The following is a 288,358-nucleotide window of genomic DNA, read 5'->3' as shown; positions in this document are numbered from 1 at the left end:
AATTTTGCGTGCAAATGGATGGAAATAGAAAACACTATCCTGAGTGAGGTATCCCAGTCCCAAAAAGAGGAACATGGGATGTACTCACTCATAATCGGTTTCTAGCCATAAATAAAGGACATTGAGCTTATAATTTGTGATCCTAGAGAAGCTAAATAAGACAGTGAACCCAAAGAAAATCATATAGTCATCTGCTTGGAGAGGGGAAGTAGACAAGATTGCAGGGCAATAACTGGGAACTTGCGGGTGAGGTGGCAAGGGTCAAAGGGGAAATAGGATGAGAAACATGAGAAGGGGAGGATGGGAGGAGCTCGGGGGATTGGGATGGTTGGGATATAGGAAGGGAGGATACGGGAGCAGCGAAGTATATATCCTAACTAAGGGACCCATCTTAGGGTTGGAAAGAAACTTGACTCTAGAGGGGTTCGCAGGTGTCCAGGGAGATGTCCCCAGCTGGTACCTTGGGCAACTGAGGAGAGGGAACCTGAAATGACCCTATCCTATACTGATAAATATCTTACATATCACCTTAGAACCTTCATCTGACGATGGATCGAGGTAAAGACAGAGACTCAATTTGGAGCAACGGTCTGAGCTCTTAAGGTCCAAATGAGGAGCAGAAGGAAAGTAAGATATATAAAAGTAAGAAAAGGAAAAACCCTAGAGGCAAAAGGTAATTGTGATAATACAAATTAAGAAAAGCTGGCAAGAAACAAATCAAGCTAAGGCCGGGCATTTATAACTAAGAATAAACCTCCATGTGTGATTTATTTGGGAGCTGGATGGTGGCCCTCCCCAAAAATGCTGAAAGAGCAAAAAGCAACCCACAACAGCAAATGATGTAAGTTAGTTAGCGAGAAGAAAATATGAAGTTAAAGGGGTTAAGTGATGGATTCAAAATTATGCATCCAGGGACTGAGGATCCAGAATTCAAGTCTGTCACATGCCAACATCTGTACATTTTATACAACACTTCATTCCTTGAGATGTTAGTCAGTCTCCGTAGTTTGGCCTTTGAACTCTGTGTTCTGGCTCTAAACTTTTTTCAACTATGTCTGGCCTTCATCCAGATCCCACTCTTGCCAAAGGAACTATTCTTTACTATATACCGTCTTTGCTTGTTTTTCTTCCATCGGTGCCTTATATTATAATCTCTGTCTACATGAGCCTACTCACACAACTCTGTAGGTCCAGATACCCACCAGTTTTCTAAGGTCCAACTCAGCTCTCTCAGCTTTACTTGGTCTCTTCTGACCCCAGCCCCCACTTACAGGTTCCCTCATTTTCAAACATAGGTATGCTTGGTTGCTTTCTTTACTCCTTCCTGTTTGAGAGCAGCATATCTGTTACCCCATTCTAATGTCTATATATGTAGCTTTTTGCAAATACTCTTTCATATATGGTGTGTGTTTGTTTGTGTGTGCGTGTGTGTGTGTGTTTGTGTGTGTGTGTGTGTGTGCTAGAGAAATGACTCAGCAGTTAGGAACACTGAACACTGGTTGCTCTTCCAGAGGATCCGAGTTCAATTTCCAGTACCCATATGGTAGCTAACAACCATCTGTAACTTGAGTCTTTGGACATCTGATGGCATCTTCAGGCACACATGTATGTAGTATATGACATTCATGCAGGTAAAACACTCACATACATAAAATAATTCCTTAAAAAAGAACTTAGAGAGCAGAAGCCCAATAAATTTGGTTGCTTCCAATATTCACAGCAATTCTCCAAGATATTGATATCCTTTACTAACAAATAAGGAAGCTGAGGTTCGTAGAAGTTAAATGACCTGCCCCATTGTACGGGTGCTCTAGGATGACTCAAGCTTGACACTACCTGTGACTTCAGGGTTTGGCCCCTCCTACACCGTATGTCCTAGCACACACCTTCCTCTTAGTAGTTATGAGCATGTTGAGCCGATGAGTAAATGTGTGTTAAGAACATATTATTGCAGATAGAGAATCATGAAAGAGTCGTGGTCATAAAAAGAAGAGTGACTCACTTCCGTGTGTAGCATTCATCATTCATTTAAGCAAAAGGAAAACAATCCCTCCCATTCTGATAAAATATCTTAGGCAGCAATGTGTTGAAGTCTTCATTATACACTTGAGAATATACCTTTAACAAATGCTTTGCTGTTATTTAAAATCAGTAGGTAGTTAGAAAATTGGGGGCTAATTTTTCATTTCCTATCAGTTTCATGTAGTAAAATTTATTATTTTCTTCCTTGCTGTTTCTCCTTTAAAAGCCATGTTTAGAAAAGTCACTGCAATCCAAAAATTGTTCCAACAGTCAGTATATTTTCTTCTGTTTACTACATTGTCCTTCACATTTAGGGGTTCTAGCTTGTGTGCAGCACATGTGTGTAACATGTGAAAAATATTTATAATTAATTTTTTGTTGTTTTTTTAGGCAGGGTTTGGCTTCAAATTTACAGAGATCCACCTACCTCTACCTCCCAAGTGCTGGGATTAAAGGTGTGCACTACCACCGTCCAGCATAATTTAATGGTTTTACACATTAAGTTATCTAACTACTAATTTAGCCTTCTGATAGTTGGATAATTTAATGTTATTCAGCTATTTATTTGCCCTTTTAATTTTTAAGTTATGCCATTATCATATACTTACATATGCTAAATTAGTGTGTGTGTGTGTCTAGTTTTTTTTTTTACTTGTTCTACTGATGGTTTAATTCTGAAATAAAACAATTGTGGGGATGGTAAAAGTTTTAATATCTCATGTGATAATCTAATATGTTACTCTCCTGTTTAAAAAACGTCCTGGCTACTAACTAATAGTTAGCCTTAAAAACAAATGTAAAAAATATTTTATTGTTAGCATGATGGCAAATGCCCCTGAATTCCCCACATTCCACTCTGCTCAGCCTTCCAGAGGCTGAAGAAGGAGGATCATTAGTTCACACACACACACACACACACACACACACACACACGCTCACACACTTTATCAGAGTAATTATTACAGCTTTGGTTTTCTTTTCTCAAAATCAATTAGGGTAAGCCCTTTGTATTCCATATAAATATTAAAATCAGCATGTGAAATTTACACTAAAAGACCCACATCAATAGAGTTGCAGAACTTATGGTAAGTGAAATGAGCCAGGTTCAGAAAGACAAATATTACATGTTTTACTCACATATGAAGTTTAAAAAATTGATCTCACAAAAGTAAACAGTAGAATAGTAACTACCAGAGGTTTGGGTGACGATGGGAAGGAAAGCTGTCAGATAACGAAGTGAGTTAGAAGGAATAAATTATAATAGATAGCACAGTAGCATGGCTGTAGTTAATTTATTGTAGATCTTAAAATAGCTAGAAGAAAGCATTTTGAATATTCACAACTCGCAAAAAAATGGTAAGTGGTTGAGATAGTCTAGTTGCCCCAACTTAGCCATTATGCTCAGAATACTAGTATTGAAATGACTTGGTGTAGCCCATAAACGATCACAATAATTGTACCATTTTGAAGCCAGTAGAACCTTAACTGGGGTTGTATTGAATCTGTAGATCAACTGAGTAATATTTTCACAGTTTTGAATCTTTTACTCTATAAATACTCTAATAATACTTTCAGTCCTACAATTGATCTTTCTGGTGTTAGCCGTTAGTCTTCTGATACCCACTATTTGCTTCCACGTTCATTTACTTTCATCCCATCTGTGTTCTTAAAGTGTCTCTCGTATGTGGAGATACAGTAGGGCCTTGCTGTGTGCGAGTGCGAAGATGCACTGCCCTTATGCCTGTGCACACATGCCAGAGAAAGGCGGTCTTTGTCTCCCTTCATCGTTCTTGGCCTTACTGCCTTGAGACAGAGTCTCATCATTTCAGGTCATCTGGTTGGCCAGCCGGCTCCTGGGATGCACCTGTCTCTGCCCCTCAGTGGTAGGGTTACAGGCGTGCATAGCCTTTTGTTAGTGCCGGGTATTCAAACTCAGTTCCTCACACTTGCAAAGCAAACACTCTTATGTTGACCTGCCCCATGACCAGCAAGGCTAAACTCCAAAGATCAAAGACTATTGCAAAGACCTGCATGCAGGACAACCAGGGACTCTAGGCATGGGAGCTCAAGAGTAGTGCAAACAAAGGACTTTTCATTTTTATCATTAAAGCAAGCAAAACATAAGGTGATGTTTACCATTAGCTTAAACAAATATAAGTACAGCAGTGAATGCACTAGTGTTATATCTTCTAATCTTTGGTCATGTGAGAAGAGCCGAAAATATTCCTCCCAGGCCTTTGCCTTTCCCACAGATCATTCTCTTTATGCCTTTGCCTTCAAGTGCACTCAGTCATCATAGTTTATGCAATTCTTTGTAGAAGGCCACCTTGTGGGAACAATATTCTGCACATTGCCCTATCCATAGTTTACAGTAAGGTCACAGCTTTCTTACAACATAGGCTTCGACACTCTTACACCAAACCATCTCCCCAGCTTCCCATTCTGCTTTTTTAAATGAATTTAATTAATTTATTTAAATATTTAATTAAATATAGATTTAAATATCCATTTTGTCAATCTTGTCTTTTAATTAGAGTGATTGATATGATTGTGGGGAGAAAAAAGGCACAGGGTTTCAGTTTTCTTAAATTTGCTAAGACTTGTTCTGTGACTTATCTATTCTGAGGCATGTTCCTTGATATTTGAGATGATTATTATAATTATTGGTCTATTACTTTATTGTATTTTTTAATTTATGCTTTTTTTGTTCCTTTCTTATTATGTCCTGCCTTCTCTGGGACTATTTTTAATGCTTCTGTTGCTGTTGTTTTGTTTTTTGTGGTTTGTTTTTTGTTTTGTTTTGTTTTTTAGATAGGGTTTCACTGGGCAGCCTTGGCTGTCTTGGAACTCACTCTGTAGACCAGGCTGACCCCAAATTCAGAGATCTGCCTGCCTCTGCCTCCTGAGTGCGAGGATTAAAAGTGTGAGCCACCACTGCACAGCTATTTTTTTTAACATTTTAATTAGCTATTTTAATTGGGCTATTTCTTTTCATAATATTTTTTAGTTTTCAGTGAGTGTGATATGTATATAAATAACTAACTTTTCACAGCCTATTTAGAATTTTATGAATCCAAGCAAAATGCAGAATATGACAACTTTATAAACTTTACCATCTCAATAATTATATATGGTAATTATATATTTTACTTTCCTTGGGAATATTACCAAGCAGTGTTATAATTTTACTTGAAACACTATATAGAAATTTTAAGAAATAAGGGGGAAAATGATGTATAGAGTCACTCGTCTCCACCATTTTCTTTGTGATTGTTTTGGGTTTTATTTATTTATTTATTTACTTACTTAGTTACTTATTTATTTGAAACAGGGTCTCATGTAGTTCATGCTGGTCTCAAACTCACGAGGTAGCCCAAGCTAGCTATGAACTGCTGATTCTCCTGCTCTGCCCTGCAGAGTCTCTACCATGTCTCTTACTCTTCCCTCACCCCTGAAGGTATAGTTCTCACCTTGTTGGTTATTTCTCTTCATCCGCTAGAGGTCTCGTTAATATTTTTTATAGAGAGTAAATCTGCTCATAGCAGATTTTTGATATTACTCTTTCCATCTTTTTGTGTTGTGGATCCATTAAGAAATTCTGTTTTATTGTTTGCTATAGTTAGTTTTAGTATTTTTGTCTTTAAACTTTATTCTAAAATTAAACGTGATTTATATGCCACCATTATAACAGCAGAATCAGCCTGGCATTCTTTTTAATCCTTTTATGGCCTCCCCCACCAAGAGCATCCTTAAGCTTGAAGTTCCCATACTGTTTCAAAATGAGTTTCTCTGATGAGAGCTTAGTGTTTCATTCTTTGTTCTCTTCTTGGGCAAAATGTCTGAGCGGCTCGCTGGACTAGACAGTCTGGAGAGTCCCTCTTCTTTATGACCAGGACATTGGGAGGAGGCAGTTCTGACCTTCTTGTCTTCCATCTTCCCAAATGGAACTTCTGCCCTAAGAAGAAAGTAGGGCAAGAATGACAAGAGTCCCCGTGTTCTTGGCTTGTCACATGTGGCTAGTCTTTAGGAAGAAGGGAGAGGTCAACATAGTGGCACCATCTGTAATTCAAAGCTGGGGTGTGGACTGCCAACAGCTGGCTGCTGTATTCTCATGCCGAGACTCTGATGATGAGATATGAGGAGAAGCAGCCCCGTTTGTGTGGGGAGCTGTTGTAGAGTTTGGGGAAGGAGAGCTAGGAGGAGACAGGCCATGGTTATTGTACCACAGACTCTTGCTCCCCTTTCCTAGTTCTTGTTTTTTTTAAAGAATATTTCATAGATTTTTGCACATTTTTTTTTACTTTCTATAACTCTTATCACAGTTTTCATATATTTAAAAACAGTTTATTTAAAGATGATATTCCGCAGTTATGGGTATCATTGGAGAGAGGTGCACGACCCTACTCACACTGCCCGTCTGGAAGTGGGACACTACTCTTAAAAAGTAGCTTGCATCGAAGATTGACAAACTTTGCTACATGTCAGATAGTAAACATATTTTCTTTATAAGAAAAATCTTATGTACCTATTCAAATATGCCTTTGTACCACAAAAGTAGCCATAGACAATACATAAATAAAAGGCAGTGGCTGTGTCCCAGTAAAATTCCCCTTATAAAACTGATTTAGTAATCAATAAAATTAAAAAACAGATACAGCAGGAAAAAAAAACAGATTTGAACCATAGGTCATAAGTTACCATCCCCTGCTATAGATCAGAGCATAACAGGATATTAGCAATGATCAATTTTTCTCATAGAAAACAAGATGAGGGGCTGGAGAGATGGCTCAGAGGTTAAGAGCATTGTCTGCTCTTCCAAAGGTCCTGAGTTCAATTCCCAGCAACCACATGGTGGCTCACAACCATCTGTAATGGGGTCTGGTGCCCTCTTCTGGCCTGCAGGCATACACACAGATGGAATACTGTATACATAATAAATAAATATTTAAAAAAAAAAAAAGAAAACAAGATGAGTAAATATTACATAATTTCCTCCTATATGAGTCTTTATGTTAGTGTTCATAAAAATGTCACATGTCCATCATCAGAATAGACATGTACACTAATTAAATTCAGCCATCTTGTTATTGTTTGTCAACTAGATAAAATCCACAATTTCACTTGCTTTTCTTTGTCCTGATAAAGATATATTTATAAAGATAGAAAGCCGGAACACATTATATATAATAGTCTGTTAGCTTAACTTGATTTCTGAGCCTCCATTGGTGTCTTAAGCCATGCAATATTAGGAACAGGACTGCAGTTAATAACAATAACAGATCACGTGCCGCCTTTTATCACCTTACACCACGATGGATGAAGTGAGCCTGAAACCATGCAGGCTACAAGAAAAATGAGCAGCTTTCAAGAAAGGCAGCAACAACTGTAAGAATGGAGAAGCAAATGTAAAAGCTTTATATGCCTGAAGTTTTAATGTTATTGGCCTAAAATAGACTGTTAAAATGTTATACATAAGCCTATGATAACCACAAATTAAAAGTGTCAAGAAACTGCACAAAAAGCCGGGCGTGGTGGCGCACGCCTTTAATCCCAGCACTCGGGAGGCAGAGGCAGGCGGATCTCTGTGAGTTCGAGACCAGCCTGGTCTACAGAGCTAGTTCCAGGACAGGCTCCAAAGCCACAGAGAAACCCTGGCTCGAAAAACCAAAAAAAAAAAAAAAAAAGCACATAAGATAAAAATAAATAAATTTAAAAAAAAAAGAAACTGCACAAAAGAGATGGAAATTAAAGCATACAATTGCAAAATTTAGCAGATCATCAAGGATGAGAGTGGCAAGTGACAACCAAACAAGAATTGTTGTTTATTCTATCAGAAAAAAAAATAAACCCACCACTCAAAATCTGACAGGTTGAAAGAGTCAATATGGAGTGCTAAAGGGAAAAGATCATCCAGAAAATATAACAATAATAAATATATATGCACCCAGCACTGAGGTACCTAAAATACTTAAATACTCACAGAACTTAAGGGAGAAATAGACAACTGTATTATGATGCAGTCATAGTAGGGGGCTCAGTGCCTTACTTTTAACAATGAGTTCAGACAGAAAAATCAACAAAGAAACAGCAGTCTTTAATGACAACATTCTAATGTGCAAAGCAAATGTATACTAAACATTGTGTCAGCAGCAGGATGTCTTAACTGAGGTTTCTTTTGTGATAAAGCACAGTGACCAAAACCAAGTGTTTATTTCAGCTTTCAGTTCACATGACAATCTATATAGTCAAAGGAAGTTAGGGCAGGAACCTGGTGGCAGAAACTGAAACACAGGCCAGGGAGGAAGAGTTTACTGGCTTGCTTACCATGGCTTGCTCAGGCTGCTTTCTTATACTATTCAGGACCATGTACCCAGGGTGGCACCATCCACAGTGAGCTGGGATCACTAACATCAATCCTGAATCAGGAAAAGGCTCAGCAGCTTTGCTTACAGGCCAATTTTATGGAGTCATTTTTCTCAATTGAAGTCCCCTCTTTTATGTGACTTTAGATTGTACCAAATTGACAAAACACTAGCCAGCACAATACAGAATCATCTCAAATATCAGGGAACATGCCTCGGAATAGATAAGTCACAGAACAAGTCTTATCAAATTTAAGAAAATTGAAATCCTGTGCCTTTTTTTTTCTCCCCACAATCATATCAAACTAGAAATTATTAACAAGAGGAAATTAGGAAAATTCAGAAATCTGTGCAAATCAAGCAATCTGATCCTAAACAGCCAAGTGGATCAAAGAGACCCAAAGGGGAAACAATAGCATGAGACAGGCAATAGTGGGAATATAATATACCAAACCTAAAAACTAATAGTTCCGTGGTAAGTTGAGTTACCAGCAGATGAGTCATTCAGGAATACAGAATTAATTAATGTTGTCTTCTTATCTTGGCGATAGTATATTTAGGTATCCTCACAGCATATGTGAACCAAGAACCCAACAATCTCTAGTCCTAGTTCCATTGTATGCAATTCTTGTTTTTGGAGATGGTTGAGAGCATAATCTAGCTAGTGTGTATTCTGTAGACACATGCCAAGGCAAAAACCTCCTACAAAGGGTTTAAGTGATATTTTTTTTTTAAAGTGGTGTTGTTATGATTTGAATGTCAAATGTTTCCCACAGGCTTGTGTATTTGAATATTTAGTCCCCAGATGTTTGTGCTGTTTGGGGAAGCTGTGGAACCTTCGGGACTGTGGGTTAGCTAGCAGAAGTGGGTCACTGGAGAAATCCATTAAAGGCCATATCTCCTTCTGATTATGACCTGAGCACTCTTTTTCCTGATCTGCCAAGATGTGAATGAGCCACACTGCAAACTCTTTCTACTCCAGTCCCTACCATGATGGACTGTCCCCTCTGAGACTGAGTCACACTAAATCCTCCTGTGAGTGCTTCAGTCAGGTATCACGTCACAGCAATGTGGAAAGCTGTCATAAAAGCAATGGACTAACGCCAATAAGCCTGGGGTGCTTCAAAGGTCACCAAATCTAAAAAATAAAAAAGTAGGCAAAGATTGATTTTCCAAAAGCTGCATAATGCAAACAGCTTAAAAACCTGCCCACAGATGCTTTGTTGTTCCTCACACGGGGTAGTGTCTGCTCCTCATCTCATCCCTGTTTGCTGTTGCTCTTACTACTGGTTTGGGGACAGGTTTCCAATGTCTCTCACCCAGGCAGACTTTGAACTCACCATCCTTTTGCCTCTGTCTCCTGAGTCCTGCGATTATAGGTGCACACCACCACTCTGGCAAGCTGTCTATTCCTTTTTTTTTGTTTGTTTGTTTTTTGTTTTTGTTTGTTTGTTTGTTTGAGACAAGGTTTTTCTGTAGCTTTGGAGCCTGTCTTAGAACTAGTTCTTGTAGACCAGGCTGGCCTCAAACTCACAGACATCTGCCTGCCTCTGCCTCCCAAATGCGCCAACACCGCCCGGCTCAGCTGTCTATTCCTTATGGGTGTAGGCAAATGTACTATTGCTCTAACCAACAAAAGTATCCTAGAAAATAATGCTGTGGAGTGTCTGGGACATGCTGGCAGCTCTGAACCACTATCTCAGAGCCACCAGGCCATGAGAAGGCAAGTTACATTACATGTCTTGGGATTCAGGAGCTCTGCTGGTCACTCTCTTCAGGCCACCATGGATCAAGTATCTGACATTAGTGAAAAAGTCTTAGGATATTTTCCAAATAAGTTAGTTTTGTTGAGTGTAAGGGGTCTCTTAGTAACTAACATAAATGTCCCAGATTGGATCTTTTCTTTTAACAGCAATCTAATCAAGATGCCAGTCAGCTGTGATTTATAGACTACATCTATCTGCCACCCTTAAAATTTTTCATCTTGTTTGTTTGCTTTTCTGATGTGGCCCACAGGTTAAGAATGGATTTTATAAGCTGGCGGTAGTGGCATAGGCCTTTAATCCCAGCACTCAGGAGGCAGAGGCAGGCAGATCTCTGTGAGTTCAAAGCTGGTCTGGTTTACAGAACGAGTTCCAGGACAGCCAGGACTGTTTCACAGCGAAACCCCATCTCAAAAAATAAAATAAAATAAAACAATCCATTTAAAAGGTTATCTTTCTGGTATTGCTCATTGGAAATTGAATGGGGTTTCACGAAGAGAGGCTTGAAAACCAACAAGGCTATTCTGGTTCTCTCTATGTGGCAATCACATGACTTCTCACATCTGCCCCCAACAAATAAAAGAACAAGTTTGCCTTATGTAATAATTAGTGTATCTGTTCTGAATGCCCGAGATGCAGGCACCATGCATGTCACAAGACATAGTCATGTCTTCCCAAGGTTAAAGAAAGAGGCATTCATAACTGATGACCCAGTGCCCTTCATAGATCTCAAAAAATGTCAACACAGAAAGGTCAAGGAGAGGGCAAGTGGTGGGAGATAGATGTGATTTTAAATGTTTGAAAAGTGGTTTTGACAGTGAGAAACACCTGTTTCTCAGCTTCTGTGGAAGTGGTATAAACCAAGGCATCCTTTTTTGTTTGTTTTTTGTTTTGTTTTGTTTTGTTTTCCGAGACAAGGTTTCTCTGTGGCTTTGGAACCTGTCTTGGAACTAGTTCTTGTAAATCAGGTTGGCCTCGAACTTACAGAGATCCGCCTGCCTCTGCCTCCCAAGTGTTGGGTTTAAAGGCATGTGCCGCCACCACCCGGCTCCAAGTCATCCTTAAATAGTATTGCCAGATTTGTTTAGGCCATACAGGAGTCACTGTTGGAGAAAAGTACACGGGAGTAGTAATGATTTAAAGGACAACCAACATTGTGAACATCGCTGTGGATTTATTGATGCTGCTATGCCAGCTCTTAAAGGTCTGCTTCCATCACTTTATGACTTTGTAGTAACAAGGAAGAAGCAACTTAATTTCTTAAAGTACTTCAATTGTAAAATACTTATAAAGCTTTTGTAGAAACAAATTGGACCAGGTGTACACAGATACTAGTAGGCTATGGGCACACAATTGTCCTTTTCCTCTGGGTTGGACATTACCAGGTACTTGATAGAGATGGTCTTAGGGTCACTGTGCAGTCATTCTGACATTAAATGGTATGAGACATTCCCATGGATGCCACTTTAAGAAGATTGTGAGGACCTAGCGGTGATGTCACATGCCTTTAATCCCAGCATTTAGGAGGCAGAGGCAGGTGGATCTCTGTGAGTTAGAGGTCAGTCTGACCTACAGAGCAAGTTTCAGGGCAGCCAAAGCTACACAGAAATACTCTGTCTTGAAAAAAGGAAGAGGAGGAGAAGAAGAGGATGAAGATGATTATTGTGAGAACCAGGTGGTAGTGCACCCCTTTAATCCCAGTACTAGGGAGGCAGAAACTGGTGGATCTCTGAGTTTGAGGCCATTCTGCTCTAAATAGCGAAGTTCAGGATAGTCAAGGCTCTATAGTAAAGAGCCCATCTCAAGAAAGAGGAGAAGGGAGAGAGGAAGAGGAGAAGAAGATGATAATGGTTGTGTATCTCTGGGCCATTGAGATGGCTCTTAATAGGGGCACTTGCCACTGATGGCTTGGGTTTCATTCCCCGCACCTATATGGTGTAAGGAGAAAACTGATTTCAGCACATCGTTCTTGACCCTCTCAAGCATGCTGTGTCACATTTCACATGAATGCACACACAACAAAATAAACCTACAAGCGTGGGGGCAAATGCCTTTAATCCCAACGCTTGGGAGGCAGAAGCAGTTGGATTTCTGAGTCTGAGGTCAGACTGGTCTTCAAGCAATTTCTAGGGCCACTGGGACTACACAGAGAAACTGTCTTGGGGGGGAAAAAACAAAAGAGGAAAAGAGAGAGAAGGGGAGGAGGAAGAGAGAGAAGTACTATGAAAAAACCAACATGAGCTAATTTGCCTTTCATTTATGGGCCCTGGAAATTGAGATTTCATTTTTTCTAAGAAGGGCATTCGTGGAGGGGGATCTAAACACTTGTGCTGCACTATCAGAAGTCTTTGCTTCTTATGGAATAGAACTGATTAAAGCGCTTCTAGTGCCAAAAACTTCAGATATGCAAATATGTAGATCAACCCATCACAAATGGAGTACACGTGGATTATGATGGAAAGTCCTGGAAAGCAAATTAGTGAACAACCAGGAAACTGATTTGAAAGTAAATGTGGCCCTTGGGAGCCTGATTTTGCTAGAGAAGGAAAAAGCACCCAGTGAAAGCCAGAGCTAACAACTAGAACCAATAGTAAGTCACAATACATTGGTCAATAAACTTTTGACAATCTTTAGTAATTTTAAGATTCTTTTCTGTGATTGTAAGGTTCAGAAGCGGGTTTTGGTTACTATTTTTCCTTGATATTATATGATTAACAAAAGCAAATTGTATTTTTAAATTACATACATTCTCATGCACACACATACACACACACACACACACACACACACACACACCCCTATTGAGAAATTCCTTATTAAGCAGTGATCTACTATGAAAATAAAATGAAAATAATTGTTGGCAAAGGCTGCTCATTCAGTTCCCAGCCTCCCTGACCCAAAATAATCACAGAGAAACTCTATTAATTACAATACTGTTTGGCCAATAGGTTAAGCATATTGCTAGCTAGGTCTTATAACTTAAATTAACCCATTTCTATTAATCTATGTATCGCCATGTGGTTGTGGCCTACTGGTAAGGTTCTGTCTGGTCTGTCTTCTGTGTCTGTTTCCTGCAGTGACTCCATGACTTCTCATTGACTCCACTTTCTTTCTCCCAGCATTCAGTTTTGTTTTCCTGCCTACCTCTATTCTGCCCTGTCATAGACCCAAGAAGCTTCTTTATTCATTAACCAATAAAAATAACACATATACAAAAAGACTTCCCACACCAATTCACAATGAATGCAACATTGAAAGAGCTTTTTAAATTGGAGGCAGGCAGGCAGCTGTGGCCTTATTTACAAACAAGGAAGATGAAAGAAGAAACCTGTCTTTATTACCTATTATCCCATTCTAAAGTTATCACAGCAATCCTACCCCAAGTGAAGCAGACTAGTTCTGTCTGGTGCAGAAGACAACGCAAATATTCTGAACCTGAGTTCCATTATGGCCTCAATCATTTGACCATGGCTCAAGAAAATGCGGAATCTAGGAACGGTTCTTTAAGTCTAGGCTGGGAACAAATAAACAGTGCATGTCCAAAAGCAACAATAAAGGTGCCAATATTGATGAAAAATAACATACACAGAATGTCCTAGATACAACAAGGTGATTCGCCAATAAGGAGTAAAGGGTACAGTCAGACCTATTAAAAAATTCATAGACTCAGAGAACTATTCCAAACTATTATCAAGTTTTTAAAAAAGAACACATGCATATAAGAATCTGTATGAGGGAACCAGATGATGGTAGCACATGCCTTTAATTTCAGCACTCAGAAGGCAGAGGCAGGCAGATCTCAGTGAGTTCAAGACCAACCTGGTCTACGTAGTGAGTTCCAGGGCAGCCAGTGTTACACAGAGAAACCCTGTCTCAAAAACAACAACAACAAACACAAAAGTCAGAAAAAGAAACCATATGAACCAGACATGGTGTTGTGCACCTTTAATCCCACAGGGGATTCATTTTTCTCTATGTGTTCTTTGGTACTTGGAAATTTGAGACACAGATTTGTTTTTGTTTTCTGTTTTTGTTTTTTTTTAATTCACAAAGTCCATGGAGAACTACCTGCTTTAGACCCTGAGTCAGAAATTGATGGGCCACTAGTGTTTAAGGTTCTAAGGTTCTTTAAGGATTTTTTTCAATTGAAGAAAAAAATAGCTTTCATATAGTATATTCTGATCACACACCCCCTCTCCCAACTCTCCCCAGGTCCTCCCCTCCTCCCCATCCAATCAACTCCATGCCCTTTCTCTCTATATATAGAAAACAAACAAAACAGAATTGGGGGGACCACTAGAAACAAACACAAAAAACCAATACCCATAAAAATACAAAATCAAAAACCATAACATATAAGCAAAAGCCCAGTAAGACAAAAAAAAATGCCCAAACAAAGCAATGTGAGACAAAAAGTCTACAAAAACATCATTGAGTTAATTTTGTGTTGGTCATCTCCTATGGAGCTTGGGACTTGCCCTTAAGTGTGGTCACTATACCCAGTTGTTGTGGAATAATCTTTTTGTACACTGTGAAGACGTGTTCCTCTGGTTGGCTTAATAAAAAGCTGAACAGCCAATGCATAGACAGATTTTCAGGCACACAGGGTGCTGGGAAAGAGGAGAGGGGGAGTTGCCACGCAGACCAGAGTAAAGGTAATAAAGTAGTAGATTGGTGAGAATGGCTTAATTTAAGTTGTAAGAGGTAGTTAATAACAAGCCTAAGCTATCGGCTGAGCTTTTATAATTAATAAGTCTTTGTGTGGCTATTTGGGAGCTGGCAGGAGGGACAGAAAAACCACTTACATCCAGTGAGACTATTGGAGAAAATGAATTTTTCATTTGCAAGAGGATGTCATTTCAGAAACGGATTTTTTTTTGTTTGGTTGTTTTTTGGTTTTTTGAGACAGGGTTTCTCTGTGTAGCTCTGGCTGTCCTAGAATTCACTCTGTAGACTTGACTGGCCTCAAACCACCTACCTGTGTCTAGTGCTGAGATTAAAGGCACGTGCCACCACCACCCTGCTGCAGATAAGGATTTTAAAGACGGGTAAGATTTTCAGAGCCTAACTTAAAGTTCTCATTGAAAAATATGCAGGGAAAGAATTCAATACATATTTGCAGATGGCGGTGGTGTTGACAATGGTGAAGGTGATGATGACGTGAGCAACAGCCCGTCCTGCCATCCCACCAATAGCAGCACTGAAGCTTTGTGGAGCCCACACCCTGATTTCCACAGAATGGCAGGTGAACGATGCCAACTTCCACGAAGGCTAGGTGCCATCCTTCATGTGACTTTTATGTGCCAGCCTCTTTCAGTCTCCCCAAGGGGGTTAGGCAGAGACCCTATTTCCAGAGTTAGTGGTCCAATCCAGTTCTCCCACTTGGTCTCAGGTGTTGTGGTTGAATGACCCATGTATTTGGGAGGAGCCTGCATCTCTGGAAGCTATAAATGCTCAACAGCCAAGCAAAGCATCATGTGCTGAAAACCTATTATTAAATTATGTGGTCTTATCTCTCAGATGCCAAACACGTCCGCTGAAGCATTTCCTGGTGACTGCGGACCTGCAGTGGAGGACTGACACATGAGAATCAATGGCACTGAGACACCGTTTAGCTAATTAATTCTGTGTCACCCTACTTCATGACATAGACATGACCTTTGTCACAAAGGACTCTCTATCCCTGCTCCACCTTCCCGTCCTTCTCTTTCTTCTTCCAATTATCTTCTCTCTGTCAGATACCCTTTAGAGGCTCTGTGGCCAGACACTGCCCCAACATAAGGTCATGAATCCTGTGCCGGTTTTAGACTCAGGAAGGTTCCAGCACCAGGCAATCAGGTGAGTTTTTGTCAGACTCTGCCACAGGAGCAAGTGGAACAAATACTAATTAAAACTGAGTAATGCCTATCAGAATTGCATCTGCTTGAGTAACTACATCTCCTGCACCTGATTTGTTTGGTTGATGGGTTTCTGTGGGGAATTACAGCATGGCAGATGGCTTACCTGTTCTCTTTGACAGAAAATTACTAAGAGTTACCACTTAGTACAGTTGTACAAAGTGGGCCACATGAAGGGATGAGCTGCGGTGAAAACCTAGAACATACACTGCCATGAGGCTTGGGCCAGGGGACAGGAACCATTTTCTCATTTCTCCAAAGGTGCTTTCTATTCCAGGAAGCATAACCTTGTTTTCTGATAATGGTACTGGCAGAGCAGATCAGGGAGTTTACAAAGCACAGTAGAAACACACTGCGAAGAATTGGAGAAAGGCAGAGGGTAGGCATGGCCACCAATGTTAGTCTTCTTGGGAACAAATTATATCAGGATGGCAGGGTTTGGCTGGTGTTTTCTATCACATTTGAAGATCCTGCAACACTTTTTGCTTGTATTTCTCTGGGTTTCTCTGGGTAACCCTGGCTGTACTGGAACTCACTGTATAGACCAGGCTGGCCTTGAACTCACAGAGGTACGCCTGCCTCTGACTCCGGAGTGCTGGGATTAAAGGTGTATGCCACCACACCTGGCCCTACAACATTTCTAATGAGGATTCAGACTTCATAATGAGACATTTATGTTTTTTTCTCAAAGTCACTTCTCACATTTGATTTTTATCCTCCAAATATCTCACACATGTAAATATATGTTCTTCATCCTCATCCGCCATGTGCAAAATGTTTAGAGAATCTCAAGAAAGGTATGGCTGGAGCCAGCCACGAAGCACTTGAGGAGGCAAGGCACAGAGATGCTGGCTTCCAGCACTTGTCATCTGAAAACCCTGGGGAACAAAAGGCCCAGGTGCTAGGCTTGGTTTTGGTATCCACATGCCCTGCTCTGAGTTAGTCCTCATCTCTCTGGGCTGCATTCCCTTGAGCTGCACAGAGGACTGAGGCTGTCTATAATCCTGTCTGGGTAGGATTATACCCACTTGGTTTCAGAGGTGGGAAGCATGCAGTCTGCATCTAGGAGGAAGCTGCAGTTGGAAAGATGGTGGCTGAGCTAACCAGGGTGGAACGCTAAGAGCCACTCTGTTTAGTTATTGCTAAGTTTATCAACAATACTGTTGGCCTTGGCATAGCAGACATTATTGTATTTTGTGGTAGCCTCTCCTTTTGTGCTTTGGTCCTTTATGGAAGCTGTCATCCCTCCCACTTATACATGAGTATGCAGGACACAGCAGTAAAAAAACAAAACAGGAGTGCTGAAGTCCTGGTTCCACCGCCTTCATAGTGTGATTAGGCTGCTCTCGGTTTCCCAATCTGTAAAGAGGCGCTCATAGCACTTAGGGTAGCGCTTATGTCATAGAGCTGGGGATTAATTGAGATTCTGTTTGAAAGACACATAGTGGCAGAGCTGGCTCATCGTGTTGATTCCCTTTCTTTCCTCCTGCCCCCTCCCTTGCCTGCTCATGTTGCACACTGGGATGGATGAACTGGCTGATGACAAACTCAGGCATGACAGAAGTATGAATGTAGCTGGCTGGCTTGAAACATCTGAAGTTTTTCATTATGAGTTTCATCTAAAACGATGTCTCATTAGAATGAAAAAAAATGTCTTTCTCCCTCCAGTGGTAGGAGCCTCCAGCTATCCTGGATATGATAATCCTACATGAGTATGCAGGTAAGAGATCTATATCCAGGGGGCCCACCTAAAGGGCATTAGCAGGTCCCCTTCAGTTTCAGCCCCAGTGCTCTCTGACAAGCCGACCATCTCCCCAAGTCCCAACTACATTGTTCCATCTGTGACAAGCTCTCGTTCACTGTAATATAAACTCCATATCTGAATAAAGCAACCGTGTGGGCATAATACACCATAAGAATGAGACCTACACACTCAGGCTGGCTCCGCTGCTCACTATCCTTGTGATAGTAAGGAAATGAATGTCTCCGTCTTCTTATTTTGAAAAGAATGGCACCAACTTGGTGAGCTTGTTGTGAAGATTAAATAACTATATATAGTTAACTACAGTAGAACAGGATAGATAGAGAAGAGCCAGTACCTAGAGCAAGAATTGCTCGTCTCTACAGTATATCTAGCTATTGATCCCCAAATCCTTGTCATCCATTATAAGTGGAAGGAAACTATAGACAGCATGTGGAAGATAAAACTAGTTGGGGTCGAGGGGTAGCATTCTGCTTACTAATCTGCCTCATCATATCACAAGGCCCAGGCCTCTCTTCCTGAGTACATTGATCGTGTGCTAAAGATGAGTGGCGGTGACTTAATACTTTTATTTTTTTTCCTTTCCTGTTCGGTTTTTTGAGACAGGGTTTCTCTGTGTAACAGCTCTGGCTGTCCTAAAACTCTTTTGTAGACCAGGCCAGTCTGGAACTCACAGAGAAAAGATCTGCCTGCCTTTGCCTCCTGAGTACTGGGATTCAAGGCATGTGCCACCATGCCCAGCTGACTTATTACCTTTAAAATGATCTATTTTCTTTCTGTGATATTAAAAGAAAGCATTCTGACAGAAAACAAGTAGGTGAGAGCACAAAAGAGAAGTTTGAAATAACTGCTCTAGGAAACACTAGATGGAAATGGAGATGTTCCTCTGTAATGCTTACATGGGTTTGAGAAGCCCCAAGAACACACTCTTGGCACCTAATGCCTGAGTCCTCAGAGAGGACAGCAGAGACTCTGTTGGCAAGTGTTTCTCTGGATTTTTGGTTACCCCGTCATGCTCAAAGAAAAAGAAACGGGGGAGGCAAGAACCAGGGTGAGTTAGGATTCCTGAAGCTTTGTGGCCTCAAAGCATATAGTCACTGCCCAGTCCTGTTCTTCTCTGACTTGCTGGACCAGCCGAAGTTGTCACAAAGTCTGAAGCTAGGGTATTACGTAACATTTTCAGAACTTAGGAGGATGTCTGGAGGGCCCAACACTACAACGACTCGGACAGTGTGAATATCAAGGGATGCCATTCAGTTTTTGCACTTGAAGTTATTAATTTTTATAATTATAAAAAGAGAAAGAATAAAGTGTTAAAGAAAGGCCCAATAGAGTAGGAAAAATTCCCTAACCTAAGTGGTCCACACCCTCCTACACCTAAGGGCAACTTCCTACTTTCCCTTGACCTTTCTCCTGAGCTGCCCAGGCCGTGATACCTTTTCTTCCTGCACAGCTGGCACAAGTCTTTCCTGAGCCCTTTCCTTAGTAACCCTTCCGTAGTCCATCTCCTACAGATGTATTAAAAAGGCATTCATTCTTCCAATATCCCAATTCCTTCTGCAAACCACTGATCCTAGGACTGCTAGTGCTTTCCCTGCTGAATTGCAGGCCGCTAGCTCGTACTCCAGGCTGCTGCTACCTTTCATGACTGACTACCCTCTTGCTGGCCACTCCTCAGCGTCCTTCCAATCCCTGATTCACCTCTAACCCCATTGTCTTGCCAGGAGCTATGACAATGTCCAGGCAATAGCTCCTAGACCTTCTCAATCCTATGGCCTCCACCTCCAGAAATTGGTCTCCTGTTCTCTACCTTCAGCCTTCCACGTCTCTCACTCATTTCTCCTTCTAGACCTGATTATTATCTTAATGTTTTTCAACCTTTGGGTTTTGTTTTGTGGTTTTTTTTTCTCATTTTCTTCCACTTTACTTGTTTCCCCCTGATCTGACCTGAGCTCCTAGCTCTTTACACCAATTACAGTATTGGCAAAACACTGTTCATCCCTTTATCTCCTTAGCTTTTTATCTTACCCACTTGGAAACATTTCTGGGATTTCGTAAAGCATCTCACTGGTGAGTGTCTCTCCTGATGCTTTGATGGCTTTGATGGTAGCTATCAAAAACGTTTCTATCCTCTTCCAACTTCACCCTTTAGTGCCTTATCATAATTCCTATTACAAATGGCTTCAATTGCTAAGTTATAGGGAAAGGAAAAACATATTAAAGATCTTAAGTCTCTACCTTGCATCTAGAGTGATATATAAAATTATACTAATACATTCAACTCCTTTCCGCTGGTCAAAGACTTGTCTAAAGCCTCCATTGTCTGAGTTTTGTCCTTGCCTACATCCTTCCTCGTGGGCGCAATGGCGTTAACTAGTTTATTTTCTCATTGATTTCTCTCTATTATATCTCAGGAGCTTCTGTGCAGGGTGACTTCCTGCTCACCAGGCCTTTCCCATACCTGGGAAGTATGATCTTGGAGAATTTTTTCAGGAGCACCACTGACAAAAAAAAGCGGGGTGGGGGTGATTCTTAGAGATAATAATTAACAAGCAGTACTTGACCTTTTTTTAATGCATGGTTTCCAGGGCTACGTGTGTGGAAATGCCAAGAAGGGGGTCCTAGGAATATACTGTTGTAGGAGCATATCAGTCTTGAGTATCCAGACCATATTAGTCTTGAGTATCCAGTTGCCTTCTGATATATCAAAGGCATTTACTTTATAGCCAATTCTGTAACACTAACACCAAATGTATTATGACTCTGAACTGAGAATTCGGAAAAAACCTCTGGTCTTATGCTTGACAGTGTCAATTGGTTTCTTATCCGGAGCGTTCATGTTTTTGGGACATTGAGTTGACATTCTAAAGTGTAGCCATAGTTGTATTTTAAAAGGCTCTTTAAATTCTTGTTAGGGAATGACTTTACCATTTCTCCACAGTCGAAGTCACTTGTTCAACAAATGCTTCCTTACCTGCTCTGAGAGGCACCTTCTCACAGAATGTATGCCACTTTTACCAGGAAGCGGAGGCAGGAGGATCTCTGTAAGTTTGAAGCCAGTCTGATATACAAAGGAGTTCTAGGACAGTGAAACTCTGTCTTTAAAAACGAGAGAGAGAGAGAGAGAGAGAGAGAGAGAGAGAGAGAGAGAGAGAATACAAACATTTATCAGAACTTTGGACGGTTTTTTGAACTAATAAGTACACTTGTACTCCCCTGCACTTAAACATCTCCCGTGCCATTTTGCTAGTTATTTATCTTCTCCTTGAATCATAGGCCATAAAGAGCTTATGTAGATGGAAACCTATAAATAAAAAGATAGACTAGCTCTTCCCCTATTCCCATCGCCTTCCCTTTCTTCTCTCTTCCCTTTTCCTCCCGTCCACACAAACCCTTTCTAAGTACCCACAGTGTACCAGTCCCTGTAAAGAGTAAGTAACAAGAACTAACTTCATCCTTGGGCTCTGCCTACTACAGAAACGTTTAGGCATTCCAGAACTAGGAACCAGGTACACCCCTCTTGTTCTTTCGTTAGCTCTAACTGGGTGCTCGGGCAATATAGCTCTACAGGGGGATCCTTGACTCATTCTTTCAACCCTGAGTAATTAGCGAAGCAGGGGAGGGCAAATGAGCATCAGAGCAGTAAGAACAGTCCACAGGACACTGCGCAGTGGAGAGCGCCTGCTAAAGCTGTTAGCGAACTCCACAGTGGGAAGACACAATAGAACAGGCACAGAGATCAGCGTCACTCAATCTGAAAACATTTGAGTAAAATGAAATTATCCCTTGATTCTAAAGATCCTCTTAGAATCCTTCAAAAACTGAGAAGACAAAAATCTGAATCTACACCATTTAGTCAAAAACACATTAGTACCAAATTCAAGGAAGAGAAAAAACTGCCAAGGGAATTGTTTATCCGTGTTCCTTTCAATACCTTTATGATTAGATGAGGGCAATTGTTATTGGCAGAACAATCAAGAGAATCACTTCTCAACTATTCTCAGCTGATTTTCTTGGGAGTGTTTCATCCAAATATGAAGTTATTTCCGTATTTCCCCTCCCCATAAGGTAGGAAGCATGGTCAGTTGTGTCAAGTAGACTCCAAGCCTCAGAGTTCTGCTTTAGCTCAGCCCAACCTCGGTGAAACTTGGTTTTTATCTGATGTGACCCTTCAGCCCATTTATTTTTGTCACAAGGAGGACTCTTTAAGGCCTGACTGTTAGCCTCATTTTGCATTCAAGGACAGGGAGTGATAAATCTTAAAACAAGGTCACATGACTTTCAGAACATTTGCCAAAATCAGTCCTTTTTCATCTCTTTTGATCTCTGAACTTCCTTTTCATCTTCCTTCCTCTGCCCATCTTTGTGTGTGTGTGTGTGTGTGTGTGTGTGTGTGTGTGTGCCTGCCCCTATTCTTAACTTATTATGTCTCATGACTCCCAGTGACTCCTGGAGCATTTGAATGCTTCTGTTAGTCATATTTGGGTTTATAACATATGCCCGAAAACCAACTTCACACAATTTTCCAGGTTTTCTGTTCACACGAAACGAGACGTCTTTCTTTTCTGACTTCTCACATATTCCTGGACTTGCCAGAGCCATACCTGGAATGAAGGGACCGCTGTGCCATCTGGCTGGAGGTCTCTTGTCACTGGCCCTGCCCTGGTTGACATTTTCTAATGGGAGTGTGTATGAAGACACAGGTAGCAGAATTACCAAATCTCCAGGTGACTCAAAGCCAGTAAAGATACCTAACATGACGGAAGCAGCTTTCTAGATGGTTTCAGCTGGGTGGAATGCTGTGAAACCAGCACTCCTGTCCAGAGACGTGTGTCTGACTTAACGAGAAACTGAGGAAACTCAATTTCTATATGGACCAGAGTGGTGGCTTTTTAATAATTAACTTAACATTAAGCTTCAAAGCAAGAAGCAGCTGCTGAAGATGCTTGCAGTGTACATCTGGATTCTACATGGGTTCTGAGGTTTCAAACTCAGGACCTCACACATTTAGAGCAAGCACCTTTCCTCACTGAGCCGTCTCCCCAGCCCTGCAGATCATTTTTAGCCTCTCTAAATAGTAAATTACAGTATATACACAAGGGGTAGAAGATTGATCAGTGGGGAAAGTGCTGGCAATGGTACGAGCAGGAGTACCTGAGTTAGTCCCCAGTGTCCACAGCCACCGTGATACGTGCTGTAATCCCAGTGCTGGAGAGGCAGAGACAGGCAGAAGCCCTGGGACTCACTGGCCAGCCAACTTAGCCTGTTTGGTGAGCGACAGGCCAGGGAGAAACCTTTTGTCTGAGAAAATAAGATGGATAACTCTTGAAAAATTAGATCCGAGGTTGCCTTCTGTCCTCTACTTGCAACACACACACACACTCCAAAATGGATGTACACAGTATCTGAGATGGATTTTGGTTTGGACATAGGTTCTGTAGCATGAGATTCATGCAAGGAATGGGCCATGGTCATTTATTTCCCATCTCTGGCCTCTTTCAATTTCTCTCTACTCACTTAGTTTCTTCACTGTGACTCCACTTACTTTATATCTATTTTCTGTACGATTGAAAAGGACATTACACAAGATGGACACTGCCGCCTTTCTCACCTAATACTGTCACCCTGAAAACTTGCTACATTTAGGCAAATAGTATATATATACAGTTTAGATAAACAGAGAAGTGCCCCACCCCAGCCTGGTGGGCCCCAGAGGAAACAGGCGATGGAGAGATGGGAGTGATGGTGGAGTGGAGTGGTGTGTCTGCCGTGGAAAGGAAGACCTGGCGACAGGCGTGAGAGAGGGCTGATGTCGATGGTGGATCATGGCATTGCCCAGTGCGGTCAACAGGCTGGTGTGCAGCCGCCTGGTGCTTAAACAGATACAGACTCAGGCCCCAAACAAGCTGCCTGGTGGCAGGATCTTCCTAGCTTTGGGCAATGATAGAGACCAGAGATGAGAAATGGTCCACTTTCTAGACTGGACCTCCTCGAAGGACCATTGTGTCCTGTGAGGCCACTTAGCACCATGTGTGGGTCAGTGGTCCTGATGTGCCTGGGGTCTGGTTTAATGGCATCTGGTTTGAGGACTGTGTTATTGCCTAATGACATGAGGCTGTTCATGGCCTGAATCCATGTTGATGTCCATGATCTGAATCCATGTTGATGTTCATGGGCCGTACTACTGCCTGGGACCTTATGTGAGTGGCCTGCTCTGCCACCTGAGACCATGGTGGTGTGGCGGTCCAGGCTGCTGCCAAAGGCTATGTCTGGGTCCAAGGTCCTGCTACAGTCAGGGTCTGAGTTGATGTCTGTGGCCCATGTAACCACTGATGGCCAAGAGAGGTCCATGGCCTGCACTGCTGTCTGAAGCCATGTTGATGTCCGTGGTCTGTGCTGCCCAACTGAGTACTGATCTCAGTGACCTGCACTGCCACCTAAGGCCGTGGTGATGTCCTAGTCTGTGCTAGGCTCATGGTCTTATTGTGGCTGGGTCTGTGTTGGTATCTGTGGCCGGTGTTGCCACCAAAGGCTAGGTAGATGTCCGTGGTCTATGCTGTGGCCTGAAGCCATGTTGATGTTGCTGATCCCAGCTGTATTGGAGGGCCTTGACTGGATCCTGGGACCCTGCTGCAACCAGGTGTCCTGTTTATGGTCTGTGCTGACACCAGAAACCATGTGGAAGCTCCCTCGGACCATAAAGAGCAAATAAGCAGCTTTGGCAGTGATATTAATGACTGCAGATGCACTGTTGAAAAAGAGGGACATGGAAGACTTCTGTGATAACTCCTACCTCCACCCCCCAAAATAGTAACCACTTTTAAACAGGAAGTCATCGAAGAGAACTCTTAAAAACTGTGACAGGGTGCTGAAGCATCCGTGTCCACAATAGATGGCTTTCGGTAGTGGTGCAGGAAGGGAAGGACTCAGCCCTATTTTGGGGGCAGGCCATTGAGAGTTGGATCACACTCCAGCGAGTATATAGATAGCACAGATTGAACCTTTTTTGCTGGGGAGGAGGTCACAAGGGTGGGAGGGACAGCAGAGGATTGGGGAGCAATGTGATAGGGTATATGATGTGAAATCCCCCAAAGAATCAATAAAAATATTATGGGAAAATTGTGAATGAACAATTTAGATTATGTTTTAAGCATGTGTTACAAATATTTGTTTTGCATATTTATATAAAAATTATTTGCCTGGTTAGAATTCAGGATGAATTTTGAATGAATGTGTTTTATCTTGTTTACCCAGCATTACAGAGACCCCAAAGACTCAGGAGATGCCTACCTTATAACCGCACTAGCATCTTTTCAGTTTTCTCTGAGACCAAACCCTCGTGGCCTCACCCAATATCAAATCCTGTATTCTGGCTGTTAGTTAGTATCACCTCTCTAGTTTCCCTTCTGACAAGATAGTAGAACGATGGGCAGATCCTGAGTTTATTGATCTTCTCCAATTCATATTCCCATTTACTCAATTTCTTTTTCATAATTTTGTTGTTGATTTTTTGTTTTTTGAGACAGGTTTTCTCTGTGTAACAGTCCTGGCTGTCCTGGAACTAGCTCTGTAGATCAGGCTGGGCCTCAAACTCACAGAGATCTGCCTGTCTCTTCCTCCCGAGTGCTGGGATTAAAGGTGTGCGTCTGGCTTCTTTTTCATAATTCTAATCCTAGGTTCAAGTCATTTTGCTTTGATAACCATGGCATGGTGGCTACTAGATTTTGCAATAGCGATGGTGTCTTTCCCTCCCCCATTATATCCAAAGTGACTCCTGCAGTGGATGGCATTCAGTAAATAGTTCAATAAATAGTTGAATTGTTGAATGAGGTAATCAAAGAACAAATACCGTATAGACTGTCGGGATTGATGGATCAGAGAGTTCTACTTGGTTCCACAGGAAAGGGGTAAAAGGCCTTGGCCCATTAGCATCAATACTCTAGGAAAACCATTTTTATGCACACGAGTGTGAATGTTCATGTGTAGGGGATGGGGCACATGTGTATGAAATGGATGGAGGCTAGAGGATAAGTTCAGGTGTCACCTTCAGAATGCCAGCCAACTCTTCTGAAACAGGGGCTCTCATTGGCTAGCCAGTTAGGATAGCCGGGCTGGCGAGTGAGTCCCCGGAATCCTCCTGTCTCTGCCTTCCCAGTACTGTAACTATGGCACATGCTGATATGTCTGGCATTTCATGTGGCTCCTGACAATCAAAACCAGTGCCTTACTAAGTCATTCCTCTAGCCTCTGTGTGGCCTTTGTTTGGAAAACCATTTTGACCGAATAGACTGGGAACAGTGAGACGACCCTGTGAGAGTGATCCTAAACCTAGGAATCAAGGAAATGTGTGATTGTGACTTCCTTCTGCTTCAGCATCGCATGTCACTGAGACCCAGTCTTCCAAAGCCTGCAGTATTTAACTGATATGTGTATATATTGACGATGTGCCAACTCTCCTCATTTCAGACCCGATAGAGCTGAAAATCAAGGGAATGGTTCTTGTTTGTGTAAAGTAAAATGTCTCAATTTTCCAGTTTATCTTCGGTTAATATGTTTCTCTGTCTGTGTGTGGCCAAGCTTTCCTTGACCTTTTCAGAAGGAACATGGTGTAACAATTTAAGATGTGTGGCGACTGTGGGGGGAAATGTTATATGTTACGAAAAAAAAATGTCATTACAGTGGACAGCTCAGGCTGGTTCTTTAACACAGAAAGACAGACTTGTGGGTGTGCCGAGCATCCCTCCCCGAGTAACTCTGGGATTCTCATACACACGCTATTCTTTTAGTGTTGTTTTACACGACAGGAAGAGATGTGTAGAGTTTTTATGTACATTAGAGCACTGTATGTGGTGGGCAGAAACCAAAGGATCAGGGGGTGGGGGCAATAGGCAAGATGCCTTACAGGCAGCAAGTATGGTATTCATAGGACTGGGATGGGAACGTATGGTGGCCCAATATGTCATATGTAAGTTATGGAGGCTGAGACTGTGTGTGTGTGTGTGTGTGTGTGTGTGTGTGTGTGTGTGTGTGTTGTACGTGGGTAAAAACATGTGCATGTATGGATGTACACAACTGGGTAGAAAGTCAACATTGGTTGTGAACACAATGATGTATATGGTCTGAGTTTATAAGTGGGGACACAAATATGGTGTCTAATATAGAAGTAAGTTGGTGTAAATGGCTTAAATATGAGTATGCTTGTGGATTTTTTTGTGTGATGATAAACTGTTGGCAGTAGCTAAGTGTGAGATATGAATAAAGTATGGGGACAAATCTATAAATGAACATGGCAGGGATCTGATAATTGGTTGTAGTATGTATATGGATATATATATAATATGTATATATGTGGAGAGAGAGAAAGAGAGAGAGAGAGGGACAGACAGAAAGAGAGAGAGAGAGAAGTAAACCATTGGCGGACAGCATTGAGACATACTTGCCTATTTATAGAAAGGCTCTGTGAACCATCACCTATGCCTAGTTATGTGATCATATCTGGGAAAGATGAGATACAAAGTGTGGGAGGCAGAGTACGGTGTTAGCATGGAGTATACATGTGCTAGATACAGTCCTGGTGTTTTGGTGACAGTAGACCAACATGCACATGTTTATGACAAGTGTGTGTTGTGTGGGCCCCACAGTAAGGGTGACAATAAGACCCTACAAGAAGGACAGGGAAGTCACCGTCTACAGATTACCCTTCTGACCTTCGTATCCTGTGTGCACTGTTTTTAAGGTCCTTAAAGGTACGTGCCCTGGTGATCGTCAATAAAATGACCCTTAGCTCCCGTTATACTACTGCTCAGTCATGCCTGAAAGACAAATGGCCAGTCAGACTCTAACACAGTGGCCCTCAGTTTTGTCCTGGATGTGGATTTGTGCTGAGAGCCAGGTGAAAGGGTAAGTCATGACGTTACCACTATAAGGCTTTGTCATCATCTTGGCATCTATTTCTGAGCCATGTGACAAACATCCTCAATGACAATATGTAGCATTATTTCATTCTCTTGTAGAGGCTGGGACTGGGAGACCCTGAGAGATTCTAGTCAGTGACTCACTGAGAATACAGTAGAAGGAACAGTTACAATAATATTCTGATCTTGACTAGGAGAAGGCATGGGAGGGTGGCCAAGCTTACAAGGACATTTTTGGTATTTTGCTGTTGTTTTGTTTGGAAGTTTTATTTAGCATGTATTGTTTTGGATTTTTGAGACAGGGTCTTACTATGTAGTCCTAGCTGGTCTGGAGGCTTCTGTGGAGACCAGGTTGGCTTAGAATTCACAGAGATTCATCTTCTTCCACCTCTGCCTCCTGAGTGCTGAGATTCAAGGCATGTGTTTCCATACCACTCCTCTGAGAAACACTGCTCTAATCCAAACCCTGCTTAACTGGCAATGCAAAGCTAAGACCCACAATGGGTGAGTATCCTAGTTAGGATAAAATGACATTATGATCAGTAAGGGTTTTTTTTTTTGTTGTTGTTGTTTGTTTGTTTGTTTGCCAATTTAAGGTTTTCTGAGCTACTCAATATGGTTTTTCTTTTTTTCAGTTTAGTTTGTCCAACTGTGAATATAGCATCAGAGTTGAGTAAGCATTCTCTGTATGGTTAATTAGATAAAGATAGTGCTCTAGCCCAGCATGATGTAGAGGAGAGGCAAATCATTCATACAATAAATGAGGGAAAGGACAGTGGCAGTGTAGAAGCTTTAATAGGGAGTAGGGGTGGAAACTGTTTCAATAAAAACCAAGGGATGCTCAGTCCTGATTTGGGCACACCCGTTCATAATGGACAAGAGTATCAAGTGACTCAGAAAAAAATCTTTCATGCAGCACACGCATCCTAGGAAGAGGCTCTGGTCGTCCCACATCATGAAGCCAAGGCCCAAGAAGAAATGGGAAAATAGAAAATGGGATTTCTCGTGTTTTCTCAGTTGTGATTCCCTTCTTGCAGATAACTCTAGTCTGTGTGTCAGGTTGACATAAGACTAGCCAGCCCAACTGAACCCTTGCCAACCTGACGCACAGATGCGTCACTAGTAAGCTGCGCCTTTCTTATTCATTCCCAAGACCTCATTTAAAACATAAATAACTGTAAAAGTTCCACAGTCTTTACTAATTCAAACACATTAAATTTTTCAGTCTCTTTAAAATATCCAATCTCTCGCTGGGTAGTAGTGAATTTGAGGCCAGCCTGGACTACAGAGTGACTTCCAGGACAGCCAGGGCTACACAGAGAAACCAAACCAAGTCTCCAAAAACAAAAACAAAAAAATTCAGTCTCTCTAAAAACCTAAAATCTCTTTTCAACTGTGGGCTCTTTAAAAATAAAAATTAAATACCTTCTTCAAGAGGAAAGAACCAGGGCATAGTCACAATCTGAACCAAGCAAAACCAAACTCCAACGTATAAATGAAATAACTCAATGTCTAGTTATCTGGGAGTCACAGCTCCAGCTCTGCCCTCTGCAGCACACACGGCTGTCTTCTAGGCTCCAGCTGCCTCCACTCCACTCTGCTGCTGTTCTTGGGGGTCATCCCATCATGGTGGTACTGGCATCTCCAAATGCTGGGGTCTTCTGCTGCAGTTGGGGTGCACTTTCCCATAGGCTACCTTCATGGTGCCAAGCCTCAGCTGCTCTCCACACCCCTTCATGCTTTTAAAACCACTGTTGCCTGGGTGACTCTTACACTACCAAGTTTGGCTGCCAGCACAAGGTGCAACCTTTGCCTCTTCTGGAACAGTTTGTGTGTTCTGACTCTGAGGAAGATAACGCCTCAGTGATCCTGGTCTCTCCTCAATCACCACTCATCTCTTAGCTCTAGCTAACCAGCAGCAATTGTCCCAGTGACATCAAGGTTTCCCTTCAGTGATGCCAGCCTCCTGTTGTCACAGCTGACTCTTCAGCCCCACCTGACAAGAACAACAGAATCTCAATTAAAAATAGCAAATGGCTCTGAGAGAGTCTTTAAACTTCCTTCTGAAACGTCCCAAGCCAGGCTCTCACCCTCTGTCCTGCCCTCCACATCCTTATCTTCCAAGCTCCCACAGAGCAGCCCACTGAGCTGTCAACTCTCAATGGCTTTTCTCCCCCAAAGTTCCAAAATCCATCATCCTCAAAACATGGTCAGGTCTGTCATAGCAATATACCACCATGCCGGTACCGACTTGTCTTGGGGTTTCTATTGCCGTGGTGAAATACCATAATCAAAAAGCAAGTTGGGGAGCAAAGGGTTTATTCAACTTAGAATTCCATAGCACTGTTGTTCATCACTGAAGCAATCAGGACAGGAACTCAAACAGGGTAGGAACTTGGAGGCAGGAGCTGATGCGGAGGCCATGAAGGGGAGGGAAGCTGCTTACTGGCTTACTTCCCCGACCTGCTCAGTCTGCTTTCTTATAGAACCACCTCCCACAATAGGCTCCCCCACCAATCACTAACTAAGAAAATGCCTACAGTCAGATCTTTTTTTTTTTTTTTTTTTTTTTTGGTTTTTCGAGACAGGGTTTCTCTGTGGTTTTGGAGCCTGTCCTGGAACTAACTCTTGTAGACCAGGCTGGTCTCGAACTCACAGAGATTCGCCTGCCTCTGCCTCCCGAGTGCTGGGATTAAAGGTGTGCGCCACCACCGCCCGGCTTCTACAGTCAGATCTTATGGAGACATTTTCTCTATTCCCTCTTAGATAACTTTAGTTTGTGTGTCAAGTTGACATAAGACTAGCTAGCACATCATCTTTGCCTCTCCAATTTGCCCTCTCTTTAAAAAAAATTGGGGAGGGCATCTCATGAACCTCATGTAACTCAAACTGTCCTCGCTAAGCAGTCAAAGATGACCTTGAACGGGCCCTCCTGCTCCCGAGAGCTGCCCTCCATCCTTGCACGACCTTCACTTAGAATTTAGAAATAATTTTCCAAGCCTTTTAAATTTATCTGCCATTTCCTTTCTGCTTGTTCTCTCTTTGATCCCAAGGTTATTTCTACCGCCCAAAACATCAAACAATGGAAATGAACACACCATTTAAGAAACAAGCAAATTGCTTAAATTCTGACTCTCTCTTTGTGCATTTCTAAAATGTGTAACTTCGACCGTATGAAAAGTAAATGGTATATATATACAAAATGTGTTGTTCGGACAAAGCACAGAGTAGATGTGAGGTCTCCTTTCATCTGCAGATAGGTTTCATCTTCCACCTGCTGTGCTGACTACGGTCTGTCCAGTTCAGCCACTGAAGGCAGGAAGCACCCTCACCTGCCCTGGGAGCCCAGCAAGGCCTAGTCTTGGCTAAAATGAGTGGGGTGTTTTCTCAGGCATAGCGGTTTTAAAAACATAGCCACAATTCTAGTAATTAAGATGAACAATGTTTAATGCAGCTTTTCAAATGAAAATAAATGTCCTGGAGGAATAAACATGCTCTAACCTTTTTTTGTTTGTTTGTTTGTTTGTTTTGAGACAAAGTTTCACTACAGAGCTCTGACTGGCCTAGAACTTCCTTTGTAAACCAGGCTGGCCTTGGACTCAAAGAAATCTGCCTACCTCTGTCTCCTGAGTGCTGGGATTAAAAGTCTGACCTTCAACAAATTGACCTTGTGGCAATGATTGTACAACTTTATGAATAAATTGAAAGCCACAGAATTGTGGACTTTAAAAAAAGATGAGTTTGAGCCAGATGGTGGTTGCATATGCCTTTGATCCCAGCACTCCTGGGAGGCAGAGGCAGGTGGCAGGTGGATCTCTGTGAGTTCAAGGCCAGCCTGATCTACAGACTGAATTCCAGGTTAGCCAGGACTACAGAAAGAAACCCTGTCTTGAAAGACATACATGTGACATATGTATGACAAATATCAAATTTATAATAAAAAGAAGGATCAGAATTTTCCCAAAGGCACCAAGTTCTACATCTCAAGAGCACATATTGCTGGGGCTACAAGATATGAGAGGGAAGGAAGGGGCCTTGCATAGCCAGGAGGACCATCACACTTGCACTTCCTGTCTCTGTGCTGTGTTTTATTTAATTTCCCAAGCCTGCACAGCAGCTTCCTCCCAGGACCTCTCAACAGCTTCCTCCAGGCTCTTCCTTCCCCATTCACAGTAGATGGTGAGGACGAGAGCTGGTCCGTGAGCTAGCTCTGAGCATGGAAGTCAAGGCTTCTTCGTTTGTTTCGGGTGGAGGGCTTTGTAAGGAGGAGATGAAAAACGCTGTTAATTAGCACTTAAATTCTTTTTTTTAGTTTTTTGTTTTGTTTTGTGTTTTTCAAGACAAGGTTTCTCAGTGTGGCCCTGGTTGTCCCGAACTTACTCTGTAAACCAGGCTAGCCTCAAACTCAGAGATCCACCTGCCTCGGCCTCTGGAGTGCTGGGATTAAAGGCATGGGCCACCACCACCTGGCAACAATTAAATTTTTATGTGAGGAAACTTGGGAAGGAAAAACCTCCAAACTGTTTGAGAGTAAGAACTGGTGCTTCGTGGGCCTGGCCCAGTGGTCTATGCAGTAATTCCAGCCCGTGGAAGGTAACGATTAGAAGTCCAGTCCCTCGGGTACACAGAGTTTGAGGCCAGCCTGGGTTCTATGAGACTGTCTCAGAAAACTAGAAGCTGAGAGGCTGACCACTAAGAGTGTGTATAGACTGGTGACCAGCTTGTGGGGACTAACTTGACAACCTTGGTCAAAGAGGAATTTACCTGAAGAAGTTGCCTTTAATCCCAGCACTCTGGAGTTTGAGGCGGGTAGATCTCTGAGTTCAAGGCTAGCCTGGTCTACAGAGTGAGGTGCAGGCTGGTCAGAGCTACAGAGACAGTATGACCATGTCTCCACAAACAACCAAACACAAAAGAAAGGGACACATGCAAAGGAGACTCTGTTGGAGCTGGAGATGCAGCTCAGTGGCCAAGAACTTGCCTAGATCCTCACACTGAACTGAAGATAAGAAAGGAGTGGACAGAGGGCTGGAGAGACAGCTCAGCGGCTAAGAGCACTGGCTGTTCTTCTAGGGAACCCTGGTTTGATTCCCAGCACCCACATGGCAGCTCACACCTGTCTGTATCCAGGACTTCTGACACCCTCACACAAACATATGTGCAGGTAAACACCAATGAACATAAAATAAAAAGATAATAGCAATAAACAGATTATTTTTAAAAGAGGAATGAAGAGATTATGAATCTACTATAGGTATGTATATTAATTTTTAAAACAGGTGAATCTAATTGTTGTTAACAGAAGTCAGGAAAGTAGTTACCTTGTGGATTGGTATGACTCCAATGGGCATGAGGGAGATTTCTGAAATGCTGGAACTGTTCTGGGTACATGTTTGAAAACATACCAAGTCATTTGGGTACCTTTCTGTATGCAAGTTCTGCCTCAACTGACATGAAAGGGGCAATACTGCAATAGACACACTGTCTGCCAATGCCCAAGGACCAAGCAGGTCCTCTCTAGGCGATAAGGAAAGTGGGCAGTCATCTCAGGTGATGATGGGGCCTGGATCAGGTGATAGAGATAGGCAGATGATCATAGAAAAGGTTGGAAAGAGGAGGCGGGAACTTCCTGTACGCAGTAGATGATGGGAAGAGGTGTTTGGGGTGAGACAGAGAGCCCTGGTTTGGACAATAGGCCGCTGGATGTGGTGGCGTTCATTGAGACAGAGCACACAGGGAGTGGAACAGCTTGAAGTCATCTGGCCAAGCAAGAAAAACTCTGGGGAGAAGAAAAACTGGGTGTAGCCAAGACAGGCCAGCCACTCTCTCCGCCTATCCGATGAGAGGTTTGTAATCTTAATTTGAGTCATCTGTGTTTTACTGGCAGTGGAAAAGCAGGCTTAGGCCAGTCAGAGCAGTTGAGAGAAGACTTAAGGGCTCGCTGTCACCTCGTGGAAGGGATGGGGATCCTGTAACTTGACAAGAACTGTAGGGGAAGTTGACTTAAGTCAAGCTATTTCCCAAGTGCCAGGAAACAAACAGGTGAGGGCAAGCCACGATGACAGGAGTAAGACCTGCACAGCCATGTGGTGAGACACAGCTCGGGAGGCCTTTGAGAATGGACTCAGGTGTTTGCGTGGGTTAGGGCTACACAGGGAGGAGGACTCCAGAGCAAACAGAGGTTTAATCTCGTCTCTACTACTTACTGGGATGCTTCCTAAGAGAAAGCCAGTCAAATAATAGCAGCATCATTTTTCTCTTTGGTTTTGTTTTCTTTTGTAAAAATTTCTCAATACTGTATCCAAAGGTGATATTTAAAGAATTCACATATGTGGGAAAAGCTTAGCAATTGTAGTTGCCTAATTTACATAGTTTCTCTATTTTCTTGTTATGGACGAGATACATGATCCATCTTCGCGTCCTGAGGGGTAAAACTGGTCTCTCTAGACTCACTTCTTAAATACAATGGTATTTTGGATATAGTGGGTTTCAATCCCCCTTCCACTTTTTCTTTCAGTAGTGAGGGCTGAACCCAGGGCCTTGTACATGCTGGGCAGTGCTAATCCCACGGGTTGAGAATAAGGCCATTACCACAATTTAAAGACCAATCTGAAGCAAGTTTTGATTAAATATTGGCCAGGCAGGATGAACTCCAGCCAGGTCCATCTCTGGCTTCTCAGAAAATGAGCACGAGTCACGTTTGTCAGGGCCTGAAAAACGTAAACCCCACAAGTCACATTCCCCAAAACCCAGTGCCATGTCGTCAGGAGCAAGCATACATCCTGACTTATTTCCTGCCTACACACCTCCTGCCTGCATCCAAGAGGGCAAGCATACATTTCCTGCCCATGTCTCCCACTGCATGTGATCAAATGCATCTGGTGCAGATGGCTCAAACATAGGACAAACAGGAACTCACTCTTAGCTGGAAACAGAACCCCTAACCTACAAGGCATATTTTTCCTGTTTTGGTTTCATAGCAAGTGTCTTACCATTGAGCTACATCCTCTGCCCTCAGAATGCTTTTGTTTCAGTATGCCCCTCGTATACGCGGTCTGAAAAGAGTAACCCCTACTTGTTGTGGAAGCTCTCTTTATTCCTGTCCATTCCATTTTCAATCACCCATCTTTCACTAAAATACTATTAAAGATTGTTTTCTAAGTCTCAGAGCTTTATGGCTGTAGTTTCAAGGCATAAATTTGAAATGTATGGGTTGGATGACTTGGACAGCATTTAACCAGAAGATTTAAAAGAACAGTGATTCTGATTACAGAAATGGATTTCTCGCTCTCATCTGAAGTCCAGAGGGAGAAATTCCCGGAACGGCCTGGCAGCCCTCTAGGAACAAAGGGCTTCCATCTACTGTGTGTCTTCCATCTCAGTGCCCGTGTACTCACCTGCAGTGTTCTTGTGGTTCAAGATGACAGCTTCAGATCCAGGCCAGAAAGCAGAGAAAAGGAGAGGCTGCTTCCAGACAAGGCCTTTGTGAAAGTTCTATAAACCTTTTAGTTCATGTTTCAGTGACCAAACAACGCAGGTGGTGAGATGCCCAGATACAATTTAGGTTCTGGAACCAGGGAGATAGAAAAGGCTCCATATTGAGAGAACAGGTAGTATTCTTTCTCAACTATTTTCCTTGGTCAGTGTTTATTATATGATCTTTGTTAGACACTACTCCTAATATCAAAGGAAAATAAAAGGAACAATTCCTATCTTCATAGAATTTGCAGAAGCAATACAAAATGTACTATATATTAATATATAAATATATAAAGTGATTACTATGTGCTAGATGTGGTCCTTTTTTGAGATGGGGGTCTCAACCTCTGGGTTGCAATCCCTTTGGAGGCGAATGAGCCTCTCACAAGGGTCAGCTAAGACCATCAGATAAATACCAGATATTTACAGTATGATTCATAGCAGTAACGAAATTACAGTTATGAAGTAGCAACAAAAATACTTTTATGAGCCGGGCGGTGGTGGCGCACGCCTTTAATCCCAGCACTCGGGAGGCAGAGGCAGGTGGATCTCTGTGAGTTCGAGACCAGCCTGGTCTACAAGAGCTAGTTCCAGGACAGGCTCCAAAACCACAGAGAAACCCTGTCCCGAAAAACCAAAAAAAAAAAACAAAAAACAAAAAATACTTTTATGATTGGGATCACCACAATATGAGGAACTGTATTAAAAGGTCACAGCATTAGGAAGGTTGAGAACCACTGCTCTATGTTGTCCTAGCTGGAACTCACTATGTAGACCAGACTGACCTCAAACTCACAGGGATCCTCCAACCTTTGCCTCTACAGTACTGGAATTAAGATAGATGGACTTGTGGTTTGTTTCTATGGAATCAGGCTAGCTGGCCCACTAGCTTCAGGGGTTTCCTTGTCTGCACCTCGCACCTCTCCATAGGAGTCCCCGGAGTACAGATGTTCGCTACTGCTACTGGCTCTTTGTGGGTTCTGGGGTTTTCAACACAGGCCCTCATACTTGTGCAGCGAGCCTTTTTACCCACCAACCCATCTCACCAGTAAAAGAAATATTATGTTCTGTTTTCAGTATGAAGTACGTTTAAAGTTCATCAGAGTTAGAGAGGATACCCCAGGCATAGCTGGTAGTTGGTGCCTGCTCGTCTTAAAACTCTGAGACTATCACCAGCCACCAGCTATGTGACAGAGGCCATCATCAGAAGAGGGGGCAGTCTCAAGTACCAAATCATTGATTACACATAGCCTATTTTGGTTCTAATACGATGGGGCATTTGGAAAGAGGGCTTTGCTAGATTGGGAATCACTAAAGACCCAGCTAATGGAGGACAGGGTTTTCTTCTGGGATTTTAAAACCCCTGTCTTAGGCTGTCAGCACACCAGCTCTTTTTGCCTTTTCTCTGCGTTGGTAACCCTCTCTGCAGAATGGCATATTAAAAATTGCTTTGTGCTCACCAGTCTCTTGATTTTTTTTATTATAATGAGGATCTTACTTCTCAAACCAGCATAAGAAGCATAATTTGAATATAGGCCAACTTGCTCCAACATGCTTGCCTTTTAACCTCTGTACTGTAATGATCTTTCTTGATTTCTTCATATGTTTAGTTCATTTTTCTTTTGTGGTTAACAGTTGCATGCGTATATTGGAGGCTTAGACATGGGCTTAGTGCTTACTCTTGTCTCTGGTGGTGCTGAGAGGTGGTTGAACTGGGGAGGGGCTGGCTATGTCCATCCTCTCAGGCGTGAGCAGGAGAAGCTGTCACAGACAGGTCTAGAAATGATTAAGCTTGGATGTCCACACAAGTAGGAAGTGTCCCTCTTTCTCCTTTAGGAACTGGAACTTCAATTGGGGACAATGATGACATCACTAGTTGCTCAATACAGAAACCCAGATGTCATCTCTGACTCTTCTGTCACTCCCACATATGATCAATTTGTGCTTTTGACTAAGCATCCTAAATATTTTTAGATTTTGTTGGCTCATTTGTACCTCTGCAATCGCATTCTCAAACCCATGGCATTCCCCTCTCTTGCTGCTCCTCAGAAGCTGGGCTGGCTGTCTTGTCATAAAGCCGTTTTTTGTCTTAGCATTTCCTCTGTAGCCAGGTCAACATCTACTACCCCTCCTAATCTTATCGTGTCCCACTGATAGCAGCTCCACACCATCCTTTACTGGAAGCCTAGACTCTTTGTATGGCCCTCTAAGTCTTTCATTCTTTTTTTTTTTTTTTTTTTGGTTTTTCGAGACAGGGTTTCTCTGTGGCGTTGGAACCTGTCCTGGAACTAGCTCTGTAGACCAGGCTGGTTTCGAACTCACAGAGATCCACCTGCCTCTGCCTCCCGAGTGCTGGGATTAAAGGCGTGCGCCACCATCGCCCGGCTTTTTTTTTTTTTTTTGGTTTTTCGTAAGTCTTTCATTCTTAAAGCAGGCTGAAGACTGCTCCAGACCAGCTTCTGCAAGGAAGCTGGCAGGCTGAAGAGTAATGAGCAACTTTGGAGGGAGGTTTCTTGTATCTGTGAAGGTGAAGGGAAGGAAAAGACTGGAGAGATGTTCAATTGTCGTGTAGTCTTTAAAAAAAGAAGAAGAAAAGAAAAAGAAAACAACAACAACAAGAAAATCAAACAAACCTCAGCTGCTGTTGTGCCATCTGAAACTGGGACTCAGAAGAATCGCCTAAGTTGGGGCACGAGAGCTGACCTATGTATCTCATGTTGACTGGCACTGGGCAGTTGCCTGGGGAAAAGGGCATGGCCTTGGATGAGGTCACCACACTTTTTTAAGCCTCTCTCTGCTAACTCAAAACCTTTTTGGAAACAGTGAAGTCAACCTAGCACTTGTGCGTGCCACACCCTTGAGCCCTTGGGACTTGTCAATTGATTTCCTCAGCATACACTGGAGAGAATGGGACGAAAGTTAGGCTGACCATGTGCCAGTTCCTCCCCCTAGTCCCCCTTCTTTAGATGCTTGGGCAAGACTCAGCCTATGGCCTCCAAGTGCCCTACACTGGGCTGCATCCTCTAGCCTCAACTGCTGTCTAGGGTCCACTCTGCACTCTTGACTTACCTATATCCCTCTGCAACTCCTGGGTTCTTTTAACCTGGGTAGGAGTTTTATTTCCCTGGGTTTCCTCTGACCCAGCTACAAGCAGGCATTATTTTAGGGAACCTCCAAAGAACTTAGGCAACATCTAAGGTCAATGCACACCACCTCCCTTCACTGCTAATCAATCGTGTGTGTGTGTGTTCTCTTGGACAATGGCAGAGTGGTCTAAGCAAAAGAAGGAAAAATAACCCAAATAGTTTAAAAACAAATTTTACTCTGCTATGGATATAAGCCTTCTCTATCTCCCTCTAGCCAGAGATTTCTCCCTCTTGCTCCCTATATATAATATATATTTACATTGTATAATACATATTTACATTATATATGTATGTATACATATATACACAGAGAGAGAGAGCTTAAGTCTATTATATAGAGGCATTCTGTGAAAGAAAGTTATTTTTCATTAATTCTTGAGCATTCTCCAGGGTACTGATACAGAGTATCACTGATGTTATACAAGATTTACCCATAATCTTGCTTAGGAAATACTAAGTTGCACAAAGTAGGAACTAGGTGAAGGAGCCCTGTCTTTGAGAAAAGCCAGAAAGGGAAAAAGATTACCTTTCTTAAAATTGTTGAAAGATTGCCCGTAGCCCAGGAGTCATCTTGCCTGGCCCCTTTTCTCTTCTTTAAAAGGTTATATTTTGGGAATTGATATTCAGGTTATGTCTGACAGTCCAGTAGTTTCAACATTAGTGTCATCTCTGAGTCTATATAAAACTTAGAATAGCTCCTTTCAGCCTTTCTTTTTTGAATATTTAAAACCCTGTGGTTCAGACTCACGTTGTTACAAATATAAAGGAAACAGAACAAAAGTTGGGTGTTTAAAAGAGAAATCTGATTTACACTAATTCCTACACAATGACAGAAATTCATAAGCTCATATGAAGAGTCGGAGGAAAGACAATCACCCGTGTCTGAACGGAAGCAAAGCAATTCCCTGTGCTCTCCCCCACATCTCTTGTCTCCTACTTGTACTCTTTATGGACTTGACTCTTACAGGCTTCCCTGATGAAAGTGAACTGTTGTGGTTAGTGAAAGAAAAAATGAGGGCATGATGCTCCAAGGCAAGGCTGGGGAGAAGGTTTATGGTAGATAAGAGGAAGAAAACAGCCAGAGGCATCTGGAAGGGTCCAGACTGAACAAGGCCAGCAGGACGAGTTGGGCCCTGAGTAGGAGAGAGTTGTGGGAGAGTAAGAGAGAGGGACAGAAGAGGGGCAGAGAACGCACCTGGGAGCCAAGAGAATCAAGAGGAGAAGAATCAAGAGGACTCGTAGCCAAATCCTGGATTCTAGACGACTTAGAGGACCTGTGGAAGGTAAGTGAGACTCAGCGGCTCGAGGTGTTTAGGGTAGGGAGCAGAGTATGCCAACCAGGATGAATCTGAGAGATGCTGGGGAGACCTTGGCAGTCGGCGTTCACTTTTATATCTTAAATAGATACCGCAGTTATCCATTTGTCCTGACTTTCCTTGAGACCCAACAGAGATAAGAAAAATGGCTGGAGAGATGGCTTGGCAGTTAAGAGTATTGGCTGCTTTTCCAGACAACCAAGGTTCAGTTCTGTCCTGGAAAGTTTTCTGTCAACTTGATACAAGCTAAAGACATCTGAGAGGAGAGAGCCTCAATTGAGAAAATGCCTCCAGGATATAGGGCTGTAGGCAAACCTGTAAGGCGTTTTCTTAATTAACTATTGACAAGGGAAGGCCCAGCCTATGGTGGGTGGTGCCATCTCTGGGCAGGCGGTCTTGGGTTCTATAAGAAAGCAGGATGAGCAATCCATGGGTAGCAAGCCAGTAAGCAACGCCCCTCCATGACCTCTGCATCAGCGCCTGCCTCCAGGTTCCTGCTGTGTTTGGATTCCTGTCCTGGCTTCCTTCAGTGATGAGCAGTGATATGGAAGTATAAACAAAACAAAGCCTTCCTCCCCAGCTACTTTGGTTGTGGTGTTTCGTGTGGCAATAGAAACCGAGACAGGTGCCCAGCACCCACACGGTGGCTTCTGCAGGCACTGAAAACAAAACATTCATACACAGAAAAAAATTAAAAAATAAGAAAAATATCTTTTGTATTTAACATAATTTTGTTTCTGATATTCATTCTTTGTGTCAATCTAAATTTCAATCCCATGTCCACCTGGTGAAATTCTTTCCTCATGGGTAGCACTTCTAATAATAAATTTTTTGGCTTCTGGTTGTTTGAGAAAGGTTTGCCTTTATTTTTTTTAAAAAGGTTTATTTGTTTGTTTATTTTTGGTTTATTTGTTTTTAATGTATGTTTTGCATGCACGGATGTCTGTGTCTAGTGCCCACAGAGTCCAGAAGAAGATGTCAGATCCCATGGAACTGGAATGATGGGCAGTTGTCAGCCACCATGTGATTGTGGGAATTTAACCCAGATCCTCTGTGAGAGCAGCCATCTCTCCAGCCTGGCGCTTAACTTTTAATAGTTCTTGTATGCCTGTGCCACAGAAAAGATCTCCCTGTGTGCTCTTCCCTAAACAATGGGCTGGTGCTTGATGCTTGGTGCTAGGTCCCAGGACCAGGGAGGTTTCTGTTCTCCAAACCCAGACTTAGGTTTGGCCAGGCCTTGTACTCCTGTGCTTCGGATTCTGTTTGCTCAGTTACTCCGCTCCCCACCTTCCTTCCTCCTTCTGCCTTGAGCCTCCTGTGCCAGTTCTGCCTGGTGTCTGTGGTTGGCCCCAGGCATGGGAGAGTTTCTTGCACTGCTTCACAGAAGCAAACCCCTGTTTCATTTCATTGCAGGGTTCCAGGTGACAGGGTCGTCCTGTTCCTTCCTCAGGAGTTAGTCTTCTCTCCTATCTCTCCCCAGCACAAACGGACCTTTGCTTTTGTCTTAGAAGAACATCTTTGTGCTACTTGGAAACAAACAGATTCTGCCTCTACTCTTCTTCCCGTGGTGTGGTATTCTTGGTCTTGGGGGCTATCAGAGCTGGGGGGAAACTCTGACTACAGCATTTCAGTTAGGGGGATAATCTTAGTGGCCTGTTGCACTAGAACCATGACTCTGATAATTATATTCTTTTTAAAGTTTGCTAAAAGAGGAAAATTTTTTCATGGGTATATGGGGTTGTGTATGTGTTAGTTAGCTTGTATAATCTTTATATATATCAGACATCATATTGTACCTCATATTTATCAAGTAAAAGGCTTACTACTCCTCCCCAGTGGCTTAAGGCTTTTGTTTCCTTCGAGGGAAGGAGCTCTGGAAACAACAGTGTTATGTGTGTCTCCCAATAGCGGCTAATCATTTTCTTCCTGTCTAGGATACCCCAGAAGTCTCCAGTGAGCTAACCTGCTCTGCCCTCATGATTCTTCTGAGCAATAGGAAGAGACCATAAACTGGAGCTATATAGTAAGAGCAAGTTCCCTTTAGGGCAGTGGCTGTTACCCATTCCAAAATGACATACTAGGTCATGCTGTCCTCTGAGAACAGTTGGGTCCAGCCAATTGCTTACATGTTTGCACCAGTTACTCTCCTCACTCCTGTGACACGTTACCTGTAGAGATACCTTGGAGAAGAAGGACTCACTTTGGCTTATGGGAAGGGGATACATACAGTCCATCATAGCTGAGATGGATAGTGCAACTTACAGCTCAGTTCAAGTACAGTTGGCTTAGTAACCTCATCTCTGTCTCTACTGCCCTCCACAAGCTGGGCATCAAGTGTTCATACACACGAGCCTACGGGGAGCCTTTCGCCTTGAAATCCGAACACTGTTTTTATTGCAGTAACCCCTTTTCCCACAGTCTGCCAAAGGTGGAAGAGTTTGTGTGCCGCACATCTGTTGGGAGCAGCTTAATCTTCTCTGAGAGTTGCAATTACTTTGCTGCTCGGTTTTCATCCCTGTGACAAAATTCCAGAGCGCAACTGGAAGAAGCTTGTGCTGGAAGAGGTTTCCATCCATGGTCAGGTGGCTCAATCACTTCCGGTCTGAGAGACGTAGAATATCTTGGAGAAGAGAAAAGAGAACAGAGCTGCTCATTTCATGGCAGTCAGGAAGCAGAGAAACAAAGAAAAGGAGAGACAGAGAAATACCCTTCAAAATCACATCCCAAGTGATGCACCTCCTCCAGTCAGGCCCCAGCTCCCACAGATTCCAAAATCTCCTAGTAGCCCATTCAATCATGAGTTCTTCAGTAAATTAAGCCTTCGGTTAGTTTGGAGCCCTCATCTCCAATCTCCTCTCCAAATACCTGTGAAAATTGTATTGGGAACCAAACCTTTAACACATGAGCATTTTGTGCCAAACCATTGCCTCATGGGAATATAAAAGGCTCAAGATAGCCAGGCGGTGGTGGTGCACGCCTTTAATCCCAGCACTCAGGAGGCAGAGGCAGGTGGATCTCTGTGAGTTCGAGGCCAGCCTGGTCTACAAGAGCTAGTTCCAGGACAGGAACCAAAAACTACGGAGAAACCCTGTCTCGAAAATCAAAAAAAAAAAAAAAAAAAAAAAAAAGGCTCAAGAAAACATATATTGTAGGTTGCCTGGGTTGGTTCATTTTGTTGTGTTTTAGTGGGAATAATGTTCTTTTGAAGGTTTTTATTTTCCATCGTAGCATAGCTTCTTCATGGGATAGATACTAAATTAGATTAGATAATTAGGGGGACATTATTTCTCTTTGTTTGAAAAAGAACTCGTGTTGTCGAGGTTGGCCTCAAACTTCCTATGTAGATAAGACTTGCCTCAAACACCAGCTTCTTCTTCACAAGTGTTTAGATAACAGGTAAATTCCACCAACACCAGCTTTCTAAAACTATTTATGTGTTTCTGGAGGGGGGGTGCAAGAATGTGTGGATGTGTGCATGGGAGGGTATAAATGTGTGGATGTGTGCATGGGAGGGTATAAATGTGTGGATGTGGGGGTATGAGTGAGTGTGTGTGTGTGTGTGTGTGTGTGTGTGTGTACACATATAGGCGCTGGGAAATGTTTGAACATAGTGAGAGAATATAGAATGAGAAACAGTTATCCCTTCAAAGTCATGTTCTGGTCATTCTTCTTGCAGGCAAACCGCAGCTAGCAGTTTCCTGGATGTCCAACCAGAAAGTTTCCCTACTCTCACAAATCTATGTACAGATGAACAAGCTCCTTTACTCAAAATAGATGCTTTCCTGAGCAAAGCCCCACTTAGCTGACAGAAGATTAACCAGCCAGCTCTACTTTCTTTTGGAAGGGCAGTGAATGTCTTCAACTTCCTCAGTTCAGCTTTCCCCGGGTGAGTTTCCAAGTCAGCCTTGTTTATGCTAAGCCTGCGTCTGCCAGCTCTGGTTATTATCATATTCAAGTCATTCAATTAATTGTTACATTAACTGATGTAAGTGAATTCCAAAAATGGTCACCGCATATTTATACAGAGGTTTTGGACATATTTGGTAAAGAAGGGGATTTTTGTTTGTTTGGTTTTTGTTTTTTTGGGTTTTTTTTTTTTTTTTTTTTTTTTTGGATTTTTCGAGACAGAGATTCTCCATAGCTTTTGGTTCCTGTCCTGGAACTAGCACTTGTAGACCAGGCTGGCCTTGAACTCACAGAGATCCGCCTGCCTCTGCCTCCTGAGTGCTGGGATTAAAGGCGTGCGCCACCACCGCCCGGCTTGGTTTTTGTTTTTCAAGGCAAGATTTCCCTGTGTGATCTTGGCTGTCCTGGAACTCTCTCTGTAGACCAGATTGGCCTTGAACTCACAGAGATCCATCTGCCTCTACCTCCAAGTGCTGGAGTTAAAGGTATGCACCACCACCCAGTTAATTTACTTTTAATTTATTTTTAAAGACATGTTTAGTATGTGTCTGTGTATGAATCTGTGTATATACTCAAGTGCCAAAGGCATCTGGAGCTGGAGGTGTAGCCTGTTGTGAGCTACACAACATGGATGCTGGGAATTGAACCTAGGTCCCCTGGAGGAGCAGCCAGTGCTGTTGACCCCAGAGCCATATCCCCAGCTCCTCCAAGATCTCTTAAAAATGTAAGCCAATTCATGGAATCGCATGTATCCCACACTCCAGTGCTTCATATCTCTTAAGTAAAATCCAGAATCACAACTATGACCTTCAGAGCCGCCAAGGGCTCTTCTGTGGGTACTTTAGACATGTAGCTTCTCAGTACACAGCATGTTCCTTCTTTACATAATGTCATGGCTGAATTGCTCATTCATTCAGCATCTTGCTCAAATGTTGTCTTTAGGGAACCCCACCAGTCAGATCAGGACACACATTGATTGATTCTCTATCTCCTCTCAGACACACCCCAACGGTTCATTTTGTTGGTTCATTTTGGTGGTGTTGCATGCTTTTCCCATTAAGTTTTGTGACAGCTGGAACTTAGCTTACTGCTGTGTTCCCATCATTTGAAGCCATACTTATGACATAATAAGTGTTGGATAAGTATTTGTGGAATGAATGAGTGTGCTTAGCTTCTGGAGTACATCCACATAGAATTCCAGAAGATGTTCAATAACGGCTCCCAAGTAGCTTTGTTCAGTGTAGAATAGCGCTTTTGCCAGCATTAATCATGAAGTGATTCAATCACACATCCAGAAAAAAGCATGCAATTTCTCAATCTGCCTTTCCCTCATTTCCTCTTAGTGCTTTAATAATATCACCACTCAGAAGAACTATGAGTTGCCAAACATAATGTAAAGGCTTTCTTTCTGTTCCTTCTTTAGAATATTAGTTTATTTCCTATCTCTTTCTTGAATATATGACTTAGAAATATTTTTATTTGTTCTTTGAGAATTCGTCTGTGCATACAATGCATTATCATATCCTCTTTCATTTCTTTTCTCCATTTCTATCTGGAGCACCCAGCGTGCCTCCTTCCCAACTTAATGTCTTTTTTTCACTGCAACCAATTAGTGCTATGCTTGTGTGCACCGGTGTGGGTCTATCCGCTAGAGCATGGGCAACCTACAGTGACTGCGACCCCAAAGAAAAATAACTACCTCTCTCTCAGCTGCCATCAGCAGTCAATATCTTCCCAACTTGGACTGGGGTCTTGGGAACTTGTCTCTCACTGATGCTGGAATTTTGATTGGCTTGATCTTGTACACCAAGCTCTCCTTCCTTACACATTTGCACGGCCGATTCTTCTGCATCGTTCATCTCAGCTCAAATATCATTGATTGATGGAGGCAATAACAGATGTTCGTGAGTTCTTGAGTGCAAAGCCATAGTCAGGAAGGTCCTAAAGATCTACAAAAGCAACCACTGGCTACTGCCATTGCTCTTTGTCGTCTGAAGAACTAGGTGGAGAGACTATATTGCTGAAGAAACCATGCACTTTGGTTGAAGGATACGCAACCTCCCTGTTGACTCTCTTTCATAATGCTGGAAGGTGCAATGCAATCTTCCAGGGGAGAAAAGATATCAATGATTTTATCCAGCATTGGAGCCTGTGTGCTACAATATCAATCTGTCATGCAGGATGTGCTCGATGGCATAATAATGTTGTACTGGCTGGTTTTATGTCAACTTGACAGAAGCCTGAGTCATCAGAGAAGAGGGAGCCTCAGATGAGGAAATGCCTCTTAAGATCTGGATCTAGACAAGTTTGTAGGGTATTTTATTAACTAGTGATTTGTGAGGGAAGACCCAGCCCATTGAGGATGGTGGCATCCTGGACTGGCGGTCCTAAGTTCTATAAGAAAGCAGGCTGAACAATCCATGAGGAGCAAGCCAGTAAGCAGCACCCCTCCATGGCCTCTGCATCAACTCCTGCCTGCAGGTTCTTGCCCTATGTAAGTTCCTGTCCTGACTTCCTTTGATAATGAACTGCCATGTTGAAGTGTAAGCTGAATAAATCCTTTTCTCTTCATGTTGCTTTGGTCACAGTATTTCATCACAGCAATAGTAACCCTAACTAAGTCAAGTGGCTTGTGGATTAATAAAATGCTGTGGGACAAAAATGCTGCAGGTCCCAAGTTGGGGCAGGCAGCGGGTCCCAAGAACAGCCAGTCCCAGGCAGGTGTGGCACAGTTCCCCAAGCCATGCAGCAGGCGAGACATGGATAGGCATGCCATGCAGAGTGAGGTTAGATATTTATTTAGTGAGTTATGAATGGGGAAAGAGAGAAGGGGAGAATAGCAGAGAGGGAGAGAGAGAGAGAGAGAGAGAGAGAGAGAGAGAGAGAGAGAGAGAGGAGAGACAAAAGCTGCCTCTTTGAGAGGGAGACAGAAAAGGAAGAGATTCAGGCTGGAAGCTAAAGATCAGCTTGCCTCAGGCCACAGGGGAGAGAGTGGGCGTGGCTTGTCTCTTAAAGGGACAGGACAGATTAATAAATAATAAGAATTAGAAGCTATGTGTCAGATGATATCTTAAAATATTAACTTAATTTTATAGCAGTCATGGGATATATAATTGGAGGCCAAAAAGATTAAGTGAAGTAACTGCCTTATAGATCTGATAAGTGAGGGAGATGGAGTTTGGACCTAAAGCCAGTGTTGATTACATGACTAAGCAAGGGCAGTACTGAGTTAAACACCACATAATAGATGTTCAGTCCTCAAAGTGCCCATCTGCAAAGTCAATTTTTGTCTGTTATCATTTAATGTAGTAAGCAATATCATGTACATATTAGTCTTAACCTCTGAAATGTAGCAAAATACACTGTGAGAGATGCCAAAATACATTGGCAATTTAAGCATCTTGGTCTTTCCTTCTAGCATATCAGTTACTTCCATTAATAGGAAGTCCAAAACACTCACTTTGGAGAGCAAGGGGCAGGCAGAAGAGTCAAGAGGGTGCTGTCTTTCGGGAGTGCTTTCTTCCAGCCGGGCGCGGCAGCGTCTGAGTAGTAAACCTAGAAGGTTAAGGCCAGGAGCTCGGGAGATGATGGTTCAGTGGATGAAGCGCTTTGAGGACCTGAGTTCAGGTCCTCAAAATTTATGTGACAATCTGGCAGCAGCAGTGGGTGTCTATAAACCCAGTGCTGGGTGGAAGTCGGCAAGGGTTTGAACACGGGAGGATCCTAGGAGCTCAGTGACCAGTCAGTCTATCTGAAACTGTAACCTTCAGGTTCAATGAGAGGCTGTGTCTCAATAAATGAATGAATGAATGAATAAATAAGTAAATAAATGATAAGATGGAGAAGTGACTGAGGAAAATACCTGATGCTGACATCTGGCTCCCCACAAGCACTGACACAAGCAAGTACACTCTTGTGTATACACACGCACACATGCACACACTCACACACCTTTTTAGAAAGTGTTTTCTGCTCAATTTAGGAAAATACCAACAACATCTGTTTCTTCTTGTTGGAAATAGGAGAAATATGGCTAAATAATAAATACATATTGATGTTTTGACTAAGCAAACTGTGGTTTAGCAAAATACATTGTAAATCAAATACAAAAAATTTAAAATAAAGTAAGTGTATAATAAAGCAGATTTTAGCTGGGCTTTCAGACAAGAGCAAAGCAGCCTAAGAGAATTTGAACTCTAGTGACCTGTGGGCACTCCCCTGGACCACACCCACATAAAGGAATGTACCACACCTACAGTTTATCAACAAGACCCAAGGCCTGAGCAATCAATTTGCTTGCAACCTTTGTAGCACTTGAAGGTTGTTCAGGGTAATACAGGTACCCCAGGATCTGAAGGCCTCTACAAAGTAAACATTTTATGGGAAACAAAGATATTCTCATCACCTCAGCTGTACCTAAACACCATGTTTTCCTAATTCCAAATAGAACAAAGGAGAAATATTATTTCTCTTGTCAATTAGCATCAGGAATTAAGTGTGCCTTTGAAACTTCAAATTTACTCAGTTCCTGGGGAATAACTTTTCTGCACTTAAATTTGAAAAGCTTTTACAGGGACGAAAACTTACAATATACGTCCTAACACAGTAACATTTGGGACTGCATTGCTGTGATCAGTATCACTGTGGGCTGGTTTGTGGAGACCTGGTCTCTCTGGGTCACTTGGTCACCCCCTCTAACTCGCCATCTTTCTGCCTCTGCCTCTCACATGCAAGGGTGACCAGTGTGTACCACCATCCCAGCTCTGAACTCCGATTTTTAAGATGTTTATATGAAACATTTAAAAAAAATAATGCGGACAAAGATAGAAAACTTGGTCGACATTGAAACAAAAATAGTGCTATTAACTCAGAGAATGGATTTTCTATGAGGCCTTCCAGCTGTGAACAGGCAAAACCACACAGGAATCCTCCGTGTTGGTGCTGGGATTAAACTCAGACTCTGAGCCTGCCAAGCAGGTGACCTGCGCAGAGCTGGACTTCTAGAACTAAATATCTTTACTCAGTTTCGTGAATTAACTTTGAAAGGGGAAGGAAGAACTATGGTGGCTAATATATTTTTTTCTTTAAAACACAACTTTTTTAAAATTGAAGAAAGAAGAAATCTGAGCAAATTTACCAGTGACTTCTGTCAATGTTGGTTAGTTTATTCATGCACTCCACAAATATTTTAATACTTGCTTACAAGGTGTAAAGTTATTAGCACTCATTGATCTTACTAGTTCAGACTTACAGCATTTCCTGTTACATACATTTACATAATTAATAAAACATATTTGAGCCAGGCGGTAGTGGCACACGCCTTTAATCCCAGCACTCAGGAGGCAGAGGCAGATCTCTGTGAGTTTGAGGCCAGCCTGGGCTATAGAGTTCTAGGATGGCAAAAGCTATATAGAGAAACCTGTTTTGAAAAACCAAAAGCAAACAAACTAACAAAAAACAAAAACAAAACAAATCAAATAGATGCATTTAATAAACAAAACAAAAAACATATTTAGCTATTTGAATACATTCAATACATAGGTTTATATAATATATTATATAAGATATGTACGGTCACTATTTTTAGATGACTTTGGAGTAGCTTTAAGCTCACAGCCAAAGTGAGCAGAAAATCTGGCATTCCCACACACCCTACTGCCCCCCTCTCTCCAGGACTTCTCTAGTGTCCAAATCTCACACTAGAGTGATACATTTATTACAACTGATGAAACAACACATCCTTATCACCCAAAGTCCACACTTAATGCTAGCATTCACTCTTGCCGTACTTTCCGGCCTGTTGTTAGTATATGTCATATTTCATCACAGGATCACACAGAATAAGTGGCAAACATTGGTAGGTATTTTTTGTTTTTACTTTGCCTTTCTCAGAGTATCAGTGTTGAAATCATGCAGTATGTTGACAGCACTGGTTGCTCTTCCAAAGGACCTGAGTGGCACCCACTTGGCTGTTCACAAACATCTGTAACTTCAGTTCTGGGGGTCAGATGGGGGACCAGACGCCCTCTTCTGTCCTCCATGGGCACAGCATGCATCTCCTACCCCAGTCCTTCGGAAGAGTAGCAAGTGCTCTCAACAGCTGAGCTGTCTTTCCAGCCCCTAAGGGCTGTTGTTCCACAGCCAGATTTGAGCAGACTAAATTTAACCAAGGTGAAGTGCAACATAGTTGATCTTTATTGGACTTTACTACACAATTACAAGAATTTTCTTGAGCTTTTCTGTGTTGCCCATTGTACCCTATGGAATCCTTTGCTGTAAGGGTTCAGGAAAGATTTGGAAAAATGAAAAAAAAAATGCAGCAAAATGCACGAATTGAGCAACTCATGTCATTGGCCACGTCCAATAACACCCAGTATTGTTTTGTATATGAATAACATGCACATTTTACTTTTTTAATCATTTTTTTATTTTATGTGCATTGATGTTTTGCTTGCATATACGTCTGTGTGAAGGTGTCAGATCCCCTGGAACAGGAGCTACCGACAGTTGTGAGCTGCCATGTGGGTGCTGGGTTGAACCCAGGTCCTCCAGAAGAGCAGCCAGTGCTCTTAACCACTGAACTATGTCTCCAGCCCCCATAACAAGCACATTTTAAGGAAAACAAATCTGGCCTATTATTTTATTTGTAAGATGCCATTGGATGTGAGATGCGTTTCCATTTTGGAATTTTGAAATTATTAAATTCTTTAAAGTAGGTCTTAGGAATGATGGATTAAATGCCAACTGTGGCATTTAAAACCCACGCTACTGTTTGCATGAACGGATTCCATCCTACTGTAATTACCAACAAGTAGCTCTCGACAATGCGAAATTAGTTTTTAAGCGTGATTCTTTCTCACTGATTTTACACCAGTAGAGCAAACGACATTGCAAACCTTAAATTCTTGTAATTGTAGTTTATCATGTAAATCATAGATTGAGGCTACCCAATTATTATTAACCACAGTCAATAGAAAAAACAAACATCTTCAAACTGAATCAATTACAAAATACCTCGAAGAAGGTCGTGGATTATTTTTTTTAAAAAAATAACTGGAATAATAAACAGTTTAAACACAGAACAATAGTAAGCAATATAAATGTATCCTGTATCCATGCTGAAGAAACAAATGGAAACATTTACGACCAGCCTCTCCCAGGACTGATTTAAAATTAGAAAATTAGAATACCGTTTTGTTTTTCCACCGCAGGGGTTCTCAGAATTTGCCCAGTCTAGCCTGAAATTTGTGTGCTCAAGTGCAGGTAATCCTCCTGCCTCAGTCCCAGAAGTAATTGAGCTATGTACATGCTTCCCACACAGTGCCCAGCCTTTATTTTCCCCCATTTCAGTAACGTGCCCGCGTGTAATCAAACCTTAAGCCCTAGCAACATTTTTAACAGCCTTACCAAAAAAAAAGTAACATAATTTAACCCAGCATGTCCAAAATCTATCATTCCAGCAAATAACACAAGTTTTATGAATGAGATGGTTTGTGGGCATCTGCAGTGTACTGGCAACACTAACGGCCCAACCCTGCTTGAACTAGCTACATTTCCATAACTCTCTTAGCTACATCTTAGCCAAGTTACACTCAGCTGCCCTAGTGGACGTACAATCTTGGGCGATTCCAGCATCCAGCATACAGGGATTCCAATTCTGAATCTGGGGATTTGGCCAAGAGAAAGTGTAGAGGCGGCGCGCGCTGCTTAGAGACGGTGCAGGGGGCGCACGGAGATTGAACCCGCGGGCGCGGGCGGCGGCAGCGGTTGGCGGCTGCAGGGCGGCGAGCACGCGGGGGCAGCTCCGCCCGTGGGCGCGCGGGCGGGCGGGCACCTAGACGCGAGGGCACCGCCCCGGGGGGGCGGGCAGCGGACTCCGGAGGGCGGGGCGGGGCGGACCGCACCGTGCCGGGACTCGGGCGCCGGCGGCGGGTACGGAGCAGAACGCAGAGTCGCAGCGAGCGAACGGGTCGGGGTCGGCGGCGGCGGCGGCAGTCGGAAGGGTCAGGACCACGGGAGCCCGAGCGCGCGGCAACGGCCGCCTGGAGCGCGCAGAGCGATTAGCGCTGCGCCCGCAGCCCCCCTACCGCGCGCACGCTGAGGAGCGCGCGGTGCCGAGCGCGCGCCGAGCGGCCGGGGGCGCGCAGGCCCTGCCCGCCCCTTCCGTCCGCACGCCCGCCGCCCCGCCGGCCCTTCCTCTCCCACCTTCCACGCGCGGCCCGCGCCCCCCACCCGGCGGCCCCCGCGTCCTCCTCCCGCGGCAGCGCTGTCCGCGGCGGCCGGAGCGGGCCGGGCCGGGCCAGCGGGCCGGGGGATGGCGCTGCTGGACCTGGCCCAGGAGGGAATGGCCTTGTTCGGCTTCGTGCTCTTCGTGGTGCTGTGGCTGATGCATTTCATGTCCATCATCTACACGTGAGTCGGAGGGTCGGGGCCTCGGGGACCAGCTGTGCTGGCAGGCGTGTGCGTCGTGGAGGCTCGCGGGCTCCGGGGGTAGAGAAAGCTGATCCTCAAACGGTTCCCCCTCTTGATCTCCTTGGGGCGGTGCGGCGCGGGGTCCTGGAGAGGGAATAGCGCTGGTGTCGCGACCGGGCTCCTGGGTTGCAGGAGACTGCAGAGCCAGCCCTGGGGAAGGCGCCTGCTTCTGTGTCTGGTGGATGGTTGCCTGCTCGGTCTGATTGTGTGGGGAATTCGTGTGATTTTTTTTTCCATCTGGGCCAGGATGTATGGTGTATTGTGGGCTTACCCCTCCCTCCGTGCGGGCCACGTCTCTGTTATGGTGATGGTCCTTAACACTCTTCCGGGAGCTGTTTGGCACCACCGGGAGACTTCCCTGTGGGTTTTCTCCTTCCTGGAAGAGCTGTATGCTTACATAGGTGTGGAGCACCTGCCTGCTTTGTAAAACGTCAGTCTCCGAGCCTGTGTACAGTTTTCAGTCCTGTCAGGGTGGCGTTTCAGTATCATTTTTCTTCCTTCCTTTCCTTTTTCTTTTTCATTTTTTCCAATTCTTCATTTATTGGCTTGTTTGGAGTTGTATCCTTTCTCCCTCCACACAGACAATATTTGGCAGGTACTTCCCGAGGCCTACTAGATTCCACCTAGCACTGGGCTGGGGACGCAGATGAGAGCAGGACAAAACTCCTGCCCTCGGGGAGCTTACATTCTAGAAGAATGAAACTTGATAAAAATCCAAATAAGGTTATTCCCTGTAAAGCTTAGGAATAAAACAGAACAGGGTGAAGGGCTGGAGAGAGACATGATATAGGTGGCTAGTTTTGATTCTTCAGTAAAATGCCTTTAAAATGAAGCCTGTGTAAGGAAACGAAATACATGTGTAGAGATGAACTCATTTGGCATTTTAGTCCGTTGTGTGTGTGTGGGGGGGGGGTGTGGATTTTTACCACCAAATAGAATAGGGTAGAATAGGGTGTTAGGGAATTACTTTTAGTTGCTTTTTCCCACTGTAGAAAAGATGTGCTTCTCTCCATTCGGCATGCTGTTTCTTGATACTGAGAAGATGACACTTGTACAAGATAAACTAGCAGGCTTTTTTTTTTCTTTGAAAGTGAAAGAAAACATACTCCAGTCAGTATGGCACTGCTGACTTTAGAATTTTTAAGTTGTATTCATTATAACTACATGGGCTCTTTTTAAAAAATAGTTACTATTTAAGGAATTTAGTACAAGAAGAATTAAAGAACATAGTTATACATATACCAAAATATTATGCTGTTAAACTTCTATGCCTACCTCCCCAATTATATTTAATAGGCAGAGGAGGAAAGAGGAGACCACGTCACGACTCTCGTTCTATAGCCTGCTTTAAAATCTCACCTACTTGATAAATGATTTTTGACAAGCAGTACAGGCCACTGTTGTAGGTGCTAGAAGCAAGCACAAAGAGGCAGACACACCAGACTACTGCCCATGGGGGGCGGCCTGAAAAGTGACTTCCTATTGTTTTTCTCTGTATCAACAACTGTGTGAGCTCTTTCCATCCTTTCAGGCATTTTGGATTCTGAGCTATTAATATTTATTTGTTGTTATTGGTAGGCAATTCGGTTGATTCCGGTTTACTAAGCAGCATTTTAATGATTTTATTTGTATTTCTTAACTTTTTCTTGCATGTTGGGCAAGTAGGTGCTTTATCCCTGAGATATGTTACCAGTCCCTGGGATGAATTCTTATCCATACGTCTCTTTAGTTCACATTTCAGAGGGAGGAAGTGTTGAACTAAAAGTGGTCCATCTTTCCATCTTTGGTACGATGTCGCCTCATAAAGGATGTGACAGCGGCTCACAGTCCCGGCCCTGTTGAACGGGGGCTATCGTCCAGCTCTGCGTCCCTTATTCCTCGCCGTTTCTTTTGTTTTGATTTTCATCCATTTAGTTACTGGTTCCACTGAGTAGCTTTTCAGATATTTATACTCTAGTTTCATAAGTTATGTGGCCATACTCTTTTGTCTGTCCTGCAGTCTGTTGCCAAGTTCATCTGTTTAATTGACAGTAACTCCTGTGTTCATCCGTCTGTCACATGCTGTAATTTTCCCCCAGTCTATTTTATTGTCTCTCAACTTGAGACTGGGGTGTTAAGTGGACAGGTCTTCTGTCTTATTTTTCCTTTCATCGTCTGCATTCCCAATGATATATGTTAGTCATATATCTTAGTCTGCTTTCTTCTAATGTTGTGAATTTTCTTTTGATTTTTTTCACCTTTTACACTTTGATTCTCTCATTTTTTGTTATACAGTGAGACCTGGGGCCCTAATGTGAGTTTCACTTAAATATATACCCAACTTGTTCCCAGGTCGTTTACCAAGTGGTCTGATTATTCCTTTGTTTAGAAAAATAACAGCCTTTTTCATAGACTAAATTCTTTGCACTTTGGTTCTAGTGCTGGATCATGGTCCCATTGTTTTTTTGTACAAGATCTATTCTGCTTTAATTAATGCAGTTTTATTAGCTGGCAAGACAGCCAGCCCTTTCATTCTTTTGCAGACTTTCTTGACTTTTATAAATCCATTTCTTATTTAGTGATGAATTTTAAGATCTTGTTTCAGAGTCTTTAATTTATTAGTTTAAATATTAAATTTATAGCTCAACTTAAAGCAAACCCTTTTACTGAACCTTCTGGAATCCTGCCCCCTCCAGTCTATGCATACAGTAAGAGCATCGCACTTCCTGAACGTTAGCATGATCGATGTATCCGCTACTTCAAATAGCCAGCCAGAGTGTGTTTGCTCCTTGCCTTCAAAATTTTTGTGTTCCATTATTTATTTGTTTATTTTTGTGACTAATGTGTTATAAACAGATTTTTCTCAAAATAATCTGACTTTTTTGTTTGTTTTTGGGATAGGGTCTCACTGGGTGTCTCAGTACTCATTGTAGACCAGGCTGACCTTGAACTCACAGAGATCCACCTGCCTCTGCCAGAGTGCCGGGATCAAAGACCTGTGCCAACCACGCCCAGCTATAATTTTACAGTTTTGAGCATGGTATAAATAAACATTTAGCTTCCTTGAAGTAAAAAGGCTTTGTAATTTTTTTTAAAAAAATACTCCAGGACATTACCTTTAGATTTTTAAAAAGTGTGTGTGTGTGTGTGTGTGTGTGTGTGTGTGTGTGTGTGTGTGTGTGACATGGGCTTGGAGATGCGATGACAGCCTGCAAGAGTTAGTTTGCTTCTTTCTGCCATGTGGGGGCTGGGATCAGGTTATCAGGCCTGGTGACAAGCACCTTTACCTGCTGAGCCATATCTCCTACCAGCTCCTTATTACTCTTTTTTTTTTTTTAACCGATAAGAACATGTTCTGGGCTTGGGTGTGGTGGCACACATGGAAGTAGATGTCTAAATTCAAAGCCACCCTGGTGTTGATGGTGGGTTCCAGGAGAGACAACCAGAGTTACATGATGGAGAGACCCTGTCGCAAAACAAAAATAAAACAAACCGAATTCCTAAACAGAGATGCGCAGATCAAACAAAGGAAACATAATTAACTTATAACAGGTTTCATTTGCTAACTACAGGCCTTGTAAATGCTCTTTTGAAATGGATACGTGAATATAAAACAAATAGGCAGAGTAGTGACCTCGGCACACACCTGTCCTCTCAGCAGGCGGACTGTGCAGTGAAGCCTAGCCTGGGGTAGACTGTGAGACCCTGTCACACAAAAACTAAAGCAAATAACCAGCAGAAGAATTTGTACATAAATTCACGCATTCTCTTTCTGTTGTTGTTGTTTGCTTGGCTGGTTTTTACCAAGTATCTTTTTGTGATCTGGTCCGACCATCATTGTCCACTTTTTTATATGTATGTTTTCAAAATAAATAAATAAATAAATAAGAAAGATATTTCCCAGCTTGACAGGAATTGTTTTTCAGAAGAGGACAAATTCTTTTTTGTTTTTCTTTGCCCTTTCCTTACTGTGTAAGTAAAATCACAGTTGAGTCTCAGCATTTAACAAAGTTAAAAACTATGTAAATAATATTTTGGTTAAAACAGTGTGCAGAATGGGGACCTAGTTATTTATTTGTTGATTTAGGTTTTCCTATGTTGCTCTGGCTATCCTGGAACTCCCTCTTATAGACCAGGCTGGCCTTCTTCTGACTCCCCCAAGTGCTGGGACTAGAGGTGTGAGTCACCACCACCTGGCTTTTTTGGTGGGGAGGGGGAGAACCATCTTTATTTTAATGAAAGGATGTGTTTTCTGAATGAATGTTCAGCTTTATCCTTCCTGTCCTTTTAAGTATGACAAAAATGAATTAGCATATGCTGGTGCGCCTCTCCCCATCCTAAAAACTTGTACTTGCAGCTGGTTGTCTTGCAACCCCCAGGTTTCTAAACACTGACACAGCCCTTGTATCAGGTGTCAGGTCAGCATGAGGGTGGGCTCCCAGCTGTTAAAGGTGCATGTGGAACACTGATATTGCACTGAAAGTGTAAGGAAAACTATTAGCTACAGTGTATCAATGGCACACTGACTCTGTTCTATTGTATCTTACAATTAGATAAAAGTCCTGGCCTGCATTTTAAACAGTGTTGCTGACGTCTGATTCACACATTGACTAGCCCTTTGGTGACGTTATTTGTTCTGATTTCACAAGTCTCACAATTCTCATACCCTCACTCCCCCCCCCCCGCCCCTGCCAAATAAAGACTAGTTGTCTATCAAATAGAAACAGGTGTTTCCCATGTTAAGAATCTGTCTCTACTCACGGATATCTCTGCCACCCACTTTGTTCCTCTTCAACTTTAATACCAAACTGAGGCACAGTCATTTCGTAGTAGTATTTTAGGTGGCAGATACTTTTATGGGAAGGGTCTTATTCCCAAGATTTTGATCTTCTAAAAATAGCAGGTGATCATAGTCTCAAGCAGTCAGTGCAGGCTAAGTGCTCTTTATGGGTTATTTTGTTTCTCCTCTTTGTCAGAGTGAGTTTGGTTTCCTAGTTGGGAACTGAGATGAAAGCATACAAAAGTCTGAACGCAGTTGTTTTCTTTGGAAGCGGAGCCATCCTTTTTGATGGTTGATGTATCTCTCATCCATTCTTGCTCTCTCTTCCCCATTGTCCCTTCTCCTGTAATGAATACCTTTCCCCTCTGTGTATAGCGCTCTACTGATTGACATTAGACCTTACTGTTTTTGTTAATTGTAAGTGCCAGCCTAGCTTGGAAACGCTGCTCTTTAAAAAAGACTTACCTACTTAATTTTATGGGTATGAGTGTCTATCACTGGTACCCACAGAGGCCAGAAAGAAGGACCTGGAGTTACAGTCTGGTAACATGAGCCTCTGTGTAGATGCTGGGAGCTGAACCCGGGTCGTCTACAAGAACAGTAAGATGGCTGCTGAGCCATCTCTCCAAACTCAGAAGTACTTTTTGCTCTTTTCGAGATAAGGTTTCTCTGTGTAGCCCTGACTCTCCTAGAACTTGCTCTGTAGACCAGGCTGGCCTCCAACTCAAATAGATCTGTCTGCTTCTGCCTCCCGAGTACTGGCTCATGTGATGGTTCTAAATAGCGAAATAAAAATTGTAATTCAGTTTTACTACTCACTGATGGTTCTCTTGATTGGTTGTCCGTTTCCCCACACATTGACTCAGTCCATCCCCACGGCTCCCCTACATTGTTGGAAATGTTAATGCTCATCAGTGTCTCTAGAGTTTTGCTCCCTTTCTGCTTCAGCGTTTTGTATTGTCACCTTGTTGTCATTCTGCAATCTAGGGTTCTGAGCTTTAGCTCTTGCCAGGGCTCCCCACTGCCTTCAGGTAGGCTTCTTACACATCCCACAATTCATTGGGGACATAGCCCCACCCTTTTTCTTCAACAGCCTCTGATTATTGGCATTCCTGTGAGTGCACCGTACTGTCTTCAAGATTATCACCCTTCCTCTTTTCTCCTCCCTTTAAAAACATCTTGTTTTTCTTTAATTTTTGCATAACTACTTCTTTCTTTAGACTTTGGTTTTGTAAGGGGCTTGGAGTGGGACTTCTTATGTCTTTCTGTGGTTTGGGGGAATTACCCATTTAAGTAGAAATAGAAAGTGATTTTCCCATTTCATGTATGCATTGTAAGTTATTGAGGGTACAGAAGTTTTGAGATGTTGACTTATTTACCACTGTATCCACAGGATCCTCTAAACATTAAATTACAACTTGTTGAATAAATGATCTTTGAGTTTTTCTAATAGCAGTATTGTATATGTGTGTGTTAATATATTCATTATTTCAGTCTCTGTTGGTAATTGTGCTTTGAGGCAAATGGTCAGAATTTTTGATGCTTTTAGTGGACATAGATTTTAATGAAAGAGGACCAAGTAAAATCATGCTCTCACTATGTCTAAGCCAGTAGCAGCAGGTGAAATAGAACAGATTCCTGTCAATCTGTTTACATCAGTCTGTGTTCAATTTTCCCTCAGAAGGTTTTCCTGAAGGACCAGTTGTCTTGCTAAAAATAATCTTTACATTCACTTCTGTCCTTTGGGGAATGTAGAGCCCAGAACTAGCCAGGGTTGGCTCACAAATGTCCCCATTCTCTCTCCATCCACAGTTTTCTTCCAAACACAGAGTAGTTTAAAGGTTAGGGGCTGCTTTGAATGGGAATTGTGTAGGAATAGGGACCGCTCATTGCATGCTCAAGAGAGCTGTGTATTTTTGAGCATTATCTGGTGGCTTCTTCTTCTGTGAGCCATCTTTCTTGGTTGCTCTCAGCAAAACACGTACTGTTTTCCGTGGGCCAGAGTTAATTGTAGCCTCACCAGAGAGTTAGTGAGGTGGGTTGTTTTTGTTTGTTTGTGAGTCTGTTGTTGAGATCTGCTGGCCTTCCTGTGGTGCTATGACTCCTTTATATTCCGCCATATGCGAGTCCATTGTCCAGTGGGGACAGTTTATGCTGTCCTGTATGGTTAGATAACGCCTGGTTATTTCTTTCTCATGGGAGCCTATGTCAGCAAAGGCTTGCATAAAGAAGGTAGACCTGGCTGCTGAAGCCCATTTAGATGCCCGTCTTTAAATGATACGCTCTCTGCAGCAATAACATGGGTCACAACCCAACCATACTGATCATAAACAGCCTTCCAGAGCCCAAGTGTACGTGGTGATGATAGAGGCCACTCGTCACTGGGGATGGCTGTGATGGGCATGCTGATCGCATACGCAGCCTGATTTGATGTACAATATTAGCAGTCATGGTGTGGAGCACAGGGGAGAAATTCCTGGCGTGGAGCAGTTGCTTTACTGGAATCACACAGCAGAACTTGTAAAATGAAACAAACAAAATAAGAGCACAGCCTGGGGCTATGAAGCAAGATGACCTTTGCCCTTGCAGACTGTATTCTCTTGGAAGCCCTAGGCAAAGTCCTGGAGCCTCACCCCTATTTAAGATTGCTGCCAGCTGCCTGGAGTGGGGGATCAGCCCTGCCTCTGCAGCTAAGCCCAAACAAAACTGCAAGTTGGGGGACAGTCAAGCCTGAGCTGTTGATGGATTAGCCTGAAAGATGGGAAGGCTGAAACAAGGGGTTAAACCATGGAAACCATAGCAGCTTTGTAGAGCTTGATATTAGGAGGAAGCAGACACGAAGCCTCAGACAGTCGGGGCTCATCAAGTCAAAGCGTGGTGGCATCCAGCAGAATCCCTGAGTGTTTCTTCCTGTGGCTCCTGAGTAGACATGTTTAGCTCAGTGGAAAAGGTGGGACTCCAAACCCTTTTTCTCTTTTTTCCCGTGGCTTGCTGCTCATAATGGTTCGTGTTAAGTGGGTCTCAGCATCCTAATGGTGCCTCCAGCTTCACTGTCCCTGTAGCTAACAGAGCCAGCCTTGCACACAGAGCATCTCTCTGGGACCTGACTTAACAGTGGCCTTTGAAGAGTAAAACCAAAATTTGCACAGCCTAACTATATAATAGGGTCATTCACTTTGTACTCATTAACTCATTGTATTCCTGAAGTTGTGATAAAAGCTGATTTCTGAATGTGCAATGGATGTATTTGTTCACAGGGGAGATACTTCACTAGAATAAGAAAATATTGTTAAGAAGCTGAGGTGGGCCGGGCAGTGGTGGCGCACGCCTTTAATCCCAGCACTCGGGAGGCAGAGACAAGCGGATCTCTGTGAGTTCAAGGCCAGCCTGGTGTACAAGAGCTAGTTCCAGGACAGGAACCAAAAAGCTACGGAGAAACCCTGTCTCAAAAAAAAAAAAAAAAAAAAAAAAAGAAGAAGAAGCTGAGGTGGCACACGCCTTCAATCCCACCACTCGTGGAGGTAGAGGAGATGGGTCTCTGTGAGTTCAAGGCCAGCCTGGTCTACAGAGCTAGTTCCAGGACAGCCAGGGCTACACAGAGAAACCCTGTCTCAATAAAACAAAATAAAAACAATTAAGAATATTGTTAAAAATACCAATTATAGCTCATGCTGCCACTAAGTGAGATCTAGTGTTGCAGATATTAAACTAGGTCGCAGAGAGGACTCTCACCTCGAGCGGCATGGAAGTCTGTGGGGCAGCCTCTGCTCTGGAGACTGCTTGGAATTGCATGCTAATCAACAGTTACCTTGAATGGTGTATCCTGCCTGGGTCTCAGCTTGGCTCCTTCCTCACCTACCAGTGTCAAGTGAAGGGGCTTCTGTGGTTGGGGACCAACATGCTGAGGCAGGTTTGAAGGATGGCAACACAGTCGGGGCTCTGCAGAGCCTCTGCCTGCTGGAGAACCCATCTGTCTTTGAAAGGAGAACTCGGCTTACACCATGCAAACCAAAGGGCACCAGCAGTCCTTCTTAACTCGTAGTAACTTGCTATATGTAATGTTTCTTAGTCTCATCTTTGTTTTAGACTTTTGGATGTCCATAAAGCATTTGTTCATTGCAGTGCTGAGAATTGAACCCAGGACCTCACATGTGCTGGCCAAATGCTCTACCTACCCCTGAGCTTTGCCCCCCTAAAGCTTTAGATATTTCCTAAATATTTGATATAATTTTTTCACTTTAAACATTACATCAGCCTATATATTGGCTTTCTTTCTGTTTGTTTAGGCTCTTGATGTCCTTTAACTTGGGATCCCACTACCATAGCCTCCAGAGTGTTGGAATTTCAGGCACATGCCTCTTTGCTTGACTCTTGGGTAGGATTAAACTAAGTCTTAGGTATGTTCTAGACCGTATTTTCCCTTACTCTGTTTTCATCACGTGAAATCACGGTCTCTCTCTCTCTCTCTCTCCACACATGCGCATACATACACGCCATCTAGTTCACTTCTGTTCCTCTCTTCCACTGTTTAACATCCCTAAATCTCTTATCTGAACTTTGGTAATTTGGAGAAGTCACACACAGCAGAAAACACCCTTGAATTACAGCACTGGTCCTTTTTTAAGCTTCTTTTTTCCTGTTTGTTTTGGGCTGTGTTTAGTATTAGCTGTCATTGGATGTTTACTTTTCGGCCTGTATTTCTGGACCTACCCAGCAAGGTAGCCGCTAATATGCACACAATAAAGAAACAACTTGCCCAAGGGCACACAGCTCCTGCTCTGAGGTAGAAACCCAGGCTGCCTGCCACCAGCTCTGGCTTCTAAATCACTCTGCTGTACACCGCCAGAAGCAACCTAAAAATAACCCGGAAGTGAACGAGAGGGAGCCCCATAATGGCTAGGGGATGTTCCTGACAATTTGTGCCGCTCTCCTCCCAGTCTCATAGAACTGCCTTTGTCCATCTTGCTCCTCTTTCTAAAAGCTCCCCCCTCCTTTCAGGAACCCTGTCACTTAGGTCTGTGGTTCTCTGCTTTGTACTAGGAGGGGGAAGGGGACTTAACAAGCCTCAGCTGCGAGGGTCTCACCCCTGGAGTTTTAGATTAAATTGGTCTCAGCGTTAGAAGTTTTTAGCTCCCGGGCGATTGTGATGCGCAGCCCCTGGTGGCTGTTCATCCACAGGTGTGTCCTGCACTGTCCCCTCTCAGCTTCCTTCACTTCTCCACATAGCCCAGAAGCCGCAGTTTGCCCTCGCCCTTTGCCTTGCCTCACCCTGCTCGGCGTCATGTATCAGTTTGCCCAGTTGTCCTGGATCCATCCAGTGGCTTTAGCTTCTCAGCTTTCAGGGTCCTGCAGAGGGCCGTGGCTGACCATGTGGATTAGTACTTGCTACACATTCATGGTCTCAGATCACCGTCCAGAAGCACTTGGCGTCTGTATTTAGTGCTGTCTGTTGCACCATGTCTTCACCATCCTACTACGTTCTTGGCAGATGGCTCTAATCCTTGACTGTGTTGTGGATCCTTTAGCCTTATCTGTATCTGCAGATATTCTTACAGATTCCCTCCAGGGAAGTCCCCCTGTTCCATCCGGTCACTCTTGGGCCCTTTCTCTCAATTCTGCTGTTTTAGGGGAACACAACATTTTCACTATTATCATGCCTTACCTCCTATTTATTTACTTTCCCGTTTTAATTTTTTAAATTATGTATGTACTTATTGCCATGTGTATTTATTGGGAATGCCACCGTGAGCATGTGGTGGTCAGAGGAGAGCTTTCAGGGGTCTGAAACCTTTCTGGTCCTGAACTCGGGATGTCAATCTTGGCAATAATTTCCTCTTACCTGCTGAGCCATTTTATTAGCTCTAAGGACTCACATTTTAAATCTGCTTTTAAAAAAGATCTGTCTGCTTCTGGGCTCCATCAAATGCTTCGTTGCTGCTAAAAGTGCTCAGAAGTCACCAGGCACAGCCCTAGTACTGTGCACATTTTATTGGCCCGCCCTCCTGACAGCATCTATTGCTGTTCTTTCTTTACAGAGACCTTTGTGTTTCTTTTTATTCATGTGTTTGTACGTGCCTGCCTGTCCGTTTGTGCACCGTGCTCAGGCTTTATGACTGTCACGACTAGTTCCTTGAGCTCAGCCCTGGAGCCATCCAGGTGCTCGCTCCATCATCAGACAAGCCCCATGGATTCTTCACCTGCGGTTCCTTTTGGCCCTTCCTTCCCTGCTCTCCCTTTTTCTAGCATTCTAAACTGTACAGCTTGCATTTTCTTTTTTGTTCTGGACGATTGTAATATCTTCCCCTGCCTTCCATCTCCCTGACCTGCACTTGGTTCTTTTCACTTAGTGCTGTTTCATTTTGGTCTTTCATGGTTACCCCTTGCTGTCCCTTCAACATTGCCTGTGAAGTGCAAGCATTTTACAGTGGGAAGAGACAGCACTGGCCAAACTTGGATGTGCTAAAACCCAGGTTCTGTTTTAGCGGAGGAGTGGGGCAGTGGAGTGGGCCACACTCAGACAACTCTAGCAAGAGCCTCTCCCTCTCCCTTCTCCACAGAGGTGGGAGCTTGCTTTGCTGGTACTCTGTTACAGCTCTAATCTGAACAAGGTGAGAAACACCTCATTGTGTTCTGGGCACTTAGAACTGCTGTGATAAGGACCCGTGTGCAGCCTGAAGGCGAGAAAGGAAAGTAAGTCTTGTGTCTTAGGCAGAAGGAAAGCTCTAGTCCCAGTAGCATTTCCAGGTTGGTTTTGGCTTCTTCTTGATTCTTGATTTTGCTGCCCCGTGTGTTTTACCAGGTCTTTGCATGCCTGGCTGTTCTTACAAGGTGCAGACATTTTGAATTTCACTCTCTTGGGTTCTGGCTATTTTTCTGGTCTCAACTCTGTCTCCTGCATGTAGAGGAGTCCACAAAAATGTCCTTAGGGGCTCCCTGACCTGCACGTGGCCAGGAGGTGATCTCAAAGGCGTAGTTTGACCCTGCCTCCTCTGTTCCTGTGTTTGTGAGTCTTCCTTAACCTAGTGCTCAGTGTCTATAACTGTCCTTTCCTAGAGGTTGTTTTCGGGTGGAAGGACAAATCCACTTTGTGTTGCTTTATTTTGTCTTAAAGTTGAAGTCCAGGGGGGAGACTTGGGTTTTTGATTCTTTGTTAAGAGGGGTGAGACTTCATGCTGTTTGTAACAGCTCCATAGCATAAACAACCAGGTGTCCACAGCTGGTAAGTAGATAACTGTGAGGCAAGTTAGTAGGAAGAATTCTGTAACCAGGATGAATAAGCTAAAGCCAAACTATCAATGTGGGCGAATTTCATGCTAACATAATGGTGAGCAAAGGATGCCAGATATAAAAGGTAACTTGACAGTTGGACATAGGGGGTCGGGTCTGCTAATGCTGTTGTTTTATGACCTGGGTACAGGTTGTAGGAAGTTTCGCCTTAGCAGATTCCTTGCATTGCATATTATACATGGCCTTACATTATGTACCAGTTTTTAAAAGTACCCATTGTGACAGAACGGTCAAAGACATAAGCCATATGCCATGGTGGTTCAGCAAAACTGAATTCCCAGTATGAAACCCGGAAGGAGAAAGTACAATCTAGAATCTCAGCAGAAAGTAAGCCTCCTGTTCTAGGTTTAGGGTAGACACCTATGAGAAGACCTGTGCATTGTGCAGACACCGTAGGTCTAAATCCACGCTGCTTGCCTACCAAGCAAGTGGTCTGTTTATATCATTTCGAAAAATGTTACTGCGGGTTTAGTTTATAACACACTCGTCACAGTCTAAGGAATTATTCCTGCATGTGACAGGCACAGTTCCTGTCCTAGCTCCAGAACACAGTTTTGTTGGCCTATCTGAGTTTTGTGTAGCATGTGCACAATCCCCCTTTTAAACCATAAGTTATTGACAGTAGGCAGTGTGTCAAGCATTGTACCTCAGATACATAGGGCACCATCTAGCATACACTGGGACTGAGTCTGAGGGTCAATAGAGAAATGCTATATAGGTGTGGAGTAACACTGTGCTACGCAGAGTGCTAAATATGCATGGTTTTGATTAAATGGGTATTCTTTTATGGTTTTGATAAATATTTCAAGTAAACTGAACCATAGAGCTTTGTCAGCTGTATTACATAGAGTCAACACAGTGTTCTCCAAAGTGAGAGTGCGTGTTCTAGGGAGAGTGAGCTCCACATGGATCTCTTGGCATGTGGAAGGAAATACTAAGGGCCGGTTAGGTAAAGAGGAGCAGCACAGTGTCGTATGGTTTTAATTTGCGAGAAATCTCAAAAGTGGTCCTTATCCATTCTCCCCATTCATCAACCTAGAAGCCGTAATGAGTCTATACAGCAGCTCTGCATTCTCAGTGTGGAAAGCTCAAGAGGAAGGAGGCCTGTCAATAGTCTTACAGTGGGTGTCTTAATAAAAAGGGGAAGGAGGTAGGACTTACTACTCTCTCAAACTTCCAAGACCACTTCGGTTTAGAAGACCCCTCCCTGTTGCTGTTGCTCACTTAGCTACCGCCTGCCAGATCCAGTGGGCTTACTAGAGGGCTACATGCGTCTGTGGATTGATTGGTCGGCACATTGACATCAGAGTTTTGAGACGCCTTCTTAGCACTCAGTGGATCAGTAGGTATGAATCACTAGATTTTATCGGTATGGGGCTTCCTCAAGCTAAAGATAACTACCGTTTGATTCATTAAACTTCTGGGTGGATAGCAGAAGGCTTTCAGCATGTAGTAGATACACCCACAGACTCATATTTATTGAGGCATATTTGCAATAGCCAAGCTACAGGGTCTGACTAGTTACCCGTCAACAGATAACGAAAAGCTGATAGACATTTTAGTCAGCCATAGAGAACAACAAAATGATGTCATTTGCAAGGAAGTGGGTGGAACTGCAGATCATTGTGTTAAGAGAAATTAGCCAGACTCAAGCAAATACCATGTTTTTGCTCATACACAGCCTCAAGATTAGTAATAATAATGGGTGTTTATGAAGGGGCATGGTAAAGAAACTGCCCATGTGACCACACCATTTATTAGGGGGAAAGTTTTTAACTGTAAGACAGAACATAAAGAACATCCAGAGACATCTGAAAGAGTCCAGAGCAGAGAGAAAGAAAGCAGATTGGACATGGCTAGAGCTATCTTCAAGAAAAGCCAGAGAGAATAGTGAAGATAGCTGATAGGCAGGGGAAAACTTTGTCATTGTATGGACAACAAATGGGGATGGGAGGGGCAGGTAAAGACTGGGGGAACCTGGAGGCCAGCATGGGCTTTGATATGTAACCACTGGCGCATTCCTCTTCTGCCAGAGGCAAGGGGAATGACCCCTTTGGGGCACAGGATATAGTGATATTTCATTTGTATTTTAACTTTGCCTGAAGTTCAGAGAGCAAAACCGCTGCACTGATCAGTCTTGTAGATCAGGCAGTGGTGACACACACCTTTAATCTCAGTAGCCTCACTGGTTTGCCATAGAAACCAGGCAGCAGTGGTGCATGCCTGAAGTCCCAGCCCTAGAGAGAGGAATATGAAACAGGCAGAGACAGCTCTAGGTCACTCTCACTTTGAGGATTCCTGGAGGCAGGATCACCATTTCTGGCTAAGGTAGAGGTAAGAATCAGTGGCTGGCTCTTTAGCTTTTCTGACCTTCAGGTTGAACCCCCAGTATCAGTTTCTGGGTTTTTATTAACTGTGCTATACCAGGAACCCATTTCATAGCATGTGAGGGATGCAGGCTTTTAGCTAACCACCAGAAATCCTTCTGTAGTTCAGTGCGAGCTCATTTCTAAATATACGATTCCCTGAGACCTAATACTAATAAGAAGGCATGAAAACAGAGTTGGTGACTCTAGGGACAGATATGAACAGAAGAAGGGCTACAAAAGAAAGTAATTGGAAGTAGTGAGAAAAATGTTATAATAAAATGTCCTTTTAGCCTGGTGGTGTGGTGGTGCATGCCCTTAATCCCAGCACTCAGGGAGGCAGAGGCAGATGGATAGACAGAGCAAGTTCCAGGACAGCCAGGGATACACAGAGAAACCCTGTCTCAAAAGACAATAAATAAATAAATAAATAAATAAATAAATAAATAAATAAATAAATAATAAATTTCTTTTGATAAGTGAAAATGGACCAATAATAAATTGCTAGTCTTAGGCCTTTTGTCCTGTTATCTCCATCAGTTATGTTTTTCATCATTTCTGGGTATTTTTTGTTTTGCCTTTATTCTCTATAATGTGTTCTGGGTAGTTTCGTCCAATTTAGTGTCCAGTTCTGTCTTCTACTGCTGTGTGCAATTTTCTTTCTTATCTGACCTTTGAGCTGCTCATGGCATAGGACACTGGTCCTCAACCTCTCTAACGCTGTGACCCTTTAGTTCCTCGTGTTGTGATGACACCAACCATAAAATTATTTTCACTGCGAGATCATAACTGTAGTTTTGCTACTGTTATGAATTATAATGTAGTCTTAGGTGACCCCTGTGGAAGATTGGTCGCACCCCTCAGACTGAGACGCACTGGCATAGGTGCATGCTTTGCACTTGGTTCTTCACGGTGTCTCGTCCCTCGGCGACTGGCTCTAAGAGAGACAGTGTCTCCAGCTTTCTCTTACAGCCTTTTCTTTCTGGGATTCCAGACATTGACGCAAGGTGTCCAAACAGATTTTTTTTTAATCTTCCTCGAAGCACACTTGTCACATTTCCAGATTGCAAGGTAGAGTAGTTAGCCCCAAGGCGTTCTTGGGCTCCAGTCTGCAGTAACTGAGGGGTTTCCATTCTGTGCACGGGCTCTGTCAGTTCCATCGTCACAATCTCTTGAAGGACCAGACAGGTGACTTAGGCTGAAACAGGAGGATCAGGAGTTCAAGGCCAGGCTGTGCTCCACAGCTTGTCTCTGTCAGTGACTGGCAAACTGTGGACATGTGTGACCGGATGGGATGGGTGGGAGTGCCAGGAAAACTTTTATGAGACCCTCAGTATTTTTCAGGATGCAGGTTTGTGATACCACGTTGCAGGATCAGGTGGCTAAAGTGTGCGAGGTGAACTCTGTTTTCACTCCCGCCATCCAGCCGCCCCTTCACCAGGAGGGTTTTTGCAGACACCTATCTGGGCTGCCATTTTGTTAGAAACGGGAAGATGTGTTTGTGTGCGTGTGGCCATTGGTGTTAGATCCTGGGTTTGCTTCCTTTAACGCTGCGGGTGGCCCTGTAGACCGGTATTTTCCAGTGTGCCCTAGCTTGACATCTTGCCAACTACTAAGAAAAAGAAATAGCCAGTTACTGCACAGGTGTATGGTAGTGTCAGATAGCTACATTTTAAGTTTTCTGAAAGCCTTCTCTCAGTTCCTTCTCCTGGCAAAGCAGTATAGCAGCTGCTGCGAACAGTCCACACTTGGATGGTGTTCCAACGGTTCCTAGTGTTTGGTGTCGTGGCTCAGAGGCTGACACTACTCCTACTCCTGAAATGTGTTGATTTACATTTTCCTATTGTCAGCAACCTAGTTTCTTCTTCAAAGATGTTTTCGTGGTCGTTTGTGAGACTGTAGGCGTTTGCTGCAGTGCCCTCTGCCTTCCTCTGTGAGCCCAAGCTGCCTGGTGTGCACCGGGCACGGCTCTGGTGCACACTCACGTCATCCGTGCATTTGTAGTATCGGTAGCACGGTTCTTTGAGTTGAAGATGTGATGGTTCTAATGGGGCTGTTGTCTGCTAGGTCTCAGTTGGTCTTCATGCTCCTGGCAGGACTGCTGTCTGGCTGGAGCAATTCTAAGATGCCATTCATTGCAGAGATATTAAAGCGTGGAGACACCTGGGTCCCAGGACACCTTGTAGCTGGACCCATGAGTGCTCCCACATCTAATTACTGCCAACTGCCTGGTGACTGGCTAAGAAGTGCAGAGGGAGACCTGGGCATGTCCTCTTCTCCACTTGGCTGGGGCCCCTCATTAGGAGTTGTATTGTCTTTGGCATGGACCAGTGATGTGAATCAGAGCCGGCTTCTCTGTGAACTGGTGGTGCTGGTGTATCTTCTGGTGTCTCTCAGAAAAGATTTTTGATCTGAGTTGTTTTTTGTTTTCTTCTTTTTCCTTCCTTCGACCTTCTTTTCTACCCTGCCAGCCTGAGCTTCTTGCCATTAGGCATTCACTCCGTTCGCCTTGCTCACTTGCTTCTGTGCGGCCTGCTTGCTGCTGCTCTATTATAGTACATGCTCAGAGTATGCTTACCACACTTCCGTAGCCTTCTGACACATCCTCAGCTTTCCCTACTTTGGTAGCTCTCTGGTTATTTCTGGCAGTCTGAGAGGTAGGGCAGTCATGTTGTCTAGAGGGAATCTGAACTCAGGGCCTCGTGCTTGCACAGCAGACATCTCACCCACTAAGCTATCTTCCAAGTCAGTATGCATCCACCGAATGCCTCTCTGGGACCCCACAGTTGCTAAGCACTGGGGCATAGACCTGAGTAGCAAACACGCAGTGTGCATCTGTGTACCAGTCTTCATTGGAACATCCATTCTGCTTCCTGCTAATTTTCCTACCCTGGGAGCTTGTTTTGTTCATCTTCTCTTCATTTTCAGGTCTCCTCAGAAAGATGTCAGTTTGAAAATTCCCCTCTTAGTCCTGGGCTGTGGTATAGTTGTAGAGGGTTTGGCCAGCTTGTGAGAAGCCCTGGGTTTGAGCCCATAAACTGGGAGGTTCAAGAGTATCCTTGGAAGCCGGGCGATGGTGGCGCGCGCCTTTAATCCCAGCACTCGGGAGGCAGAGGCAGGCGGATCTCTGTGAGTTCGAGACCAGCCTGGTCTACAGAGCTAGTTCCAGGACAGGCTCCAAAGCCACAGAGAAACCCTGTCTCGAAAAACCAAAAAAAAAAAAAAAAAAAAAAAAAAAAAGAGAGAGAGTATCCTTGGCTATATGAGACCCTGTCTTTAAAACACATGCACATAGACAAAAACTTAGAAGCAAAATCACCTCCCCTTGAGGTGCCCAGACTAATCAATCCTTTTGGAGGTGTCTTCCTTTGTTCTGCCTGCCTTGCTTTCTCTTGGCCTTTGTGCTTTTATTAAAGCCTTTATTAAAATATTTAACCCCAACGCTGCTTCAAAAGAAAAAGAAAGGGGAGGAAAATCTCGTTTAATGATCCATCAGCATTGTGGGCGCTTTCTTTTGATCTCACACCAACACATTCTCTAGGAATAACTCGTGTTGTTTTTGTTCTTTTTAGCCGGTTACACCTCAACAAGAAGGCAACAGACAAACAGCCATATAGCAAGCTCCCTGGTGTCTCTCTTCTGAAACCGTTGAAGGGGGTGGATCCTAACCTAATCAACAACTTGGAGACATTTTTCGAACTGGATTATCCCAAAGTAAGTGTGGTGCTTGCTGTGCCCATGAGAGATGGTCTAGACTGTGGGTTTGGTTTTTGGTTTTTTTAGTTTCCTCATTGGAAACATTGGGAATTTTAACACTGCATATAAGGCAGAAGTACTGATGTTGTGTATACGTAAAATTAAAGTAAGGTTTGCTTGCAATAAGGAAGTTGGAAGGTTTTCAAGCCCATATTCTTTAAGTGAATGCAAAGGGAAGTTTATTCTTGTGAATGGAAAAAAAATGTATTTTGTGAATTATAAGCAAACCTTAGCATCTGTCTTAGAATCCACGTGCTTTGGATGTGGAATGTAACCTCACATTGTGGTTTTTCTGCCGCCGTCCCATCTCAGAGCTCAGAGAACTAGGTCCATGTGGCCCTTTTCATGTTCTGTAGTATCCTTGTCATTTAACTTGGTGGAAGGGAAAGCTGTGTTGATCTTCAGTATGGAATGAGGAACAGCACACACCAGAGGCAGTTTCTAGTCTCATGTAGTTTACTTTCTGAAGTAGAAAGCCAGAGGAATCGGTAAGATGCCTGCATCTAAGGGAGGCGTGTTCTGTCAGTATTTCCCTTTGGAAACTCTAACAGTGTGGTCAAGTGTAGCGCAAGCCATCTAGTTCTTGAGCTCAGACAGCATATTTGATATTGCCTTTCAAAGTGTTGAATTTAGAGGTGGTTTCTTTAAAAACCTCTCTTGTCTGTGCTGTTTCCCTCAGTTTCCCAAATGAGTTCACAAGTGCACTTGTCTCCTGTTCTGTGCCAGCAGCTGCTCTAGGGACTCGGAGTCTTAAGTTCATTTGTAGGAGGGATATAGTCTATATTTGTAACCCAAATATAAAATTTTCTGTAAACCCTCGAGTATAACGTTCTTAAAAATAATTGCTCAAGATATGTGTGTGTGTGTGTGTGTATGTATGTATACACACACACACATATATATGTATGTATGCACTTGAGGGGTAGGCTGTACCTCAGTAGAGCATTTGCCTGGCTCTGGGCTCCATCGTCTGAATCTCTAAGCTCCATCAGCAGTGCTGCATAAACTAGGTGTGGATACAGGCATAAAACCATAGTCCCTGGTACATAGGGAATTTGAGGCTAGTGTAGGCTATATGAAGCAGGTGGAGGGAAAATGTATTATTTTGCTTGATATACAACATAATCAATTCACGTATTAAGCACATCTGGTAGAGCCACTGCTTGAAACGCTCTCTCCGCCCAGCTTATTCATACCTATGGAGCAGCAAAGGGTTCTTCCGGGTGAGCCTGTCTGAGCAGCTCGTTAGGAAGAAAGCTAGCTGTTGGGTTTTGCCCTTTAAAAAGTCACGTAGCCTTTTAATCTTCATTATTAAGGACACAGTCTTTCTCCACCGAGTGTGTTCAGAGCGCAGGAAGCTTGTAGACTCGGCCCTCTGGGAAGTTTCAGGGGTGTGGTAGGAATGGCCGCCTTTGCTCTCAGACTTTCACCCGGCCTTTTGAGGCCAGATGACTAATGGTTGGGTTAACCCTTCTTGAGGAGCACTTTTGATCAATCATCAGTGAGGCGCATATTATTGGATAGAATTTGTAGAAAGAGGTAGAAATCATGAGGGATGCATTCCTTGTTTTCCCCATCTTCTCCCACTTTCCTGCCAGTTTTTGGTGAGGTGCGGTGCATGCTGAAGGCATTATGAGTATTTTGTTTCCGCTTCCTGCATTTATATACTTATAAAGAAGTAAACAGGACGGGCTTTCCCGTGACTCGAGCGAGTCTCTGTGACAGCTGTGGTAGGGCCGTTCAAGCCTTCACAATGGCCGCTCCAACTAAATAGCGTTGAGCAAAGTGAAATTCTGGGTGTTTTCATGCTTATGAGGGCCGTGAAGGATGCCTTTCAGGGGAGTAAATGTTCAGTCAAATTCTGTTTGATCTAAAAAAAAAATGTAAACAGCCAAATAAATTAAAAAAAAAAATCTAATGACATTTTGTCCTTAATGGGGCTTTGTTTGTAATTTATAGCACCTTCAGGAAGTGAAACTGCATTCTAGGACACAGATTCTGGAGAACGGGGAGGGCCCTGGGCTTTGCTTCCTCTCAGTGTAGGTTTTTACACTCCCGCCCATCTTACAAGCACCGCGTGTAGGTTCAGGATATGCAGGTTGTTGTTGGGGTGGGGCCTGTCAGGGAATGACAGCCATCAACCTCGGGCACTGCCAGGCTCTTCCTGTTGCTGACAGACAGCTCCTTGGCCTGGAGACACTCGCCCTGAGCATCTGCACCCTTAGGATTCCTCCCTAAACTTGTAAACTCTATGTACACAGTTGCTTCTTTTTTCACAGTTTTTGATCAATCTAGAAACGTTCATAGTGAGGGCTTTATGTACGAGGTTAATCAATGTTAGTTCCTTCTTTTGACTAGTATGAAGTACTCCTTTGTGTACAAGATCATGACGATCCAGCCATCGATGTATGTAAGAAACTCCTTGGAAAATACCCAAATGTCGATGCTAGATTATTTATAGGTAAGTACCAGGGTTCATGCTAGACGTTTTGCTTTGGGTAGTTTTAAATGTCAGGAATCTTCTCTGCGGTAGACTCTAGATGAGGCACTCAGTAAAGGTAGATAGCATGCTTGCTTTAAGTGTGTTTCCTTCGGGGGCAGGGGGGGAGATAATTCTATTAATTCAAGGGGAGTTATGGGAAAAAAAGTTTTGGTTACCAAATGACATACAAATAATATCGTGCTCAATAATCAGGTATGAGTATTTGTTGTTTTGTTTTTTGCTGAAATCTTTTTTCCTTTTTTCTGTTTTGACTTGTCCCTCAGTCCAGTATCTATCTAGTCTCGAGCTCCTGGCCATTCCAGCAGTGTTGGGCAGGTTTCCATCTCATGGGGTGGACCTTAGTTATAATCAGATCCATATGTAATCAGTTACGCTCACACTTGTGTGCCTCTGTTGTACCAGTGTGTCCTACAGGCAGGTGTGCAGAGCGCCCTCCAGTACCGTGAGCACCAGCCAGTAGGGGTAAAGGCTCTGGTGGTCACCAGCTCGATTTCTCCATGTTTAGTGAGTTATGTAGGTGTTGTCTTCAGCAGTGGGGCCTTACCATCAGTTTGTGGGAAGCAACCAATAGCCTTGGTGATAGCCTGGGCTTCTTGGAGGATTTTAAGGGACCCCTTTGGCCAACAACTTGATTAATTGTAGCCTATTCCCAGCACTGGAGGTTTCATTTGCTAGAGAAAAATGTCCAGTTGGAGCTCTTTCTCCCCCATTATCTGCCGATCCCATTTCGATTTCTTTCATACAACTTTTATGGTATGAGGTTTCCAGAGACCTTCTCGGGATCCTGAGCTCGCTCGGGATCCATCCCTCCTGTATTGCTCATATTCTTTTTGTTTCTAAGGTGTTTTCAATGATAGCCTGGTCTTTATATAATGGTTAGGGGTATGCTAATGATGGTCAATTTCTCTACGTCGTCATAACTACTATAACTTCAAATGAGTCCTGTGGGTTTTTTTTTTGTTTTGTTTTCAGTTATTTCCTACCACTAAATAAAATGCATGTATTTATAATAATGTATAGCATGAAGTTTTGAAATATGTATATATTGTGGAATGGCTCGATCAAACTAGTGAGCAAGTATTCTTAACACTGATTTGTGATGAGGAGTCTCAGCAGTTTTCGGGTTCTCAGCCCATGGCTGTTACAACATCATTATGTTGTACGCAGTGTTAAGCTTCAGCTCATAGTGGCAGTGGAAGAATTTGCAAATAGAAAACAGACTGGATTGTCAAAGAGAAAGTTAATTCTCCTTTTGTGAATGAGTAATTTATTATGAGTAATTGTGAATACTTAAAAATTTTAAATGTTTAAATTATGAAATATGGTAGTACTTTTTCTTTCTCCATCATGTATCTTTTCAGCATTATATAAATCTGTTGCTATTGTACCTTTGCATTTTTAGGTGGCAAAAAGGTTGGCATTAATCCTAAAATTAATAATTTGATGCCAGGATATGAAGTTGCAAAATATGATCTCATATGGATTTGTGATAGTGGAATAAGAGGTAAGATTTTCTTATTTTATAAAACTGTTCACTTGATCGTAAAATACCAAAAACATTTTGAAAATATATTATTTATCAATCTTTGGTTTGTGTGATAATTTACGTCATTATTTATGGTATTATGTCAATTTTAGTCACTAAGATTTTAACTTTTATTAACCTAACCTAGATGCTACATGTATTAAAACATTTGCATTTTGAAAATTTCACCCATTGAGAAAGTCATGATGATCCATTATCCCCATCTACAGCCTTCCTCTGGTGTAACATTTATTCTTTGTTGGACACTCTAATACTCTGTTTTATTCTGTAATACACTATTTTACTCAAAGAGTCAGATCAGTGAGCTCATATTCCCCAAAATACATAAATTTATTTAAAGGCATTTGTGTCTTTTTTAAAATTTATTTAAATTTTAGCAAGAAGGTTTTTTGTTTGGTTGGTTTGGTTTGGTTTTTTTTAATGGTTATTTTTGAGACCTGTTGAGACAGAGTCTCATTATGCAGCCTTGGGATTCACTACACAGACCGGGCTGATCTTGAACCTGTGGCTATTTTGCCTATCCCTTCAGACTGCTGGGGTTACAGGTATGAGCCAACATACCTGTTGCCTTTTACATACCGAGCAGGATTTATAGGTGTAAGCATTTGTATTAAGCTCCATGGTATTTTTGTTAGGTTGAGTTCCTTGTCCTCATAGTGATCTAGTGGCCTAAAGAGTTTGTCATCCTGGCTGTCCTGGAGGAAATGTTGCCAACATGCCTGACCTTCACCCGCTGGCTGCCACTAGTTCCCTTCCCCCTACTCAACTCTCCAAATGTCACTTGTAAGGAACGTCCTGGGTGGCGCACGCCTTTAATCCCAGCACTCGGGAGGCAGAGGCAGGTGGATCTCTGTGAGTTCGAGGCCAGCCTGGTCTACAAAGGGAGTTCCAGGACAGGTTCCAAAGCTACAGAGAAACCCTGTCTCGAAAAAACCAAAAAAAAAAAAAAAAAAAAAAAAAAAAAAAACATTACCTAAAATAGGGAGGGATTTTTGTTTCTTGAGGTGCAGTGGATTGAACACAAGATGTCATTCGTGACCAGCAAGTGCTCTGTACCACCAAACTGTAGCCACAGCCCAGCCTACCCCTAAGTCGGGGTCTTTGTCTGGCTGCAGCCTTCTGAGCAGCCAGGACTACAAGCCTGCGTCACAAAACTCTATTGCCATATGGGTATCTTAAGACACAGACACAACTTGTTTGTTTTATACCGTAGGTTTAGTTCTTATCAAAGAGAAGGAAATAAAAACAGTTATGTAGGATTTGAGATGTTTGCCATTTGAAGGTTAGACATCGGTTCAAATTTTTCATTGCCTTAAGATACAAATTTAAAAATTAACATTCAGTAACCTTACAAATTAATGAGGAATGTTAGAAATCGAGAAATCGAGGATTCATGGCCCAAATTCATGTTCAATATTCATGTTTGTTAATTTAGGTTATATTAATTTTAATTCACACTTGTCATGCCTTCCCAACTCAATCAGGTGCATATTACTCCCACTGAGAAGGTAGGCTCACTCCTGTGGTTGAGGTGTCTATGGAAGACCAGAGGTCCTTTGGCCTGCTCTTGCCTATAGGACAATGTCTTTATTCGAGTGTGGAGGTTCTGACATAGAGGCTGGTACCTCATTAGGGAGGAAGTTCTCAGGCCTCTGAGGTCACTGCCAGCTGAACTACATTCTGTCTCTGAACCATTCTCATTTTGAGTTTTGGATGGTGGTTCTAGACTATTGATTTCCATAAACTCCATTGATTAAGCTTAGTAATGTTATTTCAAAGAAAACAAAGACTGCCGCTGGCACATACTGGCTCAACCGCTCAGGCTAAAAATGTGTAGCTTTTTAAAGTTTTATCTTCTCAGAATAAATGACTGCTATCTATTAAATCCAAATGGTCAAATGAACATATTTTTATTGTAGTTTACTAGCAATTCAAAATATATTGCATTAATGGACATTTTACTAAAGAGCTGTGTTTTGTTTTGTTCCTGTCCCCTCCCCACCCTTCCCCCCTAAATTTCAGTCATTCCAGACACATTAACTGACATGGTCAATCAGATGACAGAGAAGGTGGGCTTGGTTCATGGGCTGCCGTATGTAGCGGACAGACAGGGCTTTGCAGCCACGTTAGAGCAGGTAAGTACAGTGTGTAAGTTGTGATGCCAGCTCATTGGTCTCTGTCAGGTGGGGCAAGTTCTCAGGTCCCTGGGAACCTACTGCTGAGCTGCCCTCACCCTGACAGAATGGGCTGTCCTGTTTTCCCCCAAAGAAAACATAGTTCTTGCAAGTCTGTGTTTTTTTTTATTAAAAAAAACAAAAAAACAAAAAAAAAACCCTTTGATTTCCTTTTAAAATAAATGTCTTGAAAAGCATGTTTTCCTCCTCCTCCTTCTCCTTCTTTCTTCTTTATCATGTAGGGAATGATAAATTGTGGAGACACAGAAGCACACCCCCTGCACACACCCACTAATTACAGCAATTAAGGTTCAGTTTCATTTGGTCATTTTGGGCACTGGTGGTGGTTTTTAGTTTTGTTTTTCTCGTGTGCCCTTTAAAAACCGTGGTTGAGAGTGTACTCTTGAAGCAGTTTATGTATTATTTTCCACATCACGAGCTTTTCCCATATTAAAGCTTCACAAAGGACATTTTTATTGGCTGACTGCTAATCTGCCGTACCTACTTCTTCCTACACTATTAAACAGAACGCAAGACTTGTCTTTGTGTCATGGGGAGAAGACTCCCGGTTTCGGTTTTGATGTTTATCCACTTCCTCTTCAGCACAGCTTACATTCGCTTGATTTTTCTAATCCCCACAAGTCTGAAAAGGGAAAGGCACATTATGAGAGCTTTGATTTGACCTTTGGCAATTTGATCTCTCTCTAACTCTTTCTGACTCTCATGTGCATTTGCATGCATGTTCAGGAGTATATGTGTGTAGGAGGATGGGTGTGTGTGGGGGGGGTGTTCAAGGTCAATATCAGGTTTCATCCTCAGATACTTCCCACCTGATTTTTTGAGACATAGTGTCTCACTGAACCTGGAGCTTCCCAGTTTGACTGAACAGAGTGGCCGACAAGCCCCAGGGACCCCCCCCCCCCCCAGCAGCAGTTCCCACAAGTCTGGGATTATAGGTGCATACCACATCTAGCTGTTTTTATGTGTATGCTGGGTCTGTAACTGAGGTCATCATGTTGACGTGGCCCTTACTTTGCCAACTGAGCCATTTCCCAAGTCCATGGTCTCTCTCTTAACACTGACTTGGGAAATATTTCTCCTACTGCCAGAAATTGTAGTCTTAAAATCTTGAGTTTTTGACTGATAAAATGAATTTCAGGTAGCTGTCTTAAAATAAAATACTATTGGTCCTTTTACTTTAGAAATGTCCACATAGATGTTTATGTCAGTGAAACGCACCGAGTCTGCTATGCTTAGAATGAATGGAGATCCAACCAGAAGAGTCTTCCTAGGTGATAAAGAAATCTTAAACCCAACTTCTAAATCTCCCCTCGTGATTTGACCTCAGTTAACTGCCTAAGAATGTGTTAAGATGGACACTTTTGGTCTTAGAAGTCACAGAAGTACCATTGCTTCAAGGGCGTGGGCGTCTGAATTGGGCCTAGGTAGCAGGAATCATAGTCTTAGCTGCCTTGTAAAATCCTGTTGTTCTGCACTCAATAACCGCCATTAAGCAGGCCCACTGTGGTGGTGGTGGTGGTGGTGGGTGCACATCCCAGCGCTCGGGAGGCAGAGGCAGGCAGAGCTGAGTGTGAGGCCAACTTGAGAGCAAGTTCCAGGACAGGACAGCCAGGGCTATACAGAGAAGCCCTGTCTTGAAAAAATATAAAGAAAGCCTATTGCTCCGCACTTGAAACCAATGAGAAAAGGCAGCATATCTGATATATAAATAATAAATAGGGATTTATGTCCCACAAGTAGGGTGGTGGCAGTCAGTTCCACTGTTGGTATGTTAACTTGCATATCTCAGGACTCCAAAGTGTTATAGAAAAAGAGCAGTCGGAGATTAGGGGCTGGAGAGATGGCTCAGCAGTTCAGAGTAAGTACTGTTGTAGCAGATGACCAGAATTGGGATCTTAGCACCCAAGGTAGGCAGCTCACAGTGTCCTAGAACTCCCATCCCCAGAGGGTTGTGATCCTCCAACTTCCACAGAACCTGCATTCAGGTGCACATAACCCCCTGCAGACTTACATGAATATACAGAATTAAAAATAGCTTTAAGAAGAAATAGAATTGTCATGAACATTGATACACCTATACATCATCTGTGTATATGTATAATACGCTCGCTCTCTCACACACACACGCCATTAAATATTATAAAATCGGGAGATATTATATGTTGATATTTTATACATAGATTGATATTTACTCTTATTTTTATATCCAAATTCCAATTTATTTGGATTTTTAATCTATCAATTTTAGAAAAGGTAATATTTACCCAAGTGTACTCTAGAGGTAAATGTTTCTTGGTAGTGATGATAGCGTGAGCGGTCAGCTGAACAAATTGCTAACTGCTTGGGCTACAGTTGTGCAGTCGTGTGTTTTTATCCAGGGGTCTGGTGTAAGCACTTTAGGCTATGCAGTCATATTTAGCAGAAAGCATTAGGAAAAGTTTATAACCACCCATACTTTTAGCATGAAAACCTAATCGATTATGTCTGTGTTTTCCTGGGTAGGTATATTTTGGAACTTCACACCCAAGATCCTATATCTCTGCCAATGTAACTGGCTTCAAATGTGTGACGGGAATGTCTTGTCTAATGAGGAAGGACGTGCTGGATCAGGCAGGAGGGCTGATCGCCTTTGCTCAGTACATCGCTGAAGATTACTTCATGGCCAAAGCAATAGCTGACCGGTGAGAAAACTTGAGTTCCTTTTAGCAGTTAGCTTATTGTATTGGCTTATTCTTTCTGTTCTTTCTGTTCCAACCCTGGATTCCGGCTATTTTATTGTTTTTCAATGCATACAGAAGCCAGTCATTCTGGTAGAACGTTCGTATTCTGTATTCTTAGGTAAGAATAATGAGCAAGGGCTTTTCCCCACTTCCCCCAGCTGCTTCCTGTGAAAGGGCTAACATAGGCTTTGGAGAGAATGCAGGTAGGAATTCCTATGTGTTTTAGAGAAAGTAAAGTTCTTGGTATCACTTGAAAACGAACTTTCTGCTCGACAGTGGTGGCCCATGCCTTTAATCCCAGCACGCAGGAGGCAGAGGCAGGTGGATCGATGTGAGTTCAAGGCCAGCCTGGACTACAAGAGCTAGTTCCAGGACAGCTAGGACTGTTACGTAGAGAAACTCAGAGAGAGAGAGAGAGAAACTTTCTACAAAGTTTTTTTTTTAATTTTATTTTATAAATATGAGAGTTTTGCCTGTGCCTGTATGTATGTATGTATATATATATACCCCACGTGTGTGCCTGGTGCCCCCGGAGGTCAGAAGAGGGAATCTGATCCCCTGGAACTGGAGTTGCCAGTGATTGTGCACCACAATGTGGATGCTGGGAATCGAACCTAGGTCCTCTGGAAGAGTAACAATTGCTCTTAAACTACTGAACTATTCTCTGGTCCCAAACTTTGAAATTTCTTAGCGCACTGTTTCACGCTTTATCAATAAGCCTCCTCACAACTTAGCATTTCTCTGTCTCAGACAATGTGTTTGAGTTTAAAGGAGATCACTGCTTTGTATGATCTCTTATTTTTAAAAAAAGTTTGTTTGTTTGCTTGTTTTGATGAATATATTCCTTGAAGCTCTTCCTCATGGAGTTCATGGTCACCTAGTGTCTTCAGTTGAAACACAATGCCACTTGGTCACTTTTCTTGTTGAGTGAGCACACACACAGCAGGGCAGTCGAAGACAAAACCGTGAGTGCAAACTCTTCTCACCAAGTACTTTGAAAATGGTCGTGTTTAAGTTTCTTGAATTATAAACCTAGGAAATGTAGTTCCTTCTGGCCAAAGTGCGACACCATTGTGGGGATTGCAGTTGTGCAGAAGCAGCCATAGCATCAGGTTGTTCATCTTTGGGGACCGAGCTTGTCCTGAATACCAGCAGCTGCTTTCTCTGACAGTGACTAATGAATGCAGAACCAGTCAGGCTTGAATGTGTCCATCAGCATAGATCATATTATTATTGTCTTCATTTTCAGAGGTTGGAGGTTTGCAATGTCTACTCAAGTTGCCATGCAAAACTCTGGTTCGTACTCCATTTCTCAATTTCAGTCCAGAATGATCAGGTAAACCAGTAAACTAATATTTTACATGTTGTTAAAAGGAATGTGTGTGTGTGATATGCTGCATGGTGTATATGACATGCTTTAAAATCCCATCCAGGGCTAGGCATTGTGGTGCACACCTTTAATCCCAGCACTTGGGAGTCAGAGGCAGGTGAATCTCTATGAGCTTGTATTAAGAGAAACTGAATGCCTAAATATATTTTCTCAATAATATTGAGATGTTCTTTTAAAACCCAAAAGATGTTGAAACTAAGCTCTGCATTTGTCAGAGAATAGATCATGTAAATGAATAAATGGCCATTTTTATTTACTAAATAAAAATAGAAAAGAGACTCATAAAAGCAAATCTGAGGGCTAGAGAGACAGCTCAGCCGTTAAAGGCTAAGCTCACAACCAAAAATGTGAGTTTGTTTCCCAGCACCCATGACTGTGTCTCCAGCAGAGAGAGAAAATCTGGAAAGGGAAGACAGGGGGTGTAGCTAAGTTTACAGACTGCTTTCCTATCATGCAGAAAGCCCTGAGTTTCATCCCCAGCATGGCAGACACTGGGAGTGGTGGTGTGCCTGTAATCCCAACACTTGAGTGACAGGCGCAGAGGATCAGGAGCTGAAGGTCATCCCTAACTACCTAGGGAATTTGAGGCCAATCGTAAAAATGAATAGTGTGTGTCTCTGTGTGTGTGTCTTTCTGTGACAAGGTTAGAAGTTGATCATCTGTGTGGGAGTGGTTTGGGGATCTGTGGGGAGGGGTCTGGGCAGTGGGGTTGCAGTGTTAGGGGTAAACTTTTGTAACTAGGCTGATATCTTAAAGAAAATCCTGTTTTTGTTTGTTTGTGTCTTTCAGGTGGACCAAATTGAGAATTAACATGCTTCCTGCTACAATAATTTGTGAGCCAATTTCAGAATGCTTTGTTGCCAGTTTAATTATCGGGTGGGCAGCCCACCATGTGTTCAGATGGGATATCATGGTCTTCTTCATGTGTCATTGCCTGGCATGGTTTATATTTGACTACATTCAGCTCAGGGGTGTCCAGGTATGTAGATATACCAAGAAAGGGCTTGCAGTAATTTGCTGAGGGACCAAAACTCTTTTAATTTAGAAAAGGTTGGAGAAAGTTTAAGTTGTTTTTTAGCTTAGCACTGAAGAGTAAAATGTAGACATAAAATTAAGCAAAATTTGGGCCAGGTGGTAGTGGCGCACGCCTTTACTTCCAGCACTTGGGAGGCAGAGGCAGTTGGATCTCTGAGTTCAAGGCCAGCCTGGTCTACAAGAGCTGGTTCTAGGACAGGCTTCAAAGCTACAGAGAAACCCTGTCTCAAAAAAACCAAAAAAAAATTAAATTAAGCAAAATTTGAAACTTACAGTTAGTTCAGAAAAATGATGTTAAGCAAATATTCAAGCCAAGACTGCAGTTATTTTAATGCTGCTTTTACTAATAATGAACATTTTTTGGACTATATTGCAAGGCATTTATGTCACCCAAGGAGACTCCTTCAATTTCAGTGATGCCAAGAGAGGGGTCCTAGGATCTCATTCTTCTTTCTCAGTGCACCTGTGTGTGTGTGTGTGCGCGCGCGTGTGCGTGTGTGTGTGTGTGTTTCTTGCTCCCATGTGTGGCTTGTCCTCCCTTCTACCAGGTAGGTTCTGGGGATGAAATTCAGGCCATCGGGCTTTGGCAGCAAGTGTTTTCCTTGCTGAGCCGCCTCACCGGCCTCGGATTTTATTCTTTGACTGTGTTTAGTTTGACAGTAAATAAATTGACTTTTATCTTTAATTCTTAGGGTGGCACACTGTGTTTTTCAAAACTTGATTATGCTGTGGCTTGGTTCATCCGTGAGTCCATGACAATATACATTTTCTTGTCGGCATTATGGGACCCTACTATAAGCTGGAGAACTGGTCGCTACAGGTTGCGTTGTGGAGGAACAGCAGAGGAAATCCTCGATGTGTAGCGAGAGCTTCGTGACTGCACAGAGGATGGAACAGAAGTATTATAAATTATGTTTATAGAAATGCTTTTAAGGATCTACCTTCAGTAGTTGTATCACATGTATGTTGTGGTCTCTGCTCTTTAATTTATTTGCATGGCACTCGCATCTGTGAAAAGGAAAAAAACGACAAAACCGGTCTGTAGTCTTGGCTAACAGGATATTTTGTGAAAGTAGAGAATCAAGACAATTGGTTCTAGGAAACTGGGTTTGTTTTTTGTTTGTTGTTTTTTTCTTGTCGTTGTGTTTATTTTTTTAAACATGAATATATATATCTCTATATATATCTGTATAAACACACACACAAGACTGCTCTGCAGCAGACACGATGACAGTATCCTCCAACAGGGAAAGTTTCTTGTTGAGTGCACTCACTCCATGATCTGTACGGGCAGGACAGTAGCAGCTCAGAGAAGGGGACAGGTCACGGCCTCCCCTTGTGAGGTGAAAGACGTCTCACAGGGAGGCGCTGACTGAGAAACTTTTTCATGCTTTATGCCTACCTCTTGTAGTTGTTGCAGAGCAAATAGACGTTAGAAGTTGTAACACGGTAGCTAGGCCTTGCAAAAACGAATGGAAAAGTTTAAAAAGTAATAATAATAATAATAATAAAAGAGCTGGAGTCTAGTATTTATATGAATCTGTGAGAATTTTTTTTTTTTTTGTCTCACTGCAATGAACCAAAAGTGGCTGAGATTGGTTTTTAATCATAACCATGAATTGAAGGCATCTTTCGGACCAACTGTTGTTGGCTCTGTCTTGAACCATGTTAATCACTGTGCTGTAATTAGGAGAGCTGAATCTTTCCTTCCCTGCTCCTCGCCCAGCCTGCCCCGTCTTTCCTTAGCTTTTGTCAGGGTAGGGGGGTGGGGGGGGTGCTCTTGTTTTAGTGTGAGTGAATATTTTGATAGTTGTAAGGAAATGCATTTCAGACACGGTTCACAGGAGCTATTTTCTTACCCAGTATGTCTGTATTGTTAATAAGAATGTAATTTCATGATACAGGTATTTAATATCTTTTTTAAGTCAGTAGATATTCTAGCTATCAGTAAATAAATTACAGTAGAGAATTAAGAGGACTTGATGAGGTTTTCTCTTAAAATCAGTAGTATCTAACCGAGTCGTGTGTGTGTGTGTGTGTGTGTTGTTTATTTGTTTGTTGGGGGGGGGTTGGTTTTTTTTTCCTTTTTTTTTACTATAATAGTCTAGTCTTATTTAAATTGAATTTTTGTATTCAGTTTGTATGACCATAGACTAGGTCAGCCTAGTTGTAAGTGCATGCCGGACTTGACTCTCCTCTCTCCGTCACTCAGCTAAACTTGCTTGTCAGCCTGTGCTTAACTTGTGGTGAACTGGACTTTTGTTTAAAATAAGCAAAAATGTAAGGGACAGTGCATCGGCCTTTTCCCCTGTCTTTTTAGGTGGTGTTTTGCTTCTCCCTCAGAGTTTGGTGGCAAGTTGTCCATCTGATGCCTGCTGCTGCTGACAGCAGCATTGTGGCAACTTCACGTCCTATGTTACAGTGGCTTCCATGTCCGCGCATAGCGTGTAGCCTGTTAGCAATAACTTCCTTTTTATAGAGACACTTCATCCTACTGAGCCAGTCCGTTTACCTAATGACTATACACACGGTCTAAATTGCAATATATCTGTAAATGTGTATGTACTATAAATTCATACCGCACCTCCATCTTCCTGGGCCAAACTATTATCCTCCCTTCCCTCTTCCTTCTGGCCTCACTCCTTCTCTCTTTCTTGCCTTATGATGAATTTGTTTGAAGGGCATTTTCTTTATGAACAAAGGCTTGGATGCATATTCCTTTCTTTTTTTCCTTCTGTGAAATGGGTAATATTGCCCCCTGAGGAAAGTTGCGCAGTGAAAACAAGTCTGGTTATGACCCACTATGTGTTTATTATTTTTTTTATCGCTCTTTCATGAGTTGAGTTCCGCTGAGCATGTTTGCCGTTTGTCCGTCAGAATAGTGGAGTTTGGTAGACGCCACCCTTTGCACTGCTGAAGTGAAATCTTGCTGACTACTTAGCTTTTTTGTTGATCTCAGTATGGGCAAAGAAACAAAATCCAAATGGCTGGACAAACTTCTTGTGTTCTGTAAATATTTCAAAAAATGTTCTGTATGTATGTTCTCTGTGGTCATGGAGTATTTCCTTAAGTGGGGCGTCAGTACGCAGAGAGAAACTCTTTGTTTAGCAAGTTTGGAGTCCAAATTTATAATAAACTGTCTTTTTAAAAAAACAAGTGTCTAGAATATATTATGTTTTATTATTTAAAATCATTGTCTTAAGTTTTTTTTGTTCAGAAAATAAAAATTTGAGTACAATCAACATAAGCAGCAGTGTGGTTTGATTTACTCCCTTTCCGTTTACGTTCTGCTCTTGATCAGCGATCTCATGCGGTCTATCTCAGACATGTTCTCATTCATTCTCAAATCTTCCTTTCGTTTGGGCTACACTGAGCCAGAGAACACAGAGTACACGTGCCCCGTCCACACACCTGTATTAATCGTCCTGGGTGGGGCTGACTTCTGCTGGGGCTGCACTTGGAGAATTCCCACTGGGAGCTCTTCCCCTGGCTGAGTGAGCCTGAACTCTGCGGGTTCAGTCCCGGCACCTCCACAGCTAAGAGAGGGAAATCAGTCCCAGGGAAGGACTGGGCTGGTCTTGCCGCCTGAGGTACTGAGTGAGCTGCATCTCTGCCTGTCCCCACTAACACACGAGGAACAACAATATCTGGGTGGGGGGATCTTCTAAGATTGATGTTGAGCACTGGGTGTATTGTGTTCCCCACAGCAAGCTGGCTAGCTAGATAAGCCTAATTGACCTCCAGGTTCAGGGATAGACCTGACCCCTCAGTACATATCGTGGGGGAGAGGCGTCAAGAAGGCACCTCCTCAACTTTGGTCTTTATGCATACGAACCCACACATAAACAGATGTACACATATACAGGCACACCATCTGTGTGCTGATGCCAAACAACAAGAACCCTTATGTTCTTGTTCTGCAGGCTTGATTTGTGTCCTCTAGATGGGTTTTTAGTAATTAAATGTAGAGCAGCAACCTAAGAATCAGTAAGTGCTAAGGCTTCACGGGGCCTTTTCCCAGTTCTGGGAGAGGCTGGCAGAGTCTAGGTGTCTGCGGGATGTTTTCATGTGGTTATGCTATTTAGGTATTCGTCATCAAGACCTCCATGCTAATAGCATGAAACTATAATTACATGGCTTAAACAATTTGGGGATATTGTAGGACTGAGGGTCTGTGTATCAGAAGTCTCCCCTGAAGACTGCATGCCTCCCATTGTGATGTGACTTGTTTTCCATCTCCACAATCCTGTGACTTCCGTTAGTCCTTCTCATGCGTGACATCAGACAGCCAGAGCAACAGACAGCATGTCAGAGAGTCTAATTGATTCAAACTGATGCAGACACTGGAGTGGAGCATGGGAAGGAATGGAGTTAGACTTGGTGATGAACTGGACTGGGCATGGCCCATGCCCATTTGGCTGAAACAGAAAGATCCCAGCCTGGGTTACTTAAGATCCTACTTAAAAACCAAGTGGAAGCAGGTTAGGGTCATTTCGGTAGCGCCGATGTGATGAGCGTAACAGTGTCAACAGGTGTCAGCAAAGGACGGAATAGGATAAAAATAGGAAGGGGCTGGAGAGAGCGTAGCCGCTAGGAGTCCTTGCTTCTCTCCCAGAGGACCTGGGTTTGATTCCCAGCATCCATGTGGCTGGTTCACAACCATTTGTAACTCAAGTTCCTCTTCTGGCCTCTGAGCACAGATATGCACAGATACGCATGCAGGCAAAACACAATACATATAAAATATTTTTACACAAAATCTGAGAAGACAGGCTTCCAACTGAGGTTATGTGGACTTCTTGGTGACCCTGGGACTCTGCCCAGCTTTCTTAATCTTTCTGAAACCCAGTTTATTACCATATACGATGGTGAACTCTGAAGTCATCTCTTTGGCTCGTCAGATGAGGTTTAATATATGCGATGGTTAGTTCCTTTCTGCTGCCAAATAAGAAGTTCCCATGGGGGCTATCTTGGAAAGAGTTTAGAATTTAGAAAGAAAGGGTCAGGGGTGGGGGTGCCGTGGACCATCGAAATGGGGCAACGCCGGTGAGTTCGTGAGCCAGCACCATTCCCAGAGTGACTGCATCTCCAACCCTGGTGAGTCGCATCACACAATGAGGGTAGAGTTTCTGTATTATCCTTGAGGTGGGATTTTTCTTAATGTGGTAGATTTTACTCCACAGGAGAGAAAGGAATGGAGTTTTCAGAGCTGAAAACTGGTTCTGCCCCTTGGTGATGCCCATCCCCTCTTTGATTGGAGAAACTTCTGAAGAAAGGCATCTCTAGGGGGTTAGTTCAGCAGGGTGGAGCAGGAGAAATGAAATGAAAGTCATGACACATACCCCAGCAATACTTGGGGAAGCTGAAGATTCTGACTTGACTTCTCAAGAAGGGAAATTCCTTGCCACCCACCCCCACCCGAGCTCTGGCCACAGTGTGTCTTCATTTTGTTATTACTTCACAGTCTGTGTTATTTCCTTCTTGGACTGCGTTGACCTAACTTCAGCTTAACCTCTGGCTTTGACTTCTTTCCGACCTCATTGTTTAAACATTGAGGATTTTAAGCAATAGATAAGGTGCTTTGTTGATTTTTTTGTTGTTTTTTTGTTTCTTTGTTTCTTTGTTTGTTTGTTTGAGACAGAGTTCCTCTATGTAGCCCTGATCATCCTGGAACTTGTTCTGTAGACCCTTGAACTCAAAGATCCACCTGCCTCTACCTCTCAACTACTGGGATTAAAGGCCTGTGCCGCAGCGCCTCGCAATTTCTTAACTCTATCTAGATAAACATCTAAATGGTTTCCTTGGGAGTGGGGGAATTATTGAGACAGGGTTTCCCTACAGTCCCTAGCTGACCTGGAACTCGCTTTGTAGATCAGACTGGCTTTGAACTCACAGAGATCCACCTGTCTCTGCCTCCCGAGTTATTTTACATGTCTTTTCATTTTAACCATAAAAACAACTTATGTGACCAAACAGAAGTCATTATTCTTCCAAACTCTTTATATTTAGGGCAATGTTTTCCTAAGGGCAGACAGAGTAGGGTTGAAAATAATTAGCATTTGTACAAGTGAGGGGGCCCCTGGAAGTTGTCTAAATCAAAGATCTTTTCCTCAAAATGTGATTTCTTTTCCTCTTTTTCTAGTTACAGCTTTTTAATTAGTGCTTTCTTTTTTTAGTAGCAAATTTTATTACTTTATTTCTAAATAGTTCTCTTTTAAAATTGTTTTTATTGAACTATAATTTTTTTCTCCACTCCCCTCCTTTCCTCTCCCCTCCCCTCCCCTTCAATCCTCTCCCATGGTCCCCATGCTCAGGAGATCTTGTCTTTTTCTACTTCCCATGTAGATTATATCCATGTATGTCTCCCTTAGGGTCCTCATTGTTGTCTAGGTTCTCTGGGATTGTGAATTGTGGGCTGGTTTTCTTTGCTCTACGTCTAAAAGCCACTTATGAGAGAGTACATACAATATTTGTCTTTCTGGGTCTGGGTTACCTCACTCATTATGATGTTTTCTAGATCCATCCATTTGCCTGCAAATTTCAAGATGTCATTATTTTTTTCTTCTGTGTCGTGCTCCATTACGTAAATGTACCACATTTTCCTTATCCATTCTTCAGTTGAGGGGCAGTTAGGTTGTTTCCAGGTTTTGTCTATGATAAATAATGTTGATATGAACATAGTTGAACACATGTCATTGTGGTATGATTGAGCATCCTTTGGGTATATACGAAAAAGTGGTATTGCTGGGTCTTGAGGAAGGTTGTTTCTTCGTTTTCTGAGAAATCACCATATCCAAAGGAGCTGAACAGCCTGCACTCCCACCAGCAATGCAGGAGTGTTCCCTCTTCCCCACAACCTCTCCAGCAGAAGTTGTCATCAGTGTTTTTTATCTTGGCCATTCTTAAAGATGTAAGATGGAATCTCAGAGTTGTTTTGATTTGCATTTCTCTGATGGCTAAGTATGTTGAGCCTTTCCTTAGTGTCTTTCAGTCGTTTTGGTTCATCTATTGAGAGTTCTCTGCTCAGGTCTGTACCCTGTGTTTCATTGGGTTGTTTGTTCTTTCGATGACCAATTTCTTGAGTTCTTTGTATATCAAATTAGTGTTTTCATGCTCCATTTTCAGTTCTGAAACAAATGATACTCAGCCTTGGCGTTCTTCTCAGTAGGGATCTTAGTTTACTATGGGCATTTTCTGATCAGGCTCCAGAGGTAGGGTATGCTAACTGCAGTCTTGGTTGTAGAAAAAAGTCAGCAACTGGGCATGCTGGCACACGCTTTGAATCCCGGTGCTTGGAAGGTAGAAGCAGGCAACCTCTGTGAGTTCAAGGCCAGCCTGGTCTACAAAGTGAATTCTAAGACAGCTAGGGCTATGCAAAGCCATGGTTCTCAGTCCTGTGGGTCAGGACCGCATCGGGGGCTTGAATGACCCTTTCATGGGGCTTTCCTAAGACCGTCAGAAAACACAGACGTGTACACTGGGATTTGTAGCAGTAGCAAAATTACAGTTATGAAGTAGCAGTGAAAATAATGTTAAGGTTGGGGTTTGCTATAACGTGAGAAACTATATTAAAGGGCCAAAGCATTAGGAAGGTTGAGAACCATTGTTCTATGTAGTCCCAGCTGGAACCCAGTATGTAGAAAGACCCTGTGTCAAAAAAGAAAGGAAGGAAGGAGAAATAATTTCAAAGCTGCTAGCTGAGATTCCTCCATCACCTCACCTCCCAAGTGTTGGGATTATGGGTCCTTCTTTTAAGAACTATCATACTCTATGGAACCTTCAGGATGAAGCCTGGGGTTTTTCTCGTGACCGGGAGGCCATTTAAATTAACTCTTGCCAAATAGCTCCATCCCTACTTCCTGCCAGTTTCCACTCAGAAATTCTCTCAGTAAACTTTCTGCAAGACCCTGATTTCTCCTGCTCTTGATCTTGGTGCATGTTGCTTCCTTAACTGGGCCCCCTGGTTCCTCTTATAAACCCCCACTCTACCCATGGGTTTCAGCTCAGATGTCCCCTGTCTGAGGGGCTTCCCGACATCCTTACTGCTGTCACAGGGTCTGCTCCAACACAGCCTCATCCTTCACTTCTGCCCTAACTCTTGCCACACTCATTGTTTTCATTTCCCCTTGCATTGCTGAGTTCATCTTAGATGGAGGTTGTCAAGGGCAGGGAGGATTAGTGGCTTACCTGACCTTGTACCCCAAGCACCTAGCCTAGGACTTGACACTAAGTTCTTTCTACGGAATGAATTAATGAATAAAATAAGCACTCATAGAACTCAGTCATCACAATTATCCCCGAAATCAATCATATAGCAGCAAAGAGTACAGTCTGTGCACTCACCCATGGCTTCATGTACCAACATAACCATTGGCTTCCTGTGCCAACTGGACACCTTAGGGGACGGCCATGTTATCAGTTCAAGGTTTGGATTAGAATTTGGTGTGACAAAGCCTTTAATCCCAGCACTCAGGAGGCAGAGGCAGGCAGATCTCTGTGAGTTCAAGGCCAGCCTGGTCTACAAGAGCTAGTTCCAGGACAGGCTTCAAAGCTACAGAGAAACAACCTTGTCTTGAAAAAAACCAAAAAAGAATTCGATGTGACTGGATAATGGCAGCGCATACCTTTAATCTCAGCATTCAGGAGGCAGAGGCAAGCGGGTTTCTGTGAGTTTGAGGCCATCATGGTCTACAGAGGAAGTTCCAGGAAAGTTAAACAGAGAAACCCTGTCTCGAAAGACAAAGAAGAAGAAGAAGAAGAAGAAGAAGAAGAAGAAGAAGAAGAAGAAGAAGAAGAAGAAGAAGAAGAAGAAGAAGAAGAAGAAGAAGAAGAAGAAGAAGAAGAAGAAGAAGAGCAGCAGCAGGAGGAGGAGGAGGAGGAGGAGGAGGAGGAGGAGGAGGAGGAGGAGGACAGAAAAAAGAAAAGAAAAGAAAAAACAAAAAAGAAAGGAAAAGAACTAAAGAATTCAATGTGACTTTGTATGGGAAAAGCCACATTCTCTGTAAAGTCTTTACTGTTGCTGTGAAACAAATCTCAAGAACTAGGTTCTTGTGACTCATTGAAAACAAGACCGTGGTGGATAAGAGTGACTGCTACAAAAGCACGAGAATCTGAGTTCAAACCCCTGGAACCCATGTAAAAAGCCAGGCTGGCCACGTGCAAGCCTGTGACCACAGTGTTGGTCAGGGCAGAGACAGGAAGATCCCTGGGACTTGCTGGCCACCAGTCCAGCTCCAGCTCCATCGAGAGATCTTGTTCAAAAGAATACAACAGGGAGTGACTGAGCAGGACGCCCAGTGCCCTCCCCTGGCTCAACCGCTTTGTAAAGTCAGTCAGTAGATCTTTCCTTTAGGGGTTTGAGAAAACGCTGTTCACAACTGATAGAGAGGGTTGCTTGATCTCTTCTAGAGGAACTGACCGACATCCAAGGAGAAAAATCAATATGATTTGTTTGACCTGTTTTAAATGGCATCATTGTACCTGTTGAATCCTGTCCAGAGTGGATTGGCCTGGCCAGCAGCTGCAAGGCCTCATCGTACAGACCTGTGTTTGTACTAGAATAGCCCATTATTCTTGGAGGCCAATGTATCCAGTGCAGAACTCTGCACACACGCTAGAATGAGAAGCATGGGCAACACTCAAGGGGTCTTGTGTAGCTCGAGTGTTTCTAGCTATTATTTTAATGATCAGCTGGTTCTGTATCATTCAAGGACTATTTCCAGATACCTTGGCATGGATTGTAATAAACACAAGGTATCCAGGTCTTTCTGGGATGGGTCACCTGACCTGAAAGGGACTTTGTAGGTCCCATAGTTTTCTAACTATGCATGAGTAATTCTTTTGGATACCAACAGTACTGCTTAACTCCTGGGTGGTGAAAGAAAAGTCTCTATTTTCACAGGCTTTTCTGAGAAACGGATCTGCCACTTTCAACTGCTCTCTGAGGGACATCGCAATAGTGGCATGATGGGACGCTGAGGCAGGAGGATTGTGAGTTCAAGGCTGGCATGGCTGTATGACTAGATGCTTTTGGGGTGGAGAAAATGGGAGAGAGGAGCGGGAGGGAGAGGAAGCCGGCGCTGCAAGTGTTTGAAGCCGGAGAGCTGTGGTTCCGACCCTAGGACGCCATTGTATTCTCCAGGTGAAACAGTCCAACAGAAAGGAGTTTCCCTGGGGGTTTCTGCAATCAGCAGCGGCCTGTGGGACCCCAGCAGATGTGGGCTGGCCAGCCATCACTACCAGCAGTGTCAAAGGAAACCTCACTGAAAAGTTAACAGAAATTTTTTTTTTCCTAGAAAACTGTGGTTTTGAACTTTGGTATAAGGGAGAGTGGAATTTACCATATTTTTTCTTCTGTTTTCATAGATCATCTAAAAAGGATGAAAATACAGAGACAAAGGTACCCTGGTTCTGTCTTTGAGACTGACCCAAAGCTACAGAATGAAGATAGGAGACATCCTGTCCTCCGCCATGCTGGTGATTGAAGCCAGCAGGCCTGCCTAGCCCTGATAAATTCTGGGAACATGATAACCTGTACAGTCACTGGGCTTCTACAGGTACTCATAGTTACAGGCCAACAAACCTCTGTCAACTCAGCCTTCAAATGCAGAGATTAAATGCTAAGCGCAGTTTGCTTAGCATATAGGGACAACGGTTCATGACTTACCACCTCATCCCCTTACTGTGACCATCTCTGGGAGAATCTGACCAGGTCCGTCAATGCCAGTGGCACACACAGAAAGGTTTAGCATTCTTGTATGAAAGCAGAAGCACACTCCCTCTCTGTTTTTTTCCAACAGATTAAGTCCTGGCTCCCTGCCTCAGTGACTACTGGTTCCACTTATAGTGGCAGCTGGGCCACCACTGACTGCTTGAGGAATTAAAACAGTTGGCTGGACAGATCATCAGGCGAAGAGATGCCAAACAAAGGGTATGTGGAATGTACAAGAAATAGACTAAATTTTACAGCCAGAGGACGTGGCTAACTTAGAGGTAGAATTAATGAGAGAGAAAAGTGAGCTTCAGACATGATGGAGCATGCATGGTAGGGGAACATGAAGAGGAACTTGAAAGAAATGTGATTAGACCATAAGAAATGAAATTATGAAGTTGGGAGATAGCTCCTTTTGGCAAAGTGTCTGCTGCGTGAGCCTGATGCCTGGGATTTGGATGCCTAGCTTACACATGCACACACATGCACACATGTACTCTTCTGGAATTGTGGCACACAGCTATAACCTCAGCAATAAAGAGAGGTATATCTATGGGGCTTGATGGCCAGAGAGGCTTGCCGATTGGTGAGAACAAAACCTTATCTCAAAGTGGGAAGTGCCGGGTGGTGGTGGTGCAGGCCTTTGATCCCTGTACTCAGGATACAGAGGCAGACAGATTATGAGTTCAGGGCCCAGCCTGATCTACAGAATGAATTCCAGACCAGACAAGGTTACATACTGAGATGCTGTCCCAAAATAATAATAACAATATAAACTGGAGAGTGGCAGAGGAGGAGGCCAGATGTCTACCAACCTCCGGTCTCTAGAAACAGGCTAAGGCATGAAGAGAAACATGTAGAGGACATAGAAGATCAGATGGACACTTAATCTCATTATATTTCCAGAATACAAACTCACATGAAAACTAAAGAAAGGAAAAAAAATTGGTTTAGATCCTGGTGGGTTTAGTGTAAAGACAGAATACCAAGAAGTGTCCTGCCTGGCAGTAGTGGCACACGTCTTTAATCCCAGCATTCACTCGGAGGGCAGAGGCAGGAGGATCTTTGTGAGTTCGAGGCCAGCCTGGTTGCCTGGTCTACAAAGCTAGTTCCAGGATACCCAGGGCTGCACAAAGAAACTCTGTCTCGAAAAACAAAGACACTTTCTCTCTCTCTCTCTCTCTCTCTCTCTCTCTCTCTCTCTCTCTCTCTCGTGTGTGCGTGAGTGTGTGTGTGTTACTAGTGATTGAATTTAGGGCCTTCTGCACTTTAGGTTCTGTATTATAAGTCTGCAATTTAGTTCTGTATCACTGAGCTATATCCATAAACCTTTAAAAAAATTTTATTTCAATTCTAGGCTATCCTTGCAATCTTCCTGCCTCAGCTTCCTGTGTAGCTTGGACCCCAGGTTTGTATCACAAATCTTGACAACACTTCTTTTTTTTTTGGATTTTTCGAGTCAGGGTTTCTCCGTAGCTTTTTGGTTCCTGTCCTGGAACTAGCTCTTGTAGACCAGGCTGGCCTCGAACTCACAGAGATATGCCTGCCTCTGCCTCCCGAGTGCTGGGATTAAAGGCGTGTGCTACCGCTGCCCGGCTTGGCAACACTTCTTGATTCTAATGGTAAGTATATCATTCACTGGCTAGAAAAAGAGAGTTGTTGACAAAGGAAGTGAGCATCCATCAATAGACTCTTAGGGGCTGGTCATGAGCCTTTAATCTCAGTACTCGGGAGACAGAGGAAGAAGGACCTTTGAGTTCAAGGCTAGCTTGGTCTACTTAGAAGGTTCTAGGTCATCCAGGGGTATGTAGAGAGATCCTTTCTCAAAAAAGACAAAACAAAGCAAAAAACAATAAACAAGCAAAAGACTATTAGCAGAGCTGGAGGCTCTTGGGAGATAAGAATAATATTTATAGGTTGTTGGAGAGGGGTGGATTGTGATCTGAAAATCTTCTTCTGGCCCAGATCCTGTTGTTCACAGATAATAGCAACATATTTGGGGGCAGGAAATGTACTACCCATGTAGTCTATTTGAGGAAATTAGTCAAGAAATAATAAAATAATCTCAAAAATCTCAGCCACGTGAGCGAGACAAAGAATGAGTTTGTAATTAAATTATAACCTCAAAAAGAAAGTAATGGTAGTTACAGATAGACCCTGTAATAGTCAATGTGGATATGAGGGGACATGGAATCATTCGGACTTTGGATCACTAAGATGAATTTGAGAGGGAGTGGCGGTCATGGGTGGAGTGAGAGTGAGGACCAGAAATGATGCAAAAACAGCACTCATCTATGCAACTCTCAAAAAAATACATCGTAAAAAGTTTAGTCAGATGAATCTTATTAGAGAGGAATTTTTTCGATAGCCTTGGCTAAGACTCTAAGCTGTCACAAACCCTAGTATGAAGGGAAGGAGGAAAATGGCGAGTTGATGTGGTCTCAGCCGGGCTGAGGCTTTTGGATTGGGTGGAAGGGCCCAGCACCTCTCCATGGTACACAGTAGCATCTCACAGGAGGCTGTGACGAAACTGGCTGTGATATGTGTTCTCTGTCTCTCTCCTCTCCTCCCTTCTCGGTACCCACAACTGATCCTGTCTTTACATTAGGCAAATTAACCATAGACCGGCTCAGACAAGCTATTCCTGTCTTAGTGATGTAAAAGAGGCACACAAAGTTTTGACTGACTCCTTCCTGTTCCTCTGTGAGAGCACCATGTGTGTGTGTGTGTGTGTACATACATGTTTGTATATATGCAAGTACACATGAATGTGTGTGCATGTACATGTGTAGATCATGACCTCAATGCCACTCTCCATTGTTCCCCATCTTGTTTGGAGACGGGGGGTCTCTCACTGGACTTAGAGTTTGTCATCTGGTCTAGACGGACTGGCCAAAGTCCCCAGGATTTGGTTGTCTCCAGTCCTTGCTAGTGCCGGGATTACAGGTACGTGCCACCCTGCCTGGTTTTTCCTGTTGATTCTAGGTTCTGAACTCAGGTCCCCATGTTTGTGAGGCAAGCCCTAACCTACTGGGTCATCGCCCCGGTTCCTGTCCTTCCTAAAAAGCCCATCCTCCATGAAACGCTGTTCACATCTCTACCCCAGTTCTCACCCACTGTCCTAGGCCCTGTGGAAAGCTCAGTATCATAGGAAAGGTCCCAGCTTGAAAATGGGGTGTCGGAGAGTGGAGATGGAGACAAAGAGACAAGGATGGGGAGATGAGAGAGGTGAGCGTGGTCAGGACACAGTCTAGAAAGTCCAGTGCAGGCATGCGGGCTTTAACTTAAAGGCAGCTGGGAGTCATTGAAGGTTTTATGCGTTAGATGCCTGTGGCTGCTTTGTGGAGGCTGATTTAGAAAGAACAAGCCACAGGTGAAACAAGTAGAAAGTGTGGTATCCAGTTCTAGGGAAGAATTCCGTTCAGCCCCAACCCTGTGTTCTAAGGGTCAGGAGTTGGTGTCGAGGAAAGCTCCCGTTCTGCTGTGGGAATTCTTCCCTGTCCCATACCAACCCTTCAGCTTCCTCAGGAGGATCTGACCTCCTGAAGTCCCAGCAAGTGACAGCAGACAAAATTTGTCCACTTCATCCCACTGCCTGATTTCTCTTGACCTCGAGATATTGCCCATCAGACGTGATTGGCTGTCAGCCTCACAGGCTTGATTTTCCTCTCCCAGTCTCCTGCTCCCTCTGAACTTGGTGACCAGTCTGCCTTACTGACTGCTCCCGTCTGAAGCAGATACAATAAAAACTCTATAGTCGAATCTGTGGTCTTAGTAGAGTTATGACTCAGAGAAGAAAGAAACTGGTCATAATGAATCAGTTTGCAGGACTTCTGTGACTTGGAGCATCCCAAATCCCAAGGAGCTGTCTTGCTCACAAATGTAGGCCCCGCCACCCCAGCTGCTCTACCAGGTAGCTAGCATTCAGTAGTCTTGCTAGAAGGAACTGGCTACCCTCTAAGAGAAAGCCAGTGCTTTTCATCCTCCACGTTCTTACCATCTCTGATATCTCTAGACTGAAACCTAGAATTAGATCCTAGGAGAGATGTTTTGTTTTCTATCAACGGTCTGCCAAGGGCCACCGTCCCACCTTGAGGACCCCTCCTCACTTCTCAGCCCTCTTTCCTTTACGTCCTTTGCACCGATTCTTTTCAAACAGCCAATCTCGAAAGACCGCAGCCAGTGTGGCAAAGGCACAGTCACTGCCTACATTGGACTGTACACCAAGTGAACATCCTTCCGCCTCTGCTTGGGTCAGAGCATACTCTTTTTTTGCAAAATAAAATCGCCTTGTCTTGTCACTTTAGGTTTGTTCATGTGCATCTTTGTGTGACCCTAAGAATATTTGTTTTCAACCTATCTCAACATGTCTTCCAAGATCAAGAACCAAGAAGAAGGCCAAGCCATGAAAGGAATTTTAAATCTTTGCTCTTTCTTATCAGCAAACCCTCTGAGAATACATCTGGAAGGATGAGGAAAGAAGGACATGCATAAGCTATGCTAAGTGTTTCAATACTGCGCTCTTCCCAGATACTTAGACTGCAAATGCTCTCTCAGGCAGCTGGGAGTGGCTCCAGCTTTTATTTTTTTTTGTCTTTGTTTCCCAGTTTGCTCACTAGAAGCCATCACTCTAAGATGTACTGCGCTGAGTGACACGGACAGGCCAGAAATTTCTGGATATCATGTAGAGGAAGAAATACAAAGGCTTAAGAAAGGACTTTAGAGTGGGTACATAATGCACCATTCATTAGCCTGAAATCCACGACTGTGGCTCAGTAAAGACCAACAATGTACTCACATTGTGAAAAATATTGAGAAATGCACTCCTTCGAGGAGTGGCAGGAGCCCTGTGAGCACTGGAGGACTGAAGGTGCACATGGGAGAAACTGAGCTGGAATCACCTCCCCAGTTCGCATAAGTGTGGCGGGAAGAAGGGAAGCTCACAGGCAGCCTGGCACTGAGCTGTTCCAGGCCTGCCACATGGCCCAGCAAGGAGGCATTCCCTCTAAATCCCAGCGTTTAGGAGGCTGAGGCAAGAGATCACAGAGTCAAGGTCAGATGCCATGACATCCTGCCCTCAAACATAAATAAGTGAATAAATAAATAAATATCATGATCCTTGGCAAAAGTACCAAATTTGTCTCTGTTGGTGTCTGATTAACTGGTCAGTCCAAACAGCCAGAATTAGCTGGGGAAGGCCGTATGCTGCCTGTTGTCTTGGCACTTGGGAGGATGAGGCAAGAGGATTGAGTGGTCAAGGCTAAGTCAAGACCTTGTCTTAAAAAATAAAAACGCTAAGGCCAGGGACGGTGGTGGCACACGCCTTTAATCACAGCACTTGGGAGGCAGAGGCAGGCGGATCTCTGTGAGTTCGAGACCAGCCTGGTCTACAAGAGCTAGTTCCAGGACAGACTCTAAAATCACAGAGAAACCCTGTCTCGAAAAACAAAAAATAAATAAATAAAAAATAAAAACGCTAAGCTGCCCTTAAGGTTTTGTTTGATTTATGAAACTACCACATTTTAAGTGAGGTGAAAAGAGGCTTTAGCTGAGCCCCTAAAAACAAATCCTGCCTTAATCCCCACTCAGTTCCAAAGACTTACTCCTTTAGAGGCTCTGAACCTCCTTCCAAATCAAGGAAGGGAGCATACACTTAAGATGTTCATGGGGCTGGAGACATGGTTCAGCAGTTAAGAGCACTGACTGCTCTTCCAGAGGACCCAGGTTCAGTTCCCAACACCCACATGGTGGCTCACAACTGTCTGTAGCTACAGTTCCAGGTACCCAATACCCTTACACAGGCAAAACACTAATGCAAATAAAAGCAAATAAATATTATAGAAAAGAAACAGATGCCTTAGTTACATTGAAAATGTATGGCTTGCCTCTTTCTCATCTTCTCCAAATAGAAGGTCATGAATGCAGTTAGATGCATCATTAAGGGAAGAAATTCTCCAAAATCTTTGACTGTAAAATGGGAGACAAGAACACCACGGTGAGCTACGAGACTGATGTTGGGCAGATCCTAAAGGCTTTGTTCTAGCTGTCTTCCCACCTCACCCTGGGCATGTCCAGCTTCTCCTGTTGTTGTGTGTACTGAAAGAATACACTCATCAATCTGCATAATTTCCACAGCGACTTCCTACTTCCTACCCTCTGCTCTGACAGCCATCATAACAAAAACGTAAATTAAACACTGAGGGCGACACTGTCCAGTCCGAGGACAGCATGGGCTACACATTTAAGTGTTCTCTTGCCACATTTTTAAACAAAAAAAAAGTAAATAGAAGAAGCTAATTATTAACAGCTCACTTTATTTAATACAATATAATCAAAATAGCACCATTTTGATATGTAATCAATATGTATAAAATGTATCATTGTTCTTATTCTCTATTTGCCATCAAAGTGTGGTGTTTTATACTCAAAGAACATCTCAAAATGGACTAAACGTATTTCACAAGTTTGGTAGTCTCTTGTGACCGGTAGCTCTACTACGCCCCCCACCCCCACCCCTATCCTCTGCCATGAGTGGTTGCCAAAAACAATGCTGTCATCTTCCTGGAAGAGTCTTAGAGAGGCATGTGCAGTTAATAATGGCTGGAAGTCACGGGACTCAGCTCCTCCCACGTCACTTCTAACACTCTTGCTTGGCGTATACTGCTGGGGGGAAACAAACAAAACGTCTAGCTGTTCCGCTGCTCCAGATACGGCCTTTCAGCAGAGGAGGTCGGCGTGGTTTCTCCCTTCAGGATGCAGCCCTGATTGTGGAAGTGGTTTTTGTCTAGTCAGCGAGACAGTGTTGGTTGTAATTTGTTCCCATTTGTCAGGTACACTTGTAATCTTCCTGATCTTGCCTGAGTATTTTAGCTCCTCTGTTCTCTTCCATATTTTAGGCTACGCCTCTCTTTTTCCCTATTTCACAGGACACAAAGCTGGTCCATCATGGCAGCAAACTTGGCAGGATGGGCGGCCAGGAGACAGCTTGTGCTTTCGAAGCCTACCATGACAGAGGAGATATATAATTTGATAAGACTTTTCAGATTTTGGAGGCAATGTAGACATTTAAAGGCGTCTACTACATCTGAAGGTGTAGTAAGCAGGACAAGCGGACACAAACGACAGGCGAACACTGATAGAGCCAGTGCTCAAGCCACGAGTGAGAAGACAGCGTGAGATGGGGCGGAGAGGGAAGAACATTGGACAGGGAGAGATGTGGGAAGTTCCAGAAAAGATGGAGGAGCCGGAACAAAATGATGGAGAAGCTGGATAGCCTCATCTGTAGAGACCCCCATCCATGATCCACCTTAAATCCACCACTGTCTTCTGATCTCCAGGATTGTGTTCCAGCCAGGGTGAGGCTATTGAGCTGTATTCCTCTGTATGTAGTGGCCTGGCTATATGGGCCTTCCTCACACAGATAACTTCTGCTGCCAACCCTTGGGGTAATGTGGAAAGGCCTCTTTTTCGCCCCAAAGAGGCAAATATATCAGCTTTTCCATTGGCTGCTACACTCTGCATAGCACATAAAAATTACTATGAAAATTTTTGATTCAGTAGTTTTTATATTTTATTTATCTTGTGTGTGTGTGTGTGTGTGTGTGTGTGTGTGTGTGTGTGTGTTGGGGGTGCCTTTGGCATGTGTGTAGAGATCAGAGGACAGCTTGTGGGTTCTTCTCTCTTTCCACCATGTGGGGCCAGGGATCAAACTCAGGTCATCAGTTTTGCTGAGGGCACCTTCAGTCACCTCTGTCTCGTCCGCCCTGACCCTGTAGTCTTTAATCCCTCACTAATAGCGTAGTGGAGGTATTAGGATTGGGTCCACATTTGGGTAATCATTCCTCACGTCTCACACCAGCTGGGGCACAGGTTTGGAGACCTCACCTTCACTCCGAATGTCTTTTCTTGGCAAAGTTGCTAGCAGAGACGTCGCGGACATCAGACGCCTCTGTAACCTTACTGTCTGCGGCACGATTCCTCACTTAGAGGAAGTGGTGGGCCTGGTGGAAATGTGTACATTGTCTGGGGCAAGGTCAGTGACAGAAGGCAGAAGTGTGGGAAACCGGGGACTGTGATTTCCTGCTGTGTTCTGGTTTGTCCAACTCTCTGTTTTTCCTCTTCCTCCTCGTTCCCTTTCCACTTGCTTCCTGTCTCCTATCTCGCCCCTTTCCCTCTTCGCCTTCCACCCCATTCTTTGCCACCTATTTCCTGTTCTGTCGTTAGGGCCCACAGTAGCAGGAGTAAACCCCAAGGGAACATTTACAGAAGCCGGCTTTCCTTTTCCGGAGTCTCCAGCAGCAACGGATGGATGTCGCTTTCACCGTTCATAGCCAACTCTACTATCGTCACCTAGACAACGAGCCAAGTTTGAAAGCTTATGTAGTTTGCAAAGGTGTGGGAAAGCCATTGTCCGTCCATGGCTGGTGGACCTAAGACTTGATACAAACTGCCCACAAACTACACTTCCACGTGCCCTTTGACCTAACTTTCCCATCCCTAGAAATCCGTTCTGCAGGTATGTTCGAACAAGGAGCACACCTCTTTTTTTTTTTTTTTTTTTTTTTTTTTTAAATAGAACAAAAATACCCTCTTTTCCTTGGAGCATCCAGAACTGATGACCCTCATGAGGAAGTAGTAACCTTTGGAATTCTCTGCAGCCGGTGATAGGAGGTGACTCACGTGGTAGCTGACAAGCCTATCTCGGTTGAGAATGAGTAAGTAGGTGGCATCTCCCTGTCAGACCTCCCTCTAATTTTTCCATGGAGTGCCACCGAGAACACCTCATGCCACCCTTCTGGATTACAGGTTAAGCACTTGAACTATTCACCAGTGGTTCAGCCTATCTGACAGTGACCTAGGTCGGGAGGATTGTGACTGTGTAATATGAGACATTGGGCAAGGTGTGATTAAAAAGCAATCTCTCAGGTTACTCTAGCCACGGAACCATTTAACGCTGGTACATTTGAATGCCAGAGCTCTGTACAAAAGCCCGAGTCATCCTCAACCCTTGTCTCAGGCAAGAAGGGACTCCTCTAGTCAGAGGGGCTTTAACACTTGGTTGTCACTATAGCACGAGAAGGCAGGAGCCCGGTACAGTACACTCTCAGAGCCCTTGGGTTAGTGATACAGAGGACCAGTCTCCCTCAGTTCTTCCTAGACTCAGCATCAACCCTCATACTGTCCTGATGTACAGAAAGATGATGTGCAGCAGTAACAGGATCCCAGAGAAAGAGGCAGGCATCTCATGCGGGTACAGGGCACACTGTGCAATGGGGTAAGAAGAGGAGATCTATATGGAATCAGGCCCAATGCACTCCTCTGAAGACATGGAGATCTAGGGATCAGAATCCACTGTGGGTTTTTGACCAGCGTGTTCCCTAGCTTCCTCTCCTTTCCAGTATCTTGGGTTCTTTTTGTTTGGTTTAGTTTCTGGTTTCTACACAGGGTTTCTCTGTATAGTCCTGGCTGTCCTGGAACTCTCTGTAGACCAGGCTGGCCTCGAACTCAGAGATCTGCCTGCCTCTACCTCCTGAGTGCTGGGTTTAACAGCTGTGCCACCATCACCAGGCTTCCAGCATCTTTTAATAGTTTCAAAACACCCTGAGATTAATGAATCCTAGAAATGTTAGCATGTTATAGAAAAATAAAAACCTGTGTTGCCTTTTTATCAATGCACTTGGCATTGTCCCAGCCACACACTGCAATATAGTCTTAAAAGCAAGCACTATAGTTGAGTGGAAGAACATAGCCCCTGTTTTACGTTGGACAAGCCTTCCTGAGCTTAACCCCTCATCTGCTGCGCCAGTGTTTTGTGAATCTGTGACAATTTACTGACCGTGGCAGAGGTGAGCTGTGGCAGAATGGTGTTGGGGACGAGAATGTGTTTGTGCAGGGATCTAACTCAGGAAGAATTATGGCTGTGCCAAAGATAAATGGAATCTCTGCGAGTCTGAAACGGAGAAGCGATCCCTGCCTATAATTGAGGCTGCGTTCCCTGTGAGGACAGGTGTTTGCCCTCTGATAATAAGCAGACTGTAATTCTAGGTGTGAGCGTGAGGCATTGTCAACAAGGGTGGCTCCGGAGAAATTCAAAGTAATTGCTCAAGATCCAATGTTAGCCTACCAGCACATTCTCACCCTGCAGAGAGACACCATGGGCAGGTAGGAAACGGCCATCATTAGGCAATAGGAAAGGCACTGGTTCTTCCAAGTAAGCTAGCATCTTCAAATGCTTCAGGAGCCAGCCAGGCAAGCTAGTCCAGCAACGAAGAGGCGTGGCTGCGGTGTATGGTGACACCTGGTGAACACCCAAGCTCTGTGGTACCGACTAGTTATGTAATGGCTGGATGATTCAAAGATCATGATTTCTAGTACGTCAGCTACTCGACTGCTCCCAGGAAACCAGCTCCAGTCTGACCCTGCCTCCACGCGAGCAATCCTGGGGGTGACTGTGAATCCACAAAATCACCGTCAAGACCAAACCAAGTCACCATGGCGGGGACGCCAGATAGACTCGTGACTCACACCCCTTCATCTAAAGAGGCAGGTTCGTTCAGCCAAGCTCTGTGCTTCCGTGAGACTCGTTTTCCTCAGAGAATTGCAATGATGGTCCAAGGGATGGAGTAGAGGAAGATTCTAATCCTACAGATCATCCCCTCTGGTCCTGGAGGAGGGGGTCTTCGGCCTCAGTGTCATCAGCTCTGGAAGGGTATGATGTCCTGCCTGTAAGACACCCCTACTCACCAGACAACAGTGTCGGGAGCTAGGGTCCTGTGTCCTCCCACAAGTTCCCTTGGCTGTGGTGTCGGGGTTGACAGGCACCACACAGCTAACCACATTGGGGTAGTGGGAGAATCATCGCTCCTCCTGTCCTCAGTGCTCCAGAAGAATCAAGGAATCATATGCTCCCGAGTACAAACCCTCGCCCCATTTCTTAGCTGGGTGACTATCAACAATTAATCTCTCACTGTGAATTTCTGGTTCTTCACCTGTAAGTTAAGGATAAAAAATATGCACTCTGTCCAGCTGGTTTGAACCTAGCGTCAATCAGGTGTGCAAAACACCTAACTCAATGTCTGGCACAAGCAGAAGCCCCCTGAGTGACAGTTGTCACCTCTGAGATTAGTGAATTTCGTGAGTTGGAAGTTCAGGGGTGGGAATGGGAGGCTGGAAAAACACCTCAGGGATTAAGAGCACATGGGGATGTGGCAGAGGATGTGGCTTCAGTTCCTACCCCCCACATGGGGTGGTTCACAACTGCCTCTAAGTCCAGTTCCGGGGGATGGAACGCCCTCTTCTGGCCTCTACAAGCATTACACATACATAAATCGTGTGTGGACGTGCAGGCACACACATACGCATAAAATCAAAATGAAAATAATTTTTAGAGAGCCGCAAGTCTTTTAAGTCACACACTGAAACCTTAGAGGCGTTCTGTTACAAGCATCTCTGACCACAGCTCCGGGGACCATGGCCATCCATCCCTGCTGCTTTCATCCATGCAAGCAAGGGAAATTCTTTTCAGGAGTCCCGAGATGCTTCCTGAAATATAATTCCCAGGGGCTCCTCCCACTTGAAGGATAATACCTGCTCGTGTAGGGGTGGAATTTCCAGATGTTGACTAAACAGAGCTCTGCTCAGGGTGTGGCTTTTCCCATGGGTCCCAAATGTAGAACGTGTCTCCTAAAGTTGGGCATGGTCATGACCGAATCTATATGACACTATCCTTGGTGTCAACCTCAGAGCCATTACAACAATCCTTTCTCTGGACAGAGCACTCACAAGTCCTTCTGTTTGGTCACATGCAGTACATTCTGGGCCTGCTCACTCTCCCTGGATGGCTCCTGATGTCTGTGTGGCTCCTGAACACGGTGCTTCTCTAGTCCTTCCCCGTCACAGTCAGGCCTCCTGCTGCCCTGCTACAGCCCTACCCTACTCCCTCCTAGTCTTACAACCTGTGTTGTTTTCCTTCTTACTTAATCCCAGAACAGGACCTCAGACCTGTGCCTGTGAGATTTCATCTTCCTAGATTCCATTTGTCGTTCCAGACGGTGAGGACTGCTTTGGAGGGCGATGCACTCAGTCTTTCGTGAGGGCAAAGGACTGTGTAAGATTCACAGGCCCAAACGGAATTCTTGGTTCCACCTTTAGAGAATTTCCGCCAACCTGACATTGAATCAATCTTTTTCCTTTTTTTCCTAAACTTGTACTGTGCTACTTTCCCAGCTAATATATCTTTATTTAACCTCAATTTTATGATAGGAGACTTTGTTTAGTATCTTATTCAAGTTATTATTTCTTGAGCAAACATTTATCTAGTACCTGCTGTGTCTTGGCACCGTACTAGATTCTTGCAGAGCAGACCGGCTGTGGTGGTAAATGTTTAACAGCCCAACATGGGGGTGAGGGTGGCGGTGGGGGAAGCCCTGGTTCCCAGTGTCTCCTGATCTCTATAAAGTGTTACTTACAACATGGAAGATTCCAAACTACCAATACGTTATCACTGAACTACGTGCACAATCGGCTATTGTGAAGGCGCATGAGTCAACCGCAACACACCGCTGATAACGTACAGATGGTCCACGCATGATGCCTGCCGTGGCAAGGCTGGTGCAGGTTATTACGGGTTAGTGACGCAGCTCTGAACTCCCTGACCCAGACTCTCAAAGTTCCCTTAAGACATCAGCCCAGGAGCTGGAGGAGACTGAGTACAATGCAGACTGAGTATGCATGAAAACTGAGCCTGGATCCCCAGCATCCACAAAGAAAAAAAAATTGGGTCCTGGTGATGCCCACTGTGACCCCAGTGATGGAATGGTAGCTGTGTATATCCCATGTTCTTACTGATCAGCCATTTCAGCCAACGTACATGAGTTCTAAGTTCATTGAGAGACCCTGTCCCAAAACAAAAAAGGTAGAAACGTATTTGAGGAGGGCACCTCATTTACATCCTGTAACCTCTACACTCATCCACACAGGTGAGCACACTTGCACAATACATGCATGCATAACACATACACACACACACACGTGCAGAAAGAGAGAGGAGAGGGAGAGAGAGAGACCCCCCTCATAGTTTCTTTGTTTCTAATCTATTCTCCCAAAATTTTCTAAGTTTTCAGTGAGAGATTTTGGCAGCTCATTGTGAAAGTCTCTCTATATTTTGGAAAAAAAAATATATCTAAACTGAAGCCCAGAACTCAAGGGTCTCTCTGTTATCTTTTTTCCTTAATGTAAAAAAAAAAATGTATATTTAGAATTAGCCAACTGGACTCAGAGGATCCCAGTTCTGTTGGCAACATCCCTGAGCACTATAATCAGCGCCATCTGAACACACGCCTTCTCTCTGTCGGGCCTGAACAGGGTCTCCAGCCTTAACAGGGTGTTGACTTTGGCCACATCGGTGTCACAGAGTGTGATCTGGAGCTTGCTGACCATGACATCCACAGTGAGCACACGTGTGTCATTGTCTTCTTCTTCAGGGCTGACCCAGTGGTCCGGAGAAGTTTGACGCTGATGTAGAGGTCAAGCTTGTTTCTCCTGAGCGCGCTCTCTCGAGGGTATCTGAACTGCCTCCAGGGTCACAGGGTCTCAGGCCACCAGAAGATGGGTGGGTGACACGCAGATCTTCTTTTTGTGGCTGTACATACTTTTCAGCACTGCTGTTTTGGCTTTCAAGGCCTTTTCTTTGGCTTCGGCTTTGGGAGGGGCAGGAGCTTTCTTCTATACTTTCGGCACCATCTTCCAAAGTCTCTTTATTCTTTTTATTTGTTTGGTTTTGTTGTTGTTTTGAGACAGTCAGTCCCTCTCTCTCTCTTATGTAGCCCTAGCTGGAAGCAGAAGTTCCACTTTATTCTATCCCCAAACACACCACAAATTCTACCTAAAATCTCACATTTTGACAACAAACCTCACACTCGTTTTCTCCTCTTGAGACAATCACTCCGTGAGTGTCCTATGCAATGGTTCCTTTCACTGTTGACATCCATTTAACATGACATTTTGGCCATTTGCCCTAACTGTCACCTCTTCAAGCCACCGTGAAATCACCAGTAAAATAAGACAAGGACTTTACTGCAGACTTTACGGAATTTTCAGCGGAGGGCAGAGAGCTTATCGTCACACCTTCCCCCGTTCCCTCTCCTGCCAGCATCTTCCCACCCACATACCCACCCATCATCCAGGCTCTTAGAGATCCCCACACAAATGCAAGTCTTCTCTTGGTCACTGCTTTCTTCCCCTTCGTGCTCCATTCTTGAGTGATGTCATGCCTTAATCTCAGGAACTGTGTTCACTCAGCTAATGACCCATGATCTAAGCTTTGGGTGCACTCTGTCAATCACTCCTCAGTACGGACTAAAGGCTGTGCAGAATCCCAGCTGTCTCGTGTGGCAGGCACGCTGCTTTGCGGTTCGCGGTGTGGTTGGGAGATTACAACTATGCTAGGGTATAGAAGGTGTTACAGTGCGCCGAGAAAGGACTCGATCCTGTGTCGTTAGAACTCAGAGAGGGGCAAGAGGTCCCTCCTAACTGAAAGAAAGGCCTTGAGAAGAAAAAATAAGTGAATAAAGCGGAGTGGACGGAAGAGGCTTCCGTAGTCAGGGAGGAATGATAAGACATCTGTCTCCGGAGAGGAATGAAGTCCAGCGGGGGCAGAGGAGAAACAGATAAGACTAAAATGTAGGTAGGGCCAGATCTTGAGAAGTTGTAAACTCAGCAAACGGGGTTTATTTGTTTGTTTGCTTTTTCTATCTCTTTAGAGGGAACTCATTTGCACCCCCGTTATATCTTTCTCTTCCCCCTTTTAGTTGTAATAATGCAAGTCGTGAAAACTTGCTGCACATAGACAGATTCATCTACTTTCTACCACCCAGTAATGAAAAACAGAAGCTGATGTTCAGATGTAGTCAGCTTGTACAGTAGTCATCTAAGGTCTGCTAACTCCCAATTCCCGCCCCCCCAAACTTACAAATTAAACGGGAGTGAAGAACTTTTTCTCCTGGAAAGCATTGCCTACATAAGAAAACCAGTGCTGGGAGTGAAGAGAAGACCCAGCAACTAAGAACACTTGCTATTGTTGCAGAAAACTGGGGTTCAGGTACCAGCACCCACATGATGGCTCACAACCATTTGTAACTCCAATTCCATGGGATCTGGTGCCCTCGTCTGGCCTCTAAGGGCACCAGGCACACAAACAGTATGCTCACATATATGCAGTCAAAACAACACAAAACACTTTACCAGGCCGTGATGGCACAGGCCTTTAATACCAGCAGCACTCAGAAGGCAGAGGCAGGAGGATCTCTGAGTTTGAGGTCAGTCTGGTCTATAGAATTCCAGGACAGCCAGGGATACACAGAGAAACCTTGACTCCAAAAAAAAAAAAAACAAAAAACAAAAAAAAAAACAAACAAACAAAACCAACCCCGAAGCCCACAAAACTTTGAAAAACACTCTTATACATAATAACTAAACTATCTTTAAGAAGAAAATCAAAATTAGAAGCAAATTGACCCACAATCACCAGCCAACAGCCTTGTCTAAGCTTTCATGCAGTTGGAGAGGGAGGAGAAGGGGGTAGGTGAGGCCACTATCAAATGCCACAGAAGCTGTTACTGGGGCCGAGACTCCAGCTTTTCCAGTCAGTAGCTCACTGGCCCTCTTGTGATGATGACAATGTCTGTCCTCTCAAGACGTGTGCCTGAAAGCAGAGAATCTTACTAGAGAGCCAAATCCCATCTGTCAGTGGTGTTCTCTGCCAGACAACTAGCCAAAATCATGACAGGGGCCAAGTCTAGGCCTCAGAGACCACCAGGTGAAGCCCTTCTCTCTACTGAAGAGGAAGATCAGGCTCATAGACAGAAGGGATCTACAGACTTACTTCTCTAGCAAGCAGTTGATCTAGAGCTTTATGGAAGGCCTTCTTCCTATAAGCTTAGCACTGAAGACAATGTTGACCCTAGGGCCAGATTGCATGAGTTCAAATCCCAGTTCTCCCTGTCAACTGGGTGACCTGAATAACTCGCTTCATGTTTTCAGACTCAGCTACTCTCTCTGTAGACATAAAGGCTATCATAGAACCCACCTCACAAATTATTGTTCTGGCAAAATGAAATAAGAGAAAAGCAATTTACACAAGACTCGTATAGTAACTGTTCCATACAGAGCAGAAAAGGATACCCAGGTCAAAAACACTTCCCAGCCCTGGTTTTTGCTCTCTAAATCCAATCTACTGAGTAGATGTTAGAGTCTGCGAGAGTTGGTTGTATTTCCGCTATCATTGGTTTTGTTCAAAACAGAGGTGAGAGAGGGAGGAGAGAAAAAGACCTCAGCTACATAAACGCAACCTGTGCCTGTCTGCCTGGGAGTACAGGCATGAACGTCCTCAGAGGACAACCAGGCATTTAACAAGAGAAGCAGGTCAGTGTGGATGGTATAATTTGGTCCCTGTCTTATATAATTGCCTTTGCCTGCACTCCTTTTTATGTTGAGAACCAATAGAAAAATGGCCTTTCTAGGGGGTTAGAGAGATGACCCAGCAGTTAAAAGCATGTGTTTGTTGCTCTTGCAGAGGACCCCAGTTTGGTACTTGCATTCACACTGGGCAGATTACAACAGACCATAACTCCAGTTCCAAGTGATCTTACACCTTCTCTGAGTCTCCAAAGGCCTGACATTCATGTGCACAAAACTACTCACAGACACACACATATACACATAATTAAAAATAAAATCTTTAAGAAAAATAGCCCTGCTGGGCAGTGGTGGCACACACCTTTAATCCCAACACTCAGGAGGCAGGGACAGATGAATCTCTGAGTTCAAGGCCATCCTGGTCTAGAGAGCTAGTTGTAGGACAGCCAGGGCTACACAGAGAAATCCTGGCAAGAAAGACAGAGAGCGAGAGAGAGAGAGAGAGAGAGAGAGAGAGAGAGAGAGAGAGAGAGAGGGAGGGAGGGAGGGAGGGAGGGAGGGAGGGAGGGAGGGAGGGAAAAGAAAAATAGTCATTGTGGAACCAGTTATAGACTGAATTATAGGGCTGTTTGCTATGTCACCTCTGTGAGGGCACATGGGGCATTCTTGTCTGATACCATACACTGCCATCACTAGGTGGGTGGCTTTCAATTAATGCTTTGGGCCATTATCTCCTGGACACAGTGAACTCTGCAACTAGCAACATACTCTATGAGCAGCTCAGAGTCAAATGGCCCCAGAGAGAGACCGGGTACTGTGAACTTCAGACTTCCTCTCATCCTGCTTAACTTGCAAAAAATTCTTATTCCCATTATTAAAAAAAAAAAAATCTATTTCAAACAAGATGTGTAATGTAGGCATTCCGCGTCCCTCCCTTCTGTAAGAGGGTGACAGCTTTTCTCTGGCTATATTTTATTGTATGCCCATGGCATCACCAGGCCAGCACTGCCATAGCAAAGCACCACGAAGCAAGTAGCTTCAACACCAGGATTTATTTTTACTGGGTCTGGGGGTTGAAAGGTCAGAATCAAGCTGTCAGTGGGACTGATTTCTTCTCAGGCCTCCCTTGCTTGTAAAAGCCTGTCTCCTAAGGTTCCCCTGGTCTTCCATCTGTTTACATCTGCATCCTGATCTCTTCTCGGGAGGGTACCAGTTACTGTTGGGTGAGGCCCATGCTAATGGACTCACTTAGCCTTAATGACATGTCTAAAGGCCTTATCTCCACACAGCCACTTCCTCTGGTGTTGGGGATTTCAACATTTGAAAAAAGGGGGGCACCATTTATCCTTCTCTATAACATATAGACGCCCACAATATTTTTCTCTGCGCTTTTATGCATCTCAGAGTGTTGACATGTCTATAGATCAGAGAACCATGTCTTCCTGAGGAGGCTGACCAACAGTGAGTATTTGATTTCCTGTCTCCTACAGTAAAAACTAAGAAAGGAAGAAAGAGGTTGAGAATGGTCACTGGATCTATCAAAAACATGAATGTCACAGGACTGGAGAGATGGTTCAGGTGTTAAGAGCATTTGTTGCTTCTGCAGAGGACCCAGGTTCAGTTCCCAGTACCACGGGGTGGTTCACAACCATCTGTAACTCCAGTTCCAGGGACCCCATCGTCCTCTTCTAACTGCCTCAGGCACTGGGCATGCAAAGCACTCATGCGCATAAAATGAAAGAAATGAATCTTGTCCAGGCAGTGGTGACACACGCCTTTAGTCCCAGTACTTGGGAGGCAGAGGCAGGAGGATCTCTATGAGCTCAAGGCCAACCTGGTTTTCATAGTGAGTTCTAGGATAGCCAAAGCTACATAGTGAGACCCTGTCTCAGAATGAACAAAAAAAACCAAACACAAAACATGCAAATTGTATTAGATTTATGTGTATACATATATTGTATGAAATGGAGTAAAATATATATATATATTTACATGTATTATGTATATATGCACACACACAGAATAACTGGGAGGCGGCATTCCAGTGTGGCTAGTGCTTTGAAACCACATTACATATCCGCACTCTACCACTCACAAACCGAGTAAACTTCTATGCCTCAATAAGAAGGGGAGAATAATGGTACCCAGATCATAAGATGGTGTGCAGATTAAATGGGTTGCTATATGGAGGAGTGATTGACCAACAGAGAGAGTTCACTACCGTGAAATTTGTTAAACTGATTATTTCTGGGAAACATCACGAGGTTACTTTTGCAATCAGAGAAATTGCTAAATATTAATACTGACCCAGCTGCAATTAAAACCATGAGCTAGGAGCCTGGAGAGATGGCTCATTGATTAAGAACACTGGCTGCTTTTCCAGAGGACCTGGGTTCAATTCCCAGCACTCACATGGCAACTCACAACTGTCTTTAACTCCAGGTCCAGGGTTCTGGCACCCTCACTCAGACATACATGCAGGCAAAACGCCAATGCACATCAAATAAAAATAAATTTGGATGACAAACTAGGATCAACTTCTCCGAAAAATTCCAATTTTGCTAAAATATTAGTAGATGATAAGATCATGGAATTATGGGAGAAAAGAAGGGCTGCATCATGGGACCCTCTGAGGGAAAGGGCTGGAGAGCTGCTGCTGAAGGCTAGTGCTACAAGGTGACAAATGCTTTCGTTTTCTACAGAGTGTGGCTGGCACCCCCAACTACAGCAGCCTTTCTGGGATCCTCTGACCTGTTTATTCGCCTTTCCTTTAGTACACAGCAGGCATGGGAACCTGGAGGCTGGCGTCTTTTAGGACACTTTTTTTTCGGTCCTGGCTGGGAGTCTTTACAACTGCTGACTCCCTGAACAATTAAGTCTCAGTTTCTGGAGTGGGACCAAGGCATCGGCATTGTTCGGGGTCTCCTAGGCGATCGCTGTGTGTGGTCAGCATTCACAACCACTGCTTTGTGGGGTGTTATTTGATAAGGTAACACATTAAAGTTTAATTTCTCAGCAACAACACTCACCAAAGAGGTTGCTGATGAAGAGATCTGACTATTCTAACGCTCTTCCTGTTGCGGCCCTCCTTGGCAGGCAAGCTTTGTGTTTGGATTTCCCCGAAGGGATATGAATTGCTTGAGTTGTATTAACAGAGTGGAAGGCTGGGGAGATGGCTCAGTAAGTCAATTACTTGTTATGCAAGCACTGAGTTCAGATCCCCAGAATTCATGTAAAACCGGATACACCAGGACATGGCTGCAATCATGGCAGTCCTATGGCAGGATGGGAGGGAGCAGTTGGAGATTCCTTAGAAGGTCAAGTGCCAACTAGCCTGGCACACAGAGAGGCAGAGAGACCTTACTCCTCAGGCCAAGTGGACTTGAGGACAGGAACACGAGATCATCCTCTGACCTCTACATTCATACCCTGATACATATGTGCCTATCCTCACACACACGAGCACACATATGTCATACACACATAGACATGATCATGCATACAGATAGGTCTGGGCTGGAGAGGTGAATGGCTCAGTGGTTATGAGCACTCATTGATCTTACAGAGGACCCAATTTCAGGAATTCCCAGCACCCACAGGGAGGCTCACAGCTCCCATAACTCCAGTCCCAGGGGATCTGATACCTTCTTCTGGCTTCTGTGGGCACAAGACACACATGTGGTACACAGACACGCAGGCAAAACACACACATTTAAAAATTAAAAGATGAAAAATATTATACACACACACACAGAGTTTTTGTTTGTTTTTGTTTGCGAGACAGGGTTTTCATTATGTAGCCCTGGCTGTCCTGGAACCCACTCTAGCCCAGTCTCACAGAGATCTGCCCTGCTGGGATTAAAGGCATGCCCCTCCCCAAGGCTTAAACAAGTTTTTTAAAGAGTGTATGTAGTTTTCATTTTGTCCTGGGGGAAACCAGAGAAGAATCTGGAGAGTGCAACTGAACCCAGTACATGTTTGGATGGCCCTTCTAGTCCGGGGAAGTCAGTGAGCCTGCTACCTTGCCGGCATTCATGGTACTGGAAACGCAAGGCAGAGTCAGCTAAGACCAGTGCCAGGAAGTCACCGAGGCTCCTCAGGTCACCTATGACTACAAAGAAACCAGATCTACCTAAGGTCAAACGTTCCACCTGTATTTCCAGGCCTTCTTGATTCCCAAGTAGCCAGCTACCTGTTGTCCGCTTCCACCTAGAAGCTGGGAGCCTAATGACAGAAAGGGGTTACTCTGGGTCAGGAAGGTCCTGGGAAACAGCAGGGAATTGACCTCTGGAGAATACACGTTGGGCCTTTCCCAACTAGGGCAGCAGGCGGTGCCCATCATCTAGGTGTGGGCAAAGAAAGCATCTTGCCTTCCTTAGCTGGTGCCTCCTTCAGGATCTAAATTCCTGCACGACTCCTATTAACAATGTCTGTGGGAGGGAAGCTGTGTAGGATTAGGGTGATAAAATGAGAGTTCCGAGGTTCCTGACTCCACGGTGTCTGCCTGGCAGGTTCCTTTAAGAGATCCATCTGTGTTTCAGAGGTAGAAATGTACAACCGTTTCAAGACTTTCCAGAAACGTGTGAAAGCTACTCTTAGCAAGAGCCAATAGAACAGGGGCGATTTGGTTGAGAGTTTGAGGAAGTACCTGTCTTAGCACGGAGATCTCTTGCGCATGCGCCCATTTCAGGCTTTGGGTCTCCGTGTAGAATTCGAACCACTGCCAGGAAACCAAACACAGGCTGACAAAGCCTTATATAAAAGCAGAGTTGGCACATGAACCATGATGAGAACAAGTGGACAGTTCTGTGAGGATTCCTACCAGGTCTAGGACTCTCTGCCCTGCAGTTGACGCTTCGGGGGGGGGGGGGCACTAAATAAGAATGAGCCCAGGCTTGCCCCAGCCAGCCGTGTGCGCGACTTGGCTTCAGTGATGCGCTTTGTCAGGCTGCTCTCTGCTTAGCTTGTCCAGCATCTCCCCCTGCTTTGATGTCATACAAATGGAGTGCTCACCAATTTTAAGATCCTCTGGGGCCCAAGGGTAGGTTTTTACTAGAGAGTAAAAAGCTTGAAGGATGACCGTGATTCTGGGAAGTGGGGGCTAGAGCTTCCCCTCTCGGAGTCTTGGTCCCTTCCTTTAAAGGGTGGGGGCTTCAGATTTTCCTCTCTCCTAAGAGCACCTCACTGCTCCTCCATCAAAGCAACCTGGCTGTGATGGTTTCCTGTGTCCGCTCAGCAAAACCGTGAGCTCAGCACCAGGTCACACCCCACTCAGTACAGGAGCACAAACACCAGCACTCAGAAATGCAACCAAATGAGAGCAGGAAGGAAAGAAAAAAGGGTGTGTGTGTGGGGGGGGTGGGGACACCAGGAAAGGAGGGAGGGAAGAAGGAACGATGTTAACAGATTTGCATAATGGCTGCTAGGAATCCTAAACGATTCTCAAATTTAGGAGAGAAGAAAAAAATTCTATCCACCCCTTAGAAGAGGGAAATAATGAAGGAGCTACAGAATGGTGGAACAGGATTTCAATTTCCTACAGAAAGCTCTGGAAACCAGAAAAGGAACAGCTTAGAGAACATCCTGCGTTGCTTCTTCCAACAGCAAGGGGCATTGCTAGAATTTTCTCCAACGCTGTCTGAGAGGCCCAAGGCCTGGCCAGGGCCAGAAGGTGGGAGCTGGTTAGAGTTTGGCTGTGTACACAGTTTTTAGTAGTGCTAGAAAGCACACCCCGACTCTGGCCACACTAGAGGGGCCCTTTACCACGGAGCCCATCAGCACAGGGCTCAACTGGGAGAACTGGCTAGACATGATGACACAGTTGAGGGGCCTAGAATTTTCTCCTTCTCTAGAGCAACTTGGGGCGGGGGGCGGGGGGAGGAAATTCTGGTTGTATCTGGAACACACACAATCTCTTCCTTCCTTCCTTTTTTTTTTTTTTTGTGGTTTTTCAAGGCAGGGTTTCTTTGTAGCTTTGGAGCCTGTACTGGAACTCGCTCTGTAGACCAGGCTGACCTCAAACTCACAGAGATCTGCCTGCCTCTGCCTCCTGAGTGCTGAGATTGAAGGTGTGCACCACCACTGCCCAGGAAACACACACAATCTTAAGAGGGAAAAGGATACAGCTGGACTTGGAATCTTGGGTGCTCTGTCACAACAAATTCCTCTGAGTACAGGCACACACACACCCCTACACACATCTTTTTGTAGGGAGGAATGAACGGAGGGAGCTGTTTGTCATTTGGGTTAGTTTTGCAATACTCCAACTTCATTTCAAGTCAGGCAGTGACCTCGTTGGGCACAGTGGTGTGTGCCTGTCGTCCCAGCCCCACTGAATCATGAAGACACAGAGTTGCAGGACTTCCCCTCGTGTCAAGCATCCCTACTTTAGTAAAGCAGTAGCATCTGAGCTTCATTTACTCTGCTTCTTTCTGCCCACAGGGCCAGAGGTAAATGAAGCCGTACCCTCGAGAACAAAATTGAGTGCCCACAAAGCCTCAATAGTCACTTTGTTCCCTGTGTAGCCCTAGAACTCACTCTGTAGATCAGGCTAGCCTTGAACTCAGAAATCTGCCTGCCTCCCAAGTGCTGGGGTAAAGGCGAGTGTCACCACCACCTGGATAGTGATCACAGTTTTTAAAAGACTTTGAAAGACTCCAGATTGGTTCTGGAAAAGTCCACCCTGAACAAAACGCCAACATTTGAAGTGAAGACAGAGACCAGCCCTACACATATCCCACCTTGAGAAAACTTTATCCCTCACAAGGGCTCAGCTCTGCCCGAACTCATTCTTGTTTTATGGGCTTTGAACTTGCTGTTTGCTCTTCTTTAAAATTCTGCCTAGGCCGGGCGGTGGTGGCGCACGCCTTTAATCCCAGCACTTGGGAGGCGGAGGCAGGCGGATCTCTGTGAGTTCGAGACCAGCCTGGTCTACAAGAGCTAGTTCCAGGACAGGCTCCAAAACCACAGAGAAACCCTGTCTCGAAAAAACCAAAAAAAAAAAAAAAAAAAAAATTCTGCCTAGAAGCCAGGTCAGGCAGAGGTTGCACACGCCTTTAACCCCAGCACTCGGGAGGCAGAAACAGGTGGATTTCTGTGAGTTGAAAGCCGACTTGGTCTACAAGAACTAATTCCAAGACAGCTAGGTCTATTACACAGAGAAACCCTGTCTCAAAAAACCAAAAAGAAAAGAAGAAGAAAGGAGAAGGAGGAGGAGGAGGAGGAGGAGGAGGAGGAGGAGGAAGAGGAGGAGGAGGAGGATGAGAAGAAAGAAAGAAAGAAAGAAGAAAGAAAGAAAGAAAGAAAGAAAGAAAGAAAGAAAGAAAGAAAGAAAATATTCTTCCTCCTAGGTGTCCCTCCACAGGGTCAACTTTCTCTCACTGTTTAGGTTTCTGTTCTAACCCTGCTTTCCCAGAAAGGCATTCGTCTTTCTGATTTTGCTGGGGATCTAAATTTAGGCCTCCTTCCTTCCCACACGTCCTCATTGTAGCCACGTAAAATTGAAAGCAAAGCCCACAAGACTTTGCCACTACTTCCCTCCCAAACCTCATGTGTGACTCTGAGCTCGTAAATGGTCCTGGTGCTCCATCAGGTTGGACTCTCTGTAGCTTTCTTGGCTTTGCATAAAAGATGCCATTTTGTAACTTGCCTAGAGTTCCAAACTGCGTGTGCTGTGTGTGTGCGCGCACACACGTAAGCATGTTTGGATACTAAAAGTTTTATTCGTACTAAGTATACAATTGGTTGGGCTTTGTACGGTTGTCCCTGTGATGCCACAAACTGCTTTAAAACCCTCTCCATTACAGGCCCTGAACCTCACCTGGGCAGTAAAATAGAGCCAGTCCTGTTGGCAGAAGTGTGGGTAAGACAGCCCCAAAGTGGTGAGCATGGGAGAAATGTCCCTAGTACTCATCTGTCACCTGGTGGCATGGCTCTGAGGTCATAAGAGCTGCCCCTGCCCCCCGCCAGGTGCAACATTCAGGAGAGCAGGCCCTGTACCTCCCATGGGCAACGCAATAGAGCCAACCCCATTGGCAAAGGTGGGTGAGCCAATCCTGATATTGTGAGCATGGGAGAGCGGGCCCCATCACCCATCTGTCATGTGGCGACATAGGTGTAGGAGAAAGGCTCCCCCATCAAAGCCTGAGGTAGGTGGGAGAGCTGGTCCTGAGGTCATAAGAGCAGCACTGGTCTTACCCCTCACCTGCTGCAGCACTGGGGAGAGTGACCCTATGCCATGCCTGGGCAACACAGTAGAGCTGTCCCTGAAGGTGGAGGTGTGGGAAACCCAACCCTGAGGATTTAAAAGCTGGAGAGCTGGCCCCACCCCTTGCTCATCTCTGTAAAGGGTGAACTTGTCAGGGCAATGCAGGAGAGCTCACCCTGGTGGTGAGGACAAGGGAGAGCTGGCAGGCTGACCAACCCTGCAACTATCCAGGCCCAGAACCAGGGTTATGAGTCGGCTCATCCCAACATCTACCCTATCTGTGATCTGCTAGAGCACATGAAGGGACCAGTCCTGCAGACCCAAAGCTGCAGGATCTCCACAACACAGGACAACAACAGAATAACCAAGAGGAGTTCAGTGAGGGCCCAGCATCGACAGTGTAGCAGAAACCAGAGACCTCGAACCAGACCAATGACTCTGTGCAATGAACACTCACAAGAAAAGATGTATGAGTGAAAGGGCTCACTGCGTGACTCACAGTGTCACACTACAGTGTCTATGCATGAGGAGATCAGTTTTTTCCTTCTCTCTTTTTTTCTTTATTCTCTTCAATTTTATTTTATTTGTTGGGGGAGATTGCAAGGGCAGAGGGTGGATACCAAAGGATGGGGAGGTGAATGGGATGGAGATACATGATGTAAAAGACACAAAGAATAAGTAAAAAGAAAAAAAAAAGAGAAACCTCTTCATCTAGAGGCCCAGGAAGCCTACTACTAGATGGTGTCTTCTAGACATGACGGGAAATCTGCATTCATGAAATCTCAATAACATGGCTGCCTGAACAAGACCTAAATAATGGCAACAGTGTAGACGAGGGTTGGGGTGTGGGAACTTGGGCTTTCCCAAGGCCCTACTCCTAGACAAAGAGCTATCAGAGGCTGCTGAGGCAGGAGAATCTGTTTTTCTCCAGGGATGAACCCCTTGACGGCTTATCCAATGCCAGTGGTCAGCCCTAATCACAAGTACATAGGAGCAGAACTCATGGAACTCAGGAGGTTATACAGGTGACAATAACAGTTGTAGAAAATTGGTCATGCATTCGAGAGTGGGTTCAGAGGCCTGGGAGGAGTTGCATGGGGAGAAGGAAGGGTGGAACTGATAGACATGCGATACTCATGTATGAAACTCTCTAGCAAAATTTTAAATAAAATAAAATAATTTTATACCCCCAATAAGATCTTTCACATTCACTTATAGTAAATTGTTATTGCTCTTTTCAACTCCAGTCAATAACGAATCTACTTTCTGTCTCTATACATTGACTTATTCAGGATATATCTTATCAGTGGAATCATTAGGCATGTGGTGTTTTGTGTCCAGATTCTTTTACCCAGCATAAATGCTTTTCAGGTTCGTCCATGCAGAACCAGGTACAGAATTTTGTTTCTTTCGGTTGCTGAATAGTATTCCAGATACATGGTTTTTAACTGGGACAAAATGGGCATTTCCAATTAATGATACTGCCTCTGTGTTTTACCTGCAAGAGTCTTTCAGCACCGCATCCAAGACTGCCCTCCGTTGCGAGGAACCTTTCTCTCTGTCTGGTGGGATAGAAAGTCTGGATCACGTCACTGCACTTTGGATGACAAGGTGTCTCAGAGATCTGATGGCCTTAACTCGTATTCTTTGAGCTGTGCTGTAGCCTTCTCAGACTGAAAGCTTTTGCAGGGAGAAGCCATATCCTGAGGACTCCATTTCCTCTGTCTCCATGAACAACACTGAAGGGAAACCGAGTATTTAAGAAACACACAGAAGTGATACTGGTAAGAGGGCAGAGTGAATCGGGCCACGGCTAACCCCTCCGTGGGCTACTGAAGCTGTTGGGCCCAGAGCCTGCATCCTGGCAGCATTAACAAGCTAGGTTCGACCATCAGTCTCCAATAGGTCACTTAAAGGCACACTAAGTAGTGAAAAACAGGAAAAGGAGATTTGGTCAATGTGGACACATAGGGAAGAGGAACAAATAGATCAAATGGCTCACTCCAAGGTCATCTCTGCGGTCCTGATGTGAGGTCTCCATTCAACTAGAAGGCAAGAAGTATAGACAGCTCACTTGTCCCGGTCAAGATGCGGCCACCCATTGTTGATCTAGCATTGTCTTAGCACAACATTATTGGGCCGAACAGCACTGCATGGGCTCTCTTTCTAGGAGCCGAGCTTCTCCTCTGCGTCGCGTCCTCATCAGTGGATATCTGGGGACATTCCAATTTCATGAGGTCCTTAGTTTCAGTAGTCGGATAGCCAAAGAGAAGAGCATTAGAAACCCGTTAGAACATCCTCATTCCTGCCAGGATGGTTAACACGCTCAGCGCCCATCTTCTTTGGTCTGGTCGTTTGGTGCTTTGACAGTGAGCAAGAACTCTAGAAAGGATTAGCAGCAGTTCAACAGCCCTGAGGTCTCATTCCCACAGGCCGCTTTTGTCTGTTCCTGAGATTTACTAGAAACCATACTGATTTCTTCCAATGAGCTATCAGTGACCTTAGGCAAGGCTTATCTTCTGTTGGACATCGAGAGGACTGGGAGGGTTGCTTAACAGTTATTAGGTAGCTATTCTATGGCAGACATAGCCCCCACCCGCATTCTTACATCTTTTTCTCTTTCTCTCCCCACATCTCTCCTTCTTAGCCTTCCCTTCCTGTTTCTACCCTAAGGTCACTGTGCGAGATCCCAAGCGATCCCAAGAGTTTGGGGTAGAGTGGTGCTCCAATCTGAGCACAGAAGGCTTACTTAGCCTATTGCACAAAAGTGCCTGCGGCCCCTGGATTCAGTGTTGATGTTTCTGGGCAGCTGCAAGACACATTGGCAAATCAGCGGACCCATCAGGTGTTTCATTTGATGTACGTCATTGAAGTGCCACAAGGTTGGTGATTTGTTTTCATTTTGATATTATCTACATTATATAGATATTATCAACATTACATAAATATTATCTACATCTATAGATTCCACATCCTAGTCCTGATTTTTGGGGGGAGAAAAAAATAATTAAGTCTGAAGAGGAAAGTCCATGTGTGGTCAGGCAAGCACCTCCCTGATGGCCATGTTTGCCAGGGGATTTTCTCTTGTTTCAAAGATTAAGGTCAGTTTTCATTCCTCCACACTCCTTCCAGCTACTGGCTGACCCTTGGGGTGCTTGACTCCTGTCCTTGGGAAAGTGCTGTCCAGATAGGTTCATTCCTGCAAGGCACAAAGGCCTGATAAGCAGGTGAGTTGCCAGGAGAGTTGAACAGCCTACCAGAACGTGAGGTTGCTGCTCTGCCTTTTTTTCTCTTTCTATCCACTACAGGGTGCAGTTGCTAAGAAGATCTGGGGCCAGTGAGCAGTGGCTTGGCCTGGTCTTTTGGCTGGAGCCTAGAATTGAGAAGTGGGTGTGTTCCTTCCATGCCTAAGAACAGCCTTAAGCTTCTTGTGCTTACCGTGAAGCTGTGCGTGTGAACTAAGTTTAGTGGTTGACAAAGACCCAGCTAGCAAATATTACCATTTCTGTGTTGTCATCGTTAACCCTGACTTCTGACCCCCTCCCTACTCAGCTCCCAGCAGACAGGTGTTTCCCTAAGCCCTGACCTTCCTTTAGCCCCGCCACATCAGTGGTCACCTCCCTTTCGCTCCACATCCTGACCTCTTTCTAATGGCTGGCATAAGCCGCTTGCGATACTGAGCTCACTTCTTAACAGGCAACACTGTACGACAGGTGCGGTGCCCCACGACTTTAATCCCGGCACCCAGGAGCCAGAGGCAGGTGGATCTCTTTGAGTGCGAGGCCAGCCAGATCTACAAAGCAAGTTCCAGGACAGCCAAGATGGTTATACAGAGAAACCTTGTCTCGGTAAGCCGAAGCCAACCAAACAAAAACTGTGCCTTTTGTCCTGACTTTTGTGGTCCTTTGGGTGGCTTCCATCCCTGGCACACTGACTCTTGCGGCTCAAGGATATCTGCCACAAGAGGGGTGGGCTCCCATTAGAGAACACGGCCATTAGGCTCCCAGGACTTTCAGGTGAGACAGCAACTACTCAAGGGCAGAACCCATGGCTACAGCTATCTGCTCAGTGCTGTAACCCGAGTACCTGGTCCTCTCTCTGGCACACTAGGTGTGTGAGAGACAAAGTTACATTGTAAGTTTTAATTATTCTGCCTAAGAGATCCATGCAGCAAAGATCAGATAGTTCCTGAAATGCCGGAGGCTATTGTTTATGGGCAATAATAAGCCTCGTGTTTTTTTTTTTTTTTTTTTTTTCGAGACAGGGTTTCTCCGTAGCTTTGGAGCCTGTCCTGGAACTCGCTCTTGTAGACCAGGCTGGCCTCGAACTCACAGAGATCCGTCTGCCTCTGCCTCCCGAGTGCTGGGATTAAAGGCGTGTGCCACCACCGCCCGGCAAGCCTCGTGTTTTTAATCCTCTGAGTGAGTTTATTTAGCCCATCTGTACCTATCTATGTGCTTGATCACATGTGGGCGAGAGATTCCCCGGCTGTAGACACGCCCCTGATTGGATCGAATGGAAAATGGAATGAATTATGAGTTTTCTTTCTTTTTTTTTGGTTTTTTTTCGAAACAGGGTTTCTCTGTGGTTTTGGAGCCTGTCCTGGAACTAGCTCTTGTAGACCAGGCTGGTCTCGAACTCACAGAGATCCGCCTGCCTCTGCCTCCCGAGTGCTGGGATTAAAGGCGTGCGCCACCACCGCCCAGCATGAGTTTTCTTTCTTAAGCCCACACAAACTGGGATTCTGGGTCATCTTATTACTGGCCATTCACTTGGCCAGTATTTAATTAAAGCTTACTTCAAATTTGTTGTTGTTGGTTTTTGTGGTTTTTCGAGACAGTTTCTCTGTAGCTTTGAAGCCTGTCCTGGAACTAGCTCTTGTAGACCAGGCTGGTCTCGAACTCACAGAGATCTGCCTGCCTCTGCCTCCCGAGTGCTGGGATTAAAGGCGTGCGCCACCACTGCCTGACTCTCAAATTTGGTTTTAAACTGTGGTCATGGTCTTTTCTTAATTGTTGGGATTAACAGGTTCCCTGTAAGTATTCATTACATAGACAAATGGTTGCATGGACAAACTCATGAGGGAATGAACGAATACGGATGAGGGACCAGAGTGGTAAAAGCTGTTTAACGTCGATAACCTCCCAGTGTAACCTTCCTGATGAGAGCAAGGCCTGTATAGTGACACACACGCCTCTCCTATTCGCTGCCTATGGAAACAGTGGGCTGCAGAAAATTAAAACTGCCCAGGAATCTCATGCAGGAGAGAGAAAAAGGCCAAAGGCCTGGTGTCAGTCAGAGGGGTAGCCTGCCTCCCAGGGAGAGATCCTACGGTTTTGGCAACTCAGCAGGCTACTTGGCGGGACAGAAGCAGAGGTAATTATGACCCAATAGCGGGAAGGACCACACTTTGATGAGGGCCACTTACTTATGCATATCTCTTGTCCCCTATTTAAACATGAAACTATGACAGTACCCTGGGGACAGTCTGAGGGGGAGGCCACTGGACGGTTGCATTCCGTTTCTTATTGTTGACCTCTTTGAACAAACCTCTCCTTTCCTGTGTTACTTGTGTCTTTCATTGCCGTATTGGGAACAGGTGGCTGAGTCCTAGCTTGTAGGGACTGCTAGTGTTTAGGCTTTGACCCTAAAAACTCTGGTCATGCTAGGTGTGCTGGTTTTGTGACATGTCTGTTTCTCTTTAGTGAGTAGCAATACAGCCATGACACTAAAGAGAGGTCATGCTGGCCTTTCTGGACAGGAAGAGGGGGAGATTTTCTCCCTCAGCACCACAGCCTGCCTCTGAGCCTTTCTAAAGGCCATTGCTACCCCATAAAGGCTGCAGATTTATTGGTAGTAAAAGTAACCGACAGCTCTGTCTTAGGGTATCTATGGCTGTGAAGAGACACCATGACCACAGCAACTCTTATAAAGGAAGACATTTCCCTGATGTATCAGCTCACAATAATGGCTTTAGTCCATTATTGTCATGGTGGGGAGCATGGTGGCATGCGGGCAGACATGGTGCTGGAGAAGGAGCTGCTGCATGTTGATATTCGGGCAATAGGAAATAGACTGAGCCTCTGGGCTATATCTTGAGCATGTATGAGACCTCTAAACCCACCTCCACAGTGGCACACACTTCCTCCAACAAGACCACAACTTCTAATACTGCCAGTCTCTTCGGGGGCCAGTTTTTCTCAAGCCACCCATCACATTGTGGGCTTTCCCTCCACAGTCTCCCCATTGAGTTTCTCCTGTCTGTTTTCTCTGCAACCTAGGGATGCCAGTGCCCTCAGCTCTCAGCCTGTTTGTCCCTTGGAGATGAATCACAAGCCCCCTTGGGGACAGTAGGACTTGGATTCCAAGTGCTTTAGCAAATTACTGCTTCTCTTCTCCTGTCTAGGTGACTCTTGCAGCAAAATTTAATCCTAGCTAAACTTGATAATGATCAGGCAGTCCGCCCAAGCTCTGCCAGTAAGTGGTAGAGTTGTCATTTGGACACAGGAAGTGAAACTCCACTTCCTTATTCTCTGATAAAGACGTGGGCCTTAGGAAGGGAGAAAGTATGTGCAAGGTTTTCTTCTGGGATATTTGAGCACCCTCTCTAGGGAAGGGAAACATATCTGGGTAGAGCTTACGTAGCTGTTTGGACCACCCCCTCACTTCTCCTCCCCCACTCCTGCCCAGTTCCCAGGATGGTAGGCAGCATATTGATTCTCATCAGGTTCTGACGTTTGGTACTTAGAGTACCAGAGTACCTGCCTGTGGTCTTGGAATTATACCACCCTCAGGTCAGAAAGAAAACCCTTCCCACCTTGGGATGGCTAACCATGGGTCAACTTGAAATTTAAAATCACCGTGGCAACACATCTCTGGGTATGTCTATGAGAGAGTTTCCAGAAAGATTTAACTAAGGAGTGGAGAGCCATGTTGAATGTGGTATCACAAGGCGGGAGTCCCAGACCGAAGTGAGAACACAATGCTCATTGATGCAACAGCATCCATCCCCCTCTGGTTCCTCACTATAGACGCAACATGGCTGGCTGTCTCACACACTGTTGCCTTGAAGGAAGTTTCTAGTGGGCTAGCTCACAATTCCAGTTCCTTATAGAAGGCCCACCCTTCCCACGGTATTACAAGAGCAAACAGGAGACAAGCTCCTCACCCCAATGGAGGTGAGAGCCAGGACATAAGGACATGCTGAGGGCCATCTGGGGCTTCCTGTGTATCCACCATCATTGGCCACTATGAATCAACAAGGGCCAGAAGTTTCCATTGAGAAACCTCAGAAAATAATGTGTCTAAAGCCTGGTCAGCAACTGAGTCAAAGAGAAAGCAGCTTCTGAGGGAACTGGTCCCAGCGTAGCCACTTCACCCGATAGAGGAAGCCTCAGAGCAAATTGCTGGTATTGAGGGCTCTCCTGTCCAGTTCCCTGTGGTCTCACACACAGCCGGTAACTGATCTTGTAGGTTTTCTCCTCTTTTTTAGTAAGCATCTACTTCAAACATCGGAATAATGCTATTGACAAAAATGCCAGACATGGAAATGGAGGTAAGAGAGATGTTTAGTGACAATGGGGACCTTCTAGAACCTATCAAGTTAGACCACACAGCACCTCCTCCTGAACACAGGCAGTTTTTTGAAACCACTGTAATAACTGATGTGAATTTATCTGCCATGCATTTGGATGTAAGAAATGGCTCAAGTGTTTATCTACAAGATCAGCGTGCAGGGCCCTTGCCCACCTGTGAGCTGCATATGTAGTATTAGTTTAATTCAGAAGTCCTTTGCCATTTTGACAAGCTGCCATTGTGAACTCAGATATACTTAAGTGACTGCAAGCATCCTGCATGCCAGACAAGAGGCAACTCAGTGCAGGGGTTGAGGCCTTTGGATCCAAGAAGGCAAATATTGCTGCCTAGATATTTGTTTCTCGGGAGTTTTCGCAGAGGTCCAGGGATGCCACTCGTGAAGACACAGGTCGTTATGTGGATGTGGAAGATGTAGGTGAGGGGTCATACATTAGCTTAGTATACTTGGGGCTATGGCTTCAGTCCTCAGCACTGCAACAGAAAGGGAGGGACGGAGGGAGGAAAAGAGAAAGGGGTGGGTCAGCTAAGGAACGAAAAAGACTCCAGCTTTTAGATGAGCTCCCTGAAGCGGTTTCCCTACCCAGGGAGATGCATCTACTCCACAAATCTGTTCTCAGCTCTCTCTCCTCGGGGAACCAGCTCCCTTGTTACACTCTCGAGTGTCCGGGTTCTGAGGGTGTTTTTCTGATTCACCCTTCACCTTTGCCCCCACAACAAAGAAACTGAAAGCTCGGGGCCTATAGGTTCGACTTCCCCTGGGCTGGAGCCTAAGAGAGGGAGGTAAGTAAACATGGTAGGAAGAATGAGGTGCTTTCCCCATAAACCACCTTGCCATACTGACCCGGAAGCAGTCAGTGTTGGGAGCAGATGCCAAAACTCTTTGGAAAGAGAATTCCTCCCCCACTTTTTGAAGGCAAAAGTGTGAGGGCTGAGCAAAGGGCGGGCCGCAGAAAGGGAAACAGAAGAGGAGAGGAAGCGTGCTCCAGACCTCCCTAGACTGCGGAATAGCTTCCCCAGAGAGATGATCAGTATGGGCCACTGAGCTTCCAACATTATCCATGATCTCATGCATGGAGAGAAAAGCTTGGTGGCTTCACGACTCTCTTCCTAACCAGTGCCTCCGCCGCTTTTCTTCCCAGCATTCCTCCTGAACCTGCTTCCTTCCGTCTCACCTCTGACCTCATGTTTAGACTCTTGGCTTCACACCAGAGTTCATCTTGCCTTTCCCTGCTCCCTCACATAGGAATCAAATGCTGGTCTTCTCTTTCCTTGTACCAAAGACCCAGGTCCTTCTAGCTAACTCTGACTGGCACCAAAATGCACATAATAGATAAATGTACATGCTGTCTCAGGAGCCAAGTCAGGGCATCTTGATGCCAGCTCCAGACCGTCCGGATCTGACAAGACAGCTTAGTTTGCTGGAGCTTTCTGTGGTCTCACTTCAACCTTCCCCTTCCCAGGAATTTGGGCAACTGACTATTCAGCAATTACAATGTCTCCTTGCTCAAATGAGGGAGAGAGCCATTTAACTGTCTTTCTCCTCCTGTCCAAGTATGGTGTGCTCATCACGAACGGTACTGCTTGCCCCTAAGGCTAATAGCACCCTCTAGTGATGGACTAACTGGAGGTAAGAACACTAATAACAACAATGAATTACTAATATTGTGCTTATTTTTGTATTTAGCCTTATATGTTCTATTTATATTAATAATTTAACTTTGCATAAATCCACAGAAGAAAGCATGATTATCAACATCATTTACCATTTTACAGATAAGGAAACAGACACAGAGAGGTAAAGCCACTTGTCTATCACAGAGCTAGCCAGGAACACAGTCAGGTTCCAGGGACAAAAGACAGCTGTCCCTCACTGCTAGAGCCCTCCCCATTCTTCCTCTAGAGGACTTGGTTCTGGGCAAGATGTACTACAGGCCTGCAGGTGGTGGTGTGGGCCTCCTTCCTCATCCTACGCTGAGCAGGTGAGACTTCTGATCAGTACTTCTGACTGTGGAACCACTGCTCCAAGGATCTTCCCTTGCGTTCTCTAAGCTGCATGTTCAATGGCGTGATTAATGTACTCCATGTAAAGATCAGGGTAGCAGAGTCCCGGAGTGAGGTTGACTCTCAAGAAGATTTCTGAGAGTCTCAGCATTGCTGGCTTCAGAGTGGGAGTCACAGAGGCAACACACTGTGCTATGGGGCCTGCTTCTGTTCCGTCTTTCTCCTCATCTAAGATGGCATCGGGGAAACTGTTGCGTTGCATTGTGTACCACTGAGACGGGAAAACAGGCCGTCCGATAAACTAGCTGTCCTGTTTATAATAAGATGCACCAAGTTGAGAGATGTTAAAATGAGAATCATGAAAGAAATATCATTGCATACATGTTATTGGGGGGGTCCCTTTATAAAGAGCTTAAATCAATCAGGTGGTGGTGGGATGCGCTTTTAGTATCAGTACTCAGGCAGGCGGATCTCTGAGTTCAAGTTCAAGTGGGTGTGCGGTGTGAGTTCCAGGACAGCCAGAGCTACACAGAGAAACCCTGTCTCAAGAAAGCAAAAACAAATGAAAAGGAGCTTAAACCAAGACTATACACATAGTAATAGTTCAACCAGCATTAGATATAAAGATGAAGTGTTCAAAGATCTCATACTTCGGGTTTGATCTTGAGAGAAGGCTGTATTCAGGCGGAGTTCATTTTCTCGAGGCAGAGCAAAGAAGTCGAGATTGACTCAACAAGCTGGTGATGAAGAGACTGGAAGTGGAGAAGATTGGAAGGGGATGTGAATGCTCCATTCATGCCCAAGGGAAGGCCGACAGGTCTGCTCACTGTCTAGGGCAAGATGAAAGATCTAGAACCCCTGCATGTTGGAAACCTAGTAGGTAAAGTCTGGATGAGAAAAGTCATTAAAAATAAAGATTTGAGCCGGGCGGTGGTGGCACATGCCTTTAATCCCAGCACTAGGGAGGCAGAGGCAGGCAGATCTCTGTGAGTTCAAGGCCAGCCTGGTCTACAAGAGCTAGTGCCAGGACAGGAACCAAAAGCTACGGAGAAACCCTGTCTCGAAAAATCAAAAAAAAAAAAAAAAAAAAAAAAAGATTTGAGCTGGTAGCATAAGGAAGGTGTGAACTGGCAGCATGATGAAGGTGTGAACTGGCAGCGTGACCTCAGGGGACATGGTGCTCACTGTCTGAGTAAGATAGAGTGTCTGTGTCATCAATGGTTTTGTATGATGGAGAGGTGGTACCAACAGAAAAGGAAGAGAGAGGCTCCCATGGCAACTCCATCCCCAGTGAAGATGGAAAGCCAACATGCCCTGGCTTCCTTCTTGCCCACCTCTAGCATCCCTTCTCATCTATATTTGATGCTACAGTTTCTAATATTGGTGAGGACTTGCTGTCCAGAGGGAGGAGCTAAAATCCCAGCCTTTCACAGTGAGTGGAGTCCATCAGTCAGAGGAAGAAGGACACAGCAGGGAACGGCAAGGTGGACCACTCCACCTTTCTCTTAAATGAAGACTGTGCCAGCTGTCGCCCTAGCTGAGTTGAGGGTCCGTACTGCAGAGGACATCCTCCTGTCTCAGAAACTAGACCCCACCCCTGGCCCCTGTGGCAGCAGGCCTACTGTAGATGGGTGTAGAGAGAAGACCAGGCTCAACTGTTGCACAGCTGTATCGAATGGGGCAGTCGTGGTAACAAGGCTGGCCTCAAAGGCTGTGGTTTCTGCTTCTTTTTAACATCTTACCAGGATGCTTATTTTCCTATAGATAAGCCAGGACACCCGAGAAGACGTGATCTGACTCATTAGCAGCTTTCAGTTTCTTCCTCGCTGCCCATCCAGCTTTGAACAGAAAGACTGTCAGTAAGCAGGCATACGGCTTCTGTCTTGGTGATTCCAAGATGCCTTGAGACAACTATGCAAAAGCTTGTGACTGATTGCCCAGACTCCTGAAAGTACAGCCCAAGGCAAGGCTGTTTGAGACAGGTTTGTATCCGGCTTTTGTAGCCACAAACCTCAACAAACCATTTCCACCTTGGCCAGAGAGGGAGCAGTACCCACAATAGGAGGACCAATGGCAAAGTAGTGATAGAGGCAAGACGGTGATGGGGATAGAGAGGACTGACTGGGGACAGGAACAAGATGGTAATGGGGATAGAGAGGACTGACTGGGGACAAGAACAAGATGGTGATGGGGATAGAGAGGACTGATTGGGGACAGGAACAAGGCTAATGGGATAGAAACGACTAATATTGATGCTAGAGGGAAGACTATGATGGCCAAACACACGCTTGGAGGAACTGCGCAGGAAGTGACCTGGATGTTTCCTCTCTGAGGACTGGCTCTCACAGTACCAGGAGGTTCTATAAAAGCCAACAAGGGAGAAGAGCATCCAGCAGTCTCACCCAACCGGAAAGCCTATGACCAACCTGGCACGATGCCCCTAAGAGTGCGGCACTGGCATCTTAAACCCTGAGGGTAACCAAAAGTCATCAGACTGGATTTAGAGTCTTCTCCATAGGAGGGAATTCATGTTTGGCTGTGAACCTAGACATCTACCAATGCCACAAATCCTAAAGAAGAACCCACAAATTCCACCTTGCTGAACTAGTATAATTTCTAACGGTGTCATAAGTACAAACAAGTATAGTTCTCTCCCTACATCAAAAATGTTCTTTTTGCACCAAAGACCACTATAAAAATCCACAACTGGTCAAAATGCAGCAAACACTAACTGTGGGGTATTCAAGCCCAGGTATATATCCATACTAACCCTTATATTTCCCACTTCAGGAACATTCCCGAAGAGAAGGTGGGAAGATTGCTAGCGTCAGAGAACCAGGCTGTCTGCTGCAAGATAGTGTCTTCTAGACACGAGAGAGAAGCTCTACTAGTGAAATCTTAACCATATGGTCACCTAGACAAAATGAGCAATGACAACACCAGTTGACATGTCAACATGGATGAGGGAAATCTCGCAAGGCCCGAGTCCTGGATAAAGAGCTGTAGTAAATTAATGGCTGCTGAGAGAGAATTGGTCTTCCCGGGATGAGCCAATCCCTGGTGGTTAGCTCCCCATATGCACAGATGTATGAACAACACTAAACGCACTCAGCAGGTTGTATGTATACATGCAAAGAACCATTACTAGGTAACAGTTCTGTGTGTGTGTATTGTGTGTATGGTTTATTTTAAAATGTCACAAATAAAACAGCCTAGCATGAAGACAACTTTAGGTTCTCAAACATGGGTTCTCAGATCATCTTTTCTGCCCACAAAGTACAAGCAGACGTTAAGGAAGAAATAAAGCCTCCGAGATGAAACCTGTCCTCTGTAGGAGGGGTAGGAGCAGCCTCCCCTCCCCCTGCCCAGTCCTCTCTCTCTCTGCACACTTCCCCTGCTTTGCCAGCTACCACAGCCAGGTGGTCGGACAGCTGCTCAGCCCTCTTCCCCTTCCTCTTCTAGCTCTGCATGTCTAGAGATCCGTCATGCTTCCTGCGCTAATCAGAGACCTCTTAGAGTCCAGCCAGCTCCCTGCACATGGTGCCTATTTGGTCCAGAGATTTAAGGCAAAGCCTCTGTTTAGGTTTGACCCTGAGCCCCAGCTGCAGCCTGGATTCTCGGGGCATCTCCCTAAGCACGAATGGGAAGCGGCTCACGTTACTAAAACGTGACTTGGAGTCTCATTGATTAGAGTTTCCCATACATAGCTCTGCAGAAAGAACTGGGGTGAATAAGGATGGGGTGACTGGATAAGGGCAACTTCTCCACCCCTGTAGCCTCACCACCCTGCAGATATTATTGACACATCGTAGAAATTCCCCTTTGGTTTCTATCTCACAATTGGAAACTAGAAAAAACCCTACATATTATTTATTTAGACAATACGACCTGTGCATGTAAATAGGACACTGTCTTCTTAGTGTGCATGTGTTCATGTGTTTGTGCATGCTCCTTCGTATGCAGGTGCATGTATGTTCATGCAGGTACACCCTCCATTCCTCCACTGTCATTTCTCAGATATTGCCAATCTTTTGTTCTTGCTTTGTTTGCTTGTTTTTTGAGACCAGGTCTCTCTCTATAGCTCTGACTGCCCTGGGACACCTTATATAGACCAGGCTGGCCTTGAACTCACAGAGATCTGCTTACCTCCCTAAGGCTGAGATTAAAGATGCGAGACAACCATGCCCAACGCTTTCTTAACTTCATCTCTTTTGTAGGAAAATGCTAAAATATCAAGAAAGTTATACTTCCAAGATAAAATTGGGTTTGAAGCAGGAAAAGCCAAGATCCATCTGTTGAAGGATTTGAGAAATTCCTTCCGTGTGTATGTGTGTGTGTGTCCATGGTGCTCCTGTGTGTGCATGTTTGTGTGGAGGCCAGAGGATAATCTTGGGTGTTATACTTTAGGTACTGGTCATCTGTTTTATTTTGTTTTGTCTATTTTTGCAAGATGGGCCATCTCCAGGGCCACATGTCTCCTCCTCAGGACTGGGATTACAATGAACCTGTCACCACACTGGCTTTTTCATGTTTTCTGGAGATGGAGCTTTCTTCCTTCTTGTACAACACCTGCTTTACTGACTATGTCACATCTCCCATCCCTTCTCTACCATTTTACTGAAATGACTGACGTCTAGGGGGTCTGTGTTTTTTACACAGTACAGTTTTAAAGGAGAGAGAGACAGGATCTCACTAAACAGTCCAGATTGGCCTGAAACTTGAGATTCCCCTGCCTCAGCATCCTAAGGACAAGGATTACCTGCAAAAAAAGGTAAAATCTTAAGGGTTTCTGATCCAATGTGAGCCAAAAGCGAGGGAGTCTCTGAGTGAAGTATGGCCTGGTGGATGAACCGAGGAACATTGACGTGGCAGCTGGCAGGGGTTCTCTGTGATTCTGGGACAAGAGTCTCTGTGAGCCGAACAAGCGCGCAGCACCGCGGTGTGAAAGTGGGTTACCTGGTGAGACTGTGAAAGTCTTTTTGTCTTTGCTCCAGTTTGTATCACTCACAATCAGCTCAGCCAAGGGCGAGTGAAACAGAACTCTAACCATTTTAGGTAGGAAATGGAAAATTTCAACAAGCTAACAGAAATAAGTCAATATCAGGGTTCAGTGAGGGCAGGGACTTCTCTCATCTTCTCTCACTTCTGCTCCTTTTACTATATCTGAATCTCCTCACTCAAAAGGAAAGGCAAGCACCCAAGCCCTCCCAGCCTTCCCCTCTTTGCTTCAGAACCAGGAGATGGATGTATCCTCCATCCGGTTCCAACCTGTGAGACCCCCCAAGGAGACGATGATTGACGTAGCTTCGGTAGCCATCTTGCTGCCTTTGCAGCTGAGCTACCTGGAGAATGACGGGCAGCAGCATCAGAGTGCGAAACAAGTGGATGAAACGAGCCGAAACAGGGAATGTGGGTGACAAGCTGGGCGAAGATGACATTAATGCAGCCTAGTTTCAGAGGCCTATCACAGACTCGGAGGGCCGGGAAGCACTGCTCAGGGGCTAAGAAGGAGAATTCAAGGGTCAGACTAGATTTGAATATTGGTTTCACTACTGAGTGGTTGTGTGACTGTGTAAATGATTGCTATGTTCAAAGCCTCAGTTTCCCCAAGATAACAGCAATACCTAGTTTATAAGGCTCGTTAGCAATACTAACTAAAATACTCTGCATCGTGTTTGCTAACCACTGGCTAATACATTTGTCTTCCAGCCACTTGAAAAGGTGCTTTGAAATGAACTTTCACTACCTTTGTGGTTAGAACTAACGCTTTGTTTTGTTTTTTTTTAAACATTCATGTCAGTTAACCAGTGTGCTTCTCCTGTAAACACGTCAAGGATCTCAACCACACACATCTCAGTGGGAGGAAGACCGTGGAGTGGCCACACTTGTTCTGATCCAAAGATCTTGTGTGAAGTCGGTGAGCTCTGAAGAAATGTCACCAGGAATGGCCCCGGCTAGCTGCCAGGCTGAGGCAGCTGGGAGATGGTGACCGCTGTGTTCAGAGAGCACGGCGCCAGTCTGATGACCTCCAGACCACAGCCGTGACCGTGGGATCGCTCTCGCTCGTTACTGGTACCCCACCCAGAGATGGGGGCACTCAAGGAGGGGTTTGCTTCTCTCCCTGAACCTTACAGTTGAAATCCATTGTCTCTTTCCAGGGCTTATCAGACAAGGACCGGAACACATCCTTTATCTTAGAGAATATACTAAGAAGCCAGAAGCTTTGCACGCTCGGTTTTTTTTTCTCAAAGAATTGTTTAATTAAGCCAAGTTGGTGGCACCTGCCTTCAATCCCAGCACTCGGGAGGCAGAGGCAGGTGGATCTCCGAGTTCCAGGACAGCCAGGGCTACACAGAGAAATCCTGTCTCAAAAAACAAAGCAACAACAACAAAAAGATTTTCTTAACGTATTCAATTATTTTATATGTATCTCTGTATGCTTGTGAGAGTTATGTGTAGGACATGTGTGCAGGGACCCTCAGAGGTCAGGAACCTTCAGAACCCCCGGAACTAAAGTCACTGGTGGTTGTGGGCCTCCTGATATGGACGATGTGAGCTGAAGAGTGAAGAGCATTGACTGCTCTTAACTGCTGCGCCATCTCTCCAGCCCCACGAGCTTGTTTTCTTTTATCTGCAGTTTTAGAGACGCCCCAGTCTTCAAGATAAGTGATGCTTTGGTGATATAAATGGAACCCAGAACAAGAAAAAAGTTTGTGGGTAAATTTTCTTCCTTTTTAATTCACAGAATAAACTTTAATGTTTTGTATAAAAATCCAATTTTTATAACATCTTTCTTTTTATTCCTTTTCTGGGTTAGCATATAAAATATAATGAATTTGGCCATTGAGTCTTCATACATATATATATGTGTGTGTGTGTGTGTGTGTGTTGTGCTTTGTTCTTGTTTGTGTTTGACATCTTTCAAGGTATTGATGCAAGGTAGATTTTCTTTTATTTTTTTCCAATGATGATTACATAGTATCCTAGAGTTTTTATTGCTGTGAAGAGACACCATGACCTTGGCCCCTCCTAAAGAAAACATTTCATTGTGGTGACTCACTTACAGTTTCAGAGGCTCAGTCCATTATGATCATGAAGGAGAGCATGGTGGTACGCAGGCAGATGTGGTGCTGGAGCTGAGAGCGCTACATCTTGACTAGAAGGCGGCAGGAAGTCAACTGACTCTCACACTGAGGGAAACTTGAGTAAAAGAGATCTCAAAGCCCACCCCACAGTGACACACTTCCTCCAACAAACAGTGCCACTGCATTCGGGGGCCATTTTCTTTCAAACCAACACACATATACATAAACATGCATACATACACACACACACACACACACACGCGCACACACACATCAAGCTCTAGTTATAAAATTATACAAATAAGTTTTATTCAACAGATATTGATTGTATCCCAATAAATTATTCAGATCTGGGTCCTTCAAAGATGAAAGTCTTTTTGGATAACCTGTTCTGCTTCAATGCAATGTTAAAAAAATCAGGGCAGGATGCAGTGTTAAATCCCTGTCTGGAATCTGTTTAGTTACTAACTAACGCTACACCTTGGATGGAGGGCTTACTTTTAGTAGCTGCTATAGCCTATCAGAGCAGTTCTAGAACCCATGTACATTATCTGATATTATTGTTTTAATATTAATTATCTTATGGGCATGGCTGATGAGAAGAAAGAACGGGTAGACAGAATAATCGAAATAACTGGCTGGCTTGATTTGGGTTCAGAAATGAAAGCCAGGAGGCAGCTGTTGACTCACTCCTCAGCTATGGGACTCACGTCACTCTACGGATGTTTCTGACGAACTTACATTCGAGCCTGCCCTGGAGAAAGCTGGCCCGGTGCGTCTGTTCCCTGGGAGCTGAAGGCTGCAAAATGTGTGTGTGCGTGAGTGTGTGTGTGCGTGCATGCATGTGTGTGTATGTGTGTGTGTGTGTAAGAGAAAGTGAGAGAGAACATGGAAAGGAGGTATTGGCGCACTCCGTGGGAAGCTAATCCTAAGGGGATGAAGGACCACATTCAGGATATGAGTTGCACAAAACATACCTCTTGTGTTTTATCGTTTCTCCTAAACTTAGGCGCCACATACATGAGGCAGATCAAGCTCCTGCCCCCAGCCTCTGTGACGCAAGGGAAGCAATGCCAGGGCCTAGCCTGGAGGAGAATCTGTTCCCACTGGGGCCCAGGCTGACGGTGGGTCACGGGGAGCTTTAGAAGAGCAGAGGGAAAAAGCGAGTTCCGAAAGCTGCCCCCACTCTGTTTCCACGTAAACCCCACATTCCTAAGAGCTCCCCACATTATGCAGCTTACACACAGCGCCATAATATAGAGTCCTTTCCCGCTTGCATACAGGCCTCAAAAATGTTTCCCAGCCAATGTCTTTATTTATCTCCCAGTAAAGGGAAGACATTGGCATTTGGTGTCAGAAGTGGAATTTGAACACATTGTTGGTTCAGAAGAGCGTGGTCTTGCCACTAGACCATGCTAACTGCCCCAGGGAAAAATTAAAACATGTATTTTCACAAACTCACTCAGCATCTTCATCACAGACCCATGAATCGGAGGGAAAATCAAACAGAAAAGAATCGGCCATCACAGGACATGCTGAGCTCAGAGGAGCTCTCGGGTTATCTTCCACGCCGACATCTGTTCCCATTCTGCCTGTTTACAAGTCAGGAAATGAGGCAAAAGGGAAGACGCTGAACAAGGGAACTTGAGACGTTTCTCTGAGCGGTGTAGTTTGCTCAAATTTTATCATCAGCAACAGAGACGTGCTAAGGTTTTAGATAAGACAATCCTGAAGCGACAGAAACGCAGTCCTGGGCGCCAGCCACTGGGAAGGCAGCAACCCCCTTCGAGCTGGCTTTAAGGCAGCGACTCCCAACCTTCCTAACGCTGCCACCCTCTAACACAGGTCCTCCTGTGGTGGTGACCCCAACCATAAAATTATTGTTGTTGCTACTCCATAACTGTAGTTTTGCTACTGTTATGCATCACAATGTAAATATCTGATATGTGACCCCGTGAAAGGGTCTTTTGACCTCCAAAGAAGTCACGACCCATAGGCTGAGAGCCATTGCTCTAAGGGTTCCTGTGTGAACCTGTTGGTTTATAGCTCTACCGAGCTGCTTAAAGGGGAAATGCCTGACTGAAATCCCAGCTTGACTGTGTCTTTCCACTGAGCTCTCCGGGGAAGCAGAGACATCTGGAGGACCAATACAGTCAAGCGTTTGTTTGCTGAACTTGTCAGAAGTTATTCTAGACTTCTCCAAGGCCTCTCTTGGCCTTGACAACTAATGTCTTAAATATTTCAAAAAGCCCCCTTCCCCAGTCTCAGTTGGCACTACCAGAATGTTCCACCAAAATCAAACTTGACCTTTTCATGGTCACACAGATAGTGATTCAAAAGAAAACCTAGGGCCGGAAAGACGGCTTAGTCGGTAAAGTGTTGCTTTGAAAGCGTCAAGACCCGAGTTCCACCGCCAGAATCCAGGCGTTGTCAGAGGTGAAGACCAGACACAGCAGCTTCACCAGAATGATACTAGCAGCAAGATTCTCAGCAGCAAACCCAGCTGCTCTGGGTGACAGGTGAGACAGTGGGCACAACCCAGGTAAGCACTCTCCAGAGGCTTAGCTGGAAAGAAGGGAAAAATTATCAAGATAGAAGCACAGAGGGGTGGGAAGGCTGGGACTATGGCTCAGGCAAGAGCTTGCCACCTAAGCATGAAGACCCTACTTCAACTCCTGGTGTTCCTCATCTTTTATAAAAAGCCATGGGGACAGAGGGATTGGAGAGATGGCTCAGCAGTGAAGGGTATTGGCTACTGCTCTCCTAGAGTTACCCAGTTCCAATTCCCAGCACCCATGTGGTAATAAACATCCGCCTATAGCTCCAGTTCCAAGAGATCCAACTCACTCCTCTGGCCTCTATGGGCAGCACACAGACATACACACAGGCAAGACAACCATACACATAGCTAAGACAATAAAAATTTAAGCCATAAAAAGTTAGTGCCTCACTATAATCCCAATGAGGAGGTAGAGACAGTAGAAGCCCTGGGGGATCACTGGTCAGTGAACCCAGTTAATGTGAACCCCAGGTCCCAGGGAGAGATCTGGGGTATAGCTCTTAAGGAATGACCCCCCAAAAAGGTGATCTCTGGCCTCCTCACACACATGGGCGCATGTGCACATGTCCCTGCACATATGTGTCTCACATACAAACATATACACAAAAGAGAAATGTGGAGTCTAAGGAAGATTGTTGTGGGTTTCCTGGATCCTGAGCTTTGGATGCCTGCTTGTCTTCCTTTTGAAAAAAAAAAAAAAAACTCTTCTTGAGAGGGACCATTAAGACTCAGGTGAAGCTAGGCCGTGGTGACACAGGCCTTTAATCCCAGCAGAGGTAGGCGGATCTCTGAGTTTGAGGCTAGCCTGGTCTACAAAGTTAGTTCCAGGAAAGTCAGGGCTACACAGAGAAACCCTGCCTCGAAAACCAAAAAAAAAAACAAAAAACAACTCACGTGAAAGGTGTTAGGAATATTTTCTAATGCGAGTTCCCTGCTGACGCAAAATTCCCAATCAAGCCAAATCAAAACAAGCCAAATTAAGAAATATCCAGGTTTAATGGGAGTTCTGCGCTCTCGGGTGGCCCTGAGGGGGAACCGGGAACCAGAACACCAGGAGGAAGGAAAAGGGACCTTGAGTTCCTCTTTGGGGAGCTCATTTAAATACCCTGGGGAAAAAGTGGTCCTAACCCCACCCCCAGGGAGGGGTCAGGACCTGGCCTGGGGGCTGGGATAGATGCCAGGGGCTGGGGCCTAAGCTCCCAACTTAACAAAGGTAATCGTAATGAAGCTACAGAGGGTAGGTTACACCTTCAGAATGGTGTCCTAAAGGTAGCACTGCCAAAGCCTTGACATCTGGTGGGAAGACTGCCTGTCACATAGTCTCCAACACCTGAAAGGAGGGGGGACCCCAGCAGAGACTGTGGGGGAAAGAGAAACGGCAGGTGGAAGGCACAGGAAGGCTTCTAAGGTGACAGACCAGCTTGTCTTAGCTGCACACTGCTCAGAGGTAGCTTTAGAGCTGTCCAGATCCAGCCTGCCTTCTGCTCACACACCACCCTCAGGACTAGCTCATATCTGTCCTAGAGGCAGACAAAAGGTTTTTGGTTTTTGTTGTTTTGTTTTTTGAGAATCTTTTCATTGTGTGGAAAGGATGAGTGAAAAAGAGGGATTTAAACAAAAGCCAGAAAAGATGTCTGACTCCTGAACTCTGATCCCAGCCTGTCTGCCAAAGGCCGCCTCCCTTGGGCAAACAGCCTCAGAGGTGTGCCAACTCAGCAGCTGGACTCCACGGGAGTGAGGGCGGCAGGGCCCGCTTCCCAGGAAGAAGGGCGGACAATATCTCTGTTTTTAAACACAAACAAACGCACAATTGAGAGTCACAAATTACTCTATCTCTGCAGGAGGTCCATCCTGAGATTTGTTTGGGCCTCTGCAGGAGAATTGGCTCCATTTTCACTTAGATTACAGAAAAGCTAAGGCCAACCAGGAGCAGGGAGGAAGCTGTCACGTGGCCTCTTGCAGAGTGCAAGCGAGCTGTCAGTCACAGCCCCCGTGTGTGGATGCCAGGGGAAGAAGCACTCAGAGTGGGTTGAAGGCAGGGACTGCGCACCAGAATTCAGTATCAGAGACGCGCCCCTGCCATTCGGTTCCTTGTTCTTGGTTTGGAGCCTTTCCAGGCCTTTACATACCCTCGTGCCTACAATCTCGTCTGATCCCATGGACACACTTTCCTCCCATCTTCCTTCCTCACCCGCTGTGGGACAATGGTCTTTTATCTTTTCACTTGTATTATTTTTAATAAAATGCTGATTGGCCAGTAACCAGGCAGGAAGTAGAGGCGGAACAACGAGAATGCTGGGAAGAGGGAAGCACAGTCTGCAGCCAAGACCCAGACGCAGAGGATGCAAGAATGGGTTCGTGTCAGATGTAGGAATTAATTAATAAGAAGCCCGAGCTACTAGGCCAACCAGTTCATGATTAATGTAGACCTCTGTGTGTTTCTTTGGAACTTAACGGCTGCAGGACCGGGTGGGACAGAAACCTCAGACCACACTAACCCACTGTGCTCACAAAACTACCATAGCACTGGGGTGGGAGACGACGACAGAGGAATGATTTTAAGTCTCAGAACTAGCCAGCACTCTCAGAAGAATACGGAAATGTATAAGACAGTGGATTTTGCAAAACCATGACCTTATCTCTTTCCCAATGTCATTGCTACAAGTATAAGTTTTTGTGATTTTGCATGTGCCAATCATCACTGGCTCTGCAGGCTCTGCGCTTCTGTGTCACATGACTCTGCTCCACCCTTGTGACCTGGCCAAAGGCAAGGGAATGAGCTTAACTGGGTTCCAAAACGACGCTGTTTATGGATGCTGACATTTTAATTTTATGTAATCTCAGGTCATAAAACATTCTTTTTTATCCAAAATATTTATAGATATAGGACTGCAGTATAAGTCTGTGGTAGACCACCTGCCCAGCATCCATGAGGCTCTGAGTTGGGTTCCCAGCACCCCTAACATTATAACTGCACTCTCTTATTTCATGAGTCACGCAAAACCCTGGTTTGATCTATGCATGAACAGAGTAGCCATGGTCATCTACGTGCTTCCTTCCAAGGTCTACAAAGATCCTGAGGTCGAGTGTTCCGGTTTCCCCTGGATATCTCTGCTCGAACTGAGAGCTTCTGTACCCATAATCCAGCGAGAACATCGTCTACTCCACAGACTGTCACCTCCTTAGGCGTTTAGTAGAAGGTGGATCATAGAACCATAGTATGTTTCAGTGCATGTATGTCTCTGTGGGGAGGTGCTCATGAGCATGCATTTGTGTGCATGCAGAAACCGAGGGAGGGAAACCTTGAATGTCATCCTCAGGGACAGCATCTGCCCCCTTTACTACAAGATTGGTCATTGTCCTGGAGCTTGCCGATTGGTCTAGACTGGCTGGCCAGCCAGTCCCAGGGACCCTCCTATCATTACTTCCCAGTGCTGGGATTACAATGCGTGGCATTTTCCCGTGGGTTCTGGGGATTGGATTCGGTTCTGTTTGCTCAGGAGGCATGTACCTTACAGAGCCATCCTCATGCCCCCAGCAGCCCGTTATTACAGAAAGGAGAGAAATCAGCCCTTCCCTTTAGAAGCAGACTTAGCTCTCTCATCACCAAGGACACTGTCACTCAAAGCCACTCCTTAACTCCCTGTAACGACTCAGTATGCCCTAGTCCCCCAAGGACAGGAGGGAAATGCCAGAAAGAGCAATAGTCTACAGAACATAGGAACACAGGGCCTAGCTACCTGCTCAGAACACTGAGGAATGAACCAGGAACAAACACCATGGTGATTTAACCTGCCTGGGATCAAAGCTTCCAAGCCCTGGACCAAGTTCTTCAGGCCTTGTGGGCACTGATTTTGTTTCCTTAAAAACCTCTGAAGGGAGTGTCTCCCCGTTAGACAAAGAAAGGAAATACATGACCTTCCTCAGTATACCGTTTCCTCAACCACTGAAGGCCTACTTGCAGTCATGGCTTGCTTGCGACTCTGTACCAAGATGCCACTGATGCCATGCTAGCTGCCCACCTCTGAAGGCTCCTTGTGGTGTATCTATACAACAGAGAACACCCAACAGCTGATTTCCATGTTCTCACAGAAGCTCACTCACCTACACTCTGAGTAAATGGCTTAAGCCCTGTGAAATTTCAGCCTTATTCCAAGAATGGAGGCGGGGTTTAAATACCACTCTCCTCATAAAAGGCTTCAGTCCCCAGCTGGAACAGCCCCTTCCCTTCTCCTGCTCTCCAAGCACAATCTCCAAAGGGCTGGTATTATGTTCTTCTCACACCTTTGACCTTTCTCAGGCTGTGGGGATATGACTAGCTTCAAACAGGGTTCCTGTGGTCACATGTTCCGTGGCAGGAAGACACTGTTCCTTACACAAGGCCATTTGGAATGGGAAAAGTCCTTCCGGAGAGTAGGAAGTGACCACGGACAGTGAAGCCTAGGAAATATGAGCAGTCTGTGCTGGAAATTGCTCTTGGGAGGTATCCACAGAAACGGGTACCAGTGCCAAATGCTTGAATGTTCGCATTGCTGTTCTTTGTTCTAGGAGCCAGAACCCACTCTCCAGACCAACTGCCCATCCCTTATCTGTGTACGAATTGACCTTTGACAATTTATATTTAGCATCGAGGAAATCTTTTACCAAGACTTATTAAGTAAATGAATAAACAAACGAAAAGCTCTCTCTCAGAATTTAGCGAGTATTTGCCTAATTTCCCCCATGATTGCCAAGAGAGATTATAAGCTATCATTCCAGAGAGCTGTAAAAAGCCCCCTGACCTCACTGACTGCCTTCTTTGTAAACCTGAGTAAACTCAGGATGGCTGCCATAAATCTGCTTTCAGGGCAAGAAGATGGGGGAGAGAGAGATGGAAAGAGGACAGAAGAGGCAGTCATCAAACCTGTACCCTTTATCAGCAAAGCAGTGGTTTTTCCAGAATCCCACTGACCCCACTTCCATACACTGACTAGAACCCACTGACCCCAACTCCAGTACACTGACTAGAACCCACTGACACCCCCACTCCAGTACACTGACTAGAACCCACTGACCCCCACTTCAGTACACTGACTAGAACCCACTGACCCCCACTCCGGTACACTGCACCTCCATCGGTTCACCTCCTGCCATTGAACCTGATTATCCATCATTTTTCATTTGCCCCCTCATAAAGAGGAGTGGAGGCGTCCTGGGTATGGGAGGATCAAGCTAATTGCTACCACAGATCCCTAAATAATTCTATGGACAGAGTACTCTACCCTCTGCTAAAATATATCACAGAACTGAAAGAACCAAACCAAAGTGGAGCTCGTTACACAGCGATGACAACAACCTAGTCCACGGATTTTACGAAAGGCTTCCCAGAGAGAAAACATCCCACAAAGGCTACTGACAACCTACTGCCGAGAGAGAAAACGCAGTCTTGACGTCCCCTTCCAGATGGCACACATAGTCACATCACAAACAGAGGTTTTGTTTGGTTTTGGAGACGGGATCTCACTATGAAGCTCCCCCACTGGCCTGAAACTTACTCCGTGGTTCAGGCTGACCTCAAAGTCACAGAGAGTTTTCACAAAATCTGCCTGCCTCTGCCTGCTGAGGACTGGGATTAAAGGCCTTTCTCACCACACCCTGGTGTACAAATAAAATTAAGAATAACTTTATGCTTTTCTGACTAAAGACAGCTAAGATCTAGACAGAAACCTCAGCGCAGGCTGGGAGGGTTGGTGATAGTTCCCTCCGGTCCCCACAAATAGTGCTAAAAGTGCAAGCAAGACTGAGCCAAGCAACACTTAGCGATGTACTGTGTCAGCAACAAGGAACTCGGGCTCATGGGCCAATTCCAGCTCCCAGTGTTTGGAGTGGCTCACAGGCTAAGATGATTCTTAGATTACTGAATGGTTGGGGAGGCAGATTAGAAGAATCCTATTTGGTGACCTGTGAAGAAGACACGAAACATTTGAATCCACAAAGGAAGTGATGGGACCCTCTTTTACCTGCTTTGGGGCAGCATGGCAAAGGTCAAGACTTGACTTGGAGCATAGGCCTCCAGGGTCTTCGAACTCAAAAACATTTACTGCCTGCTTCTTTCCCAAAAGCGTTTGGCTGCCCAGAGAACGAGTGAGACTCAGTCAGCCTACGCTGTTGCTGGAGGGAAGATAAACGTGGATAGCGCTCATGATCTCCCTAGGCTGTGAGCGCAGCACCCTCCTCCTTCCGTAGGTGACACAGTCTAATCCAAGGATGGCCACTACCACCTCTGGTGATGTTCAAGTTGCCTTCCGAAGATTCTGGTGGCTTTAAGTTCTATCTGCCCTGAGTAAGGTTGGGGTTACCCAGAAAACTGAAGTGCAAAGTTGAGGGATGGGGAGAAGGAAGTGGGTGGAAGAGGGTTGAGAAGTCAAAGAAGGGGCTTTCTGGGGACCACATTTTGCATATGTAAAAATAGCCTGGCTGCAAAGGAAGCAGACCGCGGAGGGTTCGGTTTCTGCTCTGTGGGAACAGACTTGTTCCTCCCTAGGAGACCTCTGATGGACCTACTCAAGGCCAGCCCGTGGGGAACTGTGGTAGGAGATTCTATGGAAATGAGACCCCCCATTGTTCTGCCACTTGGTGGAGCTGTGTGGGAGAGATCTCAAAAGTTCATCAGTCTTACCCATGAATGAAAAAATAGAAGACGGAAGTGGAGGAATACCGGAGAAAGAGGGGAAAGAGACAATTACAACAGTGTATGACAAGAATATTGACTATTTAACCCTGACATTGCCTGACTGACACCCCCATTCTTCAGGTGGAGTCCTGGAGTGACAGCTGTGCAGCCATGCCTGGACTTTACGTAGCTGTTAGGCTCCAAACTCAGGGACCCGTGCTTGCTCAGCTATCACTGAACCCGGGGAGCCCCCCTCCCCAGCCCCAGCTGTCTGCATTATTAAAGCCTCCCTGGTGATTCAAATGAGCAGGGACAGTTGAACAACTCTATTTTCAGGCTTCTGAGACCATCGACAATGTGAGACCCGGACATGCACGCTTTGGCAAGGTCTGCTGTGAAGAAATACCGAGGACAGACAAGATCCCTAACATGACAGAGTATTTTCCGCGAGATAGGCTACTCGGTATCCACTTCAAAGGGAACGGAACTGCCATCTTGAATTGGGGGGCTTTCAGACCACTAGAAGGCAGCGGAGTGTTAATGTGGGCAAGAGTCAGAAATCACAAGAGGTTTGGCCTAACGAGTGCTTTCGTGACTGCAGAACAAGAGACGTAAGCATCGTTAGAAATTAGAGAAATACTGCTTCCACTGTGCAGCTGAACATGGGAACTGAATTACTCGGAGCAAGAAAGGGGTCGTTCATGCAGTGATTTTAAGAGAAAACTTGGTGATTACTCACTTCTCCTAATGGCTAGAAAACACTGAAACCATCTGCCAGGACCCATTTAAAAATTAACTACCATGCAGGTTCCCTTCACATGCAAGCACCCAGAACAAACAACTATTTAAGGTCTACAATGCTGAAAAAAATGTATTTGCCAAGAAAAAATGAAACACTGAAATCTGAAAAACAGTCAACTATAGTGTCACTTTGACATTAAAGAACAAAAGATATGCTAGTTTTGATTTTCATTCCTGTGACTTGATTTTTAGTCATCTCTTAACCAGAGACAGGATGGTAATATGTACACACACATACACACCTCACACATACACACACCTCACACACACACCTCACACACACACACACCTCACACATACACACACACCTCACACATACACACCTCACACACACACACCTCACACATACACACACACCTCACGCATACACACACACCTCACGCATACACACACACCTCACACATACACACACCTCACACACACACACCTCACACATACACGCACACCTCACGCATACACACACACCTCTCTCTCACACACACACCTCACACACACACCTCACACATACACACCTCACACACACACCTCACACATACACACACACCTCACACATACACACACACACCTCACACACACCATACACACACACACGCACCTCACACATACACACACACACACACAAAAAATTACAAAGCTTAGAATTTAGAGCATTAGAAGATTAGAATCCCAACCCTATTAGGTTTTGGTAGGTGTCTTTGGGTAAGGACAACTCTTTGAATCTCAGCTTTAAAAGAGGGATGAGGAAGAGGATAGTGACGGTGATGATTGATGCTGGTGATTGATTGGTGATTGTGGTGATGATGGTGATAGTTATGGTCCTAATGGCAATGGTAATGATGACAATAATTCCTCAGCCCCTCTGCTTGGTTATCTTTAATCTCTCCGGTCACACTGGAGAATCTCTGATCATTTACTCCCCTTTATAAAATTCTATCTTATCTCTGCAAACGCTCCACGTGGTCACTTTGCATTCTCGGTGTGTTCAGTAGCTGAAGTCCTGGAACAGCTGAATGACAACTGTGGACCTGGCTCTGAGCCTCGCCCCATGTATCACTCCCTCAATGTCCGCTGATCACAGAGGGTAGTTCATAGTAACAATGAAGCTCCTGGGGCTCTAACAAGAGACTATTTCCTCCAGAAAGTCCACCCAGTTCTCCAGGATCCCGGGACAAAGGGTGCTACTGACCCACAGTAACTTCAGTAGGATGTAAGATCTTCTTTAGCATCTAACAGCTCTTGTTTCAGGACCAGCATCAATTTATTTTCTGCGACCTTTTTATACAGCTTACTATCTGGTAGGAACCCCGCTCTTCTTTTCTTTTCCACTCCAAAATATTCTAAGTTCTCCACAACTGTTTCATTTTCTGAATGAATCCTGAACCGTTAAATCTTGAATTTTTTAAAAATTATCTGCTCTCAGACTTTCTCAAAGTGAAGGATTCTGTGAGGATCCGTGGTGGAGTGTTAGTAACCAGACTACACCAACACAAACATGAATGAAGAAATAAACAAAGAATAAGGCCCCAGTTACACGCTCTGAAGAATTCAATCAGATACTATTTGGAACAAATTGAGGGAGTCTCATGACGTAACTCGAACCTCTAGTTCATCAGCGCAGGACAGTGTCGCAGGTCCTACGTCAAAGAAATTCCAAATACCTTGCCAATATGAGTGCTGAAAAAAAGGAGCAAGTTGCCAGAAGAACAAGACTCCCCACCCCCCACTCGGAAGCCATCGACTCAGCACTGATCACAGAGGAATGTGGTTTTGCAAGACACACTGTCCTGCCCAGCACGGAATACCCTTCTCCATCAGATTATGGTGCAGGCTGGATGCAAAGCCCGTCACTATCGCAGGAGTACGGAACAACCCTGTGCTGACTCAACGGGAACATTAGAAAGGAGAGAAGTCATTCCTAAGGTCTAGAAATTGTGTTAAAACAAGGAAAGACCATCTTGCCAATTAAGAAAAACCAGTGAACTGCTGTGTCCTGTAGATAACGCACAAAACAAGATGAGAGATCATGTGAACAACAACTGCCCCCAAGGAGCCCAGGAAAAGAGAGGCAGACAGGTAAGATGGGCCCATAAGCACGATTGTGGGACAGCTATTGGGCAGGGGCGAAGGTAATCACTCACTATCTGATCTGCTCTGAAGTCCATGGGAGGGAATACATTCCTGTTACTGTAAACCTGATCCAAAGCTTACAGCTAGTGCTGCCTCAGCCTTGGTCAGAGAAGCTTCTCTTTACAGTGGGCCATGGTTAATACAGAGACTCGTAAGCAGTCAAAGCGCTGGGCAGTGGCTGTGGTAATACGCTGTATATGCATATGAAATTGTTAGAAATTAAAAAGAGAGAGGCAGAGTGGTGAGCAGAAAGATCTTTAGGGTTCAATGAGCAGGTATGCTGGATATCGGAAAGGAGGCTCTAACCTTACTATGACTGTCTTATCCCTTACTCTAGGAGAAAATTTTTATATGAATTCTCATGGGAAACTATGTGGGTCTCAGACAGGTGAATGACTCAGATGCCCAAATGTGGGTTCTAAATAGCTTCTTCTGTACACCTTATCTCATTCACATGGGTGAGCAAGGGTTGCAGGCCAGTGGCTCTAAAGCCATAAAGAATTCAAGTTTGTATGTGGATTAAAGCGACTCGGGTCGGGTTTTTGTGGTGGTCAGCAATTCTGACAAACATCTTCTGGATGACCTGCTTCCTAAACTTGAAACTACAGAGAGCTTGGTTCATCTTCCTCTGCGGCTTGGTTAGGTCTTCATGAGTGATTTAGGGAGATTACCTGATTGTTAGTGACTGTCTGAGGAGCCACCAGCAAGACACCAGGGCTGACCACAAGCAGCCATATAATAGCTTTTCCAACCACGGTGATTAAAAACAAAAGCTCAGAAGGTAGCTACCGGTGGGACTCTGGCCCTGGGCCTTCCCATGGAGGTGCCACACGACGGCTGCTCAGAACGCTGGACTACCTCTTTGAAGATCGCTATCCCTGTCTGGAGTGTGCACACACACTCTTTCTTCTCTGGTGTGCTACATCTTCTTGAGCAGTACGCTCCAGGCTGTATTACTTTGGAAAATAGATAAAAGCAATTTGCCACATATGTTTAGTTCGTAGAAGAAATGTCCAACCAACCAAATTTTGCCGGAATACATTTTGTATCCGTATATAATGTTCTCACCATATACAGAGAGATGGAGACAGTTTTCTGAGGCTATAACGCTGGCATTCATTTGTGGCTCATAAAGATGTTCAGAAGGCAGTTATCAAAGGGGATCTCTCAAGGTCTTTTTCAATAATGCCACTGTAATTAGTGTTTAGTCTCTCCAAGTGACTACTTAAAAGGACAAATATAATTTAGATGGATATCTAGCAGGACTGAGGACAAAGTCCCATTAGTCATAATGCTTTCTCTCTCCCTTACCCCTCCCTCCGCTTTTCCCCTCTCTCTGTCTTCTTGCATTGCCAACATTGAACCCAGGCCGGTACCAATGCCAGGCAAGCCAGGCAAGCACTCTCCCACAGACCTTGGTCCCAGGTGGTCTCTCTTTAAAATGTTCCTTGGAAAGGCTTAAAAAAGCAAACCTTCTCCCCTTTCCTACCTCCTAGCCACCTCCAGCACTGGACAATCCAACCAAGCAGCCCCTGTTCATGCACTGGGGATATTTCCCCTGTATTAGACCTTTGCCCTCTCAGCCCTGGGTTTCGTCTCTAACACTGATTTTCTTGCAGCTTTATGCTTTTGTTCATAGACTTAAATGAGCCCACGCACATAACGCACGGGCCTAGGTCTCCCTTCTAGTCTTTGCCCAATTGAAACTTACTAGTCCTTCAAAGCCAGCTCAGACTCTGCCTTCTCTGGCCTCCAGCCGTGATTCTCTCCCGGATATTGCTTGTTGCTCTAAGCCACCCACAATGTAACAATCCCATCACTGGGGGAGGGGCATAAAACACCAGTTGAGTGATGTGAAATAAAGATTAGATTGATTTCCCAATCCCAAGCGGGAATTCAGAGTCATAAATAAGGGAACCGGCAACAGTTTGTTTCTATGAGTTACAAGTCCAACAAGCAAACAAAAAGGCCGGTCTGATTCTTTGGGAACTCTATTGGGAGCTACCTGTCTGTAGTCAGGAGGCCACAGCAAGAGGATTGGGAGTTCGAGGCGAGCTTGGGGTACAAGTTCCAGGGGAAGCTGAGCTAATTAGTAACACACTGTCTCAAAGAAAGAAAAAAAAAAAAAGAAGGGAAAAAAGAAGGCAACTGTGCCAGGAAGCTTCATTTCCGTGTAGGGTAAAGAGCCCAACGAGATGTGATCAATTTCAAGTCATCAGTTAGAAAACAAAAGCGTTAAGACACAAAAGGAAAAGAAAAGTATCTGCTAGCAGCAGAAAGGGTGGAGCCGCATCTGTGTGAACCGAGGTGAAAAGCCGCCAGCTACTCACCTCACCTCGGCCGGGCCCTCCCATCTTCTTCCTTGACTGCTTTGTTTCCGCCAGCACAAGGAAAAGAAACATGAAGCCAACATGCCAAAAGTCATGACATCTTCTCTCTTCCTTGGCAAAAACTCAAAGATGGGATTTTGTCAACTAAAACATTACTGCACATCAACCAACAAAATGATTAAATAATAATAATAAAAAAACAACCAAGGAATGGGGAAAAATAGTCAAAAACTATAAACCCAATAGAGGTTACTGTGCAAATTTATATAAGGAACTTGATAGCAAGGGGGAAGCCGATTGTTTTAAATGGAAAAAGGCTCTAAATAGATATTTTCCCTCTTGGAGACACACAAATGATTGGCAAGTGTAGGAAAAGCTGTTCACATTCTTGATCACCAAGGAAATCAAAACCACAATGAGGTTCACTTCAGATCTGTTAGCATAAGAAACAACAGCAACCACAAAGAGGAGAATGACCAAAGCAGACGTTAAGCCCTGTCAAGGATGTAGAGAAAGGAGAAGCCTTGGCCAGGTAGAGTGACTCGTGCTTGAATTCCCGGCATTTCGGAGGCTGAGGTGGTAGGCATCTCATGAGATCTAGGCCATCCTGGGCTAGAGCAAGAACCTGTCCCCAAAAGAAAGCCGCTGAGAATGTGAGTTGGTGAAGACATAATTACACAACATAATAAGAAAATTTCCTTAAAGATTAAATAGAATTCCAGTATGATAACACCCATCCTACTTCCGGTTTACGTTCAAAGGAAATGAAATCCTTATGTCCTGGGGATCTTTCCCATGGTCTTCGCAGCATTATTCACAGAAGGTGAGACATGGAGGCCACCTGAGTCCCTGTCACCAGAGAAATGGGCAAAGCAAACGTGAGAGCAGTGCTAGGAGGTACTGCAGACTTACCGCTTGTTTGTGAAATCCAAAACATCGAATTCACAGAAACAGAAGTGCGAAAGGTGATTCTGAGGGCAAGAGTGAGAGAAGGGAAGATGCTGGGCGCAGGAAGTGGCCACAGGAAGGTGTTGGTCAATCCGAAGACAGATGTTAAGTGATAACTCCTTTTATATTTGAAATTTCTTGTGAAAGCAATTATAACTGTTCTTTCCTATGTGTGTGTACACATGTGTAGGAGGTGTTCATGATCATGTGAATGCACACGTGGAGATCAGAAGTCACCGTCAGATTTATACATTCTTTTACCATTCCTTTCTTTTTTAGGACAAGGTCTCTCATTGAACCTGGAGCTTACCCATTCTGCTAGACTGACTGGTTAGCAAATCATGAGGATGTATCTCTAGTTCCTCCCAGGACTGGGGTTATAGATACACATCACCAGGCCCAGCTTTTTATGTAGGTGCCAAGGCTATCTAAACTCAAGTCCTCGGGTAGTAGCTCATTGGGTAAAGTCAGTGTCAAATACGCGTGAGGCACGGGTTTGATCTCCAGCACTGCAAAAACCTGATGTGGGAGCCTATACCTGCAATGCCAGTGTTCCAGCTCCAGGAGTTGGAGGCAGAGGGTCAGAAGTTCAAGGTCATCTATTACTATATAGAGAGTTCAAAACTAGTCTGAGACTCAGTCTCAAAAAAACAAACAAACAAACAAATAAATAACAACCAAAGTTGGGTCCTTGGGCTCATAAGTAGACTTTACCCACTGAGCCATCTTCATAGGCCCTACGTCTGAGTAACCTTTCAGTATTAGCGAGACTCGAGCCATTCCTTCCCAGTGTACACATGGACCCTGTCATCCATTGTTCACTCTAAATACATGTAAGTTTACTTGTTAACCATATCTCAATAAAACTAGGGGAAATAACAACCAGAGAAAAATAGAAGTAGCTCATGATCAATTATATCCTCTCTCCCAGCACACACGCAGAGGAAGATCTCGCTGATATTATTGCTACCTGAGAATTTTTTTTTTTTTTTTTTTTGGTTTTTTGAGACAGGGTTTCTCTGTGGTTTTGGTTCCTGTCCTGGAACTAGCTCTTGTAGACCAGGCTGGTCTCGAACTCACAGAGATCCGCCTACCTCTGCCTCCCAAGTGCTGGGATTAAAAGCGTGCGCCACCACCGCCCGGCCTACCTGAGAATTTTAAGTAGTCCATTAACCTTTCACTAACTACCTACATTGCTCGCACGTTTTCTCCACATGGATAGACACTCGTGTTTCCCTCATACACCACTATTTCCCACAGATGTGAAGTTGCCTCAGGTTTTTTTGCTTGTTTTTTTTTTTTTTTTTTTTTTTTTAATTATAAAGGATGATGACCAGCAGCACGCTTCTTCAAGGGGCAGCGGGTTCCCATTAGAATCTCAAGTGTGGGCCTTGAGCAACCATCAGCCAGCTGGCTAACATCATCAGGAACCCAGCACTTAGAAAGGAAATGAAAACTCTTGATGATTCAGTAAACCTATTCCTGGAAATAGTAAAAGACAATAATCTGCACACCAGCCTCAGCTCACATAGCATAAATATTGAGTTTGGAGCATTACCAACGTCTAAGCCCACTCTGACTTAAGCTATGATCCCCTTAGTTGTGCACCTCTGTGTTTTGGATGATTTAAAAGCAATTTCCTTTGCTAAGTATCCACAAGGGGTTGTAGGAAAATAGCTCAGGAGATTCTAAAGATCTTTGTCACCTTTGTGGTGGTGTCCTGAGGAGTCCCCTTGGAATTGGACTGAGAATTTGTTGAGACCAGAGACATTTTGAGCACTGACATGACTAGATTCTTTTCCTTAGGCTCAGTGTCAGGAACTCCTGTCACTCAGGAGTACCTGCTCAGCAAGTCCTTTCTGTGGTTCAGTGTGTTTCCCTTCGAGTTTACCAGAGAGCATGCGTGGTGGTTGACCAAGCAAACAATTATGCAAAACAGGCGTGTTGTGTAGTAAAAGTGGCAGGAGTCTAGAAGCGATGCCAGTCTTATGATTGCGGGAAACCAGTGATGTCCCACATGCAGGGCAATGACCTGGGTAGCCAAGGGTGTAGACAATAAAACTCCAGTCAGCTGAATACTGAGTGGCAGAAAGAGCTGAGGATGGTAACCTGACTGACAGGTCAGCCATAGAAAGCTGAGGATGGGAACCTGACTGACGGGTCAGCCATAGAAAGCACGTTGCATATCCACAGTGAGCATCCTTAGCCTTGCACCTCAGTCCTCCAGTGCACGGTCAGACATCACCAGTCCTCCAAAGCACATAATGAGGCACTCAAGACTCCTCTGCCGTGCGTGTTGCCCAGCTCCCCCCTCTCACCCCATCCTGGTACTCTGCTATTGCAGTGAAGGCATGCCATGACGAAGGCAATTTATAAAAGGAAACATTTGTTGGGGCTCATGGTTTCAGGGGTTTAGAGTCCATGATGATGGAGACTCTAGTTGAGAGCTAGCAACCTGATCCGCAGGCACCAAGCAGCGGGGAGGGTTTAGCTACCTGGCACTGTGGGAGGTCTTTTGAAACCTCAAACTCCACCCCCCCCAACAGACCACACTTCCTAGTTCTTTCCAAACAGTTCCACCAAATTCGAAACATGTGTTCGAATGTGTGAGCCTGTAGGGGTCATTCCCACTTAAAACACCACACTCTGCAGCCAGCCAAGAAAGGCAGATCGCTTCCACCACCACCACCCCGCCCCCCTTTCTCTGCTGCAGTGAGAAACCTGATCTCACTGATGGCCGCCTCAGCAGGATCTCCAGTGCAGGTTCCAGCCCAGCACTTAGCCCCTACCCTGAAGGGCCTTTCTACAGAGACCCACAGAGGTGGGGGGAGGCAGCAGCAGCTTCCATGTTGAACAAGAAGCAGCCAGTTGCATGTAGAAGTGAGGGAAAGGAGGCTGGAAGGGTAGACCAGTGGTTAAGAGTGCTTGCTGTGCTTGCAGAGGACCCAGTCAATTTCCAGCACTCACGGTAGCTCGTAAGCATCCATAATTCCAGGTCCAGGGGATCTAATGCCTTATTCTGAATGATATGAGCACCAGGTACACATACACACATACAAGCCATACATACATACTCACATGGGTGGTACACATACACACATGCAAGTTGAACACTCAGATATATACAAAGTAAATTTCAAAAGTTCTTTAATGAAACAAGGGAAAGGGGAGTGAAGTGGCTGACACCAGGTATGTGTCACACGTGGAGATGAGGAGGCGGGATCTCCTCAGATCAGGATGGGGACTGATCTTTTAGCCTTGGTGGGGTCCCTACTGTCTCTGTCTTCTCCAGGGAACTGACTCAGATGCACCAAGCTCAGACTGACATTCAGCCCAGATGAATACGAGTCAGTCTGCAGCACACAGGAAAAGAAAAAAGAATGTTCGTCAGTGCAAATCCCAGGACGCCGAGTCAGCCTCAGGAGGCAGCTCCAGGCCTCTGGAGGCAAGGACGAGGTGTTGGGCAGTCTTCAAGGCTGTCAGTCACATGCCTTCTCTCTTGCAGGGCTGCCTCAGTGTGCACATCTGCCCTGCACCTTCTAGCCAGACAGCATGCTGCTCAGTAAGCTTACACTGGGCTCTCTCTATTTCCTAGTGGCCTCTGCTGTGGCTCCATGGTAATGATTCTCCTTTCATGGATGCTGCCCTTTCTTAGGCAGAAGACAGTGTGGTGGAGAATCCTCTGTTAGGTCCCCAGACCACCAGGACCCTTGAGCTCATCCGCTGTTCCCTAGTTCTGGTGTTCATCTCCGTGACAACACCATCCACAGACGGTTCACTCTGGTCTTTTAACCCTCCTCCAGTCATTGGGCCCACCCTTCACTGGAAGTCACAGTGCCTTGAACAGAGGTCTCTATCCATGGCTTATGCTTCCCCTACCCCCACCTTATCTTATCTCTGCACACAGCAACTACCAAGATCTTGTCTACAGAGTGTCAGGAGCTAGGGAGGGCTCTTATATCCTGTAGCATGTGGGCTCAAGAGAACTTATTGTCCTCAAAGGTTTGGATGCGGTTAAAGATGATTGGTCTTCCAAACCCTGACTCAAGATAGTTATGGGGTGAGGACAGGAGTGGGGGTGGGGGCTTGGGAAAGAGCTGGCTCCTCAGGGCCACATACCAGGTTCTCTAGAGTTTGTGGATGTAACATGAACGGCCAGGCCCTCTTGTTTGGGTTTATGTCCTCCCACCAGGTCCCCCAGAACTGTTTAGCCCCAAAGAAAATCACACATAGGTCTCCATAAATTATAAGCTGAATGGCCCATTAGCTCTAGCCTCTCACTGGCTAACTTTCACATCTTGATTAACCCATTTTTCTGACCGGTTAGCCATGTGGCTCAGTACCTTTTTTTCAGTGGGGCAGATCACATCCTGCTGCTTTGATGATCTGGGCAGGAGTGGGAGGAATCAACTTCCTCCTTCCCAGAATTCTCCTGTTCTCATTACATCATTTCTACTTCCTATCTGGTTTTCCCACCTACCTATATTTCCTGCCTGGCCAATCAGTGTTTATTTATAACATGATTGACATAATAGAGGCAATTCTCCCGCACCATGTGGAGCTCAAGGATCTTGAATCCTGATTCAAATGTTAAGGGACAGGGGCCCATGCTCATGACCCAAAGAAATGGTGCTTGTTCCAGCCCCCAAATGGGTGAATCTCAAGTGAATTTGTCTGGTCAAAGGTGACAAAGTCACTTTGCAGAACTAGCATATGGTTACTGACCATTCCCACCCTCATGGCTATGGCAAATGCTCCCTTGCTAATGTAGAATCAAGCCCCGGGCTTGTGCTATAAAAACAAGCCACTCTGCCGAAAGAGCTCACAACATCTTACGGTAAAATCGAAAGTTTATAACAAATAGATTCTCTTGCAGTTTGCAGGCTGAGTTCGAAGATGACCCTCATAAAGCCTGTCCCCTGGAGTGCCATTTTCACATAAAATGTCCCTGGAGTGTGATTTGCTTTTAACTAGCAGAACTTGGCAAATGAAGAGATTTTTCTCAGATGTAATTGAGATTCCAAGTTAGCTCATTTTCAGCTAGTTCAAGAAGAGACATTCCGGGTCTCAGCAACCTGACTTTGTCAGATGGAGACAAAAGCCCTTTTAAGGAGAGATGACCACCTCCCTCCCATTTTTGATGGGCTCTTTTTGATGATGGAATCAGTCATGTTGCAGAAGTCTACATGGCAACCAGCAGGTAGTTTCTAGGATCTGTAGAGACATCTAGGTCATGAGGTCAGCCTCCAGTTGACGGACAGCAAAATGTTGGTGGTTCCATCCATACAGGCATGGGGAAACGAAGTCTGCCAACAAGCTCGACAATCACAGAAGACAAGTCTTTCCATGTCAACCCTCCAGATGACAATGCCGTCCAGCTATTGTCTTCATTGTGATTTATGATGTCCCAAGCAAAGAATCATTCCTGGATTCCCGGCCCCAAAAAACGGAGAGGCAAATAAATAGTGTGGCAGGCTCTTTGTTCTCTGCTCTTCTCTTGCAAATATTTCACATACCCAAAATTCTCACTCCCAAAGATGCCTAAAAGACGTTAAGATTTCCGAGTCAACACTGTGTATCAGAAAATGTATTCACTCGTCAGAAACTTTGGAAGAATTTCTGAAAGTTAAGAAACAAAAAGTTTAGGCCAAGCATGGTGCATGCCTTTAGTCCTAGCACTTGGGAGGCAGAGGCAGGGAAGTCTCTGTAAGTCTGAGACCAGCTTGGTCTTCAATGAGAAATTTAAGCCAATCAAGGATACATTGTACACCATGTCTCAAAAAAAATCGTGTGTGTGTGTGTGTGTGTGTGTGTGTGTGTGTGTGAAGTTTAAATTACCACCTGGAAATAGATACTTTCTTAGAAAAGCTGGGTTTTGCTTGTTTAGAAAAAATACTCCAGCAGGCTACTTGTGCAATCGTTGCTTAGGGCATACACACACTAGCAAAAGCTAAGATATATCTGAATTTTTCTACATTTCAAGAACTTAGAGGTGTGACAGCCGTTTTCATTAGTTCATTGTTATTAACCCAGGAAAACTATCCCAGAATATTTTTATTCACCCTCTTTTTTATTCAAAAGATAACATACACATGCACTGTCACGTGGTCTTTTCCTCATCAAAACAGCACATCTTGGAGCTCTCTCTGTATCCACACAGTCTTCCTCTGTGTCTTTATCTGCAGTGCGATATATCATTGTGTGCATAGAAATACCACAGTTGATTCAGCTGGTTTCTTCCCCAGAGACATTCGGATTGTGAGTAAGTTTTTTTTCCTATTATACACTGTACAAAAGGGGACAAACGTGCTGCTTATTTTGAACATGTGCAGATGAGTCCACAGGACAGGTCCCAGAATGAGACTTCTGGGTAGACGGATGAAGGCATGCGGAATTATATAAATATTGATGATTCCCTTTCCTTTTTCTCCAGCCATGGATGAGCGCCGTTTCCCCCCAGCCTCTAAAAAGGAGGTGTTATCAAACTGGGTTTCTCCTGACTTGAAAGGTGAGAAGACATCACACTATGCTTACTTCTGTTGTTGTTTGGTTTTTTATTTTTTCCTAAGTGATGCTTACACACCATAGAACCGTGGGAGGAATGGGAGAATGGAAAACAAACTGTGGTAGACATACATGATGGAGCATTGTCAGCAATTAAGAAGACTGTACAGTCCTTCGTAAGAAAATTGATGAGCTTTGTAAGAAAATTAATAAGGTTATCATGCTGAGAAAATTAAACCAGAATCAGAAAGAAAAGTGTTACATGTTTACTCTCCTATGTGGACACTAAAGAGAACTTGACCAAATCTTTAATTTATGTAAATAAATACCTATACGTAAATAAGTTTTTAAAAAGCTGGGAACACTCTGGGGGAAACAGAGGAGCGGCCCTATACTTAGTATTTTTCACAAATCTATTTTAACACTACAGCAGGTCATACTGGCCCAGGGCACATCAACAGAACAAAAGATGTTTTGGATGACAAGAGAGGAGGTCAATAGACATGCAGAAAAGCACTTAGCAGCGATAGAAACGATGCTTCCTCACCCACCTCATCCCTATGCCCAAATCAATTCCTAGTAGATTAAAGATTTACTTTTTGAAATCTTATGTTTTATTTAATACCTAGCTTTGGAGGTCCTTCTGAGCATAGCAACAAGGCCATCTAAAGGGGAAAGACTGGTAAATTTGGCTTTACCAATGTGATGGGTTTATGTGACACTATAGAGCCCAAATGAAGTTTTAAAACAATATTATCCCTTCTGAAAATGACACACTAGAAAAAGGTAATAAAATATATGCCAGGTGAGCATTAAAATCGCAATGATATGAAGAGTTTTTGGCAGGGGAGAAATGCATGTGGGGAGAGAAGGTGGTCCATGGGAGTGTAGGTTTCCATGGTGACCACAGGCATCAGGTTCTCCTGGACCTGGAGTTACAGGTGACTGAGAACCAAGCACTAGATGTGGGTGCTGGGAACCGAGCTCAGGAACTCTACAAGAGCAGAGTGTGCTCCTAACCACTGGCCACCTCTCTGATCCATAAAGAGCTAGCTCAATTAAAATAGACAAGTATCTTAGGGAGAAAAAAGGCAATGGTTCTTCTCAAAGACCAGCTACAAAGGGCCAACCAGCATGTATAATTGCCAAGAAACGCAAGCAAAACATTAAAAACATTAAAACGTTACTTTTCACCTACCAGAGGCATAGAGATGAGCGATATCAACTCCAGCTGCTGGAGCTGAGGCTTTTTATTGGTGATAGTGTAAATTGACTTCCCAGCAAAGCATAGTTCAATACATAGTTTTCATTCCAATAACCTTACGGCTATGAATTTAATCTAACAACTGCACATTTTTCTACAGGCTTGTATAAGGAAAAACCTGGAAACACTCTAGATATATATGCATGATAGAATACAACTAAATAAACCATGGTATAGACTTGTAAGTCAGTCACTACTGACAAGGCCCAGGAAATACTGAGGGGTGAAAGCAAATCACAAAACACACTCATAGTCCAAATCCTTCTGGGGGAACCTGAATGATGTTCTCAAAAGGTAGGGATATGAAGGCTTATACCAACATAGCCACCACAACTGAAATGACCCATTCTCTCTGTGCCCAGAGCACACAATGCTCAATTCTTTAAAAATGGATTTGCTGTGGGTTGCAAAGTTGGTAGGGTTAAGAGCGCTTATTGCTCTTGCAGAGGACCCAAGTACGGTTCCCCAAACCCATGTGAACCAGTCTCAAATTACCTCGGTGGCTAATCCTTGGATTAGCCAGTGCCAGGAAAGAAAACTAGATTTACATCAAAACATTCAAGTCACAAAGCTGTCCGCATCCGTTTCTCCCTTTAAAATGGGGACCTGAAACCCCTGACCTTTCTACTTCACAGAACCTAGTGAAGATGGAATGAAAGAGGTGCCTGGTGTATAGCTAAGGGTGTCCCCACAAACTTTGCACACATATACACACAAACCCACAACAGTCCAAAGTGAGTGTGTTTGTTCCATGGCTGGGCAATACCTTAATTCTGATTCCCAATCTGGAAGCTAATTTAAAACCAGATCTAAGATGTTCCCATGGTGGTCATGTGGGAAAGAATCTTCCTCCACCCCTACGTTAGGATCTATATTTTAAAAATTACATTTTGTGTGCATGTATGTCTGTGTATATGTATGGGCATACACATGCCACAGAACACACGTGGCGTTCCAAGGACAATCTGCAAGAATCAGCTTTCTCTGTCCACTGCATAGGTCCCCAGGCTTCATCTCAGGTCGCCAGGCTGAGCCATGTCTCTGGCTCCAGATCTAGCTTTAGTGAGTGGGACTCAGAAGCCAGCTCAACACCATAGTCTACAAGTATCCCTTGTCCCTCCATTAACTGGGAATCCAATTAAGGAGGGGGGAGAGGTCTTATGTTGTAAAATTTCTTTCTTCGTGCTTATGGGAAAACTAAGACGAACAGCGGGGAAATGCCCACCGCCTGCTCCTGTTGTGTTTGTGCACAGAGCAACTCCGTCGTAAGTTAAAACAATCAGAGGAAATAACAAAGTCTGTGTGTTTGCTGTTTTTGCAGCTGTAATGCACTGTTTTTTCATTTCTATACTGCACGACAAGCTGATAATTTACTTAACACAGTTATTGAACCAGAAGCTTTTTTTTTTATTAAACAGGTGAGATTTCCTTCTTTCGGTGGCAATTATGCTATGTCCCTACATGGGCAACCACATCCTGGACAGCTATCCTAGAATGCAAAATTAGGGAGTGCTGGGAATATTGGTCCCACGTAACTCAAAGGACAGAGGACTAGCAAGGCCGGCAGCTGGCATTGCATACACAAGTCTGGCTTGCCTCCCTCCGCCTGGCTTTTCCCAGTTGAGTAGAACTAGCCCCACCCTCCAGGTTGGAGCAGCTTCATGAGCAGTTCAATAGTGTTTCAGTCTGTTTTCTGTTCTAACAGAACAGCTGAGTATCAGTGATTTACAAAGCACAAAGGAGCTGTTAATTGGGTTCTGGCTCAGGAGCCTGGGAAGCCCAAGGGCATGGCCAGGGCATCTTCACAACTTCTGATGGGGTCTCTTGATGTTTCACAGGGAGGACGGACTCACCAGTATCCCATGCTCTTGTGGGAACTAAGCCAATCCCAGAAGAAAGGGAGGAAAGGTACTAACACCCCCCAATACTCAATTCAGTTCGTAAAGGTCGCACACCAATCACATTTCACCATGAGACAAACCAGATAGAAGTCATAATCACTGGGCAACTCGGCTATGACCTCCACCCACAAACACCCTGCAAGCCAGCAGAGAACACATCAGTCATGGTCCTGGAAAGATTGCCTGTCTTCCTCAGGACCACAGGGGTACACAGTTCCAGGGCCACATTGTGTTCCACCTTGAGGTTGTACTGTGTAACCACATGTCCTTTCCCTCCCCCTGTGCTCTGGATTCTGTAGGTCTAGCGAGGGAGGAAGGGAGAAGGAAGAGAGAAGCCACAGCCTTGGAGCTGAGCTGTGGTTAGAGAAGAAGCTGAAAAATACCAACTGGGTTTTAAAAGTCAAACTGAATACACTCTATGTGTATATCCACTATGTGGACAGTAGGCCAGCCCTGCCTATAGCTAATGTTCATGGGCCACGACACGGTCTCAGTCATGGTTTCTGAGGTGTACCTAAGGTATGTCAATCACCATGATCCCCCCTCCCCCCAACACTCATGCAGATTCTGGTCGTGAACTGGATGGATGCTACTTTAACCCACTGTTTCTACATTACTGCCAAACCCAAATTTCTCAAGGGAGGCAGAGAACAATTTCATAGATGGTGAGACAAAACCAAAACCAAACCAAGGAAAGAATGGGCAAAATTACAGAATGTGTTTTACTGGAAAGTAGGCATTACTTTTGATCTCACATAAACAACTGGAATTGTATCGAAGCCAGGCTGCCTAACAGTCATGCAGGGAACCCAAGAGGGTGGCCACGTTACTGTATTTTCTAATTAGTTCGTCAGTAAACTGTAGGGAAGGGCTAATTCTAAAACACTTGAAACATTTGTTCATGACACTGTTCTTTATCCAATGACCTCCTTCAAAAAACCAAGTTCCAGCCCAGACTTAAGCCCATCTCATTATCTACTGCGAAAGAATGAACCCGAACTAATTAGCAGGGGTACCTAAAGTAAGATCCAGCGACTCCACATCTCAGGGTCTATGGCCTGGGCACAGCCAGTGTCTACAGGAGCTGACTCCCAGGGCTGTGGCCTATGGTCAGTATGGAAGCTGACTCTCGGAACTGTGGCCTGTGGTCAGTATTACACTGGGCATGAGTCTCAAGTTCATGGACCACACTGATCCTGAAAGCATGAAGCACATAAAACAGTTCCCAAGTTTTCTCCTTTTGGAAGATTCCACAGAGATAGGGTTGGTGCCATCTTGAATTCAGGGACGAGGCCATGCTGGGATGGAGAAGGTTTCAGGTTCACACAAGGGCTCTGGATGGAAGTCACACAGCCCAGGCACCTGAAAAGCTGTAGAAACAGCTGTCCATCATAAGGCAGTATTTCCAGGTGGTGCGCACCAGCCATCTAGACACAGAGGAGGAAGAGAAGGCATAAACATTGCACACTCTACTGTTTCTTACTGCGTGCCCCTCCAGTACAGCTCACATGGATGTCTGCCAGCAGGGTCCTAGCGATGAAGCTGCATAGGTCAGCCTGCCTGCTGGAGTAACCAGGCTGTCATCACTATCCCTACTTTTCCCCTGGTCAAGGCATCCTCTTCCTGGGTGCCAATTTGTTGGAGAAGAGGCTGCTTGTTGGTTACCAGCAGTTTAGCCCCAAAATAATCACACAGAAATTGTATTAATTAAATCACTGCTTGGCCCATTAGCTCTAGCTTCTTATTGGCTAACTCTTACATATTAATTTAACCCATTTCTATTAATCTGTGTATTGCCATGTGGCTGTGGCTTACTGGCTAAAGTTCCAGCATCTGTCTCCTGCAGGGATACATGGCTTCTCCTTGACTACGCCCTCTTTCTCCCAGCATTCAGTTTAGTTTTCCCGGCTTACTGCTATTCTGTTCTGCACAGGCCCAAGATAGTTACTTTATTGACCAGCGGTATTCACAGCATGCAGAGGGGAATCCCACATCACCTTCCTTCTCCCAGCTTTGAGGTTAGTCACGCCAGCTTACCTGCTGCCTGTGCTCTGACCACCCTCATGCCCAGCTGTCCGGCATGACTCTCACCCCAGCCTCCCCTCCATTCTTTAAAAGTGACGGTCTCACATACCACACCGCTGAGAAGGAAAGGAATGCAAGAACGGTCACAAAAGCCACGGAGCCCAGTCCGACGCCCACCATCTGCTGTGGCGTGAGGGATGAGTCTGTGGGAAGAAACTGTAAGATGAGCCCAAAGCACGTCCCACCACGGTGCCCCCCCAGGAGCTCGTCATCCAACTGTGAGCACTCTCCTTTAACCCAGAGCTGGGCTTCATTTAACAAAGAATCCCAAGAATGCCTCACAGTGCCTCTGTGTCCCCAACAGGTCCTGCAGAGGTCAGACCTCAGGAAACCACAGTTTCAAAGTATTTCTAAAAAGGAAGCATAAAACCAGATCATATTAAAGCCTCAAGGTGGGGAAAAACCCAAAAGGCTTGTGGACACACAAAAGCTACACGATACATGCTGTGTGCAGAGCTCCTCTCGGGCCAGTTACACTCGATGGCTTTTGACGAGCCATCTCCTTCCACCTGGAAGACGTTACTCTGACATCCTCTGAACTTGGGCTTCGGTGTCAGCCAGCACCAGTGGTCACAAACATGCTTTGTTGAGCAGCGATGCCTCCATTTCCCCATATTATTAGCAGGACAGTACCTCTCTGCTCTGCTCAGCAGGCTTCTCTAAGGATTTTTTAAAAGTCCATGTAAAAGCTCTTAGAACACGTGTGCTATTTGGGGAACATCACATGACAACTCCAGGGAGACCCCTGATTACAAACGGAAAAACACTCACATTTGTGGTGCACATTTGGGCCAAGAGACTTAATCCAGAGCCTCGTGACTTCAGCAAAGGCCCTGTTTCTATTGGGAAACAGCAGCCGCTGTGTGACATACACCGTTGTGAGCACCTCGCTCGGGTTAACTCGGTCTCCTGTGGTAGTTAATCCTAAATGTCAATTGGATTGGGTTGAGAGACACCTGGGAGCTTAGGAAACTACACTCCTGGGTGTGTCTGTGAGACAGACCTTGGAGAGGGAAGACCTACCCTGAACATGGGCATCACCACCCAGTCATCTGGGGCCTGGATGAACAGACGCAGGAGAAAGGGGCTGGCTGGCTGGGGCTTGCCTTCCCTCTTGTTGCTTTCCACAAGATGAGAAGCCTCCTCCAGCACATACTGTGTTAGTTCATTCAAGTCAGAGCAATGGAGCTAGCCGATCTTAGACAGACACCCCTGGAACCGTGAGCCCCAATACACCTTTCACTCGTGAAAGTTGTTTGCTCAGTTACTGTGTTATGCTGATGAAAAAATGAACTCATCCAGCTCCTAATGAGTACTTATACTGAGTCAGTATTAGGCCCTCTTTACAGATGAGGGGCTGGGGCACGGAGTAATTACACCCAGCTCAGATGTCTAAGGTCAGCTTAAGGGCAATTTGGTCCCAGTGGAAACTCTGTGGGGTCCCTGGCACCCACAGGAACAGCCATAGACTACATCGCTTTTAACAGTCAAGCGAAACTCACTATCCCAGGAAGTGTTGTTGCAAGACTTTCTAGAAAACACGGTATACATCTATAATTCCAGCACTTGGGAAGCTGAGGCAGGAGTCTCGTGAGTTTGAGGCCAACCTGGGTTGCATAGTTAGACCATATCTCAAAATGACAACGACAACAACAAAAAAAAAAAAAAAAGAAAGAAAGAAAGAAAGGAAAAGAATTACACTTTGTGTATTCAGACCCAGAAGGTCTGGATACTTTACGAAGTTAAACTGCCAAATAGAAAGAGGAGCGGTGAGGAAACTGGAAGTTACTTGATCTTAAATATGAGAAGATTTGATCACAGGACATAAAGACAGGAATGTTAGCATAGGGAAGAATATGCTAGAACAAAACCGCGTGTGTAGGAACAAGGCCAGCTCCGTCAAACCATTTCACAGCTTGAACACTAGAAAGATGGTGCCCAAGTCTCTGTCTCAACACCATCCCTTTCTCCCAGGGGAACCTCAAACCAGTGCATCAGCGGTGTGTGACAGTTAGTTTCCTTACTGACGAGTGCTCTAAGCACGTGGAAACTGTAACCACAACACCCAGCTTCAGGGTGACTGTGAGAAATAATGACATAAAACAGGCAGTCGCCCAGCAAACAATCAACAAATATCAGTTACTGTTAACCATTGTTCCCATTGTTGTGTAACTGTTTCCAATGAGTGAAACAATAAATTACCTATAACTAGTAAAGAGAAAAGAATGCCTAATCAGAAGAAAGTGTCTGATTACTAAAGCTTATTTTATATACCAACATAAAACTCAGGTAAAGACTTAAATTGAAATATAAAAGAATGGAAAAATGTTGGTGAACATTTATATAACATTAAAGTGGGTGAGAATTGTCTGGTTACATTTATCAAATCTGGAGCCCTCTAGACTTAACCACATTCATAAAGCATGTGCTTTATACACACAAAATTACCATTCGTGAGGTTAAAAAGCACCATTTGCACAATTAGTGAGGTTTGGGGTTTTTAAGAGAAAATGCTACCTTTAATCCCAGGGCTTGAGAGGCAGAGGCAGGCAGATCTCTGAGTTCAAACCCAAGCTGCTCTACACAGCAAGTTCCAGGACAGTCAGGGCTACACAGAGAAACCCTGTCTCAAAATAGAACAAAAATAAACAAACAAAAAGTAAGAGAGAGAGAGAGAGAGAGAGAGAGAGAGAGAGAGGGAGGGGGGGGGAGGGAGAGAGAGAGAGAGAGAGAGAGAGAGAGAGAGAGAGAGAGAGAGAGAGAGAGAGAGAGAGAGAATTCAGCGTTGGAGACGGGGTGGGTGAGGAGCGGCCGGTATTTTCACTGAGAGCTTCACACAGCTAACCCTCCTCTCCAGTTTTCGTTATCAGTATTTTCCTTATATTTTCCCCATATACTTCCTCCACATTTTAATCTTTGCTAAATGAAAACATTGAACTGAAGGACTGTGGGCTGGAGTCCACGCTGTGTGAGTCGTGGATTCCTATTCATTCATCAGGAGCTACTAGTTGGGTGATGTCAGCTTTGCATCATCAAATGGGCCCACTTCTAGGCCCGTCTACAGCCCTCCTATCCCCTCTGTGTCCACAGAGGCGTTGTTAACTGTTATCAGAAGTCAGAATACACCCTTGTCTTCCCGACTTCCTTGGCCACTGAATGAGTCCACGGAAGGAGGGACACCTAAGTGACCTCATGCTCTGAGCTGACTCACTAGAAACACTGTCACTGTGGCTATCAGAGAGAGCCAAGCCATCCCGTGACCATCTGGCCTGTCCTTCACTTTACACTATCTTTGGGAACACTTTCAGTGGCGCCTCCTTTGTACAAAGTCCTTGTCCACTCCCCAGTCCCAGCCTTCTCTTCCAGATCTCACAAAGGTCATCTGCAGTTGTTTATCTGACTACGTGGAAACTGTGTGAACCTGCTCTGATGCGCTTCATAGAAGTGAAGGGGCATTACCCAGTCAGAATCCAAAATGACAGAGCAAAGTCGGAGCCCGGGAATCCAGCGTCCCCCAGACCATCCACCCATAGCATCCTCCTCAGAGGTGGGCCCACTAATCTTTCCTATTGACATTATTATTAAAGGGTGACCTGTGGGGCTCATGAGGTGGACGGCTAAGAGGTTAAGAACACTCGCGGCTCCTCCAAAGGACTGGAACTCAGCTCCCATTGCCCTTGTTGGGCAGCAGCTCACAGCCCCCTACACCTCCAGCTCCGAGGATCTGACACTCTCTTCTTGCCTCTGAGGGTGCTCCACTCATATGGCACACACTCACACAGACACAGGCACAAGTGTAAACAAAAAGAAACAAGGAGTGGCCTAGATTTATTTGCACAGCATCATTTGGGCTCCGGCTCCCAGCATGATGTCCAGTTCTTGGTTACAGGGCTTTGGGCTCACTTTGCATACAGACTCTGAGTCTAAGCACACTCGTGTCTGTGTGTGTGTGTGTGTGTGTATGTGTGTAGCCACATAGCTTCTTCCTCCAAGAATGCCTTACTAATAAAATTTACAAGTGGCCAATTTGGATTATAGTTTTTTATAGTCTTGCCATCTCTGGCTCCATTCCCTTCCACAGTCTCATGCTGTGGGACCTTTGATTTTCCTTTCCTTCTGAATCATCTGTAGAATATTCTCTTGGAAACTCGGCTGAGTGACTCATGCGCTGTGTTAGTCATTCTTAGAGAAAGTAAATACCTTTGAACCATAACCCTCTTCTCCACAGACTCTGCTCTGGGACTAAACAGTGAACCAGCCTCTCTTTAATCCGTCCCTGATAGGTCACAGGTGCTGAAGAGGAAGTTAGACCCTGGGACAACCTTGATGACTTCCTCCTGTGTGGACATGCAGAGCTGTGCTCAGGTATGGTCATTTCCTGAAAGCAACAGTTGCCATCAAACGCTACAAATAAACTAGCACCGTGACTCAGGCTGGCTTGGGACAGACATCCAGAGAGCAATTGCTTCAGTTTGAGCACAGAAGGGCAAGAGTAATGATACAGTGTGTTTTAATTTCTATTTGTTATTTTCGGGTCTTCTTATTTAAGTTCCCTGCAAGGGGGCGAGAGCTGGAAAAAGGGAGCAAAGCAGGAAATAAATTCAGAGGTAATTAATGTTTGATAAAGCAGCAACGATGCCAGATCCGTTTTATCGTAACTTAACACACTGCCGTAAGTTTAGATAGTTCTAAGTCCACTGATAGGCTCACAGTTCTGTGGTTCCAGGTTCAGATCCACTGTGACAGGTTCTCTGCTCAGCCCCCTCTCAGGGCTGGACTCAGGGTGCTGAAGGGCCCTCCTTTCCTTCTGGAGGGAGGCTCTGCAGAAGAGTGCACACCCTGGTTCATCTCGCTGTCAACCAAATATGCGTGCGTGCGTGCGTGCGTGCGTGCGTGCGTGCGTGTGTGTGTGTGTAGAAAGAGAGAGAACCCAGTATCCCTAGGGGACTGATTCCAGAAAACCTTCCCCTAAGATACCAGAATTTTGTAATATTAAAGTCTCACAAGAACTGTGTTTGCAAATAACCTATCTACAATCTCTTTTGTACTTTTCATTTGTCTCTGGATTACTTAGAACGATGCAAACAACGTAAATGCTCTGCCGACAGCTGATCCGCTGTATTGTTTTCGGATAATGACAAGGGAAAGGCCCACCTCTGCGATCTCCATGTGTAGTTGACGGAATCCCTAGATGCAGAACCCTGGAGTCAAGCCCTGGCTGACTCTGGGTACCTGCATGTTCACCTTAAGCTTGAAGCTTGCAGTTTTTCTCCGTTTATTTAATTTGACAAGTATTAAATCTGCGCTCCATAGAATGGATGGCTGCCTACCTGCTGGATCCAAGGCGCTCTAAGTGAGTACCTAATGTACGCCAGGCAAGGATCCAGTTCTCTGTTTTCAATGTTCTAAGTGCCTGAAACCTCATAAAAAAAAAAAAAAGACAACTGCCAGCTGCTCTGTAGTGTGGGAGAAGAGTTAAGGAAAAAGAGAGAGAAAGGTGTGACCCTAAGGAGCTCTGAAGAGCTTCTGGCAGAGGGTGTTTGGTTTTCATCCTGAGCAAGTGGACAGCAGCAAGCAGTGAGTCACAGGTAGCTGACAGCGCATTTGGGTGGGAGTAATCGAGTCTCTGTGTGAGCCAAGGCCTTAAAGAGAAAGGCAGAGAATAGCTAGGATGCCCATCGGAATGGAGAAGGAGGAGAGAAGCGATCATCAGAAGCTGTGTTGGTGTCAAACCGAGGCCTCAAGACACAAGGCTGGGAAGCAATGGGAAAGCCCAGAAGAGGCTGCCAAAGGCAATGTTAGCACGAGCAGTGCAGTTCCCACGAGAGTCCGGTGGCAGCAGGTAGGCTGGGAGGAAGAGGGGAAACCTGAACTCCTGTAACAGGAGATGGACAAGGAGGCTTTGCCATCTGTCTGTAAGGCAGGAATGGAGGCCCGAGCTCTGCATGACCAGAAATGAAAGCCAGTGCAGCATGCAGGCTGAAAGAACTGGAGAGTCACCAGTGACTTGGGTTTCACTCCTGTGTCTGCAGAATGCCCTGAATATAGCTTGCCATCATCTATGTGACTCAGGAAATCACAGGCTCACAGTACTTTGTGGCTGGAAGGAATCTCGGCCCAGGCAGAAGCAACTGAGGACCAGCCAAGTTAAATACCATTTCAAAGACACTGTCTGATTGGGAACTTGACCGAGGCAAGGACTCCCAGGCCTTGGCATTTGACATCAAATGCAGTTCCCTGGCTCTAAAACTTTCTTGCTGGTGGCACTGTGAAAAATATAAATACAAAACTCAGCACTGGCCAAAGCCAGAATAGGGTCAAGGCTGTGTTTCAAGGAACTGGAATGATTTGGAGAAAAATGGATCACACTTCTCTCCAAATTACCTTCTGAAGTGGGAGTGTCCCAGTTAGAGTTATCGCTGCGATGGAACACCGTGACCAAAAGCAGGCTGGGGAGGAGAGGGTTTGTTTGGCTCACACTTCTACATTTTAGTCCATTATTGAAGGCCAGGACAGAAACTCAAAGAGAGCAGGGACCTGGCTGCAGGAGCAGAGGCCGTGGAGGAATGATGCTGCTTACTGATTTGCTCCCCATGGCTTGCTCAGCCTGCTTTCTTATAGAACCCAGGACCACCAAGAATGGCACCACCCATAATGGGCTGGGCCCTTCCAGATCAGTCACTAACTGAAGCTCCCTTCTCTCCAGTGACTGTAGCTGGAGTCAAGTTAACAGAAAACTAGCCAGCATAGGTCTCCACTTTTTATTTATTTATCATCATTGTTGTCATCATCGTTTGGGTTTTTGAGACAGGGTCTCGCTATGTTTGTAGCCTTGGCTGTCCTGGAACTATGTCGATCTCACTATGTAGACTAGGCTGATCTCGAACTCAGAGATTCGCCTGCCTCTTCTCCTGAGTGTTGGGATTAAAGGTTCTCAGTAGTGATTCTCAAGGATGCAGAGAGAAGGACACTTGCAAAAGCCACTCCGATATTCTCAAAATCCTTCCCAGTTACCACGGAAGAACCACAGCCTCCTCTCTGGTTGTTTTGTCTGCATGGTTTGAATCTTTCCCAATCATATCAAACAGTTACTGGATAGGGCGGATTCCAGAAGCTGTCGTTTGAAAGTCTGGATGTCTTAATTCGCATCCCTTTTACTTAGAAGAGTTCTATTCTGCCCCTGGAGCTTCGGGAAGGGGACAGGCTGAGAGTGTTTTGGATGTTAGAATGTGTGATTGTTTCCTGTACCCTTCATTAAACCACTTCAGAAAAGCGAGCCCAGCCACGCCACACACACCTCTGGTTAAGATGGCTATCTACAACACAAAAAGGCTATCAGATAACTCATCTGGCCCAGACCCAAAATCAACTTCTCTACCCTTGTTGAAAAAAGTTTTGAGCGGAGATATAAAGAAGGAAAGTCCAATCAGGGGAAAGGCAGACAGACAGAGCCTCTTTCCCTCTGCCCCTCCTCCACGCGTCCTACTAAGGCCTCTCCTGACAGGAACAAAGCGTCCATTGTGAAGTCCATCCCTGGCGATCCCCAAAGCAGTTGTGCCTGGCTGCCTCATCACTCCAGTCCACTGTGGCCCGTGGCTCTGCTCAGAAGCACGGGTGGGGTGGAAGGAGTTAAAGCGACAGTGTGGGCCAAGGGCAGAGGGCGACATTCCTCAGCCTGTTGCCAGGAAAAGGTCCATACTCAAAGGTTATAAATTTAACAAGATTTCTGGGATTAGCTACAACTAATGGAATTCCCGGGAATCAATTCCACTGGCTGGCTGCCTATTGGTTTTAAGAAATGTCCTGCCAGGGAAGCCTAAGAAACAACGATCTATGATTACTCAATCCCGGGGGGCAGTTTCCCAACCCCTTGGATAACTCTGTCCGTGGAAAGGGGAAGGTTTTAAACGGCCTAGCGTCCATCGGCAAGAGCCAGCTCTGGAGGAAGGAGGACTGTCCTGTCCGGAAACCTGAGTGTGCCCCATGCGGAGGCTTTACCTACCCAGGAGGTGGCCTCTGTCAAAGGCACTGCTGTCTGCCATTTGATGTCACATACTAAAGTTTGAGAATGATTACGTGTTCCATGTATCGCGGTTGCACATCTGGATCTGATCAAGAAGAATGCACAGCTCCCAGATTCCTGGCCTTGGAGCTGGATGCAACAACCAACCTTTGAACTATGTCCTTTTCCTACATTCCTTTTGGGTTGGGTTTTTTGTTTTGTTTTTTTCTATATGTAGGATAGTTCCATTTTGTTAATAAATTATTCTTATTATTAATCTATTATAATTATGCATCATTTAACAGTGGAGACAATTCTGAGAAATGTGTCAGTGGGTCATTCTTCATTATAAAAACATCACAGAACGTTCTTCAGCAAAATAACATGACTGGCTATGTCTCTAGCTGACACAAACTTACTGTTCCCTTTTAGGCCAGGTCTTGTTATGGATCCCAGGCTGACCTCGAACTCATCCTCCTATATTTGCCCCCTCAATGCTGGAATACAGGTATATAGGATCCACTGTCATTACTGGTATGTGACTGAGGCTGTGTATGTGTGTATATATGGTGTATATGTGTACACATGGTGTACAGCCAAATAGCAGGTCTCAGGCTTCTGCAGCTCTTATTTTGCTTGGTAACCAAGCTCTCCAGTGCCCTTAAACTTGAGAAGAATCTTCCCCCTTCTCATTGCCACTCTGGTTGAACAACTGCTTACACTGCTCTGCCCCAACAAGCCAAAAACACAAAACCCAAGACAAACTGATCCCTTATTTCAAATCAGGGATGACACAGCCAATGAAAAGTCACTTAAGCTAGGAGGAAGGGCTCCTCTAAACCGTAAAACTTTGTACCCACTGAAATTGCTCATCTGGAGTATCTTGGGGGCCCTTCTCTTCAACCACATGGTTACAGTAGGAAAATAGAGGCCCACTGACACAGCAGAGACAAGAGGCTGATAGCAAAGGTGGTCCGCACTCATGGTATGGAGCCCAATGTCTTGAAGCCTGATGACATCATTTTTTTCCCCAATACTGAGTCTCTCTGTAGCTTTGGAGCCTGTCCTGAAACTAGCTCTTGTAGACCAGGCTGGCCCCAAACTCACAGAAACCCGCCTGCCTCTGCCTCCTGAGTGCTGGGATTAAAGGTGTGCACCACCACCGCCTGGTTTAGCTTTTTGTATAATTCCAGGAGTTCCCACCTCTTCAGTTAAGGCTTTGCATTAAATGTGTCATATACACCCTATGACATGAGAATTTCTGCATTTTCCTGAAGGTCCCTTAACTTGCTGTCAAATAGGACAATTTAAAAGGAGTCCTTAATATAAAACTGGGGCTGCAGCTCGAAGATGGGAGAAGGACAGAGTGCATAGAAAGAACAGGGTTTTTACCTTTCACCTCGGCCCAGATGGCACAGGAGTATCTTCTCACCTGGGGGGAAAGCAGAAGTCACCTAAGTAGGAGGCACACAGCATCATCTTAAACAACGGAACACCGACTCTGACATCCACAGAGTCTCAGCCTTTTCATACTCTAATTCCAACTAGAAAATCTTTTGAGTCCTAGCTAGCTTTTATAAGTGTGTGCATTTGTTTATGTTGCTGGGTAATAGACTCATGGCCTCACACATGCTAGGCAAGGCTTTTATTTTTTTTTTGGTTTTTCGAGACAGGGTTTCTCTGGCTAGGCAAGGCTTTGCCGCTAAGTTACAATCACAGCCCTGCCTCTTACATCTTATAATTCAGCCATGGATCATCAGTATTTAAGGGGCTCTCATGGATAACGGGGATAGGATTGGCTCTAGACGTCACTTCTGGGGGTTTCCGAGAGGTCCCAGAAAGCTCACACCATGAGGAGACAACAGAATGTCAGGAACATCATTTCTGCTGCCAGCTCAGAGCAGCTGGCACGGGCTGCTCGAGGAACTGTGCTGGAATTCTGAGACCACATCTAGGTTCAACAAGAAGTAACGATGTGTGTGATGGGCGAGCAATGAGAAGCTCTGGTAGCTGATGACATTTCATCTATCTAGTGAGGCTTAGCAACTTTGTTCACCCAAAACGCATCCAGAAGGCAGGAAAAAAGCAGCAAGAAGAAGCAAGACCTGAGTACCTCATCTTCTGGTCATTATTATCACATACATACCTGGTGATCAGGACGTCTAGGACTCTTGTGTGTGACTAAGGGTTCAGCGCAGTCTCCCCGGGGGGAAGAAGTTATAGAACAACCTCTCCAACCTTGTTATGAGACTCTCTTTCATGTGACACACTTGGGCATTCTGGTTATGTTCTTTTATTTTGTTTTGTTTGCTTGTTTTTCAAGATAGGGTTTCTCTGTCTGGAACTCCATTTGTAGACTATGCTGGCCTCAAACCTACAAAGATCTACCTGCCTCTGTCTCCTGAGTGATGAGATTAAAGGCCGGTGCCACCATGCCAGGATGGTTTTCATGATCTTAAAAGGGTTTTTTTTTTTTTTTTGGTTTACTTTTTAATATATTTTAACTGAAATTTTCTGAAAATCTTTAAATGGCCACAGGTTTTGAATATAATTAAATTTTGTCTTGAGGCTAAGTTTTGAGATTAAGAATGAAGAAATATGTATGCCAAGACAACAAGAAGCAAAGGGCACCCCGATAGTAAGGTTACTAAGGAAATGAAAACATTGCAGCAGGGGCCAGGTAAAGCAGGAAGGTCACTGAGCTGATGTGCCCGGAGCAGATGCTCATTTTACAGAACTCACCCTGGCAGCAGACAGAGCAAGGAGATGGGTAAAGCAAGAGGCAAGAGTCTGAACGAGTAATGGGCAGAGAAAAGATGACAAACTATAGACACTGCTGGTGAAGGAAAAAGCAAAGAAAGAACAACTTTAAAATGGCATTCAGGTGAGAGAACTGACCCGAGATGACTGAACAGACAAGAAGGCATGAAAGAGGGAGGAGACGAGAATTATTCTTAGTGTCCTCCCTTAGCTACAGGGCATAATGGGGCATGGATCAGGATAGACATACAGAAGAAAAAAATGGAGCTGTTGGTAGACAAACTTTCAAAGCATACTGTGAAGAAAGGGTGGGTCTAGCATAAAGACAGACATATAAGTCAGCGAAGCAGACGCTAGTGTCCAGCAATGAAGCCTTGCATGTATGTCAGATGCTTTTGAAAGAACCACTTACAATGGTTGGTGTGGTCAACTCAATGCAATCTAGAATCACCTAGAAAGAAAATCTCAGTGAGGGACCGTCTAGATCACGCTGGTCTGTAAGACTGTTTTGATCATTTTAATCAACGGGAAGACCCAGCCTACCATGGGTGGCACCACTCCCTATGTTTGGCTCCTGGACTTCATCATAGAACAAAGTCTGCTGAGTAATACATATGCATGCCTTCTCTCTCTGCTCATGACCATGACTAGCTGCTTCAGGTTCCTGCCTCAACTTCCCCAAAATAACGTGCTGCTACCTGGAATTGTAAGCTGAAGAAACCCTTTCCCCCTTAAAGTTCCTGTCTGTCAGGGAATTGCATCATCACAACAACCGGGCCAGGAACAAGAACAAACACCGAGAATTCAATGGGAGCTGGTCTTTCAACAAGTCGTGTTGATGTGTAAAAACAACAGCAACCCCCTAACCAAAAAACTCGGTTAGATTTGTATCTAATGCCAAATGTAAAAATTAACTCAAAAATGAATCAAATGCCCAAAAGTAAGACTTAAAACTACAAAACTCCTAGAAGCCAATGCAAATAAGAGGTTTCATGTCAGTGGCTTCTTGTGACTCTGATAACACAGGCAGCAAAAGAAAAACAGACAAATTGGACTTCAACAAAATTTAAAACTTTTGTGCATCAAAGAACACTATTAATAGTAAAAAACAAAAACAAAAACAAAACAGAACAGAAGAAAATATTTTCCATTTAATCTCATAAGAGATTAATATCCAAATTATAAGAGAACTCCAAACAGCAAACAACAACAACAACAACAAAAAAAATCAAACAATTCAATTTAAAAATTAGTCAAGTTCATGGGTGATGGTGGTGCACGCCTTTAATCCAGCACTCAGGAGGCAGAGGCAGACCGATCTCTGCGAGTTCGAGGCCAGCCTGGTCTACAGAGCGAGTTCCAGGACAGCCAGGACTACACAGAGAAAGCCTGTGAAGAAAGCAAGTGTTTGCATAGACACTTGATCTAAAGGAGAGGCAACCACCAAGTACTTGAGAAGATACTGACATCCTTAATCTTTAAGGAAAAGCAAAACAAGATCAGAGCGAGGCAGTGCCTCGCACCCATGAGGGTGCCTGTCACATTAGCATTGTGAGGTAAGAGTATCCTTGGCTTTAGCTTCCCAGTTCCTAATCTCTATTGTCACAAACTAGTCCTTGGCCTCTCTGCTACAAAGTCTTAAAAGTGAGTCTGGGTTTACTCTCAGCATGCCAGAGACAGGCACATCAGACTCCTGTCCTAGGCGGAATTCAATAGTGCCTGCTTTAAATATGAAGAGCCTTGCGATTGAGATGGCTACATACTTTTGCTTCAAACCTATCAGTCAAGAGATGTTTTCTTAGTATTTATGTAATTTTCCTAGTTCCCCACCCACAGGATTTTGCACCAAGTTTAGAATTCTCCTAGCTCATTACTTTTGCTAATTAGTGAAGGACACACAGCTGGAAGGGACTAGGCGTTCTGGGGGGCGGGGGAGAATGGGGCCTGTGAAAAACAAGACAGAGCTGCTTCTTTTTGGGTCTGCCACTCCTGCTTCCCTGGAAAATGAGGAGGGGCAGCCACGCGGGAGGGCGTGAAGGAGCAGCTGATCTAAATACTCCTTTTCAGCTCGGAACTCCAGCGGTGTTGTCGAATCCGGTACTCATGAAGAAGCTCCAGATACACTCAAAGAAGATCAGTCCCAATGCAGATGCAGTAAGACCCCAGGCGTGTGGGCTGTCTCCTAGCGTGTCTCACTGCCCACCCTTTAGAGAGACAGCACTCGTGAGGGCAGAAGCACAAGTTTCTGTGGTTATTCCATGTGGTGTCCATCGCAGATGGGGGGTAGGGTGTGTGTATGTGTGTGTGTTATTCAAACCATTTAAATCTCATGGGAAAGAGAAAATATAGAGGTCACTGTACCTTATTCCATTCACTTGTGATCCGTACTAGGATGCAGTAATCGTGTCCTGGTTTCAAAGGCGCGTTGTAATATTCCCCATAGTACAGCCTGTCTCCGACAGGAATCTCCAATGCATCGTCTGGAACATCGCTGGCCAGTATTTCCGCAGCCACATAGCCATCAGCAAGAGAGGTGTTGCCAAAAAATGAAGTCATGCCTTCAGATCCACAAGAAAACGTGCTTTCCAAGGACAGGGGAAGAACCAGCAACTGGTAGGAGCTAAGAGAGGGGCGGGGAAAGCAGAGACATTATCCAGGGCCTGGTTAAGAAGGAAGATTTTATTCATCCTCAGGCCCTTAACCAGAAGTGCGTTTTATAAGCCCACCATGCGCTCCCATTTGGAGGCCTGTGTACTTGGGTTTCTTGAACTCACACTACACAGTCAGCACTTTTGAGACACTAGAAACACAAGAGTGGACAAGAGAAACGGGTGGCTTACACGGGATTTAGTGTCTGGCAGTTCCAACAGGCACTGACCTCCAAATTTACCTACAGCCAGATGAGAAGCTAAGTCCCAGCTTCCCCAGCTGGGGGAAACTGGTGCCTTGTGTGTGTCATATGGCAGTGGTTCACATGGGCAAGCGAAGCCAGGCAGCGGGAAGGGTTTAGCAGTCACATGAAGGCCAGGCAGCTACAACAGTGCATTGCTACGTCTGAAAACCGGCTCCAGACAGTCATGCGATGACTTAAAACAGAGCTCATGTGATTTACATTCCCCGCAGCTCAAAGACTGACGCCAAGGCTCACGCCAACCCAATGAGCAGTCAGGGGTGAAAAGTCACCCTGAGTTAATCTGAGCTGACAGGACCCTGGGAAAGTAAAAAGACACACGGATCTGGCGAAAACATGCCCAAAATGAGGGCCCGGAAACACACTAACAATCAGGTGTCGGATTTATCCACCAAAGGGAAAAACCAGCCAGTGAGAAGTGTCGGGATGGAAGGCACCTGATCGAATCACGCCTCCCTTCCCGTTCCTACCGACTCGGCCTTTATTTCCCCCCACTGGTGTCGCAGACGTCTGAACAGCCATCTCTACTGAACTTGGCAGTGGGGGTTGCAGGACCGACTGCCTCTTGCATCTGCAGGTCCTTTCCTATTTCTTCCGCTATGATCAACTCCCCATAACTGCTGGTTCGGTTGAATTTTCAATAAAGAAAAAAAAAAATGCCTGGATCGGCATCAAATATGATTAGGGTGATTTCCAAAACTCATTAGGCCCCATAATTCTATTTCACCGCCAATTCCGTGCTTCCTGCTCCGCATTCCTAATGCCCCATTTCCTGCTCCCGAAAAGCACATGAATCACTAGGTTACAGGAGCGGGAGCCCCCCACTCCAGTAGCTGTTGTGTTTGGAAAGGCTCCAGCCACCTGCTGTGTATCCAGTCATGTCAGGTGTCCCTAGGGTCCCGGTTTCCACAGAGTCTGGCTCACTTTCAGAAAAGGCCTCTGAGCAAAACAGACTGAGTAAAACCTGCAGGCGCACAAACAGTCACCAGCGGCGACAAGAAACACCGACCCGTTTCCATTGCCCATGGGGAACACCTGTGATAGCGTTTCTGGGGACTTGAAGGCTTGGTGGCCATGGTCAAGAGCCCCACGTTGTCCAGAAACACATTCTCGATCTGTCTCATCCTGCCAGGTAAGTGATAGTGGTAAAGTCCAAGGCTCCCCTACACCCAGCTGATGCTGTACCTTGCCCATGATAGGCGCCGTTCACGGGACAGGAAGCGGCTTCCTATTCAGCCTGGCAGTTACAGAAATGCTCAGGTCCCATCCCAAGCCTACTGGATCAAAGTCCCCAGGAATAGAGTGGAGAATGTTTGCCACTGCTGAAGCACGCCCGTGCATTCTTGCTGGCTAGTAAAGATAAGAGACACTCGCCTCAAGGGAGCCCAGGGACAGGCCTGATCGCCTGCCTACTCTCTGCCTGCTCCATATCAGGGTTCACACAAAAGACTCAGAGCGGACTCTGGCCTGGCAAAGCTGCTCTCGGCGGCTCTAGCCAGGCAGCCAGGCTGGGGAGATGGCATGCTCACCTTCTGATAAACAGCCCCCGTGACGCCAGAGAAGCAGTTGCAGTGGTTTGGAACCTGACCACCTGACCAGTGTGCAAAGACTTCTCCCCACGGCCCTCCCTGGATGACTCACCGGTCTCCACTTCCTGTTTTGAAAGCATCTGCTGATACCCTGCCACAAGGATAGGCTGTCATTTGGCTTTTCTTTTTGCCTTACGCAATTATTTGGCTTAAGTATCACATCTGCTCTTGTAAATTCGTTCAGGCAATGATGCCATGACTTCTGTTCCCTTCACAGCAACAGCGCTACGATACTTTCCAGTAACTTACCAGGAATCCAGAAACAGAGCTGTCTGGGCAATGTCTGTCCCTGAAAAGACTTGAACTTAACCTCGTCTGAAAGCAGGGCAACCCTCTCTCCAGACTTGCCTTTTAGAATATCTCACATTTATTTTTACCTTGATTGCACTAAGGCCACTACACTGAAAGGTCAGGAATGATAAAAGGTCATGTAGGTCAGGCCATGTACACCATAACTCCTTGACCTGGTTCTGTTGCTCCCATCCGCAGGCCAATCTTAAGCTTCCTCTCTGAGAAGAGGGGTGAATTCAATTTCTCTAATCCTTCTACGACCTCTGTAAATAACATGCAAACCTGAGCAAACTGAGGTGAATTAATTCCATCCTAAGGCCATCTGGAATCCCAGCAGGGCACCAACTACACAGTGTCTTGCCTGTAACTCAATATGTGAACAGATAAAAAGAATTCTCTAAATGACCTTTTCAAAAACTACTACACACCCCGCCGCCCAGATCAGCCCAACACGGAAGGAGGACATCCTGTCTCTGGGAAGTGAGACAATCCTTGTGTCCCCACCGTCAAGAAAGCCAGAAGTGAATGCAAGGAGCACTTTCTGATGCTGTCAACTGAGGTCTGTGACCACAGGAACACTTCATTTCGGGAGCTGTGCTGCCCAGATGCTGGTCTCTGGTCCCTTCAGTCTTGAAGGATGCAACCGGGCTGAAAAGCCCAGCGTGTGCTCAAGGAAACAAAGCAAGAGACCCTGCTGCATTGGGCAATGCAACTACCCAAGCTCAGCCACCCACAGGGACGTCTTCTCGCTCACAGAGTGGGACCCACTAGGCAACGGGGGGGGGGGGGCGGAACTCACCTGATCGGTCCATTTACATCCTTGGCTTTCCTCAGCCGGAAGTGTGGTAGAGGCCCTCCTTGGACACTGAAAAATTCTACTTCCGGAAGTGGGGGCTCTGAAAACATTAAGAAGGAGAAAAGACAGGGGAACGGGAGGGCAGATCAAGTCAAAAGCGGTCCTCCAGGATGCCATGAAAAGCTTTAACCCAGTAAGTGAAATATCCACACACCAAAAGGACAGTGCTTGTATGAGCCCACCTTTGAGAAACATCTAGATTAGTCAAGTTCATAGTGGCCAAGAATGATGGTTGTGGCAAGGGGCTGAACTCACGGTAAGGTTTTGTGTGGAGTGATAAAAAGTTTGGAAACAGTAGGTCATGCAACATGGCAAATAGCCTAAAGCTAAGAAAGCATATATTTAAAAATGACTAATATTGTCACACACATATACATACATAGAAGTGATGAGCATGTTCCAACACCCACAGGGAATGGGGATGGGGTCCTGGTTTTGATGTTTGTTAGTAGGTGCTATGGTTTGGAGATGGTTTAAGGGTGTTTCCCAGAATTTCAGACATTGGAAGCTTTGTGTCCAGAGTAATGATGTAAGAAGCGGAACCTTTCGGATGCAGAGCTGGTAGAAGGCCTAGTTGATCACTGAGGGTGATGCTCCTGGAAGTGACTGGTGCTGGTTCCAAGGAGTGATTTAGTTCCCAAGAAAGTAGGTCATCGAAAGGAACAAGACAGGGTCCACTCTGCATGTGCTGACCGCTAAGGCACAAGGACACTTCCCCACGTAAGCCACTATGAAGCCATCGAGTGTGGACCCCCCACCTGAGGTACCCTAAAGTGTGAGCTAAAGAAACCCGTCCCATTTTTCAGCTCTGCTTCTGTGCCTTTTGCCTCTAGCTGCCCCTCTATATAGTGCGACTAAGAACAACTAAGCCCACTTTGATCTTTCATCAGCACACTGAAGGGTGCAGTGCCTGTCACGATTGGTGTGCCTTCGAGCGGCCAAGGCTGCTTAAGTTCCCTGACCTGAACAGTTAGCAGCTTGAAGAATGTCACCCTGGATGATGCTAGTGCTTCTCAATGAAAGATGATTGATTGTCAGCCAGTCGATGGGATTTGGTGCAGAAAGAAAGATCTGTGTCACTGATGTCATTGACTAATGACATCTACAAGATGCTTCGTTAATCTGCCGTGGTCAAGTTGGGGTCTTCAAGGAAAAGATGCTGACCATCTCCATATTCATCCCTCCCCAAATCTAAAACACAAATTCTATTGAGCTATTACAGCAGTTTAAATGTGTTGAATGTCTTCCTTCTGTCATATTTAAAAACAACAGATAAATTTAAGAAACCATTTTCTTAGCAGCAGCTCCTCCCCCACCAATACAGTTCCTCTGGGGCTGTCACTCACTGTTCTCCAAATCCTATCTGGCCTAGGCCCTGGGGATTATGGATCCCCACACTAAGGACTATTGAGAAGAGTGATCAGAGAAGATAGCATCTTCTCCTTACTCTTGGACCACGGCTTAAGTACCACATATGCCAGGAATGCCCATCTTTCCAGGTCTGTGCAAAAGACCTCAGGCAAAAAGAAGGCAGAGCAGCGGAGCGAGAGCAACGGGGCACTGACAGCCCGTTCGTGATGGATCTTACTGTGCCACCAGCAAGAGCCCTTCCGGGCCTTCCTTCTGCAATCCAGCACGTTCCACGGGCTTAAGCTGTTTTGAGTTGGTTCCTGTCATTTACAACCCAAAGAGCCTTGACTAATTTTAGAAAGCTTCCAGCCACCCTCATATTCTGCTGAAGGGCAGAACACACAGCTGCGTGTGCACTGGAGGGAAGTCTGGCGGCAGGCCAGAAGTAGCTCTCACGCATTTGTGGGAGAAGGGCCGTGAATGTAGGCACATCCCCAACCCTTGGCTCACCAGCCGAGCTCTGGCAGTGGGGACAGATAACGGGGGAACGGGGAAGCCTAGGTCAGATCCCAGGTTCAGGAAGTAAGAGGCCACCGAAAGAGCTAAAGAAGACCTGAATTAGAAATACAGCGGAAGAGCGGAAGACAGGGTGAACCGGAAAAGCACAGAAGTCAGTGGTCTTGGTCAGAAACGCTTTCGGTCTCAAGAGGGCCAGTGTAAGAGACACCAGAGAGGTAGGACAACATGGAAGACAGAGGATGGAGGAGCCTGTGAGTCACCCTGAGGTCACTCAGCCAAGTTTGGAGAAAGTTTGGAAGTAGCTCATGTGCAGTCTCTAGTGCTGAGACCGACAGACGTGTGGAGCTGTCAGGAAGGAAGTTAGAAATCCACCTTAAATCTAGAAGAGCTTCTGAAGTCACCAGATGCAGGGGCACAGGTCAAGTCTCTCACTGCCAAGAGCCCTAGGAAGGGGACTCACTGGGGACAGGTTCTGCTTACAGGCCAGGCTTGACAAAACACCTGTGTTGAGGGCCTGTCAAGAGGACTCTGGAGAGAGATTTCGAGCTGCATTTGAGAAAGATGGCTGCAGAAGCGATGAAGGAAAAGGCAGAGGGCCAGGCCAGGGCACTAAGCCCCTGCAGCTGCGACTCGGCCTCAGGCCTGAGAGCCATCACCACAATGGTCCCGTATCCCACAGTTCCTGTGATTCAGCCCAACCGGAGAAACTGATCACGGGTGTTGCTCGACCTCTCTCCCGCTCTTCTCAGCTGCTCCTCTGTTCTCCAAGATAACTAATCTTAGTTCAGCTCGTCTCCCAACTACCCTTTCAATTTCAATTCCAGTTTCCTTCCATCCTCGAGAGAACAGAACCAAGCTCACTGGGCTTGGAGAGGGCAGGTCTAGGGGAACATCAGGAAGGCTCCCAGTGTGGAATGCGGCTTGCAGTTTTGAAGATGCCACTGTCATCTGGCAGCCAATCAGCACGTGGTTTCTAGGAGGCTTCCGGCCTTGTTCGCACAAGGCCACCCCTCACTCCATCTGTTCTACACCCTACAGCCGATTCTCACCACACTTTGAAATGACTTTCTGCTCTGTTACCCAGTGTTGTTCCTCAGCTCCCAAGTTGCTGTCCTGGGCAAATCTACTCTTGTTTCCATGGTCCTTCTTTGTGATCCAAACTACATCAAACTCAAAGCAAAATAAAACAAAACAGCCCTATCTGGGGTAGGAAATAAGGCCCTTTGTCCTGAGCACGTGGTGCGGAAGCAAGGCCAGATGCAGGCTTCCATACTGTTCAGAAGCTCCAGTAACTTCAATCCTCTGCTAGAAGCAAACCACTAAAGGACATCAGGGGTGACAGGGTAAGAAAACCTTGAAGAAACCAGAGAAAAGTAAGGACAAAATTACAGATATAGAACAGGGAAGAGCATGCAACCCGGGAAACCACAACCCAACAAGCTGAGAATGTAACACAGACACTATTTCAAAAGATGAGTGGGAGGGGGCTTAAGTATCGAGGAGAAGAAAATCCCCGTGTAGATTCAGCTTCATGTCTTAAGTCAGAACACGGTCCAAATGAGCCTTGATTATTACAAAGGTAAGAAAACACTAGAGAACAAAAATTACCCGAAATTTGAGAGATGGGGACATCTTTTCTTGGCATCCATCTTCAGACAACAAAACTCTAAGACATCAGTAGAATTTGTTACATGAAATTTTCAAGTTTCTGTTTGGCTGGAGAGACACATGATAGATACAATACTTTCCCCAGTGCCCAAGGATCTGAGTTTGGGTCCCTGACAGCCATGTGTAATCCAGATATGTCAGTGCAGCCTCAGTGCTAGGGGTTAGGGAAGGTAGAAGAGGCAAGAACTCCCTGACTACCAGTCTTGTCAAAATACTGAGCTCAAAGTTCTGCCTAAAGATAAATAAATAAATAAATAAATAAATAAATAAATAAATAAATAAAAGGTGGAATACGAGAGAAAGATACACACCAACTTTTTGCCTCCATACTCACAGACATGTACACACGTGCACACACTCATACACGCATGCTCAACCATACATATATCGTACATACGTTAAAATGTCTAAATGTCAAAAATAATGAAAATAAAATGAAAAAAATAAATTATCTTGGTATGGGAAGTACATAATATATATCTAAAGATTAACACTGTTAAAATAAGCAAATCACTAAATCAATAAGAGATGCAAATGTTTTAATTTTTTTTCACCTTAAACTTATGACAATGATTTTTTTAAAAAAAGAGGAAATTTTACCTGTACTAAAAGTTAAGCAAAGGCCCCAATTTTATGATGTGAGTACAAAGGATTAAATTAAAACATAATTCTACAATCTGAGAACTTGGCATAATGTTGCCTTTCCGCGATTTCTACAATAAAAGGGTAGGAAGAAAAATGAAGACACCTCTTTGCTAAACTTCAGGCTAGCTCCGTGCAACCACGATGCACTCAATGGAAGCTCACGGAAACACGACTAGGACCATCCACCAGAAGTCACCAGCACAAGGTCAGACAAGCCTTCCCCACCCACACAGCTGTGAGGTTCAGCCCTTCCCCTCAGCACAGCTGTGAGGTTCAGCCCTTCCCCTCAGCACAGCTGTGAGGTTCAGCCCTCTACACCCTCCTCAGCATTTGCATAGGTATTTGTGTGGAACCAGTTCATAAATATTGCCTGCATTCAAGAGCTGGGTGTCAGCATGGTCCTGCCACACCCATGACACATTCGAGTGCTGGGTGTCAGCGTGGTCCTGCCACACCCATCACACCTACAGCAAGCAACTCTGGTGTTTAGGATTCTGATCTAAGGAAGCCTTCATGTGCACTTTTTTGTTTGTTTTGTTTTTGTTTTGTTTTTCTGAGTCAGGATTTCTCCATGAAGCCTGTCCTGGAACTTGCTTTGTACACACCAGACTGTCCTTGAAGTCAGAAATGCTGGGACTAAAGACTGGGACACCTGGTCTTGCACACATTTTATAAAGTCTATGCAAGAAAGTGACCCAAATAGCCCATTTCCTTCCACAATGGGTCATCTGGTCTCGATGAAGACTAATGGGAACCGAGTGAGTGGAAAGGAGAGATGCCCATATCTACTGGGTCATTTACTTTGGAGATCTGGGAATGGAAAGAAACTGGGATATTTCAGGGAATTGGGAGAAGTGCGTGGGCTACAGAAGCATGGGAGCTTCTGGCCCGACCCCAGACTATGTCTCTAGGAATCAAAGAGCTTTGATTTACCAAGGGCTTTGAAAGGAAAAGAGACTAGCGAAAGCCAAGCCCTACCCAGACCTCTAATGTAACTTTAACCCCGCCGACACCAGGGGGACTTTCCAAGATCACTGAGGTACTCTGGTACCAGTTAGGGACAATGGGGACACCAGGTACAGAACCCTTTAATAGCTCGTGGTCACTCCAAATGGAACAGAAGTCTGTGGAAGAACAACTCAGGAGAATGAGTCCTTCGTGATACCCCCCAGTGTCGCTCGGTGATGGAAAAGGGGTGCCAGAGGCAGGGCAGAGAGAGCGGGAAGTCCTGGCTGCCTTCCCGCCCATCTGCACAAGTGCCTTCTCTTTCTTATTACAAAGGCAAGCAGAGACGGGAAACTTCCCACGCAAGTTGACAGCGTTGGCACTGAAGTCAAACATAGAAACCAACTTCCATCCCTTTTCCCTTTTCTCCTCCAGCTCCCTTGGTTCCACGAGAAATGAGAAACGCCTGACTTCCAACAAGTCACCTGGAACAACTGTAGTCTGTCATCCCATTCACAAGGACACTTGCTTTTGTTCTCTCCCTTCCCCACCCCCTCCGAAGCATCCACCCCACCACCACTTTAAGCCTTCTCTCATTTCCTGTCTTGTCTCTATGAAAAGAAAATTTAGCTTATAAGCTTTTAGACTCAACAAGAACAGTCCAAATGACATGCAAGGGCGCTTCCTTCTGCCTCTCTGGGGTCTACATCAAAGATGGAAGCTTGTTTGTTCTCTTCCCGGCCCTAAAGACGGGCAGGAACCGGCCTGTTCTGAAGAATTCTGTTCAGTGGGCAGCCTTAGTTCACACACCAGGAGCCAGAAACTTCCCTTATCTCCTCTTCCCACCCCCAGCCAGCACCCTCGCTCTGCCTCTCCTCCTCTGCCTCCTCTACATTCCTCTTCATCTCCTCTGAGGTCAGCACTGTATTTAAAGCTCTTGTGTTCATCCCGTTCCCATCAGCAAGATTTAGTTTTTGATGGGAGGCTCACCGAAGAGAAATTCCATCCGCTTTTCTTCTGGGAAAACATCCGCTCTGTTTTCCAGACTCAAATCCTTACTCTGGCATTTCTGGTAACATGTGAAAGTTCCTGGCTTTGCTGAAACAGTGCCACACACATCTGGAGTGTCTTTTCATTACCAGCATTATCGGAGTCTCTTTTCTCTCAATTTTATGGGATGAAAGGGGTTTTTTCCCCGCTCTCAACTCTTTAATAAACACTTGCCAATTTGAATTTTCATGCTAAGAAAAAAAACAAAAACTAAAGAAAAAAAACCCCAAAGCCTGCCAATTCTAAAGTAAGTTCATATAATAGCCATGATCTCAGTACACTTCAACTGACTGCACTGCCCCAGTGAACTTGAACAGCTCAACAGTGTCCCCTGGTGGCCATGAGCACAGACACAGGACACTAGTGTGACGTGTAGTCTCAAAACTAGGTAAAAAGACATAAAGACAAATACCTATTGCAAGTTGTCCTCTGATGTACATATAATCCATGGCCAGCCCCCTCCTGCGACACACACAGAGAACAAAAACCACGAGGTATAACTGAAATATTCTTAAAGCGGTAAAACCCACACAAGTCTGACAAGGACCAGAGACTAGGAGATGGGAGTTACTCTGCTCTATAAACTCTCAATTGAGCATCACTTGTCTCTGGCTCAAGATACTCCGAATTTCTCTTGATATAAGATCTGACTCCTCAGCACCAATTACCCCCGCCATTATTTGACAAATATGGATTTATTGTGCTACGTGTCGTTAGCATTTGTTGAGGAATTCAAGATAGAAATGAATAAAGGGGAGGAACCTTTGCTTTCAAAACCTCCTTTTTAGAAGGGGAGAGAGATTAAAAAAAAACAATTTTTAAGATCTAAAAACCAAGGAGGGTGAGTGAGAGAAAGTAATAGGGTAGGAGCTGGAGAGATGGCTCAGGGGTTAGGAGCACTGGCTGCTCTTCTAGAGGTCCTGAGTTCAATTTCCCATACCCACACGGCAGTTCACAATCACCTATAACTGTAGTCCCATGGGACCCAATGGCCTCTTCTGGGGTGCAGATATACACGCAAACAAAACACCCATAAACATGTTAAAAAGTCTTTAAAGGAAAGTGATAGGGTAGAGAGTGAGGAGGACGGTTTTGAAAAGATGGTCAGGTGAAGCCTCTCCAAGGATGCTATGGTTTAAATATGATCCCCAGATATCATACGCCTGAAGTCAACACCATACATTAGCAGTATTTGAAAAGTGGAACTTTGGGGAGGTGACGGAGTCTTGAGGGCCTTGTCCTTGTGGTGGGCTCATCCATTTGTGGATTCATGGGTTATCTGGAGAGATGGTCTGAGGAAAACCCAGTAGTCTGGTTATACTTTCTCCACCTCACCATGTGATACCTCTGCCAGGTCATGGTCCAGCATGAAGGACCCCACTACCTCTGACCAGATGCTGTCCTCCAGCCCACACTTTTCCAACCTCCAAACAATGGGCTGAATGAAATTGTTCTACGTAAACCACCCAATCCGTGGTCAGCTGTAGCAAAAGAGAGCAGAGTGAGACAGGGTAGGACCAATCACACCGGAGTGCTCATGAGAAATCTCAGAGAGACCATGCAGGAAAGACTTAACAGCAGATGGAAAAACCTGGAGCAGGGACAGTTCTAACCCATTTAAGAAAAAGCAAGAAGGTGAGTTAGTGCCTGTTGAGGAAGGAGATGAGTCAGGTTAAAGGAGGTGGTCCAGGGTTGGAGTACAAGCTCTGTGATAAAAAAAAAAAAAAAAAAAATTGGATTCTAGTCTAGCTTTAGAACTCGCGGGAGACCTGTGAGCAGGCACAGCCACGTTCTTACTCTCTAGAAGGCACCATAGCTGCTGAGTGATCCTTTTAAAAGTAGGGCGAAAGCTAAGGTCACAGTTTGCGGTGGAGAGTGACAGCCATGAGTGAAAGCAGGAAGAAACAGCCACACAAGCCATGGTTCACATGCCTGTAACCCTAACACCTGGAAGACTGAGGCAGGAGGATCACGTGGTTGAAGCCAGCCTGGGCTATACAGGAAGTATGATGGAAGGCTGAAGAAGGCAATGTAGCTGGGGGTGGCATGGGCTCATTGTTAGACAAGTTGTTGCAATGGCCTTGGTGGCATTGGGAATAATTCTGCACTGGACAGAAGTTGGGAAAAAGGGACAGGATCCAGCACACACTCGAGGGGTAGCGTCTGTGGACAGGAACAGGAACACAACGGAAGGCACTATATAGGGAGCAAGGCAGGAATGGGAGGTGTGGATAAATGCATCTCCACTCAGCATTTTTAATTCCTCGCTGAGGCAAAAAGCAAGAAGCTACATTTGGGCTGGAGGTCAGGGCTCAAAGACTTGTAGACACCAGGGATAAGTTAGCAGAAGGCAATTTACTGGGGATATAGACTGCCTAGTATGTTCCTGGCTAAGCTACCCCTAAGGCAGTTGTGCCAGAAGTCTATTGATACGTCCACTGTGTGAGTGTGTGCGCACATGTGTGTGAGTCAAAAGACAACTAGAGGGATGGGTTCTGTCCTCCACCATGTGAGCTCCAGGGAAAAATTCCAGTCTCGGGCTTAGGGGCAGTTACAGCAGAACCATCACCTTATTTTTTGAGACACAGTTTCCCACTAAGCCTGGAGCTCCTCTATTCAGTAAGTCTTGGTATCTCAGACCCCAGCGCTGAGTTACATGTCTGACTTTTTATGTGAGTGCCAGGCCCCCCAGTGCTTATACAAAGAGCAGTTTGACCACCAGGCCATTTCACTACCACTGGAACGCTAGTTTAGTGTGTTACTAGAGAACAGTAACAAGAAATCTTTGTAGGTATGAAATGTTTTAGACTTGTTGGTTGTTATTGTTGTTGCTGCTGCTGCTTGGTTTATTTAGGGGTTTGGCCCAGGCTGACCTCAAACTTGCTGTGAACTCCTGACCCTCTTGTCTCTACCTCCCAAATGCTATGACATAGGTATGAAGCACCATGCCTGGCTGAAATGCTTTAACTATTTCAACACCCAGAAGGGATTTAACTGACAGGTTTATACTATCTAAATTTACTTGACATTTTGTTTCAGATAATGAAAGAGTATAGGCACAGCTGTCTGCCTCTTCGTACCCTCCTCCAATCCCACATCTTTCCTCGCTTCTCCTCAAGCTTCGTTGATCACGACAGAAAGCAACAGTAGTATGTGGGCTACCTACAGCTCTGTGGTAACTTCATTAATCCAAATGCTGTTGTTCAAGAGTTACCTGCTATCTGGGTTGTCAAGTAGATGACCACAGGAAGTGCTGAAGACAGAGCCTGAAGGCTGACATTGTAGTTGGTACCCGGATGCAGGTCCAGGCAGATCTCAGGGGCCTGGCTGCGACTGGTGATGTTAAAGACTATTTCCAGAACAAATGCCTTCTGATACCATCTCTGGCCCCAAATGTGGAACTGAAAGATAAAACCGTCACAGGGCGGAACACTGGTTTGAAGGTTCTGAATGCCTTGAGACCTACGCTTTTTCCAGGAGTTCTCTCCCCACCCTCTTCTCCCCCGCCCCATAGAGCTTTTCCAAGAAGTAAACGCAACAATAAGCTAAGAGTAAATTCTCAACACTATACATATTTGTACAGATAGTGATTATAACACCATGAGGACCATACATATATTTTATAGTAAAAGTGTACACAACTGATCATTCTGGTTGATAGTTGTAATTGCAGTCCTCAAGAGGCTAGATTTATTTATATTTTATTTGTGTGTGGGGGGAGTGGGTATGCTTCTGTGCAGGTGTCCACAGAGGCCAAAAGAGGCACTGAACCCCCTGGGGTGGGAATCACAGGCAGGTGTGAGCTTTGGGTGTGGGGCTTCTGCAAGAGCAGGTAACACTCTTGTACAGCGCTGGTCTAGAAAGGCCAGCCTAGGACACATAGTAAAACTGTCTCAAAAATAAACGGGCAAAGCTCAGAGGCCCCTCCACGGGCATCTTGTTCCTTTCTATTTCTATCCTTGCACACACAGCACGGAAGCCTGCTGGCAAGGCCACAGAAGCACAGCCAAAGAACATTTCCCTAGAGAGAAAATCAGGAAGCTAACCAGGCACAACCTGATTCCTTTTGGTGGCATCCAGTAGCTGAGGCTGAGCTTTTCTTCCCATGACCGCCTTTCATTCAGGAATCATCTAGCTTCCCAGGTTCCCTTTAACTGTCTGAGCAATGCACATAGACCCTGGGCTCCGCAGAGACACCAGCGTGACCACAGATAACCAGACTCCTACCAGACACTCTGCCTGAGCATCAATTCTGCACCAAGACACACAACTCAAGAAATGTCTGTGCCTTCTTACCACTCCCAAGGAGTCCCTCTGCAGACAAGCAGTGGGAGTGTCTCTTCACTGTTTCTCATTCAGTCCCCATGATATACCTTCTGCCAACGGCAGATACAAACACATTTTTTTTAGTCTTGTAGATTAATTTTTTTAATGTATTCATTTTATTTTATATGTGTGAGTGTTTTACCTACATACATGCATATGTATGTTTGCATGCCTGGTGCCCACAGAGGTCAGAAAGAGGTAGTGAATTTTCTGGAAATGGAGTTATAGATGATTAGGAGCTGCCATGAGGGAGCTGAGAATTGAGCTTGGGTTCTCTGAAAGAGCAGTTGAGCCGTCTCTCCAGCCCTAGATAGGTTCTAAACCTTCCACACAGTGCACATCTGCAAGCAAGGCAAATTTTAGAAACTTACTAAATACAGCTCTTCTACATTGGCTGTCTTCAGGCTTCTCCATCTCAGGCAGGTCTCGTTATATACTGAAACGTCAGTGACGGTTTGTTTGGCTGCGGAGGAAAGAACTGGATTTACACTGCATGGAAAACAAAATCAGCAACTCTTCCTTGAAATATCCCGGGAAAAGCATTTACATAGGACGGTTCAGCAGGGTTTTGATTCAGAAGTCAGGGCAGAAGCTTTCAAAGAACATCGTGTCCGTGTTTAAGTTAAGGGGTCCTGGGGAGGATCTAAGAACAAAAAAATACCTAGCCAGAGCATCCATCTTAAAATATATAGGTTAGACACTGTCAACCTTGGTTTAGACTAGTCACTATCAACTGGTTTACTAGGCTTATACTAGTCATTGTCAACCTTGGTTTACTAGTTAGGTTTAGACTAGTCACTGTCAACCTTGGTTTACTAGGTTTAGGCTAGTCACTGTCAACCTTGGTTTACTAGGTTTAGACTAGTCACTGTTAACCTTGGTTTACTAAATTTAAGTTAGAACTTGTTGCCATGGGCTTCAGAAATCACTGGGATAAATGGGGCATCAGTTTGAATTCTGAACTAAAGGGAGCATCTCAGTAAGAGAATCTCTCTCTGAGGAAGTGAAAATTGCTGCCTCAAGCAGCCGGCCTTTGTGATCAGGTGGGTTTCCCCTGACTTGCATGTTCACATCATGTTCTCAAAATCTGCTGATTTTCGTGCTCATCGATCTAAACTCTAACGCACGGCCTCATACGATTTGGTCCAGACGCACAGCTACCAGACCACCTTCCTTACCGCAAACCTGGTATCAGAGGTGACTGCCACGATGCCCCCCGAGACTGGACAGAACGCAGCTGAAACGCTAGGCAGATTCATAGGAACCCTGCAGTGACTAAGGCTGAAAGACAACTCCCAAGCACCTGGAAGGGAAGTCCCATGGGAAGCAGGACTATCCTGGGCAAACCTCCAACCTGACAGGTTCCTATGAGTGAAGCTGAGTTGGTAGATGTTACTGACCCTCCTAGGTGGGCTAAGCACGTTTACAAAGAGAAAACATGCTCGACAAGTCACAGCCTCACTTCAGACGCTGCCAAGACAGCAGGGAAAGAAGTCCCTCGAATCTGAGGGACAGAACCCCACTTCCGGGTAAGGGAAAGATGGTGGTAGCGAGCAGGAGTAGTGACCCAGGAGACAGGCCTAGGTCTCTGGACACTTCAAACTGCAAATACTACTTAGTGCTATTACTAATGCTATTGCTTGTTTCGTTTTGTTTTTGTGGTACTAGGGTTCAAGCCAGGACCTACTACTGAGCTACAGGCCCAGCCAAAAGCGCCAGCATGAACAATACTATCCCACCAGTTCAAGCTCACACACAAAGTAGAATGTTTTCTAGTTCACTCAGGTAACCAGATGATTCACGATGTCTAAGTTGTCCAGGAGATGGCAAAGTAAACACTCAACAGTCTATGCCAAACTCCCTTCCTAATATACACACAGAAGAACAAAGTAGCCAACAGGGGCTGGAGAGATGGCTCAGCCGTTAAGGGCATTTGCTGCTCCTGCAGAGGACCTGGGTTCAGTTCCCAGCCTCCACAGGGCAGCTCACAGACACCTGTAATTCCTGTCCCAGGAGATCCAATACCCTCTTCTGACCTCCATGCGCACCAGGCACACACATGGCACACATACATACACACAGGTGCAAAACACTCACACATATAAAATTTTAATTTAACTTTTTTAGATAGGGTTTCACTATGTAGACCGGGCTAGGCTGGAACTCAAAGAGATCCACCTGCCTCTGCCTTCTAAGTGCTGAGATTAAAGGTGCATATCAGCATACCCAGTTGTTTTTTATTTTTGAGTAAAATTGTACGAACATATCAGCTCACAGGTTGACTGTCACGTAGTCAACTCCGTTAGACTCCAGTCTGTTGGACTGCAGCCAATATGTAGGCAAGCCCGGGTGTCTTTAAGGGTCCAACACACACAGTTCACAAAACAAAACATCATGCCCAGGAAAAATGGATTCTCAGAATCCACACTCATTACTGGAAAAGCCATTAGTAGGATAAAAGAGACTACGCGGTTACTTTTATATTCATAATGGCAACTACATTTAAATATATTCCTGACTTAAAATCCTGGTTTACAAGGACTCAACTTCTCAGAAGCCCCTTAGCTTAATCATGTTTATTAGAATTTACCACGCTCAGTGGCAAAATAATTAGGCAGTTTCTTGTGAAATTACCAACAATACAAGGATGTCTGGTCTTGGGGCTATTATTTGGTATTAGTCAGGACATTCTAGACAAGAAGCAAGAAGACAATGAGGGGCAAATGCCAAAATGAAAGCGGGAAAGGGACATGAGCGCCAGTAAAACTTCAGAGAAGGAAGAGCACAGCAAACTGCCTGAGGACAACAGGAAAGCCAGACAAAAGTCGCTGGATCTTGGCAAAAACACAACCAGACAGATGAAACACGAAAGCAAGTCCTTTCCTTTCTGTGCACAAGGAAGAGCGTGATCTCAGATGTGATATCCTGGCCCTGTGACCTACAAAGCAGCAAGGCCTGGTGGGACAGGGAGATTGGCCTGGATTATCCAGACAGGCTCAGAGGAATAACAAGGATCTTATAAAGCAGGATTAGTTTAAGGAAAGGCGATGGAAGCTGGGGGCGGGAGGACGGGTGGAAAGTGGCTCTGTCAATGAAGTGTCGGCGCCCATAGAGAAAGCCAGGTGAGCGCATCACTGCTTGGCTGGGGAGGAGATGGGCGGATCCCTGTGGCTCATTCAGCCAGGTCAGCTGAATTAGTGAGCTCCTGGTTCAGTGAGAGGCTCCATGTCAAAAACTAAGGTGGAGAGTGGCTGAGGAAGACACTTGATGTTGACCCCTGACCTCCACATGCATAGCATGCACAGGTACGCACACATACACGCATATACACATGCACACACACACATATACACATGCACACACACACGCACACACACATACACACATGCACACCATACGCCACACAGGAGGGAAGGAAGGAAAAGGGGAAAAGGGGGAAGATGAAAAGGAGGAGGAAGAGGAGGACCGAGAGGAGGGGGATGGCGGCACACGCTCGGCATCCTGGCACTTGACGGCCGAGGCAGAGCAGCACAGACTACACAGGGAAACCCTGTGGGCGACAAAACACTGCAAGAAAGGAGCAAACTGATGGGAGGTGGGACCACAAGCTGAGGCAGGAAAGCAAACTGGGAAGCTGAGAGCAAGGAGATGGGGTCTCCTCTTGGATCCTTAAAGGCACTCGGGCCTGCCTTCATATTGGCTGCAGTCCAGCAGACTGGAGTCCAACGTGGTCTCAGGTGTCTGACCTCCACTACTACATGACGGTCACTCTGTGCCATTTTAAACCACGGGGTTTCAGAGATCTTGATCTTTTTTCCTAGTTCACTTACCTCATCCCCTATAAAAATCTCAAACCATAGGTATATTCTATATACTGTTTTTTCTATGCTTCATACTTTAAAAAAGGTACCCTCCCCCCTTTCAAAAGCAATCTTTGCAGTTTTGGGAGAGGTTTTGCCCCTCTGGGAGTGAGATTGGCCATAATCAGAATGTTGGGGTAATTAAATATTTTATTGTTAGTAAATGAACAAAACAAACTGATCAATGGGAAAAGCAGAATCAATAACTAGGCCTATCCACTCAAGACTTTATAGACGAGAAAACAGTACGTCAAATCAGTGGATAAGCAATATTTGTTTTCTACCTTGATACAATTAGAAAAAAAAGTTGTCAACTTGAGCAAAAATTTAAAATATACTATAAAATATAGAAAAAGAATAGTCCTATAACCCTAGGTAGGAAAGACATACCAAGAAAACAAAAAAAAAACCCCTAATTTAAATTTTTTTTTTATTGTATGTATATTGCTGCCTGCAAGCAGGTTTGTGCACCATGTAAGTGCCTGGTGTCTGTGGCAGACCAGAAGAGAGTGTTGGATCCTCTAGGACTGGAGTTACGATGGTTGTGAGCTGCCATATGGGTGCTGGGAACCAAACCTGGGTCTTCTGAAACACTAGCCAAGTATTCTTAAGCACTGAGCTATCTCTCCAGCACCTAAACATTAATTTTTTAAAAAACTGACTAAAGAAAGTTAACTTTTCTGTGTGGAAAAAGATATAATACCCAAGTTTGAAAGATCAAACAATGGTGGGGAGTGGGGTTGAAAAAATAAATGGCGGTCCAAAAGTTTGAGTCTGAAATAACTGCCACAGGTTCCCGCTCTGATCAGTAACTCCCCAACTGCTGGTGATACTGGGTGCCACCAAGCTCTTAAAAACTGGATGGCTGGCTGGGCATGGAGGTATAGTCCTTAAATCCCAGCACTCAGGAGTCAGAGGCAGGAGGATCTCTGTGAGTTTGAGGTCAGCTGGTCTACAAAGAGAGTGCCAGGGAAGCAGAGCTGTTACACAGAAACCCTGCCTCGAAAAAAGAAAACCAACCAACCAACCAAACAGAAACCGGCTGGCTGAAGCAGCCACAATCGGTGTGAACTGTAGCCTGGCCCTACCTTCCACCTGCTCTCTGCTCAGCTCTAGCCGCATCCATGGGAACAGCTGCAGCCACAACGCCCACCACAGTGGACACTGCTCTGCCATGCCCTCTCCGCCAGGAGGAACAGAAACTTCGGAACCCTTTCCTCCCATAAGTCGTTCAGTACAGGTGTTTGATCATGGACACATAAAAGTAACTAATCAGCCTGATTGCTAGAGTATTAAAAACCAGTAATGGTGCCCAGATAGGAGAAAACAGAACAAGCGACTCCCAGGGGAAGTCTAACAAACCTTTAACCCAAGGAAGTCTCACGGGCCTTTAAACAACAGCAAAGTCCCAAATTAAGATAAAGTAAAGGGTTGGAGTGTAGCTCAGCACCAGAGAGCAGCTGCCTGGCCGTATGCAAGGTGCTGGGTTCAGTCCCTAGCCCCAGAAGAAAGCAGTTGCTATTTCCTGGACTCTCAAACACTAAGAGTGGTCATGTATGATGCTAGTGAAAATGGTTTCCTAGCAAGATTTCATTTACTATTAGTCTGCGTGGAACAGACACAATCTCTGTGATTTTTGAGATTTATGAGAACCGTGACATGGAAGCCCCACTCCTGAGACTCAGTTTTCCGGAGATGTGGGGCCTGCCTCCATATGCAAAGATCAGCCGGAGCTCATCAATATAAGTTAACATTCTTTTATGAGACACCAGGATCTTGTATATTATTAAAAAAGAAAAACTTCTACCCGATGAACAATCATTAGTGTTTTCTTATCTTATCAAATTATGCTGCCTGAAAAAGCTTTTCGGATCCAAGTAAACACTATTTTTTTATCATGTTATAAACAAAAATGTAACAGAATTTGATGAAATATTCTCAAATATATTCATGTTTTCTGTCTAAGACTTCTCGATTTCTAATTGTAGCACCAGTGTCTGCAGTGGGTGGGGATGAGAGGCCCCATGTGTGCGGACACCAGAGGAGGACCGCAGGGATCTTGCCTTATCAGTTTCCACCATATTGCCCTGATAAAGCGTCTCTCACTGAACCCATACCTGTGCCAGCAGTCAACAAGCCCCAGAGATCCTCCTGGCCTGGCCCCAGCCCCCACAGTGCTATGGTTATGGGCATACACATGAGTATGCTGGCTGATCCCTCAGGTTCTGCAGACTTGAACGCTGGTCCTCATGCTTGCACCGTGTGGCTGTTTGAATGAGACTATCTCCCATTCGGCTCCCTGTCGGTGATGCTATTCGGAAAGGTTTTGGTGGTACAGCAGCGTCATGTCCACTCTAGCTCGCTCTCTCTGCTTCCAGCTTGCTTTTGAAGACACGAGCTCTTAGTCTCTTGCTCCAGGCACCAAGCCTGGGGCTTACTGCTGTGCCTCCCACGTGACAGGCTCTTATCCCTCTGGATCTAGAAGCCCAAGTTAATCCTTCCTCCCATAAACTGCCTTGGTGTCTTATAACAAGAACAGAAAAGCAGCTTAGCACACAGCGTCCTAATTAGGGCTTCGATTGCTGCCGTGAAACACCTTAACGAAAAGCAAGCTGGGGGCCGTGATGGCTATTCTTGGTTGTCAACGGGACTACATCTGGAATGAACGACAATCAAGAAATGGAGGGCACATCCCTGAGAGACATTTTGCTTGGTTTGAAGTGGGTGAATCCACTTCTAGTCTGAACCTTGGAGGCAAGAAGACCACATCTTTGATCTGGATCTTAAGGCAGGAAGACACAAGTCTTTAATTAGGGTCTTGAGGCAGGAAAACACAGCTTTAATCTGGGCCACGCCTTCTGCAGGAAGCCTGTGTAAGGACATGGAAGAAGGAAGCCTTTGCTCTTTGCCTGATTGCTCTTGCCTTGCTAGCAAGTCCGTTCCTTCACTGGCATTAGGGCCAGCTTCTTGGGAACTCATGGCCTGCCATTGTTGGATTTGTTGAACCATAGACTTTAAGTGATTCTAATAAATACACACACACTCACACACGTAAATACACACACATATATTCATTCTATAAGTTTTGCTACTCTAGAGAACTCTGATTAATATAGGAGAGAAAGGGTTTATTTGTCTTACACTTCCAGATCATCAAAGGAAGTCAGGACAGGAACTCAAAATGCGGCAGGAATCTGGAGCCAAAGCTGATGAAGAGGCCATGGAGGGTGACGCTTATTGGCTTGGTCCCCATGGCTTCTTTGGCCTGCTTTCTTATAGAACAGAGACCACCTGCCCAGGAGAGGCCCCACCCACAATGGGCTGGGCCCTCCACCATCAATCACTAATTAAGAAAATACTCTACAGGCCTGCCTATAGCCCCATCTTGTTGAGGCTCCCTCTTCTCGGATGACTCCAGCTTGTGTCAAGTTGACATAAAACCAGCCAGCACACACCAAGCACTCTCACCCCCTGAGCCATCGCCATCTCCTCGGCTCACGTGATGTCATTATATCTACTACCTAGAGTGTTAGTGAGGGGCTCTTCCTTCCTTCCTTCCTTCCTTCCTTCCTTCCTTCCTTCCTTCCTTCCTTCCTCCTTTCTTCCTTTTTTCCTGTGTGTATGTGCATGCATGCATGCGTGTGTACATGTGTGTGTGTATGTATGTGCATGCGCACCCGTGCACCTGAGGATGGGACCCAGGGGGTCTTCTGCGGCGCATGCAATCACTCTATGACAGAGTTACATCCCTAGTCCAGTCTTTCTTTAGTGCGCTCCCTCTTTTCCAATGTGAGCTGCTGACAGCCATTCTGATGCTGACACCTGATGTCACACCTTACTGTTGTTCCTATGGTTTTCTATATGTAGTATGTTTTGTTTCTATGGTTTTCTACATGCAGCATGCTTTGTCTCTGGGTCAAACCACTGTGAAAATTTTCTAAAATAGCAATGAAACACAAGGCACAAACATCACTAATGTCTGTAACTAAATACAGCAAATGACACTGTAAACAGCTGATGACACTGAGTTAGGGCCAATCTGAGGGACACACGGGCAAGGAAGGCCCCGGCAGACAGACTGTTGGCTGTAAGGTAGCTCTAAGAGTTCGTAGACGTCAAAATGAAGTTCTTAAAATCAGTAAGGCGATACTACACATGTACATATTAATAGAAGTGTTTTCTGAAGGGGGAAATTCAATATCCTTCAATAATATGCACGTTCATAAACCAGCACACCTTCCTACCATGGGATTTTATCCTCTCAAAAAGAATGAGCTGAAAATACCTGAGCTGGTGAGAAAATACACCTATAAGAATATTTTTTTTGTTTTGTTTTGTTTTTTGTTTTTTTTTTTTTGTTTTTCGAGACAGGGTTTCTCTGTGGTTTTGGAGCCTGTCCTGGAACTAGCTCTTGTAGACCAGGCTGGTCTCGAACTCACAGAGATCCGCCTGCCTCTGCCTCCCAAGTGCTGGGATTAAAGGCGTGCGTCACCACCGCCCGGCTCACCTATAAGAATATTGCAAGCACAAAAACATTAAGAAATAGCATAAAAAATGCCCCTTCACTGTCTGCTACTAGAAAGGCTGTGTACGCGCACTCTCGCTCCTACAAACCTCCGGTCCCTGGCCACCCCTTCATTCTCCCTTTCCCCACCCACTGGGTCATCTAATCTAGAATAATGGGGCTGAAAAACCAGACCTGCAAGACTGTCTCACAGAAACGAAGACCTGGCTCTCAGGCCAACAGACTTAGGACCTCTGGCTTCTTTCTTTCACGCTGTGGAAGAGCGAGTCTGGGGAACTGGGGCATCCCTTCCTCTGTTCGGCAGCCGCACAAACCTAGAAACAGCACTCTATACACTGGATTGCTGAGCCTTGTCAATGGTCCTCATTAAACCGGGAGCTCTGGGGTTGGTGCGGGGCGGGGCTCTTTGTCATCTCTGCACTCGCAGTGAGGACGAGACTGGCAGGCACAATTACCTCGGACACTTAAATGAAGCCGTCAACACTAAGGAGACCGCCAAGCAGCTGGCGTTAGCCCGGTGGAATAGAAGTGCTGCAAGACTCGGTTTCTGCCTGGTGCTGGCTCGTGTTCATTGTCAGCCTGACAGGAACTGCCTTAGAGACGGGCCCGGGGGACTGACCTGGCTACAGGGTATGCCTGTGAGAGATTGTTGATTAGGTTAGCTGGTAGGTGACATCCATTCTCAACGATGGGCAGGACCGCTCGATGTGTGGGGCCTCTGTGCCGTGTAAAATGGAGAATGTGGACTGAATGGCAGTGCCGCGCATTTACCACTCTCAGCTGCCAGACTGTGGTGCCGTGTGGCCAGCTGCTCCAAGCCTCTGCTGCCTCGGTTTCCCCGCCATGACGAACTATACCCTTCAACTGGAGCCTGAATGAACCCTTCCTTTTTTAAACCACTTTTGTCTGAGTCTTCTCATGGCAACAGCAACAGAAATTAATACACACTCTTAAGTTTACTTAGGAGAGGAGTCTCTCGTTACATAAGTGTAACAAAACCACCAAGGGGCGTATAACAAATGTCATTAGGAAAAATTAAGTAGTGCTTAACGTTTTACAGACGCGGTTTGTCACCTAGAGACTGATTTTCCACACGAATTAACCCATGCAAGTGCTCGTCATAAACCCACAATGTAAGGACATCACTCCCGTAGTTCCAGCTGAGATAACTAAGACACACGCAGGTTAACTTATCCAAATATATAGCATTTGGCAGATCTGATATTTGAATTTAGACAGCCTGGTTCCAGGGGAATGTTGTCAAACCACCTGAAATCAATCATGAGAATTCAGAAAGAAAAAACTTAGGTGATGAGGCAATATATGAACCACAGAAAAGAAGGAGGGGTTCAAGATAGTTAAAAAAAATTGAACTGACATGGAAAGTCAGTGCTTAAAAACGCATTATAGAGCCGGGCGGTGGTGGTGCACTCCTTTAATCCCAGCACCGGGAGGCAGAGGCAGGCGGATCTCTGTGAGTTCGAGGCCAGCCTGTTCTACAAGAGCTAGTTCCGGGACAGGCACCAAAGCTACAGAGAAACCATGTCTTGAAAAACAAATAAACAAACAAACAAACAAAATAAATAAATAAATAAAATGCATTATAGACCAAAGCTACAGAGAAACCATGTCTTGAAAAACAAACAAACAAACAAACAAACAAACAAAATAAATAAATAAATAAATAAATAAATAAAAATGCATTATAGACCAAAGTTCTTCAGGTCAAAGGAGGAACAGAGAAAACAACATAAAAAGCAATATGTTGGGGCTGGGAACATGGCTAGGCGGGTAAGGTGTTACTGAGCAAGCATGAGGACCTGGGTTCACATCCTCAGGACCCATGTAAAAACCAGGAACGAGAGCTTGCATCCATAACGCCTAGGACTGGGGGTGAGGGGAAGTGGGGAGTGGTGGGGCTGAAGCAGTGAGCTCCAGTTCCAGTGAGAACCCCTGTCTCAAAAAACAAGGTTGAAAATGACAACCAAAGACATTCACACCAACCTCGGGTCCGTGCACACACGTACGTGAGTGGACACACTCCCCTGCACACACAGATGCATGCAGCACACACACACCAAACACACACACACACACAGAGTCGTCATTCTAACTGGAAAGCAGGAAGGACACAACAAACTTAACCGGAACAATAAGCACCATGTTCCAGCCGGGTTCACTCAACTTCCTACAGGTGGTTTGTGCAGAGCGCCGTGTGAACGAGGCAGGAGGCAAGGAGCTAGAGTCCTTCACAGAAAGAGAAACGCCACTGGCAGTGGGAAAACATGAGAAGAGAGACCAGCGTGTCACCAGGGCCACAGAGAAAGGATATGACGCGGGAAGGTGCTGGGAAGCAGCTGCTCCTAGGAAGAAAGGGTGGAGAAGGAAGATGCCCCTGCACGCGGTCTTGGAGTTTCAGTGTTGAGAGGAAGAAACAGGAGCATTAGTGCAAGATCTCACGTAGCAGAACTCTAAACTAGACCAGATGATTCACGCTCAACCAAAGCACAAAACACAAAAGAAACCTCTACAGCAACTGCACTTCTCCCCAGGACTGAAGAGGGCGCTCTTAACCTGGCTAAACTCATTAGCCACCATTGCAGTCTGGTTATAGACAGGAACGGTCTCTGTTCAAAAACAAGGTTTTACTCCCCTCCCTGCCTCTCCCCTTCCCACTTCAACCCTCCTGCAAGGTCCCCATGCTCCCAATTGACTCAGGAGATCTTGTCTTTTTCTACTTTCTACTTCCCATGTAGATTAGATCTATGTAAGTCTCTCTTAGTGTCCTCATTGTTGTCTAAGTTCTATGGGATTATGGTTTGTAGGCTGGAAGAATGTAGAACTCAATGAAAATCAATTTAAAAAAAGAAAAAATGAAAAAAAAAAGAATGGAAGGAATTCTGCAAGGCCTTTGGTAAAGGAAAGAATATGATAAAATATATTTAAATGTAGCAACTGTTTTCAATAACAAGAAAGCAAAATGGGAAAGTTAAATTTTGACACCAACAATCTAAGTAAACTTTAGCTATTTTACATTGCAAGAGAATAAACTTTCACATTCTGTTTTTTTAAAAAAAAACAAAAACAAAAACAAAAAAACAAACAAACAAACAAAAAAAACCAAGGTTTTATAGCCAAAACCTTGCAGTTTGGACAAACTATTTAAAAACACACATACACACACACAAATGAGGAAAAAGGGCACACAATAAATAATCACTTGAGGCTTTGGATACAACATCTCCAGTCAGGAAACCAAAGCTAAGAACAGAAATGGACACAAAGAAGGAAGGAAACAAAGCAGCGGTGAACTCAGGAAATCCATGAAGGAGAGGGACAGGGCGGCGCTGGGGGAAAAAGCTGAATTTCTTGATGTCTGTGAAAGAATAGATTTGAGTAAAATTTAAAAGATAGTAGAGAGATTGTAAAAGTAAAATGACATTTTTCTTTTCAAGACAGGGTCTGAGTATGTAACCTGGCAATCCTGGAACTTGCTCCATAGACCAGGCTAGCCAACTCACAGAGATCCGCCTGCCTCTGCCTCCAAGAGCTGGGATTAAAGGCCTGACTTAAAATGAACTTTTGTTTTTGTTTGTTTGTTTTTTTAGCATAAAAGATCAACACTGAAGGGGCTGAAATGAAGGTGCAAGATCTGCACAACTAGGATCTCCAAAAAACACTGAGACAGAATTAATATTTAAAAACAGTATTTAAATCTTACAAAAACAAAACAAAACACACTTGAATATAAATATTGAAATGATACTCCAGCTACCTAAGAAAGCTGAGTCAACATGACCTCAAAACTTACCCAAATACAATGACTACATTTTAAGGACAAAAGAAAAATCTGCAGGCTCTCCACTCAAATAAACAAAAAGACTGAGCATCAAATGAACCACTTCTCAGTGCGATGAAAAAGTTTTACCCTTCTGTAGTTTCATTCCCTGGAAAGAATGTCAGCTCCTACCTCTCGCGATGTTTCTAAATTTTTACCAAGCTTATCCTAGAAGTAAACACATATGAACATGAACATACATCCCTGCCGAAGAGTGAGAGGACAGCGCGCTCTTAAACATACATGGCATGGCCTGTAGGAACCTGAAAGTAATGAGAATTCCTTTCCTGATGCAGACTCTGGGCTGACCATGGATATCCGTGCTCAAGCCCCAATGCTCAACATCACAAAGGTCAGTCCCATTGCTTACGAAGGCTGAGGGTGACCACGTCCCGGCCACACTTGTTCCACAAGGGCAAAGACAATTCCTCACTCCTTCAGCCTCAAGGCACAGTAAACACCCGGCCTGATTAACAGGAAGCTACCGTTCCTCGGGTCAGACTTCCTATTGCACAGAGTTCCTGTGGGTTACAGGTCACTGAGCAAACAAGATGCAGACTGTGGTATTTCATGTCACCCCAGCCTCCAAGAAGTGGGTGATAGGTTATCTGCCCACTGCCATTCCTCTGGTGTTCAGCCCAAGACGGGTCAGATAAGCCCATTATACCTAAACCTTTTCCTCTAATGGAACTTCAGGATAGAATCTGTGTTGAGGGTCATCCTGGGAATTGGTCACAACAATGAAAATGATACTTTGTCTATTAATCCTGCGCAATCCCATGTGGAAAGAAAGATTGAGACTTGGTTTCTCACCGCAAAATGTGAATACTGGACACAGCCAAAGATGGTTGCTGTCTCAGCGGCACAGTGGCGGGGTCTCAGGGATGCGGAAACAGAGGAAGTGGTATTTGACCATCAGGAAAAGCATATGATCAGGCCAATTTTAGCACGCTAGCTTCTTGGACACAAACATATAGAATTATTTTAGTTAGTCCTCCCTTCCTTCTTCCCCGTCCTTTTGTCTCTGCCTGCATGGACCTTGTAATTGCCCAGAAGTAGCTAAGTTGCACGTGGCTACAACAATACTACCTAAGACGTGAACTGGCAGAATCAGCGGGGCAGAGTTTGCTAGGAATTGGACTCAGGGTGCAGACCTGTACCTACTGACTTGGAACTCTAGGGACAGAGCCTATGAACCCGTGCCTTAATGGCTCTCCTTGTCAGCTCCTGAGATGACCCGTGAGTGTGCTCATGTCTCGAAAACTGCAGTCTCCTGAGTACCAAGGCCCTACCCCACCAGCAATGAAAGGGAACCAGAAACAGAGAGGTTCTGAGAAGACAGGGATAGGCCCTTCATTCTGCTGCTTCCTTCAAAGGGGCAGCCTCTTTCCCTAGATGTCCCAAAATATAATTACTAAACCCAAAGGATTAAAGCAATGGTGAGAGGTGCCTGACGGTGTGGCTCAGGAGCAGAACACTTGCCTGGCTTGTACAAAGTCCTGCGTGGATGGGTTCTCTAGGAAAAGAAGAAAGGGGAAGGAGGGATGGAAAGGGAAAGACCCTGTGTCTAGTGCCAAGAGCTGACTGGTTAACGCTGCTAGCCTCTATGTGGCTTCCAGGGAAGTCCACAAAGGAAGAGTTTCAGAGGAGCCTGGGTGTCATCAGACTGCTACTCTGAGTCAGGTTGTTGGAAATAAGTTAATAAAAAAAATCTAAGAGGCTAGTGAACGTGAAGCAGATTTTAATATATCATTCTCAAAAAAGGCAAAATAAAATAAAATAAATTTTTTTTTTAAAAAAAGGCCAAATCACTGATCCGGCCCATGACAGTGTTTTTTAAGGTCCTTGAGAAATTTCTGTCCTCTTCTCCTATAGTCTGGAACTTGTATCCCCTTCAAACTAGGTCTCTTAGACCTAGGACACAAAGTCTCGCCCAGTGAACAATATGGGCTTGATGCTGCCCCTCTCTTCTTTCCAGATCTTGGGCTCAGTCACAGGGAACTCATCTAACTCTTAGAGGCCTGAGACAAACAGACTTTAGCCTCCAGCTAGGAGAGGGAAGGACCAAATGCTTCTGGGAACTCCAATGCACTCTAGCTTACCTCATATTGAAAATGGACCATAGCAACCTATTGTTTAAATGTGTCCCTGCCCCTACAATGACCCAACTGTGAGCCCTCTTGATTCTGCCAGTGCCCAACAAAGTGGGGAGATTTCTGTCTCCATGAAGATATTTCTAATTGTCTCTATTGATATCCTCAGAGCCAGAACCATTTTCAACTTGAGATGAGAGACAGACAGAGGCTTCCAGAATTCTCACACTAAGGTTGCCTGGAATCCCTCCCTCCCCCACTTGAAGCAGCATCTCCTTGCCTGGTCCCTCTAGAAGCCAAAACACTACCCAAAGGAACCGAATGGCAAGATTTGAGCATCCTGAACCAAAGTAAAGCCCGCAGTTGGTCAGAACTAGAACTCGGGGCTCTTGGCCCTGCCCTTCATGCTCCCCACATTGTACCATTCAACTCTCAGAGGGTACAACACAGAAGGCATCCGTCCGTGCCTACCTGTTAGTGCAGTTGTTAGGCTTATTTGTGCCGAGTGTGGCTCGGTGGGTCGCAGGAGGGTGATGTTTATTGTGTAATCAGTGGCTGGGTACAGCTCTAAACACACTTCCGGAGCTTGGTCTCTTGTTGTGAAGTTAAAGAAAGTTGCATGATAAGAGCTCTCCAGATACCACCTCTGACCCAGAACTTCCACCTGTCACAAGATGGAAAGCGAGGGTTGCATTAGCTTCCTGCTGGCTTGCGGAGCTCTTAGACTACAAGTCCTTCCTTCGGAGGATCTTAGAATTATCTTTAAGACACCAGCAAGCTAAACTGAGGACAACCTCTCCTACTGTACCTATCCTGTCCAGTAGGCATAGGTCTATGATTAAACTGCCTACCCAATGACCGTTAGGAATAAACGTATCTCAGATGAATAAGATGGCAGGCTATTCTAAAGTGATCCCTTGATGCCCACTCAAGTGAAAGACACTGTATTGAAGCTACCGGACAAAATCCTTTCCACTTTTCTCACCACAGGAATCCACAGACAAGCCCCTTTGTGCAGGTATGTAAGCACTATGAGAACTTCCCCAGGCTATGCTTTTACAGTGACAGAACAATGCCATTTCCCTTGCCTCTTCCTTCCCATTAGAGCTTGGGAAAAGCTGATGACCGTGGAGGCATCACACATATTGCTGTCTGAATCATGCCGCTCAAGTAACAGTGGACCACAAGGGAAACATTTTAGTGACGATCCCAGAAAAACAGGATCAAATATCAGCAACTAGTAGGCTTTGTTTGGTGGGTACTGTGAGTTTAATCATTCAGTTGAAGCTCACGTCACTGACTCTACCACCTCCCTTCCTTCCATATTACGTTCACTCAGCCTTCCTCACAGGTCATCTGAGATGGTGATAATTAGCTCATAAGATTCATCTCTTGGCCAAGTCCTCCAGTTCTCTCGGGTCCTTCTCTCGGTATCCTTGGAGATAAACTATCAAAAATTAGCCTCAGAGTTCCTTGAGCTCAGCGCTATGAATGCCCTCTACTCCATTCCAGCCAGCCACAGCCATGCTCCAGGGTCTAGACAACTTCACCCGCAGAGCTGCTCACAAGATCTCGCGGTGCCCTGTTCTTCTGGACCACTCTCTAATACAAGTAATACATTCATATAAGATGTGAACAAAATGTATGTTTTCTTATGCAGACAGCTTTCGAATATTCACTTTCCCCCAGTGGATTTATTTATCTTTCATGTATTACATAAATTGATCTTTGACACATTAAAAGTTTAGTTTCTTTTTCAATTTTATTCTTCAATCATTTTAGTGTAGGGTGTGTGTGTGTGTGTGTGTGTGTATAACCGCATGTGGATACCCAAGGTTGGATGTCTTCCTTTATCATTCTGTACCTTACTTTTTGAGACAGAGTCTTACACTGACCCTCGAGCCCACAGATTCAGCTACCCTAGCTGGCCAGCAGCCAAAGGGATCCATCCTCCTGACTGCACACACCTGTACTTACTCTTTAGGTGATGAGAGGTCCACACTCACGCTTGGGCAGCAAGGATTTTACCAACTGAGCCATTTCCCCAGCCCCTAGAATCACTTGCCTTCTTAACCCAAAGTCTCCGGCTAGCTATAATAAGACTTTCAACACTAATATGAAAAACAATTTTAATCTTAGAATAAATAAACTATTTGGGTCCTTGAATATGTATATCTCTAGCCCCAGGGCTCTTTCCAACACAGAAACGTAAATACTCACTTACAGGCTTCCCTCCAGTGGCTCCGCACGGGCATTCAGATTCACAGCAAAGCAGGTAGGACTCCAGCCAGTTACTACTGGATCTTCGCCCTCCCTCTTCCTACCTACTCCTCTTTGCTTCTGATGTCATCCACTGAGCTGTCTATGTACCCACAATGCCCTTCTTCACCCTTGCTTCAGCTAATTCCTGCTCATTTCCTATGATACAACATAGTTTTGGCTTCTTAAAAAATTACACCTTGACAGGATAAGATGGCTCAGCAGTTACAAGCCCTGGTTCTTTTAGAGGACCTGGGTTCGATTCCCAGCACCCATATGGTGGCTCACAACCATGTGGAACTCCAGTCCCAGGGGATCCAACACTCCCAGGCACATACACAGTGCATCTACATACATGCAGACAAAGCATACACGTGAAAATAAAATGTAAATTATTTTAAAAAATTATACCTGGGAACATGCACGTGTGAAACACACACACACACTCACACACGGAGTCCCATTCCATTATTTTTGTCAAAGAATTTTTATCAAAGATTCATTGTACCAAATTACAGTTGTCTATTTATTTGCACATTCCTATTTGCTTAAATTGAAACTTCCAGGTCATACTATATGACATCCTCTTGCTAAATATTTGTGGAATGAATAATTAATTTTAACTTTACTACATGGTGCCAGAGTTGCTAGGCACTAAACATGACACCAAAGTAAATTCGGATCCTTCCTAAATTTGCTTATGATTTGAGTTTGGGTGTAAAAGAAAACTACACTAAAGTCACATGAAAGCCAGCGGCCACACAGTGAGCGTCTTAGAAATGAATGCCCAATGTGTGGACTTGAGAGCAAATTAAGATGTAAACAGTAAATGCATTAAAACATAAGTGTGAAATCGCAGGCAGGAGAATGATAGAAAATCACCAACTACACAGCACCTTCTTTCAACTCAGCTCCTCCTCGTGGCCATCTAACATGCACTAACCTCTAGAAACGGACACCACAAACAGGGCAGACAGTCCTCCCAGAAAGAGTCTTTAAATAGTCTGGACCAGTGCTCAGGAGGCAGAGACAGGCGGATCTCTGTGAGTTCAAGACCAGCCTGGTCCACAGAGTGAGCTCCAGGACAGTCAGAGATACACAGAGAAACCCTGTCTCGGGGGGAAAAAATATTCTGAACCATCCATTGGAGATAGCCCACATTTTTTGTAAGCAGAGTTGTGTTTTTATTAAAGATATTTTAATATAGACTTGATGCTAGCACACACCCAAAAACATGGGCTGCAAAGAAAAGTCACAGTTCAGGGAAAAGATGTGTTTAATAAAGATTTAAAGCTCAGGGATTAAGAGCAAAAGAGATGCTTGGGGAAAGAATGATGCATACCCAGTGTGGGAATAAATCACTCAGTTTTCCCAGGGTCGGAATAAACCACCCGATTTTCCCAGTGTGGGAATAAGTCACTCAAGTTTTTGAACGACAAATTCTATAACAGGTAAGAATAAGGGTTCACCTTACTTGATACATTTGTTCCGATCCATCTTTCGTAGAACGCCTGTTCAACTTCAAACACGTGTCATTAAATACTGAAATATTGAGAATTCCACCATCTTCTAAGAGATCATCTTCTAGAAGACAAGGGAACATAGAGAAAGGTCAGATCCCCAGATTCTGCTAGACCATCCGGGCAGCAAGCACCCAGGGTCCTCCTGGCTCTGCCCTCCCAGTGCTAGGGCTACAGGTGAGCTCCACTTCTGGCCTTTTGTGTGGGTTCTAGGGAATCGTACTTGGGTCCTCATGCTTACACAACAAGCACTTTAAGAACCAAGCCATTTCTCCAGCCCTTGTCTCTTTTCTGGTTTTTTTTTTTTCTTTCTTCGAGACAGGGTTTCTTCATAGCTTTTTGGTTCCTGTCCTGGCACTAGCTCTTGTAGACCAGGCTGGCCTCGAACTCACAGCGATCCGCCTGCCTTTGCCTCCCGAGTACTGGGATTAAAGGCGTGTGCCACCACCGCCCGGCTCTTTTCTGGTTTTTCATTTGTTCAGGATTTTGTTTTGTTTTGAAGATTTATTTATTTTATGAGTGTTTTGCCTGCATGGATGCCTCTGTACCACATGCTCACCTGATGTCCTTGGAGGCCAGAGAGGGCATCAGATCCCTGGAACTAGAGTTACAGATGCCCAGGTCCTCAGCAAGAGCAACAAAAACTCTTATCCACTGAGCCATCTCTCCAGCCCCCTTGTCTTGTTTTTTTGAGACAGGATCTCGCTTTGGACTTGCTATGTCCTAATTCCTCTTCCTCAGCCTCGAGAACTGGAATTATAGGCACATACTACTACATCCATAAATGCATCTATTCCTGAGTTTTATGACTCAGCGAGGTTCAGAAGGGTTTCTTATGAACTTTAATTTTCTCATTTGTGAAATTGACATATACAGCTTGCTTTCTCACATCATGGGAAGTTGGGAGAACTGTAGCATAAATAATAAAAACCCAGAGACAGATATTGGGGTTCAAGCTGAAGATCAGAAAAGCAAAGCAGGCTGGGCGGTGGTGGCGCACGCCTTTAATCTCAGCACTCGGGAGGCAGAGAGGCAGGCGGATCTCTGTGAGTTCGAGGCCAGCCTGGTCTACTAGAGCTAGTTCAGGGACAGGCACCAAAGCTACAGAGAAACCCTGTCTCAAAAAACCAAAAAAAGAAAAGAAAAGAAAAGCAGCCAGCCACTAGAGAGACCAGATCTGCAGAATGAAAGGGTGAGATACTGTCTCCATGAATCCTCAGACTCCACACTCTGAGTTCTTGTATCTTCCCCTTTATATTCCCCTCTCCACCCAGCTATATGGCTCCTGTCTCCACCTCCCTAGTGCTGGGATTAAAGGTGCAAGCCACTACCACCTGGATCTCTTTCTGGATCATCTTGGGTAGCCCAGGGTAGCCTTGAACTCACAGAGACCCCTTAGCCTCTGTCTCCTGAGTCCTGGGATTGAAGGTGTGTGCCACCACTCCCTGGCCTCTAGTGGCTTAGCTTTGCATTCTGATCTTCGGGCAAGCTTTATTTATTAGAATACAAATAAAATATCACTACCGAGAACCAAATGAAATACTGAAATATTGCAGCAAACTTCTAAAGCTGTGACCTCTGTAGCAGGTAGTTGTTCTTAGATGGACCAGGCAAAAATGTCCTCAACCATATCTGTGGACAGACGTCTTGAGGAGGAGGGAAATGGTGAGAGGTTAGGAGCCTCTGGGCTGGTGCTTTCCAACAAAAAACGACGAAAAAGAAGACACGGCAGCAGAAGAGACAGGTTCTCACAGCAGAAGAGACAGACAGGTTCTCACAGCAGAAGAGACAGGCTCTACAGCAGAAGAGACAGGTTCTCACAGCAGAAGAGACAGGTTCTCACAGCAGAAGAGACAGGTTCTCACAGCAGAAGAGACAGGTTCTCACAGCAGAAGAGACAGGTTCTCACAGCAGAAGAGACATGTCCTCACAGCAGAAGAGATAGGCTCTCCAGCAGAAGAGACAGGCTCTCACAGCAGACAGGGCTTCGCCAGCTACTGAGCTGTGTTCAGCTGAGGTGATTAAGAACCAGGGAGAAGGCTGTTCTAACCATTATCTAGAAAAAGTCATTCCTTGCCTCCTGTGGGTGCAGAATTCCTGCGATCCTTTATTTTCTTAACACAGCCAAAAAGAAGAGAGTCCACAGGATGAATTAAAGAGCTCACTTCGAGTCTAGGGGTAATTTCTAAGGAAAAGCAAATTTCCTAACAAACAAGCCTTTACATTCTCTACCAGTGAAAAAGGATTGTTTTTCTTTATATGGTGCAGGGGATCAAACTCCCAAGTTCACACGTACAAACCATGCACTGTCCCCTGAGCTACATCTGCAGCCTCAATTGAAAGCTCAACCATCTGTTAGAGTGACTCTCTCTTACATTCAATTTCAATATATGTCTCTCAGGGGAGTCCATATCATCTAAGAAGTACTCATGGCAATGGCAAATTATCCCAGTCAAAATCGGCATTGCCCAAAGTGTTTTCAATATTGCTAACATACGCGGCACAAGGCATTAGCTGAGAGACAATACTCCTGACCATAACTGGGAAATGTGAAAGCATGGTTCTAAGAATTTGAAAACCTGTCATAGTTACTTCATCTTTGCAGTGTTTAAAATTTTTACAAGGGGGCTGGAGAGATGGCTCAGTGGTTAAGAGCATTGCCTGCTCTTCCAAAGGTCCTGAGTTCAATTCCCGGCAACCACATGGTGGCTCACAACCATCTGTAATGAGACCTGGTGCCTTCCTTGCCAACAGTACATTGTATGCTTAATAAATAGATCTTTAAAAAAAATTTTTTTACAAGGATGTCAGAGGGGGAAAGACAGTCACAGGATTTTCGAGGAGCTTCAAACTCATGCTTGATGAAATGTACAAAAGAAACGGCACATAAAGCCCACGACTGTACACAAACAAAACCCAAGCAGAAGTACTGCCTGCAGGTTCCCACATAACACAGCCATTACAGTCTGAATTCAGAGGGCGGGTTCCCACATAACACAGCCATTACAGTCTGAATTCAGAGGAAGACGGTGCTAGGAACAAAGGCATCTGGCTTCTCCTTCCCACACCCACTCCTGACAGAAGTGACTGAGAATAACTAAAAATGGGTCAAAATTTGCATCTAGGTCGGAAGCAAAGGTTGGTTGCCATATGCAAGGTAGATGTACAAAGACATCTATGCTTAGCCCAGCATAAAAGTGACCAGGCTATGGGAGAGTCAGGGCGACGATTCAACCTGCCTTCCAGGCAAACGAGCAGGGTCTCCAGATTTCAAAGGAAGGACTAGAGAATTTGAACCAGTAGACAGGTCACAGGACAAGTCAGTGATGAATGTCCTTGTGGAGCCACGGTCCATTAGCCCCTAAACTGCACTTCAGAACCACACAGACATTCTAAATGGTGTTGGTCTCTACGGAGTTCACCAGACAATTCTCAGGCCCTGTCCTGCTTAGCTTCTGAGATAGGGGAGATCAGGCACCTTCTGGGTGGTCTGGATAAAGACTCACCTGGCAATTCTGAGAGGCAGCCAGGGAAAGAAGTGAATGCACTGCCATTGCTAATTCCTTCAGTCCGTCCTTGGCACACTGGAGATCAGCAACAAGGAAGGACGTCTTAGTGGAGACCCCAGGCCCAGAGAGCTCCTGTGACCAAAACCCTGGGTTGATTGACAGGACAGCCTTACTGCTGCCTCAGTAGGGGCTGCACATCCTGAAGCCAAACAGCACCCAGAGAGCCAGTGCTTGCTCGGCAGGTCAGGGAAACTGGAGGGGAGGCGTGGGGTGGGTGAAAGACTGGACAGATGCACAGACCACACAGGGACGTTATCTATTGGGGCAAAGCTTAATTCTTCGTTTTTCTCCTTCTGCTGCTCCCACTGTTTTTCCTCTGTTCCGCTCTTCTCTCCTGTTGCCTCCCTCCTCCTCCTTTCTCCTTGTTCTTTTCATTCTTGTTCTTCTTCCTCTTCTCCTTCTTCCCTGCTGTTCTCCTACTTCTCTTAGTTTTTCCTCATCCCTTTTATACCTCCTAATACAAAGATGCAAAAGGCGATCACCCCACAGCCACAAGTAAGATACTTTCCAAAAACAAATTAGAATCTTTGCACAGGAAGAAATCACATTAGGATCACAAGGTAGATTTTTTTTTTTCTTAGAAGCCCACAGGTGGTTAAACATTTCCTTTTTTATTAATTCTCCCACCATAACATCTTCACCTCAGAGCAATGATTCTTTATTACTGATTAACAAAGTCTGAAGCAAGCTAATTAGATTTCAGCCAGCTCCTTTAGTCCTGGCAGGCTGCTCTTTGTGGTTTCAGTGTGACGGATTCCTACAAAGCTCTATTCACATGGTCTAGCTAACCATCTACTTTTCGCTACACACAATAGCATCATTTAGTTTCCTTTCACAATTTTCTTCTTTAAGGTGCATCCCGAAACCTGTGATTAATTCTGTAAGCTAAATGACCGAGGACCTCGGGCCTAACCCTGGGTGCAGGGACATAACTGCTTTCTTTGATCATCGGTCTGTTTTCCCACAGGCAGAATTCACGGTCTATAAGGCATGAAACGTTCTTGTTCTTAGTTTCCATCCGCAACTCTCACATCTAACAAAGGGGAAGGTGACTCCAGCCTAATTTTGTCTTTTTTGTGTGTGTGTCTCTTATTGGAGCAATTGACAGAATAACCTAAAGCATTTCCCAAATCATTTTTGCAAACTGTCCTAACCACTTGTATCTTTTGGGCTAACTCAGAAGGTCCAATGAAATCATAGCTCTAACTAATCATCACTGCTATTATAAAAATCATCTTCATTATGATCTGCAAGTAAATCGCCCAGTGAGGAGTGGAATTTTTTCATGAAAACGATCACACTATACTGGATACAGTGGGATCTTTTCATACAGTAATCACAGTCATTGCGCCAAATACGGCAGGAACACTACAGTAACAAGCAAGAGAAAGTACAGCAGAAGCAGGTGACATTCTGGAAACAATCTCCCCGGGACTTTGCCTCTGCAGGGCTTATCACCATAGCTTTGCTATTTGGCAACTTGAACTCCACAAGCTCCTCTGACATGGCCGCGGACCAGTGCAGAGCTGGCCCACAACTAACCGCTTCACAGGTTAAGGGAACAATGAGCTCAGAAATTAAACTCAGGGAGGTGAGCTTCCCCCACAGCGGCCCGTCAAAGGCCAGTGCACCCGACCTTCATGGGGGGGGGGGGAGTAAAGTCAAAGGGAATGACATCTGTCCTCTGAGGAAGCATCAGTCTAGACAGGGCTTTACCACCCCAGAAGTCATCTTGAAGCCTGTGAGGTGACGATTCTATCGCACTGAGAAAAGGAACGGAGAGGAATGCGTGTGACGAGGTCCAGGATTTTCGCTGCTGTTGCTTTGTTGTTGACCGTAAGATTAAGCAGCACCCACCCATCCTGTGCTTTCAATAATAATTTCTTAAAAACATCTGAGATGATTCTAGTGAAAGAAGATACTGGAAAGGAAATGTTGAGAGGTAGAAATATAAAAGAGAACTAGCTGAGATTCCCCACACACTCCTCAAAGAGGAAGCGAAAGTGCACAACAGAACTTACAGTGCATTGTAAACACACACACACACACACACACACACACACACACACACACTGCACACACTCCAGAAGGCAGAAGGAAAATGACGTGAACATTAGAAGGAGAAAGCAGGGGAGGGTTCCACATAGGTAGATTGGGGAAAACAAAATGGGGTTGGGAAGAAGCAGCAATCTGAAATGGAGATCTGGTGAAGGAAATCGCTCCCAATGTGTGGACAGATCAAAGTCCCCAGGACACAGGAAGACTGAGTCAGCACACAGCACTGACATTCCCCAGGACAGAAGCTGTCTGCCCTCACTGAATTCTCAGGGCCCACAAGCAGGCGGTCAGTCAGCACTCACCTTGTGCATGAACACATGGCTAATGGCTTACCTTTACCGCTAAAGGGGGCGTTTCTGATATCCTCACTGAAAATCAGATTGCCTCACAGGATTAAAAACAGGGCAAGGGGGAGCTTGAGGGTAGCTGGATGCTAGAGCTTAGCATGTGCTAGGCCCAAGGTTGATTGTTCAGCAACTCCCCACCTCAGGAAAAAAAAAAAAAAGACAGAAAGCCACGCCTCCTTACAAACCCTCCATTAATGAGATTTTAAAGTCCAAAGCCAATGTGGTCTGTTTACAAAATTCTTCAGACAAGTTTATAATTCAAGAATTTCTCTCTAGTCAAATGTTTATTCACACATGAAGACAACAAGACATTCTCAGATAACTAACTGCAGGCTCAGAAAGAATCCCATTTCCACAGTGAGAAAAAGATTGAAATTGTCCTTTACACAGGTGAGCAAAAGTGGAGGAAGAAACAGAGAAAGGCACTTAAAAGATCCGCAGTAAGTCCTGCATGCACTAAAGCACATGCCTAGGGTTACATGGCTGCTGAAAACATTGCTACGAAACAAAAAAACGAAGCCCCAGACCAAGCCGACAGCGTAAGGAAAGAAGCGGAAAAAAGAGAAGCAGGTGAACAGCTCTGTCTTCCTTACTTATTTAGAGAGAAGTTAGCGCTGTTTGAGCGTTCCCACTGGTAATCAGAGAAACGATGCCCCAATAGGCTCTTTTAAAAATTCCACCAACTGTAGAAGAGAAATAAAATCTGTACTGTCCGGCCCACTGAAAAAATAAACCTGTGGAGCTGATAAAAAATAAAAGAACAAAAACCATAGGAAAATGGCATTAAAAAAAGAGAGAGAATAAAATGTTAGAAGGGAAATCATAGCCCAGAAAGCAGTAATGGAAGCCTGCTCGCTTATCTGTTCAAATACCAGCCTTTCCCCAGAAATGTTCCATGTGTCCTGACTCTTGGAGTTGGCCCTGGCAGCCTCATCCAGACATCTTTTGAGAATAGTTAACAGCATGTTATGTAAAAGCAAAAGCACAAAGAAGCTGAGAAAGTCAGTACTGCATCCAACTGTAATGTAAGGCACAGGATGTTAAGCAGAGTGAGCCGCTTGCTGCTGGTGAGAGAGACTCTGTCAGGAACACTGAAGACTGAGCATCAAATCATGCAAGATTTGATACCAACTAGCGTCTACAACAGAAGTGAAGAAAAAATGGAAAACAACCACTGAAGTCTGAGTTGATCTAATAACGTAAACCTGAGACAGGCCTCACTCCACCTGCATGCCAAGACTCCATATGCTTACCCAGTATCCACCGCAATCAAACCAGCCTGACCAAGCAGTAAGATCCACACAGGTGCCCATCAATCCTCAATGTATGCTAAAATGTAGTAAGACTGAAAATTAACATTGAAGTGTAATTATTAAAAAGCAAAGGCTGGGGTTGAAGAGACAGCTCAGCAGTTCAGAGCCCTTGCTGCTCTTCCAGAAGACCCAAGTTCAGTTCCCAACACCCACCTCAGATGGTTCTCAACCATCTGTATCTCCAGCTCCAGAGGATCCAACAAAAACAAAATAAATCTTATAATAACAATAAAAATAATTAATAAAAGGCTGGAGATGAAGTTTAGTGGAAAATATAGGAGATGATCAACAAAAACCTACTGTATGAAAATGCCATAAGGAAACATAAACACATACAATTTAAATATGTATGCATGTACTGTGGCAGTTTTAATGAAAATAGTCCCCATAGACTCATAGGAAGCAGCATTATTGGAGGTGTGGCCTTGTTGGGGGATTGTGTTCTCTGGGGGTGGATTTTGAGTTTTCAGAAGTTCGAGCCAGGCCCAGTGGCTCACCTTCCCTTCCTGCTGCCTCTGGATCTTTACATAGAACTCTCAGTTCTTTCTCCATCACCGTGTCTGCCTGCCTGTCACCATGCTTCCCACCATGATGACAATGAACCAATCCTCTGAACTGTAAGCCGGCGCCAATCAAATACCTTCCTCTATAAGAGCTACAGTGGTCATGGTGTCTCTTCACAGCAACAGAACCCTCAGACATGTGTGCATATCTATCACACTGATTGTGCAATGTGATACAATTATAATTAAGTCTTCAAAGGGGAAATCAGCACAGCAATTGTACAATTAACGGAAGCAAGAGCAAAAAGAAAACAGACTGACACATTTAAAAATAATTATTTAAGTCAAAGGAAAATCAGCACAGCAATTAAGTCATACCCTGAGAACAGAGATGAAGAGAAACTGACAATGTGTCAGGGCTTCTGTCAAAACTTAGATCTGCAAGGGAGAGGGAAGCCTTCGGGACTTTTATTATCAAACAGGAAAATGTGGGTTCATGTTGAGTTTTGCATTCAGTTCCAAAATTTAAAAGTGTTCTGGGTATGATGGCATACCTATAACCCAGCACTAGTGAAATGGAGGCAGGAGGGTCAGGAGTTCAGGGCTAGCCTCAGCTACATAGTAAGTTTGAGGACAGCCTGGGCTGCATGAGATCATGTCTCAAAATCAAACAAAATCCCAAGAATTTACAAATGTATCAATAAAACCAAATTAAGAGAAGAATGAAGAGGAAATAATAAGAACTAGAATGGATTTAACAAGGTAGAAATGGAAAATACAGTTTAGAAACCAGAATCCATTCTCTGCAAAGAGAATAAACAGAACCTGGGGTTGGTGGTTAAGAGCTCTGGCTGCTCTTGCAGCGTGGGCACAATAGTGGCACAATAGTGTACACCTTTAATGCCAGGAGGAGAATCTCTGAGTTTAAGACCAACCTTGTTGTCTATGAAGTGAGTTCTAGGACAGCCATGGCTACACAGTGAAACCCTGTCTAAAAGCACCAGAAAAGGTAGAGAAGAGAGGAAGATACCCAGGTTCAATCTTGGGCTTCCACACAAGCACATACAAGTAGGTGGGCACCCTAATACACACAACTCATACACACACACATTTTAAAAAATTCTAGAAAACATGAGCTGACAAAAGTCATGAAAGAAACTGACAAAGGGGTCAGCAAATCAACTTACTAACAGGGTAAAACTTAAATGATCCCACGAGCAAATTTGCCTAATCGTAAAGGAAGGGGGGAAATTCTAGAATGATGCAAACTTCTTCAGAGCAGTCAGAATAGTGTGTGTGTGTGTGTGTGTGTGTGTGTGTGTGTGTGGTGTCTGAGGGTGTATATGTGTGATGTGTATTATGGTTTATGTGGCTGGTGTGAATATGTGTGTGCATGTTTGTGATGTGTGTGTGTATGGTTTATCAGGTGTGTGCAAGTTAGTGACATATGTATGCTTTTGTGTGTATGTGTGTGTGTGTGTACAGCTCCCCCACTCATATGAGAGGAAGTAGCATACCTTGATAGTGAAATAAAACACCATGTTGTACAGAATCTAGGAGGAGAGAGTAACAGACCTTTGACCGGAGCAAAGGTAGTGCATATGTTCTGCTTCCGGCTAGCCTGACTCCAATCCTCACTAGGTTAACGTGCAACAGTAACCCATGTCCATCAACAACACGGAGCAGTGTGGACACATTACAAACCCAGTGCCAGGCAAGCCCTTATCCACTAGTTTTATTTTAGTTTGCATTCCAAACTCCAAAATCTGGAAAATATTAATAAGCAACATCAATTAACATGAATTTACTTATACATACCTCTTCAAAGATAAATTTGACTTGGGGATTTACAAGACCCCAATAGAGACTACTGCTTTCATTGTATCTTGAAAATAAAATTTCCCAAAGTTCAGATTTACCTACACCTACTGTGTACCCTATGCCTCCCTATGTCATAACTCTAACAGTTAAGATATACGGAAAGCCAGGTCTACCTGATTCCAAAGATTACACTTTTTTCCTAGTGGAAAAGTCACGTGAGGGGAGTCAGGTATTTGGAAGAAGAGCTGCCATTCTGACTCAGGGACAAATGAGACTGAAGTCTTGTGATGACATCTTCAAAAGGAGACACACCCCCGAAAGCCCATGGGAGTTCGTTCACTACAGTTTCCCTAATTACATATCTTTATTTTTTCTTCACATTATATACCTGAAGTAAAATGATCTTTATTCCTGAAAAGTCCTAAGAGTTGCGGCGGCCAGGGTGCTGTTGATGTCTACGCTCCATGTTACCACCAAAGGGCAGGGGGTTGCCCACGGTCTGTGCGGCCACCAGAAGCCATGTTGATGTCTGTGGTCTGTACTGTCGCCAGAGACCATGTGGAAGCCCATGATCCTTGCTGCCTCTGACTATCAAAGGTAAGGAAGCTTCTTTTGCAGTGGTATTGATGATCGCAGACTCACAGTTGAGAACGGGAGACACAGAAGGCTTGTGGGACAATCCCTCCCATCCCCACCCCAAAATTAAAATCAAAGAAACAGAATAGACATAAAGCCATTGAAGAGAACTCTTTAAAACTGTGATAGGGATGCTGAAATGTAGCTCTTCACAGTTGACTGCCTCTTGCAACTGTGAGATGGGGACGGGGAAGACTCAGCTTTCTTTAAGGGGCTGGCCACTGGAGTTCGACCATGCTCCAGTCAGTATGTGCGCAACACAAATTGGACTTGATCTTTTCTTCTTCTTCTTCTTCTTCTTCTTCTTCTTCTTCTTCTTCTTCTTCTTCTTCTTCTTCTTCTTCTTCTTCTTCCTCTTCCTCTTCCTCTTCCTCTTCCTCTTCCTCTCCTCCTCCTCCCTTCCCTTTTCCCTCCTTCCCTCCCCCTTTCCCTTCTTCTCTTTTAGGGGTGGTCAGAAGGGTGGGAGTGGACCTGGGAAGCCTGGTAAGTAAATGTTATTGGGTGTATTATAAGAAATTTCCAAATAATCAATTAAAAATTTATGTTAAAAAAAAGTTCAAAGAGGGCTAACTTCATAGCTGGTCTTATATTATTTCAATAGGCAAACCTTTTTATTACTTTTCTCTGGTCTTAAGCTGTCATCTCCAGTGCATGGTAACAGCAATATCTGAGGAAGATTTTCTCAATGGGTCATCAAACAACTAGTTATAAAGTGACTCGCTGAAAATAACAAATGGCACCAACTGCGGCCCAAAGTTTATCTATAAAGCATTATTAAATACAAATTCTTTTCTTAATTAAATACTTGTTTTTGATTTTGTGTTTTTGTGTATACACACATGTATGAGTGACCACAGAAGCCAGAAAAGAACATTGGATCTCCAGATTGCTGTGAGCTGCCACATGGGTACTGGGAACCAACCCTCTCCAAGTACAGTAAGTACTGTTATCTACCGAGTCATCTCTCAGTCCCTGAAGCCTCATTGTAAAAAAGAATTGACTTGAGCTGCAGAGACGGCTTAGTTGGCAAAGAGCTTGCTGCACAACCGGACCATCTGAGTTCAGAAGCCCACACAACTTATTATAATTGTGTCATATTTTTAAATCCCATGACACTTACATGCTGCGGCCTGTTCCTACTTTTTGCATACACGCTTGTGTTTGCATGTGTTTGTGTGTGTGTCTACATGTATGTGAGCTACAGGGCAACACTTCGTATCCTGAGTATCCTAAACCATTTATGTTTTGAGACAGTCTCTCAATAGCCTGGAACTTACTGATTTGGCTAGACCAGCTGATCTGCAAGCCCCAGGGATCCTTCTGTCTCTCGGTGCTGAGATTTCAGATGCATAACTGCTCAAGGCTTTTAGCATTTTTTTTTTTTTAATTTTCGAGACAGGGTTTCTCCGTAGCTTTTGGTTCCTGTCCTGGAACTAGCTCTTGTAGACCAGGCTGGCCTCGAACTCACAGAGATCCGCCTGCCTCTGCCTCCCGAGTGCTTGGATTAAAGGCGTGCGCCACCACTGCCCAGCCTGCTCAAGGCTTTTAACGTGTCTGCTGGGAATCCAAATTCAGGTCCTAGTACTGTGCGTCTAACACTTTACCAACTGAGCCACCACCCAGTCCTTATTTCTCCTCCTCATTTTAGACAGAGTTTCACTATGCAACCCTGGCCTTATGTCGGCTATGTTGGCTTCAAACTCGCAGAAGTCCACTTACTTCTGCCTACAGAGCAGAGCGCTATGATTAAAGGTGTGCACCACCATGCCTGGCTCCTACTCCTACTTCTCAAAGCTCCTTTGGGGCCACTCCCCCATTTGCCAACACGGACCTTTCTGCACTCTAGGGCTATCTCCTGCTCCCACTTAACCACTCTTGACCTGACTCCCCAGCCAGTGCTCACAGTAGCTGAGAAGGTGACCTTGGGCCTCTCTGTTCCTCTTCTTCCTTCAGCAAGGGAAAGAAAGGCCTGTTGGGCTTCCTAGCAAAGGTAAGCCGTGAGCCCCTCTACTCCCTGTACCTCTGCAAACCCTTGCATCAGCATCTGGTCCTTTCTGTTACCACCCACTCCTCCCCGGGGTTCAGCTGAGAGACAGTCGCCAGTGCCACTCATCCGGATGACAAGAGAATAAGAATGTCTGCTCTTACTGCTCTGCTCTGGAACAGCCTCAACCCTTCACTCACACCAGCTGAAACCCCCTGCCCTGCTGGCTTCCCGCATCCTCCGCTCAGAATTCTCTAGGAGGAAATGCTACTTCCTTCCACCTACCAGCGGTCTGGAAACCAAGGATGGCGGGCACGGAGCGCCGGGGAGGGGCCGCAGAAACGCGCACGGTGTAGTTGGCACCTTGTTGGAGGTGAAGGCACACTTCTGGGGTCCTGCTGTCTGTGGTCACGTTGACTGTCTCCTCGCGAGCGGATTCCACAGCATTCGACTGCTGTCTTTCAATATTTATCTTTAGAAGAGGAAAGACAAGAGGATCCACCATGACTTGGGTAGAACGACGGAGAGACTTCGTGGTGCTCCGCGCTGTTTCCTCTGCTGTTCCATTTTAGATACTGTGTAACCAGGGAGGAGAGAGAGGGCCGGCTCTGCCATGAGGGACCTGAGGACAAGATCTAATCATCCCAGGGAACAACGGCTCCTAAGCTGTGACAGAGTGAGAACTCTGTTTGGAGTGCTCTCCCGACCACAAATGTGAAAGATTTCGGGGTGAGTTGGGACCTTTGCAGGTTCCATGGAGTTTGAGGAACCGTGTGGGAAACAGAATACAACATGCAGAGAGAGTTTGGGGAGTATGGAGTTTTATTTAGGAAGAGGGTGTTGGGAAGGTTTGGGAGGGTAGGGGGGAAGGAGAAATAGAGAAACAGAGAGAGAGAAAGAGGGAGACAGAGAAAGAGAGGAGAGAGAAGAGGAGGGGGAAGAGCTGCCTCTTCAAAAGAAGGAGAGAGAGAGACTGGGAGTGGGCAGAGCTTGTCTTTTAAAGGGACAGGGTACTGTCTGGATTCATTCTGCCAGGTGATCATAATGCACAGCATAATCATAACAAAATGACCAACAACAAAAGGAGGTCCTAGCACCAATTCAGCGTATGCTTCCAGCCTGCTGAGGGAGAAAGGGTAAGCTTGGAAACAAGCCCTACGAGGGTGCCAAACATAGATGCGCGGCCCGCGTCCACATTCTGTTGGATGCCGTATCCGTCAGACACAAAATATGCGGATATCTTACAAATCCCATTCACTTTTTAAAAGGGCACTGGTATGAGAAAACAATTAGCCTGATCTTCCCGTCTCTCACTCAAACTATACAGTTGGTAGACAGCGGCATTAAACGGTATAATCTGGTGGTTATTCCTAGTTACAAAAACATCATCATTCTACCTTCATGGTTACTTGTGTGATGATAGCATGAAGGATCCATTAAAGAAAACCATCCTTTTCTGATAGAAGGAGGTTAACAGTATCTTCTAAACCTGTCTTAGCTTTGGGTTGGCGCTAACTGAAATTTTTGCTTAAGGGGGTATTCCAAGAAAGTTCACAAAATGAAGGAAGTTTATCTAGACTTGAATATGCAAGGAATAGCCAAGCAAGACTTTACACCAAGTGATTAACCATGCTGTTTCATAAGTTAAAATAGCTGGAGCTTGTTATTATACATTTGCAATGTTATTATACACTTCACTTTATATGACTGAAGGAAGGAAAAGACAGCTGAAGGGAGGAAGGAAGGCGGCAGAGTGGGGTGTGGGGGAGCATGCGTGTGTGGGGGGGAATGTGTGTCTGTGAGTGCATGTGTGTGTGTGCATGTGTGCACACATGTGTGTGTGGGCATGTGTGTGTGTGGCGGAGGGGGTGAAGTTCCCATGTAGGCCACGTCCTTCTGGCTCACACTTCCATCTCTGCGTTAGGAGGGAAAGCAGCCCACGTTACTTACCATGTACATGATCTTGGAGTTTATGCTTTCTGGACTTATGTGCCACCTAACACAGCTGCCATTAAACACAGACACATCATGAATTTCGACCATTATTTCTAGAATAGGAAAAGAGAAAAGAATTGACTCATGGGCTGTACCAGTGGGCTCTGGGAGAATCCTGGCGGACACGGCGCATCTCTCCAGCTGCTGTCCCTGCTCACCAGTCACGCTCCGACTCAGATGCTGAAGTGAGCAGTTTGAGCGATCCCAGATGGCTCCACTGCCTGGCCAGGCAAAGAAAGAAAAAAGATTAGTGCCTGAGAGTGGGGAGAGCTCCAACTGTGATTAGCTTGATGGGCCACTGGATGCCACTGGTGTTCCTTCCGTCAGGTAGGCTGGAGCAAGTCCAGAACCCAGCAGATTCACAGCTGCCTTAAAGCCACACCGGGAAGACGCGGGAGTCTCCCTTCCTCATCTTACCCTGGGTGGTAGGCAGTCATTCGAGTGACTGCTGTTCCCAAAAGGAAAATGGCACGTGTCACCATGCAGGGTGACTCCTCAGGAGAAGCTTGGGATAAACTAAGTAAGTTCTCCATAGAGTCCCTGATCACCCTGGGATTCTGCTAGCAGAAACCACATGATCCTGGTCTGGTGAGAAGCCATGATTTCTCTGGGTTCTGCTTCTTCTAAGTAACCTGCATTTCTGTTCCACGTGATGAATCTGGCAATGTGGGGAAACACAAGAGTTCCCTTAAGTGACAGTTCCCAACGGATGCAGCCAACCTGCGTGGTATGGGGAAAACCTGCCTTTTCATTTCTTAAAATCAAATTGCCTATAAATATTTAAAACCATTTCCATTTGCAAATGGCATGATCTTATTTGCATACACTCTGAAGGAATTAAAACTTAGAAAAAACATGAAAGCCGAGAAAAGGGCTCAGCAAGGTCGAGGGACAGAAGGTTGACATTCATTTCTATACAACAGAAATGAATGATTAAAGAAAATTAAAGCAATTTCTTTTACCATCAAATCAAAGAGGGGGAAAAAACAAAACAACACTTCTAAGTTATGCATTTCACTTTCATCCGTGGAGAGAAGAATTCTCATTTCATCCAAAAGGAGAAAGAATATTCCACGGCCCTGTTCAAGCTCTCCTGGAGGCAGGTCTCTCACAAGCTCCTGGGTCTGGTGTGCGCTAGCCCTGCAGCCACTTTGACGACGTGACTGTGCTGTGCCTCCTGATCTGGGGCTTCCTTGCTGTGGCTCACGTACTCCACCACAGGCAAGCTTGTTTGTTTGCTTGCTTATTTATTTACTATGGTTTAATCTGATGGGCTGCTGGATATCACTGGTGTTCCACTCACAGAGGCAGGAGCAAGGCCCAGAACCACGCCTGGTGTTGCATGCTTATAACGCCAACTCTAGGAAGGTGGCGACTGCTAGATCCCTGTCCCATTTAGGAAGTGCTCTCCACGTCAGTGAAAGACCTCATTTCAAAAGCCCAAGTTTGGTTCCCAGCACCCACATCAGACAGTTCACAACTATAACTCTAGCTCCATGGGATTTGACCCAGGCACCAGCAACCACAGCACACCCACACAGACACATTAAAATAAAAACAGCGAAACAGACATCTCCTGTGTAACAATACCCAAGGTTGACCTCTGGTCGTACAACCATGTGTGCATGCAGGCGTGCGTCTGTGTGTGTGCATGCATGCATGTGTGTGTATGTGAACTATAATTCCTTTACCTGGGGAGATAACATTCCCCTAACTAGCTCCTGTCCCTTCCCTATAGTAAATCTATTCTTAACCACCAAGAGGAAAAAAGAGCCTGAATTTTAAAACCTGCAGAGCTAACTCAGTTTTCTTGTACAGAATCAAAGACAAATTCACCTGGTCTACTTGGCATTATCTAGATTCTATGTCCAGCTGCCCTGTTTTGGGGTAAATTCAAACTGTCTATTAATAATAAGTGAGAATAAACTGAGGCAGAGAAGACAATGCAAATTTCTGCAGAGATATCAGAATATCCGCAATGAAGCCTAAAATAACCCATAGGTTCCCATGTCAGTGATTCTCTTTGGAACACAGAGAATGTGGGGAAAAAAAGAATCCAGTTGCCAGCATGAATAAGCAAGGAGACGTAATGTAACGGCCTTGTTGGCTCACCTCCTCAGGCAACAATGGTGACGCTGGTACCAGAGTAGCAGCCTGGATAAATGTCAAGTATCCTGACCACTTTTGCTGCTATCCTCTGAGCCCCAGAACGCTCAGCCTCTCCGCTCACTCACACGGCCTTCTGATAATAACTCAGCAGCTGGTTCAGAGGAAACAGAAGTATCTCTCTCCCCATCTTCTCCCTGATTGCCAATAAAGCAAACAGCCTTCCTCTTTGGGGTGCCTGTGTCACCCAAGCAGAGATTGGAAAAGGGTTTCCTTTCTTGTTCTTCCTTTTTGCTCATTCACTATGACAACTGCAAATGACATCTCAAAGCTGCCATCTGCCTCCAGCCTGAGCCACACTCTGCACAGATGGGACCCAGATCTGATTACAGAGGAGCCAGATATTCCACCCCAAAGAGCAGCTGAGCAGAGTTGGTGACTCTTCCCACCGAGAACCTACAAACGGGGTGAAAAGACTTTTTTTTTATAGAGATACCAGTGCTGCCCTTTGAAACTATGACTCTTGCACACTAATTCTAACTTTGCCTATAACTGAAAAACACGCACAGGCTGACAAGATGGCTCGGTGGATAAAAGAGCTTGCCAGCAAGCCTGATGACCTGAGTTTGATCCTGAACCCCTAAGGAGAGAACATGCCCCCTAAGTTGTCCTCCAGCCTCCACATGTGCACAATGACATGCATGCACCAACACCTACACACAAATAACTAAACAGACGTCATAGGCATTGAAAAGAGAAGCTGGAGAGATGGCTCAGAGGTTAAAAGCACTGGCTGTTGTTCTTCCAGAGGTCCCAAGTTCAATTCCCAGCACCCCACATGCTGCCTCACAACCATCCGCAATGGGGTCTGCTGGCCTCTTCTGGCCTGCAGGCATACATGCAGGCAGAACACTGTCTGCATAAAAAATAATAAAAAAAAAAAATCTTAAAGAAAAGAAATTGAAAAGAAGGGAAAAGGAAAAGAAGAAAACCATGTAGGGGAGTCTTTGAAGCGGCCTCCTCTTCATTCACTGCTCACAACCTACAGAATTGCTCCCCGTGAGGAAGACTCCACCTCCATTCTTCCCTCAAGGAACATATTGCCCAACGGAAGGAGCAAACACAGATGCAGGCAGATTGCATTATCACGGGCTCCACACAAATACCGAAGGGCACAGAACAGAAGATAGCAGCTCTCACTGGAGGACCCGGGAAATTCAGTTTCACAGAGGGCGCAACCTCGGTAGATAAATGGCTGCAGAGAAGGGAGGGCATGTGAGTAGAAAGAATGGGTCTGAATATCATGTTCGTGAAAGGGCGAAGCAGGGAAGAGCAAATGTTGAGGGGGAGACATCAGGTTGGTACAGAAGTGAGGCCGCAGAGGATGCACAGGAGGGGATGGGGATGGGCTTGCTTGCCGGATTAAAGGCGCACGCCTCCAAACAGAGACAAGCTGCAGGATAACGAGAGGGCCAGTTTTCCATTTGGAAGGAAGCACTGGAGTGCAGAAGAACCGGAGGTCATAAAATAGAATATAATACTGTTTACTCAATGACAACTATATGTCAGGCTCAGACTGCTCTTGACAGGCTTGATCTCATTTTCCCAGCAGTCATAAGAAGCAATAATAAAAACAATAAGAAAGAGAGAACACTTATTGAGTTATAACTATGAACCAGAAAGTGGGCACAGGATTTTCACGTTCAAAATATCCTGATGACTAGCCATCACCGTGTCCATTTTATAGACCTGAGGCATGGATGTTAAGAAACCTCCGAGGGCTAGACAGCGTGAGGGACTGAGTCCGGACTCACAATTAGATGCATTACACCCCACTGCTGAGAGCCTTTAAACTGAAGCAGATACTCAGACAAGAGGTTAGGACATGAAACCGGGGTACTGTATTATGAAACAAGAAACAATTCTGAAGGAGATGAATGGGAGGTGATGGAGCAGGAACAGAGAGGAGCCCTGGCTGACAGCCAGCCTCTGTGCTCAAGGGTCTGAATGAATCACCCTTCACTGCTCTCCAGAGAAACGGGAGGCAGAGCAGGCTGTAAGAGGGAGCGATGAACTGGTTTGAGGACGCACTGGATATGAGCTGTCTGCTGGCCGTCCAGCGGTCAAACAGCCTTAAAAGCCATGGATCTGTGAGTGGAAGACACAGGTAGTGAAAGTGAGACATAGAAGTAGGTCATAGAGAGGGGCTCGGTGAGAGAAACACCTGCTCAAGAGACCTGGGAAACAAGGGCAGTGCAGGGATGAGGAAGGGGAGGGGCTAAGAGAAAATGTGCTCAGATGGGAAGGAAGGGGTGTCTCTTTTTTCTTTCTTTTTTTTTTTTTTTTTTTTTGCTTTTTTTGAGACAGGGTTTCTCTGTAGCTTTGGAGCCTGTCCTGGAACTAGCTCTTGTAGACCAGGCTGGCCTCAAACTCCCAGAGATCCGCCTACGCCTACCTCTGCCTCCCGAGCGCTGGGATTAAAGGCGTGTGCCACCACCGCGGGTGTCTCTTTCTTAAAAGCAGCTTCCAGTCTCACTCAGCTTCCTCACCGCGTCCAGGTAAGTGTAGCGTGTCCTTAAAGGGGCAAGGTCAATCTCCCGCCCTCTATCTTTTGTCCTTGCTGAACTGCCTACCAGTCCCACTTAGACACCAGGTTTGACCTTGGGCAGAAGTAGAAAGAGCAGGCCTTGGTTCTGTACAGTTGTAGGACAAATAGGCATCTCCAATTTGACAAAGAGAAGGATCCTACAAGGTTATGAACAATCTAATTCTTTCCTTTTTTGTGTGTTAAAGTCATGTAAAATGGGTAAAAGTGAATTACAAGGTGTATGGTGAATTTTTTTGTGGCATTTAAAAAAATATTTATATGTTCATCGGGCGTTAGTTTTTTGTGCACATTGGGAAAAACACATCTAGCTCATCAGAGTCATGATATACCCCATACTACAAAGAATTCTTGGTTGTTATATTAAAACTACAAATTTAAATATCTGTCAGGTGTCTTGGGGTTTCTCTTGCTGTGAAGAGACCCCATGACCGCAGTCACTCCTATAAAGAAAACATTAAACTCGGGAGGCTCGCTTACAGTTTCAGAGGTTCGGTCCATTATTATCGTGACTGCAGGGAGCTTGGCAGTGTGCAGGCGGAAGCGATGCTGGAGAAGTAGCTGAAAATCTGACATCTTGTAGGCAACAGAAAGTCGATGGTGACACTGAGTGACGCTAAAACAAAAGACCTCAAAGTCCGCCTCCACAGTGACGCTCTTCCTCCAACAAGACCATACCTACCCCAACCAGGCCACACCTCCTAATAGTGCCACTCCCTTTGGGGGCCATCTTCTTTCAAACCACCACATCCGGCATGGTGATATATGTCTATAGACTGAGTTGCTTGAGAGGCTAAGGCAGGTAGATCTCTAACCAGCCTGAGCAACGTAGCAAAACTCCATCCCAAATGTGCCTGTGTATGTGTGTAAAACGTGTGAATATATATATATCTATATATATATATGTATATCTGTACATATATACTATGCATATATGTGTATATATTATTTTTAAAAACAAGCTATGTAAATCACTGTTTAGTTATGTCAAAGATAATCAGGATGTTATGCAAATAATTCAAGTTTGGAAGAACATGAACAGGAAAGTGTGAGATTCCAGGACTCTCAGATTTGAGTTCAAATCATAACTCCATTAAGTCCTAGTTACAGAATGACCCTAAGAAAATTGCTTAACCTCTGCGAGTCTCAGATCACTCAGCTGTGAAATGAACCTTGCTTTACAGGTTTCCTGTGACAATGAAGTGAAGTCAAGCATTAAAGCCCCCCAAGAGAACCCTGGGCGTGCAAGCTGGTGTTCAGTGATCAGAGCAATGATGTTGGTAGTGCAGACTTTACACACGTATTCATACCCAGTGCAGTTGTGTGTCTGTTACAGTAATGAATGATGTTGGTAGTGCAGACTTTACACACGTATTCATACCCAGTGCAGTTGTGTGTCTGTTACAGTAATGTGCCCATTGACCCAGCCAGCCTTTCTTGTCCATTTAAAACAGAAGAGCTGCAAGTGAGCACACACTGGACTGACGAGGAGGGTTGACAACCAAGAAGGGACACAGGTAACAGGAGCTTGGGAGCATTTGCAGTCGTAACCAGTAAGTTATGGGATGTAGAAAGGATCCTGGCGGATCGGCAGACTCTGTTTCAACAGAGTCATTACTCCCCCAAGAGCATGGAGTGATGGAGGGACAGAGCGTGGAGGGTTAACCTTGTAATTATTAACCCAGACTCTAAACATAAAAGCTAAATGACCTGGGCAGAATGGAAGCCGGGGACAGCCTTATCAAGAATGAATCGGCCTCTTTGATCTTGAAGTGAACTGACTCACTAATGTGAAGCTTCCACCTCGGGTTTTTCCAGACACTAAAGTACTTGCCTAATTCCCAGCTGTCTGGAATTTCCAGTTCAAACTGGCCTGAGAGAAGAAAAAAAAATCCTACCATCTTCTTAGAATTCATACTTAGTGAAAAACATTAGAAATCCATGCCACTAATGCAGAGGCATAGGGGCTCCAAAAATATCTTACAGTAAATAAAAACAACCTGTGTACAGGTAATTCACTCCGCCCAGCTTGGAATTAAACACAGAAGTACAGAAAGAGGGGTACAGGGAGTGAGAATGGGGAAAGAAGCTAAGCCTGAACACTGAGTGAAGAAAATACAAAATACACAGGGGGAATCAGGACGGGGGATAAGGACATTGATGAAAAACAGGGGAAAGAAAAGAGAAGAGGGGCGGCAAAGCAAGAGCCATGACAACCAGCATCTCTCGCTTTTCCAGAAGCTTCTCCAGCCTTCCCTTCCGTGAATTAATCAGCATGTAAATCTTTCCCTTTATCTGTAAAAAATCAAATTGAGCTGCCAGGCCTGATGGAGGGCACACAGCCTCCTCACAGAGAGAGCCGAGCTCCCAGGGAGAATGTCTTTTTCTCTCCTTCAATCAAAGCCCGCCTCAGCCCATACCACAGCTGCAGCTGCAGCCCCAGCCTTAGCAAGAGGTGGAAGGCTGAGGACAGTAATTATGATTAGCGGTTACATAACAAGTTTGTTCTTCAAAGTGCTGTACAAGGATCAGTTAATTAATAGCTTACTGGGCCCCATGCAGATCTCCTGGTTTCTCGTGTAGTGGCTAATTCTTGCACCCCCACTAAATTCTCAACGGTGGCAGCAGAGGACCTTGAGCGACTTGGCAAACTGCGAAGAGGCCACAGCTATCCCCAGCTCTCTTCCCAAACGATCCTGGGGAAAGTAGCTTTACCTTTAAGTCTTGGAGCTGCTGCAGGGCTGAGACAGAGACCACCTGTGTGGCTCAGTTTGGTCTTAGGGAAACCGGAAGCGCCTGGAGTCCTTGGTCTTTGCTACACAGGCTTGGTCTTGCTTCTTTGCTCAGCCAGTGAGGCGTCTCCAGAAGAAGCTAGTATAGAGTTGTGGGTTCTCATCTTCTGTTTTCTCCCCACTCTCTAGCCTGCATCTTTTGCATTTAAGATTGAGATAGCTGAACGTAAGAATTTTCTGCCTACTCCGAGGATTCTTTACCCACAGACTTCAGCAGTCTGTGACGGTTTGAATTTCTCTACAAAACATTACAAGAACATGTGAACACGCATTTCCTTGGGCAGAGGTCTGATTCTTCTACCACACTGTAAATTCCACAAAAGGAGTGTTTCACACGTAGTGCACACTGGTCTACAAAGTGAGTTCCGGGAAAACCAGAACTACACAGAGAAACCCTGCCTGGGAGGGGCGCGGAGGGGGGGGGAGTAAACCAAGTGAAATTAGCCAAGCTAAAAACAAACAAACAACTCCAGTACCATATGAGTCCTACTTTTATGGAATGCCTAAAGTAATCAAATTCCTGTGAGATAGAAAGCAGAAGAGAAGGTGCCACGGTCTATGGGGCGGGGGTGAGGAATAGGAAACTCTGGTTTTAAAAGATAAGATGTTCTGGAGATTGATTATGCAATAAAGAATATATACATAATACCAATGAATTGCATAGTGAAGAAGAACCAATATAATACATTTTTTGTATGTTGTGTTTTGATACAAATAAAACTGAAATTCCTTGCATTTGCCATCTTTTGCCTGAAAAGCTGTCATGCCAAAATGTGTTAAGAATATGAGAAAATGGTTCATAGATTTTCTTAGTTGGTTAAGGAGAGAAGGCAAAAAACCATAATGAATTAAATTATGGTATTTTAAAAGAAGAACACATAAAGTTCGCTGTATAACTTATTTTCCCAATCTGCCTTCTAAACCATCAAGATTAAGCTGGTAAATCTAAAGCCAAGTGCCCACCCAAGCAAACGGCAGAGGCAGGCACAAGCCGCAGGGAGGCAGCTTATGCTCCACCCCCTGCTGTTGCATTCCCGGGTGGCAGGGCCTAGCAGAACAGAATCATCGGTACCTGTGCATGTGTAAGAGATCTCACTCCAGCCTTGCTCCGTGCAAACAGAAGTGATCTTTTCTCCAGGACTCTCGAAGCCCTCCTGACAGACATAGTGAGCCACACTGCCCAGGCTGGAGGTGGGATTCCCCACCAAGATGGCCTTCTGGACTTCGGGAGGGCTGCCACAGCTGATCTCTGCAACGAGAGGCAACAGGACACCTGTGATGAGCCCTGCCTTCCGTGCCCACAACGAGAATCTCAGAAGCGAGCATTTCATGATGACAGGGGCCATTCGTCTGGGGAAAGAGAAAACACAAACTCCCTCAAATAACTCAAATATAATTATATAAAATTAAGGTTGTTCAGAAGTACAGGAAACTGGTATGCCTGGATTTAATGAAATTTTCAAATGTGCACCCAGAGAGAAGAACCAAATTATGAGCTGGCTTACATATAGAGCTTCTTGTCTATGAAATAATACATCTTAGGGTTTAATTTACATATGAAAGTTCTCTAGAACTTTTTACTGTGCATCTTCAGGTCATTGACTCTTGAGTTGGCGATAGTGCATTGTAGCAACTGTTATCAAGTGGATAGTAAATAAAATATAAAATCCTTGACACTCTTAAAGCAAAGCAAAGCAGAAAGTGCCTATGTTCCTACATTCAAGTTACAGGCAATTCTCAAGGGCAAACGACACTTGTAGAGAGACAGACAGATCAGAAAGTATCAAACTGATATGGAGTCTCTCTTCTGCAGCTTTAAAAGACAGTGGACTATTTGCACAGAACGTTATGGGAAAGAAAGAGCATGACGTAAGCAGCTTAGGCCATCCAAACCAGACCTCAGAACACAAGGCAGTCATCATCAGTCAGACACTGACAACTTTCAAAAATGTTCTGTATGTCTTTTCTGACAAAAACGCAAAAGAATCTAATAATATACTGACTTAATAAATACTTGTAAGCCCAGCGCTTAAGGGGTTGAAGTAGGGGGGCTGGACGTTGAAGGACCATCCTGGGCTGTAGAGTGAAACACTGTCTCCAAAACCAAACACTTGTTGGATAAAAAGATCACATCTTACCCTCCTCTCCCATCCTCCGGCTGCAGACATTGTTCATGACCTCTGAGCTTTATTTCGTTCCCTTCTTTAAATTTCACTGATTGGGATGACTTCGGTGATGGGGTTCATCTTTCAGACCTAAGCCTGCTTTGCCAACATCCTTTTGGGTCCCCCCTCCCCGCTTTTTTTAGTCATTTTGGAAAAAAAAGACACAAAGCAAGCAAATAAATATGGATCAATATGCAATTCTGTCTTTAATATTGAAACATCAGAAACCACCCAAATGTTTATCAAAATAGAATTGGGTGTTAGGTCTGGTGTTCCACCTATAATCCCAGCACCCGGGAAGGGAAGGCAGGAAGAATAAGAGTTTAAAGCTAGCCTTGGCTACAAGACGCCCAAGAAGAGCTAGAGAAAATTAGATGAACAAGCCACAATGCTACTGAGCAAGTGTGAAAAGATGCCCAGGGTACAAAGGCACGGTACTAAGACAGACAGAGGGTTTCATCTAAATATCCAGAAGTCTCCCTTTGCATGGTTTCCCTTTGATTCCAAAGTTAACCACACACATATGCTTAGCAATGGACTGTATAATGTGTGTTTAAAAAAATACATAGGAACTTGAATACTGCTTATTGTCTGTCAATAGTCTTGTAGTTCCTATCCATACCCACACCCAGCATCAAAAGTAACCTAGTCTGACAAGAAAAGGACTCAGGCTAGGCCTGTCTTAAGAAATGGGGATGGGGAGACTAAAGGTTGAGCAACATAAAACAATTAGTAACAGAAACACGATTCCAAAATTTTCCACTAAAACTTGAGCAGGGAGGCTTAGGGACCGTGTAAAGCTAACTCTGTCAGAGGGCAGTTCACAGGGGCAATGCTACTCTAGAAAGAATAGCAAACGTAAGGGGGACTGGGAATGCAGCTCAGTGGGTAGCGCCCTCAGAAGCACGCTTGAAGTTCATCCCCATTCCCACTAAACAGAGAGTAGGGGTGCCTAGCTGCGCCCCAGCATTTAGGAGACAGAAGCAGGAGGATTTGAAATTCAAGGTAAGCTTTTAATCCCAGCACCTGGGAGGCAGAAGCAGGAGGATTTCTGTGAGTGAGTTCCAGGCCAGTCAGAGAGACTGTGTTGTAGGAACTAGAATTACTTCCCTAAGAAACACTTCCTAGATCAGCGTTCTCATCTGTTGCCACTGGAGTTACCCAAAGAACTATAATACACACAACAGCCCAGCCCACCTCAACAGTATTCTGGCTGAAAGTGAGCTTTCAGTCAACACAAACTCAAATCACAAGCAGTTATGGGACCAGAATAAAGCGGTGTCTTCATAAAGTCCCAGCTCTATCTCTATCTACTTAGGTCCATGTTTGCTTACAGGGATCTGTTCCCTTTTCATACATGTTTACCAAATACAAGACCCCTTGGCCCTCATAGTGTTTTTCCAGCATCAAACCTCTACTGGCCCCAAATATTGCTATCCATCAGTAATATTTGTGTGTACACGAGCAGTCAACCAAACAAGTAGTTAATGTTTCCTAAGGCTGCCCAGTCGCTTGTATAAAAAATTTCTAGTTTAAGCTAGGATTTACTAGAGCAAATAGAAGAGGAAATAACAGAGAAGGGTTGGAAATTGAAACATCAATGAAGAACTGAAATTAAAAATACACTTTTGTGCCGGGCGGTGGTGGCGCACGCCTTTAATCCCAGCACTCGGGAGGCAGAGGCAGGTGAATCTCTATGAGTTCGAGACCAGCCTGGTCTACAAGAGCTAGTTCCAGGACAGGCTCCAAAGCCACAGAGAAACCCTGTCTCGAAAAAACCCAAAACATATATATATATATATATACACTTTTGTGTACCTTGAATATGGACTCCTAAAGATCTCAGTAGTTATGTTAGAAAAGGAGCCCAAGCTGGGCGGTGGTGGCTCACGCCTAATCCCAGCACTTGGGAGACAGAGGCAGGTGGATCTCAGTGAGTCTGAGGCCAGCCTGGTCTACAAAGCAAGCTTCAGCACATCCAGGACCATTACACCGAGAAAACCTGTTTCAAAAAAACAAAAACAAAACAAAAAGAAAAGAAAAGATGAAAAAAAAAAGAAAAGGAACCCAGAAATAGATTCTTAATAGAGGAGCATAGGTTCTAAGAGAGTAAGAATGTGGAAGAGACAATAACAAGGTTGGTTTCCATCTCAAACATATTCAAGAACAATGGAAAGCATGAAGATTTTAGTTGTGATTGCAGGAAGTTTATAATTTACAGTAAAAAATATTTACCAGATTGATGAGAAACCATTGACTTGGTCTCTAGAGAGGAAAATTCAAAAGGCAGACAGTACCTAGAGTTCTGTGAGCTCCCATTACAGAGACGTTCAAGTTGCACAATCCCCTGGAGGAGGGATTTAGAAATACTGTGTGATTTGAACAAAACACTTTTCGATAAGAATGGCATAGGGAGCATATGAAACGCATGCATGTTGACTATTAGGTCTTCGTGTGCAGTAGACTCCACGTTTGAAGACTTGCTCTCTGGCCAGTGGTACTGGTTGGGGAGATTGCAGAACCTCTTGAGTGTCGGTCCACACTGGGAGACACGTACTCCTGAACATAAGCCTGGGACACTACCTTGCCCTGCTTCTAGACCCTTCTACTTCCCCGTCCTCCAAGACGTAAGGTATGCCATGAGCTCCTGGCTGTCATGGACAGAACTAGCCACGGAACAGGGCTGTTTCCCTTCAACTATGATCTACAATAAATCATTCTTCCCATTAGTTCTCTTGCCACAGTGACCAGGAGAACAACTAACACAGAAATCAGTGCTAGGAAGTGAGGTCACAGCTGTGTAAACTTGACTGTGTGGTTCACAGGCCTTGCTGGGATGTTCTGTGTAGCAAGGGTCAGTTGAAGAAAGAAGGCATTCTAGGGTGAAATGATTTTAAGTCCTTTGTGGCACCAGGAAGGTTCAGCCTTTCTGAAGGACTGAACCCCAAACAACCTTACACCGGCATATTTATCCATTGTCACACAAAGTACTTCCTCATGCCAAGGTCCCTAATGTAATTTACATGTCTTACTGAAGGACAGCATCACAGGCCCTCATGGCTCTGTGTCTGCTATGTATTGTGTGCAATACACAATAATACAGGAGCCTCAGGTGTGCCTGAGGCATCTTGTGACCAAAGTCATGGGGCGGCTGCAATGGTCCTTCAGCAAAACAATTCTACAGATCATGGGAAGCAAACATTGCTTTCCACAAGGAATCTTCAAGGTCAAAGTCCTTCCAGAAAATAATGATTCATTCTAATGTCTACTCCAAATACAGCGACTTGGCTTAATTCCTCCAACTGGCCTTCTGAACGAGCTTGTTGGGGGAACGTTGGAGAATTTAGAGCTCTGGGTTAAAGAAGCCTTACTATACTGTCAACCCTCCTAATGCTGTGACCCTTTAATACAGTTCTCATGCTGTGATGACCTCAATCATAAAGTTACTTTGTTGTAGTTCATAACTATAGCTTTGCTACTATTATGAATTGTAATATAAATATCTGATAAGCAGAATCTCTGATATGTGACCCCTATGAAGGGTCTTTTGAACCCCCCAAAGAGTCACAACCCACAGGATGAAAACCACTGCTGCAAGCAGAGCCGAATGGGTCATTCTAGTGGAAGCTGGGAAGATCTGACCACCAAGAGAAGTGATGGTGAAGGCCAAGCTCATGAGGTTTCAGAGAACAAGGGTTCTGTTGGGATTGAGCGAGGGTCTATTTGTGCCGCACGCTGACAAAGAGTCTTGTTGGAATGCCAGAATGGTATTTGTTTTTACTCTTTCGCTCTTTGGACTCTTTGGGGGCCCATCACACATGGAGGCTTATTCTTATTTATTTATGCCTTGCCTTAGCTTGGCTTGTTTCTAGCCAGCTTTTCTTAAATTATCCTGACAACCTTACACCTCTGGACTTTTACCTTTCTTGCTTCTATATATCTTACTTTCACTCTTACTCCATGGGGGGCTGGGGGGCTGGCCCCTAATGTCCTCCTCTCCTTGTTCTCTTGCTCCTTTCTCTTTTTCCAGATTCCTTCTTCTATTTATCCTCTCTGCCTGCCAGCCCCACCTGTCCTTTCTCATGCCTCGTCTTTGGCTGTTCAGTGCTTTATTAGACCATCAGGTGTTTTCAGACAGGCAAAGTAACACAGCTTCACAGAGTTAAACACACACAGAATAAACAAAAGCAGCACGTCTTTACATTGTTAAACAAATGCAAACTAATTTTAAAACTTACTTTTCAAAGAGAGTGCCTTCCCAAAAAGGAATATGTAAGCAGGGGGAGCCGCTGCAGGATTTTCTGCCCCTGCTCAAACAGAGACTGCCTAGGAAATGTTAGCCTGCAGTCAGGCAGGCATCAGAGACCACTACAAGTGTGGAAAATGAAGACCAGGAACATCTCCAATTGACAGTGGAATTTGGTGCTAGTTCTGCGGGAATATGGAAAGCAAATGCTATAGGGTCATGGAGGGTTTCATCAAGATCTCAAGAAAGGAAGACACCGAGGCCAAGCAATGTGTGGCAGGGTTGGATTCTGTACATGGGGCTCCTGAGTGAGCTGTGCATGAATATGAAGGTCACGGTTGACGCGCCAGAAATGTGGCTGTATGCCAGGACGCTCCAGGTACCAAGCAGAGCTGGCCCAAGAGAAAGAACACTTGTACTTCAGGTACCAGAGCTGTATGGGTGGAGCTACTCAAGGCCCTTGGAGTCGCAGGTGATGATGGCACAAGCTCTGGATACTGGACACATAGCTTCAGAGGCTGGCGCTTCCTTGATGGGTTTCAGCTTTGTTTTGGTCTAGCCTTTTCTTGCTATCATCAAATTCCTCCATCTGGGGATGGCAAGATTTCCTCTGACAGCCAGTGTGTACTAGAAATACATAACTTGTGTTTTTAGGTGACAGCCTGAAGTATGCCTATGGCCCAGAAAAAGACTTCATACTGGAGACTTTTGACCAGTGTTGAAACTGTTAAAACTACAGGGATCCTTGGAGTTGGGCTAAATGTGTTTCACTCTGTGATGGCCCTGAGCCTATTGAGGCCAGCAGTAGAGGATATGACTTCACTGTGACATGTCTCCCAGAGGCTCAAGTGTTTGAAGACCTAGTTCCTAACTTGTGGTACTCCATTGGGAAGCTGTAGAAACTTTGGGATGCAGACCCTTCCTGTGTGACGTGGGCTACTGTGGGCTACTAGATCTTGAGGTTTATTATACAGACTGGTCCTGACTCCAGCCAATTTCTCTGCTTCCTCACTTTTGCGGATACAACAAGCTACTTCATAAGCTGTCACTGCCATGAATCCAGACTCTCCGGCCATGTTCCTTCGTGCCTTCCTCACCATGTTGGACTATACCTCCCAAAACATGATCCAAGAGAAACCGCTCATCCTTGGAATAGTTTGTGACAGGTATTTTGTTGCTCGTATGATGACATAGTTCCCCTGTCTCTACCCAGAGAGAACTCCTCTGGATCAGGAGTTCTTAGTAGAGGACTTAGACACCCACATTTTTACAAAACTCGGCTGATTTTGATGCACATCCCCAGCTGGAATTTGGGGTGAGATTTTTGTTTTTGCCATTTGTTGCTTTGATTTTTCTTGTGCGGCGGTTTGCTTGGTTTTGTGTGTGTGTGCACACACATGAGCCCACGTGCATGCACATGCATGTTTTTGCAGTCTCTTCCTGTGTGGACCAGGCTGTCCTAGCTGGAGCTCACAGCGATGGAATCTGAATGAAATGATGGTGTGAATGAATATCTTTAATCATCACATGAATTTCCAATAGGGCTCAGAGACTAAAGAATTACTGCCTGTAGCAACCCTCCACGGTAAGGAGGAGCATTTTCCCATCATACAGGTGGACGACAGGCATTCAACGTCACAGAAGTCATTAGGGGGGGTCCCAGAGCTCACTCAAGAGCTGCTCCATCTCTGAGATCATCCAGTATTTTCCCCTCTACCTATCCTTGCTCTTGCAGGAGCACTTTCTCCCTCAGACCCAGAGGAATCCTTCTCTAGGACCAATCTTTCTAACTGATAGAGCTGCGGGTTCCCTCATCTCTTGTGGTCTGTGCTAATTTGTTCCATGCTGCGTCTGTTTGTGGAGTAACTAGCTCATGCTGGTCACTTGAGCACTGAACACATGGACAAAGTTGTCGCTCTCAGAGAACCTAGTGGGTCAATAGACAAAAAAATCATCAGATGGATTCAGACTGTGGTAACAATTAAACATTAAGTAAGAGAATGTGATGGCATTTCCAATACAGGATCAGGAAGAGTCTCTGAACTCTCTGGAGATGGAACCTCTTCATTAGGACCCGAGGGATGATCCAGCCATGTGAAGAACTGGAGAACACCTCAATCAAATAAAATAGCTCAAGACAACAAATGCTGACTAGGAATCACTAAGTGTAGCTCACTGTTGGTGGGAGTATAGGACTGCCAACATGGAAGGACAAGGTTCCTCAGAAACTTAAAACAGAATACCATGTGATCTGGCTATCCCATTCCTGGTACATGTATTGTAAGAAGTCTAAGTCAAAATGCTACAGAGATACACACTTGTTTGTATTTATTGATGGGCTATTTATAACTATCAAATAAGGAATCAGCCTGTGTGCTCTACACACATACAGAAACACAGAATCACTCATTCAATAGAGCATCACCCAGCCTTAAAGAATAATTAAAGCATTAGGCTCCAGGGGACTGTCTGGGACTGCAGAGCACCATGTTAAGTGATGAAAGCCATTCTCAGAAAGCACCTCATGTTTTCCTTCAGAAGTGCAATCTGTATTTTTTAAAATATTTATTTATTTATTTAGTTATTATATATACAATATTCTGCCTGCATTTATCCATGTGGGACAGAAGAGGGCACCAGATCTCATTACAGATTACAGATGGTTATGAGCCACCATGTGGTTGCTGGGAATTGAACTCAGGACCTCTGGAAGAGCAGCCAGTGCTCTTATCCTCTGAGTCTATCTCAAAAGACAAAACAAAGCAAAACAAAACAAAAAAAGCAAAGCAAAGCAAAACAAAGCAAAGCAAAGGAAGAAAGGAAAGAAAGAAAGAAAGAAAGAAAGAAAGAAAGAAAGAAAGAAAGAAAGAAAGAAAGAAAGAAAGGAAAAGAGAAGAAAAGAAAAGAAAACCACCTCCCTGGTTCACCATGCTGGACTTGGATGGAACCATTTCTTTGCTATGTCATGCCACAGATACCCCCACAAGCTTAAAGTTGTTCCTATCAACAGTCCAGCCAACAAAGTACTAAATTAAATTTCTATATTAAAACCTTCTAAAACCCGTACCATCACAAGGAAATAAACATTAGAACAGTTATTATGCAAAGGAAAGAAAGATGAAGAGCACAAATTTGCATGGCACATGCATGTGGTTGCTCATTAAAGAGCATGTTTCCCTGGCTAATTACAGTATTAAGTAAGGACGCCTGAACCTGTGCTAGGAATACAGTCGACTCATTATGAGCATGGCCGGGAATTTTCCCTGCGTCTCCCATTGTCTACAATGTTATTTGAACAATCAGTTTCAAAATAGGTCTCCCTCGTCTTCCTGGTGGGAGGACTGTATTGTGCAAGTTCCAGAGACCACGTTCATAGTAGAAAGTCACATCTTCTCTTGAGGTGTGGGTGTCTTCCTACCCATGAAAACACTCCAGAAAGAGATCTGCCTGACGAAAGCTACAGGCAATTCATGTGCGGCATTTAATCAAAACTGACCGCACCGCAATGCCCCCCCATTGGCTGCTGTTTATTAGAAACACTGGCACAACGGTGGGGATTGATGACGGAAGCAGCAGGGTAAGAGAAGGCTTCACCCAAGACTGTTTAGAAATCAATCGATGATAAGCTAAAAAAGCAAAGAAAGTGACCAAGCGTGCCCAGGGGTTCTGGCAGGTGTCTTGCCAGTCCCCGGGAAAATGGATAGCACAGCCATTGTACTGTTGACTCCAACTCCCCCCAAAAATATTCCCAGAAAAATAAGTACATATAAAACTCTACAGAAATGCCGGGGTTGGGGGTGGCTCACGCCTTTAATCCCAGCACTCAGGAGGCAGAGACAGGCGGATGTCTGTGAGTTCAAGGCCAGCCTGGGCTACAAGAGCTAGAGCCAGGACAGGCTCCAAAGCTATAGAGAAACCCTGTCTCAAACAAACAAACAAAAAGTGTGCAAGGTTAAAAAAATCATATTAAAGTCAATTTTTATTTTTATCCAGCAATAATTGGATCAAATCAAAAGTTTAGAAGGCACCTGGAGCGTAGTGGAACACGGGGTTTGTAAGAGCCCAAGCGATCTACGCAGACTGAGCCCAGAGTCTACACTGCCCTGGTATTTGGAATCAGATAAACCAGCACAAGTCCTGGGCTTTGTGGATTGAACCTACCATCCTATATTTTGAAATACCCCTGCAGGTGTGGGGTTACTACACTGTTAAGGGCATTGACCTTGTTCACCTGCAAGTGATACAGCCTGAGGAAAGAAGCTAAAATCTGTGATTGGCAGCAGAGCTCCTCACACGGACCAGCACGCTCTGAATTTGACTGAATATCATTAGACCCTCCCCGCAGGGTTGTTTGGGCACTACATGTGTCCACCATGGGTTGGGAGCAGGGCTGGAATATAATGCTTCAGGTTGGGGGAAGCTGGATTTAGAAAATGCTATTGTAACTGTCAGAGGGAAACGGGAGAATTATTCTATGCCATGACGCTCTCTGTGCACAGAGGCTTATTAGCTGCCCGAATGAAGCTAATGAACTCATTAGTACCCAAAAGGCCACTTGCCCTTAAGGCCGGAGGAAGGCAAAAATTTCTTTTGGTTGTATTTTGTAATATGAAGCCTTCTATCACTTTAGTCCTGAAGAACAACGTATCTTCTCTAAATCATGTTCATAGAGAGAGCTCGTTTGGAAGAAAAAAATTCCATTTCACACAACGACTCGCACTGTCAATAACTAGTGTCTAGTTTGGAAACAGCTAGAACTGAAACACTTCTGAAGTTGCGGAGGAGGTGACAGGGTGGGTAAACGTGTGTTAGGAGCGAGAATGGGGGGGTAGTGCACGCTTGTCAAGATCTCCTATTGGTAGAGGTGTTAATCATTTGTAAGGCTTTCGGGCCGCCATGTGGGGGTTTCTCTTCTCAAAGGGTAGCATTAGAGCCCTTCATTTTAATGTTCCAGTGGTAAACAGACTCTCTGGATGGTCAACAAATAATTGAGAGAACATGAAGATTGAAGAATTTCACATCTAGCCAGGCATGGTGGCATACGCCTTTAATCCCAGCACTTGAGAGGCAGAGGCAGGAGGATCTCTGTGAGTTCAAGGATACCCAGTCTACAGAGTGAGTTCTAGGACAGCCAGGGCTACCCAGTGAGCCCCCGCCCCCCACCCCCACCCCATTGTGGATGGTGCAATGTCTGGGCTGGTGGTCCTGGGTTCTATAAGCAAACCAGCTAAGCAAGCTATGAGGAGCAAGCAGGTAAGCAGCTCCCCTCCACGGCCTCTGCGTCAGCCCCTGCTTCCAGGTTCCTGACCTGCTTGAGTCCCTGTCCTGACTTCCATCCATGATGAACAGTGGAAGCGAAAGCCAAATAAACCCTTTCCTCCCCAGCTTGCTCTAGGTTATGGTTACATCACAGCAATAGAAATCCTAAACTAGCAGCCCAGTTACAGTAATCCCCTGCCCTCTGCTCACCACTGGGCTGTAACTCAAAACTGTAAGTCCTTTAACCTGCCTCTGGTAGCTTGTGTCTTCTCTGAAAAAGACGAAATAACAGGTTTATGGGAGGTTCAGGAAGGCAGTTCTCTCGTTTCCCTTGAGCTAATGAAAATGTGTGACAGGCGTTTCAATACAGTCACCTAAGTGGGAAGGGGGACACTGGGGCTGGTGTGGAAGCTCTCAGACTCACATTCTAGTACCATTTCAGGTCTAATGGAATGGAGGACTCCATACTTCCGGCCCTACTCCAGGGGATACAGAGACCGGAAGACCAATGTCAGCCATTAACTACTTATTCTCTGATAAGGGAAGCCCATCACCAACCCCCAGAGCCACAGCCTGACACCCAGCTGTCCCCCTCACAGGCACCCTGCTCCATAGCAGCCAAATTCACAGTTTCAGGGTGTGTTTGGTGGAATTCCCAATTCCCGTAGTTTTAGAACCCAGCTAAAAATACAGTGTCGACAGGCACATGGCCCAGATTCGGGAGCCAAGGGAAGGCGGAGGGGTAAAGAAGAAGGATGCTTCTTCAAGGGGAGCAGAGGAGGCAGCGAGAAACTGGGGCTCTGTGGTGACACAGGGGTGGAGGAGGCTGTGGGCCTGCAGGGGGAAACAGGAATGACTCTTTAACAATGCCCTGGGGGAATGGAAAAGCTCCCTCTTCTAAATTACCTTCCTTTGCTCTCAGTTCAGACAGCTGCATGACAGAGTCCTCTATATGAGCCCCAGGTTTTGGATCCCCCCCCACACACACAGGGTTTCTCTGTGTAGCTCTGGCCATCCTAGAACTCCACTTTGTAGACCAGCTAGCCTTGAATTTAGAGAGATTGTCCACCTCTGCTTCTTGGGTGTTGGGATTAAAGGTGTATTCCACCACTACCCAGCTAAAGCCCAGGTTTTATAGATGCAGTTTTGTTGGGGAATGTTATTTTCAGGTATGTTACTTTTGTTTAGGCTGCATTTGATTAACTGTGAAGCTGTGATTCTTTGCCTGTCTAAAACACATGATGGTCTAATAAAGAGCTGATCGGCCAATAGCGAGGCAGGAGCAAGGATGGGCAGGGCCGGCAGGCAGAGAGGATAAATAGAAGGAGAAATCTGGGAGGAGAGAGAAGGAAGAACAGGAGAACAAGGAGATGGAGGACATTAGGGGCCAGCCACCCAGCAATGGAATAAGAAGGAAAGTAAGATATACATAATTAAGAAAGATAAAAGCCCAGAGGTCAAAGGTAGTCGGGATAATTTAAGCTAAGAAAGGCTGGCAAGGCCGGGAATTTATAACTAGGAATAAGCCTCCATGTGTGATTTATTTGGTAGCAGAGTGGCGGAACCCCCAAAAAGCCAAAAGAGTAAAAAAAAAAAAAAATCACATAACACAATTTGCTACATTTTTTCTTCTTTGTACTTGACCTGTATCTTAGTTAAGGTTACTATCGCTGTGATAAAACACCATGACCAAAGCAACCTGGGGAGGAAAGGGTTAATTTGGCTCACACATCTTTACTACTGTTCATTGTAGAACAGGGCAGGAACCTGGAGGCAGGAGCTGTTGCAGAGGCCAAGGTGGGTGCAGCTTTCTTCCTCTGGCTTATTCAGCTTGCTTTCTTACAGAACCCAGGACCAGCAGCCCAGGGATGGAACCACCCACAATGGGCTGGGTCCTTCCCCATCAATCATTAATAAAGAAAATGCCTTACAGCCGGATATTTTGGAGGCATTTTCTCAGCTGAGGTTCCCTCTTTCAGGTAACTCTAGTTTGTGTGTCAGACCAGCAGCACAAGCCCTAATCACATTTGCTAATGCAGTACAGACTGATAACTCAATACAATACAGGTACACACAATGTGTCATGGTCAAAGTAGAGTGGTTAGCAGTCCCGTATCCTTGAACATTTACCCGTGCATGTGATGGAAACTTTGAATTCCTATTCTCTGGTTATTTTTAAAATTGTGTCTTTTTCCCCCAAGGAAGATTGAAAATGTTTAAAGACTGTTCCAAACTGTCAGCAAAGACTGTTCAGTCAGCAAAGTACTTGCTATGCACACAGGGCCTGCCTGAGTTTGCTCCCCAGAGCATGGTGGTAGGCACTTGTGACCCCTATGCTGGAAAGACAGAGATGGACAGATATCTGGGGCTCACCACAAGTCCCAGGTCCCAGGGCGAGATCCCAAATTAAAAGCAAAACAAAACAAAACAAAAAACAAAGCAGATGACCCCTGAGGAATGCTACCTGGGGTTGACGTCTGTCCCACCACCGCCGCACACGCACCAGGCATGATGGTGCACACTTGTAGTTCTTTTTTTTTTTTTTTTTTTGGTTTTTCGAGACAGGATTTCTCTGTAGCTTTGGTGCCCGTCCCGGAACTAGCTCTTGTAGACCAGGCTGGCCTCGAACTCACAGAGATCCGCCTGCCTCTGCCTCCTGAGTGCTGGGATTAAAGGCGTGCGCCACCACCGCCAGGCACACTTGTAGTTCTTGTGATTCCAGTGCTAGGGAGGGAGAGACAGGTGACCCCTGGGGCTGGCTAGCTGGGCAGCCTCGATGAATCAATAAGGTTCAGGTGAAAGCGAGAGACTGTCAGTGGAGCAGTGGACCACATGCACCGAGTAAACGCCACACGGTCCACCACACATTCCGCGCTCTCCCCACCCCAAGGCTCAGAACCAGAACAGAAAGAGAGGCAGAAAGCACAGGAACTCAAGCAAAACGGTGTCTTCCATACAAAACAGGATCTGCATACCACTGTACATGAAGTCACAGCAGCTGTGGCTGCCGGCACATGACTTGCAGGAGATCAACCAGACAACATTCTAGCACTGTGCAGGAAGAGGTCCGTGGAGCTCCACCCCCAGGAGCTGTGGACAGCTGATGGCCGCTGGGAGAGGAAGAGTCAGTTCTCTGTAAGGGTGTGGCCCCTGGTGTGCTGACCACCCTCCAAGGAATGGCCCGCACCCACATGCAGGAGAGCACAAACTGGATTCAGGGGCTTGTTTTGAAAAAAAGGACATGGAATCAGAATGGAGTCGCAAGGGAAGGGGTGGGCCCAGGTAGAGTTAGGAAAAGGAGTGGGGAGGTGAATATAATTAATGCGTTGCATGAAATTCCCAAAGTATTAATTACAATATTATATTAAAAAAACAAAAACAAGTAGTTCTGAAGCAAGAAAATGAAAGTGAGAGCTCCTGCTTCAAAGAACAGGGTAGATGGTGTCCCGTGGAACTTTCTAGAACACTTCCCAGTCTCTGAAGACCACCACCTAGTTTCTACTTCCAGGAGGTGAACTTTACGTTGTTTTAATATTGAGCTTTGTTTGTTTGTTCATTTGTTTTGAGGCGGGGTCTCTACATAGCCCTGGCTGTCTGACACGTCACTATGAGGCCAGGCTGGCCTCAAACTCACAGAGATCCTCCTGGCTCTGCTGGGTTTAAAGGCATATGCCAGCAAGCCTGGTTTAATTTTAAACTTTTTTATGTCAAGGCTTTGTGTGTGTGTAGGTAGGTAGGTAGGTATGTGTGGCTTTAGGTGTATGTAGGTGTATGTAGGTGTCTGTGTGTGTATAGGTGTGAGTCATGACACCATGTGGAAGTCAGAAGACTGTTTACAGGAGTAGGCTCTCTCCTTCCACCATGTGGCCTTGGGGGTCAAGCTCAGGTCGTCTGGCTCAGTGCTAAGCACTATTACCTTCTGAGCCATCTCGCTGGCCTGAGATCAACTTTTCAGATTCAACATGTAAGGAAGATCGTGGAGTGTTTGCCTGGTTCATTTCCTTTAACAACCTCTTCCTGTCCTATTCATATTGGTACAAATGACAAGATTCCCACCTTCTTGTGGCTGTACAATAGTCTGATGTGTATATATATATACACATGAATATGTAACTCTGTGCCTTCACTGATGGATACCAAGACTGATGACATCTTGACTCCTTGTTGGGGGCAGTGGTCGTGTTAGGAATGCACGTGCAGGTGTCTCTTTGATTTGCTGAGTCATTTCCTTTGGATGCATGCCCAGCAGTGGGGTAGCTCGCCCGAGTGGTCGTTCTATTTGTAGTTTCTGAGGAACCTCCTTAGTGTTTTCTAGAATGGTTGCACTAATTGACATTCCCATCAAGAGTTCCCCGTCTTCCTCACCCTCCCTGCATTCGGTATTATGTTTTTGTCTTTTAGATAATGGCCGGATAATGGGATAAGATGGCATGACTGTGGAAATCGATTTGCATTTCTCTGATGATTAGTGATACTGAATTTTTCTTCCACAGAGCTGCATGTACTCTTTTTAAAACTATTTATTGTATTATCATTATGTATATGGGTGTGTGTCTGTGCACGTATGTGGGATTCCCTGGAGCTAGAGTGGATATTCATGTGGATACTGGGAATTGAATTCGGGTCCTTTGTAAGAGCAGTTCAGGCTTACTGCTGAGCCATTCTCTCCAGCCCCAATTTGCCTATTCAGTAACTAAATTATGTTTTCTACTGTTTCAAATTCCTTATATATTCTAGATACTAAAACCTTGTTGGATAAATAATTTGTAAATAACTCATTCTGTAAGTCATCTGTAAATCCTCTCAGTCTGCAAGTTCTCTTCCCTCGGCTGACTGCCTCCTTTGTTGCTAAAGTACATTTTATTCTAAATGTACAATCTTAATTGATCCATTGAAAGATAATCTGAGGACTAAAATGTACCCTTAGAACTTCTTAACTCTGAGGATGGCAATAAAGTGTCTACACGTGTTTAAAACCCCAACAAGTAGAACAGAGCAAGATCAACTTAGTCACATGCAACACTACTTCTTCTTCTTCTTCTTTTTTTTTTTTTTTTTTTTTTTGGTTTTTCGAGACAGGGTTTCTCTGTAGCTTTGGAGCCTGTCCTGGAACTAGCTCTTGTAGACCAGGCTGGTCTCGAACTCACAGAGATCCGCCTGCCTCTGCCTCCCAAGTGCTGGGATTAAAGGCGTGCGCCACCACCGCCCGGCACAACACTACTTCTTAGTTGTGCAATGGATTTAATGAATATCGAGATGTCCCTTTGCCCATCATTGCTAAATTAGATACTTTTCTTGTTGTGATAAAAATACCTGACAAAAGCAACCTAAGGAAAGAGAGGGTTTGTCACGTGGTTTGAAGGGACACAGTCTATCCAACAGAAGGCAGGATAGCAGAAGGGGCCAGCTGCTCACACTGTATCCACAGCCAAGGAGAGAGGAATGGACATTTGTGCTCAGTGAGTCCTTTATTTTTAATATATCCCAGCCTATGGAATGTGTTCCCTAGAGTTAAGGTGAGTCCTCTCACTTCAATTACCCTAACGTAGGAAAATCCCTCACAGACATGCCCAGAATTGTGTCTCCTTGGTGACTCTAGATCCTGTCAATTGACAATCAATATCAATTATGACAATTACTCTTTTTTTGTATATCAAAAGTCTCTTCAATCTAGAAAGTAAATAAAGATCACTCGGGATTGCTACCCACAGAGGTGATCCTTTGGATTGGAGCTTTTAAAACACTTCAGGGGCTAACTTGTGCCCAAAAGTGACATATCCAGATGGCTTTCCAAATGGAGTCTCCCAAATCTCTAAAAATTCTATAGAGCAAGGAAGAAAAAAATGGTTTGGTACTTTGAAATTCAGAATGTCATTGGTACTAAATATAACAGAAACAGCACCCTTTGAGTCTCAGGAAAGAATCCTAAGTAATAGTTAGCAAATATGATCCTCATTAAAATAATAAGAAGCCAACGCCTCAAAATAATTCATCCTAACAATACTAATCATTATCAGAATATTTATTAGTGAAACTCGCATTACAGATTAAAAGAAAGTGTATGTAGTCACCTTCAGATCCATGCTTAAAAGACATAAAAATAGCTACTGTCTGATTTAAAAACTAGTAAAAGGAACATGGATGGATACTTCCTTAAGATTATATGGGAACCCAAGAACCATTAAAATGGAAACTGTTGGAAATAGAAAAAGTAAAAAGAACAAAAACAACCACAGTAGTAAACAGAAAAGTGAATAACAAGTGACTGAAAACACAGTCTCTGAAGCTGGCATCTCAGGTTCCTACTTCCAGTTCCACCCCTGGTTGTGTGGCCTTAACTTAACCTCCTGATGCCTGAAGAGTGCAGCCTTCGCCTCTATGCACAGGGACCTTCTAAAGACTAAATGAGTCAATCTCAGGGGCTTTGTTTAGAATGTACTTGGCACATAGTGCCATATGCAATGTATAAATAGATACACACACATCAAAAAGCTGAGATCAGAGCCAGTGATGTGGCTCAGTGGGTAAAAGGCGCTTCTATCCCAAGCCTAACAGCATTAGTTGGATCCCTGGGATGCACATGACAGAAGGAGAAACCTGATTCCGTCAAGTTGTCTTCTGACCTCTACGCACACACATTGTATACATACACGCACATACACACACGCACATGTACTTGTACACAAGCAAACATACATATGCACACATAAATAAATAAAGGTACCTTTACATTTTTTTTTAAAGCTGAATTCATGTTGAAACACCAAAATCATTTCCATACAAGTCAGAATAAGATTAAAACATTCAATGTTAACCCCACTATTTAGGTTTTCATTCTGGAAACATTAGTCAAGACCGCGTAATAAAAACTAGAATTTTATAAATGCAGACGAACAAAAGGTAGGGCCATTGTTTTCAGACAAGATACAGACCCTGGAAATACTAGAGACCCAAGTAAAGCCTGCCGGAAACAAATACGACGTGTTGGATTTATCTAACACATTTACTATCCCAAAAGGAAACTGAAAAAAAGCAACTTCAGGACACTCTATCCAGGAGGCTAAGGCTTTGAAAACCCACCTTGGCAACGTAACTTCGGAGATTCCCACGTGCCCAGGGCCGTGCAACGTGAAATTCCATCTCCCGAGACGCTGAGAAACCCCTCTTTGCAGCTGTAACGGACCTGACCGCCCAGCGTGGAGCTGTAATTCCCTGTGATGTGGCCACCAGGGACTTCAGGAGGGGGACCACAATCTATTTCTAAAACACAAAAAGATGTCACCTTCTTTACGAATGCACGGTTTTCAGAATCCTCCACCTCTCCACCCACACCCCGTGCCTCACATCCCCAGGCCCTATTTTAAGAACACTGGTCCGTTTCCCTGAGGCTCTGAGCACATTTCCAGCGATTGTCCTTACGGCCCTCCGTAATACAACAGCATCTACACAAAGCAGAAGGAATTAGCTATCAGTCCTGACTCATGCTCACTAATGAGATGCTTTGGCCAATGAAGTAAAAATCTGAGGCAAACTCCCCTAAATTTGGTGCACTTTCTTAATTGTCAAGGTCACCTTTGAGATGCTGGCTTCTTACCAGACCTCATGAATTCAAAATATTCATGAATTGCTAAAGTTTATAAACCCTTGAAGTTGACTGTTCAGTTTTTTACCTTAACATGACTCTTTCTATCTTGATTAGGTCGTTCATTTCATTTCATATAAAATACGTGAAGATGATGTCTACTCATGTCTCCAATGCAGATCCGTAAACGTCGGAACACGAGAAAATGACACCCACCAGGTCTCACCTCCCGATGCTGCCTCTCTGGCAGATGCCTACCTGTGCATGATGTGCCGTCTGTGCTTGGGTGGAAGGGCTCGGGACCGTCCTTTGCCACGTATCCTTGCATGCAATAGCATTCAAAGCTCCCAGGAGTGTTGATACACTGACCTCCATGACGGCACAGGCCAGGAACTTCACACTCATTTACATCTGGAGGCCCACCCCAAAATAAAAAAAGAGAGGAGAAAAACAGAAAAGACTGAAGAACATTGTGGTGGTCACTTTTTCACATTGTCCATCAACACCAATAATGCATGCGCTTGTTTGCCATCGATTCTAATTTTATTTTGTTCCTTAAAGGTTCTGTGTGTAAATTCTTCATACCAAAGACACTGAAAACATAGGAACTGTTAAATTATTAAATTATAAATATTTCTCAGTGTGTTGAGAAATAAAAAAAAAAAACAGGCAGTGGAGGTGCACACTTTTAATCCCAGCACTTGGGAGGCAGAGGCAGGAGGATCTCTGTGAGTTTGAGACCAGTCTGGTCTACAGAGGGTGTTCTAGGACAGGCTCCAAAGCTACACAAAGAAACCCTATCTTGGGCCAGGCGGTGGTGGCGCACGCCTTTAATCCCAGCACTCGGGAGGCAGAGACAGGCGGATCTTTGTGAGTTCGAGGCCAGCCTGGTCTACAAGAGCTAGTTCCAGGCCAGGCTCTGTAGCTACAGAGAAACCCTGTCTCGAAAAGCCAAAAAAAAAAAAAAAAAAAAGAAACCCTATCTTGGAAAACAAACAAACAAAGAAGAGAATTTTTAAAAATTCTGCCAAATGGGTCTCCAAAAAATAAAATAAAAACCCCAAAACAAAAACTATATTAGAGGGTTTAGGATATAGCTCAGTGGTAGAACACCTGCCCAGCATAAATAAGGTCCTTGTTTCAATGCCTAGCACGCACACACACACACCAAAGCACTTAATGGCAGAAGAAACCCATAAGTCAAGTCCTTGCCACACAAGAACCAAGTTCAGCCCCAGCCCGCACATAAAAGTCAGATATATCAGGAGACCGATAATCCCAGCAAAAAAAAGTAAGACAGAAGGATCAATGGGTGTTGCTGACCAGTCGGTCTAGCAAATAATTAGCTCCAGGTTTGGTGAGAGACCCTGTCTCAAAAACTAAGGTGAACAGTACCTGGGGAAGATACTCAGTGTTGATCTCAGACTCACATATATACGTGTACACACACACACACACACTATATTGCATTTTTTAAAAAGTAATTTTAAAAATTAAAAAACTAGGGCTGGAGGGATGGCTCAGCAGTCAAGAGCACTGGCTGTTCTGCTAGATGGCCTGGGTTCAATTTCTAGCACCCACACAGTGGCTTACAATAATCTCTAACTCTAGTCCTAGGGATTCGACGCTGTCTTCTGGCTTCCACAGGCACCAGGCACACATGCGGTACACACTTGTAATCCTAGCACGTGGGAAGCCAAGGTGTGAGGGGCATGAGTTTGAGGCGGAGCCTGGACTGTGAAATGAGCTTCTCTCTCAAGTAAAACCAGCTGTCGGGTAAGGACTAGCCCAGTGGTAAAGCCTTTGCCTAGTGTGCACAAGAACCAGGGTAAAACCTACAGCACTACAAACAAACAAAAAGCAAAGAAATAACAACAGACATTGCAGTTCCTATAAATTAAGGATATGTTCAAACTAAGCTTATGTCTAAAAGGAGGAGCACATACATGGTTGTGAGTGCCTGTAACCCCAGTACTCGGGAGGCTGCGGCAAGAACCTTGTAAGTTTGAGGCCAGCTTGGACTAACTAGAATGCAGGATCCTGTCTTTAAAAAACAAAAGCTAGTGCTGGAGAGACTAGGAAGTGGTTAAGGATGCTTTTGGCTCTTGCAGAAGACCTGGGCTCAGTTCCTAGCATCCACATCAGGTGGCTCACAAATGCTTTAACTAGTTCCAGGGGATCCAAGGATGCTCTTGCTTGGCTTCCAAGGGCACTACATATACATGGTGCACACAAACACAGGCACACACACACACACATACACGGAGAGGGAGAGAGAGAAATAACAATAAGTAAATTTTAAAAATCCAAACATAGTGTCACACACCTTTAAACCCAGCTCTCAGGAGGCAGAGGCAGGTGGATCTCTATGAATTTAAGGCTAGCCTGGTCTACAAAGTGAGTTCCAGGCTAGCCAAGGGTACATAATGAGGTCCTGTCTCAAAAATTAAAGAAAAAATTTAAAGGTTTACAAGAGGTGGCTCACTTATAGTTTTAGAGGTTCATTCAGTACATTGTCAACATGGTGGGGAGCATGGCAACATGCAGGCAGACATGGTGCTGGCTACACCTTGATCAGAAAGCAACAGGAAGTGTACTGTCTCATTGGGCATAGCTTGAGCATATATGAGCCCTCAAAGCCCACCTCTACAATGACACACTTCCTCCAACAAGACCACACCTACTCAAACAAGGCCACACCTCCCATTAGTGCCATTTCTTTGGGGGCTATTTTCTTTCAAGCCACCACACACGGTCTATAAGAAGCCTGGCTTCCTTTTTCTTTTCCTTGGAATTTTGTGGTTATGCTGTAAGGAAGTCTAAGCTGTTATGCTTAGGAGAAGCCTCAAGGAAGATCCCTGAAGAGGAACTACCATGGGGATGGAGAAGCCATGTGGAGAACCAAAGCAATCAAGCCAGTTGTCAGTTTGGAGTTCTAATACATGAAAGACCTCCTTTTGTCTGTCATCTAAGCCCCCAGTTTGGTGTAATCATTCAGTCCATAGCAGATATAAAAAGAATCATATGACTAAACCGAAAATATCCAATTGTTGTGTGTGTGCGTGTGTGTGCACATGCACGTGCATGTATACATGTTCATGTGTGTGAGGACAGGCATACATACGCCATGGCATGCAGCTGGCTCAGAGAACAACCTCAGATACCCATCCTTGCCTTCTGCCTCATTGGGGGCAGGGTTCCCCTGCTGTCCAGTGCTGTATACGCCACACTAGCTGGCTCAGAAGCCCACAGGGATCCTTCTGTCTCCACCTCCCAACTCACCATGAGAGAACTACATTACTGCTACCATGTGTTACCACATCTGGCTTCACATGGGCCTGGGGATCTGAACCCCAGCCTCCACCTTACCCAGGGAACCTTGTCCTCCACCCATAAATTGCTCTTTAAAGCCTCTAAACTCGAGGAGATCTTTGGGTGGCGGCAGTAAACAATCGAAATTCCCTGAACGCATGAAGAACTCAAATAAGTGCCATTAAGAAAATAATACATCGCCGGGTGGTGTTGGCGCACGCCTTTAATCCCAGCACTTGGGAGGCAGAGGCAGGCGGATCTCTGTGAGTTCGAGACCAGCCTGGTCTACAGAGCTAGTTCCAGGACAGGCTCCAAAACCACAGAGAAACCCTGTCTCGAAAAACCAAAAAAAAAGAAAAAGAAAAAGAAAATAATACATCAATTTTCAAGGGGGAATTTCTAGGAATATAATGAAATCTTACAAATTGAAAACAAACTGTGAATGCCAAAAATAAAAACTCAAAAGGGCATTAAACAATAGAGAGGCCACCGCTGGAAATCAGGTTTGCAAATCCAACTCAAGGAATCCTCCGGAGACACAGTGGGAAAAGTCGGTGTGAGACAAAAGTCGTGAGATAAAAAGCAAAACCTTACAGATAAAAGTGAAAAAGAGCCGACAACTGAAGAGAAACTGAAGAAGGTAAAGGGGTGGGTCTTCAAGAGCTCATCTCCTAGTGAGGGGGAGAGCACCCCAGCTCTCACATCCCGATCCAAACAGTTTGAAGGTCACAACCGTGACTGCTGCACACAAAAGCTACTCTCCTGGGGCCAACACAGCCCACTGACTGAAAGAGGAGACTTAACTCTGGCCCTCAGGGCTCGGGAGGTGCCTGCCACACCCTTCCTGCTGGCTCTCTCTGAAGCTCTGTACCGGGTACCTGTTCTCCTGGGTCCAGTCTCAAGCTCTCCATGTCTCAGTACAGGGGACCTACTGCAATCCTGACCCATCTCCAGGAAGAAAGACAAGCCTGTAGCTGGCAGGGAAGGCAGTCTTTGACACAAGTGCCAGAACTACTTCAGAAGGGATAGTAAAGGGAGGAGGACCATGGCCACGTTCAAAAGCAGTCTCCACAAGAGGCAAACTACAAAGACAAAGGAGGGCTTCTGGTTGCCTTGATCCATGAGAAGTGGGGAAACAACGGGCTTTGGTGGGAAGATGGAAGATCTTCAAAAATCAGCGGTGATACTGTGGAAGTCTATGAATATAATAACCACCAGTGTTCTGCACAGTTTAAGTGGGCAGGCACGTTTTAGGAATGAAGCAGCTAGTTTTGAGAGAGAAAGAGCAAACCAGGTATGGGGGGTCATGCTTGTAATCCTAGTACTTGGCGGGGGTTGGGGGCTGGAGCAGGTGGCTCACCACCAGTTCAAGGCCAGCCTGGCCTATTTAGTAAGTTTCAGGCCAGCCTTGACTACAGATTCATTTTCAGCCCAGGGAACAAAGGAAGGAGGGAGGGAGGGAGGGAGGGAGGGAGGGAGGGAGGGAGGGAGGGAGGGAGGGAGGGAGGGAGGAAGGGAGTAAAGGAGGGAGGGACAGACAGGCAGACAGGAATATACCCTCAGGATGGATCATCAAAAACAAACACAAATAGTGGTGTGTGTATGGGTGTTATTTAATGGTAGCTGTTGAAAGAAAAGGAGAACAAAACACGAAAGCCATTCTGAAATCCGTAAATAAGAGAATAAGACCCCTCCTGAGAAAAGGAATGGGAACCCGGGAGGAATCACTCGACCTGACCTAGGACTTCCTGTCTAGAACACAGGGCTTCCCAGCAACTGAGTAACATTTCGAGTTCTAAGAAAGGGAACAAAGCATCACGCTCTGGCTAAGCAGCGAAAAGACAGTTCAGAATCCAGATGATTCCAGGGGCTGCACCGCTGACATTTCTGTTCTAGCTGAGTAGACAGTGTCGAGGGAAGTGGTCGGGAGCTTTGCTCAGAGGCAGGGCAAGCCCTTAGCAGGCAGGAGGCCTGGGTTCATTTCCCAACACTGCAAAAATATGGAGGGAAATTAAAAATACCACAAAGAACGAGGAGGTCTAAAACCAGTCAAACAATATAATCACAGAACAAGGGGCCGCTGTTATGAAAAGAGTCTTAAGCTATAAATAATATAAAAAAACAACATCAATGTAAATCAATTTATTTCTCTTTTTAAAAAAAGATTTATCTATTTTTACTTTATGAGTATGTTTGCCAGCATGTGTGTCTGGGCAACATGAATGTGCCTAGTGCCCAAGGAAGCCAGAGAGGGCATCAGATGCCCTGGAACTGGAGTTACAGATATGGGTCTGAGCTGCCACATGGGTGCTGGGAATCACTCAGATCCTTCGCAAGAGCAACAAGTACTCTTAACTACTGAGCCATCTCTCCAGCCCAAAGGACCAAGTTTAAGATGATTTTGTCCCTGCAGACATCAGCACTGTTGTTAGCTTTGACACATTCTAGCTTGGCAGGAGTTCCTTCTTCTCACCTGTCAATTTAATGAGAAATGTCTGACACTTTACCCAAGCCACTGAAAAGCTACTTAACAGACCACAGTGGTAGCGACAGTCACCCCACCTTCTCTCTCTTTTTTTTTTTTTTTTTTTTGGTTTTTCGAGACAGGGTTTCTCTGTGGCTTTGGAGCCTGTCCTGGAACCAGCTCTTGTAGACCAGGCTGGTCTCGAACTCACAGAGATCCGCCTGCCTCTGCCTTCCGAGGGCTGGGATTAAAGGCGTGAGCCACCACCGCCCGGTCCACACCCCACCTTCTCTAATGGACATCTTGAAAAATACCAAGTGAGAATAAATGCAGGGCTTTTCATTGGACTTTCAAACATGGGCAAGCGGCGGAGGTATGGGATGACACAGGACTCCTGGATGCTGACCACAGCCATTATTAGTTAGTTTTGTGTACAGTCACTCAGCAACCTAATAGCCATAATTGTCATAATTATTGCTGATAACGACAACTGCCACATGCCACCTTCCACATGTCAAGTACTGCCCTAAACATTTCATTGTTTATTAAATACTATATTCTTATTTAATTTCCACAACAGCCCATTTTTGAGGAAACTAAAGCAAGACAAAGTGGTTAAACAATTGGTCCCGGCAGCAATGGAAACTCCAGGATTTGAAGCCACGTACCTGCCTGGAAGTTCATATTCAAAACCTACTGTCATCCAATTGTGCATCATGAAATCAATAGTTCTCTACCTTATGGAATCGAGGATGCAATTAATTGCCTTAATTAAGTTCAGATGTGCCTATCACATACAACTGCAATACTGTGACATAATTTTGACCTTTTTTTTTTTTTTTTGAGACAAGGTTTCTCTGGGACTCATGCTGTCTACCAGACCGACCTCAAACTCAGAGATCATCCAACTCCTGGGTGCTGGGATTAAAGGCATGCACTATCACCAACTGGCAATTTTGACTTTTTTTAGGATTTATTTTTTATTTATGTGCATGTCTATGTGTGCATTTCAAGTAGAGTGCAGGTGCCCTTGAAGGCCAGAGGAAGATGTTGGATCCTTTGGAGCTAGAGTTAGGGGCAGTTGTGAGCTATTCAATGTGAGTGTTGGGACCTTAATCCAGGTCTTCTAGAAGAGCAAAAGTGCTCTTAACTACTGAACCTTCTCTCTAGTCCCATGATGTAGCACAAATTCTAGCTGGGCTTAACAATAAAAACTCGGAGTCATAGATAATGGGATAAAATCTGAGAGATCAGAGAAGCAGAGCAGCCAGACACTAGAGTTCTCACCTCTACCAATTCTCAAACAGAAAGGGCAATCCTGTCTTCATACTGCATCCTCAGACTGCACTGAGCTTCTGTCTCCTCCCACCTTATATTCCTCTCTCCATCCAACCATATCACTCCTATCTCTACCTCCTTAGTGCTGGGATTAAAGAAGTAGGATTCCAAATTCTGAGATCACCTTTGTGTGAGCTCTGTTTCTTTTAAACATATTCAACTGGGGCAGCCCAGGGTTGCCTTGAACTCTCTACCTGTCTCCTGAGTCCTGGGATTAAAGGTGTGTGCCACCACTCCCTGGCTTCTAGTGGCTCAGCTCTGTGCTTTGTTCTTCAAGCAAGCTTTATTTGTTAAAACACAAACAAAATATCACTACACCATGATTTTGATTTTTAATCATCTGCTGGTTTATAATATTTAGAAACTATTCCTTTTCTAGTCCATTCTATAATCTTAGCCGGTTGACCTGTTAAGTTTACCAGCACGACCTCCTGAGGCTGGACAGATTCTATGTCATCAGCAAGACTTTGTGTTTAATGATATACTACGCCTTTGTTGATGATTTATACTGCACTTAAGTGTTGTAGGTGAACATCGGCGCAAATATATAACCTTTTAATGGTAATAAAATAATGTAAAAATTACCATCTTAACCATTTTTAAGAGTACAGTGCACTGCATTCACGGGCTTGTGCCAGTCCCCAGAAGCCGTCCTTGGGACTCTTTTTTTGTTGTTGTTGTTGTTTTTTGTTTTTTTCGAGACAGGGTTTCTCTGTGGCTTTGGAGCCTGTCCTGGAACTAGCTCTGTAGACCAGGCTGGTCTCGAACTCACAGAGATCCGCCTGTCTCTGCCTCCCAAGTGCTGGAATTAAAGGCATGCGCCACCATCGCCCGGCCTTGGGACTCTTTTTATCTTGTAGTAGTGAAGCTCTATGCTCATTAGACATTAACGCTCTCGTGTCCCCGCCTTCCCATTCTGGGGCAAACACTATCTATTCCCTGCCTCTATACATTATATAATTTGTACCTCGGTGGAATGTTCCCTCAACATCATGTCCTTAAAGTTCATCCACACTATAGCATATGTAAAGGTGTGTGTGTGTGTGTGTGTGTGTGTGTGTGTGTGTGTGTGTGTGACAGAGAGAGAGACGGAGAGAGAGAGAGAGAAGAGAGAGGAGAGAGAGAGAGAGAGAGAGAGAGAGAGAGAGAGAGAGAGAGAGAGAGAGAAGAGAGGTGCTAGGATTGGCTCTAGACCATTGCTCATGCTAAGCATGTGCCCTACTGTGCCCGCTCCTTCCTTTTTCAAGCTGAACAACGCTCCCTGATATGCACTACCTTTATCTTTCATCTGCGGACGAACATGGAGAACCTCTGTGCTGCCTTGACTGCCGTGAACAAGGCTGTGTGAGCGTGGCTATACAAACGTCTCTTTAAGGTGCCAGTTTCCATCGTTTGGGGGCAAATGTCCATAAACTGAATTTCAGAACCATGTAGCAATTTTATTTTTAATTTTGAGGAATTATTTCATATTTTTAAAATACCATGCTATTTTTTCACACTTAATACACTATTTTACATTTCCACTTGGAAAAGTTGCTGGGGAAAACCCTAAGGCAGAAGCAAACCAAATGGGCGGGTCCTCTCAGAAAGCAGGCAGTCTTAGTGTGATTACACATTTGGGCTGAAGCCAGGATGGGCTCAGGCACCAAGCGGCAGGAGCAAAGGGGCTTGGGAACAGGTGTTCTCTTAGAAAGAGGCTCCTGCCCTAGGCAAAGGCCAGTAGACCTAAACTGACCTGGGAAACTGGTAAAAACAGAGCTGGAGGCGTGAAGGCATGAGGCAGACTGGCAGGACACAGTGGGAGAGAAGTCCCCAGGAGCTGCAAAATGACAGCACTCTCTGGTTCTTTTTGGTCACCTTCTCCTTTCTCAGCCAGGGCTGAGGGGCTTCCGTAACTCCAGCAGCAAGAACACAAAGCTTTAACGATGCAGGAAATCCCTATGAGAAGATTGCTGTTGCCATTCAGGATGGAACACATGACTCAGGGACTCAAAAGGCATGGGGAAGTCACCCCGAAGCTGTCAGCAGACCCTAGGAGACTCATGCCTACTTGATGGCCCCTGCGTAGGGAAATGACAGTCCCCAGTCCTATCCACACGGGCGTCGATTCTCTCCGCCCACTCTCCGCCCACTTCAGACCACTCTCCGCCCACTTCAGACCACTCTCCGCCCACTCTCACATTGCTGCCCCTGAAGACCTTGCCTCCTGACCAGGTTTCCGTGACTTGCAAGAGTCACTACAGGCATCTCTGGACACCAGAGCATCTTCTGATTCTTTAGAATTGACTGACGTCAGCCCACTCTAAAACCAATATAGCTCATTCCTCCTCTAGTGCCAGTGACCTCCGAAGACGTCTGTCACCACCAGCTCTGGAGTCTGACTTAGACTCTGCAAATTACAACATATTCCCGGAAGAAGATCCCTCAGGGTGAGGCTCCAAACAAACACTGGATAAAAGCTGATACCCCCCAAACTTGAACTACACCCCAACCAGCATCTACTCATGTCTCTCTGGCAACCGATTCTGAGGCATTGGGCTTCTCAACACCAATAAGAAAAATTACAGCTTTTACAAGGGGTCAACAGAGACCGGGAAATGAAAAGTCAAAGGAATGACGGGCAATAAAACGGGCTTCCTTGTGGGGTTACAGCAATGCCAACAGTAACCTGACTTTGTAAATATTCTAAACCCACTGAATTAACACTTCAAAAGAAGGGAAATTGGTGAATGTGAATTGTGTCTCTTTTTCCAAAAACGGAAGGATCACCAAAAGTTGCCAGAAATGGAATAAATCTGTCAGGGCCTATGCAGGATTTTGTTCCAGGCAGGTTGGCTTTGGTTTGGCTGACACCTCTTTGACCCTTGCGGAAAACATTTCCTTCTCTCTCTTCCTGTTCTTTGCCCCCCGACTTCATCTTTCTAACTTCTGTTTGGTGTGCAAACCAGAGATCAAACCCAGGGCCCTGCTTATATTAGGTAAGAGTTCTATCACTCTTTAACCCAGCTCCATTCTTTCTTCCTATCTTTTGGGTGTTTTTGTTTCTTTGTTTGTTTTCTTTTTTTCTTTTAGAAATGGGTACTTACTGTGTGGTGTAACTCTGCCTGGCCTCGAACCTGCTGTGTATAACAGGTTGACTTGGAACTCACAGAGAGCCTCTGCCTCTCAAGTGCTAAGGTTAAAGGCGTGAGCCGTCACACCTGTTCAGTCTTCCTAACTCTTAAAAGTTGAATGCATCCTTCAGAACAATACTGATACAGTTTTGAAAGGGCGGTTTCAGATATCACGTGTCCTAGAACATCCCCCAGGTCTGTCCCTCGCTGCTAAGATAAGGGCTACCCTTGGGTTCCAGATAACACCTTTGCTCATCTTTCTCTAGCACCAGGACAGTGAAATTAACTGTCCGCCTGTCACCTCCCAGTGGCACTGCCTTGTCAGAAAAGAAATGTATGTGAACGAGCCAGATAATAGATCATCATCATACATGGTTTTTAAAATTAGCATCTGCCGGGCGGTGGTGGCGCACGCCTTTAATCCCAGCACTTGGGAGGCAGAGGCAGGCGGATCTCTGTGAGTTCGAGGCCAGCCTGGTCTACAAGAGCCAGTTCCAGGACAGACTCCAAAGCTACAGAGAAACCCTGTCTCAAAAAACTAAAAAAAAAAATAAAAATAAAAAATAAAAATAAAATTAGCATCTCACCAGCCATAGTGGTGCACGCCTTTGATCCCAGAACTAAAGAGACAGAGGCAACCCAGTTCCAGTCCCAATCTGAGTTTGAAGACAGCCTGGTCTACACAGTGGGTTCCAGGATAAGCTCCAGGACAGTCAGGACTACACAGACAAACCCTGTCTCTGAAAAAAAGAAAAAACAAAACCCCAAGGCCAAAAAAGCATCTCTGCCTTATAATGTCCTAATTTAATGTGGCAACATCACAGTTTTAAAACCACATAGCCAGTAACTTGTTGCAGAAACAACAGGACACTGGATACAATGTGTTCTTTGAGAGAATACATTTATTCTTACTAAGAAAAAGCTGGATGTATGAGTTTATCCTTCCAGGAATTTTGTCTTTAGCACAGATCAAGCAGAACAGCGGAGGCCAGAATCTGCAGTTCCTAGCCACAGAAAGATTAAAGATGCTCTGTTTTCCTTGTTTCTCTGAAAACCTTGTTAAACGCCACCAAGCCCTTAAGCGGTCAGAGAGTCTATACCAAGATCTCAGAACCAAGAGGAGTTTCTGGCCTCTCCCCTTTGTGACCGATCGGGAACCTGAGAAAGCTGAAGAGCTGGCCTATTGGGATTCGCTACCTAGACGCAGAGTTCACCCAGAGTCATGAACATGAGGAGGGCTTTCCTCCAGCTTCAGTTCAATCAACATATGCCCAGGAATCTCACTGACAAGGTTACTTGTCGCCAAAAGTCACGTTCCTCACTGAGTCCTGTGGTGGCAAGCCCCCTTCGTGACAATGCTTAGACCTCCTAAGAGACACAGAAACCCTTGGTGCTTACGGGTGTTGCGCTTAGTTACAGGAAAATAGAGCTGGCACACTGGCTCCAGAGAGGCCAGCCTGATTGTCCATTGTAGAAAGGTTAAAACACAGGCCATCACGATGGCTCAGTGGGTATGAGAGCTGACTGCTTAAGCCTCATAGTCTGAGTTCAATACCCAGGTCGGGCAGTGAAAGAACAGGACTCCTGAAGGTAGTTCTCTGAGCCCTGCCACACAAGCACACTATGCACATGCAAGCACACACTGTGCTGCACACAACCTATTTCTCTCTCTCTCTCTCTGTCTCTCTCTCTCTCACACACACACACACACATCATACATGCACACACAAACACACATACTCATAAACACACATAATAAATTAAAAATTTTTTAAAGACATAAAACTTAAAAAACAGTACAATCAATTACCAGTTGCCCACCCTCCAATATCACAAGTTATTCAATTGCTGTTCATATTTTTTAAAACAGCTCACAGAAATCAAAACACAAAATACTTCATAATAATACCCCAGACAATTTGTATCTCAAAATAATAACGTTCTATAGATCACAATACCATGATCCCAGCTAACAGTAAGTCTTTGTTGGGGTTTACATGGCTGGAATAAGAAAGCATGGCTACAAACAACTTGGGAAGGAAAGGGTTTCTTTTAACCTTACAACCCTCAGCTCACACTCCAACACTGAGAGAAGTCAGGACAGGAACCCAGAGGCGGGAACCGAAGTGGAAGCCATGGAGGGACGTTGCTTACCGGCTTGCTCTCCATTGCTTGCTCAGCCTGGCTTCTTATAACAACCAAGACAACCTGCCCAGAGGCGGCACCATCCACAGTGTGCTGGGCCCTCCCACATTAACTCCTCATCAAGAAAATGCCTGACAGGTTTGCCTATCTGCCATGTTTGCCAGTCTGATGAAGGAATTTCTTCAGTTGAGGTTTCCTTCTCCCAAGTGACTCTAACTTGTGTCAAGTTGACATAATGCTAGACAACACATAATATTAGCATTAATTCTCTAATACTAACTTGTACTTCTAGGTTTCTATCCAAGTTCAAGGCTTTCCACCGTGATTCTACCCTCTACCCATCAGCTACCGTGCCATCCCCAAGTGGTTTGGTACCTGTACAGAAAGTGCCGTCGTTGGGAATGAACGTCCTGTTGTTATTTGTAGCCCGATAGCCTTTGTGGCAAATGCAGTAGAACCCTCCAGGTGTGTTGTGGCAGGAAGTGTGGTTCCCACAGATCACAGTGGCTCCGAATTGGCACTCGTCTTTATCTGCAGATGGGTACGTGCAAACAACTCACACGAAAGCCGTCTAACCACACCACGCATCCCTCCCAGAATCCTCTCCCACTGTGGACTACGAGATCTCGACTCTCTAAAAACAGTTTACTGGTCTATTTGTTTCTCCAGTCTCATGCTTTCCAGACTAGAAGGAACTGGACTCACAGAATTACATACCTAGTTCATACAAAACCACATGAGAAATACAACTTTATAATCTGGGAATTGAATCCATCTTACTTGAAGATTGGCAGCAGGTTATTTTTGAATTTTTTTCACATTTAAGAAAAAAATCATAAAAGGTTGAGGATGTAAGTCTGTGAAGAGGTCCCTGTTGCTAGGATCCATGAGGTTCTGGGTTCAATCCCATGAGAGTAATAATGCTTTTAAAATAAGACATTGGTGGGTCAGCTAGGCAGTTCAGAGAATAAAGGTGCTTGCCAGAGGTTTGATAACCTCAGTTCTCTCCTCAGGACCTACATAGGGCAGGAAAAGAATTCCCCAAAGTTGTCCTCTGACCTCCAAGTGTGACACACTGACATATATGTGTGCACATACACAGATAAAATGTAACAAAAATAAAATTTAAAAGCGTAATGACTGGGAGATGTCTCCGTGGATAAAGTATTTGCAGATCCCATAACCTACGTAAAGCCAGACAGGGCAGCACACAGCTGTTATCCCAGTGCTCCTGTGGAGAAACAGGAGCTAGAGACAGGAGAGTCCCAGCGAGCAACAGAAGACACTGCTGCAAACAAGCGGAAGGCGAGGAGCCAACACTAGAGGTTGACCTCTGACCACCACATGCACACACCGATAAGAATACACACAAAGACATATATGAAATTACCTGGCGCCACACACATGCACACGCACGCGCGCGCGCACACACACACACACATCTTAATGAATTTAACTCAATAGACATTTGATTAGCCAGAGGAAGCAAGCCTAGAATAATCCCATTTCCAACTCAGCCATTTTCTTGGTCTTTTCAGTATTAGAGAATTAGTGCTAATATTAAGTGTTGGCTAGCTATGTGTTATGTGTTATTGTGCTTCTACCTCAAAGTTCCCTGCTAGATGTAGAACAGAGAGTTCTACTCGCCCAAGGTTATTGTCAACAGGTGTGGCTAATAGCCAGACCTTCTACTCCAGGCTTACATCCGTTCCTACTTCAAACAAGAGTCTAAAGGATCCAACTAAGTTCCAGTTCCCTTTATGGACATAACTTTGGATTCCACCCAGGGAGTGGTTTGCCTACAGAACGTTTTGGTTTAGTGTGTGAGCGTGACTTGTTCTAGCAAGGGAATGTTTAACTATGGAGCAGCCTGTGACCTTCCATTGGCCTGTTCGTTTCCTTGTATCGTGTTACTCAGTCTTTTGTCTTACTCCTACCTTTTGGGGTCAGGGTTATGTTAGGCAGTTGGAAATTAAATGCGGGCAAATTTTCAGTACTCACAGAAATACCCTCCCGATACTATACTATATGTTTATCCGTTTTATTATTTTCATTTGCATCTTCATATTCTTTACTATATTTCTAACCCCCATGTCTCTGCCCTGGCTGATCAAAGCTGATCCCCGACATAGGTGGGGCTGGTGGGCAGGGAAAATAAGTAGGAGGACGGATCTAGGTTCAGGATAAGAGAGAAAGAGAGAACAAGGGAGAAAGAGAGGAAGGCACTCAGGGCTGGCCAGCCAGACACAGAGGAGATTGTGAAAGGCGGACATACAGAATGAAGGATAAAAGCCTGTGGACGAAATGTAGATGAAGAGAAACAGGTTAAATGAAGGTATAAGAGCTAGTGGGACAAACATAGAATAAGGCCAAGCATTCGTAACTAATAAGAAGTCTCTGTGTCTACCTCAATACCCAACAATACCACTTTTGGGTACACAATTGAGAATGCTCAATTGTACCACAAAGACATGTGTTCAACTATGTTCATAGCAGCATTGTTTATCATAGCCAGAACCTGGAAACAACCTAAATGCCCCTCAATCAAAGAACGGATAAGGAAAATATGGTACATTTACACAATGGAGTACTACACAGCAGAAAAAAAACAATGATATCTTGAAATTTGTGGGCAAATGAATGGATCTAGAAAACATATTGAGTGAGGTAACTCAGACCCAGAAAGACAAATATCATATGTACTCACTCATAAGTGACTTTTAGACATAAAGCAAAAAAAAAACAAAAAAAACAAAAACAAACAGCCTACAATTCACAATGCCAGAGAGACTAGATAACAATGAGGACCCTAAGAGAGACATACATGGATCTAAACTACATGGGACATAGAAAAAAAAAAACAAGATCTCCTGAGTAAATTGGGAGCATGGGACCATAAGAGACATTAGAAGAGGAGGGGAAAGGAAGGGAGGGGAGTGGAGAAAAAAATATATAGCTCAATAAAAACAATTAAAAAATAAAATAAAATAAATTATTTCAGGCTGAAAAAAAAAGAAGTCTCTGTGTCATGATTTGGGAGCTGCTATACCCAGGTCCTCTGCAAGAGCAGTACATGCTTTTAGCCATTGAATCATCTTTCCTACCCCTAAAATTAATTTTATATCCAATGATCCAACTAGAAAATTAGGATTGTCAGCTCCCAAGAAACACAATAGAATTAGCACTGAAGTCTTGACCAGAAACACACTGCCCATCAGTGATCTCTGTGAGACATGGTGATCACCAGGTGTAGAGCAGCTAGAACACGGATGACTGAAGGCTGCCTTGGTGTCATTAACTAAAGGAAATGAAAAGACAAAATGAAGCTAAACTCTCTCCTTCTCTGATTTCCAGTGTGTTGGGTCAGGAAACTTTTTCTTTACATCTCACCCATGCTTATAGACCTTGAAAGCTGCTATAGAATATGCCTATTACAGGTCATAGTCATGCATGCCTTTAATCCCAGCACTTGGGAGGCAGAAGCAAGCAGATCTTTGTGAATCTGAGGCCATTCTAGTCTACATAGTAAGTTTCAGGCCAGACAAGGATGCAAAGAAAAAAAAGTCAAAGCAACAACCATACCCCACTCACCCCCATCAACACACACACAGGTATTTATGATGAGCAATTCTATGTGCCAATAAAATATGATGTGGGATTCCCACATAAATATGTTTTTTTCTACCATTGGTTAATTGAAGAAACTGTTAAAGCTTTGACAGGGAAGAATAGAGCTAGACGGGAAAACGAAACTGAATGCAGGGAGAAAGAAGGTGAAGTCAAATATATGCCATGTAGCTGTCAAAGGAGAAAGATACAAGAGCCTTACCAGTAGGCCACAACCTCATGGTGATACACAGATCAATAGAAATGAATTAATTTAAGATGTAAGAGTTAGCTAGAAATATGCCTAAGCTATTGGCCAAACAGTGTTGTAATTAATATAGTTTCTGTGTGATTATTCGGGTAAGAGTGACCAGAAAAAATAAGAACAGTCTTTGCTTACAAATGGCACCTACCAACTGAGGCATGGATCCACATAAGACATAAAAAAGCTTAAAAAGAAGAAGAAGAAGAAGAAGAAGAAGAAGAAGAAGAAGAAGAAGAAGAAGAAGAAGAAGAAGAAGAAGAAGAAGAAGAAGAAAGAGAGAGAGAGAAAGCCAGGACTTCTAGACCCACAAAAGTACTGCAGGGCTTCTGTAAGAGTCATCTTCCTGATTTGTGCTCAAACAGCTCTGGCTCTTTTAGGAGGTCCTGAACTTAAATGGGGTTTGTGAGCAGCTTGCTACTAGTTGCTTAATGGCAACAGAGACCCACTGGAGCTGGGGGCTGTGAGCATGGCCTACAGAGGTGGTAAACATACCTCCGCCATGTTGGACAAAAGAGCCAACAGGCAGGGCCACTGGTGACTTCCTCCAATCAGGTTGTCTCTCAGAATGATACTCACTTCTCCAAAATACAACCTGGGGGTGGACCCTTTGGATATTTCTTCCATTTTCACTTTTATTTTTAAATTACAACTATTTATTTATGCATTCATGTATCTATATGTGTGTCTGTCTATCTGCCTGCCTGCCTGCTTTTGTGGGCACGCGGCATCCGTGTGAAAGTCAAAGGACAGCTTGTAGGAGTGGGTTCTCCTCCTCCGCCATGCAGGTTCCAGGAATTGAACTCCAGGTAGTCAAGCTTGGTAGCAAGCACCTTGACTTAACCATCTAACTATCTCAACAACCCTTCTTTTTCCTTTTGCTTATGTGACTTTTTATTTTTTTATTTTTTTTTTTTTGACTTTTCACTTTGCCTCCTTTATTGATTCAAGGTACACACTTTTCTTTCCCTTACATATTTACACATTGTAAGAATAGAGATAAAATAAAACAGTTCGTATTTACAGACAATTGCTTGCATTTGCTTCAATGAATAGACTTTCATAATGTCACATTACACATGGCAGTTTATGTGACTTTTTAAAATACATAGGGAGAGAGATGGCTCTGCAGTTAAGAGAGTTTGCTACTCTTGCAGAAGAGAAAGTTCAGTTCCCGGCACCCATTGTGCGGTTTACAACCACCTGTAACTTCAGCTTTAGGGGCTCCAATGCCTCCTTTTGGCTTCTACAAGCGTGCACTCACAGATACAACTCACACTCAATAGACTGGTGCACCCAAATAAAAACTACACCACGCATGCTGTTGTGTTGTTTTCTGAGGTAAGATCTTGCTATATAATCCAAGCTGATGTTCAGACTCCAAATCCTCCGGCCTCAGCATTCACAGCACAGGGGGATGCTGTATCCCCAGCACCCTTTGAATTTTTCAGATGAATCTAGTATACAACCCACAGTAAAACTATCTGTGTTAAGATTTGCCTGAGAGATTTGGGGCAACTGAACTCTCAAGTCACAGCTAGGTCAAGTGCACAGCTCGGCTGACAAACGCTACACCAAGCTTCCAGGCACAAGCTGATCTGTGCCCGGGCCTTTGTTGCTCTTTCTCAGCACACGTCTGCGTTAGTGACTTTCCTACTCTTGTGATAAAAAACCATGACAAGGCAGCTTAAAGACGAAACGTTAATTTAGGCCTCCAGTTCCAGAGGTGTAGAGGCGCGACAGCAAGCAGCAGGCATGGCTGCAGGAGCAGGAAGCTCAGGGCTCACATCTTCAGCCACAAGCATGAAGCAGAGAGAGCAAACGAGAAGTGGGGTGCAGCTATGAGTTCTCAAAGCCTCCCTCCAACAACATACTTCCTCCAGCAAGGCTGCACCACCTTGCCAAACAGCACCATGAACGAGGGACCAAGTGTCCAAATACTCAAGCCTAGAGGAGATATGTCTCATTTAAATTAATACAAGGTTCCCCTGAAGGTTTCAATTGGGTTATTTAAGTTTGTAGAAAATTATAGAATTCTTTTTTTTTTTTTTTTTGGTTTTTTCGAGACAGGGTTTCTCTGTGGTTTTGGAGCCTGTCCTGGAACTAGCTCTTGTAGACCAGGCTGGTCTCGAACTCACAGAGATCCGCCTGCCTCTGCCTCCCAAGTGCTGGGATTAAAGGCGTGCGCCACCACCGCCCGGCTGAAAATTATAGAATTCTTAAGTCCTTCGATATAATGCCATACTATGGTGCATTTGGCACAGGTGTAACCTCACTAGTAACCTCCAGTGCGTGCGTAGCAATCCATGTACGAGGACTGGCAGTGACCAATGGGAACAAACACAGAAATGTGCGATGGTCTCTCCTGTCCTAGGAGATGCCCCCGTTGCTTAGAAGTCGAAGAGCGATCGAGAGCACAGCTAGGATGCAGGAGGGGAGGAATTCCTTAGAGCAGTGGTTCTCAACCTTCCTAATGCTGTGACCCCTTAACACAGTTCCTCATGCTGTGGTGACTCCCCAATCATAAAATTATTTTTATTGCTACTCCATAACTGTAATTTTGCTACTGTTATGAATAGCCATGTAATTGTCTTTTTCCAATGATCTTAAGCGACCCCATGAAAGGGTTTTTTCGACCCCCCCCCCCACACACACACAAAGGGGAGAAGGCCGCTAGTCTAGTGAGACTGCTCCGGTCTGCAGAAAGGGCAACGGTGGGTCACAGGGACAGCTTTTAGCTGTGAAATGGAATGCGACTCGCCTAACCTCTGGACTGTGACTATTTGAACGCAGGATTAGATTGTTTTTCTTTAAGAAGTTAAGCAAAAGGAAATTCACATCAAGACAAAGAGTTAGGGGGTTGGCTCAGCAGGCTAAAAACATTTGATACACAAGCATGAGGGAATAAGTTCAAAGCCCCAGCCAGAACCCCTGTAAAAAGTTAGGCATGGCCAGACCTGGTGGGGTACACTTTTAGTCCTAGTACTCAGGAGGCAAAGACAGCTGCTTCATAATGACTTTCAAGACAGTCAGGGTTATGTAGAGAGACCCTGTTTCAAAAAAGAATGAAAGAAAGGAAGGAAGGGAGGGAGGGAGGGAGGGAGGGAGGGAGGGAGGGAGGGAGGGAGGAAGAGAAGAGAAGAGAAGAGAAGAGAAGAGAAGAGAAGAGAAGAGAAGAGAAGAGAAGAGAAGAGAAGAGAAGAGGAAAAGCCAGACATGGGCAGGGAGATGACTGTGGCTCCTTGGTTGACAATCTAGTTCTGGGTTCAATGGGAAACTCTGAACATCTTCCTCTGGCCTCTGCACAAACCTCTCCACACACACACATGTGCATACACCAGACACACGCACCACACACACACACACACACTTAGTTACACTTGAAAATCAACACAAAGGTATAACAAGGGTATATAGATGCTGCCAGTTCACAGCTACAAGGCAACACTTTTACAGCATATAGCAAGGAGAAAACTGAGAAGTCATTGCCACATTTATTATATTAAATTTTTGTGACATTCTCTCTGAATTGTGCTTTAATCTCAATGCTATCTGATTGTACTAGCATGAAGCTGCCTCTAGTCTAAACAACCTTCAAGCTATCTTAAAGTATTCCTTGAAGTCATCCCAAAGGGTCAGAACTACAAAAGTCAGAGGACAGATGGACATTCGAGACACAGTAAACTAGTAAGCCAGTCATTTGTTTTCTTCCATGACATCAAGATAAATAGTTTTATATCAAAACAACCTGAGAAATTAAGAAATTTAATATTTGCTTTTGTTGTTAAGTTAAAGTCGGGACATAAAACAGACTTCAAATCTGTGTAAGCCAAAGAATTTCCAGAGAGCTCAGGTCAACGACATCTAACATGAGGGGTTCTTCCTTGGAAACACCAGAAAAAGGATACATCTAAATAATAAAATCAAGATCTTGTTATAACTGCCAAAAACCCATTTTAAAAAAATGTGAACAAAATAACAATGTTTGCCCTCCAGGGACACTGGTTCTAAAACTGGAGAACCTTTGGTTTTGATTCAAATTCTCAGCATAACCCACCACTGAAACTTACCAACACACCGTGTCCTCCCGTTGCCCCAAAAGCCATAGTTGCAAATGCAGATCCTCTTCCCGTCCTTTTCCTGGCATGTGGCGTGTTCATGGCAAGTGGCACAGACACCTAGGTCTAAATCAGACATCATACTCTTCAGAAACAGGAGGTTAGAGGTGAGAACTGTTTAGTCAAGGGACATGTATTACAGAAAACCAACATTTGAATATCAAAACAAAACAGGTCAAGTCAAATCTCATCCTTAAGACTTTCCATAGTGACTCACTGCCCACAACATATAATGCAAATTCCTCTACCAATCAACGCTCTTCACCGTCTGTCTTCTCATCAACTCCTCCAGCTTCACGGTCCCAGATTCCCACTACATGGTACCTTCCCAGCAGAAGGGACAGACCCTGTCTGTCTGTTCTTGTCCTTGCCATCTGGTCGCCGTGCTCCCGCCACCGGGATGCCCGTGCCCTCTTATCTGCTTGTCTGGAGCTCACTCTTATTTCCAGGATCCAGTCAAAATGCCTCCTTCTTTCTGAAATCTCCCCACCCCTAAAGAAAGCTGTTCACATCTTCTAATTGCCCATGAGACATGTCCACTCCCATAACAATGATGTTAATCTCTCCAGATGTTTAATCCTCTCTTGGAACTGTGGCTGAACCACTCATGGATGAGGATTATGACATGCAATATGATTGAAGATGATTTTTCAATATGATTTTCACAAGCATAACATAGACACACACTCCACATATTTTTAGTGGCTGGATACAGAGATCTAAAATGGGGGCTGGAGAGATAGTTCACAGGTTGAGTACTGGCTGTTTTTCATAGGACCCATGTTCAGTTCTTACCACTTATATGGTGGTTCACAACCACCTGTAACTCCAGTCTCAGGGGATCCAATGCCCTCTTCCGATCTTCTGGCCTCAGCGAGCATTATATACACACTGCGTATGGACATACATGCAGGCAAAACACCCATACATATAAAATAAATCTAAAATGTGACTTGCTACAGCTCTAAAGGCAGACCCAGGGAGAGAGCACATCTGCCTGCTAGTCTACCTCTTTCACTTCAGGGAAGGAGTGGGTGTGTTTAAGATATCAGAGAGATAACAACCAAGTCCCTACAGGATGGCCAGACCCCAATTACTTAGATAAACAACAGAAATATTTGAAGCTAAAACTCTTAAAACATCTAAATTTACCAAATAGTGATATATGACCTGAGATCAAATAAGAATTTCTGCTCAAGGCTATGGAGAATATTGAGTTTCCTGCCCGTGTCTCTGTAATTTCAGGAGTGGCCTAGTATGGAGAATGTTCCAGCATAGAATTTCATCCTAGTCTTGGCTTGGTCCTTACCCAGATAATACAGCCTCGCCCTCAGGCCACAGCAGGCACAAGACCAACAGAGAGTGGGAGACTCCTAAATACTCAGTCATGTTTCTTGCTTTTGTTTTTTTATTTTACTAACAAAGGACAACACATTTGAGGACAGCCTGGGCTAAATGAGAGTCTATAAAGCAAGTGCCAAAGAATAAAAACAAATAAAATCAAAGACAACATAGAAACAACAAACCACTAATGGTTACTGGCACCAAATTAACCAGGGAATTTCCATAAATATCTAATAACCATAAAAATGCAAAAAAATTTAAATAAATATTATCTGACCATCATGGAATAATGGAATAAAACTTTAAAGCAAAACTTATGTCTAGGGGCTGGAGAGATAGCTCAGCAGTTAAGAACACTGACTGCTCTTCCAAAGGACCTAGGTTCAATTCCCAGTGCCCACATGGCAGTTCACAACTGTCTGTAACTCCAGTTCCAGGGGCTCCAATACCCTCATACAGACATACATGCAGGCAAAACACCAATGCACGCACAGTACAAACTAATAAACCATACGAATTGTTGAAGCAACAAAACAAAGCACTGTCTGATGTGGCTCTAAATGTACATATAGGGCTTTTTATTAAAGAAAGACAACCTATGTCAAGTTTCCTCAAAAGAAACCCACTTGTGCAACACTCCCCCAAAGTATTCAAAGACAACATCCAGACTGAAACACAATGATAGATGTAAGAGCTTAATGCACGAATTCCAGTCTGTTGCGCTTTCACATTCTTAAAAAGTAAATTTTTTAGAAAAAAATCAAGCAAAAATCACAGATGAGACCTAGAATTTTAATGAAAAAAATTTGAGGGGAAAAACCAAAATGGAGATTTAAGAACTAGAAAAGAATATTTCTAAAAACAAAAAGAAAGATTTCTGGGTAAACACCAAGGGATTTCAAATACTTCCAACCCCCTTACACCTCAAAAAAAAAAAAAAAAGAAAGAAAAGAAAAGAAAAAAAAAGAAAGAAAAAGAAAAGAAATGGGGCCAGGCGGTGGTGGCGCACGCCTTTAATCCCAGCACTCGGGAGGCAGAGGCAGGCGGATCTCTGTGAGTTCGAGACCAGCCTGGTCTAGAAGAGCTAGTTCCAGGACAGGCTCCAAAGCCACAGAGAAACCCTGTCTCGAAAAACCAAAAAAAAAAAAAAAGAAAGAAAGAAAAGAAATGATAGATTAGAAAGCTGTAAATTTTTCTGTATGTTCTGTATGTGTGTAGATGTGCACGTGTATGTACGTAGATGTGCATGTGTATGTATGTAGATGTGCATGTGTATATATGTAGATGTGCATGTGTGTGTATGTAGATGTGCAAGTGTATATATGTAGATGTGCATGTCTATGTATGAAGATACTTGTGCATGCAAGTGTGTGCACCTATACATGAAGACCATAGGACAACTTCGCTATTGTTTATTCGCAGGCACTGTCTACATGTCTTGTTTGTTTTCTTTTGTTTTGTTTTTTGGCACAGGATCACCAAGTAGGCTAGGCAGCCTGGCTGGCCAGTGAGCCCCAAGGCATCTCTACCTAAAAGTATAAATCTTAAAATAAGGATGTTAGCAATTATTTCACATGGAAATGAGACCAATACCTAGGAACTGCTTTGCAGAGCAGAAGAAACAGAGTCCCTGGAGGGACAGGTGTAAGAGACAGGAACAAAACAGGGAGGGACCTGCTAGAGCAGAGCAGTGTTTGCTCTGCCATTCTTTTTTTTTTTTTTTTTTTGGTTTTTCGAGACAGGGTTTCTCTGTGGCTTTGGAGCCTGTCCTGGAACTAGCTCTTGTAGACCAGGCTGGTCTCGAACTCACAGAGATCCACCTACCTCTGCCTCCCAAGTGCTGGGATTAAAGGCATGCGCCACCACCGCCCAGCTCTGCCATTCTTTTTGATATGCTTGGGATGGAAACCAGGCCTCCTGCAAGCTAACCACATGCTATACCACTGAGCCCCACCTCCAGTCATGGACTGAACGTTTCTATAAGGAGTAATGAACCAAATCCCCTCACAGATGCTGATGTATGATGGCGTTTGCTTAAAAAATATATATATATCAGGGGCTGGAGAGATGGCTCAGAGTTTAAGAGCACTGGCTGCTCTTCTAGAGGTCCTGAGTTCAATTCCCAGCAACCACATGGTGGCTCACAACCATTCATAATGAGATCTGGTGCCCTCTTTTGGTGTGCAAACATGCATGCTGTCAGAACACTGTATACATAGCAAATAAATCTTTAAAAAAAAAAATCAGGAAGACTCCAGACTAGAGAGATAACAGGCAGAGCAGAAGCAAGAGAGCATCCCCCCAAGGGGTTAAATACATTTAACCACTTTAATAGATTAACACAAACCACTGTAAAACAAAGTCATCTCCTTTTGCAGTTCCTAATGCCATGGTTATGGGCTGTGTCTCCTTCAGACCTTGCTACATTGATAGTAAATTACCCATATACTATGAAGGGAAATGGAAAAGGAAGAAAATAAAAGAAAGAAAATGAGAGAAAAAAAAAATCAACGGCTGGAGAACTGGCTCAGTGATTCAGTACACGTTTTGCTCTTGCAGAGGAGCCACGTTTGGTTCCCAGCACCTGTATCAGGCAGCTCCACTGGTAGAGAACTTGCCTAGCATACAAGACGCCCTGCGTTTGATCTCCAGTGTACTTAAAACCAGGTGCTCATGCTGTAGTCCCAGCACTTAAGAGGTGGAGGCAGAAGGGTCAGGGTTTTAAGGACATAAAGTTCAAAAGCAGCCTGTGATACATGAGACCATGTAGGAAAAAGAGGAAGGAGGAAGAGGGAAGAAAAGGATTTTAAATCACATTGTCCATATATCTTATCATATCTAGGAACAACCATGTAAGGTGCAATGCCTGATGTTTAGCACAGTGGTTATTTGCTAGCTGGTTTAGCGTTGACCATCTCTATATGTGCTGTACGTCTGTAAAATGAAGATAACATCAAACCTGTCTCATGGTCTTTGTGGTGATCACAGAGTGAATGCGTCAGATGTGGAAAGCAATGTGCTCGTTGACCACTGTAATAATCGCCACTCAAGTCTATTAACAGGAACTAGCCCCATAGTTAGTCTGCAGACAACCAATGTCTACTGGATTACCAGTAGACAGCAACGGGAAGAGCAATGGATGACTGCTGGAAGCAGAAATCCAAACCAAGTCCTCGTGTGGACAGTCATCTACCTCTCCATGGACTGGTAGATTCTACAAACCATAATATCTGAAGTTATGTATTCATTCCTTGCATGGCCCATATCCTCCCTCCCTTCTTCTGAGCACAGCTTGACTGGGATGCTGGAAGTTCATCTTTAGTGCCTGCTCGGCTCTCTTGCTTCTTTCCTGCCCCCCTGCCCACGTCAGCAACCCACTCTCAGTCTTTAATACACCAGCTGTCCTGGTTAGGATGCCTGTTGCTATGATAAAACACCAGGACCAAAGGCAACTTGGAGAAAAGGATTTATTAACGTGTAACAGCTTGCGGTTTATCATCCAGCGAGGTCAGCGCAGGAACCTAAGGCAGGAACTGGAGCAGAAGTCATGGAGGAACGCTGCTTCCTGGCTTGCTCCTCATGGCTTGCTTAGCCTTATTTTTCTCACCATTCAGGACCACCTGCCCAGGAATGGCACAGCTCACACAGTGGGTGGGGCCCTGGAGCCCTCCCACATCAATCATTAATAAAGAAAATGCCTAGGGGCCAATGTGATGGAAGCATTTTCTCAATTAAAATTTCCTCTTCCCAGTTATGTCTAGGTTTGTGTCAAGATGACAAAAGCCACCAGCACAGCAACTCCTTAAACACCCGCAATGAACCTGCCTATAAGGTAAGGCAAGGGAGGAAAGGAGTTTGTTGGAACCCTTGAACTTAACATCTGTCCTCACTCCCGCAATCCCAGTAGTACCAGACAAACCTGGCAAATTCACTGTTCAGCCTTCTTGAGATTCCCTTCCCTAAACATATGGAGACATGTGGAAATACATTAAATAACCGAGTGGGGGACCCAATAGAATCCAAAACTCAGAAACAGAAAAAAGTCTAGGATCAAGTCTAGACTACTATACCAAACTGCACTATTCCTAAGAAACTACATCAAATTCTAGAGATAGAATCCAGGGACCCAAGAAATACCATATTCTCTCCTCTCCAGCATCCTTGACAGAAAGAACACAGCCTCTCCCTTAGTCAAGAGCATTACCACAGATCTACACCCAAGCCTTAGCCTCTACTTTAAATGAATTCAAGACAGATGGTGCCTTCTCCTTACCCAAGTAATCATCACAGGCAGGCTGAACCCCTGAACTAGCCCCAGAACTAACTCTGACCATTCTGAACCCTTAACCTTTTCTTGTGTAAATCGTTTCCAGGACCTTGGCCTCCAGAACAAAACCAAACCCATATTAAGTATACCAGTGTCCAAATCTCAACTCTGAGTCTGGAGTTGAGCAGCCATTAGTTTGGGACCCACCCTTAAAGTTACATTCAACAATCAATGTTCAGCCCACTTCAGCCATTCTGTTCTCTCACACCGCCTCACACACGACGCCTTCTCCGGCAGGTTGTGAGATTTTGTATTTTTTAATTTTTGGTCCTGTTGGAGATGGAACCTAGGGCCCCCCAAATGTTGGGCAAGCACTCAGCCACACAAGCTGCGGCCCCAGCCCTGCACACCGTTCTGTAAATCCAACAGACAGCTTATTAGCCACAGGCACAGACATCAGAGAGCTCATTTACACTCAACCAGGAGAACATGGATGTGCACAGGATCAAGTTCCTGGGGCGCGGAAGGCAAGCCGCTTTGGACGTCCTCCATTAAGTTTCATCTCACTCCTCAGCTTAAACAACTTTCCATCACTCTGAAACTATCCACTCTCTCCCCTGTTGGGGACTGCAGACCCTTAGACCCTGAATTTTCTGCGACCCCTAGCCTGCCAGAGTGAACAACTTGTTTTCCTGTGCCTACACCCGCTCTGAGCATGAGATATTCATAAGTTCCTGATGACAGGGGAGTGGTTTCTGCTGGGCTTGCAGCTGAAAAGTCCAGAGAGCTAGGGCATGGCCATTAGTGAAGGAAAGTCCTTTATAAGCTGCCTTGGAACACAATAAAAGGGGCATTCTTGTTTCAAGGATGACCTGTGTCTCTATCTCTGTGTGTGTGTGTGTGTGTGTTTCAATCTCCAGTCCCTTGCCCGACCTATGAACCATTGCATGGTAGACAGACAGTACTGTACAGGCAGGGTACAGGAACTGTACACTCCCCCTCTCGTCTCCTCATACCCACCATGCTGCCATCTCTCAGGAAGATAGACCGGGGCCCACATGTACGAAACACATGACAGAGGCATGTCACACAGTGACCTTTCCCCAATGCGCCCCATCATTCCTCCACCTTGCTCCCCTGGACTTCCTGATCCCAGCCAGGCCTGAGCCAACAAGTCCCACAGCCGCTCCCAGACTCAGAGCAAAGCCACGGAAAGAGTGAGAACAGGACTGACTGGTTCCACCCTTCCTCACCCATGGCCAACCTCTGGAATCCCCTGGGGCCAGGCACCCCACCCATTCACCAACACCCTCCTGCTCCTTAGTTTATGCTTCCCCACTTCCCTCAAACTCAGGCACCAGCTAACTTTCTCCCAAGGATCTCCCACCAATTAAATGTAAGTCAGCACAGGCTACTAGTGAGAGAATCGACAGGAGCAACTGAGATGCTAGCAATGGCAGCACTGGCCTGTTTTCTAGCCCTCAGAGACAGAGGCAGGAGAATCAGGAGTTTGGAGCCAACTGTGGCTATAGTGGAAGATCCTGTCTCAAGAAAAAGTGCGCACACACACAAGTACACACACAAACAACACACATGCACACACACAAAGACACAATACATCCACATACCACATACACAAAAATAATACATGCATACACAAATATCATACACATACACAAACATACATAGAAACACATAAACATATGTATACACATACATACACAAGCACACACATACACACAACCAGGCCAACCAGAGAAAGGCAAACAAGCCCCCTAAGCGAGCACACAAAATACCTGGAAATGATGCTAACAAACACCAGCAGCTTCCCAGGCTGAGCACCCCTAAAGCTCTCCCACCTGACTGCCAGCCTTGGAGTCACCACCCCGAATTCAGGTGATAGTGGCTGACTCCCCTGCTACAGCCAGCTCTCAATAACAGTCTTCCTGTGCTTGGTACCATCCGGGTGGCCCCTGTTTGTTCATTTGTAATGAGTCAACAAGCCCTTTTTACAAGGGACTCTCGGTTTAATAACATAGTCACGCTCAACAATGGACAATAGAGATGTGGTCACAGCATCAAAGAGAAGTGGACAGTGCTCAATGAACTCCCAGTAAGACAGAACAGTCAGCCTGGTTCTGAAATATAAACAGCACTCACTCATGAGGTAGGAGAAGGAAATGGCAGTTTCCCCAACCTCTCCTCCCCCTTTCCTCTCTTCTCTTCCCCTCCTTTCCCTTCCTGACATTAACTTCTCCCTCTTGCAGCAGTCCAGCTTTACATGGGTTCTATTAAGCATTGTGTCCGTTCTTGTATTTCCACCTTCTCCCTACTGAATGCCTGTAGAGCTAACATGTGAGCAGATGAACTCATTCTTCCCCAAGTCCTGCATTGACCAGGCCAGCCCTGCTGACATCTCCAAGCAACCCTGTGTTGCCAGGCAGAGTCACCAAGTCCCAAGGCTGTTTCTAGGCATACTGTGAGCTCCAGCTTCTGGTTTCCTTGGCGCCATTCTGTTGACTGCTGCATCTTTCTCCCATCCGTGCATCTCCCATCTAAACTAGCTCTGCCCCCAAGAACACACGCTTGAGCTGGTCAGGTGGCACGCGCCTATAATTCCCAACACCTCAGAGGCTGAGACAGGAGGACTGTATCACCCCTGCGTTTTCTACCTTCAAGAAAGAAGTTTTTGGTAGAACTGGATGCTCTCTGTTCATAGGCGAAGGGAAACTGTCTACCTAAGGAAAGGAGTTAAATAAGGCAGCTGAGTTCATGTCCCCATATCACCTCACACTTCCCAAATGGGCTGGAGGTGTGGCTCGTGCTTAGCATGCAAAAGCCTGAGTTTAATCCACAGCACCGAAGACATTTAAGGGAGAAGAAATTGTAGATGACGCTGAGTGACTGCTCGTTGCTGCTCGTTCGGTTCAGCCAAATAATTCAATGAACCACACTTAATACTTCCCTAGGCTAGGGTCTTCACTGATCCTAAACAGGGGTTCAAGCATCCTCGGGTTTTATTCACAGTCAACTTGACACAAACTACAGTCATTTGGGAAAAGGGAACCGTAATTGAGAAAAAGCCCTAGATTGGCCCCGTGGGCAAGCCTTGCTGCATTTTTTTGATTTATGTTGAAGGGCCCAGTTCACTGTGGATACTGCTACTCCTGGGCTGCAATGCTAGAGCGCCAACACTACACGTTTAAATGACACAGGAAAGACATTAAAGTGCTTTCTACGGATGGATGGATGGATGGATGGATGGATGGATGGATGGATGGATGCAGAGATGCTTGGATAAATAGATTAATGAATGAATGGAGGAATGAACTAAAGAACGAACTCTATTACTATAAACTTTCGTATGCTGCTTAGCATTCTTAACATTGACTTTTTTGTGGAAATGAAAGAGAAGAGGAGGGGAAGAGATGGCTACAGGCCAAGAATTTGTCCGGCAAAAGCCACCGCGACCGGAAGCTGGGGGGAGCTAGTGGCTCGCCTGCCAACGCGCTCCCACCCCGCGCGCCTCTACTCCGGGCTCGCACACGAGTCCAGGCCCCACATCCCCACCCACCCCGGGAGGCGCGAGCTGAAGCAGGGCCGCCTCCACCCACGCCCCACTGTCCCCGGGGCGGGCAGCCCTTACTGTTCCTCGCCGCTCCTCCTCCGCGATTCCTCCACGCCCCGCGTCTGCGCCGCGGGACCCTAAAAGGGAAGCGTCCCGAACGCCCGAGGCCTCGCACTCACCGTCGGTGCCCGGTTCTCCGCTAACACCGCGGGCCAAGCCAAGCAGCAGCACAAGCCTCAGCAGCCGAGGCACCCGGCGACCCCGCGAGCGGCGCGTGCCCCGGGGACCCGGGCCCATGCCACCCGCTCCCTCCCGGCGCCCGCCACTCCCCGGAGGCCCCTGTGCGCAGAGATAAGGCCAGCGGCGCGGGGAAGGGGCGGCGCAGAGGCTTCCGGCGCAGGGCAGAGGAGCGCGGGGTCCCCCGCGGGGAGCCGGGGTCCCGGAACCTAAGTGCGCCTGGTGCACCGGCTGCGCGCCGGACACGCCACGGGGCTAAAACGGTCTGTGCTAGGGAGGAAACGTCGCGGTGCCAAGTGTGACTTACGGAGTCTCTAGGGAGACCAGAGAGGGGCGAGGGTCACATGAAGGGAACTCTTCCTGGACAGGACAAGGAGAGCTGGGATGTGGTGGCCGCCGCACCGAGGGAGAGGCAGTCCACCGGGGGTGAAAATACTTGATCAGGTGACAAAACAAAAGTTCCAGCTGCTTGGTGGGCGCCCAGCTTGTTAGGAATTGAGAAAGTCGTGAATGAAGGAACACAGTGTTCTAGAAACTACATGAGGGACTGCACCCGTGTGGGGACAAAAAGTTGGAGAAATACGTTTCATCACAGAGGTAAAAGTCTCTGCAGTGAGAATACGGTCAGCCAGCAGCGGGGCGTGAGGGAATCAGCCCTGAGCTAGTGAGGGAATCCAGGAAATCAACACTTAGGGGTGGGGCACGTGATCTCTGAACTTTGGAGAGAAGCAGAAATTGAGTGTCATGGAACGCAGTCCACCATAAGTTAACACTAGTATAATAGTAGAGAAAGAAAAGCGAGGAGAAACTGCAAACGTCCCTTAGGTCTCTGATTTGGGCGGACACTGGTGGGAACCATAGTTAAGGCAGGGAGTGAGAACTGGGGCAGAGGGAGGCTGCAGAGGAGGAAGTAAGACCTGGTGTGCAAGCTTTCAGTTTTGTCTGCAGGGCTGTCCCAAGGGCAGGGGCACTCACCGCTTCGCTTGGGCAGATGCCCTCCTTTGCCTTCTCACCGGTCAAGTCTCCCTCCCTCTAATTATAGGCAAACACGCCCATAGAAGTGCCGCCCTAGGAAGAAGCCGGTAAAAAATAAGCTTTCTAGTGTCTTGTAACAAGCTTTCTTCGAGATAATTTTCTGTCCAACAAAGAGAGAAGCCTGCTTTAGGAAGTAGATGGACGGTGTGTTAAAATGTGTGTGGTGTTTAGGCAACTTTTTGGTAAATCCAGCTCTCTGATCTTTGACATGCCAGTATTTCAACAAATCCACCATTGGAGACGTTTTCAAATAACCTTTGCCTCCACTCCCCACGCCCTTCTACAGAAGAAATATATATAGTTTAAAAAAACGTGATGCCAGGGGAAAAAAAACCTGTCCAAAACTTGGAAATGGGAGAGAAATTACAGGCTGTCTTTTTAGCAGGGTATTGGGTTGAGGGCTATCTAATCCACTTCCAGAGGATTCTCCAGTTCAAAAGTGGACTTTCATGAATGTCCTATGGACTAGGCTCATTGGCCACTGAAGAACTCTGATGACAGTATTACCAATCAGAGCTGGTTGGGGTTCTTTACCTGGATAGATGAGCAACCAGACTTGGTGGCACGCACGTTTAACCCCAGCACTCGGGGCAGAAGCAAGAGGATTAGTTCCAAGCCCCTTGGTCTACATAGCAAGTTCAAGGACAGCCAGACCTACAGAAACTCAGAGATCCTGTCTCAAAAAGCAAACAAAGCATTGTGAGCACAAGCAGAGGCTCTTTGTGCCCCAAGGACATGAATCCGCAGGTGGTGGGGGAAGGGGGGAGCTGGACTGGGCTGGGAGGCTCAAGGCTCCAAACTCTGATAACCAGGGGCCTGTTGCTTCACGCTTAGAAGCCGGAGACATGACTAGGCATTCAGGCTGGAGGCTTATTGCGCAGGACTTTAACCACCAGCAAAGCAAACCTCAGCATTTTGCAACTGTTATAATCCTGTCCTTACAGCTGCAGTTCCTGTTGGGGCTGAGGCTCCTGAATGGGCTCTGGGTTTTGGACCAGCAGCTCCTGCACCTGCCATTACAGGCCTGTGACCCAGTGGCCACTGACGTCTGACAGCTCCCTGGAACTCTTCTAGCGGCTGAGGCACACAGGTGTCGTCTTCGGCTCTTCACGGCCCTCTCCATCTCCACCATCTTGTCTCCCTGCACTGTCATGTTCTGGTCCTTTTCGGCCAGTTCATTACTACCGCTGGCCTCACTGCCTTCCAACTGTCTCCTCTTTGTGTTACCAGCTCACGCCACTGCACTAATTATAAAGATCAAAAGGAACCAGGGGCTGGGAATAGAGGGGGCTTGCCGAGCATGTATGAAGCCCTGAGTATAGTTGTACAAGCTTGTGATTCCAGCACTCCAAGAGATAGAGGTAGGAGGATCAGGAGTTCAAACTATAAAACAAGTTTAAGGCCAGCCTGAGCTACTTGAGACAGTGCCTCAGATTTTTAAAAGGGGAGCCAGGGTGGGGCTAAGGAAACGGCTCAGTGAGTAAGAACACTGGCGATGCAAGTGTTAGGATCTACAGAGTGAGTACAGGAGGCAGGCATGGCTGCACATGCTCCTCACCCTAGCATTAAAAGACAGAAACATGCAGAGTCTAGGAGCTCACGGGCCAAATAGCCTAACCCCACCAGTAGTCTAACCTCACCAGGCATGTTCACTGGCAGAACCTGTTTCAAAGGTATGCTGCAGCAACATCTGAAGGCTACATGTGCACTCCGCTGCTTGGACCCACACACATATGCACCATGTCTACACACCATACCACACAGACACACCGGAGGGATCAAGAAAACGCTGGTCAAGAAACTTCTTAAGCCGAGTACGGTGTTGCATACCCTTAATACCAGCACCGGAATGGCAGGACAGTTTCTGTGAGTTTGAGGGCTGCCCGCTCAACACCAGACCACAGACAGAACTACATAGTGAGAGAACCCCCTCCTGCAAAAAAAGAACAGGAGGAGGAGGAGGAAGAGAGAAAGAGAGAGAGAGAGAGAGAGAGAGAGAGAGAGAGAGAGAGAAGAGAAGATGGCTTTGAAGCCTCTGGACTGCTCTAAGAGTGAGCTAAAAGCCTGTGTATATATAACCAGAAAGTACATGTGATAAGGATTTTTTCCCATCATGACAGTCTTTCAGGCAAACAGAGGACCATGTTTGCACCAATGGAGGCACAGTTCTTCATCACCGCTTTCTACTGGGCCACCGTAAGAAATGTTTCCTCCTCTGACCTAGATGAGAACAGCCGCTAGATTTTACCCAGGCTCCCACTGGAAAGAGGTCTGGTGAAGCTATGAAACACCATGCCTGGGACAGTGCCTTCTGGAGCCAAAGATTGCACGGCTACATCCAAGGTCATTTCATCAGTATTGTCTCAAGAAGCAAAACAGAATAGTGAACCATTTTTGAATCTGGAATAGTGAAATGGTTGCTGTGAAAATTAAAAATATCCTTTGAAGGGGATGCAGCGGGCACACCCACACTTCTCAAAAGGGAATTTGGAAGGAACCTTGATTGAATGACTTGATGAATTTGATTTGAATGACTTTATGAATTTGAATTTTGGTTCCAAGGTGTGTGTATAGTGGTATATTATTTGTGGGTTTGTTTGTTTGTTTGTTTGTTTGTTTTGGATTTTCGAGACAGGGTTTCTCCGTAGCTTTCCTTGGTTCCTGTCCTGGAACTAGCTCTTGTAGACCAGGCTGGCCTCGAACTCACAGAGATCCGCCTGCTTCTGCCTCCCGAGTGCTGGGATTAAAGGCATGCGCCACCACCACCCGGCTATTATTTGTGTTTTAATAAATAAAGTTTGCCTGAAGATCAGAGAACAAAGCAGCCATGCTGACCAGCCATACAGACCAGGGAGTGGTGGTGGCACACACCTTTAATCCCAGGACTTGGGAGACAGAGGCAGAGGGACCTCTGTGAATTCAAGGCCACCCTGGGCTACACATGATGGAATCTATCTAAAAAGAGATACAGAGTTCGTACAAAGGTGATCCCAGTACTTGGGAGTCACACACCTTTAATCCCAGCATTAGAGAGATGGAGACAGGAGCGATATGGCTGGGCAGAGAGAGGTATATAAAGGGGAAGAGACAGGAACTCAGTCTAGTGTGTAGTTTGAGGATTCATGGAGATAGAATCTCTCTTTTTTCCCTTCAGTCTGAAGATTTGGTAGTGGTTGGCTGCTTTGCTTTTCTGATCTTCAGGTTGAACCCCAATATCTGTCTCTGGGGTTTATTAATAGTGCTACAAATGTGGGGTCCTCAGCCCTGAAAATGTTCAAGCCCTTCCTCCCAAATCCCAGCGGAATGACCAGAAATACACTGTGACAAACATGGTCCTGGGTTTTGTCCCGTGTTCCCACAGCAGGGTTCCTATTTTCTGGGGTAGAAATACCTTTCATTATCCAAAATGACCCCCTGTTATCACAACTGACATCACACGAAAGCATTACCTAACTTAGAGCCCCTAGAAATCCCAAGGGTGAGGCCCCAAAGGACAGCGAGATGTCAGGATGGGGACTCCTGAGTCTCACTCTCCAATCTCTGGAAAGCTAGACGCTTTCTAGCTCTGCAAACACTCAGAAAATGAGGTTCGATGAACTTAAGGGTGGGCTCTAAAGCTGGGAGAGGAAGCTGTGTCCCTAGCCCCACACTTTCCCCGCCTTGTGCAATTCATCTGGCTGTTACTCTTTACGCTGTCCCTCACCATACACAAAAGCTAACTGTCCTTCTGAGCTCTGCGAGCCAGCCTAGCAAACGGTTGAACCCCAGAAGGAAAACCTGAAAATCTGACACACACAGTCCTAAGCAGAGTTCAAAGCTGGGACTTGCAGTCCTCATCTGAAGTGGGGTGCAGTGGGGTAGACTGTCAGACGGAACTGAATGCTATGACAGGCACCCATCTTTTGTCCACTGAAGAGTGCCTTGGCGTTGGAAGTGTCAAGTCACCCAGTCCCCTGATGAGACATCAGCTAATTCACTATGTAAACAAACTAAAAACTCAAGGAGTTTACCTCAAGGAATTGAGTCTCTGCCTGTCAGCACAGCTAAACTTCAGTCAGTTGTGTGTGGCCAACTAGTCAAATCATGCTCACATCCAGCTAACGCCAAGCTCCTACCAGTCCAGCTGTCTGTGTGCCCCGTTTCCTCTTTCTGTACCCCACTTCCTTTTTCTACACTTCACATCCATTTTCTGTTCCTCGCCTTCCTTTTCCTGTTTATCAGTGCTATCAAGCCATTGAAGTATCCCCGAAGCTCTTCTGGCTCTGAGGGCTGCCCAATTCGTGGCCTCTTTGTTCAATTTAACTGCTCAATTCAATTTGCCCAGTGCTCCTCTCCTGACTGTGTATGTGGAAAAACTCCCACACATCTGGTCGCGGCAGTGTTCTGTGTTGAATTAGAGAGTACTAAAGGAAATAACAATTTGGGGTTCTTTCTTTCCTCTCAGATGCTCACAATTAAACAGGCAACAGTGCTTTTAGCAGGAAAACATGCCATGGACGAACTAGCCAGCTCCAAGGAATACATCAGAGCAGCTTTGCCACACATGTCCTCTACAAAGGCAGCTACTGGGCTGAGGAAATAAAATAATGAACCTTATAAAAATAAAAGCTACATGCACTTCAAGTTATTATGTTTATACATAAATGCAATGTGCAAACTTCATAATCTATTTTTTTGTTGTTGTTTTGCTTTTGTTTTGTTTTTCGAGACAGAGTTTCTCTGTAGCTTTGGAGCCTGTCCTGGAACTCGCTCTTGTAGACCAGGCTGGCCTCGAACTCACAGAGATCCACCTGCCTCTGTCTGCTGAATGCTCGGATTAAAGGCATGCGCCAACACCGCCCGGCTCAAGGTATTAAATTTTAACTCAGAATTTTAAATCAGAATCACTCTGTAAGAATCAGGGTAGAAAATGCAAATACACTTTTTACTGGTGCAAATGATTTTTGTTCCTCTCCATATTGCTTGCTACAGTCAGCGACTTCTTTTTTTTTTTTTTTTCGAGACAGGGTTTCTCTGTGGTTTTGGAGCCTGTCCTGGAACTAGCTCTTGTAGACCAGGCTGGTCTCGAACTCACAGAGATTCGCCTGCCTCTGCCTCCCGAGTGCTGGGATTAAAGGCGTGCGCCACCACCGCCCGGCTAGTCAGCGACTTCTTTCGCTACACAACTGCCAGTTTCCTGGCTTAAGAAAGATTAATTTTTGCACCACTAAAATATCATTTTAATTTTTTTCGAGACAAGGAATGTCTTGCACAAGATGGCATGGGACATCAATCTCTGCTTTATTTCATTTTTTTTTTTAAAAAAAAAAACCTTTTCTATTTTAATTTACTCATCAGAGGACATGTATGTGGTTAGATGAAATACTCAGCTGGTAAAATGTTGGCTGTACACACCTGATGACCTACATGAATTCAGATCCTCAGTGCACTCGTCAAAGCCAGGCTGATCACACCGGTAACCCAAGGCAGGGCTGCAGAAGGGAAACTGAAGGCTCGCTGTAAGCTCTAGGCTCGGTGAGAGGACCCAGCATCAAACACAAAAAAAAAAAAACAGGTGGAGACAGAGGAAGACTTCAAACATTGACCTCTCCCCTCCGCATGCCCATGCACAGCCAAGCACACCTGCACATACATGCACACACATGAATACACACGATACATCCATGCTACTTAAAGCCCATCTAACAATATTGAGATGAAGCCGGGCGGTAGTGGCGCACGCTTTTAATCCCAGCACTCGGGAGGCAGAGGCAGGCAGATCTCTGGGAGTTCGAGGCCAGCCTGGTCTACAAGAGCTAGTTCCGGGACAGGCACCAAAGCTACAGAGAAACCCTGTCTCAAAAAACCAAAAAACAAAACAAAACAAAAAAACCAAAAAACAAAAAAACAAGATGACTTACTAATATCTGAAGTGGATCTGAAAGGACCCAGAGCAAGTACATGTGCTCAAGAGAGCCTTCCACAGAGACCAGACAAAAATTATTATTCTACCCTCCTAAGTGCAAGAAGGCAATACCTGACAATTCTAGAATGGCTAGTCATCCGAGATTACAAGATATTAAAGTCCATTTTAATGCTTATTGCTGTGAAACTAAAACGCAATGACAGTGAAGATATTTGTGGACCCATGTCTATAGCAGCATAATTCGTGATAACCAAAAGGTAGCCGCAAACACAGGTCCATTACAGTTGAATGGATGAGAATATATGGTTTATACACACCATGGAATATTATAAGCCTTTACAAAGGAAAAAATTCAGAAATAGACCACATACTTAAAGATGTTTTACTAAGTTAAAGAGGCCATCACAAAGGACATTGCTGTATATGAGATCACCCACATGAATTATATAAACATAGAGACAGCATCGAGTTATGCTTGGCAGAGGACCAGAGGAATAAAGAATTATTGGTCATGTGCCTAGGGCTTGAGTTCTGTGTGGACTTCAGTGGATGGTTGGGGAGTGGCGATAGCAATGATTGAGGGGTTGAAGAGATGACTTGGTGGTTAAAGTGCTTGCTGAAGAGGCATGAAGACTGGAGCTTGTACGCCCAGAATCCACAGAAGCGCCAGGAAAGTATAGTGGCCCCACTAGTAATTATAACTTCTAGAGGCAGAGCCCAGAATCCCCAGAGCAACCTGGCTAGTGAGACTAGTCATACCCAGGAGCTCAGGTTGATGAGAGACCTTGCTTCAAAGAATAAGGTGGAGGAGTAATGGAGGACGATTCCCGATATCTACTGGGGCCTCCTTCCACCTGCGCATGCACACATGTACATATGTACCCAGGCATGTACAAAAATGTGCATCTGTGCACACACACACACATAACCTCCGTCTGCACATGCACACATGTACGTGTGTATACACACATATGCAAAAATGTACATCTGTATGCACATACAGTTCCATCTGCACATGCACACATGTGTGTCTATATACATATATGCAAAAATGTACGTCTCTATGTACACATACAGTTCTGACTGCACATGCACACATGTTCATGTGTTTACACAAATATGCAAAAATGTACATCTGTATGCACACATAGACTTCTGTCTACACATGCACACAGGTATGTGTGTATACACACATATGCAAAAATGTACATCTGTATGCACACTTACACTTCTGCATGCACGCTTACACTTCTGCCTGTACATGCACACATGTTCATATGTACCCATGCCTGTGCAAAAATGTGCACATACACATACACCTCCATCTGCACATGCACACATGTACGTGTGTATACACACATATGCAAAAATGTACATCTGTATGCACACTTACACTTCTGCATGCACGCTTACACTTCTGCCTGTACATGCACACATGTTCATATGTACCCACGCCTGTGCAAAAATGTGCACATGCACATACACCTCCATTTGCACATGCACACATGTACGTGTGTATACACACATATGCAAAAATGTACATCTGTATGCACACTTACACTTCTGCATGCACGCTTACACTTCTGCCTATACATGCACACATGTTCATATGTACCCACGCCTGTGCAAAAATGTGCACATACACATACACCTCCATCTGCACATGCACACATGTACGTGTGTATACACACATATGCAAAAATGTACATCTGTATGCACACTTACACTTCTGCATGCACGCTTACACTTCTGCCTATACATGCACACATGTTCATATGTACCCACGCCTGTGCAAAAATGTGCACATACACATACACCTCCATCTGCACATGCACACATTTACGTGTGTATACAAACATATGCAAAAATGTGCATCTGTACATACACATATAGCTCCACCTTCATAGGCACACATGTACATGTGTACCCACACATATGCAAAAGTGTACATCTATACACACAGAAAAAAATGGAAAGAGCAGAATGGTTCAAATAGTAATTTAAAAATCAGTAGAAAATCTACATACTAACTTTATTTCTATTCCATCAGACAGGCATGAGTACGTAGGGCTTTACAAATCTAGATCCTGAGAAATTAATGTGGCATCAGGTTTACAAGAATGGTCCTTTGGAAACCCCACCTTGATTTCTGATTGGGTTCTAGGAGACCCCTGAGTTTAGAGACCAAGAGTAAGAAGAGGGGCAGGCAAAGAAATAAAGGAAGTTCGTTTGGAACACAGGTCCTCTCTCTCTAGGCTTTTCCCCTCAGGCTGCCATCCAAAGTGTCTGCTGCCAAATTTGAACCTGGAGTTTTTGTGATGGGTTCCCATCTGGATAAAGGGGGCTGGAGAGATGGCTCAGTGGTTAAGAGCATTGGCTGTTCTTACAAAGGACCCAGGTTCAATTCCCAGTACCCACACGGCAGCACACAACCGTCTGTAGTTCCAGTTCTAGAGGATCTGGGCATCCTTACACAGACGTACATGTAGGCAGAACACCAATACACATAAAAATAAGTAAAATTTAAAAAGTTCTTCCCTTCTGGGTAGAGGGCAGAAGGGAAGAGGGCGAGGAGCTCTCTTTTTTTTTTCCCAGGGCTCTCCTGAAAAAATCCACTGCTTGATAATCACATCCCTGACCAGAAATAATGTTCTGCTTTTCCCAGAGACTGTTCTAGAAGGTCACTAGCAGACTTCCAGTTCCACCTTGTGTGTGCGTGCACTTGGGTGTTTCTGGAGCACTGTAATGGTCTGTGACAGACCTACCATGTTCTCATGCCCCACCTCTTATGTGAAGTTTGTATATTGGAAGCTTTGCTGGTGGCTAAAAATTTGTGTCACTGAATCTAATGAAAGTCAAGATCCCTCTGTAATAGCCAGCCCCACCCACACAGGTACCCCTTACCCACCACATCTGCAAACACACAAAAACCGCCGTGAAATGAGACAGGTGGTCCCTCCCCACAACAGTCTTCAGTTTAGCAGGTTTGTTTTGTCTTCATCTTGTTTCATTTGCAGTGTCGAGGACCCGGGACATGCTAGGCCAGCACTCTACCACCGAGCCACACCACCAGCATGAGACTCCCGCTCATGAGACGACAAAGGATTCCCTCCTCTGGAGAATGCCCCTGATGCCAGGTAATGAAAGTAGACTTCTTGGAAGCTAAGTGATGGTGATGCTGTGGCCTTCAGAGGCAGAAACCCTCAGCTCCCTGTTCTTACAGTGGCATTCTTCTCCTCAGCTTGCTCGATAAGCAAACTCTACAGGGACTTGTATGCCCGGGAGGATTTAGATTTGGGAACAAACTTCACTCTCTCAGACAAGTTGCCAGAGCTACAAGCATAGCAATTCTGACCTCACATGAAGGAATATGGGAACACTAAGTAAGCTGAGCTTCTTTCTCGCTCTCTCTTGCTCTCTCTCTTTTACACGTATGCACGCGCGCACACACACACACATACACACACACACCACATGTCCCATTATAGGAAGCTTCCATCTGTTAGTCTGTTGTTCTACAAAGCCTGAAAGGAAGCCTGTTGACAGCCACTTCCGGCCTCAGGAGCAGCTGAAGGGCCTTGCAGCAACCCACTCTCCTGAGCAGAAACCAGGCCCGGAGCAAGAGGCAGCAGAAGCCAATTAGCAGGGCCCAGTACAGCTGCTGAGGAAGCTCAAGGGCCCAGCCTATCACTGTAGATCTTTGCTGATAAAAGTCAGCTGACAGTGTAGGCCAGAGGCACCCAGCTCACATCCTCAGAGCAGAAATGCTTGTCTGGGTTACTTTGCAGCAGGTTTGGCTCCAGGGTTTAGTGGCTTCTTAGCTCATCACTGTTGAATCCTGTTCCCACCTGCTTCTCCTCTTTCTTGGTCTTCGGTTGATATATCTTTGAGAATCCCCTGAAGAAAGGCTCCCTGGATAGCCACACTCTGAATCCCTACATGTCCAAGTTTGATTTTAGCCTTATAATTTAATTATGTACTGATCATAGAATTAGTGGGTTCAAAATATTTAAAGGCTAGCTAATTTTTTCACTCCAGAGACAGACAGCAGGCCGGGCTGTGGTGGCGCACGCCTTTAATCCCAGCACTCGGGAGGCAGAGGCAGGCGGATCTCTGTGAGTTCGAGGCCAGCCTGGTCTACAGAGGGAGTTCCAGGATAGGCTCCAAAGCTACAGAGAAACCCTGTCTCGAAAAAACAAAAAACAAAAAACAAAACAAAAAAAAACAAAAACAAAAACAGAGACAGACAGCATCACTACGAGTCCTAGGCCATCCTGGATGGCATAGCAAGAGTCTGCCTCAAGAAAAGAAGAAAAGAAAAAAGGGAGTTTCATCTTCTAGTCTTGCTGATTCACTTAGGAGCTGGAGGGATGACTCAATGGATAAAGTGTTGGCCACGCAAGCATGAGGATCAGAGTTCAGATCCCAGGACGCACATATGCCAGGTAGATGTGGCAGCCCACTTAGAATTCCTTGGAAGGCAGAAACAAGCAAGCTGGTAGCTCTGAATTGAATGAAATTTCCTACCCCAAAGAAGGAGATGGAGAACAGTGATGAAGACTCGATCAGTGGTCCTCAGCCTTCTTAATGCTGTGACCCTTTAATACGGTTCCTCATGTTGGTGACCCCCCAACCATAACGTTATTTTCGTTGCTACTTCATAACTGTAGTTTTGCTACTGTTATGAATTGTGATGTACATATTTGTGTTTTCCAATGATCTTAAGTGTGTGACCCACAGGTTGAGAACCACTGCCCTAGATGGACCTCTGCCTTCCGTCTCTATAGTGGTGCTCACACACATGCAGGAGCACCCTCACACACACGTGCGCACCCACACATAAACACATATGCACACCACCTACATCCATACATAA

General features: G+C 44.9%; 2 protein-coding genes across 4 annotated transcripts; one reads left to right on the top strand and one right to left on the bottom strand.

Moving 5' to 3' along the window:
* Positions 1–51,470: 51,470 nt before the first annotated feature.
* Ugcg (UDP-glucose ceramide glucosyltransferase) lies at positions 51,471–84,834 on the top strand. Its single transcript, XM_057791075.1, has 9 exons — positions 51,471–51,979; positions 70,024–70,165; positions 72,566–72,668; positions 74,113–74,214; positions 76,279–76,391; positions 78,954–79,132; positions 80,421–80,507; positions 81,351–81,540; positions 82,289–84,834. The coding sequence occupies exons 1-9, from the start codon at positions 51,882–51,884 to the stop codon at positions 82,457–82,459; spliced, it is 1,185 nt and encodes a 394-aa protein (XP_057647058.1). The 5' UTR covers positions 51,471–51,881; the 3' UTR covers positions 82,460–84,834.
* Positions 84,835–155,363: 70,529 nt separating this feature from the next.
* Positions 155,364–276,716, bottom strand: Susd1 (sushi domain containing 1). 3 transcript variants are annotated; one of them, XM_057790811.1, is made up of 18 exons: positions 276,485–276,716; positions 267,079–267,192; positions 259,516–259,671; positions 247,027–247,179; positions 246,267–246,446; positions 228,589–228,765; positions 219,969–220,066; positions 218,304–218,490; positions 205,742–205,851; positions 202,480–202,672; positions 188,064–188,155; positions 186,581–186,767; positions 177,133–177,229; positions 173,904–174,162; positions 171,955–171,993; positions 170,175–170,214; positions 160,830–160,923; positions 155,365–160,122 (listed from the first exon to the last, which is right to left on the bottom strand). In XM_057790811.1, coding segments are annotated over exons 1-18 (2,295 nt in total). In that variant the 5' UTR covers positions 276,603–276,716; the 3' UTR covers positions 155,365–160,121. The 3 variants fall into 3 exon arrangements, with proteins under 3 accessions (XP_057646796.1, XP_057646794.1, XP_057646795.1); XM_057790812.1 differs by lacking the exon at positions 171,955–171,993 and having other exon boundaries at positions 155,366–160,122; XM_057790813.1 differs by lacking the exons at positions 186,581–186,767; positions 188,064–188,155 and having other exon boundaries at positions 155,364–160,122.
* Positions 276,717–288,358: the final 11,642 nt, after the last annotated feature.

Source organism: Chionomys nivalis, chromosome 16 (genome assembly GCF_950005125.1).
Source record: "Chionomys nivalis chromosome 16, mChiNiv1.1, whole genome shotgun sequence".
Taxonomy (NCBI): domain Eukaryota; kingdom Metazoa; phylum Chordata; class Mammalia; order Rodentia; family Cricetidae; genus Chionomys; species Chionomys nivalis.
This window is presented reverse-complemented; position numbering and strand designations above follow the sequence as displayed.

Bases quoted from the DNA above. Each gene is read 5' to 3' on its own strand.
- Ugcg (XM_057791075.1), top strand. From the start codon at position 51,882: ATGGCGCTGCTGGACCTGGCCCAGGAGGGAATGGCCTTGTTCGGCTTC. The intron at 76,392-78,953 runs GTAAGTACAGTG...TTTCCTGGGTAG, and splicing joins TTGCAGCCACGTTAGAGCAG to GTATATTTTGGAACTTCACA. The intron at 79,133-80,420 runs GTGAGAAAACTT...CTTCATTTTCAG, and splicing joins GCCAAAGCAATAGCTGACCG to AGGTTGGAGGTTTGCAATGT.
- Susd1 (XM_057790811.1), bottom strand. From the start codon at position 276,602: ATGGGCCCGGGTCCCCGGGGCACGCGCCGCTCGCGGGGTCGCCGGGTG. The intron at 267,193-276,484 runs GTGAGTGCGAGG...TGTCTGATTTAG, and splicing joins CGGAGAACCGGGCACCGACG to ACCTAGGTGTCTGTGCCACT. The intron at 171,994-173,903 runs GTACAGTGACCT...TTTTCTTTCTAG, and splicing joins TCACAAGTGAATGGAATAAG to GTGATTCTAGATTGCATTGA.